The sequence below is a fragment of the Rhamphochromis longiceps genome, linkage group LG20, assembly GCF_057381845.1.
Source record: "Rhamphochromis longiceps isolate RC_006_pf linkage group LG20, R_longiceps_female_GT1.1, whole genome shotgun sequence".
NCBI lineage: Eukaryota > Metazoa > Chordata > Actinopteri > Cichliformes > Cichlidae > Rhamphochromis > Rhamphochromis longiceps.
The window spans coordinates 31,181,777-31,409,274 of record NC_140576.1 but is presented as its reverse complement, the minus strand read 5'-3'; the positions used below and the strand labels follow the sequence as shown (position 1 = coordinate 31,409,274).

The following is a 227,498-nucleotide window of genomic DNA, read 5'->3' as shown; positions in this document are numbered from 1 at the left end:
TTATGTGCAGTGTGTCTGAAGCTCTTTAGTAATAGCTCTTACCCTTATAGGAGTAAAGGAGGCACAGGACGAGAGGTAATGGGAAACCCAATCAGCTTTTGGTGCTTCTATTGATGAGGAATTCAATGAAATATTTGGTGGAGGGGATACAAACAAACCAACCCGTGCACACAAGCAAACAGAGTAGAGTAGAGTGGAAATGAAGTGTCCTCTCTAATGAAAGGATTCAGGGTTTGTAGTAATATTATGGTTCAACTGCAGGTTTTTCCTCCAGTTGAAATCTGACTCGTCGCCAAAGTTTATGTGTTATCATTTAAACATCTCCACCTGTTCTCTGAGTTTATTTCTTCAGTGATATGATAAGCCTTTAAATAAATAAGCAGGTGTTGTAAGCAGCAGATCACCGCATTGTGAGTCAATTCAAATTCAAACAATAGCACGTATCAAAGAGCAGGAAAAACCACACAGGCAGGTATTTTATTGCTGCTGCATCCCGCTCTGGTACATTTCCATGGAAAATCTTTTTTTTTTTACAAAGGCCTGCGCTTTTAAGACCATCACTGAGACTTGATACTGAATCTGCCACAGCTTGTATGATGGGTCTTTAAAGAATCCATAATTCAAACTTTTTCATTTTGCCTTTTGTTTTGCTTAGAAAATACAGGTTTATCCGTTGCATGAAGCCTGGTTCTATGTATTAGCATAATTTGTGTAAATCTTAATGATTGTTACATCCTGGCACATTTTATCAGGGAGTTTGTGTTGCATTATTAGGAGAGTGCCAGGTCGCCAGCACAGTCAAGCATTGAAGTCAAACAATTCCCAGTCTTCCTGCATTTGTCTTAAGGAATGTTGCTTGTTCGTGCCGCTAATGAATCTCCTTCACCTCAGGGGAACGGAAACTCACTTCACAGCTTACTTAACGTCACATGTTGTTTATGCAATTGTGTTGATGTCTTCATTCCTGTTACTGAATCTGAGACCGCAATGAATTCTGTCACTATAAAAGCACCCATTTTACTTTCATTTGGAATTTATGTAAAACCCTTGTTATTACATTAATTGCTTTATGGCTAAAATGCATTTTCCTGGCCACACATAACTGTGGCCTGACCAGTAATGGAATATAACGCAGCTCCGGGCTTTTAGAGAAAGACCACCTACTCTCTGCTACAGCTGTAGCTTCTGCCCTGTGGGGAAAATGACAAAACATACATTTTTAACAACAGAGCTTCAACTCTTATTTCACTTTAAATAAATTCTTTATAGTGGAACACCCAGGTAGAAAACAATTGGAAAACATTATCTTGCCATTTGCCAACCTCTCATAAAAGTTCTCATAAAACAGGAGACGGAAGGCTTGCATCAGACAGCTGAACAAACCATTTTGTTTTATTAATTTTTTAACACTTTAACGGATTTTTTTTAACACAGCAAAACTGCAAAACTTTTTTTTTCATGACATCTAACAGGGATAAGTTGTACACCTATTGATAGCTGTTAATGTTATTTTTGGAAATACTTGGACATCCTTGTTAAGGAGTATGAGCTTTAAGGTCTCCTCTAAATGAAACAAACAATGTTCTGTAAATAGTCTTTCTCTAGTTATTGTGGTTATGGGTTCTCCAACATTTTTCCAGAGAAACATGACAAACTAAGTACAGCTGTTTTTAATAGAGCCTGATTTGAAGGGTCACGCCCATTTTTGATGAGGTAACTAGAATAAAAAGCTAATGTCTAAATATCTGTCATGATGCTCATTTATGAAATAAAACAATAATGAAAACATAAGTTGAGGTTATGTCTCCTCTACAGTTTCATTTCAGTTCATATCATTGTCCAATGAAAAATTCACTGAAAGATGACTTTTCCATTTCCAGCATCCTTCAGGAAGTCACAGCATTGTTCTAAATGCTGATTCATGTTGAACAACCTGGAGACCAAATGTCTCACTCTAAGGAGAGACTGACCATTCATGGTAATATCGAACTCACGCAAATTCTACTGAGCATAAACACCAACACCTTGTGTTTGTATAAAATGCTGATTCATTCTCTGTAATGAATTCCCTTGGGAGAGACTGTGCCGTCAATGTCTTGTGACTCAAACTCTCTTCCAAGTACAATTCTAAATAAGGCAGCAGACTTCTGTGTACCATTCATCACACAGTACTAGTACTCAGTGTTTAAGCTTATGACCTGATTTGAGTACAAGCTAAACTAAAGTGGAGCCTCTGTTCTTAGTTGCCCGATGTCTCACACATGACCAGCAGAGGAGGGTAAAAAGTCTGGTGGTCTTGATAAAACTTCTGATTCACAAAACTATGATGATGAATCACCTAATCTGAGGTCTCAGTGTCCTAAATTACCCAACTATCCCACCGTTTTCCCCTCTTTTTCCATTTCAGACAAAGTGATTTAAAAAAAACAGTATTACACCATTCTTAGTTTTTAACATTTTCTCAGCACTTGCTTATCTTCTAAAATATTTCTGGCAGCGTTTCAGTAAACTGTCAGTGAGTTCAAAGTTGATGCTGGGTGGTTATCTGTGTGTGCGCGCATGTGGTTGCAGTTAGGTGCTTTATCCATTAAGCCAAATCAATAAGATGTCAAGCGGGAGATAATTTTCTCAAAAGTGCAGCTGGCTCTGTTTTAAAGAATTATCTCAGTAAAGTGTTTTGCTGACTTTCCTCTTATCAGTCAGTAGTACTCATCTTGCGAAAGAATGGAGAAATCCCAGAAACAAATAAGGATTTAATGCTTGCATAGCTCAGCCTGACTACACGGGGCGTGTAATGGTTAAAGTTTGTTATCTCTCCAGATCTTGGGAAGTTTTGCCTACATCCCACCTTCTCCTCCTTTTTCTTCGTCGCTCTTGCTGCGCTTCCCTCTGGAGTTTTGCGGTGAAAGCCTCACTCGTCATGCACCATGTGCCTGGCTTTTATTAGGGATTTGGCACAGATCACTGTGCACATTTTGCCTAGGTAAAGGAGCTGTTATGAGGACAAAAAACTCTCTTTTACAAGAAATCCCTCTGTCTGCCTCTGTCATTTTGACTGATGCAATTATAGTGTAAAGAATGTATCAAAGCACAGCTACCCCCCACTGTCCCACCCCTGTAAGAAGGAGAAGACAACCCGGAACATTTGAGTCTTGCAGCAAAGTTGTGTGTATTAACATGTTGGTTTCCATGAGTAACAAGAAGAGCTGGATTCTCTGAGGAGCTGCTGTCATGGGCGCGTCCAGCTTTTCTGGACAGATCCACCTCCGTTCATCAGGACCTGGCAGAACCACAGTCACTAAGGAGTTGGTTTACTTTTGGAAGAAATAACTTGTTGACTATGTAATACCCCATATGAATGATAATGACCTCCGGCTGGGTGGAAGGACGGAGTAACAAGAAAGAAAAGCACTGATACGATGGGAGGATCACAGGAAATGTTACATTGAGTGGTGAAAATAAATATCATCAGGATTCAGAATTAATTAGACGGATAAAGACCACTGTAAACTGCATATATTAACTATAAACTAATTACTATAAACTGCATATATTTCACACTAGTGCTGACCATTTATAAAGTATTCCAGTTAGTTTTCTTTTTGCACTATGAACAACCTTTAACCAAGGCAACACACTGTTAACCAGTCTGGTCATGCAAATATTACAATTGACTGGTTTGGAAAAATATATTTTAGTTGCATCCAAACTGCTCTGACATCCGAGAATTAACTCCTGGAACTAAATTCAAAACCCCAGAAACAAAAAGTTGTAAAATCTGTAATCTGGTGATTTCTTCCATGAAAATGTTTTCACAAAGAACCTAGGGTTTTGAATCATTACATGCAGAATGGGTCTCTCGCCCACTTTAAGACACACTTTGAAAATGAGAAAGCAATCATTTAAAAGGCTAAAAAAAAGTACAAAAACTTCATATATATACTGTTGGTATGGAGCAAATAAACAGTCCACGTTCATAATGTTAGGAGGCATCGAAGAAAACAATTTACATTCAACAGATTTTGAAATATTCTGACATTTAGTCAGCTAGTCCAAAAATGTAAAGTCCTGATTCATTTAATCTGATTGCAGCTTTCATTAAACGTCTCTTTACTACTCCGTCTTTTTCCCCAAAATCCATTCCCTGGCTCATTAATTGTTTTTTCCGTTAACAGTCTTAAACCTAACCCATAATGAGACTACTTTCTATTACTTGTGAAACTAATATGGTTCAGAGTGTTATTTAGCCAGGAATGCAGCCCAAAAGCATATTTTTGAGCCAAAATAATTCTAAGAATTAAATATGAATCAAGTCAGCTTGTCAACAAGTTTTTTTATGTCTTTTCCATGTGGGAATTTCTACTCATTTTTGGAATAAGACATCCATAAAGAGTTTCCGTTTTCCTTACACCACTCCTGACAGCAGTGATCAGTTTGCTTGCAAGCTAAAACAGAGCCAGTGCTTGTCTTAGGAAGCTCAGACTGGACTTTACCCTGCCTATACAATATGTTTCTGTGCTTGCTGCTAATTGCTTCCATGTCTCTCAGTTGTGGTGCAGGCCATGTAGATGATGTTAGTATGAGGTGCAGAGGGGAGTTTTTGGATAAAGACAACAGAGACCAGCTGGGTGGAGTCATTTACTGGCTGTGGGGAGCTCATTCTCTCAGCTGAGTTGCCTGCTCACTGATGACACAGTTACTGAGACTTCTATGTGTGCGCTGTATGAGTAAGGCTTTCCTTTGCTCGTAATGTGCTATTTCCACAGCAGTCATGTCAGGCGAACCTCCTGCAGCCAATTAAAACCACCACACGCCTAGCAAAAGAGAAATGAGATAAATTCAGAGCATGCAATCTATTGGAGCCTTTTAACTGTAAAAGATGAGATATTTTCATACAAAACACATTGGAAACTATTCATAAATCATTATGTTCTGAGTTAAAGAAATCTCTTTCATCCAAGGCGCTGATGGAAAACTACAGAAACTTCTAAAGATGTGATTTTTTTTTCACTTCTCAACACATGTCAATCTAATGAAACTTCAGACCAACAGTCAATGCCAGATATTTTCTGGCAAACACTGCAATTCTATGCCCACACTATTTCCAGGTGTTTGGAGGGTCCACAACCCTATAGCAATGGAAGAGGCTGCACTCCACAAGTACCATCTGGTTCCTCTGGTCTCAGTCTTCCAGCTGCTCGCATCCCTCTGAAGATCTCAGTGAGCAGAAAACTGAGGTGATATCAGGACAAACATCTGTATATTTATATAGCAGCAAAAATGAATATGAAATGATTCACAGGCAGCAGCCTCTTTCTCACCCCACATCACAGAGGAACTGAAGGCAAGTCTAGCTGTACTCGTGAGAACAGCAGCTGATTGTTCTCCAGCCCTGGGATCCAAATCTTTATTCATCATAGTGGAATTATCTGAGGGTGGCCCACTCTTTTTTTTTTCTTCATCTTTACCGCAAAAGTTTCACATTTACATCATCTGTTAATGAAACAATTGCATGTATTGTAAAGGGCTTTCAGGCAAAAAGAGTCCTTACAAATGAAGAAGTATTGCTGTAAAAAATGAAGAATTGAATCTGTATCTTTAGTCGGTGACTCAACCATGCAAAGATCAAGTTCGGGAGACATCTGTTCTGTGGGGAGACTGCTGAGTCGGACATCGGTGATGCAACGCAAACAAGCTGTGGTTTTACACGGAGTTACATGCTGTAACTATTTCCTGAAAAGAGATTGTAATTTTGAGGGGTTTGGTTATGACTGCTAGACTGCAGCTTTTCTTCCATTCCAGTTGTCTTTAAAACATACTTGGCAAAGTCTTTAGTCATGGAAAATGTTAGAGAAAAGATCAAGTGATCTGACAGAAAGGCATTCCCACATAAGATACACATTGGTGCCAAAAAGCATCTACAATGCCTTAGTGGGAAAACAGCGAGAACTTATCACCAGTATGTGTGCACAGGTTACTTAAAAGAATAGTCACATTTTAAGAAAAACACAGATGTTTGCTATCTAACCTTGAATTGATAAGATAGATGCACTTTAATGTTTAGATGTGCTGGTAGGCAGCCTGTGTCAACTTTATTCAGGGCCAAGCTCGAGGTTTCCAAACATTATTCTAAACTTGTTGGCTGGAGATTTCCTGCAGACATCCTACAGGCATGAAAGTCATACTGATTATTTTATTTGACTCAGTAAGAAAGGGGATTGAATATGTATTTTTGAAAGTGTTGTTGCTTTGTAGGTGGTTATAAGCACATGTAAAAACTGAAAAGCAATGTGTTGTCATTGTGGTTTATAGATAAACAACAAAACCTGTCAGTGTGTGGAACAGCTGTGGAAAATGTCAGTTTGAGGTTTTCACACATCTTGTTAAGGAAACATTTTGAAGAAGTTGTAAATATAGCAGTTTCTATTGACATGTTGTTACACTGAACAAAGGATTAAGACCTATTCGTGCCCCACAGTTCATTATTTTTGCTTAAAGCTATTTAAAACATTTCCCATTATCTGAAGACATCAAGAGAAAATGCTGCAGTAAAAAAGAGCTCTTTCTTTAGAATTACAGATACTTAAATGTAACTCACTACACTGAAATTTACATAAAGTGAGATAAAAATGCAGTGAAGCTTATCTCCTGCTGCAAAGTCACAGATTGAATGATGGGACTTTTATACAGGTTTCTTTATATACATATACAGTAGCTAAGGAAGTGAAGGATCAAGAAATACCCAAATGACATTTATTTAAAGTACAAATGCAACAATCTGGTGAAAGACTTAGCTTTCACAAAAAGAGTTAGACAATGGAAAACAGCTAGCCCAGCTTTGCCCATATAAAGAGAATAAAATCTAGGCCATTACTAGCAGCTCTAAAGCTCTACATTAGCTCAGCATGATAACTTGTGTTAATTATTTACCTTTAAGAATGCTTTCCCCCCTAATTTGTGCAAATCTGAACTAACCAATAGTCTCAGCTTCCTTAATAGCTGCAGATAAGCATTAAAAGTCTTTGACCCAACCATCCATAAGTTTGTGCATGATTTCTTTCATCAGATGTGGAACCTTTCTTCTTAGTGTGACTTTTTCCACTCATATCCAGTAGACTTTCTGACTCTGCAGCTCCATTTTCCCGCAACCTCCCCCACATGCATATGCATGCATGCTGGGATAAAGCAACAGGTACCCTTATTAGCACAGCTTGGGGCTATAACATGCCTCCTTCATTAACATGGGCACACCCTGCTCTAACAGTGAGTTAAAGCCAAGCGTTAACTCCAAGGGCTTCCACATTATCATATCACTTTTATCACACATCTCCACCCATGTCCTTCCCCCATCCGCCCCACCCTGTGCAGCCCCCACAATTCTTTTATCATTCTCTTAAATGTAGTCCTGTTCATTCAATTTATTTAGGAGCTACTTATTCTAAACCAACAATGATAATTCTCTGATCTTTTTCCCATAATCAACCACAACAGAAGAAAGAAGAAGAAGAAGAAGAACAGGCCTTCAGGTGATTTGACAAAGAGTGTGTTGATTCACCTGCCAGCTGCTGGTGAGGGGGTCTCCCTGCTCAGAAAGGGAGATAGTGATTAGTAAAAAGCTGAGAGACGACCTCCTCTCCCCGGGTGAGTGCTCACACTCTGCAGGAGCCTAATGAAGGGGCCTGAAGGCAAAGAAAGCCCCACAGGGTCAGAGGCTGATGTCAATGAGAAACTACCCTACCCTCTAATTCGGTGACACCCAACACAGAGTGTAGGAGCCCAGAGATTTGTGTGTGTATCTGTCCAGGGGGGTGTCGAGTGGGTGTGTGGGTTTGTGTGAATTTGATTTAGCTGAAGTGCCTCTTAAAAGGTTCACCGTAAATACACAATGCTGTGTTTGCTTGGAGTCAGAAATGTCAGAAATGGACTCCAGGACTGGAGTCACTTTTGGATCCTCTTCATCAGTTCATTCTTTTTACTATGCCAGTGCCAGCACGAGCAGCAGGTCACGTGAGACTTTCCCACTTTAAAAGGGTACTCTGAAGCCTTTAAAGAGGGAAGCACTTCAGTAGTGGAAAAACAAGGGGGAAATTTTGTTGGCTAGGGATATAAAATATTGGGTTTACCCATCACTCACTGGGATGGAAGCCATGGCGCCTGCTCAGAAAAGAGTCAGCATACAGTACAATGAGTGTATCCGCTCACATACAGTAGCCAAAACATCCAAGAGAAGTCGGTGCCCACAATGCACATTTCGCTTTGTTTCATTGTGCCAGGAAGACGTACATTGATTGCATCTATTTATATGTCTTTGTTCTGTCAGCAGTTACTCTCAGTGCCTTAGTTTTGACCAGAAGGAAAAGTGGTGGCCTGTGGGAAAAGGCACTAGAGAGTGAAGTGAAGCGGATCAGGACATATTCATTAACCATGTCGCTGCTCTCCAGTTCATGTTACTATGCCTAGGATTTATAGCAGCTAGAGCTCCTTGTGTCTTTCCATACATCTTGTTCTCTCCTCCCTGGAGTTTAATCTCAGGGAAAGGCGTTTTGGGTTTCTACTGAAATATTTTATCAGCTCCCAGGATGCTGTCTGACATGGGAGTGGAGTAAATCTGTACCAAGATCACAGAAGCATCCTCTGATGTTTTTTTAGGAACGCCTCATCAGTCTCTGTTAACTCTTACAAACCCAGACAGATGAAGATCCCAGTTAATCTGATTTCTTTGTGATTCCCTTCAGGGGGACTGGTGGGAAAGCCATCACATCTCATGGAAGTGCTGAACCATAACATTTTCTCCGGGAGCAGCTGGGAGTGTGTGGTCATTAAAGAGAGAAGCAGGAGATCAAATTGACATTCAGCACTATTGTGACCTTCTTAGACTACCCTCTTGATGGTGCATCATCTTCTATCTTTGCACAGCTTTGCACAGCTCAGATGACGCAGCATGCTTGCACTGAAGTCTTTTGAATCTGAATCGTAGGTTAAATGCATTTTTTCTGCCTGTCCTGCTTCTCAGTGATTTATATGGAACATGAACTTGAATGAACATGAACTAAAAATAATCCAAAAGGAAGGTAGGACAGAATAAACAAAACTCACTCCACATTCCAGAGCATTAGCCAGCTTAACCTCATGTTCATTTGGTTGAACTGATCTGTTATCTGTTACTGATTGCCAACATTTAAAATTTGACAGCAGTTCGCAGATGCAGAGCGGGTCTTTAAAGAGTCAAACTTTGAATGACCTCGCATTACTTTATTTAGCCCACAAGTCAAAGGGATGTCACTCAGTGTCCAGTGGAGCAGCTCTCTGATACTTCCATTCTTTCTAAGCAGCTCCCCTTTCCACTAAACCCCCCAAGATGGGCTATAAATAATCATCTGAAGTCACCCCTGATGTGTAATTAATTTCCAGGAGAAGGCCTGCAGTGGTGGAGCACTGCAGTGTTATGACAAGCCTTTCCATCAAGCCCATCACCTGTTGGACTCATACTACACTTGTTTTCCCAGCTGTAACTTGAGACCAAGTCTCTATTCCCAGCACACTCTGGGGCACCAGTAAGACAGGAGGTTTATTTAAAACCAAAAAAGTACATATTTTTATATTTAGGAATGTTTTTTTTCTTTGTCCCAATTTCTTTAAAGCAGTAACAATGCAACAAAAAAGCAAGTGGTGTTCACAATTAATATCATACTAACAATCTAAAAGGTCTCTCAGTCCTGTCACTGTCGTGACAAGTCTGTGCATGTGTATTGCCAAGGACCTGAATAATTTTGGATTTATACTTCTGTATTAAATCTACACCATAGGTGTGTTGTAATTCCAAACCTTTCTGTAATTCTACGCCATAACTGATGCTGTAACCTAGACCAACCTGGAAAAGTAACTCCACATTGCATCGATGTAGCCGGTAATAACTTTAATCAGCATATCTATTTCTTTTTACTCCTATGGGCAACCTCCAGAGCTTAAAAATGAGTCTACGGATCAGAAAATGATTTGATCTCCTGTGGATTGTTTCCACTGCAAACATCTTTGAGTGTGTTTTTAATAACTTATCCAACTGGATAACCAAGTTGGGGGCGTTGTCGCACTGACTGACATGAATCCTGACAGACAGCTGAAGTTACTCTGTTAGGCCTCATCCACTATTTTGAGTCATTAAACTGGACCTGTGTCTAGACTTTTGGTGCCTTTGGGAGAATTTTAATGGATTAGCTTACTAATATATGGCTTGTTGTGTGACACAGACCATCAAAAAACTTTGTGCTTCAGTTTTGGTATTTTAAAAGTCCTTTACTTATTACTTACTAGTAATGTGTGTCTGTATGATGCACTCACATAAATTGGGAATTCAGCATCCTAACAAAGCTAAAAGTGTTAGCTGGGAAATGAGTATTCCACCCTTTCATGCATAAAGGTAATTACTGGTCCCAAAAAGCAAAATGATGTCTGCAAAAATGCTAAGTTTGAAGCATTAAATGCGGAGTCCAAAACCAGTGGGCGGATTCATGGTGGTTATGTCAATCTTTTTATGCTTTCTATGTCTCCAACTCATTCTGTGTCTGGTTTTTTTTTTTGTCAGCTAGAAAGCATAAAATGCATTGCTGATTTTCAAGTTAGATGAGCAATGTTTCCCCCAGAATGACTGCTGCCCGCTCCACCCTGTATCCATCCATCCAACTATCCATCTTCTACTTATCCAGGTGTGGGTCATGGGGGCAGCAGTCTAAGTAAAGACACCCAGACCTGCCGATCCTCAGCCACTTCCTCCAGCTCTTGACCATGACAGACAATCCTGACAGAGTCCAACACCAACCAAGAACAAATCTGACTTGCTGCACTGTAGACCAAGCTCTGGCAGGATCTGTACATGGATTAGATAGTTCACAAAAATAGGCCAAAGCTCCTTTTTGTGGAATGCTGTTGAAGCTATGCTGCAAACACTGTATGTTTGAGTATGCCAGGCCTGTCCAGCACTCTCTGCCCACCACCTAATCCAACTCACCTCCAGGTGGTGATTAGTTTGCAGTTCTGCTCTTCTCATCATGTGACTGTCCAGAATGTACAACCACTGTCGCACATAGTCTGGCCCTTCACCTAGAACAAAATTGCCTTGAAAGAAGGGGTAAATTGCCCTCAGCAACATAGATCCTAGAATCACTGAGGTACAAAAATGCCTCCACTGTGATAAGGTGTTGAGTCATGGATAGGATTTTCTGTGTGATGGGGCATAAATATACACAGACATGTTTATTTGGCTGTCTTTATGAGGACAAGCTACCCAAGTCTTTAAAGCCTTTTAAGTTTAACCAACAAAACTAAGGGCCAAATCGTTATCCTAAACAATTTTAACCCGTAAAAACCAAGACTTAAAAAAACTGTTAAATACATGCATTCAGTGAGTGATTCCCTAAATCTATCCTTTTGTCATATAGGAACTTAATGAATGCCTCCAGTGATGCATTTAGGAAACACTTGTAAATTGTAGCATGTGTTGCACGTTACTCAAACAGGCACTGCATTAGTTGAATATAGCCCCTAACAGAATCCCTCCAATAAGTGTGTTGGGGGGAGAAAAAAACAAAAAACAATCATATAAAACATAATATTTCTTATCAGTTTCAAACTCAACTGCACCTGCAACCCCCTTAATGCAATATGTTTCCTGCAACCCTGCAGATTATTCCACATTGGAAATCACCCTCAGTCCTACCAACATCACTGCCCTAAACACACACACACACACACACACACACACACACACACACACACACACACACACACACACACACACTCCACACTGCACATACATAGCTCAGCACACACAGTATGGAAAGTCATCACTGCCCTAAACACACACACACACACACACACACACACACACACACACACACACACACACACACACACACACTCCACACTGCACATACATAGCTCAGCACACACAGTATGGAAAGTCTTACCCGCAGAGGCAGCAAGGCAGCGCATTGTTTTTACAGGTAGGCCAATGAACCCCTTTGTTACAGGAAATGAGGTCATTCGATTAAAGCATCAGTGTACAATACCACTACTGAAAACTGAGCTGCTATAAAAGTCAGCACAGCCTGGCCCCTGCTGAGGATGACTATCATTGCTAGGTTTTTTATGAGAATGGGAGAAACACAAAAAATATGAAGTTGGGGCATGGTTTTAATTAAGCTAAGTGACTTGGCCGCTGTAATGGGGGTTAGACATTTGCCACAAGTGGGGACTTTTACATGATTCACTTAATTGTCTATTAGGGAATAGGGCACATGGACAGGAAGTGACTCTGTATCCTTTCCCAGATTTCTGAAAGCACAGTTATCTCCTGTTCCCACCACCTCTGTGAAACTAGGACCACCCCAGCAGATTGTGTCAAGTCCAGTCAGTTTTATTTGTTACGCCAGTAGCAAATGTAAAGGTTCAAAGGGCTTCATGTGCATAAAAATAACATACTAAAAACAGGGAAAGTCGTGTATTAAAAGAGAAAAAAGGGTAAAACAACAAATATAAAATCAGACAAAACAGAGAGAAAGAGAAGAAGAAGTTATGAAGAACACTGAAATAACAGGAAGACATAAAGAAGACATGTATGTACCGAGATTACTACATGTGGCTTAATCTACCAGTTAGTACAGCTGTACAGTGCAACTAGAATCAGTTGTCATTATTAAGTAAGTACTTTAAGATTAAAGAAGTTTGGACACATATCAGCAGCAATCAACAGATGAACAGAGCCACAACAGTACTGATAGAAAATGCATGCTTAGAAAAGCGTAACTTTTTTTTTCATGCACAACACGGCATCATTTTGGGCCTCTCGTGTGTTACATTACATTTAACTCTCAGAGCGAAGCTGTAATTTTCTTTTTTTTAAAAAAAGATTTTTCCAACATGACAAACTATTTATAACAAAAAGGACGCCTGGCTTTGTGACACATTCATATTTGCGACGTTTCATGCAATCCATCAAATTAGTGCTGATATATTTCAACGTGAAACAGCGTTATGGGCCGACTGACACTCCCATCCCCAGAGCCGCGGTGTAGATGTGGCTAAAATGTGGTTTGATGGGTCAGAACCTTATTTTAACGACATATTATCACACACAAAGACGATGTCATCATTCACCAGACATTCCCTGAAACTTGCGTTTCTCTCATTACCATCAACCACTGCGACCATTCAGCTGCCTCTCGAGACTTGAAATAAATATGAAGAGAAGTCTCAGCAAGCAAAGACACTAACCACCAAAATTGAGCACCACTTTTACCGACCAATTAACAACAGGCAATTTAAAGGCCCCTTTTTTGTTTACACAAATTGAACGCATCCTGACAGCTGCAAAGGTCAAGCCAAGAGATTCCTCTTCCTCCAGATGCCTCTGATATGAAGTCACCTCTTATTCCTCATTGGGTAAAATAGAAAACATTCAAATGAGGTTATCCATACTGGCTTTTGTTAAGAGACTTTGTAAGCATATAGATATTTATTCCACCTCGAGGGAAGCTGGGCATGCCGCCAGGTGCTTAGCTAATGGGATGGTTTTTATTATAAGACTGAAAGGAAGGAAGAACATGGAACATTTAAGAAAAAACAAAGGGAAACATGCACAAGACTGAAACTACATGCTGCTATTTTTTTAACTTACTTCCACAATTTGTGGTGTTTTAGGGCTGTTGTTAGGGAAGTTGGATAGCTATGACGAACATGTCCTTGGGGACCAGCAGTCAGTGCAAGACAAACCATATTTCACACAGCTGTGTGTCCACAGCTGTTTTTCTGGTTCTGGTGAGAGTCGTTTGGCTTTCGTCGACTTGCATTGTTTTGTTTTTATCTGCTAGTTCTGTCAGTGCCATCCCATACCCAGAGCTTTGGGCTGCTGTGTTTTTTTTCCAGTACGACAAAGTCAATTACCAGAAATTATTAAAACACAATCTTTTTACAAAAAGAACAACAGAATTATAAAGTAATGTATACATTTTTATTTTTGTTATTTCTAACTGCATGTCAACTGCCTTGCTAAATTTAAAAGGTGACAATACAAATGTATCATTTATTATCTTTCATTTATTGTTGTGTTGGCATCGTATCAGAAAAACAGGATTACTCTCTGGTTCCTGCAAAAGTAACATATCAGCTATCAGTACCTTTCAGCAGTACCTTTAAGTTTAAAAAAAAATAAGGTGTTTAAAAATTGAAGTTGTTGCTATATGTCCCAGGAGTTTTCAGATTCCTTGCTTTTGGGGGGATTTTGTTACCTTTAGGCAAACTTACGTTTAATAAGAGCTTAACAAAATATATAAATATATGTATAATGGTAAGTATAGAGACTGGAGTTTCTAACACATCAGCATAAAATGCGCGACAAGTTCGGGAAGATGGGGCAGCACGGTGGAACGGTGGTTAGCACTGTTGCCACACAGGAAGAAGAAGAAGGTCCTGAGTTCAATTCCACCATCAGGCCAGGGTCTTTCTGTGTGGAGTTTGCATGTTCTCCCCGTGTTTGCGTGGGTTCTCTCCGGGCGCTCCGGCTTCCTCCCACTGTCCAAAGACATGCACTTAGTGGGGATAGGTTAATTGGTTAATCCAAATTGCCAATAGGTGTGAATGTGTGAGTGAATGTGAGTGCAAATGGTTGTCTGGCTCTGTGTGTTGGCCCTGCGACAGATTGGCGACCTGTCCAGGGTGTACCCCGCCTCTCGCCCTATGACATAAGCGGACGCGAATGGATGGAACTTCAGGAAGATATATTGTATTTTCACCAGTGGGCAAAGAGGGAAAGTTTGAGCAGCCACAGTATTGTTTTTACCTTCACTGCCCCCATTGTTTCCTTCTTCCTGCATTCAGAAGGTTATTGCGATCTTCTCTCCCGAGTGCACAGAATGAACTTTGCACAAGAGGGTCTGGATTTCCCTCTTCAGTTCAGCCAGCATGTGACGAGCGGGGCAGACTAGTGAAAATAACATGAGCCAGTTTTATGAATAGTTCCATTTAAAACGGACCGGTTTCGGTGAAGGACTAATGATGCCATAGCGCTGGCGTCACAGACGGGGGGTGGGGGGGACAGAGAGCATTCTTTCCAGGCGCTGGAGCAGCACTTTCAGACTGGGAGGCTGGAGTGAGATGGTGTGGCAATTTTCCATGTCACATACATCACTCATAACACCCAGCTGCTCTTCATGGATCTGTCCAGTCACAACAGTAAAATTAAAGCCTAGATAAAGCTGGCGATTTAGCACATATGTCAACACGCTCTGAGATGACTGTGGGAGTGATTCTCTCTGATTACAATGTTTTTTTTAACTGTTTTCTTTACGTCTTTCCACAGGTTCATGATGGACTCCATCATCATCCTGAAAGCTATCAGTTCTTCCGGCCACTGGAGAAGTTCAACAATGCAAAGCCAGAGGCCGGAAAGGCTAAACAGATGATGTATAGCTCTCAGAGCCATGGACCACTGCCACAATTGTTCCCGATGTAATATGCTTGTTGTTTTAGTCTCAATCCTGGATTCTACACATAAAAACACAAGCACACAGTGACAAGCACAAAAAGAGGGGAATTTATTTCAGATAAATTGAGCATACCACTGATTCTAGCAGACCTCAGCAAATCACTTCATATCAGTTCCAGCCCACATTAAATAAAGGCTCAGCAGGTTCTCTTTTATGCATCCAGCTATTCAAGTTGCCTGCTCACAGTTGTGGCCAAAATAATGAAAAAGAAATACAAATATTAACAGTAACTTTGTAAATCTGTCCATTTTCTGAACTGATTATTCATTCCAGGGTCACAGGGGCACCAGGCATAGGGTAAAACCGAGGTTTAACCCTGGACATGCTGCCAGTCTATTTCAGGGCCAACACACAGACAGACAAGCATTCTCGCTCACATTCACAGCAATAGCTGATTTAGAATCACGATTTAATTTAGCACTACTTATAATTACTTCATAAGTAATTATAAGTAATATCTTGCTGCAGACGTGCACATTTAATTACAGGCTATGTTTTAAAGTTTTATCACTATGGTCACATAATGTTAGTCTTGGAAGTTAGGGTTATTTTCATAGACTGGACACACCTCTTGTAGACCTGCTGTTTTCACAAGCTGAGGAGTAAACTCAACTTGAAAATGAAGTTCATGTCTAAAAATGGAGCTGTTTGATATATAATTACATTATAGCAATCTTTGAAAGACTCACACAGTCACTGTATGATTTCTGTCTGCACCAGAGTTACCAGTGACTGGCTTGCAGAGCTGTTTGCCAGATAGTGAATGTAAGTGCAGTGGCATCCTGGATCCCAGAGCAAAGACCTCAGAGCTGTACACTTGCTTACACTTGTATCCGTTAGAAGAGCTTATTATATTAGCAGCCAATGGAAAACAGAGGCGATAGCTTATCTAGCTCACATTTTCCTGCAACTAAAGGTAGGAAAGGGCAAATATTTTTTGTTCCACAATTGGCTGGAACATCCACTGAACTGTAAATGTAAGAAAACGTCAAGAGGCATAGGCAGGGCAATGCTGAAATGGTCAGTTTGAATACTTAAACCCGTATCAATGACATTTAAAATAAAAATAATGATGATTGTAAAAGAGGAAACCCGTTAACCTAGCTGGCATACTTATTATACATATTAATTTTTTAAATATCTGTTAAGTCGATTAAAACTACAATTCGGAGCCATAGTTAACATGTGGCGCCTTAGATTTCTTAACGGTAACTGCAGAGAATGGAAGCCGTATCACAGATACTGTACTGATTTTATGCCGCCATCTAGCGGTGACACATCATATTGCACCGTGGACACCCATAAGTCCTAACACTTAACTAAATGAGAAGAAAGGCTTTTCGTTTTCCACTTCTACTTCATTTTCAATAATACATATTACGACATATTACCTGCTATTTTCACGCATTCTTCAGTCAATTTTCTAAAAATATAACAATGGTAAAGGCAAAAAATTTAAAATAGGCACTAATAATGAAATCACTCAATTTTGCATTGCAAAACAATGAATGGACTGTGTTTCATTGAACTGTAGATTGTTTCAGTGCAAACTATTAAGAAAAATGTGATATACTTAGTTGTGTATTTCTGTTTTTACAGTCATGTCTGTGTTTTATGTGCATGCAACAAAAATTAAGTATTTAAAAAAATAAGTAAAAATGTATTTTTGTGAACTAAATTGATACATAATTGTGTGCTGATAATATCAAACCTTTCATTGTGTAATATTTTTATACTAATCGATTCTACATAATCTGTCTGAATTACTGCGATTACAAATACTCAGGAATGATAGGAGACTTATTATTCTTTATTAAAAAACACACAGAAACATTGATCCTTTTTGCAATGAGTAATTTATTGTTTTTACTTTTGTATAAAATCTTTTGTGTCCACTTTAGGCAACAGTTAGCATGAGAGTAGTTCTCACAGCTGTTAGATGAAGTCTAAACTTATCAGTCTTCTCAACAATCACACACCCCATTCACGCAGAGAAAACACACAATCACATAGTGTACTGGAGTTAATTCAGTGCAGTGGTCCCAAACCTAAGTTTATTAGTAGAAAGCCGAGGACAAAAGCTCAACAATAGGCAGCTTGTAATCATCATCACTTCAAAGATGGTACTATATCAAGGCAAGTCACGCAAACACAAAGAGCCACAATAAATCTGCAGCCTCACAATAACTAGAGGAGACTGCTTTGTTAGAATCTGATGGATGAAAGCATCATTTAATTAGGTTTGAAACCACTGCTTTGGTGCAACTTGTAAGCAGATTTAGATTAAGACAATTTCAAAACAAAAAAGGCAAAGAAACACATCAGACATCTGATACACGGCAGCACATCCTGTGTTTGGCGAGCAGTTACACAAAGCAACAGCTGTAATTATAGGCAACAAAACAAAGGACTGATTTTGTGTAAGAAGAGTCGGCACGCTTACGCAGATCAGTACTAATCAGACCGAGATTAGAAAAAAAGACACTGAAAGAGCAGAAATGCGGTACGATTGCATTTACATAATCATGAGACACCTCATTCCATAATCACCACATTAATGATTTTTGCAGTGCAGTAGCTATTGCGTTCCTACGAGAGGCTCTCTGGTACTTCTTACATCAATCAAGTGGAGAAACATTGTTTCTCGTGGTAATGGGGAGGAGATCCTGTAAACTGTAAATCTGTAACATCAGCACCTGTCATGAATGAAATGCGTGTCCTTGCCAGCACCTCCCAATCTCTAATACAGTACATACCCTCCTCCCTCACTCAGACGTACAAATGTAAAGTAGATGTACACACACTCGCACACATACAGACGGAACATAAAACACGCAGATTCAGGTCGATGTCAATCTGATCCATAAATTACTAGCATCACATTGTTTCATATAATAACTACTTCCAACAGCACAGGCCTCAGTTTGACTTTGACTCTTACTGCTGTTTTCTTCTTGGGAAATTTGACTTGATTCAAAATCCTCGCTTTCTTATAGAACATCAATTAAAAAAAGACTAGGAAGCGCTATTCTGGCAACTCATCATAACATGACATTATAATGTAGCAGTATGAAAAGAAATTACATTTCCTTTCATTCCCAAAGAAAACGAACTGCAACGACTTCAACTTCAAAACCAATAGTATAGTATCCACAAATGACACATTACTCGAAGAAATAATGTCATAGGCATTGCAACTACAAGTAAACTTTTTTTTTTTGTTTGACAAATCGACTGCATTTGTACGAGCAGTCCGAAGTGAGTAACAACTACAGCCAGTGCTAATTTCTGCTCTTTTTTAAAATTATTTTTCCTCCTCCTCTCAATGCGACAGAGCCACGACGTTTGCTGCCCTCATTTCGCAATGTGCATACAGATCAAAGAAACTTCATCTCTGTCCTGCACATTGCAAATGCATATACAGTACACAAAAACAAGTATTTCCAGGATTATTAGGTCTATTTTCAGGGGAAGGTTGGATCGGAGGCCTTCATTTGGCTTGATTACAGTGTGAGATTGCTGTAATGGAAAGTGAGCCGGTAAAGTATCAAAATACACCAGCTTCCTGCGCGCTGAAAAGACAATTTGTGTTTAGTGTTGACACCTTTATACATCACAAAACAAAAGGCTTATGTCAGCATTCACACACTGTATTTTCTGTTTGCTGCGCTGGAAATGAACAAAACACTACTCGCTGTACTCCTAATCGACTCCTACGCACAAGTGTTTCCGTGTTTTTTTCCATTAAGGCCGCATTCATCACCCCCAACAGAATTACCTACAATGTTGTCTTTGAACTGCATCCATATTACTTCTGGGGAGTGATCTGTATGTGCTTTCAGCATCTCTCCTCCTTTGTGTAACACTCAAGCTCATTCTTCACATATTTTATTGACACTCACTATAGGAGACCTGTAGTTATTTATGATAATAGCAGTAATACATGTAAAATGTGTAATTTACTCATCTTAGATGAAGCTATTGTGCAAATTATCTGCAGAGACGCTAGTACTAAACTTCAGGAGGCAGTGGATCTACTTCTTTCTTCATGCACGACTGCTCTTGGCACTGTTCTTCCGGGATCTTCTGCTGAGGACTCGCAGGCCTCTCCTCCACTGCTGCCACGCATTCCTCTGAGCACAGAATAACATCGGTCAAAGGCTTGTCTTCATGCTTATCTTCCTTCAGCTCCTCTCCTCCTTCTTGTTTCCTTTCCGCAAACTCATCTTCTCTTGCATCTTGTTCCCTCACCAAAGGCTCCTCCTGTTCAGCTTCCTCTGTTCTGGGCAGCGTCTCAAAGGCTCCAGGCTCTATGGGACTGAGTTGATAGTAGAGCAGGGAAGAGGAGTCTTTGAGGAGGTCAGAGGGGCTCTCCTCCTGGTTGTCAGTGATGCACAAGACCGTAGCCCCTGTAGGGAAAGGCCCCTGCAGGAGGACCTGCTCAACACCTGGAACTTCTGCCTGCTCAGGCAGCTCCCCTCCCAAGGCACTGGGTAGGAGGCAAAGAGGCTGCTCTGTGAGCCCATCAGCACTCAGCTCTGGCTGCACTGCTTCCCCTTCAGCCTCCTCCCTCTCCCTCCTCTCCTGCTCCTCTGCGCTCTGCAGGTGCAGCACGGCTGTCTCGTTCTCCCTCTCCAGTATATCCTGCTCCGCCAGAAGATCCTGAACCTCCACGACCGACTGCACTTCGCTCTCCTCCAGCTCAGAGTCCAGGCCAGCGACTGAAGAAAGGTCCGGTGAAGTGGGACACGTGGAGGAGGGGGAAGACAGCGGGTCTGATTCAGCATACTGGTCTCCCATTCCTTGTATGAGCATCCTCCTCTTCTCCACGTCCAGCTTCATGATGGTGTGCAGGTAGTGAGTTCTGACACGTAGAGGGTTGAATTCAATACGACCTGCTACGTTGCCGCAGCCATCCCTAGAGCAGCCACACGGGAAAGACATTCGATCCACCTGAAGAATAAGGCAGAGGTAGTTTACTCTCATTTCATCTTGAAAGTAAAATGCTTAAATACTGATTAAATTTACATAAGTTATGAAAGTGTTTACGGTTGTTCAGGAGATCTAGGAAAATCTAGGAAATCATGGCAATCAAGAGATAATCTGGTTACTGTGCAACAAGTCAGGCTGAGACAGAGATGTACTTCCTCCTAACAGGTAAAAATATAAGCAAATGAGACAAAAGATTCAGGTTATTATTTATACACCAGGTGTATAAATAAATGATAACACAATGTCTGATTTACTGCTTCATTCCGATGTTTTATGAATTCTGATTTCACTGCACTGATCAATAAAAGCGTGCAGCCGGTTCTGGATCAGATAACAGCATTGTAATAGTGAGGAAAGAGATAACAGAGCAAGCAGAATAAAGCATCTGCCTCTATAAAACACATCAAGTGAGTAAATTCTCAAAACTTTAACAAAGTTGCTCAACACAGCTTGCCTATGCATTCACACTGTTTAACTTGCTGCTTAAAAATGACCAAAGAATAAAGATATTCTTATTAGAATCACTGAACTGGTTTATTTAGCTGACATATATCTGCTCCCCAATTAAAGGGGACCTTCCTTTCCCCGTGTTCCATCTAACCACCAGATTTCATGAAAAGTGCTAGAAACTGGCTTTGTATTTTGTTTTTTGGTTGTTTTTTTCATGATCGTGCTAAAAAGAAGAGAAGATTTAAGAAAAAAACCCCAGCTCTGATCACATCTCTTCGCCTCAGCACTCGCCTTAGCCGAGAAAAGAGAGAGAAAAAAACCCCACATAAAATCAGATGAATAGGCTTTTTTCATAGCAGACATTTTAAGCTATCGTAGGGAGAGCACCAGTGTTATTAATAATATTAACAATGGCTCTGTTATACTCGAGAGCCCCAGAACGCCATGACAATGTGACAGCGAGCCGGCACGCAGCCTTCCACGAAACCAGCACACTTAAACAGAAGCAACAAAACAGGAGTCAGTCATCATTCGTTTCTATTATTTATTTACTAATGCGCTTCCCTCCCCCTGTGAAATGTCAAAACACCTACAAGTGAGTGAAAAACAAATTGAAAGGAAAGGAGGTTGAAGTCATCTGACGCCCTGTCTTTGGCTTTTTTGTGGGGAAGTGTGCGCTGCAGGCTAACAAGTTGTCACAATCTTCTCTTCTGCTACTGCGCTACATGTTTTTTCTCTGACAGACATAGGCTGAAGTCTGCCGGCAGAGAAACAGGATGACAGGAACTAGCGTGGCCGTAAATGAGGGGAGACACTGTTACGGAACAACCAAATATTTTGTATTTATTGTTATTTATTTTATCTTAGGGGAGAAACACTGAAAACCAGCATAAACTGTTTTAGTCAATTGTTGGGCATCTACATGCATCAGTGCTACTGAACTCTCCTGAGGGGATGAACACCATTCTTCAAAAAGATATTCCCTCATTTGGGGTCATAATGATGATGATGGTGGTGATGCTCTGCAACACATCTGACCAAAATGTCCCACAGGTCTTCAGCTGGGTTGAGATCTGTAGGCTGTAATGGCAACAGCGTGTAATTGAACTCAAAGGGGGCCATTGTAATCATGGAGGAGACCACTTCTCTCAGGATAGAAATGTTTCAGGATCACTCAGAGCAACTTTGGCTTGATTTGCAGTGAAACTTCCCTCTTAGCGTACAAGCAGCAAAATGTCACTCACAGTTTAATTCAAGAGTTCAATTCAAATAAAAGACAATTCAAATACTGCAAATGTGTTTTTGAAGTTTTTAGTCTCAGCAAACTGCAAAGAAGCTCTCCTCTTTCTGCAAATGCACCCAACTCGCTTTCAACAGCTCTTACCTGGCACTTAATACCAGCCTGGCTGCAGCCACAATGGCGAGGGTCACAGTACAAACGGCAGTCGCAGCCGCATTCCTCCCGAGAGAGGCGGATAGCTCGGAGCTCAGCTTTCTCACGCGCATCGATGCGGGTGATGCCGGAGGCTCGCAGGAGGGCTCGACGCCGTTTGGTGGGCAGCGGCTGAAGGAAGAAACAGTCGTCCACTTCCACGCCGTCCACGTCCTCATCCGACACATCGTCCAGAGTCAGCAGCTCCGCCTGAGCGCACTCCACCGTGCCGTTCCTTGTCAGCTGTGGACGACAGCGTGGAACTGTGAGCTGAGGTGAAAAAGGAACTGATTGCCTATTTTAAGCTCAAGTGGTAGATAAGTATCCTGAAGAGTGATACTTCAAAAACAATTATATTTGCAGCTGATTTAGCATTTTGAACAAAGGGTTTTCAAACGGAGAATGGTGAAGGAAGTACTGCGATCTTTATTTAAGAAAAGGCCTCAAAAAACTAAAACTCCTGCATAAATTAAAGGACACAAACCCAGATATGATTTAATGAAAATAAGCTATCATGAGAAAATTAGTAACTACTTGCTGTATTACATTGGTTAAGTGTTACATACACATTAGCTTGTATGTAAGCGTCATTTTACAGCTGGTCCAAACTGAACTCCTTTTAAATACTTTCTATTTTGGTAGTTTGGTTCACTGGTTCCCAGCCTGGAGGCCGGAGCCCTCCAATGGGTCACAAGATAAATCTGAGGGGATTATGACTTGATTTGTGGGGGAGGAAAGAAGAAAAAACTAAGTTTCACTAAATAAACACATATGCATCTTTTGTATCGCTCTTTAATCTGTGTGAATTTGTTTGAAACATCAGTGGCCTCAAACAGTTATTGAAGTAAAATTGTTTCAGGAGTTTAATGGGGGTAATTAGTCTTCAGCAGGACACCTAGCAACTCACAGGCATGGGAACTGTGGAAAGGGGCCCCAGCTCGACTGTTTTTGTACGGGGTCACAAAGCAGAAAGTTTTGTAAAGTCTTGAAGGACAGAGCGGAAGTACATGTACTGAGTCACTACTGCAAGTGGAGACATGCAAAGTGCCCACAGCTGGAAGATACTACTGTGCCTTGAATTTTGACCCTCTTGGGGCACGACTGATACATCTAATCTACCTTCATCTTGCGGGCATTCAGCTTCTCCTGGCGCAGGTGCTGTTGCAAAGTGTGCCGGTGACTGGTTTCCTGTTCGCGTGCAAACTCCCCCAGTGTGTAGTGTCTGATGGAGGAGTGGTGACGGGCCATACCCAGGGAGCTGCCCCCTTGGCTGGGCACGCTGGTGAAGCCCTGCCGCCGGGGGAAGTAATACACCGTCACCAAATCAAAACGTACACGTTTCCCCCCTGGTGACGGCTTGTGCTGCCTGAGGATAGAGGTGGCTAAAGCGGGGAAAAAGGGAGAAAGATTTTCAATACAGTCTTACACACCAAATACTAAATACTTGCGTTGATTAACTGTTCAGTTTCTTTCGACTTCCTTTAATGAGATTCTTACGGGTAAATGCAGTGCTAGAGGGAGGGTTGAGGCTGTCACAGCTGTCAGCACTGTCACTGCTGGAGATGTCATCGTCAGAGTCCTTAGGTGTAGAGAATGGAGAGCTGTTGTCCACCTCTTCATATCTTCGTTTGAGGCTGAGGGACGAACCTGCCTCCATGGAAACTTAAGTATCTGGGGGCACAGAGGAGCACAAAAAAACATACCCGGCACCAGTAAATGTGTTTCAAAAGATGTGAACACATGACACATTGTGATTTACTACCACAGAAACAAAATGCTCGTGTTGTCACTTAGAGAATGAGCTAATTTTTTTTTATCAAACTGTTCCTGTGTAAGGTCAGCCCTTGACAACACAAACAGAACAAAAAGGTGACATCTGCTCGCTCCTGCCTCCTTTCATCTGTATTCCAGCTCCATCATTTCGTCTGTGTGGCTCCCATCTCACATGAAATCCGACTTTGAAATTATCAAGTCTGAAAATGTAACCATGGCAACTAGGCAAGCACAGTTTATGCAAGCAGCCTTGAAGCAAATAATGTCTGTGGCTTCACAATCTGTTTTTACCCCTAAAGAAAATCTGCTATAAACTGAGTGTAGGGGGAGGGATGGTTATGGGTGAATTTGAAGGAGGGAGCTGATCACTTGCATCTGTAGGAGAGGTCAAACAAGGTGAATGAAAGCAGCTAAATACATGTCTGATGTTACACTGTGTTATGTCCTGTGCATTACACAGGCATCTGCATTCACACAGATACATTCCAAATAATTATACATCAATATTAACACCGATGATTATGTCCCATAGAGACACTATATCCATCTACCTTAAACCTACCATATTACTACCATACATCCTATAGTGTGAACCAGCTACTTCTCAAGGTAATTCATATTTTACTATGCAGCATGCTACTGCCTGCAACATATTGTAATGTCATACCAAATGGAGCAACTCCCATTCTGTAGTTTTTCATTCAGTTTTTTTTAAGTGCTTGCAGGAGAATGTTCAAACTGACACGTACATTTATAGCATAATTTATGTAATAACTACACAATTAAATTTGTCCTTCAGCTAAAAAGAGAAAAGGGATGTGCTGATACCAAAAAGCTGCTCAAATGCAGTCTAAGTGATCTTTCCTGGAACTACTTCTGAGGGGGGGAAAGTCCAAAATGATCTAATCTATGTCCTAATAATAATTATGACCATTAAAGACTAATACCTTGACCTAATTTCAACAAAATTACCCACCTTGACGGGCTGTAAGGGACAGGGCCTAACCTGTAAAGATGCAGCTGTGGTTATGACACCAAATGTGTGCCCTTTTTTAAAAACCAGAGTAACACATCTGACATTAAATGTTTATTTCAGTTTAGGAATTTAAGGCTTTTCTTTCAGGACTTAAGTTTGCCTTTGACATGTTACAGGATGTTTACCGACAGGTGTGACTTCACGGTATATTACCCGTCAGGGACACGCAGTTTAGAGGAGCTATTTGTTTAAATGTGGACATACAGACTGACTGTGTTGGGGGAGGTTAGATATTGCCAGTCTGACAAGGCAAGGCTCTCTATCTGTCTCTCTCTCTTTCCATTTCACACACACACAGAGAGAGAAAAAGAGCCACACAGAGACACAATGGCAAACCGCCCGGTTAATGAAACACTAAACCCACTTACCTGGGGCAGAAACAGGGACCCTTATTCCAACCAACTCGTAGGTCGTTTCTGTTTCCAATAGGAGCTGCACATCAATCTTTCAACGCCCTATGAGACGCTCTTTTATGCCAAAACCGAGATCCCTGAACGAGTATCCAGACTGCAACCGTGGAGCCGAAGTAATCTGGATGAAAGCTTGCGTGATTGTCAATTTGCAACACTTATATTTGGCTATTTCAGGCTACTTAGGCTTCATGCTCATTGTTCTGCACACTGAAAGATGACGAAGAAAACGGGAGCTGTGCAAGACCGGCGGGTTTTATTTAAATGATGCATTCCTATCTATTTAAAGGACAGACGATAGGAAGAAGGGGCGTCATAGGGTTAGCTGCGCTTTATTCTCCAACATTTTTCGGTGCAGCATGAATAATGTAAGACCCTCAGTGTCTTGTCTTCCTGATGTAAGCCTTTAAATGGGTGTAATGGAGAAATCCGCTGACATCTGTGTTCGTTTATCCTTTTCTTCTCGCCGGGGCGGGTTCAGTCGTCTGGGCTTACTTCGCCGTCTTCTCGCAATAACGGTGCGCTCTGCTCTTTATCGTTTGGTGTCAAAATCTTGCAGGTTTTCTAGCGAGAAGACGCCTTTCTCCCCGCTTCGCCCCGGCCCCGTTTGTTACAATGTAACAATGGAGGTAGAAATTCTTCCCTGTAGCTGTATATATACTTATTGTGACATCACGGGCATGTCCTGCGCCGGGGTATGCTGGGAAATGAAGTATCTATTCAGTTTTTTTCCTGTTTCTTTGTTCATATTGTGCAGAAGCAGATGTGCAAAGCACGAAACCGTAGTGCGCTAAATTAACCTGCATTTAAGCTTAATTTGGTTAACAGTATATGACATGCTAAAGTCTAGTCAAATGTAAGTGACTAGGCATCCACATCTGTACACCAAAGGGACAGATGTGGAGCCTGTGCTAGATAGTGCCAATAAAATATCATGTCTCCTTTTTTAGGAAAGCTTCAAAACATTTAGTTTAACACTATTTCATATTTTTAAAGAAAGACAGCAAATAGCAGCCAGTACATGGTTAAGTTTTAATAATGCCAATGAGATGAGGGGCAAATACGGCTATCGAGCCATCAATTCCATTTACAAAATACTCAACATAAACCATATTATTCACATTAAGCTCTGTCCTGCCGCAAAACTTATTTATTAGCATTTGTAACATCCAAAAAAAGGAAGCAGAGTAGATGTAAGTACGTAAAAAATAATTTTTTTAAATGTCAAAAAAAACATGATTCATTATTTTTAAATTATTTTAAAACAATGATCTATTTCAAAATTATGATGGAAATGACCAAAAAACAAACAATAAAACGCCGGTGTGCTAAACAAGCTCATAGATACAGGAAGCAGATGGAGACAATTTGCTGGTGTTACCACGGAGATCACTAACACAGACAGTGCTTATCATCTTTTAAGACGATTAAGTAACAATCACATGTGCCAGTAAGCATTCTAAACAAACTGTGACAATCTAACAGTGTTTAGTAGCCTTTTTTTCCACAGAAGTAACAGGCAGACATTGTTAGCTTTCAAAGGAACCTCGGATATTTGGAAGGGCAGCTGGATTCTAACGGTTTCCCTTAATTGTCCAGTTGTTAATTTTAATACCTGTTGTACTATGATTCAACTGAGTGGTTGTGTTTCTTGCAGACTGGCTTGGATTCGATAAGGCAACCGCGCATGAAGAGGAGGACTCATGCTGAATTGCAGGCTGAAAGTCAAGTACTGTCATCTTAACAGTCATCATTTCTTTTGTTTTTTTTAAAGAGAGAACAAACGGCTGAACTCGAAGCAAAGAGTCTTGGCACGCCAGATGGTCAGGTAACAAACAACAGCAGATGTAGTGCCATTAACCTCCTTCTTGAGATGTAACCAACAGAGGGAAATGCAACCATTTAAGTGAGCAAACGGCAGGGTAAGACTTCACTGTGGAATCAGAGTCACTCCCTCAAAAGTCAGACGATAAGGTAAAGTTAAAAGAGGGGCAACTGCTTCAGTCGCATCCTCCTCCTAGCTGCCTCACAAGGTTTTTGTTTTGGGGTTGTTGTTTGTTTGGTTTTTTTTTTTTTTGGGGGGGGGGGGGGGGGGTGCATCTCCATAAAGGAACAGCAAAAAGTACAAAGCTCTAGAGCTCTAGAGGGGCTGACTGAACCAGGACTAAACAAGAGAGAAGGACTCGACAACTCTCCTGCCTGGGATTCACTTTAAGATTATATGGTAGCCGTCACTTGTGTCATCTGAAAAAGAAAGGAATAGGAATCAAAATAAAAATAAAAAATATCAGGGAAACATACTAAGATAAACTTGCAGCAAGACTATAACGCTAAATACCGTTACACTACCACTACCACACTATCATTTTTTGCTGCCATAGTCATACCTTTCATTGTGTCCAAAACAAAACAAACTTCATCTTGGAAATTCTGAATCATCTGTTGAGAGGAGAGGAAATGATTATGCAGGTGGGAAAACAACAATATCGTTTGCAGGTTTATGCTTGTGTAAGCTCTTGAGACCGTAAGTTGACCATATTTCTGTCTTTCTTTGAAAATCTTTTAAGACATACAAAAAGCTACAACTGACAAGTCGTTAGCCAACTGTTTCAATTGGCTGTTTTTACATATGTACTGCCTGGCTCCCTCAACAAAAGGGGGGAAAAAGTCATAGTCTAAAAATGAATTGGGCAACTTTTAGCTTTTATAACGACACATATTTACTGTGGTATCATTTCGATCGGGTTAAGTAATGCAACATTTAGTTTTGTCCTGAGTTGGATTCATTTTTTTAACTTGTATGGATGATGAGAGAGTCGGACCGCTGTGTGAAGTCTTCCCCAGCATATCCCAAAGATTCTCACTCGGGTTAAGATGTGGATGAGTGTGAAAATGATGTGTCACGCTGCCTGAACCACTCTTTCACAATTTGAGCCTCATGAATACTGGCATTGTCATCTCAGAATATGCTGTACTATCAGAGAGATGAAAAAACAAAATCTGCTGATGAAAACAAATTTAGTCATTCAATAGATTCAGGTAGTCAGCTGACTCTGGACCTAAATCCCAAATCCACAAGCTTGTAATGTAGGCACTAGTCTTGATCGGTGCATCACTTCATCCACATGTCTTCCTACCAGGTTCATTGGCATTGAGTACTACACCATCTGAGAAACTATGACATAACAGTCTTTTCTAATTCTGTTTTACTAGTATTAAGCACAGGCGTATAGACGAGTTTGTCCTTAAAAGAGGCTCGTGCACCTCTCAAATGGCCGCATGGTATCAGCTGCAGCTGAGATCATCATCTCAAAAACAAGAGCAAGCCTCACTCCAGATCATGTCCACTGCAATCATGAATTCATGAACCGAATCATCTGTAAACTTGGGAAACTGTTTTTTTGGACTGGAAAACAAACTTTTTAATTTAATTCGAAGCTTTATTTGAACATATAGACTGAAGCCAATTTTAGTTTAGTTTAGTGGAGATAAGAGTTATAATCATTGGCTAATTGACTAATTAAAGAAATTGGCAGATTAGTCAACTACCAAAATAATCTTTAGTTGCAGCCCTACTAATTAGCATTACTACTGAGTAGTTATTTTAAGGCTACACAGCTGTTCAGTTATAACTCCTTGAGTTCTCTTTGCATTGTGGGAAAATGCTTTTACTTTCACTATTAAAACATAGCTGTCTATTCCACTGCTGTTTTTCCCCCCATTGATCTTCAAACATTCAGGATTTATTCCAACCACACTTCTTTCTCCAAGATGGTGGTTCACCACTATCCTTCCAGTTTTTAACAAAGCGTTGCACAGGTTTTAACCCACTTTTAGTAGTTTAAGCAGTATCCTTGGTTGTTTTCTTTGTTTGCCAATAACGTGATCCAACATTTCCTAACAAATTTCCATAATAACAGGATGTCTTCTAACATGGGGTAAATAACCCCATGTTGAAACTCACAAATGACTGTCGTTTGAGCCAGGCAGCATTAAAAAACAAAAAACAAAAAACTGTATAAAAGTATGAGAACAAAAACTTTAAAGAAGTTAACAAGTCGTGTTATTATCTTCTGGTTCTTTTCTACTTTTTTAAAAACATTTGCCTGTCCTGTTGATATCGATCCACTAGAGCTGGGCGATATGAGATTTTTTCATATCACGATATGTTTTTTTCATTTCAGGCGATAACGATATCTATCACGATATAAGCCAAATAACTATATTTGTAAGATTTAAATGTGCCGTTGCTCACAAGTAAAATGTGAAATAATCAGCAGCTTGTTTTTATTTAAATATTTATTTCCCATAATAAGTTCAACAGGGTAGATGTACTTAAGGAACATGAGACTTTTTCAGATAAATAAAGGCAAATATTGCAAACTACACAAAAGGCAGCCGCTAAAGCGTTTAAGTTTCAAAACAGAACAAACAAAAACAGACTAAATTGTCAATTCCACTTAGAAACAAAATATTAATTCTAAAAATAAATCTTATTTTGTTTTACAGAAGAACAGACAAAACTAACTTTTGTCAGTATCAAATAAACTGAGAACTAAAAGGAAATTCTCAATCTCTCCTTGTTGTATAGCTGAGCTTTTCAAACAGTTTTAACAGTTACTTTAGTCTGACAACAGCCGAATGACGAATTAGCGCTTCCAGTCAGAGACTGAGGCTACGTCCACACGTACACGGGTGTTTTTGAAAACTGAGATTTTCCGTTTTCGTTTTAAAAAATAATCCCGTACACACATAAAGGCAGAAATGAAGGAAAACGCTGCTATGAACATGCCAAAGCAGCAGGTGGCGCTAGATTCCTAACCGTGCAGAAATGTTGGCCAATCAGAAGTCTAGAAGCCTCGGTGGGAAAAAGTAAACAAAGCTGGGGCATAGAAGCAGACCCGAGTCGTATGTGTGGACGGACAGTAACTGTGTGTATATGTAAGCATTTAAACACTGCAGAGAGTAGAATTAACAGTAACAGTATTGTAGAAATTCATTTCACCGAAACAATAACGTGGCGCACAGTGTGACGCATGCACCAGTTTATTGTATTCCCAGACTTGCTTTCGGCACAATGTACAGTGCACGCTACTCTGTTTTTTGTCAGACTTGAAATAGCCGAAATACCTTCACACTACGGAACTTCTATGGCTCTTCCCTTCGACAATCTCTCCGGCATTGGAACCGTCATCTGTTTTCTCTTCGGTCACGCTCGGTAGATTTTTCTAGTCGGCACACTCATTTCCTCCATTACACGCTGGCTCCATCACCCAGGGCAGCTGTGGCTACAACCGTAGCTTGCCTCCACCAGTGTATGAATGTGAGAGTGAATGAATAGTGGCATTGTAAAGCGCTTTGGGTGCCTTGAAAAGCGCTATATAAATCCAATCCATTATTATTATTATTATTATTATTACCCACTGCCTGCTTCCCAAACAAACACACGTGCGGCTTGGCACTTGTGCTGTACGTAACAAGTCACGCGACGTGACGCTGCGGCTGTGATTGGTTCGGCTCTGCGCTACTTAGTTTGGATTGGCTGACCTTTTTTTTTTATTTTTATTTTATTTTAAGAGGACAAGAGCGGCGAAGTCTATCGCGATAGCTTAATTTCTCTATCGAGTAAAAGTTATATCGCGATACATATCGTTATCGTTCTATCGCCCAGCTCTACGATCCACTAATTAAGGCAGACTAAATGTGATTTGTTGCTCTCCTAATGGTGTGTGCATATATATTTTCATGCAGGAAAACTCCTGCATCCTCCTGTTCCTCTCTCCTGTGAATATAGGTACATTTACATAGCTCCACTATTCTGTCTGTGCAACTGCACTATTAGCAATTAACATCAGAGTTAGCTACATGGATCCAGCGCAACATTTAATTTTACCAAATCAATCCACCCAACCCACCCCAGGCGCAAGATCTACCAGTTTTCCTGGGGAAACCCTGTGCTTGAATTCATATATAATAACAGCAAGTCTCTACTGATTCAAAAAGTGCAAATCTTCAACTCACAGTAAGATCATAAGAGGGGGATTGCCTTACCTCATCACTAACCAGCACATGGATGCCAGTAGGGCCTTGTTTAAAGATCTGATTGATCTGCCTAGGTGAGATGCTGAACAGATGAGCAATTTTCTCTGTCAGTTCTGTAACCGTGAGTTCCTCCAGGTAAATGGCGTGATATACTGCAGAGAGAGAAACAGAAAGGTTAACACAAGCTAAACAACAAAGGACGCTCACTAGATATTAGGCATACTCAATTATAGCGAAACTAAATCATAATTGTTGCTTAGCCTTCAGAAGAATAATAGTGCGGGGCTATTTCCTGGCTGGGCACCTGTGAATGGTTTAGATCCTTAATATTAGGCTACAGTCACTACAGTAGACTAGAATAACACTGGACAGACATGACCAAAAGTTTTGTCACCACGTGCAATCAACTTGTTATCAGCCTGCTTATGGAAATGGTCATTTTGAACAGACAGACCAGGTTTGAGATCACTGTGTTAGCATTCTGTCTGCATTTAAAATTTAGACAACAATTTTTTGCACATCCTTGCCAATCTTTAGAGACTCTCCAGTTAGTATGAGTCCGACAAAGATGGTTTGGAAGAAGGCCTCCTCCCACCTGGCAACATTTCCATTTGCCTTGAATTAAAGTGGTCAACAGTTGGTTGTGACAACTACTTGCAACAGTCCCAGACATAAAAAATTTTTTTAATGCAATCACTCGCCAACCACCAGTTTTTCCTGTTTACAAGGAGGTTGCAATCCTAGCTTTACTCTAGTGTGACTGAGGCCCCTCAAAATAAAAATTAAAAAAAGAGAATAAGAAAAACTTTATTAACCCCAAAGGGAAATTCATTAGATTAAAAAAAACGTTTGGACGTCAACAAAGATAATGATTAAATTAACATAAATTAAATGAACATACACTGACCAAAGAAAGCGCTGGCAGCAGCATCTCCATTTTCATGTTTCGGATGCTGTTCCCGTGCCTGCTGAGATTCCTGGCAAACATAGATGGTGAGTCTTGGACGTACCACCCTGAATTCAAAGAGAGAAACAACTAAAATGCAGATGCCTAAAAACATTCATACTCTTTTTTTTTTATAAATTAGGTAAATTATATATCCTAAGAAGGTAGGAAAATTTAATATAACCCACCGTCCTTTAAGTGCATTGAAGAGTCTTATACCATCAGCTGGCCCACAGATCTGAATAACATCCTCCCTGGTCAGCTTCAACAGGTCTACCCCTGGTACACAAAAGCAGATCCTATTCTCAGTCTCTACAAACACACGGTTGCTTTTACATAATTCGTTTTTAAATCAACGAATTATGATTCAAATTTGTCTTGTCATCTTTTACCTGATTTTAATTCTCATGTCTCCTTCAGTAAAGCACTCTGAATAACCTCTGGATATAACAAGGTGCTACTTAAATAAATGAGTACATTTCCAGAAAATATCTTTCTAGTTTCACATTAAAGTGCAGCCTTTTATCTTATGATATGGCCAAAGAGGTAACCATATTACCTGAGAAGTTAGTGAAGAGTCGACAGAAAGGGGAGAAGCGGTTTCTATGAAGCCACTGTTGTGCATCCTGTGGTGTTGCTGTTGGTAACAAATTCTGAAAAAGAAAAAAGAATTCATCAAAATACTCTGACATAAGCAACCGTGTCAGAGACCGTGTCACCATGGTTACCCCATCAAGTCAATTTGTAAAACATAAAAAATATTAAAATTGTAAACACACATCAATGAAGATTATCAAGAGCTGCTGGATTTTACCTTAAAAGGCAGGATTTTAGAGACAGGTAAAACTCATTTCAAAAACTATTTAGATATAAGCACGATGAGCTACATCATATCTGAATCTGACATATATATGACTCAAATCAGATATATATCAAATGCTTTCTAGTTACACACTGAGTCATATTTTATACTTGCTAATGAATCTCATCCCAGGCAGAAGTTTAACACCCAGATGTCAGCTTTGCATTTGAGCTTATTAAAATGCAGTTGCTTGGTGTGGCGGGAGGTAAGCAGCCGGTAAAATAAATCCAAATAAATCCACAAACTAAAAATGAACTTACATCTGCCACCTGAACAACAGGCTCAGGCTGGTGGTTTGGTGACCCGTTTCTACAAAGGATGAAAAATTTATCAGTTAGAAAGAAGCAATAAAAACAAACTCCACATTAAGAAAAACGTAGACCTCATGTGTTGCCCTTACTAAACAAATAAGGCCACTACATGGATTTCATAGTGATTTTTAAAGTAATCCAGGCAGCATACCCTTCAGCCACTGGAAAGCTGTTGTGGGTGCTATTGAAGCCAGGAGAAGGGGAGTTGTTGACATATGTGACCTCAGGCCAGGGAGAGCACTATAAAAGACCCAACATTTGTGTTACTGTAGCGTCTACATACATCACCAGTATTTTTGCTGCCAGTAGATTTGATCTTAGGTTTCAATTAAACTGAATTTGAGCCAAACTCCTTAAGTGCTTAGGAAAATGGATTTAAAAGATGGATGATTCCACATCCTTTGTGTCTCGCTGTGTCTGCGTCTCTTCCGCAAGTGTCAAATCACCTGTTATTTCCTAGTAAATACTTTTTAAAATCTGAGGTTAAAATGACAAGCTCATTAGTCACTTCAAGAAAAAAAACAAACTAAGAGTTATTTCTTTTGATAACCGATTTATCACAAAAACATTCTCTGGTTATGCTTAGAAAAAATGTTTTGTTACTTTTTTTAAAATAAGTACATAATATAGTTTGACAGTAGGCTAACATCAGCAGTCTAGTTAATTAGATTAAGTTAAAATTCATTTTGATTTCCTTTAAACTACTTTTATCCAAGCAGTGATTACTGCTTTGAGCTCTTATATGCTTACCTCTGTCAGGATTGTGGTTTCATAGGAAGGCTGGTACTTTTCCTTTTCCTGTGGCGCCCTCTTCTCCATCTTCTCCCTGTCTGTCTTCTGCTTTCTGTCTGCACCTTTAGGCTAGAACACGTCAAGTGGAGGAAATAAAGATGGTGAATATGGACAGTACTACCACAGGGACCAAATACAACATTTGCACTGGGGTGCATTATAGATTTTATTTCAGATTTTCTCTTTTTCCATGTCATTCCTCTGACCTTGAAGACTTTGACCTGACAGGAGGCAGAGTGAAGATGTTCTGTGTACTCTCCATTCTCGTTCTCCTTAAACGTGTCAATCTGGATGCGGAAAGGCACGCCCTTTTCTCCGCCATGCTTCCGCATGGTGAATTCTGTGCTAATGCAGTGAACCTAAAAAGGAAAGGAATATGAAAACAAAATCTACACAAGACTGATGACCTAACTGTAATATCAACAAATCATGCCAAAAGTGTAACATTAGTAAGTGCAGACTGACATTCAGTTTACTTGTGCAATAAATGAGTAAACCAAATGTAAATAGGCTCATCTCCGTCACGCCAAAGCACTCTAAACTGCCTCATATCACTATTGTTCATTTTAATTTAATAATACAGAGAATAAGAATTAATGACACAATCATTACTATGTGTTGCCCATCAAGCTACCTGGATAAAAACTGAGGTTCGTTTTGATGGGTCCCAAAGGAACTCCACCGTGTTAAGCTGAGTGGGGTTAGCCCTGGGGTCAATTATCCCCACTGACATCGGGATATCTGCAATGGATCAAAGCAAAACAAGCAGTTATCAAAGATGCTTTTGATATACACCATCTTCTCGTTATTGCAACCATGAGTATGAATTTCCGGTTTTGGTTAACAGTTGGTATCCTGAATTTACTTTCTGCAAAAACTATTTCATTGTTAGCACACATACAGGGCTACACAGCAACCACCTTGCAAAGCACAAATTCAGTATAATAAATACCTGATCTTTCTGTTAGCTTTTTAAAAATATTTTTAATGCTCACCCAGGTCGAGAATGCGATCCCCTGGCCTGTTCCAGCGCCAGCCTTCCAGCTGCTGGTGCTCTGTGTATTGAAGTCGTCGGTCATGAAACACCACACGAATTATGCTCTGAAATTCAGAGAAAGTAATTTTTACTGAAGGATTAAAGAGAACATACACTATCGTTACCCTGGTACCCCAGCACAAGGGCTTAGTTCAGCCTTGCAATAAAGCGATGTGATTAGCTTGCCTAACTACTACACAATATAAGATTCTAAGCAATTTACAAAAGGCTGGTGTGAAGGAGATTCATCCAGATGTGGTCTTTGTCCCAAAACCTTTCCCTAGTGGCCATTTCATTCCCCATAAACACTTCAGCAATAAACAATAAAACAGATCTTAGCTGTTAGACTGTTTTTAATCTCTAGGTATAGTTTTAATGCTAAGAAAATGTCTTTGAGACTTTTGAGACTACAGACAACTGGCTGAGAAGTTGGCTGAGACACACACAATCTGTATTTTACACCACTGAAGAGATGCTTCTGACACACTGAAGAAACCTTCAAAGTAAAAGTTGATTAAAATTCATATTACACTGAATATAAGAAATGTAATCACACAAAAATGAATCATCCATTAATTTCATCTAACCCTGGAGTTACTTATTCCATTCTACTCGCAGCCCCCTGGGATTTTGTGAAGCATGGCTGGATGCAAGATGAGCCATTGGCTGGAGCTTTTCCAATAATATTTATACAGGTTTACACTAGCAGCTGCTGGATTATGCAAATATATTTTTAAAGATTTTCTTACCTTCACCATTTTGCCAGTGATTTCTGGAAGTTCCCCAATTTTCCGATTGTCAAGCATTCTAATTTCATAGGATTGCCCTGCAATGACAAGTCCACATAAAAAATAAATATATATGTAGGCAGCTGAATTTTCTCTCAGCAGCTTTTGACTTTGAACTCTTAGATATCATTAAATTTGCACAAAGTTGAAAAGTACACAGCAGCTGGGATCCTGATGCTGACCTTGGTTGAGGTAGGTGAGTGTTTCATCATGCAGTTTAACGGCTGGCGAGGTAGGTGCACACAGAACATACTGAAAGGGTAGGATCTTGTTGTCACTGTCCGGTGGGAGGTTGGACTCCTCCTGTTTGAAAATGGGAAGGGCAAGTACATCGCTGCAGAGACAAAAGAAAAACAAACTCGGTAAGCCGCCAAATTCTTATCACTTCATTATGCAATACAGAACATCTTTTATTCAAACAGGGCTTCTTTCAAAGATTTTACAGAAAACCAGTCTAAACACTTATACTTACTGATTCGATACGACCTTCAGCCTCATGATACAAAAGGTCTCCCTGTCATTACTAGACAACACTTAAAACTGGCTGGAGAATTATGGTGTTCTCTAGCTTCACAGCTCAGTAACTACAATGGAGGCAACACTACCAAATACCAAGGTATCCAGTCTACATGTCACTGTTCCTCTCCACACAAGAATTTCTGAAACAAGCCACCACTTTCAACAGTTTTAATGAGCCAGAAAAGCATACAAAAACAGATGGGGGTTGGTGCAAAGTACTTCAATCAGCAAAAAATATTTTCTTTAAACTTTTAGATGAGCTACAGCAAATGAAAAAGCACAGAAGTGTCTGCAGATAATTACACTAATGAATTCAGGATATGCTACAGAGTGATAAGATAGATCAAATGCCCCAGGGAACTATTTTCTTCAAAGACTATTAGACTCCAGCTAATATTCTCCAAGTAATGTTTTGGCTTTTCACTTTATCTGCACATGGCATTTAATTCGCACGTCTGCCAGCATGAAGAGATTTTGCCACTCAAACTGCCCACGTAGCAGTCAGAAAATGGGAAACACTGCACATAATGGATGCACCTAATCACTCATCTTTAAATTACGCAAAATGTCCAAATGAATTTGACATGAGCAGCTGTCTGAAGACAAACTACAAGATAGCTTACATCTTTAAAAAAATAAAGAAACCAAAACACTGTTCAACACTGTTTAATCTAATAAATTACCATATGGCCCATTATAAATGTAGCACTGGCTGCATTCAGTAAAAGGCCTTACCCGTCCAAAACTCATACTGTACCTCATACTGTACGCCCCCGCACCGAGTTCCTGGCCAATGCCGGACAGACTGGCATCAAAGTCCTGGACCAGTCCGGACTCAATCACTTCATCCGTGAGAGGCAGTTTCAGAGCCCACGCCATGGTGACGGTGTGGAGATTTTAACGGAGTGCAGTTCCGGTTGAAACTCGAGGCAAACGTTATCAGTTTCTCACAGCCTTTCAAGATTTAGAAGAGAAAGTAAAAAAAAGCGTGAGTGTGGCTCTGATGTTTAAAAAACAGTGGATATTTCTGTGTTTATTAGCAGGACATTCCCCCAAACATGTTAAAAACACGAACCAGTCAGGTGTCATTAAGGAAAGCAGCGTTCCCGTGGTTAAAGATAACGGTAGTCGTTAACACACGTTTTATGTAACTGTGTATTGCTTACACACACAAACTTGTGTCACGCTAAAATACACTTTATGTCTTTACCTTTTTTTTTATTCACATAGTAAGTAAGTCATTGGAACTGCAAAGCTTACCTTTAGGTGGGAAGTGTGACTATTTGGTAATAACTGCAAGTTTTACGCCATCATGTCACGCTCCTTCGCCCAAGCGCTAAAATAAACATGTCGAGCTAACACCTTAGCTGCGTAGCCTGCCAGTTCGTTCAGCTAGCAGGATGCTAGAAATCATTAAAACGTCCCGGGATGCTAGCCCTTCTCTAGCTTATTCTGCGGTTCGGTTAATTTGTGGTTAGCATATCTATACGTAAAAAGTGGTCAAAATCGCACGAGATGTTTAAATATATGTATTATAATGTCTTGCTTTTGTTTGTTTATCTAGCTTCCTCGGGAAAGGAGCTGCCGTAATTTCCGTTCCGTCTCCTTCTTTGTATCGTCTCAGAGTGCTAGCAAACACCGTTGTGACTCATTACCGCCACCCTCCGCTGAGGTCATGGCTGAAATAACCAATGACTGTTGCTTATAACGTGTATGTGACGACAAATAATGCTTTTCTTCTTTTACTTTTTTCGGCAGCTCCCTTTACTGGGGCATTTTCCTTAAAATAAACCATATACAACAACCAGAATAAAACATAATGTCATTTACCACACAAGACCATTCCACTCAGCTGGATTCCTAAATGACAAATATCCACAGGGCATTTCATCCATCTTTATGGTCTAAAGATTTTCCTTTCACCAAGAATCTGTTTAATTACCATAGCACTGTCATAAAAGACCTGATTTAATCCAATGGCTTGTGTAGTTTTCTTTAATTTAAAGCATACAACACACATTATCAATTGAAAAGATGCTGGCAAATTGTTATCCAACAAACCATAAATTAGAGATTTATAATTCAGGTGGAATCTTACACCAAAGTCCCACATTGTTATCCTGAACTCTGAAACAGTCCAATAAAATATGCTGTTGTGATTCCTCTTCACTGCAAATATGGCACTATAGCACGCTTTTTAGCTGTCACATAACAACTCCAAGGCAAAGTAGCTGTCACCAGAAGTTTTCTGAGAGAGATCAACCACCTCCTCCACTCATCTCTCATCTCCTTGGATATCCTTTTGTTTTTAATTTTTTTGAGCTCTGCAGGATACCCATCACAAGTTTTTGTTTCTTTTTTTTTCTCCATATTTAAAATCACTCACCAAATTAAAAATCATTTTACTTGACCAACCACACCAATAAATTCTGTCACAAAATCCCCAAGGATCCTTTTCTACTATGCGCCTCATTTCTTTTTCCATAAAGAAAGGTCTCCAACCAAGCAAGCTTTAAAACAAAAATCATTAATTAATAATTAATTAAACTAATCAACAAAATTATTTTTAAAAGCGGGAATAAAGGTGGTCACATTCAGTTTGTCAACCTGTCCAACACAGCAAGAATATGTTTATTGAGGCTGTGAACAAAACCTTCACAGAGAATTAAGCTTCTATTGTAACATGTAATCTAAACTTCCTAAATTTTGCCCTTTGTTCATAGCATCCATGTTATACCCAAAAAACTAAAATGAATACATAAACTGATAGACTGTAACATCTACTGTAACTATCCATTTTCTGTTGTTCAGTCTGTGTCACAGGGATCCAAAGAAAACCTTTTTAAAAAATTGTATATCTCTGTTGAAAAGCACATTTCATCGTTCACATTCAGCTACCTAGAAAGAATATGCACTGCTGAAAAAAATAAGGGAACGCGTCATTTTCACAGTATAACACAAATTCAGTTACATTTCAGCCATATAAGTCTGTCCAGAGAGTAAAAACCACTGTGAATCAATTTCACCAAAAGAAAGTCACAACAGGTCCTCTGGAAAAACAACAACAAACCAACTCCCCAGAAAATAAATGGTTTAACAGGTGATCTGACCAGTGTCCTCACTGATTTTGGTCTAATTTTGCTTTTTGTCAGTGTCCTGTAGGTATTGTCTTGTTTCTGCAGCCTATTCAAGTTACACAGGTAGTCCAGCTCCTTTAGGATGACACAGCCATCTGTACCACCATAGGAAAGTTTGTTGTTTCCCATCATAGTCTGAAGAGTGTGGAGGACATAGCTGGAAATGGGCCACTTCACAAGGACAGCTCAGGGCTGAATAAGCACAGCAACCCAGCAGCAGGACTGGTATCTGTTCCTTTGGGTGAGGGGGAACAGGAGGAGAACTGCCAGAGTCCTACAAAATGACCTCTAGCAGGGTACTAAGATGTATTTTTCTAAGCAAACTGTCAAAAACACACTGAGTATGGCACAGAGGCCCAATATCCTTCAGTGAGAACCTGTGCTATCAGCCTAGCACCATGCAGCTTAACTGGCATTCACTCGAGAACATCAAAACTCGCAGGTCCGCCACTGGTGCCCTGTTGTCGTTATAATTTAGAGCAAATTCACACTGACCACATGTAATACACATAATAAAGACTGGAGACACTGTACTGAATGTCATGAACTGTGGTATCAGGATGAAATCCTCAGGCCCACTGTCAGACCTTTTGCTGGTGGAGTGGGCCCCGGGCTCCTTCGGGTACAGGACAATGCTCAGCCTTCTGTGACCAGAGTGTGTGGGCAATTCTTGGAAGATGACTGGCCCACAATGTATATTAATAAAGGCACTCTTTTTCTCCTTTTTTGAGTCATGTATATCAGCAGACAACAATCAGTAAGTAATAAAGATGGGTTTATTTATTTGACAAAAAAAATTATATATATAAAAAAAAAAACACAACAGCTTCCAATTTTCTTTTTCCCTTATCCTCCAAAAACACAAAGCTTTATGTTTGTTGTTGAATCAAATTAATATAACTTTCATATTATTAATCTAATTTATCTTATTGGACAACTTATATTAATCAATATGATATATTGCCTTCCCTTTTTGATCACCAAGGAAAACAAAACCTTTGTAATATTTATTACTTTATGGTTAGGTACATGTCCACCGCAACAAAGGCCTTCATACCGTCATTCAAAAGGTAAATATTAGCTGGAACATAAAATGTATTATTCGTTTCACAAACTCATAACAGAATAATAATAGCCTTTATACTTTGCAGTATTTGACATTTTATCTGCATAAAAAGGAAGAGAATCTTAATAATAGATGTTGCTTGTCAGGTTGATGGCTGCACTGTTGCAAGTACTGCTACATTTTGCAAAGCTTCCTACTGTTCAAGCACATTAAAAAGCAAAGAGAATTCTTTCAAAATCAAAACTGAAACCTTGACGGTAGATTAACCATTCATAACCCTTCACTGTCACTAAAGTGCAAAGAATCCTTGAAACATCGGTACAGAAGGCGCCAACTGTTTTTCTTTGTTTTCTTCCAATCAGAAAGTAGCTTTATACTGCATGTGCAAAGTGTTCACAAAGCGCTTAGGCTGAATATCATAAAGCACCAAACCACAAACTGCTTTCCTTCACTGAACAGTTAATTACACACTTTTTTTTTTAAATTTACTTAATCAATTTGATTGACATTAGGCTTATTAAGAGTGCCCAAAAATGCTACTAATGTTTCAAACGGCATGACACCGCTTTAAATCGACTTCATAATAGACCAATTAAGCTCCCATTTTCCAAATATACTTAATCAAACTCAAGATGAAAAATGTAACAGTCAAAGCAATGAGCAAAGAGAAAGCAAAAGACACTCAGAGTAATATGAGCACCTAAAAGCCGAATGAAAAAAAGAGTAAAGAAAAAAAAGTTTAAAAATAGGTCAGACGATCGTGAATTCACATAGAAATGTTATGAGCATTTGCACAATCAGTTAGTCACAAACAAACAAAGCGTCACGAAAAAAAAGATGTTTACACTTGTGGCACCATAGATGACTGCTATAATACTAGTTTGATAACTTAACTTGTTACCCATGGACATGGAGCAGCGTCACACACTTCACACAGGTGCAAAAAAGAAAAAAGAAAAAAAAAACTTACATCCATTAAAGACAGGATGAGCACAGATTTTAAGCTCACCTTTATGATGAGCAACTAAATATATCAAAGTTATGATTGTCCCAAAACACAATCAGGAGTCTGTAACTTTTAGGGCTTATTGGACCTAATAAATCTGATGAAATTAATGTTAATATAGTCTGTAAAGTCTTATAGAAAAAGAAGCTACTTTCAGCCTCTCCTTTACTCACAGGAGGTCACCTAAGCAAGTAGCTCCACGTGTTTGATTTGGATTTTTCATGCTGGATGCCCTCCCGATGCAACCCCAAAGAGATCTGTGTGTCCTCCTTGTGAGGACTCCGGATCTTTCTCCTGTTAGGCAAAATGTGTAAACCACTACTCTGCAGAGTCCTATGTCAGTCAGTCAACATTGCATTTATGTTCGCAGAGCTGCTCATGCAGGACAAATACTTTCTGGATATAAATTAATGCAGCTAGAAATTTCACATTATCCATTCTGACCCAAGCATATTCGTATTCAAACATCAAGCCATTGTCGCAGCGTGACATACATGTAACTAAACTCAATGTGACTTAATACATAACCACTTAACATAAGTCAGAGGGATAGCCTATAAAACCACTTGTATAAAAGTTCATGAACTGTTTTAAATATAACATGTTAATATCACTGTATAAGGTAAGAGGACCATGCAGTTTGACTTAGTATGCACCACACAAAAGTAGTGTAAACAAGTAGAACACAATTATACTTCAGTTTTAGCACTCTTTCAAAAGATCTTTGTAATTTCTTAATTTTCTCAAAAAGTTGCTAATCTTTCAGTCATATTTACAACACAATTCACTTCTGTGCTGCTGAATTACATGTTCAAATTCCCAAAAGGATAAAAGATCGGTTAGAAAATCTCCCAGAATGAGGTCACTACTGAACCTGGAAAACGTTGATCTTGCTTGTGTTTTTCAGTGTCTGTCTCCGGTTGCAGAACCATACACGCACAACCTCTCGGTCATAGTTTAGCTCTCTTGCAATCTCTGTAATCTCCTGTCCTGTTGGCAGAGCATTCTTCTCAAAGTAGGAATTGAGTACTTCTATTGCCTGAGGTGTGAAACTAGTACGCCTCTTGCGTTTTTTGGAAGGTTCCCCACCGACAAACTCCATCAGATTTTGCTGGCCTTTCTGGTTCCAATGCTCGGCTTCAGCCAGCCACTTTTCCAACACAGGCTTTAGTTTCTGAGCGCTTTTAGGGGTGATATCCAGCTTTTCAAACCTGCAAAAGAAAAGAAAGTTCAATCTGAACTTTTTCAGAGGGATTAGGGATGCAAGAAATGGCTCAGACATTATCTGAATGTGCATGCACAAACAAACCACTAAACTGCACATGCCCAAACTAATTAGTATCTCCAAATTAGAGGCCCTAACATGCATTGCCATTATTTCTCAGTGGGATATATATGTAAGCCTGATGATATGATACAGTAACATTTCAAAGACATTTGGCTGGTTTCAAATGAAAATAAATGGAGCCATCATCATTAATTATGTATTATATCAACCCCCTGCAACCCATCTGCTGTTATTGAGAATGTTAATTTTTATCCAATACACAAATTAATTACTGTGATCATCACATCAGTAATGGGAATACGTGGTATGTTACGCAGCTCCACGGTAAACCTGGATGCATGCTTAATGAGCTGTGCATAAGTCCAATTTATGCACAAACAGACCTGTGCCGAAGCAAATGGACAGGTATAATTCAGTTACCTGTAATAATGGCTTTAAGATTTGCAGGGTGTTTGTAGGTTTGTTTTTATTCATGTCACATTGGAGCGGTTAATGTTGGTGTGTGAATGATCCCTGTCATTGATTCAGCAGTGATATAAGGTGAAATAAAGTATTTTTACAGTACTCTACAGGGGTAAAATCCAGAGGTAATATATTTGAGGACAAATTAACAAAAGACTTAAAAGCCCTGGAGACAAATTTATGTTTAGGATTATGCCGACTGCAAGCCGAAAAGCCATTACTCAAACATGGCAGAAGAAAGAGTTGTAACTGACGCTGAGAACTGAATAAATGTAATGCATAATATACTGTGTACCTCTTAGCGAAGCTGGCTATTTATTGCAGACTGCAACCAGACAAATTTACTAGGTTCTTGATAACCTTGGTTGACTATATGTACAGTAGTGTTAAATCTACCCTCATTTTTTTATATTTTGTTAGTAAAATGGAAGAGAGGTCCATAAATTAATATAAACATGTGCAAACAGACAATACGGGTGTAAAAAGAAAACCAAGAAAAATGAGTGTGAGTTGTAACGTTGTAATGTCCTGTTCTATTATATCAGAATATAATAGATATATCAGACTGCAGGACTCTCCATTAATATAATTAGTTTTCCTTATTTATATAACAATAATTATAATACCAAATTATTATTACTATTGTTTTTCTTATTTAATGACTGTTGAAAAGCGCGTTGACAGATATACTTGCAACTTTCTAAACAATAAAGTGTGAGCATATATATTAAAAGAAAACTGCTTGTATGTAGTTAGAATATCAGGACTAATTTTACTAAGCGTCTTTGCTTTTCCCTTGTAGTTACATTTTCATTTCTCTTACATAAAAGACAGATGAGTGAGCTGCATAAAATGAAGGCTGCAGATGAATTACAATCACAAGAATTACAAAAAAGTAGAAGAAAAAAAGCATCTGCGTGGAGAGCAACAAAAACAGGAGGGTAATACCTGCAAATGGCAGACTGGCTGTAAGCTGGACCTTCAGTTGCAGTGAGAGCCTGCCCTACTTGTGTCTGAGTAAGCCCCAAGGACAGCCGACGGATCTTGAAATTCTTGGCAAACTCTCGAATTTCCTCCAGATTAATGCCCTCCTCTGTGCTGACTGCCTGCTGGGGTTCTACAATTCAGAAGAATCTGGTTAAAAATATCTACTTACTTAAAACAGATCAGTGGCTGGGAAGGAGAAGCAGGTGTACATACTGCTGACAAGCTGGCCCACTTTTGCTGTGTCTCCACAGGTGATGGGAACTGAGGGGGAGAGTGTGGTGGCGGTCTTTAGTACAGTTGGCTGTGGGGCAATGACAACCGGTGACTGGGTGACAGTTGTTACTGAAGCCTGGGAGGATTTTTAATAAAAATAATTGTTAGATTCAATGTGTTATAATCCAATTTTACAAAAACAAATCCCCAATATTTAAATGTTCAACAATATTTTAATTTGTCATAACCTCAAGCAGTACTTTTTGTTATTTCCTACCTGTGTGCAAGGTTTGGTAAGTGTTGGAGGAGCTGTGGTTTTAGGCAGAACTGCTGCAGAAGTTGCGACTGCAGCAGGACCATTCCCTACAGTGGCAATGATTTGTCCCTGTGTGTTAAAAAGCAGCTGTGGGGCCACAGTCTGGACCTGGAGACCCTGGAGCGGAAGCGTGGGAGTTGCAGCTCCTCCAGCCAGAGAGGCTGGATTCACTAAAAGTGGGAGTGTCCCTATGACCTAAAAACATTGTTAAAAATGAAATCCAAACAAACATTTAAATATAAACTTCTCAGCTGATTTTCACTTAAATCCGCTTTTAGGACATTCAGTATCCTGATATGCTCGTGTTTTTGCTACTGGGGAATAAGTACATCCTATTAGAGGTTCTGTCACAGAAGCCTTGTATTTTTCAATATTAAACACTACACAAGTCCAAAAGGCTGCAATAATGGTGGGAGTGAGTAATGAAACTATTTAGAGGTCAAGCAGTTTCAGTTGAAATTGTCTGATGCTCTACTGCCTTGAAATAGCACTGTGAACTAATGTAAACTGGAGGCTGGATGCAATTTTTCCATAACAGACATGCATGAAAACAATATAATTGTCTTTGGAATGATTATAGTTCACTATGCATCATTTTAAAAGTTTTGCAAAAGTGTGAGCCACATTAAGTAAGTAAACAACACTGTCTTCCAATCCCTTATTTGTCTCATTTCTCTTTTTAATGGCGTCCAATATGTGCTCTAGTCTGCGTTTTGTCTAGCTCCTACTGCAAGGACAATGGTGTTGCTGCCAGGATTGCTTTCATTTTATTAAAGGCATTTTCCTGTTAGCTGAAACAATCAAGTAGAGAGAAGAAAGGCGGGTAACAGGATGAGAACAGGACAAGGTCATTACTCAAATCTAAGCTCACTGACATAATATTATTACAGCAGCAGTATTTTATGGCACTCACCTGGCCCTGGGCATTTGTGATGATCTGACTGGTGATTCCAGCCATGCTGGACATGGCACTGTTAATGATGGGAGTGGATGTAAGGGAACTGAGGAACTGTGGTTGCGCTCCCAAGGAAGCAGCATTGATCTAGGCACAAAGATCATAACATGTTCATTGTGTATTTGAAAGATGACAAATGAAGAATGGTATGAACAGAGGAAGAGATTTCTTACAATAGCGGGGTTAATGGAGAGTCCTGCAGTCTGAAGTGCTGCCACTGACAAGTTGGACGGAGAGATGGTGTTGGTGGCAGTGGTCGTCTGGGCTGTTCCCACCTGAGCAACAGTAATCTGTGCACCGGTTACCTGCGGTGCCTGAGGTGTCACCTGCTGCATGGCTGCTTGCACCTGCTGAATGGGTGCTGACTGAGACTGGAACACCGCCTGTGCATTGGCTTGCAGCTGAGGCTGGACTGAGTTCAGGACAGTTGCAGCTGAGAAAGATATTATGCAACATTCTAATGTTCTGCAATGAAGTTTAGATAGATAGATAGATAGATAGATAGATAGATAGATAGATAGATAGATAGATAGATAGATAGATAGATAGATAGATAGATAGATAGATAGATAGATAGATAGATAGATAGATAGATAGATAGATAGATAGATAGATAGATAGATAGATAGATAGATAGATAGATAGATAGATAGATTACCAACAGTATAACAAGTAAGTTTGTGGAATTTCTGCCCACCTATATTCCATGATTATGTGCAAGGGGTATAACTGCAAAGATTGACAACCACAGCAGCTCAGCACAAAGTTGTAGACAAGGTAAAGTTACAGTGTGCTGAAGCAAATAGTCAATAAAGGCAGCCAGCTCTTTGCTGACTCAGTAACTGAAGAACTCCAAACTTCCTCTGACATTAACATCAGCATAGAAACTGTGCACTTGGAGCATCCATGGCAGGTAGTGCAGTACTTTTTTACATATACAGTATGTTGTCAAGTCTACAGCTATACTAGCAGCTCTGTGTACTTAGTACAGTCCGATGTAGCAGCTAGTAATGGAAAGTCAAGCCAATGCAAAATTGCCTTTAAATCTGCAGTCTTTCTAGTGGTCAACAGAGGGCGACTGTGCTTGCAAAAATTAGTGTAGTTGCATAGGATTTTATGGGAAAACAGCCCTGTCATGATCTATGGCCTTGATTTAGACTTTCCTGATAAGTTTATCACCAGATACAAGTCTGTCTGAACACAGCAAGATTATCATTTTATAGATGACGTTCCAAAATAGAGTCAAAAAGGAGGATAGAGCAAAGTATGCTTAACTGTATCACTGACAAGTAGTTAACCAATGAGCATGCAGTTTCCACTGGTTTGCATCTTATCTGTATTTGTGATGACTACTTTAAAAAAAAAGCTAAGCTTGAGGAAAAGAAAACTTTCAGCTTGATACTTCACAATGACACTACTTGGGTTAATTGTTTAGTGTTTACCACACCAATTTATAATAGCTGATGGAAAATCTGACCTGAAACATCAATTACACATTTACAAGTATAATAGGAGGACATAGATGTTTATGCCGTTTAGACAGTTTACTTCATCAGATATATTAACTTAGTAATTTCGTTTTATTTCATTCAAAGAGGCTGAAATCACAGTATAGGTCATTACAGAGCATATTTCATTGAGCTGAAACTCAACAATTCCCTTTAAGCAAGCACTATTATTCTCATATCACAATCAAATGTACAAAAGGTCATAAGATTCAATAAAAAAAGCTGGTGAAGATAATGATGTCTGCATTTGTTGTTGAATTTTTTAATTGTAATCTTGTCAACACGAATGCAGACATATTGAAGATATAGGAGGTCAAATAAAAGCAGGCATTCACGTTGTTTTACCTTGAAAGCCAGCAAATGGCAGTTTGAGGAGACTTCCAGCTGGGTTAGCCGCTGTGAAACCAGGGAGAGTAGCTACATTGGTGGTAGGAAGAGTGAGAACAGCCAAACCGCCCTGGCCACCGATGGCACCTGGCATGCTGAGAGGAATGAGCAGCGGCTGACCCAGTGACCCCGTCTGTGCCATCATACCAGTCATCAGAGTGGCCAGACTTTCCTGGGTCAGCACCTAGTGAAAAAAATTCCATCAACATTTATGCCTGCGAGGTATTCAATGTGCTTTCAGTGGACTATTTTGTCTCCTTATTATTTTTAATGTTGTGTTTTTACACAGTGAAACTAAATAGTCATACTTCGGTTACTGTGTGTGGACTGAAAACTCCACTATTAAGCTTTTTTTTTTTAAAAAGCATGTTAGGGGTTTTACTTTTGACTGCTGAAATTGCTGAAAATGTTGTGCTAATAGCCTCAGGCTATGTGTTCAGCAACTTGGATTAAACTGCTCATCCTTTTTACTTTCACAGTGCACAATGGCATCGGTATACAACCTCACTAAATCACCTACAATGATTTTTTTTAATGTAATAATACTGACACTTGGCTCTCTGGTGCATTCGTTTTCTACAAGAATAATATGTAAAATGAGAAAAATCCAAATGGCTTTCCCACCCACTCTGAGCTCTTTCTACCGACCTTTAAAATCAGACAGCAAAACTACTTTGTTTCTCAGATGGTTAAATATGAATATGAGGTGCAGTGTGTGTGCATCTCAAAAAGTCAGACCTGTGGACAGCCTTGCACAGTGATGGGCATGGCGGCCTGGTGCTGGGGCAGAGACACGCTGATGGGAACAGCAGGGGTCAGAGTTTGGACCGTAGGAGCTGGAGGCTCCACAGACACCACCTGCTGCTCACCCAGCACTGCAGGAGCACAGCCAGAGTTGGTTATTAATTACATTTTAAGTTGTTGATTTTTTTTTTAAATCACACAGATGTTATTAGGAATTCACTACAAGTCTGGATATATGAGAAGTGAGTTCTCTGCTATCCAGCATTATCAAGGATGACAATGATTTACCTACACCACCCCCTGTGCTCTGGGGCACTGTGGGGCTGTCCTGGGTGCTGCTGGCATCAGGTTGCTCTCCAGCTTCAGCCACGCCCTCATCAGTTTTGCATTCGCTCTTCCCATCAGCTGCTGAAGAGGCTGAAGACGCATCGACTTCTACTTCTAGCACTCGAATGGTTTCATGGCCAGACATCACAATGACCTGCACAGCGATCAGGATTTTAATCTAAGAGGACTCAAATGCAAAGAAGGCCTCTGCTTTTCTTTGAGTTTGTATTAAAAATGTAATAAAATAGTTATGTGCAATTATTTTATGAAACAACAGGAGATAATTCTCATCTGACCTAGCACCAGAGGGGTGTAAAACAAAAATTCTGTAAATTCAGTATTTCTCCACCTTGTCAATTCCCTCTGGAAGAACTTAGCTGATGACTCATGGTATGCAATAATGACAGACCTAGTGGAGGGGCAGCAAGACAACCTGGGCTGGAGGACAAGGTGCAGAGAGACAATGCAGGAAGAGAGAGGAGGATGCATACCTGGTTGTCTTTGGCAGGGAATTTCAAAGTGCAGGATTTAAATGGCTGAAAAAAGACTTCTGCAGTCAGACAGTGAATGGCTAAGGAGAACAGAGAAGCCGAGCACATGTTAGGACAAAATGAACCAAACAAAAAAACAAAAAAAAAAGAGACATAAATGAAAAGAGCATGAGTACACATAAACAATGATAAGAGCATCAGCCAACAAGCAGTTCAAGCAATGCTTTCTTAAAGGTTGCCTTTGTGCTTCTGTGAAGAGCATTGCTTTTGTTTGCTGACTATGTCTAGACACAATGTTACTAGAGAGAGAAAAACCACAATTAATTATTAAGCATGGCAATTCAAAGACTGTTTCCAACACAAGCATAGGTATTATTAGTCTATAAAACACAAAAGTGCATCGGGATCTCAGTGGTCTGCTGTGTGACTGTTAATCATTCCATTATGAAGTGGCACGATGGCGCATGGAGGGTGACAGGAGCAAACAGCAGCAAACAAGTCGAAGGCAAAGTTATGTTTAGTTAAGCTCACTGCAAGAGTAGGTTGGGAAGGGGGGGGGGGTCCACTTCTCCCTAACAAACACATGAGTGTTACCTGCTCATTGACAGTAAGTGGGGCATCTTTGGCAGGCAGATCCTGGGAGTTCATGGCTTGCTGCACCACCACAATCACTGTCTTCCTGGCATTCTGGGTTAACAAAAAAGAAGAAAAAAAAAGTGATTTAAAAAATGTAGAACCATTTTAGAAATTAAAATATGTATCAAGTTTCCCGGATAAGCCCACAGTGTCTGCACTTTAATGACAAACCCAGCTTAAACAGAACCAAATGCAGAGGACAGGGTTTTTTCTTTCTTTTCAATTCATTGCTATTATAGTCATTGCACGAGTAGACTATTTGAAAGGGGCCTGTAAACAGGCCATACTGTTTTGCACTTAAGCAGCAGAAAACGTGATCAAACACGCTGGTCGTGGACGTTAAGTGGTTACCCGTCCACCACGGATCACAAAAAGACTCGAGACGGTGCGTTTCCTGCTGCAATGCCCCGTTAGATATGAGGATCTGTCAAAAACTTCAGCGGGTGTTGATGGGCTCCCCACCCCCATCCTGGCCAATAAAAGTCTCGCCGCGTCGGCCACTTTTGAGGACAAGCAGCAAGCACGGAGCACAGGCGACGGAAATCATCTCGATCCGTGCCAAGAGACCGAATATTATGTATTTCCCTCTCTTTATCATAAATATATAAATTATGCTAATTACGAACATTGCATATTAACCAAAACTCATTTCCTCTCGCCATTTCGCTGCTATGCGCGAAGCGCAAGCCAGAATACGGTCCGGTTATTATATTCAACTTACCGCGTATATGCAGCTTATTTTCTGTAATCCCCGGCTCTTAAAAAGGTCCTTGTCACAGTTTGTTTCAGTCACACATAATTAAAAATTCATCTCAGCTCCCAGACAGGCGCTGTGACTGCACACAAAAGAGGTATTTGCATTGATAAGGAGGCTTGCAATGTTAGGATCTCCTGTCTCTTAATATTTAATGACGATGCCCTTTCTGCAACAGTTCAGATAATCAAAAATCCTTGAGGTGTCTCACAGAATCCTATTTGAGCTGTAAAGTCGGACAAAATTGCTACAAAATTGGCCTTTTGCACTACGTCATGAACATAATTTATGCAAGAAAAAAATCTTGCATTGAAAAATGTCTGCCTCGACTTCAGAGGTGCCATGGTTCTCTTAAAGGGGAAGTAGCGCACACAAAGACGAGCAATGGAGACGCTTTCATGAAACACTGTGCCGATACGTTTCAATTTCCCAACACCGCTGTTTGTCTGTAATATCACGATATTCGCATCGTTTTTGCGTTTATGTGAACGAGAATTAAATTATTTAATATAGCAGAAATAATTATGGAGACTTGTGGGCTCTCTTCTTAAAATGACGTAGATATGTTTTTTGTGGTTGCTTTATATGTGTTTCTCACTGGATTAAAACATTTCTGACTGATGATTGTCATAGCATATTTTTTAAATTGGAAGATAATATATAACCTTTGATCATGGTGTAGACAGTCGTGCTATTTTGAATAATCCCGTGTTAATTCTGAATGTGATACATAAGGAATGAATGTGTAGTTCTGAGATCAAAGGTCATCATTTAGTTGATGAATAAATTAGTTGACTCACACAAAACTAACCATTTTAATAATGTAAATTTTTAGGTAACCCATCAGGATAAACAAATGCCGAAAATTTATATTTTTTATCGGCTTGGTTTGCCATCCCAATGATTTTCGGGAGTTTTACTGACTGAGATTAATTGTATACATACACACATACTCAGAAGGCTAATCGGGACAGAGTGGAGACACCTGGGGAAAACAAGCTAAGGGTGCAGATAATCAAGATCACTAGACAGGGGAGGAAATAAAACTTAAAATAATACCTAAAAGACAACTAAATATAAAAGTAAAACAGGATATAACTGATAAGAGTTAATTAGTAAGCAAGTTTTAGTAAACACTCTACACAAGACAGCTTGTGTAGAGTGTTTCATGTTTATGAGCTATTCATGTTCATAAACATGAACATGAATAATGTTCATGTTTATGAACATGAATAGCTGAAATGACCTTAACATAATTGATTTATTAATTTTTGTTGATTTGTTGATGTCTTTATCTGGACCAAATTGTATATGAGGATGCTGTATAGGACGTGCAAGAGTATATTAAGGACACACAAGAAAATAGCAATGATGGTGTTATAATATTGTATATTTCTGTTATATTTTACTGGCCCTAAAGTACATATGTCAAACCCAAGGTCCAGGGCCCTTTGCAAATTGTGCCCAGCAATAAATGTAGATTAACCTGCATAAATGTCTATGTCCATATATTTTCTTATTAGAAGGCAGTTTACATGTGGTACATGTGAACTTCCCAAAGATTAGATTTATTTTTATTATTGTTGTGATTGATTAAACGATATAAAAAGGAGGTAAATAGCATGAAATTCTGCTGATTTTTTTGAGGCCTTCATGCGGACCGAATTGTGTTTGATATTACTGTATGGGACATGCACCAGCATTATCCAGGATAATTTTATGGTAGGATTGATTGTATGGCAAGAGTGACTGATGGGTTCAAGGTCAGGGTAGGATTACATCAGGGATGTATCAGGAAAAATGGTTCATGTGTTTAACTACCTTGAGTCAACTATCCAAAACAATGCAGTGCAGTGCAGAGGTGAAGAAAAGAGTGCAGGTAGGGTGGAGTGGGTGGTTTGTAAGCTGCCAAGCAGGAGGAAAAGAGGAAGACCACAGCGGAGAGTCATAGATGTAGTGAAGCAGGACATTCAGAGGGTTGGTGTAACAGAGGAGGATGGCAGGGACATGGTGAGATGGGGGCAGATAAGGTGGTGTCCAGCTCGTACATCGAGTATCCCGAAGATGAAAAAGAAAAAGAAGCAACTAGGTATGCATGACCCTTGATGTGAGCCCAACTTTATCAGTGTGGGCGTTATTAAAAGTAAATTTGACGCCCTCTGCCTTAAAACCAAGACAATCATTTTTCCTTCCAGCTGGCGGCTAACCTCTGCTCCATTTTTACCAGTAGGGGGCGCGGGCGTGCACGTAAAACCGTGCGTGCAACCGCAGATAGATAGAGAACGGGTGACGTCACCACTTCCACAACAACAAGAAGCTGAAAAACAAGGAAGTGGACGATTGTGTGAAGCCGTGACCTGAACTAAGGCCGTGAGAAGATACGCAGAGCTCCGTTTAACCTGATATTCTTCAGCTTCTGAATTATAACACGACAATGAACAACAAAGGTATTTCTCCAGACCTCGTTTAGGTAATTAGTCAGCTGTTCGCTATACGACGCTGACGTGATTAACTAGAGACGAAGAGCTGCCGTTATGGCTATCCGAAGCGGACTTCACGTTTAGCCACGTACATAACAATAACCCGACGCTTCCTGGGTAACAGTGTGGCTCCTACTCTGAACCAAGGCGGCTATATTGTTAGTAGTGAAGCTGTTTACAGTGAAATCTTACATTTACTGTCTCTCTATATTCGTATACCATTAGTGGGCAGGTCACATGTTTTCTAGGTAGCTAATATCTCTGTAGACAGGCACATTTTAAAGGCACAGCTGACGTGACTCTTTCCTTCTCTTTTGTAGGACCCATCATATAAATATAATCGTGAGGCTCATTTTAGTAATATTTGTTTTCTTTTGTTGACAATTTACGTATTATATCCTCATATATTATTTGACTATTTTATTTAAACACATTTCTTTTGTCCCCAGTTTCGTTCGTATCTGTACATTTTAACTCTTTAGCTTTTTGATGGTTATGATTGTAGTTGACTAAAAAGATGTATCGGCCATCTGTATCGAGGAAATAATATGTAATTGTGTAATTTAAGAGGAGAACGATATCGACATCGGGGGATAGGAGGATTTCTTTCTTTTTTTCTTTGTCCGGAAAAGTTACAAAAATAACAACAACGATAAAAGCAAAATAAATGAATAAATTCCAGTCAGACAGGTTTTTATTTTCCGTGTCTGCGTTTGTATTGGCCTAGAGTTTCACAACAGACATACATAAAGTATTTTTAATTTGCCTATTATTGCCTTAGTTACAGTTTCGGTTTAAGAAGAGCAGTAAGTATGAAAAAAAATATCCACCAGTCACACTTGTTAAGTTAAAACTGGAGAAGTGCAGTTCTTACTTTTAAATATTATTTTGCATATCAGAATTAATTAATTCCCTATTGATTTACTAATTGATCACTTGTAGTGTCCCCCCCCCCCTTTTTTTTTAAATGGCGTTATTTTTTTTCTTTTCTTATAATAGTAATAATAAAACAAATTTTACTTAACATAACTTGTGTAGCCAAGAAACCCTGAATCTTATTTTTTTATATATTCATTTTTCTCCTGTGTACTGTGAGTTGTTATAATCTGCTCCCGAAGAAACAGTTTGTTGGGGGTTTGTTTTGTTTTTTGTGGTTTTCTGTGATTATGAATATGTAACTATTGGGGAAAAAAATATATTTGGGGAAGTTTACATCTTACTAATAGGCTCTCAGGAGCCATCTTCAAGTTCACTGGACAATGGACATTGACCCCATAAGCAAAATTGAATGTGTTGCATTCCTCTATTGTCCACATTTAAACAAAATGACATTTTTATTACAGTAGAAAATGTATTAATACCACTAGGCACGACAGAGGAATGTTTGGTCCCTAAGAGTTTTGTTCTTTCTTAATTATTTCCTTTAATGTAAAATCTTTTATTGCAGGTTCATATCCACAGCAGGCTGTGTACCCTCAGCAGAGCACTGCACCTGTATACCCTCCTGCTATGCAAATGTCTCCTCAGGCACCTCCTTACACAGACACACCACCTGCATATTCTGAGGTAACCAATCCGTATTTAAGTCAAATGATGAGCAGAGTTAAAACTCGCACTTACATTTATAAACAAAAGAAAAATCTGTTTTGTTCTCTGTGTCTCCAGATATACCAGCCCAGATATGTGCTTCCACCTCAGGTGCCTGGTCAGGTGCCTCAGATGTCCTCTCCCTATCCTGGTGCTCAGGTGTATATGCCCATGCAGCCACATATGCCAGTTGGGCCAGTGGGCCAGAATGTCCCCATGGCTTATTATCCAATGGGAGCAGTCTACCCGCATGGTTCAACTGTGATGGTGGAGAGCGGCTATGATGCTGGTGCTCGCTTCACAGCCGGCAGCAGTGTTTCCATCCCAGTGAGTGTCCATCCCAAGAAGTCATATCCACCTTAGATGAGATGCACTTTAAAATGAGGAACTCTTTAACTGTGTTTGTGCTTGTTTCTTTCCTTTTCTAGCCCCCACCTCCTGGACACCCCCCTAATGCCGCTCAGCTGGCTGCCATGCAAGGTGCCAATGTTGTAATGACACAGCGCAAGAATAACTTCTTCCTGGGTGGATCCAGTGGAGGTTATACCATCTGGTAACAGCAGCTCCTTCATGCCTAAACCATGTCCCCATCCCAGATGATGCCCCAGTTCTTCCCCATCCCATATGCCTCCCTCTTCAGGCTGCTTGGCCATGCCACAATACTGATATCACCTAACGGAATGTAATATTTTAGAGCCCTTGTGAAAGGTACAGTACTCCACTTCTGACCTAGAGATGAAATGATAAACTCCATTGCCTGAAGAGGACAAGTGAAAATTGTAATGTTACAGAATCCATTCCATAGTTCTTCATTGGGTCTAACCTTTTTGGTCATTCCAGATCTGACCTCTTTCAGGCATCTTTATTTGTCAACAAGATCTTCTCTCCTTTGATTGAATGGTCGCAAATTACACTGAGATGTTCTTGTACTCCTGTAAAAATACTTTAATGAAATATTGAAATATCAGACCCGCATAAATATAGTTTAGCTGCTTTATGGTGAAAGTGAAACGCAGTTACAAAGTTGCAGTAAAAAAGAAAAAAAAACATCCACTTGTCTTTTTTTGAAACTTTTAGTGTAGTTCAATTAATAGGTGTCTAGTAGTTCCATGTAAGTACCAGTATGATTATGAGAAATTACATCTCAACTATTTAAAAAAAAAAAAAAAAAGGAAGAAAAAAAAAGTCAGCATCCTGGATGCTTTTAGCTAGAAATGTCTTGTCTTTTGCACAGTATCCAAAATACCACGGAAAATTTGTTGCACAGTGAACTTTCTGAGAGATTGTTCTATTTAAATCACATGTAAATTAAAGAAATTAAAGCAAAAAGAATAAAAAAATCAAAAGATTTACTGCAATATGAAAGTGGTTTACTGTACCTTGTTGGGCAACTTGTAGATGAACATAGTCAAGTGCCAAAGAGCACTGGGGATAGCCCTAAATTTAAGCAAATTAACTTCAGTAAACTTAAAGGAAAGAAAAATTAAAGTAAATCCAAATAGAAAGATGGATGGGAAGGGGTGGTTGGTGTAACATTTTAGCTTTTTTGTCTCCTGTTTCTATTTCACAGTCGGATACCCAGAGTTTATACACTAAATGTTTTATTGTACAGATTTAAACTACTTTTCATTATTTCCTTTTCACGCAGTATATCTTAGATCATCAAGTATTTATTCTCCACAGAAAAATGTCACCTTTTGTGATAGCGTTCATTTCTAGGTAACATTTTCAGCAAAGTTACTGAGACTTATATTTCAGTGTTTCTTTACTTTTCCACATTTAAGTGACTTACGCAAGTAGTTAGGCTAATAAATTTGTTAGTATAACCAATGAGCTGGTTGTACCAAAGATCTGGTCTACAATGCACTTATGTTTGGTTATGACGTCATATTTGAAATGTCACAATTTAAAAGCAAACTTTTCCTTGGACAAGAATTTGTGACACTGTTGGCCATTGGAACCTTTGGTCTGATGTGACTGCAATTGTTAGTTAATGTGGGTAAACTGCATCTTTGAGTTGCTGCATACTTTTGCACCTTTGCTATGTACAAGTTAGATTAAAATACTTTTTATCTGAAATGCACTGCTAAGCAAAACGGAGGAGTTGCAGACAAGGGGCTTTTTTTTTTTTTTTTTTTAAATCAGTTTTCATGCTTTTAAGAAAGCTGTGATGTTTTGGGGATTTTTATTTTATTTTTTTTGTGTGGGTGGGTTTTTGTTTTTTAGCACTTTTCACATTTTAAAATTCATCCAGTCTAAACAATTTTGAAACTTTTGACATGTCACATTGTTCAGTTGCCTGCACGTGTATGCAAACCTTTTGCAAAGAGGCTAAATGACTGTCGGCATAATGTTTAATTTCCAGGATTTTTAAAAAGAAAAAAATTTAATGCTGTTTAAACTCGTTTCCTTAGGGTCGTTACATCTTACATAATCTGGCAAACTGAAAGAAGACTGCTAAACATAGGCAAGTTGCCTGTATGGATACCATCAGCTAATATTTGTAGACTTGTTCATTTGTGTCAAGCGTCAATGTGTCACTGGGTATCCGACATAGCATATCAAGTTTTAACAGCTGTGGCCGCCAGAAAACAAAACCTGTTTTCTTGTCAACCAACATTTAGTGTTTTCAAGTGTTATTTAAGTCAGAAGAATCATCTGTCTGGAAACCTGCATCACTCTTCTAATAAACCTCTCCTCCGCAGCTCATACATAAAGCTGCAGCACCAGATGTGACAGTCATCTCCATGTCCATTTATTTACCCGCTCATGCTGTCATTTCATACAGCTTCATTGGAAAAGGAGGCCACAGCTATCAAAACTTAGAAACTGTACAAACGTTATCTTTTTTTCCCATCTATGCTCTGATTGTTTGTAAAGCAGCATAACAGTGGCTTTGTCCCAGCAATATGAAGTACTGTAATTTACAGCTGACCAGTAGATGCTATGCCAACCACAGCCAGCAAAAGGAGCACTCTTTGTTGAAGGATTATGGACATTTATAGTTCAGGGATTCTCTTTACAATATTTTCTAAAATAGATGTATGTACTAAAGTGATGTGATGGACTTTGGTACACATTCTATCTTTTAAGATTACTAAAGGAGATGAGTGTCACTACAGTTTGCTGAGACATGTCAAAGATGGAATACTTTGAAAAAAGAACTTAGGTGCACTTAACTTTTTTATACTAAACTTAAAATTTAAAATGTAAGTTTAGAATAAAGGTTATTTTGGAAATTTGAAACATAGCGAAGTCTTCCTTTTGTGCATCAGTCACTCCATTTTCTGAATCGAAGCAGGCTAACCAGAGTATTCCAGATGTTCTTCTCCCCGCAACATTTTTCACTTCATCTTCAGAGATCCTAACACATTCCCAGATCAGGTGAGATGTATTTTCTCTCTAGTGTATTATGGGTCTCCTACCAGCTGGACGTACCAGGAAATCCTCCAAAGCAAGGTGCCCAGGAAGCATCCAATTAGGTGTTGCGATCAACTCGCTCCTCTAGTATAAGTTTGGATGTCTGAGCTTCTGATCTTATGTCCAGGACCAGGCACCCTGCATAGGATATTTGATTCAGCCATGTGTCCACAACCTCATTCCTTCTTTTGATACCCAGAGCTAATGGCCATAGGCTCAGCTGTCCTCACCATAATGGTATGGCGTACTACCTGCATTACTGCTGATGCTGCACTGATCCACCTGTCCATCTCATGCTCCATTTTACATTACACACTAACAAGATCCCAGAATACTTAAACTCCCAAACCAAAATGAAGCAAATCCACTGCTTTCAGTTCATTGTTCTTACACATTTATGATGCATTACAACATCAGGCCAATTATTTCTGTACTGTCCTATAAGAATGGAAAATATTGCGATTCTGGTTATTGTAAATTAAGAAATACGTCTGTGAAGGTTCTAAAGTCATCCAGGTCATCGTCGGCTAAGAAGCTTAGGAAGAAAAGTGTCTGGACTTCTTTAAGTTGCTTGAAAACGTTTCACCTCTCATCCAAGAAGCTTCTTCAATTCTAGGGTCAAATGGTGGCGAGTCCCAGATTTAAGCCCAATGGGAGTGTTCCCCCAACAGGGACATGGAGCCCTGTTGATCCTCTTCCTAATCAAACGATGCAAGATGTGAAAACGGGTGTAGGTCACAATCAGCCAAGGTAAGGTTTCGGGTGAACCCGCTGTGAAACCTAGCCCCACCCTATCATGTGATTTCCTGAGGTCAAAAGGCCCAGGATGTGAGTGGGCGTTAAGGCGTCTGGGAAGGGATGTTAAAACTGGATTACAGGTGGCAGACAGTGTCGTAAACCACCCTCTCTGTTCAAAGATGGTCGCTCACAGTGGACATAGATGGCTTGTAAATTAAGGAATTTCTTTCCTGACTAAACAGCATAACAACATATTGGTTTGAGCAGGTTTTACATTACATTGGATGTAGCCAAGTGTACCTATTCAGTCTAATGTGCAGTGTGCTAGTGCATTGTCTGCAATGTCAGACTGGGGGCAGCAATGCATTAAAACATTCACACACTGTCACACGGTAATAAAACTCGTCCAAAAACAAGTTTAATTGACTTCCACATTTATCATAAATAAGGAAGTAACCAGCAACCATTTCAGGTATACAAAACACAACCAAGAACAAGAAATATTGTGTAGCTGTCCTGTTCTATTGAAAGATAACCACTTTCTTTGACCAGCTTATAATAAAAGAATTGCATAAAAAAGTATTTCTTAAAAGCAAATGAATATGAAAGTAACAGCCCATAATAGCACCAGAAATCATCTTAAACATAGTTTGAGAAAAGTACGGTAACTAACTGAAATGGCAAATAAAGAGAAATTTAAATGTGGATGATAAATATTACATTCAAGGCGCTCCTTTGATTTGACTGTTTTGCATTTACTGATCATGTAACTATGTTGTGCTTAGCTCTGCTAACCTGTGCACAACTTCAGCTTTCACCTCCTTCAGCCAATCAACATTCACCCTCACAGTGGTACTCTTTTCTTTGGTTTCACTTGCATTTTTAAAGAAAAATATCTTCAACAAGGTGTTTTTTTTCTCTGCACAGTGTGCTGCCAGTAACGGGTTTCCCTCAAAACACACACGCAAGGAAATAGTTTTCCTTCTTATCACACTTCCACAGATCATTTTCTTAAGCTCAACTAACTCGCTATAAGTCTTCCACCAGGTTCATATAAAGTATTCCTTCTTTTCGGGTGCAGGCTTGTTATTGTCCTCTTCATCAGGGTCCTCTCCTGGAGCCAGCTCCCCTGTCGTCCTGTAGTCCCCTCTGTTGTGGTACAGATACCGGCAGAGCACAAAGCTCAAAGCAGCTAGTGTCAGCAGAATGAGAATAACAACAACTGTGGGGGGGAAAGGCAGGTTTAGAAGACACTTTGAACTGCAGCAAAAAAAAGAAGAAGAAGAAGAAATAAATCTCAAGATAAAGTGCAAACAGTTACCTGCAATAACTGCAGAGTCTGAACTTGTGGGAGCAACTGTTGTTAACACTGAGGGAAAGAAAATAGAACATTTAAAAAGAGTTTACCAAATACTCTGAAAATCAAATGTACAATAGTAAATACCAAAATAAATACAATTCAACAAATTAATGCTACTAAAGGAATAAAAGTACAACAGAAATACACAAAACTTGAAAAAAAGGATAAACAAATGCTTAAAGAAGTGTTATAAAAAGCTGCCACACAAAGTCTACAAAAATGTATTTTCAGAAGTGATCTAAGAAGTCAAGAGACCCCTAAAGCACCATCAAAAAATAAAAATAAAAATAAGCAAGTATGTAATAAGTTACATCTGCTTTCATTTCTAAGGTTTTACGAATCAGTACATGAAACACTATGTAGTCCTTACAAGATCTTTAAAAACAACCTGTGAAGAACAACACATGACATGTTACACCGTGTCAGCATTTAGCATAAACTGAGCCAAAATGCAGAAGCAGTATGTGGAAGAACTAATTATATGGCATGCGTGATTCATCGGTTTGTGGAACAAACTTTGGCAACAATAAGCAATTATTTTTTATTTCACTGTCATTATCTCACTTTTGGCACAGTGTTGCTTCAGTTCAGTGTTGGGGGTCTCTTAGGGTCCCACCATAGCGTTTCATTTGGGTCGAGGTCTGGACTTTGACTGGGCCACTGCAACACCTTGAATCTTTTCTCTTTCAGCTATTTCTTTTGTAGATTTGCTCCTGTGCTTAGGATTATTGTCCTGTCGCATGGCCCATTTTTGGCCAAACTTTAGCTGTCGGACAGATGGGCCCAGATCCTGTGGCTGTGTAACAAAACCAAATCATCACCCCCTCCACCACCGTGCTTTACAGCTGGTATGAGGTGTTTGTGCTGATATACTGTGTTTAGTTTTCACCAAACATGGTGCTCTGCATTATGGTCAAACATACTCAGCGTGGTCTTGTCTATCTAGAAGGACACCATTTCAAAATGATATGGGGTTTGTTGAGAACTTTGCAAACCTAAGCTTTGCTGCCATGTTTGTTTAGAGAAAAAAGGCTTTCTCCTGGCAAAACTTTCAAAGAAGTCATACTTGTTCAGTCTTTTTCTAATTGTACTTTCATTAACTTTAGGGTGCTAACTGGAGCTTGTAGAATCTGGTTTGTTTTCTGTAGGTTTTCTAATCATTGCACAGTATGACGGTGAATTTGGTGGGATGTCAACTCCTGAGAAGATTGGCAGCTCTCCCCACACACTTGCACACACACCTGAATGCTCCAGACAGCAAGCTACCAAAGCATACGTGTTTATATACGTGTCTAGACTTGCTGATGAGCAGTTCATTAAGCTGCATTGTCTTCATCAATTTTGGAACAGCCAGTAAAGCCATATTGGAGGACCTAAGGTCCAGAACTGGCTAATGCAGAGTAAAATCTTCTATGCATTTTGGGACCAATAACAGACATATGTTAAAAAGGATCAGTAAAATCCTAAAACCAATTCTAAAGTATACAGAGAGCCCAGGAGATTTTTTTTTCCCCTTCGGTTTTGAGAGAGTGGATTTTTATTTGAAAGAAGCAGAATTGGACAGCTTTTTTTATGTGTTGTTTAAAGGTTGGGAGGGATTCAAACTGCAATAATTTCACGCTGAAGGCATCAAATTAGCAGACAAGGAACCTAGGGCACTTTCAAAATGATTTGTACTACTGAACAGTTCGATTCTTGATTTTGAAGTATTTCGTTGAAGAAAAAAGTCACACAACAAGAGCTAAGTAGACGTGCATCACCAGGATATACTTCTACTTTGAGTAAATGTTGTCATTTGTAATGCTGTGGGTTCAGAAAGAGACAACCAGTAAAGGAAAACATAAAACAAAAAGCTTTCGAGCATACCCTGAATGGTAGTGGATTCTGTTTGTGTGGGAAGTGATTCAACAAGTGCCACATCTGGGGCTGAAAATAAATGGGGGAAGAAAAAAAATATAAACATTATTTATTAAAATAAGAAAAACTATAACTAAAGGTCACAATATCAGAACATTTGTTGGTTGTGTCTAAGCAAAGTAAAAACAATCGTAGTGAAAGACAAATGTACTTACACACTTTATTGCTTTTATATGTGGTGGTAAAGGCTGTTGTCAAATTCTCGCTATCTGTATCTGGAAGATAAAAAAAGCATGTTAAAAATGTCACAGCGCTCTATCTTCAGCTCCCAGGCTACTGAGAGTGGCTTGTGTAACACCACAGCTGCTGGCTGAGGAGGGAATATTCACTGTTGAGACAGTAATCTGATTATTATTAAGGGCTGGGACTGAAACAAACCTGTCCAACTCCTATTTTTCTGAATAGCTGTGATGCAATGGTATTAGTCAGAGCACGGAAAAGAGAAACACGTTACTAGTAACTGTAATATAAAAACTCAGAGCTGCAATAATCACAGATTTAACAGAAACAGCAAAAGCGCCATCGCTTTGGGCCCCTTTTTTTTTTTCTTTCCGAGCTTTGCATTGCAGCAAATTTAAATTTTGTGGTTAAAGCAAGACAAATAAAGATGTCATTTTGGGTTCTATGTTATTACAGACTTATAGGCAGCTTTAATCAATAAAAGTTTATAGTACTTGTGAGAATGGTCAGTAATAAAAACATAAAAAAGACATATATGGATTTTTATATCTTGTAAAAAAGAAAATACAAAGAAACTATTAAATGCAGCTTTACTATATAGTTATTTCAATAATATTTTCACATTTAAAGAAGACTTTTTAAATTCCCATTACACATGGTTTGTTTCATTCAACAAGTCAAAACTGAACACAAAGAATTTACAATATAGTGTAATATAAGACCAGGAAAAGGAAAGCAATCTTGTATTTACATAATAGCTGCCAACTAACTTTCACTGAAGTGATCGGTTAATCGACCAGAGTGGAAGCTCTACGATGGTTAAGTTGAAATGTTAGCCAACAAGAACTACTCGAGTAAAAGTAGATTGAAACTTTACTTCTCCAAAACGCAACAATATATCAAACTGTCAGATGACACCTGTAACAAAACAGGAAGAAAACAATAAAAGGCTATATAGTACAAAAAGAAAAGAAAAAAAAGATAGAGCTTACGATTCATGGTTGGTTATTGTTCTCACCGGTTATACCTGAAAGAAAAACACAAACTGTAAAAACAGACGAGCTCATGGTGATTTCCGCTCAGAGCTTTTCCAACATGTTGATGTGAATCTGTCACACATGTTTTCTCAAACCGGTCAACACCTCGTTCCTCGGCTTTGTTACCAACGCGTTTCGCAGCCCAGCTGTCTTTTTTTTTTTATCACAGTCAACCATCTGACTGTTTTTTAAGGAGCCCTCAACTGAAAATGTACTTGTTTGGTACAAATCCACCTAAAGCCCGGGGCAAAAACCGACGAGTGAGTAACACACACTTCCAGAAGAAGTTTTTACACTTCTCAAACTCGAGCTGATCAATCAGGCATTGTTCATCGCAGCTGTTGAGTGAGCTTACCTGTCTGGGCGCAGCGCAGCGGAGGAGCGCGTCACAAAACCGGACAAATTCACTGAGTTTCCCCCCCTCCTGGGAGAGCTTTTATGGTGGAGAAAACTAACGCCCACTGCCTTTTTTAAGTCTGGTAATCTAACCGGCGTGCGGCTCTGGTAAGGGGTCTGAATCTGCGTCTGTTGAATACAGTTAACTAGTCACAGTTTTCCTTCCAGCACTCGTGAGTCATAAAGCACACGCGCTCAGTTTCCGCCTCCCCTCCCTTTCCTCCATGTCAAAGATCGTCTCTCATCAAGCTGTATCACTTCCACCACGAACCCCTTTAATAAGGGTAAACCGATTATAATGATGACTAATTACTATGGTTTAATAATAATTACTTATGCAATGGGTTACATATGTCATTAGTTATGAATTATATACAGCATAGTTTTGTGTATGGTGTCACAGATGACAAGATATTTGGTTTAGTGTACGCGTTAACTCGTGGTATTTGAACGTAAACCACAATCCTTTGCTAACCCAACCAAAGAGTAAGTGAAAACAGAGTCAACAGTGAGTAGGAAAGGACACAAACCAGCTCTCCAGGTTTACGTGTTTGATTTGCAGCTTCAGTCGCCTCCCCACCGGCCTACTTCACACTCCTTGCAAACAAGATTTATGAGCATTACTTTCAACTTAATAGCTAGCCACGCCTGTAATGTTTATGGCTCTTTATGTTTATGGTATGTATTAATCATTTACAAAGACTTTATAAATGACACACTATGACATTATCAAGTGTTTTAACTTTGCAGACAGTGTTCTAGTACATATCCAACAATCAGAAAATAACTAATAGTTGAAATAAATTTAACTATTTCATTATTACAATGGTATTATAAACTATTACCTGTTGAAATACATTTGGGTCATTATTATTAGTAGTAGTAGTATTAGTAGTAGTATTATTTAACATTGTTTTAATTCTTAAAGAATGCCAGAACATACATCGATTAAGTGAAGTAAAAAAAAAAATTCTTATGACAACATGTACTCTAAAAATATTTTACTAATCCTGAACATAATTTTACTTGTGACAAAGATGGCCCTGGTTAGCTGGCCCTAGTGTAGAAATCTATGTAATAAAGAATCCTAGTTATGTCTGGGGTTCTTTATTACATAGGTGTAGGTGTATCTCCTTAAAGCAATTTTATTTTACATTATGCATAAATATGGGGGGCTGAGTCATGACAGATTATTTAAATATGTGACAAAGTTCACATTGTTTGCACATACAGCAGGAACAATCTTAAGCTGAAATAGCCAGATTGAAAACCTCTGTAGATGTAGTTGCGCTTGGTAAGCGTTCTTACACGTAAGCATTCATTTGTCATGTGTAACGGTCACCAGTAAAATCCAGTAAGTAAGTTAGCAGCTGTCTAACTGAAAACAAAACTGCTTGTCGTTCCACATCAAGAAGTGAGACACACATTGGGCTCAGATGACCACAAGAAATTTCAGGAAGCTGTCCCCCCGCGTATTAGCTTAAAAACGCTACAAAGAACCAAGGATAGAGGAGGATTAGATCTGCCTAATTTTCACCAATACTTCTTAGCCAACAGGCTTCAGTTCATCTCAGAATGGTTAAAACATACCTTCTTAGTTGAGCCCTGGCTAGATGTTGAACAGGCACTATGCAAGGATCTAGAGATTTCAGACCTACCATTTATTAGCTCAAACATCAAAAGACATGAATGCTTTAAAAGTATCAACATCAGCTTTTCTCTAACAGCATGGTGGGAGTTTCTAAAAATAACGGAGTCTTCATTAATCCCATGCAAACGTACACCTATCTGGAATAACCCTGACATATTACAAAACAATAATATGATTAATTTCCCAGAATGGAGTTGTAAAGGAATTAAATACTTAGAACATATATTAGAGGGAACAGAATTTATTCCATTTGACAGACTAGTTGAACAATATGGGATCAACAAGACAAGGTTTTTAGAATATCAACAAATTAAATCCATAGTAAAAAAGAAATTTAACCTCAGTCAAGTTGAATTACAAACACCACTAAATGCGGCACATTTTCTTACTCTTAAATCCCCCAAATTATTATCTAAAATATACAGAACACTTTCTAAATTAGATGAATCAATATCCCTTCCTACTGCAAAGTGGGAAGCAGATTTATCAGTCAACCTAGACCAAAACTTCTGGTCTCAGATTTGCTTAAAAACTTTTAAATTAATTAAAAATCCCAGTCTGCAATTAATACAATACAAAATACTTCATAGAGTGCACTATACAGGTCATCGGATGTTCAAGATGGGCTTTACATCTTCCAACAACTGCTCACACTGTCAAGGCAATACACCAGACAATTACATCCACGCTCTTTGGTTCTGTCCACCAGTGCAAAAGTTTTGGCGCGAGATATGTGAAGACTTATCAAAATGTCTGAAATGTAACATTCCAACTTCCCCCTTAGTGTGTTTGTTGGGCAGCTTAGATAATGTCACTTCAGAAAAGAATATAGCCCATATGATCTTCACTGCCCTATGCATAGCCAAGAAAACAGTCCTCATGAACTGGAAAAATAAAAATAATCTTAATTCTAACCAATATAGAAATTATCTATTAGATTACATTAGTCTTGACACAGCCTCTGCCACCACATCAGATCAATTGCTCTGGGCCCCTTTTATCAGCTCCATCACCTAGTGGGGGTGGGGGGGTCATAGTTTGGTCCCGCCTTCACTGTTGTGATTGGTGAGGGGGTAGGGACAGGCTTAGGGCGTCGGGGGGTTCCCCGGAGGCATCTTCCTTGGGGGGCTCAACCCGGGGTAGCGGTCACGTCCGGTTGAGGGCTCTGTTGGCTCTCAGGTGACTGTTTCCTCGCGGCTGCGTGCAGCGGGGCTAGGGGAGGGTCTGTGCTGACGGACGTGGGTTACTGACCTGGCAACCTGGCTGCCCCTGGGTGGGTCCGGGATGGGCGTGAGGTTCTGGGGGTGCTCCGTCTCTGGGCGGGGGCCCGGGCCGGGCCTCGGGGGCTCGGGTCCTGGTTGGTGTGTTGCCGGGGTTGTGGGCGGGTGGGTGCATGGGGGCCCGGCCCTGGAGCAGGGTGCCGCCGGTGCATCGAGCCGCCTGGGGGGCTCTTCAACTGGTGGGGGGGATGGTCACATCTGGCAGGAGCTTTCTTCTCTCAGGAACTCTCTGCAGGAGGGGGAGATACAGGAGAGGTGGAGGAAGATCTCAGCCTGGGCGTTTACCGTCTTATGTAGTCTGGAAGATGTGTGGTTGGTGGGGTGGGTGCAGTTTTCTCTGTGGTGGGGTTGGGTGGACTGTCCAGGGCTCTGTGGAGCCGGGGGGCGCTACTGCACTGGGCCCCGGTCTGATGGGCCTGGGCCCCCCTTCCCTGGCGGGTCGCGGAGGGTGGGAGTGCCTACTGGGGTCAGCGGGGGAGCTGGCCCCAGGGAGGGGTTACCTGCCCCTCCCTTCCTTCCCTCCCCATCTCCAGCTGCCTCCCTCTTCCCGCTCCTCCACAACCACCCACACATGCAGGGCCTTGGAGTGGGGGTATGTCACCAGGGTGCAGAGGAGGCTACCCCCCCCCCTGTCCCCTTCTGGCTGCCTCTGCCTCAATTTTATCCCACATCTTAGACATTCACATTATTCACACTCTCATTACACATACATATAGGATCTTGGGGGTGGGCACAATCACGGAGTCCAAATCACCATCAGGGTGTATACCTCACCCCTGACGTCGTTGCCCACCTCTCAATTTTAAATACACTTAGTCATTGAGGGTTAGCAGGAGGGACTATGCGCTTACCTGCTGCTCCTTGGCAGGTAGCTCCATGCCCTCCTGGGTTTTAATTGCACCTTAGAACACATATGCATCAACACTACAATGAGCGGGTGGAGGGAGGTTTGGAGTCTTCTCCCACCCCCATTCTCTGCGGCCTGCTGGAGCGGGAGGGCTAGTAGGAGGAGTTGGCCGTCCGACTGCGGTCTGGGGTGTGGGGCCTCCCTGCTGCTGCGGAGTCGGGGTGGTCTGCCTCTCCCCACCGCAGGGAAAAGGGTAACACCACCTGGGTCTGGGTGCAATTCCCCCCTCCAGGGGCAAGGGTACCTAGACCCGGATTGTAGAGTACGCTTGGGGAGTGTGATTGTGTGTACAGCGTCTCTTTATGTCTGTCTCCACGTTGGTTGAGTGTGGAGTGAGTGCATATGAGAGCATGAGGGTGGGAATGGATGTTTGTGTCTGTGTGTGCCTGTATGTCTGTGTCTATATGTCAGGTTGGGTATCAGACGCCACCTCTCTGGGGACACCTCAGGCCCTCCAAGGTTTGGAGGCCTATCTCCACCCACCACCACTTCCCCTGCCGGTGGCGGACTCCCTCAGGTGTCGGTGTGTTGGTGGTTCTTTGTGTCTGGGGGTGGGCGTCCGGGTACACACCGGCTCACTCCTTGGCGGCCGCTTGTCGGGGCCTGGGGCCTGGGGCTCGCTCGGGCCCCCTTTGGAGGTGGGGTGCCCCCGGCCTCTCGGCCTAGGGCTCGGTCACTCAGGCGCAGCTGGGGGCCGGCGGAGCTCACGGGCGCGTCACTGCAACTCCCCCTGACTTCTGCTCCGCGGCTGCTGGGCGAGCCTTCATCTGGGACTCTCCTCAGCTCTTACTGGAACAGTGGCGCGGCTGCCCCTCTGTTGGTCTTCCATGGTCTTTTGTGTTCTGGGGGCCTCTGGATGTCTGGAGTTTTGATCTCCTCCATACCCGCTTCACACCCTGGAGGACGGGGCTGAGGCCCCCCCACACTCCCTAGCAGATCATTACATGGAGAAACCTTTGGAATGCAAGCATGCTGATCCACACAGGTATGCACACATGGGTATTCACAGACGCGGACTAAAGCTTTCTTGGCTGCTGCCTCAAAGCACACTGTGCGCTGTCTATCTTGCGTGCTGCACAATATCGTTTATTACTTAGTAAATACTGATATCTATGACTAGCTAGTTTATTGTGATGGTGCTTTGTTTTCTCTATTATTATGTTGCTCTTTGTTGTTTGCTGTCTCCTCTGTTTGTTTGTTTGTTTGTTTGTTTGTTTTTCTCCATACAGGTGACCCAGGAGTTTTTTTTTTTTTTTTTTTTTTTTTTTTGTCTCTCTTCCCCCCCCTTCTCACCGTCTCTTCTCCCCTTTGGTTTTCTTTCTTTCTCTCCCCCTCTCTCTCTCATTCATTCCCCCTGTCCTATTTATTAAAAAAAAAAAAAAAAAAAAAAAAAAAAAAAAAAATGACAAAGGATGAACTGAAGCTCTGCCATCACGTAATGTCGCATACTGCTGTTTCTGATGTCATTTGGAAAAAAAAAAAAAAAAAAAAAAAAAAAAAAGGAAGCTGTCCCTTCATGTTGTTTCGTTATAATAAAAGAAACATAAGCTAAAACGTGTGTATATATAATCAAACCTTTCCAATACTGTCTAATCAATTATGTTATTTCACAGATAATTTGTCATGACAGTCAAATCATTAAGCAAGCAATGTTGTATACATCTGATGAGTACTGAAGTCCAGGCTGAGTGAGCGCTCACCATTTTCCACCCCATCATCTTAAACATCTACTAGCAGAGAGACAAAATGGTGACATTACCCAGTTTTTATTGCCGTTTACACAATGTTCTTATATCCTGTGCACATATACATCGAATAACCCAAAAATTAAAAAGTCAGAAATTCAGCTTTAGTATAAACAAAATTTGAACTATGTTTATTTTTCAGAATTACAAAGTTTGTCCTCACACTGCAGGCATAATTAATAAAATCTAATCAAAAACAAATAAAAAGAAATAATAAAACAGACTAAAAGGCTAAAATGATTAAAACGCCTCCTTGTTGGTTCCACAATAAGAGTGGAGTGGCATTCTCTTCACGTTTACACAGAGACAGAAACATATCATATCTGTGTAGATTAACCATTCTGTGGTCAGTATCTTTTTAGCAGTGTAAACCTATGTAGAGCTTCTGTCTTTGCTAGCATTAGTTGTATAAATCCCTCATTTTAAAATGTATTTGCTTTAATAATGCAGTGAGTGAGTTTATGAAAATATAGGTTTTCCCAAAGACACCAATACATATGTAAAGTTGATTTCCTTAAAAGATAAATAAGAAAACTAACAGCAACAGTTCGTCAGTTGTGAAATCACAGTTGAACTTGTCAGTTGCAACTGTCGCCCTGTCTTTTTTTCTTTCTTCTGCAGCTGTTGACTTCAGTCAGTTCGGCGCTGTTTGGTTCTGGCGTTCAAAGGTTGATGATAAAGTGAGCCAAATGAAGAAACGCAGACAAAGAAAGAAGAGAAATAATAATATGGCATCTTGTAGAACAAAATGAAACACACAAACCTTTTGTTTTATTATGAAAACTTTAAACCATTGTGTTTTTTGAGTTCGAGGATATCTCTTTCTCTGCAGGGACGTCCTACATAGCACACCCAAAAAAAAAAGAGAGTTATGGCACAATATGCATAAAAAAAGGACAGCTGCACAACATGTGTGCTACTCGAGTGACAAACCTTCTGAGGAATGCTCAGATCCTTGGCGTCAGAATTCAAGCCAGAAGCGTCACCATTCTCCAGTCTGTTCAGTTTTGGAGTTTCAAGGGTTACCGGGCTGTCGTCCGTCTCTTCAATGTGCAGTGGGCCATTGTCTGCTGCAGACAGCTGGAGCTCCAAGCTATCTGATTCATAGGAGTTATTTTGTTCAGAGCTGCTTGCACTTGGTAGATCTTTTTTTCCATCTCCTTTATTTTCCGATTCTACGGGCGGCTTGGGCTCTTCTTCTTTCACAGCCTTTTCTCCTTCAACTTGATTGTTGTTGTCTCCCGACTTCAGCTCACTTCCTGATGCACTCTCTACAGCATCTTCCTGTGCAGAAGGGCTGTGGACCTCACTTTGGTACGACCCTACATCCAGTTCCCTGGACTCGACTAAAGACCCTCTAAGCATGCTGCCTTCTCTGGACAAGGTGCTGTGTCGAGGTTTTTCCGGGGATCTGAAACTAAACCGCTGGCTCGTTCTAGGACTGAAGCTCCTGTGAACCTCAGAAAAGCTGGCCTTCCAAGCCTTTGGAGAGATCAGACTTCGTCTTTTCAGTGAGCCATACCTGGAATATATAGTGAGAGAGAGGGAGTGAGATAGAGAAAGATCAAATCATGGAGATAAGAATGCAGTTCAGTACTGTGGAGTATTGCCAGAATATGGTGGAACAAATGAATAAATGAATGAAGCTTTATAACAACAGTGCATTTAGCCATAAAGCACAATTAAATGCTTTCTGAATCTGCAAAAGTAATAATTAAAAGAAAATGCTGCTTGTATTATTACTCTAGGAGAAGATGTGACTATGGCGGGTAATTTCCACATTTTTCTGAAACTGTAATGAGAAATTAAAAATGTTTTTCATTTGGAAATTGCCTTCAAGCTTTAAAGTTAAGAATTAAAAAACTCTCACCGGGACAATCCCTTTACAGCAAATGCTTTGTCTGGATGCTGAGCCTGCAGCTCCTTTATCACATTTTGTAGATCTTGATTGAGCTAAAATAGAAGATGGATGGTTAAAACAAAAAACTCAGGACAATCAATATTGGGTCACACATAAGGGAGCAAACATACCGTACTCATTTCCTTGTGGAAGATGTCTCGTAAATTTGACACAGCTGAGAAGACAGCTACGTAGCATCCAATACGACTAAAGGAGACAAACATTGACAAGTAATGTTTAAAAAAAGATAAATTGTTGCAAATTCAGTGAATATTTGAATAATATGCAATACTGAATAATCTTCATATTCATTCTGACAGAATAAATATATACTGTCAGACCTGTCAAAGAGAACTGGGAGCTCCTCTTTCAGATCGTTATTGATCCCCTCATAGATAACTTTGGCAGTATTCATCTCTTCTTTTGCCTGCAGAATGACAAAGCAAGTCAATTTCAATGCATGTGTTATAACAAATTAGGGTTGATTACAAAGAGATATTGATGTTATTCTAATTACCTTGCTTATCTTGACATCATCCCTCTTTTTCGCAGTCTGCAGTGCCTCTAGCTGGTGAAGGGAGGAGTCGTAGTCAACCAGCTTTCTTCCCCTCTTGGCAATTTTGTCCTACAGTTTTTACAATGGAGCAAAACAGAGTCATACATATTGTCTATGTATATGTAAGTGAATTATACTACATGTTTGTCTTAACTTAGTTTTGTGCATTTGCTCTCAGGCTCTTTGTCTGTCTGCATATTGACTTATGTTTGCTTGCATACTTGTTTGCCTTACCCTAACATCAGGGAATTGGCTCACGTAGGACTCCATGGTGCGCACGGCCTGGTCTAATAGCTTCACCTCGTAGTCATTCCACAGGAGGTCCTCCCCCTGCATCACAAGTACAGCATAAATATTGCATTAATTATGCATAACAAGGGGAAAAAATGTGGGGTCTTGTTCCCCTGGTGATGCATGCATTTCGCTGTTTTTGCACTTGTGGAATTAAAATGTGCTGCAATAGGTCTTTTTTTTAGTACCACTGACCTCAACAATGGCTCCTAAATCTTCCTCTCCAGCCCAGTCAGATTCATAAACATCAAACAGAGACTGGGAAAGGCGTCTTGAAGCTTCACGCATGTCTGTATAAAGCAGAATCGACTATTTGAGACCTGCAGAGGGCACAAATCTACAGTTCTACAGCATCTTCAAACAAAGACTATTTTCACCTCTAACTGCATTAACGTAGACCCTCAAGTCCTTGTATATTCGGTTCCCATCAGTCTGCAAATAAAGCATAAGTATACACGTGATTATCTTGCTTACCTTTATTAACTTTTATGATGTTTGATTCACTGCTTTTACTCAATAACCCTGTGTTTGCATATACTGCAAAATGTGTTAAGACAGATATGAAAAACTTTCTGCTCAAAGTCTTTTTCAACTCCCATAATAAAAACAATGCTGGGGGATGATTACCTGCTGGTCACTAAAGTTTTGGAGACAATGTTCAAAAAGGTCATCTCTGGTCTCCATTGACTTTCCCAGCCTTTGCATTACCTGCAGATAAAGCACAGAAAAAAGCTAAATCTCAAAGTAACAGCAATTAAATGGCAATAAATTTGTCTTTCTTGCCATAGGGGAAACAGGAACTTGCAGACTATGTACCTTTTCTTTGCCTCTGCTCAGCTGTCTTTGGACTTTTTTAGCAAAGTCACCAGAATTGCCTCTCGGACTTGTCTTGTCTGCCATATTTTGTCTTGTCTGTGTTTATTCCTAAGAGGAAAAAGAGAAAAAATATCACAACACTTTCCTGCAACATCACAATTACTAGGTGTACTTCTGCAGAATGTCTGGTTCAAATATATTTTGCCTGAAAGCATTGTTACCTTTGTGGCTGTTATATCACAGTATTAATTTCAATTTGTTGCACCTTCCATACAAATTAAATGCAATTCAAGTGATTACAAGTGATGGAAACACACAAGATGGAAATCACAGGTTGGGAAATTAATGCACACCAATATAGTATTAATATAAGAGAATAAAATAGGTAAAATCAGGTTTAAAATGTGCATAACTACAGTTAATAGAATGATACAGGATACATTTAATTCCTAGCCGTATTTGTAGGCAACACACACTGATGACACTTGCATTAGTAACAAGAAATCAACAGACTAAATGTGGAACAAAGACACAATGTTTTATATTGTGTGGGACAATTAGTTAAACATTCATGCGTTGTCTTCTTTTTTTTTAATCACAAAACAGCTGAAGTACTGTTATTTGGCACTTGGCAGATTACTCTTTAAAATTACTGTATGTATTCTTCCTTTTTATGGCCTTATGTACAAGTCTGATGTGCCTCTGCAATTTTTTGTTTTAACAGATCATTGACCATGTGCCTAAAACTAAATTGCAGGACCCTTGCTACATTGGCAGGAGCCACATATAAATAAAGCTACTGTATATATGTGTGGCGGCAGGGTGTGGTTCTGGTTTTGGCTCAGCTGTGGGGGAGAGATGAAGCAGGAAGTTCAAGGTTCACTGCAGAGGAGAGGCTGACTGGGACAGCTGTTGCACATGGACTAATAAGTCTTTTCTACTTATGCAGCAGCACGCTGGCACCAACGCAGGATGGAAGCACAGACAATAGCTGGAAACCAACTGAGAAATCTAACCCTGCACATGGCAGTGCAGGGTTGTCACAATGTGCACGACTGGAAAAAAAACCCACAGTGCTAAAGTGCGAACAGTTTTTGCAAATAAACAATAGTGGCCAATACAAAGCTGAGTCTGTGTGTCAGCAGACAGAGCAACAAGTCATTAAAATAATCTCCAGATTAGCGGCATTTAAGTCACATACACATTAATGTATCACGGTTTCCAAGATATAATGTTTAAATTCTTTGTGACAGTAAATACCAATAACAGCTCAAGCTGATTTAATGTTGGTGAAAATTGTGTCAAGGTCACAAGCAACGTGAAAATGAGTAAAAACTTTTAAAATATCTTCAAACTTCACAACAATATACTAGGCCTTGGTGATATGAGTACCTAGGGTTAGTATTTTACCTTCACCTTCATTGTTAGCACTTAAGGTCAAAGTTGACCTTGAAAAATAATTTCAAGGAAATGTATTGAATATGAAAGGGCATGGAGAGAATAAAATGCACTTCGCATTTTTCCAGTCTGACACCCTGCGTCGTCACAAGTTGACATCATCGTATTGTAAAACTCAACATTTTAGTGTTTAGTGTTACCCTTCGGGGGAAGTTGTGCTCTCTGAGGACTCTTGACTTTTCTGGGCCTTTTGAAAAAATCCTGGAAACGCCCCTGATTCCACTGGGGGATTATAGAAGGCCTCAAGTGACAAAATGAATTAAATAAATGCATTTAATTCATACTAACTGCGTCATTATTAATTGAAATCAGAAATAAATAAATAACTTGTGAAATGATTTAAATAAATTAAATTGATATCTAGTTAACATTGTATATAACTAATTTATTATGTCAAATGTAATTAATTATTTATTAATGCATTGACTTAACTTGTTTGGCACTCGGAGTCTTCCATACAGGGCAGCAGCTTATGGAACTTGCTTACATCACCTCTTAGAACGACAATACCCAGAAATCCCTGCGGCAACCCACTTCCAGCAGTGTGATATTGGTGAACTTTCGCCTACACGGAGTGTTTTTATTACTTTTGGCGTAGGAGGAGTGGTCTTATGACAGAGTCGCGGATTCCCTTGCTACTCGCCGAGCTGCAGGACATGATCATGGGGAGCGTTCTGGCCAAATGTGCCATCACCGACCTGGGCATCCAGTGGGCTGGCTGGGCTCTGGCTGCGGCTTTCAAAACCGAGAAGTTTTATGACTTGGCAGGTAATCTGAAAACCCGTTTCCTAAACAGTAATTTACGACCCTGTACTGACTGCTTTTGCAGCTTTGCTTGTCTGTCAGTGAAGAACTGCAACTAAAAAGTGCTCGAACTCGACTGAAAGCGAAATACATCTAAAGGGGGAACAGTCGATATGTCTGATCCGTGTAGACTGATTTAATCTGTAAAAGCGTGTTTTGCACTTAAAGAAGACTGATCATTACAAAACCTGCATTATCTAAAACAGCTTTGTTGTGAAACAGCGCGGAAGGAGCTCCTCCTTCGGCTTAACAGGCGCATGTGTCAGCAGGGGCGTGCACAGCTATCCTGGGTTGAATCAAAAAGGGCGCTTTTTAAGGGCCCCCATTAAACAATTTGTAATTAGTTTTAATCATGCAGTGGTTAAAAGAGAGAGAGACAGAGAGAAAGCTTAACAGCATTTCATATGGCTGTAGGGGGATATTAGTGTCATATTTAATCATTTTTGCATTTTGTTACTGCACAGCTGACAGAATTACCCAATGAGTCAGTAAGCTAGTTTACAGAAAGAACTGAATGTTATTGGATTTTGTGCAGGTTAATACAGCATCATGTAGCCCATATTATTATCAATAACACACATTACAAACTTTCTACCTGAGAAAATAACTAAGATGTACAAATTATTAAAAAATAAATGTTAGTTGCAGCCTGGTGTGACTTTGAATCTGCCTGTGATATCTATCTATTAAAAAAAAACGTAAGCTCACAATCAATAAGGAAGTATAGAAATGAACATAGTCTGCCTAAAGTTAGTTCTCAAACATTTGTCAGATATAGACTGACGTTGCTTACCTGTTCACGCCAGTGACTGAATTAGAAAAAAAGAAATCCCAAATTAATCACCTTGACACTTCTCTTTTACTCGTCTTCTTCTGGTTTTCCAACTCCGCACTGTTCTCTTGTGTATTTGTACCCTTGAACTTTGGAACCAATTGTCTGCAGTATCCTGAGTAAAAGATTTATCGGACACACCTTAGTCTGCAACAAGTACAGCCACCAGCCGTGCCCACTTTCAAACCACCCTCACTCTACAACTCTGTCTCTCTCTACAATTTTCCAGGCTCTGGCACATTTATACTACTTGCACACCTGAGTCGTATCTGGGGAGGGGCCAGTCATACCCGGCAGAAGGTGCAGACAGGGTTGGTAACAGCATGGGGACTCAGGTAAGGCAGTCAGTATTGATGCCAAGTGCCAAACACCTCTTGACCGCTCTGCTACGCTAGAAAACTAAACAGAGATATGAGCAGGTTATATGTTTTTTTTATCAGAGTTTTGTGTAATTTTAGTCCTAGAGGGTCATTGGTGAGGTCAGAGGAACTAATGCATGTGAGACTTTAAAGCCAGGTAACTCAAGTTAATGAATAATGGCTTGGTTAATGTGAAAAGACTTTAAGTATGTTTTTTCTGCAGGCTGGGGACATTCCTCTTCATGCGAATCTTGAAGGACGGTCATGATCGCAGGTTTAACAATGTTAGAGACAGCCCTGGGACATTCTTTGTGTATTGGACTGTTCAAGGTACTTGGAAGTAATGTAAACACCTCTTTCTTGTTACCAGAGTCCTTGACCAACTGCACCCAAGTGAAGGGAGACTTTGCACAAATAAATCACTGTCTAGTTTCTGGCTCTTTATATGTATTTATTCTAGGCAAGAGCTGTTGGTTACAGTCACATTTATTTCATGGAAGTATTAAGGTTATGCTGTTTGAAAATCATACATTTTTTGCTCCATTCTTTCAGCTGTGTGGGTATTTATGACCCTCCTGCCCACCCTCATGCTGAACAGTGAGAAGCGAAATGTGCCTCTGGGAACGAGGGACTACATTGGCTGGACCATTTGGGGCCTTGGCTTTGCTACAGAAGCTATTGCTGACCAGCAGAAATGGGTTTTCAAGCGTGACCCAGATAATGCTGTAAGTGAGGATAACCCTAAACTGTATTAATGTCTCACTCACAGAGTGTTGTAACTGTACTGTCCAATTTACTTTCTCACCTCCAGGGGAAGTTCATCCAGAGTGGACTCTGGGCTTACAGTAGACATCCTAACTACTTTGGAGAAATCCTGCAGTGGTCAGGTCTCTGGCTCTCAGCCTCCTCAGCGATGCAGGGTTCCCAGTATCTCAGTGTGGTCTCCCCTCTATTCGTCTGGTTCCTGCTACGTTACGTTAGCGGTATCCCCATCTTAGAGAAGCAGGCCATGAGGAAGTGGGGATCTGACCCCGCCTTCCAGAACTATGTGAAAAATACCCCCCTTCTGTGGCCACTCCCTAAATTTTGATGTCACTTTTATAATGTTTGAACACTGAACAAGAGTTACCTCTCACAAAGAAGCTACGCACGTTCAAATCACTGAAAATGAGTGAGGTTTTTTGTAATTTACTTTTGGTGTCTGCAATTTTTAAATGTAAATTTTTCACATACACCATTTACATAAAAGTCACATTAAATATTTTGTTGGGGCTTTGATCAATATCTGAATATATACATTTTTGTTGAGTATAAAGTCACCTCTGTTTTTACATTCAATGTTTCTACTTTGAGTGCTGGTAATAATTTTGAGCTATTCAGGCGTTATTGGCATTAAGAGTGAAACATGATAATGGGCATCAAAGTGGAAATACCAGGAGGTGGTATCAGTTACAGGAGTTAGAATTTTTCTTGAGGTTTCCCGATGTTTCTCTTAAGACTTAAAATCCAAATATGGAGTCCTCACATTAGCAATATTATTGGTTGCAACAATACAAAATTCCATCCATCCATCCATTCACTTCCGCTTATCCTTTTCAGGGTCGCGGGGGGCGCTGGAGCCTATCCCAGCTGTCATAGGGCGAGAGGCAGGGTACACCCTGGACAGGTCGCCAGTCTGTCGCAGGGCTAACACATAGGGACAGACAACCATTCATACTCACATTCACACCTAGTGGCAATTTGGATTATCCAATTAACCTATCCCCACAAGCTGCATGTCTTTGGACGGTGGGAGGAAGCCGGAGTACCCGGAGAGAACCCATGCAAACACGGGGAGAACATGCAAACTCCACACAGAAAGACCCCGGCCTGACGGTGGAATTGAACTCAGGACCTTCTTGCTGTGAGGCAACAGTGCTAACCACCGTGCCACCAATACAAAATTTAAAAAAATAAATAAATTGGCTCTTAGTACACCTAATCATCCTAACGATGTGAGCACAAGCCTCTCCAGTGGCTTTCGAGAATATGGATCACATACTCAACCAGCTTTAGCCCTCCAGGATGATCCCACATAATGATATTAAAGTAGACTAAATGGGATTGCACCCTCATTTACTGATTAATTTTCAAAATGTAAAGAAGCTACACAAAACAGTCACAGGACAGGAGACATTTTTGTAAATGTATTTTATATGAAATTCAGATAGTGTATTTTTGTTCAAACTGCGTGATTATAGTTTATCAAATAATGCCCCAGTAATTCAACAGGCTAATAGCCCACTGTAATTGCCTTTTGTGCAGGACTGCTTATAAGCAACCTCCCACAGTACAAATATTACACAGATCAATAAACACCAGAGGGTCTGGTGCAGCAGAGGCTACAGCCTGCAGCACAAACCAGTGACCAAAACTCCTGGTAAAAGCTTTGTTGCCTTTCAATGACAATGAGATCATTGACATTTACTAAAACGATCCACACCTAGTGAAGCTTGTAGACGATGACCAAGTAGATCTGGTTGAAAGTTGAGTTCTTATTACTACAGTTTGTTATTAAACAAGAAGGAAAAAGGTATGCACACTTCTAAATTATATTCACTAAACAAAATACTGTGGGACAATTCAAATTAAAATAAAAACAAATGAAATACAAACATCAGCCACACAATCAACTACAACCTAGAATGAAATACCAAAAAAATAATAATAAAAAAAATAAGTTTCTCAACTTCTGAGTGACACATGAGCTGAAAAACTATTAAAGGGAAACAATTACATTTAGAAGCGGGTCACAATAAAACTGTTCATATACAGTACATATTTTCATCTATGAGCACACTTATCTAAGAGTGAATAGACAGTGCATTTTCGTGTGTTGTCATCTGAAATGAGAATGCCACACTGGACATTTATTAGGAGCAACAGTCCTAAAGACACAAGTGTGCACAGACAGAAAAAACTAGTTGTTTTAAAAAAAAAAAATCCCATTTTACAAATGTTAAAAACAAAACAAAACAAAACAAAACAATAAAAACTAACATTCAGAAACAGAATTTTTAAGAATGCAGAGGAAGACTACATTGGAGGTGTTTATAGATGCAATTAAATGTTATTCATAAAACAAACTAGTCGCTGTTATTGCAGTAAGAATAAAGGATTAAATGCAGCTGCTTTGATATTATTTGAGGAGCGGAGAAGAAAAGAACTTTCCTTGGCGAGAAAATCCCACTGCCGATTTGCTCTTTGACCCAAATCTGCAACAAACAGCATACATAAAAAAAATTTTTTTAAAAACATGATGGAATTATTAATTAGGAGCTATAGTCAATAAAACAGAGCTGATGAATGATAATGAGATATTACACAGTAGATTAAGTTATATGAAAGTCAGAAGAAGTCAGCATTTATGTAAATTAGGAGAGAAAACACTTTGTAGCTTTATCTTCTCAATTAATCATGAGATCATTGATTATAATGCCAGCAGGGCCGGGAGGACTGTGCTCATGTGATTACCTGGGTGTCAGAGAGGACTTCATGCGCTGAGACAGAGAGCTGGAGGAGGGGGTTTTATTGAGCTGGTACTCCGGAGTGGTCAGAGGTCCCAGTATGCTCACTGAAATATCACAAACAGTTAACATTTACAATCTCAGCCTCCCATGAAATGTCAGGCTGTTGAAACGACTTCGCCCACACTCATACGGCAATAACAAAAAGTTTTAACAAACCTCCAGCTCTCTCAGGGGTGGCGTAGCAGTTTGCATTTTCAATGATCAAATGCTCCAAGTTCGGCTGCTCGTGTTCTGCTGCCATCACAAACTGGGCCCAGAAATCCACCGGCAGAGCCAACAGACGCTCCACAACCTGAACAGAAAGGGATTAGTAAAAAATGGAAAAAGATCAGGGTTATTTCAGAGTATTGCCTAATCCACTTCCGCCCGTGCTACGCTAGTTAGGTTTGCCTTAAGCAAGATTGAGGGGAGTTACTAAAAAAAGAAAAAAAAGAAAAAAAAGAAAAAAAATAATGGTGTTATGCTCTTCTTCTGTGCAATATTACACTGTAAGATTTTTTGTGGCCTCCAGCTGTTGTGTGTGCTCAGTCTCCTAGATTTAGCCATTCCACATAATGTATATTAAATCTGTTGCCAGACACTGTCATCCTGATAAATAGCAAAATGCATCAGAATTAAGATTTTTTTTTAAAAACAAACAAACAAACAAACACTTTAATATGTTATAAATATTAGAAGTAAATGTTTAAGAAATGGCAGCTTTTGCTGCAAATTCTAGTGAAAGTATAATGCATTTATAATCTGTGAGATTTAAGACATCTTAAAAATTATTTATGCATTCTTTTCCAGCACTAACTATTAAACAATCTTTACATTGTGGGGGTACATCTCTATATAATAACAGCTCACAGGGATTCACAGGAAACCTGCATGTCATTTTGTGTCATTGAGATAAATTTGTGATTTCATCAACTTGGTATTTCACATTAAAGGTATTCAACCAGCAAATGTGGAAGGAGACTCTAACCACAAGTGTAATGAAGGGAACAGCTGCAAGAAGTCTGGCTACCCCTGGGCAAATTACACGTTTTGTTGATGCCTGCAGCGAACACATTAAAATGAGCCAATTGTGTTTGCCACAGACTTGGTTTATTATGGTCACTTTTGTCAGAGAATCAGTTATAAATAATCCAAGAGTAATTGAAAAAGATGAAGAGCTGTTCTCAGCATTTAAGATTGCTTCAGTTTAAGGCAAAGGAAACTGTGCAGTTGTAAAGTGTGTGCAACTACACCTTAAAGAGAGGCATCCGCTGCTCTTCTTTAGTTTATTTTTGCAGCAGGCGCTCAACAAGTGCACACTAGGACAGGTATGCAAGAGCTGCGTCTCATCTTCCAAGCTTACCTTAGGCTGTCGTTTGGTATCCTGTAGGATTGTCATAGGGTCAGGATTGGGAACTGCGTGTCCCACAATTGTTGGACCAAAAACTCGGGACAGGTTACTGATGTCCATCTTGGTGTCCAAACTGTCAGCAACTCTGAAAGAATTGATTAGATTCAGTACTGACCAGCTGATGTATAATCAACGACATATGAAATATATATATGAAAATAACTCCCGAGAGATTACACTGATATTTTAAAGAGGGCCTATAATGCCCATGTCCAGCTCCAAAATGTTAATTTGGTGCCTGCAGAAAGTTGTTTTGCATCATTCACTGCTTAAAATAATCATTTATAGTATACAGTCCTTGGAGCAGCCCCTCTCTGCCTTTAAGCCTTTTGACTTAGTTTAGAAAACTCAAACAGCGCTTTTGGCTCACAGGTACAATAGTACATGTGCTGATTTGAAACATTTTAAAAAATGAGCATCCACCGGTTTTTGAATAAATATAATAAAAAGTAAAAACAAGAGCATCCTTTAAAAAAAGTTCATTTTAAGTTTAACAGCAGAAATAAATATAAAGTAAAAAGTTCAGGTTGTTTATGCAATTCTGCACTTTTTTTCCTAGACGTAGCTCGACCGATATTAGAATTAGAGAATGCATATCGATATTCTATAAAGGTGAGGTACAAAGAGACTAGAGTTAAAATGTATCTACCAAAGCACAAATACAGTCGCTTGAAAAGGAAATTTACCACAGGACTCTGAAAGCCTGTGAAATACTAAGTATACTCCATAATTCAATATCTTGTAGAATCACTTTTAGCAGCAATAACTTAGAAGTAATAACTTTTATCAGGCTCTCACACTATTGTGGAGGAATTCTGGCCAACTTCTTACAGTGCTGCTTCAGTTCATTGAGGTTTGTGGGGCATTCATTTATCCGCAGCTCTCAACGTCATGCCACACCATTTCATTTTGGTTCAAATCTGGACTTTGACTGGCCCATTGCAACACCTTGATTCTTCTTTTTCAGCCATTCAGTTTTAGATTTTTTTTGTTGTTGTTGTATTAATCAATTTGGCCCAAGCTTTAGCTGTGGGGCAGAATGCATAACATTTGACTCTGGAATAACTTTGGTATAAAGAGGAGTTTATGCTCCACTCCATGCTGGCAAGGTGTCCAAAACGAGTCTAAATCATCAGACATCACCCACAGTGCTTCATGATGTATTTGTGCTGACATAATTTGTGCTGTTTGGGTTTCACCAAATGTGATGCCGTGCATCATGGCCAAAAACTTTGGTCTCATCTGCCATAAAGACAGATGATGTTAAGATGCAACTTCGCAAACCAAAACTGCGCTGCTATGTTCTTTTTAGAGAGAATAAACTTTCTTTCTTTTACATGATGTATATATGACTTATGCGGTGAGAGAAGAGTAGGTGCAAACCTCTGAAGGTGAAGGATTACGAAAGCCAGCGTGTCTCTGTTGGGCTGTGGCAGGTCACCAATGGTTTGGTACATCAGAGCTATGCTGTTGTCGTCATCTGAAATCTCTGTGGGAAAACAAGGAAAACACATTTTTTCAGTACAGACCAAGAAATAGGGTGTTGTGACTTCTGTGGATTTATTAGCGGCTAGAAGGAAAATGCATCTGACTACAGTAGAAAACAAACACTAAAAATGCTAACAGACTTAGAGATCGATCCTTTGTTTTTGTTCCAGGCAAATTCCCACCAGAGGTTTTCATCGCTCATCAAAACAAATCACAAATGTAAAGCAAAAGCACTTATGAAACCTGTATTTAATCATGTGTTGGATAAATTGCTTAACTTTCAACACTGCAGTTATTTCAAATAGACATTGCTTTGTGCCAAAACCCTAGACTAGTAAACACACTCTTACCAGCTGCGTCCATGAAGGAACGGTTGAGGCGGAAGGTGAGAAGAGGCTCCTTAAGGTTCCTCAAAAAGTCCTTGAGGAGGCCAGTGACGGCATGGATATCATCCACCTTACTGAGCACAGGAACAGTTTTGCTACGGAGAAACTTTTCCTTCAGCTCCTTCACAGTGCGCTCAGCACCAGAAAGACGGTACAGTCCAGCCTGAGTAAGGGGAAAAACATTTTTTTTTATCTGAATTATACTGATATTGTTTCTAGGGAAAATTACTGTAGCTGTTATCTGTAACGTACTGTTTGATATGAAGGGGCACCTCTGCAGCAAGGTACTAAAATCCAGAAACAAGAGGTCTGGAATATTAAGGCCCCATCTTATCTTAGATAAGTGCCAAGTGCTTATTTATAAGGCAATGTCCAATTGTTGGGGATTTCTCTCTATTATTGTAGGGTCTTTATCTTTCAATATAAAGTGTCTTAACTCTGTTATTGCTGTGATTTAGTACTATGCGAATAAAAAAAAATCCAATATCCAAAAGACAACATCCCCAGGACATTTGCTAGCTCTGATTCCCTTAATTTTCTGCCTTCCTCTTTCACCCTTTCATAGAAATGGTTCAACTAAATATTTACTGATAAATAGCAAAGAATAGCACATTAAATCACACAGAGTAGCTACAAGCAATAATAATAATAATAATAATAATAATAATAATAATAATAATAATAATGATAATAATAATAATGCATTTAAATGAGAACAATAACAAAACAGCTTAATCAGCTTGCATCAGCAGATCTGTCAGTCAGTCAGACTTTAGCTCCATTTCAACATTAATTTTAGCAAAATTTCTGCAAATAAGAGGGTTTGATGAGTCCACAACTCATCTTGTTAAGATAAAGGATATCTAATAAGAACAGAAAAGGCAAGAAACTCGGGTAGGAAAACTCAACAATTTTCACATGAAATTGAGTTATGCACAAAAAAGGCAAGTAAGACAAGTGCTAAATAAACAACCCAGAAAGAAGAGATGGCATCAAAGTCAAACAGCAATCAGCAGATCTGGAGCCTTTCCATAGCCCAATTACAAACTTAAGCTCCCAGTAACAGATTGTAAAATCTTAGTTACAGCTCTGTCTCAGCGTAAGGGGAAGACATTAAAAATAACTACTGGGGCTTGAGGCTTTACTGTTCTTCACATTTCTGCATAATATTAGGACAGTGAAATAGCACTCACTTCATGCAGTCCCCTTTGCTCGATCTCACTGATACAGTGGACCACAATGGGAGGGATCATGGGTGATGTGTCTGGGACGTAGTCTGCGAGAACACCCTGAAAAAACAAAACAAAAACAAAGACAGGATATGGGTTAAGCAGCCAGAACTGTGATTAAATTTCAGTGGATCCACCTGCACATGAAGAGTAAAAATTGTATTACATACCTCCCCAATTTTGACTGGTGTGCCACCCAGGTTGGGGATGCATGGTAGAGGGCAGCGCTCACGACACTCGGGGTGCGAGACCACCCTGCAGTCCCTGCACTTCAGTGAAATCTTGCCAAACTTGATCCTCTTTCCGCAGGGCACACAGGATTCAGGCTTAATGACCTATAAAGACATTCCACAGGAGACTGTGAAGTTATCTACCATATATATGCAGCTAAAGAAGCAGAGACACTTTGTTTAATAGCGATACAAATGAGCAAACAACACTGTCAATATGGATGCCAACATTTTTTTTGAAGCGCAGGGCTGGGTAATTTATTTCCCATGGGGCCGCAAGAGAAACTGGGACTATTGTTGAGGGGGGTACCAATAAGCTGAACTCAATTCTGTTCAATATTAATTTTATCTTTTCACAAGCATGTTAGTGGAGGTCACCACAATAGCCCCAGTCTCTCATGTGGCCCCTTGGGGAAATTAATTGTGCACCCTTGCTATAGCAACACTAAATTAAGCCAATAAAAAAAAAAATAATTTAACATATTCAATTCTTAAAATATATAAGTAAATATCCCTTTTACTTTTTCAGCTATTGCTGTATAATGGCAAAACATATTTAATTTGGAGATAAAGAGAACACTCCTTTGATCTGAAAGGAAAATGTGCGTTTCTAGTTACATTCAGTCAGTGCTGTTCTTTCGCATTAATGTCATTCTTACAGTTTTGGAGACAAACTCATGAAGGCGGACGCCTCCATTGCTTTGTGGAGTACTAGGCGCAGCTTTCATCTCTAGCTCAGGGTTGGCAGGCTGCTTGAAGACATCCTCAGACTTGACAGATTGAGAGTCCCATTCCATAGCAGCTGAACAGGAGAGATAGAAAATAAATACCTGCTTGTAAAATAGCACAAACCTTCATCGTGCAGTTCTGAATCACTCCTACTGCATAATGAAGTTTTTTTTCCAACACATCCAACATTGTTTTTCCATTAAATTATGTGTTATTACTTTTGCTAAAACCCAACAGAGCCCCATGTTGTTATCTTGTTAGCCGAGTAGATGATTTTACTTACTGAAGAACAAAGTTAGCTGGATGAAACTAAGAACAATCATTTGAGCAGGCTGGAATATAACTCCAGCATAGATAAGCCATATATAAAAGCAGCGTCCACAGATATTTTAGCTGTATACTACCTCATAACAGACATCTTACCAGTCTTTCTCCTGCTGCGGGTCCAGTATGGAACAGTCTCAATGGTAGAAACCGCCTCAACAGATCCTCCATTTGCAGGAACAGTCACTGTGGTCTTTGTCACAATGGCCTCATTTCCCTGTCACAACACATAAGAACAGTCAGAATATCCAAATACAGCCAAACTACATCAGGGCACAGCAATGAGCTGCAAGACTTGGCTGCAATCTGCCATCAGCATTTGGTTGCCAAAGCTAACAAAAATGATGAATGATTAAGATCATGTATGATATATGAAAGCAATACCCAGAGCTAAATAAATAACCTACCATCTCTGAAGTTTTTCCTGTTGATCGAGACCTTTTGGAGGCAACTGGAGGACCATCAACATGATTTCTCGAGGAGCGCTAAAATCAAAACAGAACTTTAACACTCTCGTTTCCATTACATATAAAACAATGTCATCACTTCTCAAATTTGAAAGAGCAGAAGTAACACACCCTTTTTTCTCGTTTCTTGAGTCGCACTGTCCTCACAGTGGAGGAATCCCAATCCTGTCAAGATCGAGCATGTCATTAACAGATTTCAATTATTTTCATTGATACCGACAGGGACAACATCCACAACAATCTGGTATCTACAATGTATTAGTGTATGCAATTTCTCAGGAAACACTTCACCTTATATTTCAAAGTTAAATGGGAGAAGGAAGCAAATATAACACCAACAAATGAGGATCGCTAAAATATATGTGAAATAAATGTCAGCACCTCCAGTCGTAGCCAGTGGAGAGAATTCTCATGGACCTGACAATGTAATTATAAATTGGCTGACCACTATCTTGGAAATGTCCAGCAGTCCAATCTTACTGCTCAGAGATAGTATCATAAATTGAAGACACTAAATTTGAGAATGTGGCTAGCCTTGTAAAAGAAATGAAAAGAGTTTGTAGAGATACATTTCAGAAGTATTGATTAAAATGGCTGTTATATATGAGATAAGGAGAAGATTGACTGATAATTATATAATAACTATATCATATTAGACAATTCTTCCTGTGGTAACCATAGTTTTGAACATTGTGCACTGATCATAATCGATTTTTTCATGCGTGAACATCTGGCTTGATCTGGGGTCTGGAAGGACTTGATGGACTAGTCTGGACTTCCATTCATTTTCTTTTGTTGATTTTCCACAGGTGCGTGGGTAGACCCCTGGGATTAATTCAAAAAACAATCACTATCGTGTACTTAACTAGCCACTGTGTGCTTCATGTATTACCCCAGGTGACCTGTTTTGATCTGCTCTGTCTTGTGAAATCTGTTTGCTTCTTTGAAACGCAATGATAAAAATAACGTTCAAAAAACAATAAAATAGCACAGTAAAGCAGTAATACAATAAAGTACACAGTAACTGTGTGCTTTATTGTATTACCTACCCCTTGTGACCTGTTTTATTTTGCTCTGTTATGTCTGCTCCTTTGAAACAAAGTGCTAAAAATAAAGTAAAAAAAAAAAGGTTTCAAAATTAAAGGGTTTTTTTCCCCATACATTCAAGTTCTAACTTGTAAAAGAGAAATACTTACAAGAGAGTCATCTGTTTTGTCATAGCTGATATCTGACAAGATGGAGCCTGATTCATCTATCGTCATCAGTCTATCAAGAGCAACAGAAAATATGCATCAGATCAGCTAATGCTGTTCTTTTACTCACATGTGTCCCACCTAACTTAATGGCTGATTCAAAACTCTAAGTAGTAATTCAGTAAAAAGGCTGAAATGTTTAGATGTACCCATGTGTAAGAGAAAGTACCTTAAAATCAAACAATCAGTAATCAGAAATAAGAGCTTTACATTAAACAGCTTGAATTTAACATAAAACATCTTGAGTTACTTACCTTCGGCTGGTATTAAGGTTGGTTGTTGCCTGACAGTTTGTGTTCAGGAAAGCCAGAGCTGAGCGCTGTTCTGCACTCAACTGGATGCTGTTACTGGATCCCTCACAGGTCAAGAGGTCCCGGATCAACTGAATTTGACGGTCCTGTATCATAGAAATCCAAGCACGACACAAAAATGAGTCAATTGAAATCACACTGTAGCCTAAATTGACACCAACAACAAAGAAGGGTTGGCAATGAGGGTCTAGTCATCCTTCCTACCAGTGTCTCACAGTCTGCCTCAGCCTTTTGTCTGCGCCGTATCTCCACGTCTACCTGGTTGCGGGCATGCTTCAGTTTGACCTCCAAGGCTCCCCTCTCAGTCTCCGTTTTTCTCAGCATCTCTTTGCATGACCCCAGTTCATGCTCAGTCTTTAGCCATTTGCGACGGCAGTCATCAAAGTTTTGTGCCATCTGAATAAAGTCTAGGGGGGAAAATGGGAGCATTAGTATAGTCTATAGGGGCCTGAAGTGCCTGTGTGAATTAACAGAAGGTAAAGACAACAGAACCTGTAGCCATGATATACTCACTGGGTTCAATGTTCTCACTGAGAAGGTCAACTTGCGTCCTCATCCTTTCATATAAGCTCTGGAGGTTCAGCACCGCAGTCTCCATGGTGTCTTACAATTTAAGGCCCTCTGAGAAGAAATACATTTTAAAGTTCAACCACACAGAATACCGTGGATTATCTAGATTTTTTGCTAGCCGCCTTTCAGTTTTGCAAGTATTTTAACCAAAACAGATAACTTGCTGTATTGGTATGCTCACGCAAATATGTGTTTGCCGTTATGTTGAACACGCTGGCTTATTTTGCTTTTCTTCTGACGCCAGGAAAGACTAAACGCTCTATTAACCGCACACTGCCTAAACAACATGGCGTTTACGATGGCTCTGAGTTTAGGTGGTGTATCTCCTCCATTTGCAAAATTCAGAAAGCAACAGTTACCTACATACCTGGAGAGGCGTTGTACAAAAAAGCCTTTCGGTGATATTTAGCCACCACACTGCTCTTTTTCCGTTTCCTTTTTTTTTTTTAGCTGTTAGTTTTTCGAACCTTTGTCCACATCCTTCGGCAGCTACTGCCACACTGAGCGGGTTGCATTTCAAATTTCACCGCTACCCAATGAGAGATGAAGACGGCTCGGGTGTGAACGCAAAAAATAGATGCAACTTCCGTGTTTGTATTTTCAAAGTAAAACCCCCGTAACGGCCAGTCGCTTCACAGGTAAGCGAGTAGATTTGCGTCAGAATGGGTAGAACTGATCCAGTGTTAACCCTAATGATAATACATTTAATATTTAGCAATCAAATAAGCGAATAAATTTATAACAAAGAAGAAATGAGAATAAAAAGTAATACTTCCGGTCATATCTTTCAAAAATAGAGACCCGTGCTTTTTCCCAAGAGCACGTAAGTGGAAAAATAACGACTTCCGAGTTTGGACTGTTAATGCCGTTATGCTGCGGCTGTCAAAACACAGACACTCTATAAAACATATACTGCTCATGCCAGCAAGTAATATGGCCAGAATCTGCAGGGCCACGGATACACCAAAAACTATAATTACCATCCTTAACCTGTTTGTGTCCAACAGAGGTCATAATTCAGTTAAAGTTTTGTTTTTAATATAGCACCAGTTCGCGACAAGAGTCGCCTCAAGGCGCTTTATACCGTAAAGCAAAGACCCTATAGCTTTCTGGAGAAAATCCCCCAAATCAGGCAGCCCAATTTGTGCAAGCACTTTAAAGAAAAAAACAACAACTCCCTTTTAACAGGACGAACCCTTCTGCACAACCAGGATCACAGCAGGGCAGCTAAGAATTTTACACTGTATATCAAACTCTTCCGTGTCAATTTTTGATTATTGCTTTGCTTGAAATTAATTATATATTTTAATGTTTTTAGAGCATAACGTCCCAAAGGGCTTTCGCTTAGACTGTGTTTATTAATTTTTATGCATAATTTATTATTGAAATTTTTTTAAATAAACCTATAAAAATAACTATCTTCACCTTATAATATGGGTATGTTTCTATTCGACAGGAGTGCAAATAGTTTCCCTTTTTCCATAATAAATGTGTTCTGTTCGACCCCCTAAAACACACATCCTTAACTTTTAACTTTTCCAATCATACTTTTAAAGCAATACTATTCTTCTCTGGCCATATTATATTCATAATTGTGTATGAGCTAATCAAGTCATGACAGATGGGCTAAATGTGTCTATAGAAAGGTCCTTGCCTATTGTGGTTCTCCTTATATTAAAATAGGCGTTCACTGCGCTTTAATTTACTTATAGAGGCAATAGTCACGCTATTAAATTATAGCACTAACCTTTACCTGTGCTTTTACGTTAATCTGGCTTATATCACCTCCAACATGTTTTATTGTTTTATAATTACGCATTTTAAAGGGGGACTGGAAAAGCTGAACAGCTGGAGTCGCCTACGGTTGTATTTACATGCCCAACAATGTTTTATCATGATTAATAGCCTAAAAACAGATGAGTGAATGAACGAAAGGCACCCAACCAGAGAGAAACTGAGGCGGAGAGAGACGTTTAGAGGGAGTGGGTTGGTTGAGTGTGGGGAGGGGGACCACCAGCCCACCGAGGACAAACTTGCAAGAAGCAGAGGATACAGAAAAGGCTCCGCAAGACAACAGTGCAGCAGCTCGGCGAGTTTTGAGGCTACAGAGGCAGAGCAGAGCTTGCAGCGGATAACAATGATTGCAACAACTCAACAAAATATGACCACGGATCTGGTATGTGTGCATTTTCTTTTGTTTTGTCCGCACTTTTTTTTCTTTCTTTTTAGATTCAGAGCACGTGTATGTGTGTGAGAGAAGGGGGTGTTTTGTGATGTGCAGTGAGGAATTGGTGTTTTTGCCTTTTCGCCCGTTCACACTTTTCTTCGTTAATATCCATCACCTGGACAGGCTTGACTCTGTGCACTGCGGTGCAGGCTGGGCTAACGTCCGGTCGTTGTCACTCCTACATTGTCTTTCTGTCCCATGCAGACTTTTTCAGCAAAATATCTGCACCAGAAACAATGCCCATTCCTCCAACAGTCAGACGTGAGAATTTGTTCTAAGAGACTGTCCCCTCCAGCGTGGACCTGCACAGTGATAAAGAGGCAGGCTGCGCTGTATGATTGATCAGCCCTCTGCTGCATAGATGTCTTGTCAATGAGCAAAGATTATGAGCCAATATCTTCTTTTTACACTTTAAACCCTTGCTAGTTATGGCACATACTCCATAATATCTGTAATTCTGATTCCATACAGATTCCCTATTCAAATGTAACATTCATGTATTTTCATGAGTAGACAGTTTTGCCTCTAAACAACTTGTGAGCTCACTGATATGCATTTACATGTAATGTTATTGCACAGGATGTGATCTGCAAGATTCATTTCTGCCTTTCATTCACCGATGGTGTGTAAGTGTGGTTGCATTATAAATGGTTTAATGTAAAATTGAAAATACACGTAAGTTAGGTGGCATCATTTGTAAACTCTGAATTTAACCCTTAAATTAAAAAATAAATCTTGAATTATTCAGGAATTTTTATTGGCTGCTCTTCAGCAGAGTCCATTTTTAAATCTTGGCAAGTCAAATAATGAACAGGTCAAACTGTCACTCTTCTTGGGAAAGGGTTTCAATCAAGTGGTCATTAGAACAGGGCTACCCTGAAGGTGAAAGTGTTCAAGAGACTAGATTGAGTAGTCTAATTATATCTAATTAGTACGTAGCCTATTTGTGATACAGATCACAGAGATGTCTGGCATTAAATGACACACTAATATTTAAGTCTTTTACTTACAAGCTGATGAGAGGAAGTATTAATGAAATCATAGTCTAAAAGAATCTTTTATTATAATCCTTCTGCACTTTTGTCTCTTTCAGAGGGCCACAAACGGCTGTGAGGCTTATAAATATTCCATTAGCTGCAAGTGACACAGCATCTCAGTGCAGTCTCCAATCAATATGCGAAGCAATTAATGAGACAATAATATTTGTTCATTTTCAATAAGAGGGTTTGTTGCTGCTTCACTGGGTTATAGACTCTCACCTGTCTCAAGTCAGCGAAGTTCAAATACTATTGACACTATATAAAGCCTAGTATTACAAGACTGCAATCTACAGCCTCACGAGGCACCACCTGTCTCTTGGCCTTTGGACCAGAAAAGAAAAAAGTGAAAATGACTTGTGTCGTGTGTTGGTGTGTCAAAATATTAGATAGAGAATGTACAAAGTGGATTGTGGATTCCACTTAATGTGACAATCATCAACAAAATAAAGCATATTTGTGTCAGAAAAACACAGCGCTTTGTTTGTGGTTCAGTAAATCCCTGCCATTAAGGAATGCAACTAGCAGTGACAGCAATATTTTTTATCCTTAACGCTGGTTAAGTGCCAGCATGACACTGGGAGCTCTTACACTGAACCTATTACGTGTATATCATTTGCTGGTATCCCTTTAGAGCTTGCTAAAAAATGGCATGTTCGTTTTTTTTATTTGTACTGTAACTCTATATCTCACCCGTAGCTCTCCCACATGTGTTTCTACTGATGCTGCTTATTTCCTAAGGCAGGAGCTTGGCCACTTTGAGTGGCTGGACACGCTGAGGAAAAGCTCCCTTGTACAGCAACCTTTTGTACAGTAATTTTCGTGCGTGTGATGGGGAGCATGAAAAGAAGACAGGGCAGCCTTGCAGCAGTAGAGGCTAAAGCAGCCTTTCATTTCACTAAGGCTTTTGCTGCATTGTCTGGTAATAGCCTCGAGGGCAAAAAGAACTGCCCTGTTCCATATGGTGTCCTACCACCTACTGTTTTTTTTGTGGGGGTTTTTTTGTGGGGGGGGATAAGAAACTAAAAATCATAATTCTGGTGCAGTGAGTTAGAGCACTGAAGTTCATGAAAGACAGCCTTAGATACGGATCAGTCTTGATGTCATTACTACAGCAGTTTGGTTACCATTTATTCAAACTATGCTAAAGTTAGCAGTCTGCTCTAATGATGACTTTCATTTTTAATGAAGGGAAGGGGAAATATTGACAAGATAATGCATATGTGGGTTATCTGCAGATGTCCCTTGCAACCTGTTATTGTGAATCCTTAAAATCAGGAAGCTTTTGTTTATATCGAGGGCTGTATGTGACTGCCAATACATCTCTCCCTTTTATATGTTGGTAGTTATTTCGTTGATGCCTTCTCCAATGTTTTGTGTGCAATAAACATTACTGGCCAGTATTAAGGGATGGGGTGGAGTAGGGTGGGTGCCCGGAGGTATGCAAATCTACAAGCAGAATCCCTGAACAGCCTGCATTGGTTTCTTCATTCCCCTGCATGTGATTTATTGTTGGATGCCGCAAAGACACAGAAGATGGAGTTAAGGAGGTCTCCTGAGCCTAATTTATGAATTCTGAGCGCCGCCTGGATTCTGCGCAACCCAGTTGTGGTGCATGGCTGTGCAGACTGAGTAATTGTGTTTGGCGTGACTTGCTTTTGTAGTGTGCAAACTCGATCAATACAGTTCAAATTGTCTGATTTTGTGTGCACTTCATTGAGGAAAGGGGGCCAGTTTGTTTGTGTGCAGGTAAATAAGCAATTGCTTCTATTTAGTGTAAATTCTAAGTCAAAATGGTAGAAGGCACAAAACAGGCTTAGTTTTTGTGAGGTTCTTCCACTAGGAGCTGTCATATATTGCAGGAAACAGTGTTTAAGGAAGAGTGTCTATCTAAAAGTTTTCTCAGTGGCTGTATTCCCACTGTTAATTGTTTCCCATTGGACCTTGTACACATTATTGATTCTATGATTTGGCTGAATGAAAAGCCTGTGGCTCTGCTGGCAAATGTAAGACCTCTCTCTCTCTTCAAATTCAGTTCTGCATGGTTCGCCAAAACTCCTCTCACGGGGATGCCTTCAGGATGAGTTATCCACAGAGGTATTGCCTTTGATTTGCAATCTTGCACCCTCTGGTGTTTGACTGACACCACATCCCGGATTCCACTCCAGCTCGTGTGGGATCACGCAGGCTGAATAAAAAGACTGTCTATGTGTGATTCAGTTGTGGTTTGGCTCAGCAGAAAACCCACATGGAGATATTTTTGCTTGTCCGTCAGGGTGCTGACTGAGATAAACCTGGTCTGTCATACAGCTTGTCATCTGTTCGACTGTGACAGCAGTTTGTGCTGCATTAGGTTCCCACATGCTTTGTGACCAGCAGCCAGTAGGCACTAGCAGCTTCGCCAATGTTCACTCTGGGGATTCTGCTCAGTCTGTCTGCTCTGTACCTCATTTACAAGCGTGACAAAACTCCTTATATACTGAAATCTGGGATTATCCCTGTCTGCCTTAACAACAGCGCGACCTTAATTGGAAGTATAGCTTAATGTCTGTGCTCAGGAGAATAATAAGAGCTGTGCATCTCATTAGGCAGATGTTCCAGGTCTCATATTGCTCATATAAAGAGAGAAAGGACGTGCAAGTGTAGTGGTATCAGTTAAGTGAAGACTTTAGTTGAAAATGCCTGTTTTGACTGAAATAACAATGCAGTTTTATTTTATGCTTAATAATGACTGCATTTTACAGCATATCCACTGTTTTGTTATAGACCTTCAATTTTTTTTATAGCAGTTTTTCAAACTTTTAGCCAAAAGTGCTAACTGTGCAATATGATTCAGTAACTGTACTCTACCAAAGTCTTCACATACTATAGGTTTTTTATCTACCAGAAGCAGACTGGGGAGCAATTGTTAACCAAGAGGGCAGGAAAATGTGATAAAACAGTGTTAGACCAGGCAGGAGATACACAGCCTTCAACATTAATCTCCTAGCTCTGGCCTGCACAGAAAGTTCAAACATCGCTTACAAGTTGTCCCTTCAGGTGTAACTGGTTTTAATTTTGAACATGTTACGATACTGCAGCCGAGCAGATCTATTAAAGATGAGACCTTGGCAGGAGTTTTGTGCTGGCAGGCCCTGAGTGTGAAAACATGTAATGTTTTAGAAAGTGGTAAAAAATGTGTCTCAGAACTAAACTTTTGATGCAGTTGGACCCATAAAGAAACACACATGGAAATGAGTTTTTCCAGACATTTTAACTCCAGCTATATAAGTACATCGTCAGTTTTCAGCACTTTAATAGACTAAGTATCGGGGGCTTTAAATCAGACAGTGAAGAGAGGTAAGGGCACATGTGTGGGGGAGAGAAAGTACTAAGATATTAAAGGCTGATGTCAAGGATAGTATGGCACAGAACTGGGGCATCTGGTGTCATGCAGGGAGCACGGAAGAGCAGCAATCTGTTGACCAGTGCACCCCATATGCCCTTCTTCCGCTGCCCTCCTCTTGACAGCCTGGTGGAAAGTGATCAGGACCAGCGAGGTTTTGAGGGCCAAGTCAAAGGGGTGAACAGAAATAATGAAGCCTGAGTTTTATGGCTGCTTTGTGACTGAACTTTCACACTCCAGCAGACGCGCGGCTCCAGCAGTGCCAGCAACTCATTATGAGGGGAGCAGGGCACAGCCTGGGAATCACACACAATTGTGTTTAATTGTGACTGATACTGATGCAGGCTCATTCTATCAGTTTCCCCTGATTGCATTCGGAGGGTACACGAGGACTAGAATCTAAAGTTTGAAATTTTTTTCTCTTGGTAATTGCTTGTTGTTTGTTGCTCATCATATTATCTTCTTCTTCCTTTTATTGCCTTTTTAACAACTTCATCCAGTGCTGTCGTTTAAATCCCGACACACAAAGCAGCTCTTTGGAGGTGAAGTATGAGATAGCTTTTTTTTTTTTTCTATAAATGCACACAAGAACAACACATTTCTCAACAACTCTTTAACTCATCCCCCTCTGTTTTAGCTGTACCACATGGCCCATCAGTCATGTAACAGGTGAAATGAAGCAGAGATAAAAAAAAAAAGAAAAAATTACGGCGTGGCTAAAATTGGTGCCGCAATTAAAGACATATCTCTCATATGCAGCAATTTTGTGCTGTTCTCATATGGAAAATTGGTGTAATTCAGTGAGAGCCCTACGATGCTGAAGGCTGGTCTTAGCCCCCTGAGCCTGTCGGGGAGAAATTTCTGTGACTGTGGAAATGAAGCAGCACTAATGTCCTCCTCCTCAGCTGTTCTCGCATTCATCACAGTGTTTGTGTGTTTGTGTACTCTTCAACATAAGGACCTGGGCAGTACAGATGGTCCTCCGAGGAACTGGAAGGGCATAGGGATCGCCATGGTGGTGATCCTGGCTGTTATGTCTCTGGTCATTCTCTCCGTCATCCTCCTCACACCTGGTAAGAATGTTGACAAAGAAAATGGTTAAAATAGTGGGAAAGATGTTGGGGAAAGTAAAAGTATCATAGCAGAGAGGAGATGTTTTAAGGAGCACTGAAGAACCTCTAATGCAGTGCTGATTGCATACACTCCTCATAAGTCTATAGTAGGGCAGGGAATATATGAGGCCAGCAGCCAGGCAGCTTAGCTTAGTTGCATAAAGACTGGAAACAGAGGGAACCAGCTGCCTTCTTTCCAGAAGTAACAGGATCCTGCTACCAGCACCTCTAAAGCTCACTAATTAACGCTGTCTCTCCTGTTTGTTTAATCCTGACAAAAAAACACAGTGTAAATACAACCGTTTATGGGCTTTTAATTTAGGTGACAATTTCTTGGCCCTGAGCAGTTGCCAGGCAACCAAGGACAAATTCAGGAAGCTATACAGCCAAACTAGAGAGAACATAAAAACCTCCAAAAGTGACTTCTTGGGTTCACATTTTAGATTCAGTAAAGATTAAACAAACAGGATATATTCTGTTAATTAGAGCTGCTGGTAGATTGTTATTGTCAGGCCAGGTTAGCGGTTCCCCCAAGGCTGCTCAGTGAATATAAATTCAGATCCAAGGAGTCCAAAAAAAGGAAAAGGGCGTTGTTGTAAATTGCATTTTAGTAGTGGTAGGTATTTAATAACGTGGAAAATGTTTAATGGGAAATCATAAAATGAGTTGACTCAAATGCCAAAATATCCCTTAAAGCACCGTGCTATGATTTAAAAGTCCGACTTTGTGATGGTTAATAATAGATTAGTTCACACACTCAGATACTGAATTCAATGACTGAGTGAGGTGGCTTCTTTGGGCTACTGACAGTTCTGCGTGGACAGCTCTGGAGTCTCATGAAACTCTTAATGTTCTTCTTCAAGAGAGGAGAATTATTATTAAATTTAAATAGCAACATGGCTCCATAACTGAGACTTATGTGGTAATGAGACATCTGCCCTGTGCTCATAATATGGTAATGACACGTACAAATATTAAATGCACCAATGCTCCTGTAGCTGTACTGTGCTTGATGCCATACTGAGTCCCTTTAAAGAACTGAGATGTCTGTTTTACTACTGATAATTTTAGGCAAGCTCGCAGTGGTACTCCCCCCCCCCCCCCCCCCCCCACACACATCTTTACATTATAGAAAAATATTCCACTGAGTGTTGCAAAGTAATAACAGTAACTTTGAGTATGCAAAATATGAATCCAAGATGAAGCAGGAATGTAGGCCAAGTTGCGAAAAGCCTCAGACTTTGCATTTCTGTAAACAAAGGAGAGTTTTTGATGTGCTAGTTATCGCTGTCTCTTTGCTTTTAAAGACGAGTCTCACTTGTTACTTCGCTCCCATCTCACGATGGAGGACCTCGAGAGTGAAGAATTTAAGATTCATAACCCCTGTGTGGCATGGCTGAATGGTAAGGATCCATATTCTCACTCACAAATCACTCTTCATTGATAAAGTCCTCATAACAGTCTGACGCCTCTTTAATGAGGTCACCTACGACTGAGCCACTGGTTTGCAGCAGCAGCCACTGGTTCTGTTCTTTCATTCTAATAGCACAAGACCTTCTTCTGTGAACTCAACCTTTTTTAGAGAACGAAGTTGCTCTTCGCACCAGAGAGGGACATGTCCTGTCGTTCAGCCTCACCAGCAACATAACCACAACTCTGCTGGACAACAGCTCCCTGGTGAGTAACAGGAACACTAAACTTTTAGAGAATAGATTTCAGTATACACAATTGATCATATCCACAGAGGCCTGGGCACACTGATGCTCAAATAGACAGATTAAGAGGAGTATGCTGTATTTCCCACTGCTCCACATCCCACACTTCAGACAAAAAAAGATTTGGAAGAGTGACAGCATCGTCTAATTTCCCCCCCAATCTGGCTGCTCTGTGAGCCCTCAATACGAGCCTTCAAAAAGAATTTCCCAAGCAGGGGCATCATTTTGAACGCCGCCTCTGCACGACACTGACAGACTTATGTGGGTCATTGCCGAGGAGCTTAAAGCAGGGCTGTGCTGTCAGGTTGAGAAGTCACTCCTCGGTTTTGGGATAGAGCGTTTTTTCATCTTTGCTGCTGTTTCCAATTCCAGAAAAAGATTTTTTTTTTGGTATGAAGAAGTATACAGGATTTCCTTAAATAAATGAATCGCTGAGACAGATCCACCTAAATATAGTGTCTATCCTTAAGATAAAAAATTCACATTAAATCAGTAAAACTTTATTTCCAAGAGTTTCGTACCTGTATAAGAGACAATGAAGAACGAGTGAATGAAGATTTTAATGAAAGCAAAAACATGGGAAGCAAAAGCTAGATCACCACAAGCCTTAAACACATGGCACATGTTCTCATGACACAAAACTGGCTTGTAAGAGGGATTTTTAATTAAGTCATGAATTATGGAGGAAGTCAGTAATCTGAAGAAGGAATTAGTGTGACATGGAGTTTTAGCTAGAAAATGTCCTCGAGAATTTTAAACTAAACTATAATCGTCCCACAGCTACTTGGTTTAAACTAGAATATAAAACATTAAAACTGTCGAAATGTGAAGGAGAACAGTAGATTAATGTTTGAAGGTATGTAGCTTTTTTATAGCACTGAAGAACAAACAGTAGTTTTGGTTATTTGTGAGTTTTCTGTGTATATCTTGTTACACACTGAATAAAAGGACTGAAGAAATCTTTGTTTTAGTGAATACCACAATAGTGAAAAGAAGACTGATATTCTGTCGGCAGTGATTTATATTTGATGGTCTTTGGCTTTGTTCTGGATACATGAAAGGCTGGAGACCCCATACACAACAGAGGAAACAAAAATTACAGGATATATGACGGTTATTAAGTTTAATGTGTGTGTGTGGCTCAGTTTATTCAATGTCACTTGGAAATACACGTTATTTCCACGTTATTTACATCATATTCTTTCCTCTGTGACTTTATGTGGCATTTGCAAGATGTGCAGAAATCACAAAATTATAAATGCATCATCGGCATCATAATAATGGGCTGCTTATGTTTCCAGTAAAGCAGCTATAGAAAGTACAAGACAGACATGATTCTTGAGGAAAAACTCGACATCAGAGAATAACAGTCACAGGCTTTATTTGAAATGATAGAAGGCAGTTAAAAGTGGAATTATCATACTAAATATTCTAAAACATTTTGGAATGAAAAAGAAGATTTTCTAATAAAGCGTTGTTGTCTTTTTTTCTGTAGGACCTGACCACTACTCAGTTCCAAGTGTCTGCAGACAAGAGGTTTGTCCTCTTGGCATATAACATTCGACCGGTAAGTTGCCTTTGAATGACAAGTGGGCTCAGACTTCCCCAGAAAGAATCATCAATCTTATCCAGAAATTATCCAGGGTCATGAATTATCCACTAGTATCAAAGACAAGCTGTTATGACTCACAGACCACCATATGTCTGACAGGCCACTAGTGACAAGCAAAACAATTGTGACATGCATCCTGATCAGAGCCTCAATGAAAAAACGAGGAGAAGAGCAAGAACAGAAGGAGTGTGAGGAGAAAAGAGCGTGTGAGTGAGCTCATTTATGCAACTGCAGCAATCTTCAGCTCCATAACACCACTTGCTCGATGACTGGGTTAACATATGAGGGGCTGAATATTTAAACTGGCTGATGGCACGACGTGCAGGGAGTTGACGAAAGCTTTGAATGTGATTGCCGTGAAGAGTTTAGCACACAAGTGCAAATGGGGGATGGGGAGATCAAGGAGATGAAGAGGTGAAGTTGGAGCTGCAGTAATGAAATCACCTCTGCCTGTTCGGGGGGGGATTTTAATGAGAATCTGACGAGAATCTCGATTGCAGGTGGTTTCAGATCAGCGCTGGGGTGGACAAAACACAGATCTTTTGCTCACTTTACTTTTAACACCGCGTAGCTCTGTGTCTCCACCCCCCACCAGCCACCTCGCTCTCTAAATGCCCTCATGGTTAATAAATAGGTGAATCTTTCTTCAAAGGGAAGGCAAGTTGTGTAATGTGCAAGTAATCGATGAGGCAAGAAAACAGAATTAGGAGGAAATGAAGGCTCTCAGCACATTTCCCTGAGTTTTTATTAACAATCTTTAAACAGATTTTTATGCTTTCTCGGTCTCTTCTTTATTCAATCTCACAGCCTTTTCCATTTCTCTGGGTTTCCTTTAGAGACCTGCTTTTGCTCTAATCACTGCGTATCATATTTTCTCTGTGTGGGGGGAACGAATGAGCCTGTTGCTGTGTTACAGCATCATCACAAACACAGTGCATCCATTCTAACTAAATTATTGAGCGGTTAGTGGGGATTCAATCAGCTTTCACACATTTCTATAGAGAAAGGGCTCAGATCCGTGCCCAGATTGTGGGTTGCTTTGGTTGATCGTACTCTATGTCATTAGCATACTTCCTTTGATATCAGCAGGAAATGTCCTGTCTAATCTGTATGCTCAGAGTGTGCGCATACTCGAAGAAATCAGAGACAATAGGCATGGCACCTGGAATCGTTTGTTTATTTAGAAATAAATTTCTGTGTTAGCATGGCTGGCATATTGTCAGTGTGCGCGGGGGCTATTCCTCCTCCATGCTCCTCTTTTCTGTGGCTGCCTCCTTCTTTCTCCTGCTTCATCTTCCTCACTCTCACTCACTTTTTTCTGTCTATCTCTGGGGGGATTTGTGCTGACTGAAGCAGTTTGCGCCAGGCAGCGGCTTTGCCGTTCAGAAGAGCAGATAGTGGTAGGGAATGAGAGGAAAAAACACAGAAAGCAGTGGGGAAAGGCAGTAACGATGGAGGAGTTTGCAAATGGGATATGCATCGCTTGACCTTAGATACAATGCCCAGTTGAAATTAGTCAGAAAGAATACCCAAAAATGTCCGAGATACTAGAAGGAGAGAGCTGTAGTAGAGAGAGAAATGTGTGTGCAGGCTATGTGTAAAGTTAAAAGGCTTCTTTGGATTTTGTACTACCTCTAGAGGCTTTAGGGGAGAGTTGTGCCCCGTGAGTGAAAATAAATGGATTTTGATAAGAGAGTATGTGCATAAGTCAGTTAGGGAATTTTTCCACACATAGGAACAAGAGAAAGCAGGTTTCCTACAGGAAAATATCTTTTCTTAAAGCTTATTTGAATTAAAGAGGTTTGCCTTAAGAGTTTCTTTTCTGTGTGTGTGAGAGCAGAAAGGCAAAAAAGAGAGGACGTACATATTTTCAAATGAGTGATGTTGAAATAGTTCAGCGGCGGTGGAGGTTACCAGGATTGATGAGCGGAGGCAAATGAACCGGTGCCTGCCAAGACAGTGTAGTTTCGGGACAAATAAAAAGCAAAGGGAGTTGGGTCTGCACTCTGCAGCAAACCCTGATGGGTGCTTGTATCAAAGGCAGCGCATTGTGGGGCTGCTAAGTAATGCATGTGAGGCAGGAACAATGTTGAGAAGGAAGGATGCTATTATCTCCGCATTGTGAGTTTTACGTTGTACAAAAGCCTCTAATAACTGTGCTCCTGCAAAGGGTGCTGTAATCTCTATACGCAGTCTTTGTCACATTATCCAGCAATATCTTCTGAGAATGTAATCATGTGTTGTGCCCATACCCCCCTATTTGGCAGCATGGAGGGGGTGGGTAGTAAAAGGGAGGCTGACAGGCAGCACGATCTGGAGGATTTATGATATGTTACTGGCAACCACATTAGAATTCACTCTGCCTCTTTATGACAGATGCTCTCACTCTCTCTTTCTATTTATCACACAAACACACAATAACACAGAATCTGCCAGTGATGTTAAATCACAAGCAGAATCTTTTGGTTTCTAAACAAATCACAAATAGCTGATTTGGTATGGTGCTGACAGCAGTGCTGCCCCCTTTGGTCTTGAAGACTGATACCCCCCTTTAACGTCCTGTCGCGGCTCCTTTCACTCTATCTTCTTCCCTCACTTTCCCTTTTGTGTCCACCACTTCATGTTATCCTCTTCCTTTTCTTGCTCCTGTTTTGTGTTGTGAACAGCTCTTTTTCTGCTCCACCTAATGCATAGCCCCTCATGCGCAGCCGTTATGCTACAATCAGATTTCGATTTCATTTAGATAGCCTTAAAATTTATTTCCACTCCTTTATCCCTGCAGCTTTAGCGCTGTGTCATTTCATTCATGCATTTTCTAACAACAGACAGCACTGAAGAAGGGGGGAAAAAAAATCCAATTTCACTACTAAATGTGTTGTATAGAGGATGTGACATTTAATTTCTTTAGGGATTGGTTTTCCAGGTGGCTGGGGCCCTTAGTGGCCAGTGGGCAAATGCTGCTTCCAACTCTTTGCTTGAAAAAAGAGGTGTGCAAATCAATATTTTGCCTTGAATTCATTAGCTATTGCTTTGATCAGTTGCAGTTAAGAGACACACTTACATGCACAAATTCGTTCACACACGTGTTAATTTAATTATTCAGAGCTTCTGATGCTTTTCTAAGGTTTGCGACACAGCTGCCAGCCACTATAGAGCTCAGTGTGAAGGATATTAACCTTAACGATGCTGTTTAATGGGAATGTCTGTCTTCATTTTTTGTGCTTTTCTTTCACATGCCATGTCTTTGGTTTTGTCTCTTTTGCTCAGTCTTGAAGGTCCAACTTTCTCTTATTCACTTGAGATCTCAGTTATGATGTAATATGGATGAAATTGCTGCCAGTAGTTTAATGACTCCTGCAAATTAAGTCCATATCACTAAGACGTAAAGATGTGATTGGCTCAATAAAAAGTAGGGGAGTGTTAAAATACCATCTACTAAAAATGATTGCATATGCAAATACTTACAGCACGAAGCAATTTTCCACTTCCATTCTAGCTTAGGTGAAAGAATAATATTAAATATAACTATTATCAGTGAAATATTTATAGGCTCACTAAACCTTTACCTTTGTAATTTTGGAATAAAATTATGCTGCTCCTTTTTGCCAGGTAATAAGCCACTCGACTCAGTCTTTGCAGTGATTTCAGAAGCACTTAGATGATGCAAACACAGCTCCTTGTTGCTTATGCTTAACTGTAAATTTTTTTGTCATAATATTTGTCTCATTTGCATTTAACCTTAATTGTACATGCTCAGGTGCATGTGTGAGCACTAAAGTATGTGTTTTCATCTATGTGCGGCACACCTTTGTGCATGATATCCTCTACCTTTTTCAGGTGTTCTCTCAGTCCTTCACTGCCTCCTATGCTATCTACAGTGTGGCTAATGGGTAGGTGGAATCATCACTGCTAATGCATGGGCTGCACTGGGCATGAGCGTTACCAATGCAAGCAGACCTGCAGATTGGAAAAAAAAAAAAAACTTTCCCCAAAGCGTGTTTCATTTGAATCAGTATTTCATGTTTCTTTCAGACGTCCATTCATTTGTCAGTGTTCTTTCCAGGCTCTATAAGGTTTGTATTGTACTTCAGATTTCACTGCCTGAGAATCATATTCAGCATTATCTCTGGGAAAAAAAAACTCTTTGGTAGCTGTGAGTGATCCCTTGAAATTCTAAGGAGTTATTCTGAAAAGGATTTCTGGAGGACCTGCAATATTGCCCGAGTATGCCTTGGAGAAAAATGTTTGCCTGTCCTAAGGAAATAAAAAAAAAATTGTGGCTAGAAATATAGAAAAAGAAATGTTGCACTCTTGCATGAATCAGCCCCGTTCTCTGTTTCATTTTCCCTCTCTGCATCTTGCCCCTTTGTTCTCACAGTGCAGTAGCTCCCTCAAGGGCAGGGCTTGGATGGACCTTGGATGGCTTCAAAGAGGAGAGTGTTCCCTAATGGAGGGCTTATGTTTGAGTTTTTGTGTGTGTTTCAGGGATCTGCTTGAACTCGGCCCTCCAGAGGGGCAGAAGGCAGCATTACAGTACGCTTCCTGGGGACCTCAGGGGAACCAGCTGGTAAGTGAGGGCCTTACTCATGTGTTGTCATCTGCATCAATTAAAACTGTCAGTATGGTGGAAGTGTTTATCACCCTTTAAAATCCATAATAATGCTGAATGCCTCCTCCATTTGACATAATTTTATTCATCATAACGTCAACGGTACAATATCTTATACAATGAACTCCACCTGAAGTGGCTGTTGCACTGTAATGGGGTTTTGTGCTCATAATACATATATAATTCATCTACCTGACCTGCAATGTAATTGGCTTTTGCTGCTATGTCAGTGCTCATCTGCAGCTTATTAACTGGCAAGTGAAGATGTATTGGCTCCCACCCGTGTGTGTGCTAGCCAATGATTCATTCATTCTTGGAGGGTGTCCGCTTCTCGAATCATGGAGCCAGCAATGAAGTCTGCAACCTTGCTGTCTTTGATAATGGATTGGCGGTGCTTTCTGTCTGTGCTGCTCATGCCAGGCCTTTGTGTTTGACGGAGATATCTACTACAAACCAAGTGTGACCAGCGAACCCCTGCGTCTTACATCCACTGACCAGGAGCAATACGTGGTGAACGGCCTCTCTGACTGGACTTATGAAGGTAAAATGTAGTTCATCTGCTGACTCTCCAGATTCATACTTTTACTTTGATATTACAATAGTTCTTTCTTCCAAAACAGAGGAGGTGCTGCTACAATATGCCGCCCACTGGTGGTCTGTGGATGGTGCCCGCCTTGCATACCTCAGCATCAACAACTCTGTTACACCTGTGATGGAAATAACTCATTTCTTAGGTGGTCTCTACCCCTCCAATGTGCTCTTCCCTTACCCTAAGGTGAAAACAGCTAAGCACTTTGCAGTCACCAAGTGTAGGCAGTTTAGAAAAATGCCACTGTTTCATCATTTGAAGTTGAGTTCGCAAAACTATAAAATAAACTATAAAGGGGAAAACAAAGGGTCTTTCTGAAGCAGCTGTGCCTCAGCCTGAACCAAAATAGCGGACTGACAAGTAGTGCAGTAGGTCTCTTGCTGTTTGCATGACTAAAAAGATTTGCTTTTATAAAGAGCATTCATTTCATATTTTTTAAGTTTATTTTATCTGGGGGGGGTTTTCTTCACAGGCTGGCTTAAGTATCCCATCAGTCAGTCTGTTTGTGGTGAATCTGTATGGTCCAGCTCACACTCTGGAAATGATGCCTCCGGACTCCCTCAGAGCCAGGTAGCACACCTTCGTAAATGCTGAAACAGAATAAGCCTTAAAGGATTCAAAGCACACCTGAAATTACTACACGTGTCCAAAGTTTTCTTGCTTGTTTTCCTTTTTCTTTCAGTTTCTTTGCACCACTTTCTAATACTTTCTTCATGTATCCTTTTTTTTTTCTTCAGAGACAACTACATATCCATGGTGACTTGGATCAGCAGCACCCGGCTCGCAGTTCGTTGGCTGAATCGTGCACAGAACCAATCTGTGCTCTGTGTTTGCGAGGCTACCACAGGGGCATGCTCAGAGGTGAGCGGTCATCACTTGTTCCACATTAGTAATCTGAGCACCTTCTGCTGCAATATACAGCTGTAATAGAATTTTTTGCTTCATTTACACAGTGTTGGGAGTTAAGATTGATTTCCTTAAGCTCCCAAATCTCCACTGACTGGATTAATATTTAAGGTCATTTGCTGCATGAGAAGAATATTCAGTGATGTACTGCAGTATTTTAGTCCTGCTGCTCTTCTATAAATCCTCACAGATCTCACTTCAATATTCCAAAATATTATATTAAAGGGGACCTATTTTAATATATCCTTCTTGTCATGTATACAGTACTGTGAAAAAAATGTTAAGCGAGGCCTCATTTTGCTTCCAAGGCGCCAGACTCGCTTGTAACTTTTTGAAGAGGTCTTGAGCAAGAGTTCTCCAGGTTTTCAAAGTAATGTCTTTTAAAGTTTTTCTTTGGACATTGGCGGCTTTTTCCCTCATTTTCCGTTCGATCCTTGTACCTGACCGTTTTCAGAAGAATCTCTGTTTGTTTGTTAAGGCAAGTAACACAGAACGATGAATCATTCGAGCATAAAAGCGGCATCTAATTCAAGGGATGAACCACTGCTGTGTCTACACATAGCATACAACTTAGCAAATAAACAAATTTACTTGTATCTCTGGGGACTTTCCTACTAGCAGCCTGTCCCGAGAAGCACAATTTGTTCTCATTTCCCATCTACAGAAGATGAACAGAAAGTCATGTACTTAGGAAATTGTGGGGAAAAATCCAGCAAACTCCTGACACAGGACTTAAGAGATCTATCTGGCCCTTCAGTTCATCCATCTACTGTTCACTGAAGCTTCATCAGAAATGGTTTCAGTGGAAGGGTGGCTGTCAAGAGTTTTTTTTTAAGGAAAGGAAACAGAAAAAGAGGAAAAAGTCTGAGGTTTGTCAAGTTACAACCAGTGGATTCGATTTTGAAAATTTTGGTTCAAATCATCATCACTACAGTCTGATAGTTATAGAAGAAATGGGACTCACTCCCAAGGTGTAATATAATGACGATTTGTCACGTCCCGTGGTGTTCCTGAGGAACGTGAAAGGTGTCCGTCCGCGTTCTCAGGCTACGCGCCGAGTTATGGATGTAATCCAGTAGAATGACACTCCGCAGTAATATACGTTCCAGCCATGTATTCCAGCCCTTACCATAACCTTATCCCTAACCTTAAACAGCACTTTAACGATGTTAGATAGTGTTTCCCAAAGCCATTTAAGTAAAACAAACGTAAATGTGTAGATTCATTCCAAGCGGTTCTCATGTTTCCTCATTTTTCCAGTCACGTAATCCAGGGACGTGTTGGGTGGCCAGAAGCGTAATATATTGACGATTTGTCACCTAGCGTAAAATGTTAAGCTTTGGGAGTGAGAACATGTTGTGGACTGATGAAGACAAATTCAAAATATTTGGTTTGTATTGTCATCAGTATGTATAGAAGGGGTCATGTGAGAGATCAAACAGTGACTGTCTGCAGCTATAAAACACAGTGAAGGCCTCGTCATGGTTTTGGGCTGCCCTTCAGCCAGGGTTGTTGGAGATCTTATCGAAAATGAATTATGAACACAGAAAAGTACAGATTTTGATCCACCATTCAATAACAGAACAAATTATGTTTTTGACATATATACTGTATTTCTATTTATGTTTGCATGTTTCAGTACATTGCTGCATCTATTTCCCATTTTCCCAGAAAAATATGAGGAATTGAGGGGTGGCTCAAGACTTTTGCATAGCCCTGGAAGCCAAATCCTGACGTACTAGAGTGCTCTAAATGCTTGGTTTCTCTAAGTTTTTTTTCTGTGTGAGCACAAAAGCCCCGCCCATACAGTTCAGACCCTGTGTTTGTGAGGGGCAAGCAATCAAAAGAAAGCTGGCTTAAAGGAAGAGGAAAGGGAGCTAGAATGACTTGTGTGTGACAGTCAGACGATGTGTTATCAGAGGTTGCGCTAAAGCACGCTGTACTGGAGCCCAATAATAAAAACACATTAACAGAATTGACTAATCCTGAAGGCTGAAGAAAAAACAGTAAACATTAGAGAAAAGTTGAAAGAATGGAATCCATATTTGTTCAGTGTTTACTGCCCTCTCCTCTACTATTATCTATCTCTACACTGAGAGCCTCGGGTAACTCTATTCAATTAAAAAGTCTAAAGAATAAAAGCTGAACCCTAACGCACAACAATTTCTATTTTTACGCTATTTTCATTTGCTTTAGTTCACTTTTATTGGTATAAAGCACTTTATAACTCATATAACTAATGTTTTTCTACCTTATCTGAAATTAAAATTCACAGAAACACAAGATGGCCATGGACATAATGCAAAACCAGCGACAGGTATGTTGTTCTTTTGTCCTATGAAATCTGTTCACTCCTCTTCTTCTGTCTCTCTTTTGACTGTGTCCTTTCCTTGGCAGGATGTGCCACTGTTTTCAGCAGACGGCTCTGTTTTCTATACCATCCTGCCAGCAAAACAAGGTGCTCGTGGAGAGTTTCGCCACATTGCTGGTCTTGCAGCCCAGGTCAGTTTTGGGAGGTTTTTAAAATAAGCTGTTGTTAACATTTTGGGGGAGGTCACATAAACGCACTGTGATTGCTAATCTCTTCAGCATAGAAGCTAAAGTGTGTTTTTCTCACCGTCTCCTCCATTTCTTTCACAGGCAAAGCTATTTGATTGCATTTATTTTCCCCCTAATTATACAAACAATTGAGTCTTTATCCCCGGAGTGATTTTGCAGATTAATATTTTCTTGGTCCTTCGCTGTTTTTATCTTTGCAGTTTATTTCCATTTTACAGCTCATTCATCTTGAGCAGGGTAATTAAACATGTTTAATGATGCTTTATAAGAAACATAAACTATGCAGGAGAAAATTATCTTTTCAAAGTTAACACCTTTGTAGTTTTTGGGCTCATATTCTGAGGTTTCTCTCCTATATCTCTTTAACTTTAGTTCCCCAAAAAAACGTAATAATTATAAGTACTCTGCCTGCACCTCCCTCTGTGTCAGTTTCTTCGATTGAACTTCATGACCCTTTCTTCGTGTTTGTTGTCGTCTTCTGGCGCATTCTTGCTGTATCCTTCTGCCTATTTTTAGTCAGCGAAGGTGTCTACTTCTTCATCTCTGTGTCTCTGTCTAACGCAGCTTGCCATCCCCTCTGTCCCTCCTCGCTTCTTGACATCAGGGAGCTGGGACGTCACCGTGCTCTGCGCCCTAGACGAGAAGGCTGGAAAAATGTATGTGTGAGCCACAGTGTGTGGTGCTGGGGCGAATACGGCTTTATCAGTGCTCTGTTTCTTACCATGAACGCACAAGTGACAGCGGGTATAGTAGAGTCGAACACTGGCCATAATTATGCTCTGTGAGCTGAGAATAAGTTCTAGATGTGTCAACCTCTGGGGAGCAGGCTCTTTTATCAGGCTAAACACACGTGATTGTAATTAAAAATAACTAAAATGCCATTTTAACATGTAGGATTGATCTCGGTTAAATACCCCAAAGGAAACAGCTTTAACTCTGACTTTGGAAGGCATTGCATCGAATCTGAAGAGCGTAAAGGTTTACTTAGACTGGACCAGAGCAGATTATGGCTTAAATCTGTCTTTATCCTGCTGGGGCCAGAAACCCCACATGAGCTGATTGACTGAGGTGTGAGCATGGCAGACAAGCAAAGAAAGGCAGTTATTTTCAGTCTCAAAGCCCCCAGGTAGCTGCTTTGTGCCTGAAGACAAGTAGTTCTGACTTACAGTGTTCTACTTACATTTGACACAAGTGTACAATCCTATGATTACATTTATACAGGAGTGGATGGTAAGCATGAGAAATACTATACTGTGAGAAAAATCATCATTTCTAATTCTGCCTTAGAAAATAAATATGGCTGATTTTTTATTACATGCTGGAGTATGTAAATAGCTGTAAATAGATTTTTGTCATGAATTATTGATATCTGGAATAATTAGGATGAAGCAGGGGCTCTCAGATGTTATCTGCAGTGCTAGGACTATACTGTGAGTAACGTGCTATAACTATGATTTGTTTTTGTCCTCCTCAGCTATTTCCTGAGCACAGAGGAATCCAGACAGAGCAGACACCTTTACAGGTAATGTTTGATCTGAAATTGTAATTATGGTTTGTAATGGATTATGATATATAATGGTTTGAATGGGGGTAAAGGCCCAGGGACCCAAAGGGTAGGCAGACCTTGATACGGAGCCTCTGTTTAAAGTGATGTTTGAAACCATTGAAAGATGAATGAAAGATTAAAAACCACTCCAAAAACACAAAGAGTAGTTCTCAGCTCAACTACTAATTAGAGATGTACTCCAAAACCAACTAAAATTTCGCAGCCTCACTTCTGGCTGTTTTGAATAACCTGCTTTTAACATTGTTTGTTGTCTCATGCCTTGTGGTGACCTTGGCTACCATTAATCCTTTGCAAAAAAAAATATTTTCATTTAATGAAAATAAACTTATCAGTTGTCAGAATCATTTTCTTAGCTTCATTTCCTTCTCTGACTTTAAGAAGGTGGTTCCCTCATTCATTTCACACTGGCTGTATAATTCTTTATGTACGTGGCAGCTAGTCTTTGCAGTCACCTAAAAAATGCATATTTAATTAAGACGTATTATCTATATTCACCTCTCTGCATTTCCTCACAGGTGATCTTAGTATTGATGTAAAGATTTTATTGCCTGTTTGTAAAATCACTGTATGAATTAGCACCTCCTAACCTCTCTGATCTTTTAACTCCCATCAGACCTTTGTTTTACTTTTTTCTTATTATTCATTACTGTTGCTCTTTCAGCTGAAGGGCATATTGGTCAACTTCTGTTGTTTTTCAAAGTGCTTAAAAATAAGTACCTGACTCTTGCCCAAAGACCTGTTTTTCTATGTCTAGGTACAGAATGTTAATTCAGGATGTCGAAAATACACCCAAAAATATAAAAGTTACTTTACAGTACTTTATATTGCTATAGCAAGTCATGTTATTGTGGAACCTTCAAGATTAAACGTTGCATTAGGAGAAATGCAGTTATTGATACATAAAATGAAACTACAAAAAGGTCACTTAAGTGTTAAAATTGCTTGTCATAGACACTGACCTGATGCAGATTTTGTGCAACATTGTGGCAGTAGTCAGGGTAATTAGATATTTAGCTTATTAACATTACTTGTTCTAACATATAATTAGACCTATAGTCTGCTGCTCTGTTAGCAGCTCTGTGAGGCTGTTCTTATTTGCTAACATTTGCTAATTAGAAGATAACACAAAGTGCAGCTGAGGCTGATGGAAATGTCATTAATGCTCTGGGAACTTGGCCATAAACCGTGACAGACTTAATTTTTTATTTTTGCCTCAGGATGTTGCTAAATGAGAAATTAGAGGATGACCAAAGTAATTTTAATTTATCTCAAATGCAACATAAATGTCTAAGCCAACTTTATCACAATCCGGGCAATAGCTGTCAAGATACTTTACTTAAAACCAAAGAAAGTGGTGTGATGTTTAGTGGGAATGTTAGCAGGATATCATGTGGGGGTCATTAATGTTTCTATAAAATTATCAAATAAAGCTAAGAAAGAGTAGCTGCACATTTTTGCATCAGCTGTATATGAGCCACACCAGCTGCTTGGGCCAGAGTCATTTAAGACAGATGATCTCACCTATGGTAAACCACTTGTCTGTTCCCTCATCAGCCTCCTAGCTTTCATATCTTTTTTATGAGCTTACATACCTTCGGGCTTGGGGAAATGCTTCACCATTATAGAGAAGGGAAGATGGCTTGCTTAAACTTTGTCTATGATTAATACTGTATGAAATTTGTAAGCACTGTGGTGGAGAGACATTTAGAGACTCAACACTGCCTAACAGAGCAATCTGTATAACGACTTTTACGTCTAACCTTATTGAACCCCATTTGTTTCTGAAAAGTCAACTCTGTGAACAGTCTGTCTCTTGACATTGACATTTTCCTTTATATTGCCCCAGTCATTTGTCCCACTCCTGGAGCAAATCAAACTGCTTTAGACTTTCCTGTTCTTTTGAAGTGTGATCAATAATCTCTTCTCTTTTTTTCAAAGCGTGGACTTAGATGGAGTGTTTCAGCGCCAGTGCATTACCTGTAACCTCATAGATGGATGCCGTTTCTATAAAGCCGTTTTCAGCCCCAATCAAACCCACTTTACACTCTACTGTTTGGGTAAATCACCCACGCACGTGCATATTTATACACATACGGGCTTGCATTGCTCAGACAGTTGGTTTTATAATGTCAATTTGAAAAATCCACAGGCCCGGGAATCCCTAAAGTGACGGTTCACAGTACAAAGGAACCCTCCAGTGAGTGTTAGATCTTCTTGTCTCAGTAATGGTAAAGTAATACACACATATACACATACACACCGGCTGTCTGCAGTTTCCCCAGACAGCCTACAGAGAGCAATACATTCAAGCAGAGCCTAAGTGTAAATCCATTACTGTCATGCTTGTGAACACTGCCCTCTGCTTGTGGCTCTCAGTTAGAGCCATTTATGTGAAGATGATATGGAACCAGGTGGCATGCTGCGGCTGTCTTGATGGGGGAAAAACATTAAGACAGTATTGGGGGGGGGGGGTTTGTTTGTCTTTTAATCTCCACAGGGTATGTCGTCTTGGAAGATAACAGCCGTCTGTCTAAAGCTCTGGAGGACAAACGACTCCCTGAGACTCTGTTCAGGACACTCTCAGCAGATAACCATGGTACCGCAAAGACACCGCTGCACTTATTTGTTAAACTCTGTTTGAAGAAGTATACTTAAGCAATCAGTTAATATCATTAGAAACAATGGAGCACTGGCAGAACAAGAATCTCAGCCTGGAAGGGACAACTGTAGTTAAGTATTGACCAAAGCAGTAATTCGTTTTAATTGTTTGTGAGTGATAGTAAAAATGTCCTTCGGTTGGGATGTAATTAGTAACTAAAAAAATAAATGCAGACAAATGTGTTTCTTCAAGCCCCGTTTCCTTTCTGTAGATCTGCACCTGAAGCTATCTCTGCCTCAGGGGTATGAGGCCAACCTGCACCCTCTCCTCATCATTGTGTAAGTATCATTAAACAAGCTTGATAAATGTCAGCTGCCATTTGTTTTGCAACCTGTGACCCCTAATCTTTTGATCGCTCGTCCGAGACTAACAGATTTCGCCACACTTGCTGATCTTATTCCTCTTGTTGTTCAGAGATGGCATTCCTGGCAGTCAGTCTGTAACGGAGGAGTTTGCCCTCGACTGGCCTCAGGTCTTCTCCAGCATGCACAATGTGGCCTTGGCCTGGGTGGATGGCAGGAGCGGGGTTGGCCGTGGACAGAAGACCACTGCTGTGGATCCGCGCAAACTTGGCTCAATGAGAGTCAAAGATTATCTGGCAGTTATAGAGTCAGTCCAGTTATGCTAAAACAGAAGCATTTATAGATTAAATATAAAAATAAATCTTGGTAATTGAAAAACTAAAGGTCTTTTACGTTGTTTCCGCAGGTTGTTAATGCAGCTGCCTTATATAGACGATCGCCGGATGGCCCTCTATGGAAAGGTTATGGCACTTTTCATTTTAGACATTTATTTCCTTTGGATGAAACTCATCGCAGATATAATTGATGTTAACACGTTTCATTTTCTCAATACAGGCATTTGGTGGTTATTTAACTCTCAAGATGTTGGCAGCAACAGATAAGCTCTTCCAGTGCTCAGCTGCTGTGGCACCAATAACTGACTTCAGGCTTTACAGTGAGCAGAGATCTTGTCATTAACTATTCATGTAACCGGGCTACGAAAATTGTGTCACAGCTCAGAGGCTGTTAATTTATCAGAGAAAAAATTTTCTACTGTTTGAAGGTGCTGCATTCTCGGAGAGGTACCTTGGACTTCCTGCAAAGGAGGAACATGCTTACTTGGTGAGACTCTAAAGTTAGTCTAGAACTGAGACATTCAGGAGTCTCAGTGTGTTTTGATGGGTTAAGAGATAACTTGAAGTTGATTGCAAGTTAATCACTAATAACTAAACCATTTTACCAAGTTGTTAATAACAATTTATGGTCATTTTTGAGACTTTAGTTTGCAGAGCTGTTGAATTGTACTGTGTTCCCTCACTGATTTATGAATGGTGCGAAATATTATAAATACATTGATGATAGAATTGTCCTGAACAAAAAACCACAGCCTCATGTAAGATTTCAAACTTGAATAACCACCCTTTAACTTTTTACCCTATTAAGACGACATTTAACGACCTCACCAGTAACCTTAATTATGAGTTTTGACATTTCAGTATATGATATGTATCAATAAATACATGATTTGATGACCATTAGATTAGTTTTTACTGTTTGTTTTTTTCAAAGATAGCCGTCAAGACCACCCTCACTTACTTCTCATATAGACACAGTAATTTTGCTATGTAAGCAACCCTGAAATATGACAGAAACCCAGAAACTGATTGTTCGGTTCAGAAAAGAGCTTGGGTCGTTTAAGGGTTACTTCTAGTCTACTTTCAAGGGGTAGAGAGTTAAACCAATACTAAACATTGAAACTTTTTTTTGTCAAGGAGGGATTTACTGCGGAGCCAGTGTGATAGACTGCTATTATTTCGCTTAGGTGTACCCAATATCTCATCCCCTTTTGCAATCTTTTCAGACTGCCTCCATGCTGGAGGAGGTTAACAAGCTGAAAGATGAGAACTTCCTCATTCTGCATGGAACTGCAGACGGTGAGATCATGTTCATTTTATGAAAAATGTGACAGCTATATTTTTGAGGGGTAAATTTTCCTTACATTATTTGTGGGTTTGTGTGTATTCATCCAAAGCAAGAGTACACTTCCAGCACAGCGCTGAGCTCCTGAGCCGTCTGGTAAAGGTGGAGGCCAACTACTCTCTGCAGCTGTACCCAGATGAAGGCCACATCCTGAGAGAGCCCCGCAGCATCAAACACTTCCAGCGGACAGTGGTGAACTACCTCCAGACCTGCTTGAAGCACAGGCCCCTCCTAGATTCCATAGAGGATGAAGAGGAGGAAGATAACTGAGCCCAGCGTTCCCCTTTCTTTCTTCTGAAGGGACACTCTAAGGATTGTATGCCATCTAATGCATTACCTTGAGTCGGATATCAGGCGCAAGAGCACAGGAGTGGGGACCAATCGCATCAGATCACCTCTTATAACTTCTGGAAACATTGATGTACTGTATAATGTGTTGCACAGTTCCTGCTGTTTTAATGTATGTTTGAGGCCCTATTTGTTTACAAAATTCACTTTAGAAGATGTGGACTACTAGACAGCTAATGATTCTGCTGAGAGTTTACAAAGATTTTAAAACATGCATGTCGTAATGGCTGCATGATGTGGATTAGTTTACATTGCATTTTGGGTGTTTTGCTGATTTTAAATCTTGCCTGCAAAGGCAAAATCTGCCAACAGCCGGGAATACACGACGCACTTTAAAGGAAACTCAGTGTAAGAGATGAATCAGCCTTGCATGTTTAGTGATTTGCATAAAATGCCGTTAAAAGGCTTAAAATCACCCCATCTGAACGAGTCGAGTCTTACAAAACCAAATATTTGGGACAGCTGTGATGCAAGATGTCTGCATCACAAAAGTTAAGTTACAACACAAGCTGTCACCACTGGTCACTGAGCTATGCATACTCTGCACAGTATTTGAGGTTTCACTGTAAAATCAGTTATTTCAAGTTCTTTTTTTATGTAGTGTGTTCCCGGCTTAAATAAACTAAGATAAGGATCATTTTTAGTGTGCCAAATACATTTTGTGGACTTTATCCACTAGTTTTGTTTGCATTTTGTGATTATGAATGACTTTGAGGCTGAGCGTATTTATACTAAATGCTCCAGTTTAAGAATGAAAACAACTGTAGGCCTGTGTACTGTATTTGGAAGTGCAGTACATTTCTGTTTTGATACATTTTAACCATTTCTTGTGTATTGCACAGTTAAACTATTCCTTGAAACAAACTGTTGAGCCATTATGTCACAGTCCACAGATGCTGGGCCTGACCATCAGTCTGTCAACCATGCATGCAGTTGGTATGAAAAGAATGCCATTGATTGTAGACAACCAGCTATTCCTTTCCCCATAAATCCTTGAAAATAAAGTTTCCCATTTTACAGTGAAAATACATTTTTCTTTCTTTGCTTGTAATGAGGAAGTAAGGGCAGCGATAAAGGGGATGAAGAGTGGAAAGCAGGTTGTTCCAGATTACACACATGTGGGGGGTATGGAAGAAGACTGGGAGAGAGGGCAGTGTGGAGTATTTCTAATGTTAGGGAGTGAGAGGATCCTGGAGGAAATGAGAATAGCTACTGGTATAAAGTTTAAAGAACATGGGTAGTGTAGTGTATTGTAAAGTAACTGCGGTGGGATAAAGCTGATGAGCTACACCATGAAGACATGAGAAGGCTAGATTTAGAAGAGAGGTGACGATTAGTGAGCAGCAGTATGGCTTCATGCAGAGAAAGAACAGTACAGATGACATGGTTGATCTCAGATTGTTGCTAGAGAAGAATAGAGGAGGTCAGAAGGAGTGCTTTTGTGAATCTGGAGTAAGTATATGACAGACAGGGACTATGGTACTGCATCTGGAAGTCAATAGTGGGAAAGAAGCATTTGAGGGTGGTGAAGAACACATGAAGACAGCGAGACAGTGGTGAGGTATGTAGCAGGAGTGATAGATAGTTTAAGGTGGGGTGGGGTGGGATTACTTCAAGGATTGGCTTTTTGTTTGCAGTGGTGTTGGATAGGTTGACAGATGAGGTCAGGAAGGATGAAGTGGGAAGGATGGAAGCAGGAAGGGTGTTTGAATTATGATGTTCAAAGACGACACTGTGATCTGTCTTGAGAGTAGTGAGCAGGTGGAAGAGAGCCTGGAGAGGTGGAGGTATGCCCTGAAGAGAAGAAGAATGAAAGCCAGTATAAACATGACAGTATAGGTGTGCATGAATGGGAGGGTAACAGATTGAAATTTAAAGATGCAAAGAGCAGGAAGTGAAGCTAGATGAGTTTAAATAACTTGGGTCAACCACCCAGAACAACAGACTGTGCATGAGATGGGTGAAGAGAAGTGCAGGCAGGATGGAGCAGTTGGAGATGAGTGTGTCGGGATGATTTGTGACAGAAGAATAGCAGCAAGAGTAAACAGGACAGCTCAGGTAAAGTAGTTCGGAGACAAATTTGAGAGGCAAGGTTGAGATTATTTTTTATACACCTGTAGTGAGGAATGCTGGGTACAGTGGATAAAGGATGTTGAAGATGGAGCTCCCAGGAAGGAGGAAATGAAGAATACCACAGAGGAGACTCATGGGTAAAAGGAGGACATAGCACAATGCTAGGGTTGGGGTAGCTATAGGTAGATGTGGGAACCTTTAAAGGAGGCAGTCAAATGAGAAAAATCACACTATGTTGCTGTTGTCCTTTTATCTGAATACCACTTATTAACATTGTGAAGACTTAAATGTTAAAGTCAAAAAGTCAAAGTCAAAGTCAACTTTATTTGTCAATTCTGCCACATGTACAGGACATACAGAGAATAGAAATTTCGTTACTCTCAAACCCTAGATGAAATAGCAATGAACATTTAAATATAAGAGAGTGATTAAAAAATGCAAATAAAATAATTAAAAAGTAAAAATTTAAATAAATACAATACAAATTAACAAGAAAGCTATACAATATACAATATACAGTATTCAGGTAAGGGTAAATGACATTGAGTGTAAACCAGGCAGAGTAGTGCAAATAGGCAAATAGTGCAAATGGAGATTTAGTAATGTACAGTAAGAGATAGTATAACAACAAAGTCTTATGAGGTGGTGGCAGTCCAATGCTCCACAAAGTGACTGGTAACTGGTGCAGGCCAGTGAGTGAGTCAGAGTGTGTGTGTGTGTGTGTGTGTGTGTGTGTGTGTGTGTGTGTGTGTGTGTGTGTGTGTGTGTGTGTGTGTGTGTGTGTGTGTGTGACAGAGTTCAGTGAGACCATGGAGGAGAAGAGGGGAGAGGGGGCAGAATCGGGAGGGAGTTAAGCTTCCTGACAGCCTGATGGATGAAGCTGTCCTTCAGTCTGCTGGTCCTGGCCTGGAGACTCCGCAGTCTCCTCCCTGACGGCAGCAGCTTGAAGAAGCTTTGCATTGGGTGTGTGGGATCAGCCGCTATGCAAAGGGCTTTTTTAGTGAGTCGGGTGCTGTAAATGTCCTGGAGGGAGGGGAGAGAGACACCAATGATCCTCTCTGCAGCTCTCACTATGCGTTGGAGGGTTCTATGACAGGACGCATTGCAGGCTCCAAACCACACAGTGATGCAGCTCGACAGGATGCTCTCGATGGTGCCTCTGTAGAAAGTGTACATGATGGGGGCTGGTGCTCCTGCTCTTCTTAGTTTGTGGAGAAAGAAGAGACGCTGCTGTGATTTCTTGGCCAGTGCTGTGGTGTTGTACGTCCAGGAGAGATCCTCTGTGATGTGCACACCCAAGAACTTGGTGCTGCTCACTCTGTCCACAGACGCTCCGTCAATGGTCAGAGGAGCATGTTGGGTGTGCATTCTCCTGAAGTCCACAACAATCTCCTTCGTCTTCTCCACATTCAGAGAGAGATTGTTGTCAACACACCACGTGGCCAGGCGTCTCACCTCACTTCTGTAGTCGGTCTCATCCCTGTTGCTAATGAGACCCACCACCGTTGTGTCGTCCGCAAACTTGATGAAGAGGTTGGAGCTATATGATGGAGTGCAGTCATGGGTCAGCAGAGTGAAGAGGAGGGGGCTCAGCACACATCCCTGCGGGGCCCCCGTGTTTAAAATGATGGTGCTGGATGTATTACTGCCGACCCGTACTGCTTGAGGTCTTCCGGTGAGGAAATCCAACAGCCAGTTGCACAGTGAGGTGTTGAGCCCCAGCTGGACCAGTTTTTGAGTGAGCTGTTGGGGGATTATAGTGTTGAATGCTGAACTGAAATCTATGAACAGCATTCGAACATATGAGTCTTTTTTGTCCAGGTGTGTGAGTGCATGGCAAACATAAGTATATGTTACTGTAGCCTCACAAAAAAGCTCTTTAACTGCATCTGAACAATAGGAAGGATAAAGATCATTTTAGAAGAAAAATCCTTCAATTTGTTCGATTTGTCAGATTAAGCTAAATAATTGCGCGGTTTTATAATGTCAGTGTTTGTGAACAGAGCCTGATATTCAGCCCTCGTCACAGGTTGAAGGAGAATCTCTATCCAATGAAAATAACCTCAACGGTATGTAAACCAATCAGATGCCTTTACGTAAGTGCGCCGATCCAGCCCATTGTCCAATCAACGCTGTTTGTAAATGCGGGCCTGAATCCCTCTTCAACCTTCTGCTTTCTGGAGGGGCACCTTCAACCAGGTCCGCGGTGCACTGGCAGCGGCTGTCTTAGTTGTAAAGAATAACTGGAAATAAGACTTTTAGACAGACACAATGTCGTTCCTCACTGTCACCAGGCTAGCGCCCAAACTACTTAATTCAAAGGTAAGAGAAACAGAATGAGCCTCGATGCCGCTTTCTTGGTTAAATCTGTGGACGTTTCCTTTAAGCTAACGTCGGGTTTGGTAGCTAACAGGCTAGCTTAGCCCTGTCAACCACATTGTGAAATGCAATTGGCCGAGTTTTTTGCAATTTGCTTAAACACTGACAAGAACTTTAATCATAGTAATGTATGGACCCTGTTTTTCGTAGATATTATTCAGAGACAGAAGCCGTGTTCTGTTTGACAGCTCGTATCTTGTTAGCTAACGGTAGCGCATGAATCATTGCACTCATGTTGGCCTTGTAGTGTCATAACTGTGGTATGTTTGTCCAACCAGCACAGAGCAGACTCTTAACTTTACGCTACGAGTTTCTACTATTTGTAGTATAGCGTAATAACATTAAATTGTACTTTCTTTTAAATTCACGTTAAACTCTGTGTTTATTCACCATCGCAGTTGATTTTCATATTAAGATTTTAACCAACCATATAATGCTTATGTTTAAAATACAGCTGAATAGCCGGTATAAATCATTTTTCATAAATCAATTTTTATGTAATCAGGTTAGGTCCACTGAAAAGACCTCTCTTAAAATAAGAGCTATGAAGAGGCAGTCAGCAGACAATTACAGCGGAAAAAAGCTGCAAAAATCATATAATAAAACTTTATGATATCTAAAGGTAGAGATCATACTACTTACAAGGTAGAAGGGTGCATACCTTTGGAACATCTGGGGTTAAGAGGTGAAGCATTTATTATGTTGTGTGGTTAATAATATAATAGTTATGGGATGGTTTGAAAGCTTTACAAATGAATACCATAAGATAGCTTTTAATTCATGACGGGAAGGAAGTTCATTCAACCTTTTCAAAAAGAGCAGTGATGAGTATAAAATGTTGTATATTAGACGTGGTTTAACTGCAGAAGTATTTATAGGTACACCCCACAATCTTGAAGATGTCCATGGTCAAGGACAGGCATGAAGGTTGACTACAGTGGAGGAAGTCAGGGTTCTTTAATTATAAACAGTTTTATTTTCCCTTAAGTGAAAGTGTTTTGTAAGGGCATATAGCCATTTTTATTTTCTGCCTTTAAAACTCAGATTTGGCTGCTTGGAAAATGTTAAAGGTAGATGAAGCATAGTCATACTCTGAGCTAGGACAATTAGGTATTCATTAAAATAATTACATTGACAACTAGAGATCCCCTGTGGTGTTCTGTTTCTAATGGTAAAATTGCATGATTGATGATATAATCCCATCAGCAGCAGTCTGGGTTTTGTCTGTGAGGTTGGATATTAACCAGTTAAATGTGGCTTTATCTTGACATGGAGACAGAAGTAAGATTTATGGTTTATGAAATGGGCAGGGCACATTTAATATCTTATGTTTTTATAAATGTCCAACATATCCAGTTGCATTTGGAAGAGCATATTGCTGTAATGTCCATTGAAAAAATGTGATTATTTGAACAGATAAATGACTTTGTTTTAATTAAATCATTTAAAATATGCTTTGGCCAGCCTGTCAATCTTAAAGTACCCTTCCAGTGACCTTAGTCTACTGCTTTACTCCAGTGACCTCTCAGTATGAACTACTTGGTTGCCATATCAAGTCAAGTCTCCTACTACTGAAATAATAGAGATAATTTTTCAGTCATGGCGACTAAGTAGTGTCTCTCTTTCTTTGAAATCTCTATCATATGTGGGGACCTCACCTATGTCACAGTTACCTTTCTCTCTTATCATTTGTAATCTTTGCTCTGGAGATTTATTAGTAAGCTGTAGTTGCATAAGAACGTATGTGTCTGAACTATGAAAGTCATGTGATTTTTAGTAACACAATGAAGTCTTATAAAGGAGAGTCTCATGATTTATTTTTTTCTTGCTTCAGATCATTTCATCTTTTGAAAAAGGGGATTGTTTTAAGTACCTCTAGATTTAAATGTCATTAAAATGTGTATTCCTTATACCAAGATGTCTGTTTTGATTTGTTTGTCCATAGAGAGGGTGGCTTTGTTGCTAATCACTCAAGTATCATGTGTTTCTTCTAAACACAGCCTCCGGAGGGGTTGCCTTTTTGTGTGGAGTACTTGCCATAGTTGCTCTTTAACCCTGGCTGATGGACAGTTGGGAGTGAGTGAGTTTAACTGGTGCTCTATATTTAAGACACTGAGCTGTTACATAATCTCCCCGATGCTCAGCTGGGTAAACTGTGTGTGTAGTGACGCACCCTACCTTTTTGTTTCGCTGAGCCTTGATGGTCCTGATTATTCAAAACGGTTGTGGTTATAAGGAGTAACTGTCTCCTGCCCATTGATAATCTACTGATATGTTTAAATGAACACACAGGAGTCGCATTTCACTAGTGAGCAAGACAGCCAGCTGAACTTCTCAATACTATCAATGAGTTTCCATTAAGAGTACTTTCATAAAAACTTTTTTTTTTAATTTATACCTTGACATGAAAGGAAGGAGGCATCTTTTCCTAGTTTGTGAGTAATTAGGTTGCTTCACTCTGGATTTGCCCCTTGGATAAATGTAATGGCTGGTTTACATTTTACCAACAGTTAGATCTGAAAGAATAAGACTAGATGTACTTTTCCTGGCTTTACAGGACCAGTCTGATTGTTTTACACCAGCATTAACATTGTGAAAAAAACAAACTAGAAATGACACACGAGCGTGAATAATTTGTTTATATTATAATGAGATTGTGGTGTGAGATTTTTAGAAAAAGTGCACACTGTGCTGTTTGAAAGAGGTGGGGTAATATTTGTGACTTGGAACATCTCCACAGTATTGGCAGATAACACAAAGCCCCAGTTTGTGATCCGATTTTTTTTTTTTTTTGGCCAGGTTGTCAGACTTTGAATGCACCTGAAACCTTCAGGTGCAGAATGCCCTGAAATGGCTGTCACTAGTGGCCTTTGTTGCAGGCCATGTACTGTGAACTACCCAGTTATAAGTGTTGTTGTTTTTTTAACTCTAAATTTTGGGCAAGTTTGAGTGGCAGTTATAAAACGATGAGGATGAAAATGGAGAAACTACTCTGAATAACTGCTTAGTTTAGTGAAAGCTATGTGTTATGCTACAAGGTACACTTTAATAGGTAAAATGCTAGAAAGAACCTGTAATTATATGTATTAGGCATGCACCAGTACAGAAAACAAACATTGTTACTGAAAATATGGTGCTCTACACTGTTATCGTCATATTAAAAAAATAAGATGGCATTTACCAACATCAGTAGCCGATATGTATTTGGTACCATGTAATGGTTAGTGTTCAGAAATTGTTTGATGAAGAGCACGAATGGAAATGGGCTTGTGCTTGTAACAATCAGTGTAATATTGGTGTAGCACCAGTCTTGCACAAGGATACATTAACATTTGGAGGAGCCTCTAACCGAACCACTGACCTTCCAATTAGTAGTGCTACCTCCTGAGTGACAGCCATGCTAGTGCTGTGGACAAAACAAGCATACGGTATTATATAAATATAATACTGTTTGCTTGTAGTGTAATGTTTTTTTCTGGACCACAATAAGAACAGTTGTTACTGTGGGAAAGAGAAAAAAATTATTATAGAAAATGTTTTTTTTTTTCCTGTGTAAAAGTTTCTGTACACTTGGTAAGAACACGGTGATTCGTTTAACATGTATATTGCTTACTACAGAGAAAGAGTTGGAGCCATTTCACTCACAGACTGATTGCAGTATTATCCTTAGAAATGTTTTGTAGCTTTTAAGGTCCTCCAAGGTTGTTTCATTTTAAATACAAGCAGTAGGTAGTCTAGAAATTCTGTTATTACTATAATGTTGTTTTGTTGTACTAACAATCCAAATTGTATTTCCTAATATGTTCTGCAGAATGCCTCTTTCCTATTTGTGGCTGCCAGAAATGCCAGCGCATCAACAACAGTAAGTGCATTTAATTTACTCCACTGTTTTCTGCTTGTTTTATATAGCTGTTCTGTAGTTTTACTGTTTGTGTTAACAACCTTTGGAAGAGACACTGGTACTTACTCTGTGGTCTCTGTGAAGATATTGACATTTGTGGAGCAATAAATCATTTTTTTTCCTGAAATGTTTGCATAAAGTTTGTTTAACCACAGGTCACAAGGGAATGTAGTCTATTTTAAGGCTGAATGTTTATTCAAGGGCATTAAAGAGTAAACATCGTCTTTTACAGAATCTGAAGGATGTCCTCTCAGACCTCATTCCTAAAGAACAGACCAGGATCAAGAACTTCAAACAACAGTATGGGAAAACCAACATAGGGCAGATTACTGTAGACATGGTAAGTGGCGGAGATTTTTGCACACGTTTAGTGAGCTGAATAAAATAAGACCCTCACACAAGCGAGTCACTGAGCTGGATTCCTCAGATCGATTATATTAATTCAGGGAGGGCTTTACCTTGATGCAGATTAGCTGTGGCATGTTAGCTGCACATAATCCATGTAGGCCTGCCTGGTCTTGTTTACTGTGCCAGGTATCACTGTTCGGTCATCTCCCTCAAAGGTCACAAATTGTGCTGCTTCCTGCCAACAGGGATATTTGAGCTGACTCACTCAAACCTCCACTGTAAACTGGCACTTGCACTTTCTCTCTCACACGCACACACACACACACACACACACACACACACACACACACCACTGCAACAAATCTATCCTCTTCCATCTATCAAACACTGCATCTAACTTGTTGCATTGTAGATTTAAGTTGAGCTTCATGTGTCACGGCAGTAATGCATTCAGTGTCTATTAACTTATTATCCTGTGTGCAGAATTACAAACCTGAATAGTATTTAGGATGTTTCTTCCTGCCTTTATAAAGACATTTGGTGGACACTGATAGCAAAAGCAAAGAGGTGAGCTTCTGAAATGGTCTACTGATAAAAATAAGCAGTAGATAAAATGTTTTAAAGTCCAGTATAGCGTAACTTTGTTACTACAAACACACACGGCTGTTTATATATATTATTGGCAAGACAATTTTCTGAATGTCATTCCATGTTTTTGTTTGTTTTCATCCATAGGTCTATGGGGGTATGAGGGGAATGAAGGGTCTGGTGTATGAAACCTCTGTGTTGGATCCTGAGGAGGTCAGTATCAGAGCTACAGAGAATACACTGATATATTATTGCAGATCTATTAGTGCCTGCGTTTGTTGGTACATTTGTATTTTAAAAAAAAAGAAGGGGGGGGGGGGTTTGCAAGACAGAGGTGCCACACTAGGTTTGAGGTTGTTTAGAAACAGAACGAGTCAGTACTGCAAAGTAGTGCAGGTCAATATGGCCAAAAATATTTAGCCCGTTATATATTTGAAAATTTGCGATAACCATACAACTGACGTTATAACTGATGCAAGACAAAATATTTTACAACTCCATACCTCAAAACCCTGCATAACTTTATTTTCACTTAAAAAAGCAGCTGTTTTTTTATGTGCATTAAAGCCATGTACAAATTTAACAGTGCAAACGCAAATTCCTTGCTGACAGTTTAACCAAAAGGCATTTCCAGTGGAAATGGGCCAACGTATCCTCAGCATAACCATGTATAATATCCACAAAAGTTAAAAGAGGTGCTTTGCAACATGAAACTGCAGTGTGCCAAATAAATAAGTCAAATGCGTACTTTTCAGACCATAAGGTGCACGGGATTGATTATAAGGCAGATTAAGCGAAACAAAACAGTCAGATAGCCTTGAGTTTAAAATCCGCTTCATACGCATAAGTGCCACACACACAATACGGTAAAATTATGTTGAAGCACTGTACGTATTACTCCACGAGGCTCCTGACTACGGTACTCTTAATGTTCCGACAATCCATCAAGCGGTGTGGCTTTTTAGTACGACTGGTAAGCTTCAACATTTTTTTTGACAGTTTTCTGAGCGCTGTGTACCGCATAAAATTGGTTTGAGGTCAGTACGCACAACCAGAATTCATACAAAAGGCACACCGGATTGTAAGGTGCATTGTCAATTTTTGAGGAAATTAAAGGCTTTTAAGAGCACCGTATAGTCTGAAAAATACAGTAATAAGGACGGCCCGCTTACATGTTCTACAAAACATTTTGCTTTGGTGGCTATCTGACGGACAAAAATCAAACCAGTTCCACATCACTGAAGTTGAACCATTTTTATAAACCAATTCTGGTTCATCTGTTTCATTCAACGATCTGCTTTCGCCCTTCTCATTCTCTGTCGCCGCCACGCTTTTTCCACCATGTGTGTATGAAAATAAAGGCACTGCGCATGCGCGTTTTACCCATATTCTGTCGCGATATTTAATTTTCTTATCATTGCCCAACATTACTGTGAACAGTATATTGTATATTATAGCTTGAAATTCAGGTTAATCTATATTAGAGATTAATGGTTGCTCTCTGCTCACGTTCAACATCGATGACAAAAGCGCAGAGTGCATAGTGTAAGTTCTCATAGCAGTGACCACTTGCTGCTCTGTGCGGCGAGTTCTTGGAAGTAATGTAGAAAAGGCAGCAGCCAGAAAGCTGCACTGGCATGACATGATATCTTAAATTTAAATCAGTTAAGGTTTTTGAACAAACATGTTATCAGTCAGACTCTAAACACAAAAAGCACAAGGTATTATTATGGTAAGCTTTTTTTCTGTTATTTTACTCTTAGCTGCATGCGCATTAGCATTCCCTGTAGGCACTTGAGTTGATTGCTTTCTGGCCAAAGCTGAGGCACTCTGAGGCATTCATTGGTAGAGATGCAGCTTATATTAGCAGCTTGCCAGCACTCAATTGATTGTGCATTTGATGATAACAGGAATATGTAGCTAATTATCACAAATAACATTTACTTCAACATCTTCTCTCCCCTCTCATCTCTACTTTGATAATCAGGGCATCCGCTTCAGGGGCTACAGTATTCCAGAGTGTCAGAAGCTGCTGCCTAAAGCTCCAGGAGGTGAGGAGCCACTGCCCGAGGGTCTTTTCTGGCTGCTGGTCACAGGACAGGTCCCAACCGAGGAGCAGGTGAGTCGATGCAAGAAGTTATTGTCGTAAAATGTTGTTGCCTACTGGAGTTTCAGTGAGCAGCTATCTGTCATGGTATGTCAGATGCTGTCAAATCTCTTCAGAATGCTTCATCAAAACTGAATATTCTTGCAGTGCAGTAAATAAGGTGACTTTGGCACCTGGATCAGTTAAGGTACCAAATACGTGAATCATGACATTTTCTTTTGCATCATGGAAAGGTGAATAACAAGATGCTTGGCGTGTGTTCAGTTCAAGTGTATTTATGTAATGACAGATACAAATGTACAAAGGCTCAAGGCACATTAAATTTTAACCTTGGTTCTTCTCAAAGTGCAAACTGCCATCCTTGTTAAAAAATAAATAAATTCCGTGGCCTTGTCAAGGAAAAAATTTATATAGTAATCTTTAACTCAGAAATGTCTTAATTTCATTCGTTTCTAGTTATCCTCTACATTTAATTTTTCTTTAAGTTCACAATAAAAGAAATGGTAGCTTAACAGTAGTTTAAAAGCTAACTCAGTGAAAAACTGACAAATACACACAAACAACCAACTGAAGTGATATATTACACTAAATGTCTTGACGTGAGCATTTCTCTTGTGCAGCCTTTAAAAATATATTTGCGCTGAGTAACCAAAATTTTGAGAATCACTTAAGGCTCAAAAAAAAAAACAACCCACCCTTGAGCAAGAACCTGTTTGCAGTGGGGAGTAAAAAAACAGGCTCTGTGTGTGTGGCAGTCTGCCTTGATTGGTTGGGTTGAGGAAAGCGAAGATGAGCATTTTACAAACCAAATGACACAACAATAATAACCTCTGGGCAGGTTGGTAGGGCCAGTCACTGTTGATGAAATGCATGCAGTTTTAAACTCAAAGATTTGCAATTTTTGCAGAAAAAGGTACAGGGACAGAGAGGACAGAACAAAATGCACAAACTACAAGAAAGAAAATAGAAGCAAATGACATACAATACTATAATAAATAAATGCCTGCAGAGTGAAATACAGAACAGCACAAGACAGGTGCTCTGTGAGTTTAGAGGTCTCAGTAACATAGGCCTATGTAGCAGCAAGAGTCAGAATCAACTAAGCCAGCTCTAATTGTATCCATCAATCCATCCATCAATTTGCTTCCACTTTTCCTTTTCAAGTTTGCGGGTGGCGCTGGAGCCTATGCCAGCTGTCATAGGGCGAGAGGTGGGGTACACCCTGGACAAGTCGCCAGTCTGTCACAGGGCTAACACACAGAGACAGACAACCATTCGTGCTCACATTCACTCCCGCATTCACACCTATAGGCAATTTGGATTAATCAATTAACCTATCCCCCTAATTGTAATCATCAGTATTTAGTTTTTTGTACAGCGTCTGCCGCTGAAATATAAAAGCTACTTATGTTAATTTAAAAGCTCTGAGAAGCACAAGTAAGGCTGAGTGAAGTTTTCTATATGGAGCTGTGAGAATTTTAGAAAGTAGATACAAGAATAAGCTTGATTTTTACAGGGAATCAATAACCAAAGTCAATATCTAAGAAAAACTGTTTCTGAAATTTGGCGTGTATAAACTAGAGGTTGTATCTTGTTTTTACAACTGAGAAACAAGACACAATCTATAGGGATTTTATTGCTGCCAACTATCTCCTTACAGAATGATATGAGGACAACCTATGCTCCTTTCAAATGCTTGCAACTTTCAAGCGCACCTCTCTATCTGTTCTTCCTGCGTCTCATATCTGCTCAAATCAGCCAAGGAGGAAATGTTTATTCTCAACACACATTTGTCTCCTTATTGATCGAAGAGTTTTCTGAGATTTCTGCCTCATCTATTTATTTTGTGTCCATCTTTCTTTCCAGGTGAACTGGGTGTCCAAAGAGTGGGCAAAGAGAGCAGCACTTCCCTCTCATGTTGTCACCATGTTGGATAATTTCCCCACAAATCTGCACCCCATGTCCCAGTTCAGCGCTGCCATTACAGCTCTGAACAGTGAGAGCAGCTTTGCACGGGCCTACTCTGAGGGAGTCCACAAGTCCAAGTACTGGGAGGTGAGTTTACACCCATACCTTTTTTTGAAAAATATGGACTAATAGAAATTTTTTTTTTTTTTTTTTTTTGCTCAAGAGACTGAATCACTTTAGACACAAGAACGCTTTCAGTTTGGTTTCATGTGGTCTTTTCTTGTTGTGTAATTTATCTTTTTTTTTTTTTTTTAAAGTTTATCTATGAAGATTCTATGGACTTGATTGCCAAGCTCCCCTGTATTGCTGCCAAGATCTACCGTAACCTGTACCGTGAAGGCAGCAGTATCGGAGCTATCGACTCCAACCTCGACTGGTCCCACAACTTCACCAACATGCTGGGCTACAGTGATCCTCAGTTCACTGAGCTTATGAGGCTCTACCTCACTATCCACAGGTGCAACTTAAGATGCCTTTTTACATAAAACAAGTTGGATTTAATCTTATTTTTTTTCTAGTAACACTTGAATCAAAGTCTTGCCTTTTTAATCTAAGAATTAGAGATGTTAAGTCAGATGTCGAAAAGATGAGAATGAAACTCGCAAACCTATCTGGAGTTAGACAGCATGACATTATGTCACTACTTGGTTTGATTGATTAATGATGAGGATGATAGGTTTGTTTTTTTTTGTTTTTTTTTCATCATCTGACCATCAAAACTAACCAAACTATTACAAACAGAAGCAGTAGTTCTCAGGTATAACACAGCCTGAGGTAACTACCTACAGGTTTCCTAAAGTGACCTTAAATTTATTTAGCATGACCTTTTTCTTTTTTTTTCTCAAGCTTAGTTGAATTAGTTGCTTAATCCAGGTGGAAGGAACTGCAAATGTAATGACTGTTTCTCCAATTTTAATATGGACAGAAGCAAAAACTCTTCCCAGACTTTTTGGTTGATGTAGGTCAGTTAAGTAAGATGGGAGCCGACTGAGAATAGTATTGTAAATAGGAATATATATATATATAGTAGTAGGGCTGCACGATTAATCGTTAGAAAATCGCGATCTCGATTCATACTTATGTGCGATCTCATTTCCAAATGACAACAATTTAAAAAAGAAAAAGAAAAAAAAAGATGACGATTGTACCACATTTTGATCCATCCGGGATGTAATCTGCATGAAAACAAGCGCTCACTCTTCCTGCTCAACAAATGACAAGGGCGGAGCCTTATACCACGTGATACAGAAGCTGTGCCGTGTGATGCTAAAATTGGCAGGGAAAAAACAACGGAGAGCACGTCAGGGATGACGAAAGTGACAGGAGAAAATCCGTCCCGATCAACCACCCAAACATCAATAACGGGAACCTTATACAGCGCTTCCCTATACCCGTCAAACTCCCGCAGGCACAAAGAACTTACAGAGGCTATCACTTATCACCTGACCAAAGATATGGCTCCCATCAACACTGTGCAAAACGAGGGATTTAGGAAAATGATCAACATCCTAGACAAATGCTACACAGTGCCGTCCCGCAACTATTTTTCTATTGTTGCACTACCTGCTCTATACACACAGTGTCGAGCAACGGTGGAGACGGAATTTCAAGCAGTACAACATTTTGCGACAACAACAAAACGTGAGACATTTGTTGTTTTTATGTTTATTTATTGTTTTTATGTTCAGTCTCAACTGTTACAAAGTTGATGTGCAGTTAATAAGTGCAATAAATATTTATATTGGAAAAGAAAATCGTGAGAGAATCGTGATCTCAATTCTAAGCAAAAAAATCGTGATTCTCATTTTATGCAAAATCGTGCAGCCCTATGTAGTAGTGTAGTCTACAACACAGTGTTGGGTGTGATGCGTTACTAAGTAACGCGTTACTGTAATTAAATTACTTTTCCACTGAAAAAGTAGAGTAACTGATTACTGTTCATTTTTAGGTATTTTAATTACAGTTACTTACAATGTACTTGCGTTACATTGTAGAATAATTAAACTCGCTGAATATCATTATTTCATTTCAATAATTTATCTTCTAAACGTAGAAGTAAACTCTGCCGCTTTAACATCGCTGTAGTGCAGGTGCACGTCATTTCGCGCCAGTTTGCTGCATAGTCGTATTCTAAAGCGGAAGATGTCGGACTCGACTGAAGCGTGTGGCTGTTTTATGAAACGGAAATATTCCCGTCTCTTAACTTTTCTGAAACAAGCAGACAAGAACATTACAGTAATATGTAAGCTATGTCCTGGGGAGAAAAAAACTCAGCCGTTGTTAATAGCATGAGTAATCTACTGACACGAGAGCATAGACGAACACTTCTGAGTGATCCTTGTTCATCATCCATGGATAACACTGCGGCAACTCCTGCTAATCAGGCAAAACTTGATTTTACTTCAGCAGCGTAGAAATTGTCTGAAGGTGAGCTTAAAAAATGATTGCAGGCTACATTGTGGAAGAGATGCTACCGCTGCGTACTGTAGAGTCTCCGTCTTTCAAAAAATGTATTTATTATTTAAAGAGTTTAATTTCTATTGTTTGTCCACTCAAGGTTTATATGGTTTTTAAAAAGTATTTAGTTAAATTACTTACTGAGTAATTAAGTTACTTTTCTGACACAGTAATTAGATAAGTATTTTAAATACAATATTGATTAAGTAATTAGTAATTAATTACTTTTTAAAGTAACTTAACACTGCTACAACATGACAAAACAGACCATCCAACCTGAGTGTGCAATGATGTGCAAAGGCTTTAAGGTTTGAGTGCTGAGGTAATGAATCTCAGTGCTCCTGAATAAACAGAATCCACTGTTGCTAAGGTGCATGTATATAAATAAAATCGCTATTATCAGACAGACAGAAGTTAGAGCAGCGAGGCTTTTTCTTGCCTCAAAAGAAATGCTGGGTTGAAAAAAAAGAAAGGAAAAAAAAAAAAAAGAAATTTAACCAAGAAAGTAGCATCTTCAGTTATTTATGTGGAGAAATTCCTGCTTTTTACTGTGACAGCAGTCCTCTTATCCTGAATTTGATGCAATATACAATAAAAATAGATATTGGTTTACACAGTCTGCAGTTTGTTTAGCAGTCAAACATGCCATGTAGGATATGTGCACTGAAAAAAAACAGACAAACTCTAGGAGCAAATTCAATTTATCTCCCACACAGATGGTTCTGCTCAGATAAAAAGGATTGACAACTCTCCAGCCTCCCCAGTGTTACTATTTGCCATTGTGATGAAGTGTAGCAGATGCCGGTGTAGACTTAAATGGCACACTCTAGAAACCTTACTGTTAGAATTATAATTTTAATGTGTTCATTACTATGTGTTTTTGTGTGTTTGTAAAATTGTAGTGATCATGAAGGAGGCAATGTCAGTGCTCACACTAGCCACCTAGTGGGGAGTGCCCTGTCTGACCCCTACCTGTCCTTCAGCGCTGCCATGAATGGTTTGGCCGGTCCTCTCCATGGCCTGGCCAATCAGGTTAGTAATGCACAGATCATCATTTTCATTCTGTTTTCACACTGAGAGATTTGATAGAAACAACTTGGCGATCCCAAGTTAATCCCCCATTCATCTTTTTATAAAGAAAGCATTTTCATTAGGAAGACTGCAGTGGATATTATGTGATAATGATTTTTATTTCAGTCAGTTTATTACAATTGTTCCAAAAACACTACATACAACACTTTAATTATTTGATTTTTACCAAAAAACTAAGAAATCTGATGAGGGAAAAAAACTGAAAACAAGTTTAATGTGTAGTTTAATGGTTGGTTCATAATTATTTAATGCCTTTATAATCTCATAGATCTCTTCTGTAGCATATAGATGGGTTAGAGTTTATTTCGCCATACCTTCTTACTAATATTAAAGATGACCGAGTTCTGCTAATCAGCTTTACTGTCACAGGCCTGGTATTCTGAATACTAGCTTACTGTCACATTGTCACAACACTTGATTAAAACGGATCATTAAATTATTAGACACTTCTGTGTTTTTAATCACACATCAAAATATCCACTGTGGTAGAAGCCTTTTTTGAAACAACCTTGTCACCTTTGTGCCAACATGGCAACATAATCATTGAGGACTTGGCTGTTTTTTGGTCAGTGCAGTAGACAAACACTAAAGGTGAAAATGACAAAGAACCAAGAGTTCAGAGTCAAACTGCTGTGGTGCTCAATTATAAATATTATTTTAGAGTTCAATAACGTTCACAAAGCACTGCTTGATTACCAGCACCCGAGGGAAGGTCTACCCTCCTTTTATTAGCTAGCAATTTGTCAAAGCTGCTTCTACCTCCTCCAATAAATTTTGGCATCTGTTTAATTACTATCCATCCATTTTCTTAAGTGCTTATCCAATTATAGTGTCAGGGGGGCTGGAGCCTATCCCTGCTTCATTTATTTATTAGCTACTTAACTAGTTAAATACAGTCATATGATATGACCAACTATTATGAGCAGTTGTACAGTAACCTATGATTTTTGGATTAAAATGTTCATAATGATTTTTTTTCTTTCAATTTGCGCTTTGCTCACATATTTGACATATTGACACTTAAAATGAGTTTTGGTTTGATTTCAAACACAGTGCCAACAAAAATACAGCAGAAAATTCACTTAGCTTATGAATGTGTGTTTTGTTTTGTCTTGTTTTGTGGGTTTTTGCTGCACCTACAGGAGGTACTGGTGTGGCTGACTGCTCTGCAGAAGGAGTTGGGAGGAGAGGTGTCTGATGAGAGGATGAGGGATTATATCTGGAACACACTCAAGTCTGGAAGGGTAAATAAGCACCACATCCGCAAACAAACAACTCTAGTTATTATTATGACTTCATTTTCCACTCTCACTCATTTTCAGAATAACACTTCTGGTGATGTCAGGGGTCCAGTTGTTTCTACCAGAAGTTACAGCTAGATTTAGGAACCTTTGGAGGAGCTCAAACCAGATTCTTTATTAAAAGAAAAAATTAACACTTTAAAAAGTCCCTAGTGGGCTTTTGTTGTTTTCTAAAAGAGTAGAAACTTTGGGCATGAGGCTTTCTGCATTGAACATTTCTAATTGGTTCTAATCTCCCTAAAAGTGTGTGAAATCTGTTAGGACCCCATTGTCAAAGCAGTAACTCGAAAGCAACATCAACACAACAAGTTGCTTATTGTTGTTGCAGTGTTGTCACTTTATATGGCATCATTGTTTTTTATAGTCTTCCTTCACCTACAGGACTAAGAGGAGTAGTTGATTTAATGTTGGCACAAAGAAAGTTGTGTAATTACAACAGTTTTTTTGTTTTGTTTTGTTTTGTTTCCAAAACCAAGAAATTGCTATTATTACAATTTTTATAATTTACTATATTTTACACCTGATTTACTATGACCTTCATCTAAACCTTCATATTCTAGTTTGATTTACCGATTAACTAAATTCTGTTTTTGTCTTTCATAATAGGTTAAAATTGTTAATGTATACCATAAAGAATTTGTAAAATAATAGTATTTTAGCACAGATAGAACGGTGTTGATGTCACCTAACAGCAAGTGGTTTTACATGTAAGTTCTGCACCTGGTTGGTTTCTTCTGGTTTTGTTCCCCAAAACATGCATGCTAGGGTAATTAGTGATTGTAAATTGACCTTATGGGTGTGTTTAAGTTCTTAATGCGTTTCTGAAGGTCTCGTGAGTACTTAGTTGTCAGAGAGACTAGAAGAGTGCACTGTCAGGTTAAAAATGTTGGTTTCTTGGCTGTAGGTGGTTCCAGGTTATGGCCATGCTGTCCTAAGGAAGACTGATCCACGTTATACCTGCCAGCGTGAGTTTGCCCTGAAGCATCTGCCCAGTGACCCCATGTTCAAGATGGTTGCCCAGCTTTACAAGATTGTACCCAATGTGCTCCTGGAGCAGGGTAAGGCCAAGAACCCCTGGCCCAATGTAGATGCTCACAGTGGAGTGCTGCTGCAGGTAAGACCTGGGATTATAATCATGCATTTGTTATCTAACTGAAATAATCACAGATGCTGAAGTAACTGACTGCTTTCCTGTTTGTGTGTATGTTCAGTACTATCAAATGACTGAAATGAACTACTACACTGTGCTCTTCGGTGTGTCCCGTGCTCTCGGCGTGCTGGCCCAGCTGGTGTGGAGTAGAGCCCTGGGCTTCCCCCTGGAGCGCCCGAAGTCCATGAGCACAGATGGACTGATGTCTCTGGTTGGAGCAAAGTCAGGCTGAAGCACCAACCTGGAAGTAGCTGTGGGTTAGTGTTAAGGGTGGGAGGAGGTGGAAACATCAAAAAGCAGACATAAGTTGACCCCTTGTCATTTCCAACCCCAGGGATTTAGAGGATTCAAAGAGACAGTATGTGTTTAATGCCATTTCACAAAAAAAGGGCCTTTTTAAATTGTCATAGCATTAGTCTTCAAGTGTGTTTAGTTAATCACTGACAGGCTTTCCAATCATGTCTCTCTATCTAAAACATGAGCAGAACAAACTTTATATATGGCCACGGTAGGCTCAAACTACCTACCACTTTTAGGTCTGCTAGCATTGCTAAGATTTCCCCTGAGCAGTGCTTCTCATTGGACACTGGGTCTAAACTAAGAATAGGTAGTGGCATTCAAAGGGAATTGTGCACTTCCTTTGTATTTAAGCTTCTACGTTTAAAAATCTGACTAAATCTTTTTGGCCACTACAGTGATGTGTTGTAGAGGATACTTCCAAGCAAAATACAGTTTTGTCACACAGCTCTAATTTTATTTTTTCGTCTATGCAAAGTTGTCATCCCACCCAGTTGATCGATGCGTTTCACTCCCACTTATGAACACTCCAGTGTAACGGGAAAAAAAGGTCCTCACTAGTAAAAATCCTAGAAAGCCGTTTAAGAAAAAATATTTGTTTAAAGACACTGCCCCTTTAAATCTCTGGTCTCCCCTTTTTTTCTCTCTCTCTAACTTGTAGTTTTTTCTTTTTTCTAGATGACCTGTAATACCTCTATGATCAAAATAACAGTCTTTATTAAAATTTGTTTCCTTGGTCTTATTTTCCTCAAAATAATTTCCTATTTTTTTAATGGGTTTCTTATATTACGAATCGCTGAGAATCAGGACTAATGAAGGTAACTGATACAGATTTGAGCAAAGGGTGTTGTAACTGGCAACCTGTAGGAAATCCTTAAGAGCAAGCTTGAATAAAAACAGGATGGGAGGGGGGGCTTTGTAGAGTTTTGTTTTGTTTTTAAGTCTTCTTTTATTTGACTGTATGTTCATGTCTTTATCCCAGCAGCAGAGCACTTCAAATGACAATTGTAAAGTTATGATGTATTTGATTGGATTTCCTAAATTGTAACAGTAGAAAATCTCCCCCCTTTTTTTTTCTTTTGGTGTTAAATGATGTATAAAAATATATTTGGGTTTGAATTTTGTTGTGGTTTTATTTATACTCTGTGTACATAGGTATATATATGTATAGCATTAATGTATGAGCTGTAAGCATTCACTTGCTGCTTATAACCACAATGAGCACCACAGTTTACCAGCAGTGTAGTCGTGCCCACTATATGTCCAGTTTCGCTGGTCACTGTGAATTTCTGACAATGAACAAAAAAAAACAACTGCAGCTATCTTCTGTATATAGAGTTTATTCCCAAGCTCTGTTTCCTCAGCTGGTGCTGTATTTCAGGTATTTCACTTGAATGTGTCAAGCTTGCTCTTAAGTTCTGGGTTTCTCAACACTCCATTTTTGTCTAGTTAGAGTTCTTGCGTATTTCCTCCTAAGAATACTCTTTAACGTGTTCGCTCCGATACTTGATTCTCTCTGCTCTGCTCTTCTGGCTTTTTCGGGCACGTGTTTTGTGTTTTATTGTAGCGTTCTTCCATTTGGCAGGTTGTTCAACAGATGTGGTTATTTTGATCGTAGAGGAGCTTAAGGGTTGTAACTGGGGGGAATCATTAGAGAAACACTTGGGGGCGGGGGGACAGGGCTGGATGGGTCAAATGGGCAAGAAAAGCTTGAAACAACTATTGGAAAACCTTAGAAATAAATGAAAAATAAAGGTTTTTATTAACACTTGTTTGGTCTCATTTTCTTCATAAGTGCTTGAAAAAGAAATTGTGATGTAATTCCAGGTCCAGTTGCATGTAACCTTTGAAATTACCAGGATTTCTGAAGTGATTACCCAAATGCTCTATACCCTCCTTGTAATACACAAATACAGTCTCACAAAACGCTGTCTTTTAGCCATTGCTAACAGTTGTTAAGCTTTCACGATTTAAAAAGGACTGAAATAATAGTTAACAATCATTATTAATGGCTGTGGAAAAAATTTTTTTTAACAATTAAATTTGCACTTGTTAGATACCGTATTATACACTTACTGGACACTGTTAGTTACACCCTGCTAGTACCAGGTTAGACTCTTGTTTTCATTACTGCCTTATTTCATCATGGCATTTAGCAAGATAGTGGAAATTTCTTTTGTCCATATTTACATGATAGCATTACACAGTTGCTTCTGATCTGTTGGCTGTACATCTATAATGTGAATGTCTTTGACGTTTAAACGATACTCAGTTGGTACAGTTGGAATCTAAACTGGGCTGAGGAAAATATCACTCATAAGGTTCCAGCAACAGCCTGAACGGTTGATACAAGCCAGTGTGGAAGCATGCTTTCAGGCTGTTTATACCAACAGCAATGGAAATTCATCAACCCAACATTCAGTCTACTGTTTTCCAGTTATGGTGAGCCTCAGTTTTCTATTATCTGACCGGAGTGGCACCCAGTGTGCTCTTCTGCTGCTGGATTCTATCGGATCCAAGATTTGTCAAGTGTCTGTGAAGGTTCTCAGTCATCCAGGTCATCGTAGTCTAAGGAGCTTGCAAAGACAAAACTCCTAAACACTAACTTAACAAGGTAGTGTATGCTCTACAGTGCAGCGAGGAATGCTCAGACCTCTACATCGGAGAGACCAAACAGACACTTCATAAAAGCATGGCACAACATAGAAGAGCCACCTCCACAGGACATCTGCATCTAAAGGAGGATGCCAGTGTTCCCATTTTGGACAGAGCAGAAGGATGGTGTGAAAGAACCCATCTATGTCAACTGTGAACAGAGGCGGTGGTTCACCACACCAACTGTCTGCCATCTATATTTTTATATTGACATCCTTTGTTGTGTTCCTACCTTTTAAGTTTCTTGGTTAGGTTAAACTACCGTAAGGTGTTAACTGATGCCTTAATGCCCACTCACATCCTGGGCAATTTGACCTCAATAAATCACATGATAGGGTGGGGATGGGTTTCACAATGGATTCACCTGAAACCTTGGCTGACTGTGAGACACACCCGTTTTCAGACCTTGGACCTTGTGATTAGGTAGAGGATCAATAGAGGGTCCATGACCCTCTTGCGGACACTCCCATAGGGCTTAAAATCTGGGACTCTCCACCAATTGCGCTTAGAACTGAAGAAGCTTCTCGGATGAAAGGTGAAACATCTTCAAGACAAAACTTAAAGAAAAGAAGTCCAGACGCTTTTGTTTCCAAGCTCCTTAGACATTTCATTTTGTTCCCCATTCAGATGCTTGACTGGAGCATCACAAGTTCATCTTGACCATGCCATGCATGCCTAAATGAATTGAGTTGTTGCCATGCGATCGGCTGATTAGATATTTGGGTTAAAGAGCAGTTGAACAAGTGTACCTAAAATTCAGGAGCAAATGTAATAAACAGTGAATATAACAGGACCAAAACTGCATTCTCCAGCTTCAGTCTGGTGATTTACACCCTTACCTACCTACTTATTATCTATTTAAACAAGTATTAGACTTTACACTTGCATCCAAATAATTTTTGAAAATGCTTTACACAGTAAATATTAGCAGTTTACTAAGATGTATAAACATAATTTGCATTTTTATAATAACCAGATAATGATCTTCAAACCAATGAATTCATTAGTAAACCTTATGTCCATTTGTTAACAGCAGTTAATTTCCCTTATTGTGGACTTTGTGTGTCGCTGTAATGCTCCTGATTCAAAGACCATTCACACTGAGCAATCTTTACTGAGAACATCACTTCTTGTCAGTTCACACACTTTGAATGCCTTTATTTATAGGAAGGGCACCTCTTCAACTCACACTTCCAAAATGAGATCCTTAGCTGGAACACTTGACCTCAAAACTCACTTCTCCTTTTGGAGAAGCTGTTCCACAGAGGTTTACCTTTTTCCATCTCACACTGTGTGGTTATTCAGTGTGGACCATAAAATATGAAAAGCATAAATGTTTAAAGATGTTGAACTTGTCAGCTGTTGTGACTTTAGACAAAAAAAAAAATATTTTATGAGTGATTAGTGCTACTTGATAACTTCAAAGGGATTACAGACTTTTTTTTTCTTGCAATGGTGTGTGGCATTTCAAAATGATTTATGACAGTGACAGGTGAGGTCAGTTAGGTAAATTCTCGTCATGTTTGTAACATGAGGATGATGGCACAATGTAAAAAAAAAAATGTATTTACACTGTAAACTTTGAGTAATTTTCTCTTTCCGATGAGACATACAGCTCTAGGCAAGTGTTTGAATTCAAAAACCAGATACAAAACCTGCTCATTTAAGAATATCATGATCATCAATGATTCCTGTTGTAATGCTCCAATTTCAATTAGTCTTTATCCCATACTGTGATCATGAGAAGAAGATGGCCCAAATGCCCACCTCTCCTATGTGCTGTTATTAATAACTGGCCCAAATACCATCACCCCACTCTGGTTTCTTGCTGGTCAGCTGAGCTGTGCCACTCTTTCCACTCCACTTGTGCAACAAAGGCAACCAGTGCTAAGGGACATCAACTCAATGCCATCCTCTGGAACACAAGCTCAGTCTAAAAACGGTACCTGGTGTCATCTAAATGCATTACAACGCAGCTGCTGCAAGTGAAGGACACAATGCTCAAGCACTAATGCAGGTATACCTTCAGGAGTCGGTTTTGTTTTTGTTTTATCAATCACCTTTAAAAAAAAGCACATACGCAAAATGTGACAGCTCCTTTTTATTTAAATACAAATTTAAAATACACCGATATTTACATAGATACATTTTCTGCTTGCAAAAAAAAGCAACTGAAATCCAAAACAGTGAAAATAATTTTGATTGAAGCAACAAGTGACTGATATTTATTTATATCTCCTTTTATACATACAAGGCTGCCTGTATTAAGACCAGTGGTCATTAATACGCCTGCAGCATGAATATTGATGTGGAAATGTACAGAGGGGTCGAAGGGTTACAATAATTTCAAGTGAACCCTTTATGCTCATCTGGACTGTACTAGAGTAGCTTTTGCATGAGTCACAGTTCATTTATCAGTTCATCTTATACTACAGCTTGGTGCAGCCCCTCAGTTCATCCACTGTCTGAAATAACCTGTTTTAGTTCCTCCACCTTTCTGATTGGGCAGCCTTTACAAACAGGAGGTTAGAACAGCAGGTGGGCGGGGCTTCTGAGCTCATAACCCAAGCAGTGTGCCTGAGATAACCACTGTCACTGACATCATATAGTGCAGACAGTAGAAAAACCTGCCTGGAACCTGAGCGTTTGGCTCACAGGCATTACTTGTGCATACGCTGACCTCATTATGTTCAATTTTTGGCATATTTAATACGAGCATTCACTATTATAAGAATCTATATGTATATGTCAGAAAATCAGGAAAAGCATAATAGGCTAATTCGGAAAATATTTCTGTTTACACTGCCCCTTTTTTTCCAATAAGGATTGGCACTTACAATGAAAAACAAACTCTCTGTAATACACTTAAAGACAAAAAAAAAACTTGAGTAAAGATGAATTCTAATGTGATGCAACGTTAAAAACACGACACAAAATTTTCATTAACATTATTTATAATTATGTTAGTCCACTTTGAGTCTGGCAATGGTAGGACCATCTTAAATAAAACTACAGTTAATGCAATACTTTTGTTAAACTAAGAAAAAAAAAAAAGACGCTGGAACTACACTTCAATCATATCTTGATTGTGTACTATCAAAATTTGAAAAGAAGCAAAGGCCAAATTGCAACATAATACACAAAAGTGGTATTCAATGATTTTACCTCAAACCATTTTTAAATGTATTTATTTATTTTTTTAAATAGTAACAGTGATTCTCAGACTGAATACGCCTGTATTGGGTTTTGATGACTCATTTTTCCTCAATTCCCAAATCACTTTACTAACCAAAAATAAAACAACATACTTCAGTTTCACAAAAATACGAAAAAACCTTTTAGGTTTACTGGACCATTTGGACAAAATGAAACATTTTTCACAGAGAAGGTCACACTAAATTACTTCTTTAGCAACTTACGAGTCACCTTTAAAATGTAGCAAAATACAATCAGTTACCTTTAAAAGCCCTTTATCACAGAATACTGTGAAGGGGCTGCTTGATTTTAAATTTAAGTCAAGTCCTGACAATGCAACACATAAATGCTACAAATATATTTGCCTTTGTTACTTATATCCATGCATCAAAATGTGTGTAAAGATAAGCCGAAATGTCAACAAATAAGCATGAAACTCATTGATAAATAAGTAATGTTTTATTCTACAGCCCACCGCTACAATTTATAGATAGATGACTCGAGTGTTTCATCCTCCGGATCACCTTCAAACAATCTAAACACAAAACAGCCCACTAAGCAAGGACACACCTACATTTTTTAAACTATAACCTAAACTGACTCCTAACAGTTAGAATCCACATAACATGGCAATGTTTATTTTTGATCCAATTACAATATAAGCCACATTCAAATCACAAGAAGCCATCTTTAATTTCCAATTCTTCTTTTGTTTTTAATCGATCATAAAGATAATTTGAGTGTAACATTGTACTCTTCTTACATTCTTTGTGATACCTTTTACAGTACTGCAGATTTTTCAGTTTCAACAGGGGTTCTTGGTTGTGCTAATTCTTATTTCCCCACCTTTACTGACTGATACTAGTGCTGGGCTGTAAAACAAGGCAGTATTAAAACTACTATGCTAATTTTTCTTTTTTAACGTTCTAAAGCCCAATCCTCACAGCATCCAAGTTAAAGTGACATTTCTCAAATCCTAGCATACTGAGGCCACAGCTAATTTTCCTCCTTTGCACTTCATACTAACCTACAATAATGCTCTTATAGCATGGCACTGTCAATATGAACCCCTATAAAACTGGTTGAAAAGTGCTGCTGAATAAATTAAAGAACTAAAAGCAATATTATTTTGCAGCAATACCAGTACTTTATTTCAAACTATATATTACTATTTCCATTTGAAATGAAGTCAATGCTAAGTGTAAAAGCAAAGAATGTGCTTTCCCAATATATTAGAGCTGAAGTTCACTTGATAGTAGTAACCTCAAGTTACAGTGAGACAACTGCTTCGGCAAAAGGGACTGTGTCTTATAGAAAAACCGAAGTTTAAGTTTAAAGTAATAACTGAGTGTCCAGCACAATGTAACAATGCTGCGATGACTTACTGTTCTTTCTGCTAAACAAGGATCTGGAGGTAGACAGAAAATGGACAAACGTAACACAATGAGAAGGGATGTGAGCAAAAATTTACTAAGGCAGGAATTACAACATTATGTTTGCAAGCGTTAGATGCGCTACACCTTTGGTAGCCGCTATAACATCTATGAAGCAGTGGAGATTTGATGTAGTGGCCTGCTAAGCCACATCATGCAAGTTTATTGAGGGAATAAAGAGGGTACGGTTTAAGGCCAGATGAAGACGTACAGTTGCTGAGATCACGTCTGATGCACCTCATGAAACATCAGCTCTCGTGGGATGCGAGTCTCTGGGCCGTAAAGCTTGCCGGCTCGCCGCTCGAATGCAGCAACATTCTGCTTTACCACTTCATCGAAGAACATGGTGGCTAACTGTGAGTGCAGCAAAGAGCGGAACTCGAAGGATATCTGTTAAACACACAGAAACATAATAATTTAGTTTAAAGAAATACGGCAAATATATATAGTGGGCATGATAGGTTAAAGCTAAGCTCATTTGTGTTCTTGCAAAGATATCAGATGAGATTGGAACACAGTTAGCTTAGCATAAAGAGTGAAAAAAGTGGAACGAAGCCAGTCTGATGGTTTAAAACAAAAAACAAAAACACAACAAAAAACAAACAAACAAACACCTGACTGAAAGGTTTCCTGCAGAAATAGATCTTGTTCTGGTGGCATTTCCTTTAACTTGCAGTTAAAGAGGGTGGAGCTGGAGTCTGACCACAGGACAACAAACCCTTTAGAGAGAGTGAAACGATAGTGGCCACTGCTAGTCTTCAGCCAAAATGAACAAATTAGACAGGAAGGGGGCAGGAGCTGCTGATAAGAAGCAACTGACCTTTTAAAATAAGAAGTTGGAGACTGCCAACCAAACAGTAAATCATCTCTTGAATAGATATAAAGAAAAAGTGCGATATAATTGGGTAGCTGCTGTTAAACCTAGGAGGCTGACACAAGTAAATCAAATGTTTGGGAAACACTTCCACGGGTGGTCTCTCTTCCTTCATCTTGTTCACTGTAGATGAAGGAAAAACCACACGTAACCACTCATAAAACCACAAAGTGTAATTTTTACATTTGTGCTTTTTCACAGCATAAAAAAAACCCATTAACTAATGAGCATGAATACAGACTTTAATGATATCAGTCTTCTGATGTATCATCTATCCCATGTGGTGTTTAGTACACACAAGCAGTTAAAGTGAGCTACAGGCTAAAGTGAGGCACAGGCTACTTACAGAAAAGTCTACGGTGCAGGTACGAGGGTAACCGGGAATGCCAGGACTAAAGCGCCATATCGTCTCCAGGTGATTGAAGAGCTTTCCATCTGTACACACTGCCTACAAATAACAAAAACAAAGACAATAATTAAAAGTTGTAAAACACAGAAATTGTGTTTCAGTCATATTGTTTCTATATAAACAAATTCTAGCAACAGATGGAGCATTAAAAATCACATATCACAATTCAAAAAGACTGGGATAATATTTCTCTACCATTACTTACTTTGACTAGATGAGGTCTAACATTAGTGATCATAGATGTGTATCTTTCCACTACTGGAGGAAATCCCACTTCAAGCTGGGCTTTGGAGTGACCTGCTCTTTTCATGATGGTCTGGGACTTCTTACACCAAGGCACAAAGTGCTTGTACTCGTCAACGTTGGCCACAACATCATACATTTCCTGCATAGAATACCTGTAACAGGAATATCCTTTTAATTAATTTTTTGTATTAATGATCAAATTTATGATTATAAAAAGGCTCATCAATACTTACCCAAGTATTCTACGTTCAGAGTACTCCTTCCTTTTGTTGGTGAGGCTGATGAAGCTTCTGCTTTGGGAAACCGCTGTCATTGTGTCACAATCTTGAAGGCAAAACACCCTGGGACTTCTTGTCATCAAAATGCCACATGACGACAAGTGTCTGGAAAGGTAATTAGAATCTGTGTTGAAGTGATGTGCCATAAGCCCCTATCTAGAAAGAGTGCAGTCTGCAACAAAATAGGTCCACTGCTTTCCAGTTTCAACAGTCAGTGAGTGCATGGATGGACCAGAGAGTTATGAAAGGTCAGTGTTGAGAGCATGCTGGTATTTTCCACGTCTGGTCTTTTTTTGTGAATAGCAAAAAGCTGTAAGGTGACACCTACCTGCTCTGGTTGAACAAATTAGCTTTGTGCTTTCTGGAAGGTAGCCTGTAGGATAGGGGTGAGCAACATTTTTTCCTCATACTGAGAGTCAAGGATCAAACTAAATAAGCAAATTAAAATATTGCTGTATCAAATTATGACACAAAACATTAGATCCTTGTGAATAAAATATTCCACTTAAATGAAGCACCAGTTTTCAAGTTTTTATATAACTTTACCATAAGACATCATAGGTTATGAGAGAATTTGTTTGCCATTTGTTGGAATCAAGTTAAACAGCAGTGAAGCAGTGATTTCTTTTATTCTTTCATCTAAAGACCCATTAACACAACGTTTACCTCGATCAAGGTCAACCTGATCAAATGGGTTGTGATCAGGGTGATCAGACTATTTATTTATGAGTGACTTATGTATGTGTATATATATATATATGTATATATTATACTATTCTTAGTTAGTGTATTGTCTGTCTTGTCTTAATGTTGGTTTAAAATGGAGCACTGTAACAAAAAATAATTTCCCCCAGGGATCAATAAAGTATTCTGATTCTGATCACTAGTTAATGCAAGTGATTATGTGTGTGTGTGCTTCCCAAAACATGAAAACATTCATTCATTAAGTCAATGCATCATACTATTCACTGCTACCACAAACAGGCTGTTTTGGAAACTGTTCTCCACATTTTGGAAACATGTTATCCATTATGGATAAGCCCCCCCAATTTTTTACACCATTCTTCAGCTCTTACTTTCAGCAGTTTACTTATGGAATAAAATAACTGTGGGTATTCTGTAATGTTTATATTTCATGCATGAAAGAACAAAGTTGAGTGGTTTATAGTTGTGATTTTACAGTTATGTGAAGTCAATACAACAGTGCAAACGTAGTTAATATCCTTCTTTATCAAGTTAGCTTCTTGTAATTTGTTTTCACCAGCAACATGGCACAATTATAACGATTAACTTGCTTGTTTTCATTTATGTTTATGTATGTATTCTACAAAAACATTAAAGAAGACTGGACTGCAGAACCCATGTCGAAGGCAGTTGTTAACAGCTGCCTTTACCTGGTGAGACAGTTCTAGTTATTGGTAGTTCTGTTACACTAATCAGCAGTTGCTTCTCAAATGGAGGCTGGTCACACTTTAAAGATAAGAAACCAGAATTATGGAGCTTGATAACATTATCTAGTGACCTTCTCGTTATATATCGTCCGCCCTCAGTGGCGGCAGAGCGTCAGTTCCTCTGTACTGAATGACCAGCTCGGTGCTGTTAACCATAATAATAACAGCCTCCAGTAACTCCCCGACGGGCTCACCTGATGTTTTGTCGCAGGCATCCTCTTTGCACCGCCGTGCGACACGAGCGAGGGGATCCCACAGTGGCGATCTGGAGAAAGTCACTGAACGTCCGAACACCCATGGGTAATCTCCGGGCACCGGTCGAGGCTGCCATCAAGTCAGCCTCTCCGCTTCAAGAGAGGGAGATCCTGGGTCTGTCGAGCTAGCCCGGGGTCTGCTTTAAGACCGAGGGCACAGAGATTCAAGGGTCCAGTCCAACCTGCACGCTGCTTCGGTGCGGGTATATTAATGAACAAGTAGCGTTAGCACAGCCGCTTTCCGAACTGCGAGCGTAACTATCGTTAGTTACGGCAGTCAGCTGCTAACGTTAGCTAGCAAGATTTCCAACAGCCCAACCAATCACGACGTATGGTTACGTTCCGCTGTTTTTTTTTTTTACGTAATACTCACATTACTCCACGCGTCGAGTTCCAAACTTCAAACAAAGTTAAATTATTTACGTCACTTTCTGGCTATAAATATTGCCAAACTGCTGCCAGCTGCGAACGACCTTCTGCTGCTAAATAAAACGCCGGTGGGACAAATTGTTCCTTTCTTCTGTCATCGATTCTGCCCAACAGCTCTGAGAAGAAATGCCGCCCCCTACTCTACAGGAGGTTAACGGCGGGGAAAAAATATTTTTATTTTGTTTTATTTTATTTAACTTACGAAAGCACTTTTATATTAGTATAACTATATATGTGTATATATATATATATATATATATATATATATATATATATATATATATATATATATATATATATATATATATATCCTGAACAAAATGCCGTGAGACTGTATAAACAGGGTTCAAGTGTTTGTTTGTTGTGTGTGGTAGGAGTGGCAGATAGGATGAAAGTGGGGGTGGGGTTCTGAGATCTTTCTTTTTTGCATTGGTGATGGACAGGTTGACAGATGAGGTCAGGGAGGAATCTCCAGTCTTCCGTGGAATATGTTGTTTGTGGAAGACATCTGTAGTGTGAGTAGGAAGCGGATGGAGAGTAGCACTGGAGAGAATGAAAGTCAGTAGAAGACAGAACACAGTGTGTGAATGCGATAGAGACAGTAACAGTGAAGCTGCAAGGAACAGAGGCAGTGAAGGCGAGAACGATAACAGAGGGGAGATAGATCACGTTTAAAAACAAAGGTCCTCAAGCTAAATAAAAAATAACAGTCAATAATTTCTAGGCTTATTTTACTGTTTACCATTGTAGCCTGGACGAATATCCAGCAAATCTGGATATTTAACTTGATCTTAATTATTACACCCAAGGCCTACATTACTTTTTTTCATCTGTGATTTTTCACTTCAGTTTCACTCTCACACATGGAAATGGAGATGTCGTACTTTTTATTGGCTCTTGTTTTACAAAAAGTAGAACTCCCTTTAACTGAAATGGAGATTTGCATGGATATGGCTCTGCAGTGACAGCCAAAAGCCAGTTAGCGGGCAGAACAATATGATGGAATTAATGTTTTAAGTTATAGTGATAGAAAAGGGAATACATGACTAATCAATGCGATAAAGTGTTATTGTATTTAAACTGTAACCACCACAGATGGTGTTTTGGGGGGTTTTCTTCAACCGTTGAATAAAAAATCCCCCAAACCCCCCAAAATAGAACACTTTTACCATCCATAATTCAAAATTTTGGGATAATATCTCAAAATGTCAGGTTATTTATTTATCATAAAGAGTTGGCTACTATTTCAAAATAACTCACAATTGAGAAATTTACTTTAAATTTTGAGTTCTTAAGTCAAAAGTTTGAAATAACCTGAAATTAGTGGAACTTTTTTGTTTTTCAGTGGTTGGATTTTTTTTTCTTTTGTCATGCAGAGCTAAGTCGAAATTTCGACTTACTGAGTAAGTTAACCGAAATTTTAACTTGTAGGTTCCAAGTTTAAAAACATTTTTTTTCGGTGGCAGAATCAAGTTTCCATGCCACAGACGTCACACCGCCGGGCTGTTTTACCGTTCTTTTGCCGCACGGTGTCGCCATTTTATCCGAGGAGACGAAAACAGACCGCCACGCCTGTAGGCGGACCCGCACAGTCGTAGCCAGTATCAGCAGACCAGACACTGGATACAGACAACAACAGTGACAGACCGAGACCGTATTTCTGTTTGCAATCAGCTATGGGTGTAGTCTAAGAAGAGGACACAGTAGCGCACCACAATATACCTCGAAGTTTTATCCTCATGAAGGAGCTCCGTCCTGGCTGAGTTTGGGAGATGGGAGTACTCAATATTGCAGACCAGGTACGCTGGAAGAAAGCGCTCCGAATTTGTGCTGTGGCGCAGTCTATTTGCTGGGAGAGACTCTGCTCTTGTGCGCAACATACTACGTCTTCTCCGCCGAACGGCTTGCTTTCATTATTAGCTCGCGGCGGGTGCATGCATATTTAGCCGGATATTCGCATGGTAATGGTATTATTTGAAAAGATTAGCAATCTTCGTCTTTTAAATGTTAATCTGTGAGGGTTTTTTTGTTTTACTTTTTAATTTTTTTGATGGTGTAGTTTAGGCCCTGGTCTGGGTCAGGGCCAGCTCTGTTGCAGAATTAGCTAACAGAAGCCATTTGGCTAGCTGACGTAAGTAAAAATGGCCTATAGGCCTCAGCCAAAGGCTTGGTGTATCTGCTGGAAGCAAACAAGAAACCCATTCAGTTACACACAGTAAAAATATTCAGTGAAACATTTAATGTCACGGGAGTACATTTAACCTCTCCACTGCGCAGTTGACGGCTTTAACGATGGTTTAACCTCCTCAGATGAGACGTAGATGATGTGTGATGGTCGTATAAGAGTCAGCGCTCCGGCTGCACGTAATTTTTTTGCAACGTTATTTTTTGCGGTAATTTGACTGATGTTCCTGTATTGCAGCCTCCTCTGGTCCAGGCCATCTTCAGTCGCAATGCTGAAGAAGTTCAACTATTATTGCACAAAAAGGAGGATGTCAATGCACTGGTATGAAGCAGATTCAGTTACCATGATCATGATTTTGAAGGACGTTACCCCCAAAAAAATACCTTTTAATTTTTTCCCCCCGCATATCAGGACCAAGAGCGTCGTACGCCACTTCATGCTGCTGCCTGTGTGGGAGACGTCCATATAATGGACCTCCTCATTGAATCAGGTGACTGAATTGCGTCCATCTATCTGTGCATTAAGTATTGGTCACCTCTGTTAGCAAGTAATCCTAACACCTGATCATTGTTCCACAAAAATAAGCTTGCTCATTCTTGGTTCACTCGACCTCTGTATCACCTGAAATATAATTAAAATCTACTATGTAATATAGTATGTAATAGTGTTTCTGTTTCTGTATCACAGGTGCCAGTGTAAATGCTAAAGACCATATATGGTTGACCCCCTTGCACAGGGCAGCTGCTTCCAGGAATGACGTAAGCAATGTATTTCCTTTTTTTCGTTTAAGACTGATGATTTCCCAGTCAGATGACCTCATCATCTAAGTCTTTTATGTATTAATTTACAGAGATTATAATTCTTATTTAGACTTACACACTCATGAACTGCACTAAATTAAATGTGGGAAGCTGCAGATGTGATATGCACCTTAAGCTGTGGTGATTGCTTCCCTCTTCCCAGAGGGCAGTGGGTCTGCTGCTGAGGCGCGGAGCTGACGCAAATGCACGTGACAAGTTCTGGCAGACGCCTCTGCATGTGGCTGCTGCCAACCGTGCCTCGCGCTGCGCAGAGGCCCTGCTGACCCAGCTGAGCAACGTGAACATGGCAGATCGCAGTGGCAGGACTGCCCTGCACCATGCGGCGCAGAGTGGTTTCCAGGAGGTGAGGCTTAAGTGATTTGCTTTGTTTTTGAAGGACATAGTGTTTTCTTTGCAATAAAGTTCCTTCAATTTGTCTTGCAGATGGTTAAGCTGCTGCTGAACAAAGGGTCCAACCTGAGTGCCATCGATAAGAAGGAGAGACAGCCTATCCACTGTGCTGCTTACCTGGGTAAGCAAGTTTTACTTTTCTTGCCAAATAGCACTTACAGGAATGATGACAAGTGCCGGCCTGGGCTTTTAATCTGTTGAAATAAGTAGAACTTGTAATGAATTGTGTCTTTCTTGTATTATCCACAGGGCATCTAGAGGTTGTGAAGTTACTGGTGTCGCGCAGTGCTGACAAGAGCTGCAAGGACAAACAGGGCTACACACCTCTCCATGCTGCTGCTGCAAGTGGTCACATTGAAATTGTAAAGTACCTGCTTAGGATGGGGGCAGATGTGAGTAACTATGCAAGAAATATTTACCTTTAGAAAAGCCAAAGTAGTCTTCCCTCATGTCTGGTTTATAAATTGTGAGCGTCTGAGAGCAGCTCAGGGTGCACTTTATTTATTTTTCAGGCTTTTGGCACATTCTGATGTCGTTTTGTTCTGTTTTATTGTCAGATTGATGAGCCCAATGGCTTTGGAAACACTGCGCTTCATGTGGCTTGCTACATGGGGCAAGAAGCTGTGGCTACAGAGCTGGTGAACCATGGAGCTAATGTTAACCAACCCAACAAGTGTGGCTACACCCCTCTGCACCTGGCTGCCGTCTCCACCAACGGTGCCCTCTGTCTGGAGTTGCTGGTCAACAATGGGGCAGATGTCAACCAGCAGGTAGCTGTTTTGGTTCTTCTTCTTGTTTACTTTATTTCACTGCTTCTGAAAGTAGTGAAACTCCACATTTTTATTTAGGGCAGCTTTTCAAGAGTCAGAGTTGGAATAGTTGTAGATGGGTTGATCAGATTATTCGATCCTTTGGCCATTCTGACAACATATACAAATATTAAGAAAAAAAAGAACCAAACGAAATCCAGGTCCCAAGGTTTCATTTACCATTTATGATTTCTCAGTTTCTAGTTTACAGTGCCTTAATAAGAATATTACTGCACATTTTTGTTGAAGAAAATTATCAAACGAAAATCTATAGGTGCCTTTATCCTAGTGCCAGAGTGCACCGGCCCAGGTTTAAGTCTGGGCTGTCTTCCCTCTTTCTCTCTTGCTCTCTACTTTTCTGTCTATCTTCACTGCTCCACTATCTAAAAAGGCAAAAATGCCCCCCATGCATAAGATCTACCCTGAAATGTGATTGTTACCCCCTGCAGAGCAAAGAAGGGAAGAGCCCCCTGCACATGGCAGCCATTCACGGACGCTTTACACGCTCTCAGATCCTCATCCAAAATGGTAACACAGAGTGTCCGGTCTCATATTTATTTTTATTTTATTATAAGATCATGTCACTGTCTCTTTCTCTTCTGTTAATGGGTCTTTGATTTACTCCCTGTACTCTGATTTCCGTCAGGTGGGGAAATTGATTGTGTGGATAAGTATGGCAATACCCCTCTCCACGTTGCTGCTAAGTACGGCCATGAACTGCTGATCAGCACTCTGATGACCAACGGAGCAGACACGGCCAGGTATCAGACAACTTTAAGTGGTGTTGCTGATGTAGTAATGTTACTGTGAGGTTATAGAAATGGTTTAAAGCATAGCCCAACATGAGGGTGCATTAAAGTTTATGTTTCACGATGTAAGACGCTTGGTTGTAAGTAGATGCATTTGTACCATCGACTGTTTTGTTTCTTCTTTGCAGACGTGGGATCCATGGAATGTTCCCCTTGCACTTAGCTGTGCTGTACGGGTTTTCAGACTGTTGTCGCAAGTTACTCTCCTCAGGTTTGTTTAATAAATGTGTGCACTCTTCTTTACACTAATCCCTTACCATCTGTGTCTGTGTATTACTTTGAGATAGTTGTTACCTCCAGCTGTTTGCTCATTGCCCCACAGGTCAGCTGTATAGTATAGTTTCATCTATGAGTAAAGAGCATGTACTATCAGCTGGGTTTGACATAAACACCCCTGACAACTTTGGGAGGACCTGTCTACACGCTGCTGCCTCTGGAGGGTGAGATGCAGAATCTGGTTTAACACTAAAATATTAAAATGAGCAGAAATGTTGCACATGCATTACATTAAATTGTTTACTTCCATTTCATTTATTCTCATGATCTTTTTTTTTTGTTTGTTTGTTTTTTTTCCAGAAATGTTGAATGTCTGAACTTGCTTTTAAGTAGCGGTACCGACTTGAATAAGAGGGACATAATGGGAAGGTGAGTCCTGCTCATCTTGTTCAGGTGTCATCTGGTTTTAAACAGCATCTGAGTATCATGTCCTGCATACTCAACACAGGTTAGAATTCAAAGTGAGGACTTTTTTCTGTCTGCAGGACACCGTTGCACTATGCGGCTGCTAATGGGAGGTACCAGTGCACTGTGACCCTGGTGAGCGCTGGCGCTGAGGTCAACGAGCCTGACCAGACAGGCTGTACTCCCCTGCACTATTCTGCTGCCTCTCAAGCCTTCAGCAGGTTAGACACTTGTTAATCTCCTTCTCTCTGTTTTCTGTTTGAAAAGACCGAGTCAATACAAGCTACCAAATTCAGCCCAAGTCAAAAAGTCAACTGTTATTTTAGAAAAATGGCTGGCTGATTTTAAAAACTTGTAATATAGATACGTTATTTTGCCTCTCATCCAAAAGCAGGGGTCTCAAACTTAAATGAGCTGTAGGCTACTGCTGGCACTGTCATCTCATGTGAGGGCCACTTTACTAACTACCAAATAAACAAATTGGTACTCTCTTTCTGGCCTTACACATGGCAGCACTTCTGCTATAATTTTGTTCGTATTTAACAAAATAAAAGCACAGGCCGAAGTGTACACGTTAGTTTTTGACTGCTAGTGAAAATTTTTTCTTTACAAATAACTTTTTCACTGGACTAAACACAGCCAATCCCTCAACATGTTTGTACATTCTGCTCATATTACCTTCATATTAAATATTTTTTTTTGCTTTTTAAAGAACTTATTTTAACATTGCACTTAACAACAAACAAATCCTCCCTAACAAAAAAAAGTAACTTCAAGGGCCAAACTGCATTATGTTTTTTCACGTGGGCCACAAGTTTGAGACCCCAGTCCAAGAAGCTTCTTCAGTTCTCAAACATGTGATGGTTGTTTTAGGTATTTGGGTGTTCTAAAACAGCAGCTCACACTTTGATGCAAGGTGTGAGATGGGGTTGAAATGCCTGGGAAGGCATCTCAAAACTGAATCATCAGTGGCTGATAAGTGGTGTCATAATCCACCACCTCTAAACGATGGTTGTTCACAGTGGATGTGGTCCCTCGTTTACTCCTCTTTCAAACCGGCTGTCTTCACGGTCCTGCACCCTTTAAATGCAGGTGTACACTTGTTGAGGTGGATCTGGTATTTTGTGCCATGTGTTTGTGGAAGAATTATTTTGTTTCTCCATGTTAAGGTCTGAGCACTACTCACAGCAGACACTACGTTTTCCTCTGTATCGGATAAACTGTTCTCGCCAGCCTATACAGACAAATATGACTCTATATATGACCCATATGAACCATCAAGTTTGAGAAGTTAAGTTTTAACCACGTCACAGCATAATTTAGGAAAGTTTGACTAAATGGAAGCATTTCTCGTTTGTTTCAGAGTTGATCGTCATTTTTCTGGGAGCCATCAGAATGATGAGGATGAGGCAAAGGAGTCATACTTGTAAGTTCTGGTTTTGTTTTTTTGGGGTTTTTGTTTTTTTTGTCTTTTCATCACCTGACCATAACCGGTTAATTGTAGGCAAATTACATGTCTTCTTTATGTCTTTTTTTTTCTTCTTCTAATAACAGCTGCTTGGAGCATCTTTTGGACAATGGTGCTGATCCATCAATGGTGAATTCAAAGGGTTACAGTGCTGTTCACTATGCAGCTTACCATGGCAACAAACAGAATCTGGAGCTGGTGAGTTTCCTGTTTTGAACTCACCAAATAACTTGGCCCATAGATTAATCAGTCATCTCACACGTTTTGCATCAGGTTGGGGATTAGTTCATGAGGCTAATGACAATTTATGTAACATTTTCTTTTACTAGTTTCTTTCCTAAATTACACAACATCAATTCTTCTGCCTTGCTTTCAGCTCTTGGAGATGTCCTTTAATGCACTAGGAGACATAGAGAGCAGCATTCCAGTCAGTCCACTGCATCTTGCTGTAAGTGTTGCACTCACTTGCAGTCACTTCTGCTCGTCTTCAGCTTCATAATCTTAACTAAATGCAAAATTGTGACTACCTTCCTCCGCTCGTTCAGGCTGATAAGGGCCACTGGCAGGCTTTGCGTGTGCTCACGGAGACAGCAGCATATGTGGACATGCAGGACGCTGCAGGCCGTTCTGTACTCTACTTGGCTGCACAGAAAGGCTACGCACGCTGTGTGGAGGTGCTATTGGCCCAGGGGGCTTCCTGTCTCCTCAATGACAACCGCCTCATGTGGACTCCAATTCATGTTTCAGGTATCTGAGCTGGAAGATTTCTTGATACAGCAATGTTTGTGATTCTTTCCCACAAGTCGATTTTGTGTTTCGTTTTTGTTTTTACCTTGTAATTGTTCTTTTGTATCTTATTACATTCCAGCTGTGAATGGACACTCTGACTGCCTGCGCATGATGATTGATTATGGGGAGGAGGGAGATCTCACTAACATGGCAGACAAATTTGGCCAGTGAGTTGTTTTATATTTTTATTTTTATTTTATTTTTATTTATTTTTTCATTCAGCTTCAAAAAACTTTTAATGCTTAAAGCTAACTTGACGAGTGAACATCCAGTGCTAAAGTGTATTTTTTGTTGCTTTTGTCCCCATCCAGGACCCCTCTGATGCTGGCTGTTCTCGGAGGACACACTGACTGTGTCCACTTCCTGCTAGAGAAGGGTGCCCTGCCAGATGCCAAGGACAAGAGAGGCAGCACAGCTTTGCACAGAGGGGTAGGTCAAAGAAACAACAGTTAACCTAGCATGCATGTCTTTGGACTGTGACAGAAAGCTGGAATACTCCTAAATGCCATCTCTGTTTGAAATATAGTAATTTAAATGTTGCCATTAAACTTGGAAGTTGTTATTAACAAACAAAAACAACATTGTAACTATAAAGCTGGTTTTTAACATGTGCCCCTGTTTGAAAATTCTAATGACAATGACAATGCCAGGTGCATCTTTCTGGTCCTGTTTCAGCTCTTTGATGGATTTTCTCCCTATTTTTTTTTTTTTCTTTTTTCCAGTTGTAAAATTGTCATCAAATGTTTTATAAACTGGACACTACTCAGATGCACAAAGTTTTCACCTGTTAGTCCTATGCAAATGCATGTTGCTGCAAAAATACCCAAATGCATGTTAGATTGTGTTGTCTTTGGCATTTTTTTTTTATTATTTTTTTTAAAGAAAAAACAAAAAACAAAACTTGGTCACGTACAAGCACTGAACTAAAAATGAATGGAAAAAGCAGCCAGTATCCAAACAAAACTTTGAAAGACCTTTGGAAAGCCTGGAGAACTATACTATCGTTCAAGACCACTTTAGAAAAAGTCTGGCTCCTTGGAAGTAAAATGTAAAGGGAAAAAAAAAAAAGTAATATTCTGAATTCAGTTTTTGACATTGAAGTTTAGCTCATTCCCCATTGTTTTTCGTTGCACAGGCTGTGTTGGGTCATGATGAGTGTGTGACAGCCCTGCTGGAGCACAAAGCTTCTGCTTTATGTCGGGACACCAAGGGTAGGACACCGCTGCACTATGCTGCATCCAGAGGCCACACAAAGATCCTGGCCAGTCTGGTGCAGGCCGCCATGGAAACAGACCCACAAGATAAATTGCTGGACAACAAACAATACACCCCATTACACTGGGCTGCTTACAAAGGTTTGCTCAGTTTAATGCCTAATCCCCAAACATTAATGTTACACATAATCACTGTCACATCTGTTGTCTCTAATGTTAAATGTGTGTTTGTGTGTTTGTTCTCAGGGCATGAAGACTGTTTGGAGGTTTTACTTGAATATAAAACATTTATCCATGAAGAGGGAAACCCTTTCACCCCCCTGCACTGTGCTCTGTGAGTATCTTGGTCTGGAAAAACGAATTACCTTTAGATAACATTAACTTTTCATTAACATGGTTTTCTTGCTGATAGGATGAATGGTCACTGCGGTGCTGCAGAAAGACTGCTGGAAACCTCTGGGGTCCACATGATTAACACCAGAGATGCCAAAGGAAGGTGAGGCTGCAGAATGAAAAGTACCTTATCAGGTTTTTAGGAATAAATTTGTTCAATTTAGAAAAAAAAACCAAAAACCTGGGACTTTTAGACTGTGCAAAAGATGACCAATGTGGAGCAATTGTGGTTACCAAATTGTGGTTATTGTTGGGGTTTCCTGCTTGTAGGGGTACCTTACAGTACAAAGCACCTTGAGGCAACTGTTGTTGTGATTTAGTGTGATTTTGGCTATAAACAAAAATATAGGGATAGGATGTGGAGTTAAATGTTACATAGTTTATAAATGGGCAAACATTTTCCCACATTCTCGACTGGGAGATCTTGGTGGAATATCCGAAACAGATCTTTAATAAAGGGGGCATAAAAGACAATTTAAAAAGACGTACAGCAGCCTGGTCCTGTTTGACCGCAAAGAGCTTGACAGGAAAGTTGGCTCGTAAGCACAGACATTTAACAGGGTTTTGTTTGTTTTGGGTTTTTTTTTGTTTCCTGTCTCTATAGGACCCCACTGCATGCTGCTGCATTTGCTGAGGATGTCGCAGGACTTCAGCTTGTGCTTCGTCATGGAGCAGACATCAATGCAGTGGACAAAAGTGGACGCTCTGCTCTGATGGTAGCAGCTGACAAGGGACACAGCGGCACCGTGGGTAAGTACTACAACTGTTACTTATGTGGGATTTAGTTTTTGTTGCAGAATGTGAAACATTTCTATAACAATAAGAAAAAGGCAAATTAGTGCAACAAAAAAAAATAAACAAATTTTGTGTCTTGGTGTTGTCCAGCCATCCTCCTTCACCGGGCCAAGGCTGACCTGACACTGCTGGACGAGAATAGGAACACTGCCCTGCACTTGGCCTGCAGCAAGGTACACGTTAGTTTTTCACAAGATCCTCAGATCACAGGATTCTCTAAGGAATATCTTTCTGTTGACATTTTATTATTATTATTATTATTATTGTTTTTTTTTATTTATTTATTTATTTATTTATTTATTTATTTATTTATTTATTTATTTATTGGTCATTTGTTTTATTCCTCAGGCTCATGAGATGTGCGCCCTGCTGATTTTGGGCGAGATCCACAGTCCCACTCTGATAAATGCCACCAACAGTGCTCTGCAAATGTGAGAACTTGGCAACATTTTAAACCAACAATAGATTTTTTTGTATATGTGGAATTAGACTGACACCCACAACATGCTGCATAGTCCATGTTTTTTCAAACGTGATTTTTTTTTTTCTCCCTTTCAACTGTAAAGTGTTAATATATTACATTTTTCATGCAGGAATCTACTTAATTTAGATTAATTAATTTGTAGAATTTATCCCCTGTATTGTTAAGAAGATATTTTGCCATGTTGCAGTAACAGATGTACAGGAATTTAATTACTATCACTAGGATCTACATCTGAGCATTGGATTTAGGATGGATCTTTTATTGAATATCATGACTTGCATTTATTTATTTATTTATTTTCCCACACACTACCTTGTTTGTCCACAGGCCCCTCCATCTTGCAGCACGCAATGGCCTGGCTACGGTGGTGCAGGCACTGCTGAGTAGAGGAGCCACGGTGCTGGCTGTGGATGAGGAAGGTGAGCAACACCGAAATTGAGATTTTTCAGTTTGTTTCGTTTTTCTATAGATAAGAACACAAAAGGCAGTCCATTTTTAATCAGTTCATTTATTTTGTTAATCTTGTTACTGTTTGAGGGAAGTCATGTTGAAAGCAGATTTTAATAGGTCTGGTAAACAAACATGCATTGGCCACCAAACACTGCTACCATTATATCCAAGTGTTCTTTTTGTTTTTAGCTCTATATTATTACTGAAACTTGTGATCTTTATTAATGGCACATGGGTTAAATATGCAGGCAGTGGAATGATATTAAAGCCATTACTTATTGGATTTTGGCCCTTTATGTGCAGGTAGCCAGCGGTGAAAGAAAAAGATCTATTACCTTAATAACCTAATGTGCAAAATGTCTCTTTCTTCAGATGTAAAACATTTCATTGTGTTCACTAACTAACACAGACTTTGCATACATGTGGCTGTGCAGGTAGTGAGCAGTGGCCTTTCAGTGCTCTGAGGGTCATTGTCCAAAGGCAGCTGCTTTTGCACTGGGTGTGCCTGTGATCTAATTTGTAGAGGGTTTTTTCTGAAGTGCTTATTATTGCTTAGTTACAAAAGCTTCCTTCTTCAGTGCTGGATGACAGTGACAGACAGGATCATTGTAGACGATGTTGATGCAAGTCTCACCCCTTGATTTTGATTGGCCACTGAGATGGAAGCAACAATGTATGAGGCGAGTGTTCAGAAGTTGAGCTATACTGAATATTAAAGTGGTTTACCGATGCCTGTGGACAACAAACCATATACTGGAAGTGAGTCAGTAATAAGAGCTTTAAGAGGGGGAGCTGAGGCAAACTAAGCAATTAGAATTAAGAAAATGTAGTATTTCTCTGAAATTGTACCACTGAGTTACTTTTTAATTGTTTAAATGTTTCATTAGTTAATTATCGGTAGTTCCAATATTGATTAGAAAATCTCTGACACATGATGCTCTAATGTGCATTTTGATGTGGAACAGGACACACCCCAGCTCTGGCCTGTGCTCCCAACAAGGACGTGGCTGACTGCCTGGCTCTGATCCTCTCTACCATGAAGCCTTTCCCCCAGCGGGACCCTTCCTCCTGCTCCTGCTCCTCTCCTACAGTCTCCCCCTCCCCGGGTCTCAACTTGTTGAAGCACTGCGGCATCACTGCCGCCTGCGCCCCGCTGCCCAGCAACGGCCTCCACAACGGCTACGTCAAAGACCGTCACGGTGCACCAGTTGGCCTCGACGGGTGTCTGTCTGAGTGAGGCCACACGGCCCTCTCAGTCAGCTGCTATCACCATCATCACCACCAGGGGGCGACTCCCTTTAAAATGGCCCAGAGGACCAGGAGAGCACCCACCCACATGTCTGTTTTCTGTGTATGTATGTGTTTGTGTGTCTGTGTGTGCGTGAGTGTTTGGTCTTCTCTTGAGGTGCAGTCAAACCTAATATGCAATTAGATCCCATTCCTCCATCTCCTAATAGTGCTTAATATGTAGAGGCACATTGCTCTACAAGGTCACTCAGATAAAGTGTGGCATTCAAAATAAACACTAGCAATCTGGCCATCTCTAAATCATTTAACCCTTTAAAATCATGTTGACATAGTTATATAACCAACATTTAAGAGCATGTCTTTATCCTCGACTGTATTTCGCTTCATATCACTCACTATAAAGAAAGTCATATCATGTTAAATCAGTTGCAGTGACCTTGTAGAGGAACATACAGCCTTCCCAAATTAATGATCAAAGAGTTTCTTTGTTTTTTATGGTAATTACTTTCTTTTTTTTCTTTTTAATTTTGTTTTTAAATTGTCCGTTAGCCTAGATTTTTATGAAGGAACCACACAAGGGAAAAATCTAAATTTAGCTTCAGAGTGCAATGCTTGTGTACTACAGTACAATCTGCAAATTTGGAAAAGGGTCACAAAGATGTTAATTCCATAGTGTACTTTAAATGTACGGCCTAGAATTGTTTGGCATTTTAAGATAATTTGGTAATGCTGCTGAATACATTGGCATGCTCTCCTTCCAAAGGAGAGCCATGCTCGGGTCAGCATCGTAACATCGATCTGTTCTTAATGCTGACTTCCTTTTTTTTTTAAAGATGCTAAATAAGTGTTTGTTAAGCTAGAATGTTTCTAAGCATATAAGTTATGACCAAAGTTGATCAACACTACTATGGCTATAAATTATTTATTTGAGATGAACTGTACTGTATAGAGAAAGACAATAGATCTCGATATACCTCGTCAACTCGTTTAGCAGCTGCTTCATCTTCACCCAGGGTCCGTAGGCCTAATGTTCTCTTTTTGTAGGACTAGAGAACTACTGTAGGATAGTGACTGACTGAGGCCTTGTTTATTCTAGATGAAGGCTTTACTAGTAATATCTGCCAACAACACCTCATCAAAGCATCATATATCTGAGCACATAAGTGAACAAGCCATTTCAATTTATTTCCCATCTCTTTAACAGTGTTTTTAAGGAAAAGATTTTAGAATCTGAATGACCTGATTGTTGAAAAGAGTGATCAATTTTGGGTTTTGGCGCTAATGATGTTTTTGCTCTTTGTGTTTCTGAAGTTGAACCGGCCATCAGCATTGCGGTTTTAACAAGCTCTCTCTAAAGGAGTATTTCTCGGAGCTGATGAACTAGTCTTAAGCATCTAATAGCTTATATGTCAACCGGTAAACGCTGATCAATTAGAACAGATTAAGGAGTATTGTCTGCTATTTTTATTGGGCAGTTTTCAAGCAATATTTTCTTTTGGCCTTCTTTTGTTTGGCGTTATTGAATAGACAATCACTGTCACAAGGGCTTTTGTTTCCCTGGAATGTGTTTTGATTTTTCTTTTTTTCTCGGGGGTTAGTTTTTTGGGTTTTTTTTAATATTTCATGGAAAAATAACCTAAAGACTAAACGAATGGCTCTGTGTGCCGGGCATTTTACTGTCAGTGTCAACACAAATGCACTGGATTGCCTTTATGGCATCTCATGAAATGCCTTTTTGACCCATGCCTTCCGTACGTAACACATCATTTCAGTTGGATTGCTTAATGGCAGAGAATGACGAGCCCTGAGACCAATCATGTCTCCACCAATTTGATTGGAACAGCATTAAACCACAGTATCTAGTGGGAATAAAACTGCCCGGCTTATCTTTGTGTCCCGGCATTATCAAAGACCAGGGAGTTTGAAATCCCTAATAGAATCAAATAGGGCTAAGAGGAAAAAGAGGGATCTTTGCTTAGGCCAATACCTGTTATTTAGATTTCAGGAATAGCAGAAATCCAAATATGTGCTTTTTTTTGTGTTCATTTTTTTTGTCTCTTCACCCCATTTTCTGGTACTAAGCATACTAAAGATGATTGTATCGGACCACTAGAGCTGTTTGTGACTTTTAGATGTTGTACCTATGCTATTTTGTTGTTGTTTTTATTTTTAAAAACCATCGGCTGGTGGTTAAATTACACTGAGTCAGATTGTTTTCATTGGCGCGATAACTTCATATCCACAGGTAATGAAGTGGCACAATTGCACACGTTAGTTGACTGGATGAGAGATGAGGACCTAGGCTAGGCTATGTTGTTAAATACATCTTACAAAAACACTTTCGCATAATTGTATTTAACTTGGTTTTCTAAAACTGACAATAGTACACGTTAGGGCAGTGATTTCTGAGTTCATGATTCATAGTTTGCATTTAATACAACCTCTATAACTGACTGAAATGACGCGAAACTAATTGGTGAACCCCGGCCTTCGTTCTCTTGATTAGTTTATAGTTTTCTCGAGAACCAATATAATATTACTGGGGATAGGTACATACTTTGTTGTAATCTCAGGATCTGTGCTGAAACAACAGGCAGAATTTATTAATCCAATCAGATCTCTGCAGGATTATTATGTCTACACTTTTCTTCTTGATGGGATGTTCCATAATTTAATTCCTTTTTAACCCCAATCCCACAGCACTTAATTAGATAGTCAAGCACGCACTTTAGTACATTCAGGTTCTAAGTGTGCAAAATAGAGCAGATGTAATGTATGTACTTATGTTTACATGCATGTGTAATGCTGCTGAAAACAGGAAAGAAGGGTTGTAAAAAGACAAGCAAAGGCTGCAATGAAATTGTACTCCAACAATGCATTATTTAAAATAGGGAAAAAAAGAAAGAAAAAAAAAAAAAGGTGTATTTTTGGGGACAGTGTCCACTGCCCGCTCACTTGAGTTATCGGTTTCTGGGTGCATGGCCCAGCAGCGTGATATGGTTACATTACCCAGCCTACTGCTGACGATAGACTCTGGTCTAAGTCACTTAAAGTCAGTCCAATGATTTTTAAACACCTCAGGCAGGCTCCTCAAAAACTGCATACTCTTTCTGCCATCAGTAGGTGCTGTCAGGCCAGCCTGTCCAGGCAGGGGTGTCCTTTTTTAAATTTTTTTTTGCTTGCCTCTTGTGATGTCCATATCTGACTAGTAAATGGAGCCATTGCCCCTTGCAACTATACAAGTCGTAACTGAATCCTTTTGTTTTATTACAGTGTTCTTATACATGCTTTTTTTTTTTCCATTATTATTATAATTATTATTTGTGTGTACCAGTAATAACTGAATGATTGTGCACGGAGCTAGATCACGATTTTGATATAGCAACGATTAAACAAATGGAGCATATACAATATATCTGGAGTCAGAAACGGAAAGCAATGAAAGGTCCACTTGTAGCAATAGCGCACGTGCGTGTGTAATAGTGTGCAGCACAAATATTGCACTGCCATCCATTTAGGCCAGTTTAGTAAATCAAAGCATAAATGCCAATGGAAGATTTAAATGCGGGTTAGATGTCATAATCTTTGGTCACAAAAAAAAAGGCCTGATTGCCAAAATGTGTTAAGGGGGGAAACCCCTCTTAGTAAAGCAGCAATGGATTTATGCATTCAAGCAGTTTACAGTCTGACCATCAAATCTGAGCCATGAATTTTCTGACTGAAATGAATGTAGGGTCAGTTTAGAGCAGGACAAATTGCTTTCTCCCGACTTTAAACTGTTGCTCTTCATTTGTCTTGCATAGATATGATTATACAGGTAGCATGTAGTAAAATGATTCTCTGCATATTATACTGTGTGTGTAGTAGTCTTCCTGCATCGAAAGTCTGGATATTTCTTTTGGCATCATCATTGGTGTATAGGCTTACTGTTGTGAAATATCACTTTTCTTTATCTATACATATTGTGTGGAGTGTAGCCTACAAGGTAAACGGAGGACAGGAGTTCAGATGAATTCAACATTCATATTCATCCATTCCATTGAGATTGCCTTACAGTACAGTAAAACAAGAGGGACAAGGTGGTCTTCAGTAGATACGATCACACGTTAAATAGCCTATATTTGACAAAAAAAATGCACCTAAGCTACACCCATTTAGTGCCATAGAAACCTTGATTTGCCTTTAGACATTAATCACATTTACTCAGTCCGTAACATATTCAGACATAGGCAGGAGTATTATAAATTTTGTGTTTGGAGCTGCATGCTTTTCACCAGTTATATTAGTCAAAAGAAAAGCTATAAATATTTGCATGGGATATTCATACTTGAAACCAAGTATTCTGTTTGGAAAAAAAAAAAAAATTGGTGTTGCTAGAAGTCTATTTTATAATTGGACATTTTTTGAAGAATATACTTAGTCCCTTTGGTATTGGCAAAGCAGTCCCTAGGTTTTGTGGTAAATAAGGTGGTTTGTAAAGTGTGTTACAAGGAGAAAAAAACAATTTTTGATGTCCAAAACTGCATGGTATAAATACAGAATAGAATTGATTTGCCTCAATGGATGTCTTGGTTCTTACTTGAAGTAAATTGCAAATTTCAATTCAACCCTCTGATCCACTGTTGAGCCTTTTGCCTTAAAAGCTATAAAAGAAAATGATACCTGGCAGTACCTGTTTAGTTGTCACCTTCAGAGTTATGCTGCTAGGTTGGATTGCTGAAAAAGAAAATTGGCTTCTTTTTTTTTTCTTCCTTCTTTTGTTTGGTCTTACAAAAATCTCTGGGTGTCAAGAAGCACACAAATAAATTGAGGTAGCACATAGCTCAAGGTTTCCATGGTGCAGAGATTGCTCGGAGTGGTTGGGATCTCGCCATATTTTCCACTGTGAATGAATTCAGAGTTCACTCGTAAACAATCAACTTTGGCTTATGTAATATCTAGAGCCAAACGACCGGGGTGGGGGGTGGGGGGAGAGCAGTGGTGTACCTCAGAAATATTCAGACAGAAAAGAAATTCTTGCTTGTACAGCTATGCTAACAAAGAGTTCAGATCTTTCGATCCATTTCGTTGTGAGTTGTGTAATTCTGCTTAAACCAGCCTAAATCAGATGTATCTACGCGGAAGTGTTTGATTAGTGTCAGTAGATGTCTCATGTTTCCTACCTTGTGAAGGGGCAGCCAACTGCACTTTGTACTTTTTATTGGACCTGCAGTTTTACCTCATCAGTGATCTTTTGTGTGACAATGCTGACATTTATCCTCTGTGATTTTGGGGGGGCGGGGCGTTCTTTTTTTTTTTCTTTCTTTCTTTCTTTTTTTTCCTTCCTGATGCCAGTTGTGAAGATTTCTCTTGTAGTGTGAGTGACTTTTCAACATATGCATGTCGAACCTAAACATGCACAAGCCCTTTTATTCTTCTTTTTTTCCTTTTTGAATTGAAAACTGAACTGAAAAGCTTAGTTAACCCTGTTGCGACATGTTTCTCTTCATTACGATCAACCAATGACTCTGTTATCTGACGCAAGTCATGTGGAGCGAAGGGTAGAGTCTAAGTTAAGGTGGGAAATGAAGGTGGCTATAAAACTTTACCTCTGTAAGTCAGAACAATACAAGTTTTACATTATGACTAATGCTCGTTTGACCGCCTTCCCTGCCTGAACACTTGGTCATTAATTTCCCCCACCAATAAGACCTGTGTAATATCGAACACAGTGTTGGCATGGTGCCTTTTATTTGTTACTACCGAAAGGTACGGTCTTCCATTTGTATTTCCCAGAAGCCTTATATTGGGAAAGAGAAATTACACTGAACATACATGACTACAGTAGATGGGCTCATACTCCCACTGAGCATTATTACTTCAATCTAGTGTGATCCAAGTTAAAACAACGAAAACAAACAAAACACTCTAAAGAACTCCTACAGTTTTAGTCTGGATTTCACTATTTGCTCCCTTCGGGAGGCTGAATAACTTGCACAGTACTGATGCGATTTAGGGCACATCAAACATCAGATGGATGAGGATCAATAGTACGAAAGCACAAATCCAAAGAAGGCACCTCGGGGCTCAGCTGGCTCTCTCAACAATAAGAAGCGAAGGAGCCTATAGACCAAATTGAGGCAAAGAAGTGAGGAAAAACATCTAACTCTAGTGCAGGAAACATGAGGTTTGATTGTCAGTAACACATTAACTGTAGAAAGACCATTGCCTGGAATTTCAGAGCTTTCTTCTGATTGTTCTTCTCAACTCTTGGGTATTCGTTGACGGTTAGTAACTTCACAGTGCAGATTGTGAAACGATGCGGTACCTGAATTCAACATCAGACATAGGTAAACTGTTTGTTGTGACTGTGTTGCGATTTGATTGTGGAGATTGTTTTTTTGTCTTTTATTTTTAGGCTAGACTGACTACAAGTAGGGTTGCAGTAGTAGCTGTGTGCAGTGTTAATAACAGTGTGATCATATTATAGGAGTGACGTAACATTTGTTGTCTTACTTCGACATTAAGGCATGGATCATCTTCTCTCAAGCTGACCTCGTTTGAAATGGAAGATAAAAGTGCAATAACCTTTTGTTTATCATTGCTTCCTCAGTTGGGAAAAATATTTAATATGCCCTTTTTTTTGTTAACACCAAAAGTCACTCATCTGTAGCAAATGAAGGATTTCAAGTGGTCCTCTTGTTTGTGATCAGAGAGGTGGCATTTGATTGTGGAGTGTGTGATATTCCATTCTTAAAACTGTGATCGACATACATCTTTAACAGCTGCCTGCTCAGACAAAGGACCCTGCACAAGTTGATAAATTTGAGTAGGAGCATTTTTTCTTCTTCTTTCTTATGGATGGACTTTGATGGTATTGTAGTTTGGACTTCTGGTTTAATAGCCGGTGTAGACATGTTCATTTGCATGTGTAGATGTGTATATGCATCCTTTCTTCCTCCTTGAATGAAATGTTTTCTCAAAAAAAACACAAAAAATATATTTAGACCTGCTGTCGGCGATGTATGCGGATAAATGGAAATATGAAATGCCTTATATTTGTTTTCAATGTTAAGCATTAAGGGTTCTTACGTGTCCCTCCCTTTTCAGTGTGTAGCCTAAAGCTTGTACAGTTAAGAAACTCATGAGATTTATATCTACTGTATAGCCTGTGTGTTTTCAGAATTTGTTACTTGGAGGTCCTGTGATTGTGGTTTTAGAGAAACATTCCCCTTGAAAGTGCCGTTTGTTTTCACCAGCAAAAGATGTGTCTTTGGGGGGAAACATTTATTTACACGAAGGAAAACAAATGTTCGAAACACTTTCCAGTGTTTACCGTCGAACTGAATGACACAACGCATTCGTGCAGTTGAACCAAGGCAGCAATCTTCTGACGGAGCACCTTATCGACATGCTCCTTCTGTGAGCCCATAATAGAAGTAGTCTCTCACCAAGCTTGATTACTCTAAAGCAGAGCCATATCAAAGAATTTGCCCATTAGGAGCCCCCTTGAATGTGCTATTAGGAATAGCTTACTGTAGGAAAGGATGTATACTGCATGTTCTGTGACATTTTAGTAGTGGTTGTCCCTCTTTCTTTTTTGTTTCTCCGTGTTTTTATGTTTAGTCTGCTTCACTGTAGATGTTGCCACCTCATTGCAACTCACGAGCTATTAACAATCCTCTCACAACTGGACTTAAAGCAGGCGTTGATCTGCTGCTGATGCAGCCTTAAGTCATTGCGAGTTTTAAAAAGGAAACGCTAGATTAATGGGTTGCCTGTTTTGTGTTTTTTTTTTTTTTTGTTTTTTTGTTTTTTTTTTTGAGTGGCTTATTATGGGGTAATGACAAAGGAGCTCTTATCGTGAGTGGAAGGACTTTGAATCAGGTCATGTGATGAATTACAATCAAAGAGTTTCACAGTGCACCTTCATAGAAAGTTAAACAAAAAAAAAAAGTTGGCTTGTCCACCCAACATTCCAAAGTTGATTTAATTTTCCACAGTCCTGTCCCTCTGATTGAGAATTTTTATTTTTTTTCTCTTTGCTGGTGAATGAAGTGGGCGTGTGTGTCAACGACAGGGTTCCCTATTTAGCCTAACGCTGATTACCTCATTTACAAATCTGCAAATACACTATTCTACTGTGTGTAAAGGAGTCAATGCCATCACCAGCAGCGCGGTCTCGAGACCTGTGATGACAACAGGACCAATGAAGTTGAAATTAGTCAATTTTGAAATATGACCAGTCTGGGAATATAGGGTTAAGACACGATTCAGACATTTTTTTTTTTCTTCTTCTTTTTTTGTGTAAAGATGAATGAGCCTCTTAAGATTTCTTTAACTAGTACATCACCACAGCTGCTACCCCAGTCAATGCAGGAGCTGTCAGAAAGCTGCAGATACACTTTTGTTTTTTTTAAATAGCCAAGTCAATATTCAAAGTTAAAATCAAACACTTGTTAAAACACAGCTCATCAAACTCCAACTGGACTAGCAGCTGTTGGCACTAGCATGGTTCAGGAAGCCTGGTGTGTCACAATTGTTTAAGTGAACGATTGCGTTAGCGTCACTTGCTGTTTTTTCAGTAGCATTTCTCCTACCTCCTTGTTTTGCAGCCTTGAGTATTGTTCGTCTCTCCACCTGTTCTGACTTACAAAAAAAAAAAAAGTTTATTCACAGTGCGGGAATACAGATTTATCATAAGCAATGGTAGTTATACATAAAGTGTGCTTGGTTGTGCTGTATGTGTACTTGTCTATTTGACGTTTGGAAAAAAAAATATTTATGAGAAGCATTTATACGACAAAATACCACTGGAATGTGAAGCCAGACAACGTTATGATGCAGATTATGATGATAGTCTATCCCCTTTAACATTCAGTGGCGAATGGTCAGAGGAATCATCTTTTTAAGAAAATGAATAACCATTGGCTTTATATTTTAACAGCATTTATTTCTTTGGTTTCCTCTTATACATATACTTTCCCTATCTAGCCCTATGCTATACAATATTTCAACGTTTACAGCTTCCTTTTGGGTCAGCCATTTATTTATTTATTTTCATTATTTTTATTTTTTCTCCCCCCTACAGTTGTAATGATATCACAGGTTGTCACAGGGATGATAGTAAGGTGTATTTGTAAATGTGGATGAGTTTGAGCCCCTCGAGCCGTATGCCTTTGAATCCATCTGTCCACTCTGTACCAAATTCTGCTACACAGGCGTCTTGTTTCCGCACTGCCCCAACATTTTACATCCAGTTTTGACTACAAAGGGGTACGGGACAAAGGTGAAAGGTTTGAGGTTTTTCAGACCAGGCCCCACCATCCCACCACCCTCACACCCACCCAACAGCTCACCCATGCCTACTCTAAAACAGGACCAGCCCAACTCCCCCACCCTTCCCCTCTCACCCACCGTCTCACCTTTAACCTCAAGCCATTCATTTTTCTGTTTTTGTTTTATTTTAATTTTTTTCGACAATGCAATCCTGAAAGCACTTTGCCTTGTTATTCCTTTGTGTGAACATGTGAATGATAATTTGTTACAGAAATGTTAAATATGTAAAAGATCATTCACTGTTTTGGAAAAACCTGCATCTGTCTTTCTGACGTTAAAAGGAAAAAAAAAAAAAAACAATTTAGTGACATTAAACCTGAATCTATTTTATAAAATGTTTGCTGCAGCCAATTGGTCTCGTCATTCAGTATTGTGGCTTAGGGTTGTTTGTGTTCAATAAAGTGCTATTGCTAAATATTTCTTGAGTCTGGAGTTATTTATGTTTTTCGTGTGTTGTGTTTTCTGCAGTGTCTTTCAAACTAGGAACCCAAGAAAAAAAACATATAGCTGAGTAGACAATTTAAACCTTTTAATGTGTGTGTATGTGAGAATCTACTTGAGGCTTGAGGTTTCTCAACTCAAATGAGGAACTGACAAAGCAAAGAACTTGACTGTTTTTACCACCACTGTTAGCTCGCATTTTATAGTAGTATGATGGGAGTGTATTGGACTTTGACCTTTGTGTGTTACTCATAAGGAATTTATATACTTCTTAAAGTGTTTGTTTTTGTGCAAAATACAGTAACAAGCGACATTAAAATATTGATCTGCTGGAGTTTATACGAGATTGAACCACTAGTTTCATAAGAAACTAATGTAATAAAATGACTGACTTGCATGCAAAAGTAATGTGAATATTGCTGTAACTAGCTCTAAGTTTCCTCACATATTTATAAGAGTACCAGTGCAGTTCAATGACACAGTGTCAGTGTTGGAGGAGCATGCACTCACACTGTTATAGACTGAGTCATTCATTTCAGTGTGCGCCCTGTTCTGCTAAACCAGATCCACCCACTCTGCATAAAGTGCATTTTCTGTCTGGATATTTCTACCTATTTTTTTCCCCCTTCCTGTTTACCTTCTGTCCTAAATATAACATCATGTTCTTTCACGGCTGAGAAAGAATCGTGTCATATTTGTGTGGCTGTGCTGTGGAAAAGTAATGAGCAACCCTCCGTTTCTTTATGCTTTGCTAGGAAAATGGCAAATGGTTTCAGCAATTCAGTTACATGCACAGACATATCTTGAAATTTGGTATATTAGGCAGTTTGCACAACTCCAACAAGATTGAAAATCAATATTTGGTATTCCTAAAGGACGCCTGAACTCTCTTAGACACATTTTAGTCTTTAAGTAGTCTTCAGGAATAGTTCTATAAGCATCTTGAAAGAGATTCAAAGTTCTTCTTTGGATGTTGGCTAATTTGTGTTCTGTTCCCTGTCAAAGTCACCCCCACACTGTTGACGTCTAGGCTCTGGGAAGGTGAGTCCATGACGGATCGTGATCCATTGTGTGTGTATGTTTTTTTTGTTTGTTAGTCCGGGTATTCTTTAACTTAGTATGCTTTTTGTGGTCATTTTGATGGTTATAAATTAAGCCATTCATTGTTTAATTCTCTCCTGACCACCTCCAAACATTGAGACAAAAACGTAAAATCTGGATTCATCATCCTCACACTAAACAGGTCATCACAGATGGATCCCCCTCACTGGGACTGGTCCTGCAAGAGGTTTTTTTTCCTGGTAAAGGGAGTTTTTCCTTCCTGCTATCACCAGCTGCTTGGTCACAGGGAGTTGGGGTGACTGTTGGGGTTTTCTCTTTATTATTGCCAAGTGTATACCTTACAATATAAAACACCTTAAGGCGACTGTTAATGAACTGTAAATACAATTTAATTTAACTAAACTGAATCACACGTTGCAACTCATTGTCAGTCATTTGGCATACCTCGGCATTTTCTGTTTTCATATTTTAAGAATGTCTTCTTGACTGCCACTCTTCCACTGAGACCATTTCTAATGATGCATTACTCAGGTCCTGTGTCAAGTCTTTGCTGGCTGTTTTCCTGTTTGTTACAGACATAACATTCAGACACAGTTTTTTGTAGGCCTTCCACTTCTTTTGTCTTCCAACAGGCTGCTAATAACAAAGTACCTAAAGATGCAATTTAAAATCAGACAAATTTAATTTAATTTAATGCTTGAATGATTCAAGTACCAAAAAGCTTGTCTAATAGAGTTCAGGCAATGCTGTAAGTAGTTTCAGAGACAAAAATGTTTTTATCTGAATATGGTGGGTAATAGGGATAGACTGAAAATGAATGAAAAAAGCAACCAATGTCCCAAGAAAATCTTTGAAAAATCATCCAGGAAACCTAAAGACGTATTGTTGAAGAGAACTTTAAAAATACAAGAAGATCAAAATACAAGATTTTGCTTCCTGGAAGCAAATTATAAAGACATGAGAGGTGGCTCAAGTCTGTTTCAGATTACTGTATGTATTTGTGCCATATTTGTCTTTACAAATGAAACCATCACGGAAAAAATTAACTGGTAGTTCTAGTCAGATTTGAGTAAACGTGTATTATAATGTGGTCTGTAGATGAATGAAGATAGAAAGATGGATAGAGAGAAAAAAAAGTTAAAGGACCAATCAAACGAACGTTGTAGCGGTACGTCATGACGTCGCCGCTCGCTTGTGTCTCAACGACGCTGAAGTGTAGGATGTAGCACAGGACGTGGCTATCAAGCTTCTAGCTACACTGGGACGTCTGAAAACCCCCCCCACAGAATTCGTCATAAAGAACTGGTTTAATACACGCGTAGGTAAGTATATCTGTTAGTTATGGTATTTTCTTCTAGCGTGTGCAATTGTAAGCGGACATTTCTCTGTGTAATACGCCTAGACTGAGCTCTGTCTGGTTAGCTTGATGCTAATATCCAGGGAAAACCAACGGTACCGTATTTGCTAAAAGGGATGGTTAGTGGAATAGCGATAGCTACATGTAATTCGTGACTAGAGAGGGGTTCTTATATCCAAGCATTGAGGTGCTTTTTGTGTGCTGACCCCAGCTGCTTTAATTATAAACCCCAAATAACTGGAGCAAAGTACAGCGTTGTCAACGAAATATCTTCCATATAGCTAACGTTAGCGATGCTAATGTTTGCAGGGCATGTTGAGAGCAACTGGAGAAATGGGGGGTCTGTAAATCGCCTACATGTGCCGCTTTCAGTCAAATTGGGTCATCAGCCAGTCAGCTGGAATGACAGGATGTTCTCATTAGGTGCCATAGGTGATAGTAGGGTTTAATTTACACAACGTTAGGTCAAGGGCATCGATACAGGGCTGTGTGCTCAATGTCTTGAGTCATTGTTCCTTTAAAACATTTTTTTGGTTAAAGCAGAAAACGATGTTCATAAGGATAAAACAGGTGTGAGATGCTGTTAGGTAAAGAATATAGATTATTGCAAGAAAATTTGAAAACGACTGAGCTCACGTCTTTTTTAATATATCTCCAGATAAATTGCGTCGATCTTGGATTTTGTCCCATGCAAGAACTGTAATGAATCTAACAATCACTGTGAATATTATAATTTTTCTTTTTCTTTTTTTTTAAACTCTTTTAGCAAGGAGGCCATTTTACCAGATGTGATGTATCAGCAAAACATCAGGACCTGAATGGAAACATTTGAGGCCTTTTGTGCGTGAGGTAGGCTTAAAATATTTGAACGTGTGAAGGATTTAGGCAGATTATTTGGCTTTGCTTGGCAAGTAATTTGTCAACATGTCTTGGTAAACTTGCCCTTGTTCTTTGAATCTGAACTGCTTTTGATTCTTTATGTAAACTCAGACTGAGCTGATGGTGTTGAGCACAGTTGTATTATGAAGCAGGTTCAACATATCCAGGGGTTTTGTTTTTTTTGTTTGTTTGTTTGTTTTTTTGCATTAGCTGGCTTTACCAAACCTAAAACTTTATTTTAAAAAAACGAAGATTTTTATTCATTCTCACACTTGCATAAAAAAAGGGAATTTGATGCACATGACTGCTTCTCAGCATGAAATTGCCAGATTGTGTGATAGAGATCTATGAAGAACATACATACCTCAAATGGCAATTGTTGCTGCTAGACATTGTCAATAGATCAAAGCTAAATTGATTTTATTGGTTAAATATACTCTGTGACTGATATACAGCAAATTGACTGATTAATTTCTAATCTGCTGTATTTTCAGCAGTCTACTACGAATTATGACAACTGAATACATGTACATTTATATGACATGTGGTCCACAGTATGCACTGTAATGGCTTCATTTATTTTTATTAGTGTTGTTCAGCTGGTGCTATATATAAAATGGTTTCCTTCAGCAGAGAATCTGTAGCACACTTGGATCATGCTGTCTTTAAGAGTACCAATTAAATTGTGGCAGTTGCTCACAATTGTAAACCAGAACTCTGAACACACCTGCTCTGGACCAGGTTAAGAGTTTAACATGAGTTACCATGGTGACCACTTTTGTGACACTGAAAACTCTTGAGTTTTAAGCTTGACATACGCTGCTGACCTATTAGTCTCGCTTTGTGGTACACCCCTCAAGGCTAGTTGAGTACCATCTGGTGTTTTTCTTGTCACTAAAAGTGTTTTTTTTAAATCACTTTGGGGTCATTATCATGCACCCAAATAAATTTAGGATTAGTCAGTGCCTCTCTGTTGCATAAGAATTAAAAATACTTAGTCTTTGTACAGATTAGTATCATCTGTCTACAGTTGTCTCTAAGAAGTTAATATGGCTAAAAACCTTTTTGTGTGTTGTTCAGGAGGTGTGGGTAATGTACCATGGGGTACGACGTTACGAGGTTTCAAGGGGAGGTGGATGAAGACCTGTTGTGTCCAATATGTAGTGGAGTGTTAGAAGAACCAGTGCAGGCAAGTCTTTGATCAAAATACCCCCCACCTTTTAATTCTATCTGTATTTCTGACATTACATTTGTTTTATATGCATATGCATTTTTCCACCTCAGGCTCCACACTGTGAGCATGCTTTCTGCAATGCCTGTATAACGCAGTGGTTTGCCCAGCAGCAGATTTGTCCTGTTGACCGCACAGTAGTGACGCTGGCTCACCTCCGTCCTGTGCCCCGCATTATGCGCAACATGTTGTCCAAACTTCAGATCAGCTGTGATAATGCGAGCTTTGGCTGCACAGCCACACTGCGGTTGGACCAGCTGCAGTCACATCTCAAGGACTGTGAGCACAACCCCAAAAGGCCTGTCAACTGTGAGGAGGGATGTGGGTAAGTGGATTCCATAGAATAAATCCTTACAAGCCTCCTTTGTATTTTATAGTATTAAATTTTCTTTTCTTTCTTAATATTCTGTTTTTCTCACTCTTGCAGGCTTGAAATGCCCAAAGATGAGCTGCCCAATCATAACTGTATTAAACACTTGCGGAGCGTTGTCCAGCAGCAGCAAACTAAAATTTCAGAGCTGGAAAAAACTGTAGCCGAACATAAACACCAGCTGGGGGAACAAGTAAGAGTATTTTGCCTACACAATAGTATATTTTTGACAAAATATTCAGTCTAGTCTTGATAAAATATTAACAGTTGTCTGTCTGTATGATATTTGGCAGAAATAATTCGAGTGCCATGTCTTTGTGGTATAAGACACAGATGCATGCCTATTATATGTGTTTGATGGACGTGCAATAACAATGGTCTCCTCATTCTTATTGCACTTTTTTTTTTTTTTTTTTTTTTTTTGGTGTGGATGTGAATCTATTTGGGTTTTTTAAATGGACAGTTACAGATTTTGTACTTGAGGCAGTTTTGAGAGGTTTTTCATTCACTGTATTGCTTTTCATTTCCAGAAACGAGACATTCAGCTGCTAAAAGCCTACATGAGAGCAATTCGCAGTGCAAACCCAAACTTGCAAAACCTTGAGGAGAGCATCGAGTACAATGAGATACTTGAGTAAGTGAAGCTTTCCTTTCCTCTCCCAATATTTGATCTGAAATAAATTCAGTTCCTAATTTTTTTTTTTTTTTTTTTTTTTTTTTTTAAATCTTCAGGTGGGTAAACTCCATGCAGCCTGCTAGAGTGACACGCTGGGGTGGCATGATCTCCACTCCTGATGCTGTCCTCCAAGCAGTCATCAAGCGATCCCTCATAGACAGCGGCTGTCCTCTCTCGATTGTAAACGACCTGATCGAAAACGCCCACGAGCGTAATTGGCCGCAGGGACTGGCCACTCTCGAGACGCGGCAGATGAACAGGCGCTACTATGAGAACTACGTTGCCAAGCGTATCCCTGGCAAGCAGGCAGTGGTGGTGATGGCCTGTGAGAATCAGCATATGGGGGAGGATATGATCCTGGAACCCGGCCTGGTTATGATCTTTGCGCACGGAGTCGAGGAGATCTTATAACTGTGCAGCTAGCTGAACTGATCCAGCGACGAATAGGGACGTTTTGCTTTGGGGGTTTGCTGTGATGAGTATGATTTCTCTCTTTGGAGTGAAACCTTTTGAATAAATCTGGCTTATTTAAAGTAAACTCTTAGGCTTACTCCTAAGCTTGATACCTATGCCTTAAAGTAAGGACAAATGCTTATTGAACCTGGCAAATATAAACTTAAACTGACTGATATCTAAGATAAAAGGTGAGATGTGATGTTTACAAGGTTTATATTTAGTGCATTATATGATCTGATTGTTCTGCTACATGTCCTGATAGAGTAATAAGCCCAAACCCCAGTTTAATGTGCTCTGTTGTATAAATGCTTGTAAATAGAAATACTATATTGAATTATAAATGTTATACTCCTCACTGTAATTAGATTTTTCTGTTTTTGTTAATCTCAGTTCTCTTTAGTCAGCTTCTCTTACTGTCTACAGGGACGTGCTTGCTTTAGTATTTAGTTTCCTGTGAATATTCCCAGAGACATTGTGCTTCTCAGTTTAGATTGTTCAGACCTTCTGTGCCATTTGTTTTATTTATTGTGTTGCCTTTCACACAATTATGCTTGAAGATGTTATCATGTGACATTTGGAGCTCTGCCTTTATCGGTGCATTTGAAGTTCACTGCAGAAAGAAATTGATTTTGTGTTCTATCTGTTTGTTGCCTCAGTTGTACATATAGTCTGTATGTTGGGTCTAGTGAAAGTTTTAAAGTTTGGGATATGACTATGTATAATGAGCTTTGAAAAAGTGTTGTGGCTCATTTCTGATTTAAATATAGACATTTACATCATGGACATCTTTTTCATTATTCACAGTTGGCTAACATTGTTGCTGAAATGCCACTAAAACCAGACACAGCTTGGAGATTGTACCAGTATTTGTAAAGTCACTTTTAAGGCTTTCAAGAGGAGAAATGCTTCGCCATTAGTCACTCATTGCTGTAGTAAGACGAGCAAAAAAAGCTGTTGTTATAGAAACCCACACAAGTGGATAATTCCCTTTACTATTTTCCTTGTTATTGTTTTTGTTATGTGTCTGTTATGTACCATGTTGTACAGACAAGGTAATAAAATGTAAAATCTGGGTGGATTTTTGTCATTGGAAAAGCCTGAGTTTTTATTTGGCTTCCTAATTAGGAAAAAATGCAGTTCCTTATTTTACCACAACATGTCATCAGAGAACTGCTGGGAAGTACACTTCATAATTCACTTCAGCTGACTGCTTTATATAAAGATTTAAGTCCAGAGAAAACTGCTGCAGCCTGTAAGAAGTCACGATATGGAGTGTGAGGTGGTGCTGTCCCAGTTTACGAAAAAAGAGGAAAGTTTAACCACAAAACTAAAGACGGGGGGAAAAGTCTGACTACTCTGACCTGACTCACTCTCCTTTTCTAACCCAGACACCCACATGTTTTCCATGTCTGTTATCCTCTCCTGCCAGCCTCGTCCTCATTGTGCAGCTTAATCCCTCACCATTGTGCTCAGTGGAATGTGAAATCATGTGCTTTACCAAATATTGTGGTTCTTGTTAAAGTCCACACATATAATTATGTCATGTGGTTGGTTGAGGACTGGTATGCTGCAGTACCGCACTGGCCAGAATATTACAATACACCTCAGAATATGTGTAAATGTATAATAAAGTACTTAAGCCTTTCCACAAGAAGCATAATTTAAATAAACAGAACTTGGTTTAATGGAGACGCAGAGGAAGCATTCACCTCATTTAAGAAAATTTAAAGTGTGGTTGCATTATACTGCAGCTATATATGTGTTTGTTAGGAAATAAACAGGCAGTGCAACTGTTTGAATTTCTCTGTTATATTAATGGGCTACTGCGTGAGCAACTCATTCACATACTGTGCGATAACACCAGAAGCTGTACGGCGTTCACCCATAACAGACATCTTGCATGGTAAGTTCAATTTTTCATTTTATCTGTAACGTATCCGTCGTTAGTGGTGTACAAATGTAATGAAGTAAAAAGGAACAAAAAACAAAACTTTTATTATTTTGTTAACCATTCCTCGCCGTCAGTCCCCTGACCGTGGTCGGGAGACACGAGGGGAGATGCTTCCTCCAGGGCCGAAGTTTGTCCTCCTTCGGGGTTAACTCCCTTCACTTTTGTGGAGTAGTGAGGCAGACAGAAATCAGCCGAGGCACCGGAGAGTACTGAAGAGATGAGGCTTTAATAACAGTACTGCACACTTTGGAAACACACTGCATAGCCTGTAGCCCGTTAGAACGCTGCTCCCGGTCGCCCTCTACCCATGACACACTCTCTCACTCTCTTTTTCCTCTTTCGCTCCCCGCGTTTCCTTCACGCGCATGCTCACACACACATTACATACACTCCTTACTGCACCCAGTCACACACAAGACAGCAATTCCTGCAACAATTTAATAACAAAAAAACCTCGTTTCTAATTGGATGAAGTTAACGTAAAACTCGCCAGCAATAGTATAGTCCCGGATTTTGTTCACGTTCGATATCAATACGCACTGTTTGTTAAAGATATGAGTTCATAGCCGCAGTATTTACAGTATTTCACTGTTTACTCACTATTTGATTAAAAGCATACATCGGATAGCAGCGTAGCCTCTATAAGGCTTATAACCACGCAAATACAATTAATATTTATCGTTATTGGTCACTATCTATAAACAAATTCTATCAACACCAAGGTGGCTCGAGGTCTGTAGTCTAAGTAGCCATAAGTTTAGTATTTATTTATCTATTTTTTGTTAATGTTGTTACAAGCAATTTGAAGGGGTTAGATGGTGATATTGTTTTATTGTAACCACGGTGGCTTTTTTTGTTCTGCGCCTTAACATGTGACGTCAGCTTCATCACTTTAAAAAGGCTCACGATGGACAGCAACACCAAAAACAACAACAGCGCTGCAAATGATAAAACTGTTGAAAGCATTACGGTGCAGCTTTTAGCGTATACTTCCTGAAAGATGCAGAGTGATAACTGCGCTTTTACAGCTGCATAATTTAAACGAAGCATTACTTTCTAACTTTGCAGATGGACGCACGGGACCGGAATAACGGGTGTGTATTGGCTAGCAAAGGAGGGCGCAGATCAGCTGAGGCGGTGCTTCGCCGGAGGGATCCTCAGTCGCTGCTCTGCGCAGTAGTTCACCGCTTCCACTCGGCAGACCTCGCCGCCTCCGTTTAAAGTTAACGACCACTTTGCTTCGCGTCTGAGAGCAGGATTTTTGTTTTGATTTTTTCTTCTGCACAGCGTCGAGACGGACTGTGTAAAGGCAACCAACACAGTGGCGGCGGAAAGGTAAATGACAAAAAAACAAAACCTTGCACCGTTCGCATTGATCGAAGTTTTAGCAAACCTCTATACGTCTTTCGGCTGCAGATGAGCCCCAGTCAAATAAGAGAGAGTAAAATTTCGTCTTGGTTTTGCGCTGCTATTAAGAATTGAATGAAAAGATCCGAGCAGATTCATGAGGATATCGATGAATTTCAGCTTGGTGCTTTTTTGCTGCTAATAACAGAGTAATTCACTCAGCAGATCAGCCTTTTAAAAATCCCCACAAACATGCAAAATTTCAGTTCCCTTTGCCAATAAGTTTGGTACCTTTGTCAGCCTATTTCATGTGTCAGAGTAGGAAATGGTAAGCATGTAGGCTGCTAAACACCTGAAGATACTTCATGTAAAACACTTACTGTTTTCTGTTTGTCCAAGCATGTCAGCAGCATACTCGACAAACAGGTTATTGGGTGATTACACTGCCTGATAGGACTTTATCTGAGTAACCCCCATCTGAGATTACAGGTGTTGCAGGGTATGGTGCTACACCAGTGGGAAAAAACAATAAGTACACCCCATAAGGGCTTTTGTATGAGTTTTCGTCACTACTGGGAAGGCAAAATCCTTCCTGGTGTGAAGTAGGTGATGGGGCACGTTGGTGAATAGCACTATTGCATTGTTTACTCAAACCTCTCCTTTCACTGGCATATGTCTGCAAAACACAAGTCCCCATGTTAAGTGGAAAAAGAAAGCATACAGGACAGTCTAGATATCAGGTTTGTGCCCCCCATCACCACTCTTTTTGTCCCAAACTCTCCAGTTTTGCAAGCGCTTTACATCCAAGTGATTTAATTTACAGAGCAGTTTTTCCTTTGTCATCTTGTGAGCAGGTTATTTTTAACGCTGAATAGGCTCCGAGGTGCTCATTTGTTTGCGGCTGCAAGAGGGTTTTTAGGAACAGACAATCAATAGTGTAGTCAGGTCAATTGTGCCATTGTTCACGTTTGCATCACAGGCTAGAGGATGTAAATTAAGTAGAATTCAGCCCATTCTGTGACTTTCGGTTTAACTTGCACATTTTTAATGTTCCAGCTATAGTTTTGCAGGATATGAGAAAGGATGAGCTTCCCTTCCTTTATTATATTAGCAAACCAGCCTAAAATGAATGAGCTACTACCTGTGAATATGGCATGAAGTGTCCTACATCAGTAATTTTCAGTAACACACTATGGTAGCATGCTGCGACTTGTAACGCTGATCCTTTCCAGTGAAGAAAATTCCTCAAAGTACAGGTTTTTTCCCAGTTCATAATTGGTCTTTAGTTGGCGGTAACTACACAAGTAAGCATGATCAGATCACATAAGTTAAAAGCAAAGATTAGGTATCTTATTTGACAGAAGTCCAGTTATTTCCACATTAGTGCTGACCATTTTGAAATAAAAATATGTATTATGCAAGAATTAATAAAGCCTCAATCAACAAAACTGGTTTTTCTGGCTCTGACTGAACCATTTAAAAATGTTCAATGCAGGAAATCCCGAATCTGTATATTATAGCTCTTTCGGATGGAAAAGACTAAATTACTGGTATGATAGTGGAAAATACCGCTGAACAGCACTTGAGATCATTTTAAAAGAAATGTAACATTTGTTTCATTTTTAGTTGTGGAGAGATCTGTGGGTGAACCAGACGAGACTCCCTGATAAGTGCAAACAGTCACACCATAAAAGCAATGTGGCCCTTATATGACAGCATGCACTCTCACTAGTCTGGGCAGGTTTGAGGGTTTTTTTTCTGAAGGCAGTATGGTGTTCTACGGGGCTGTCTCCACACACACAAACACGCACACACAGCTATTATATAAGTCACATTCAAGTCTGAACTCAGAGTGATGGGCTGCTTTCACTTTGAAGCTTGTGAGCATGTAAAGCCCTGCCTACATTTCCAAGAAATGTGTGATTCATGCTGTAGTGAATAGCTTTTGTTGTTTTTTTGTTCAGTCTTTTTTTGTCTTGATTTACAAGCCATGTTTATTATGTTCACATTATCCAGTATTCCTCCTAACTGGAGCCTGCAGTTTGCATTCTTCAAATATCACCAAACAGTGGTAGACAAGGGAAAGCCCTGTTTAACAGAGCATGCTCAATTCTGACTGTGGAATTGTTTTGGCCCAGCTTTGTGCGCTCTATCTATCTATCTATCTATCTATCTATCTATCTATCTATCTATCTATCTATCTATCTATCTATCTATCTATCTATCTATCTATCTATCTATCCTGATCGATGAAAGTTATAATGAAGTTTTACTGAAGATGACCCCCCCCCCCCAAAAAAAACAAAAAAAAAACAACAACCCAAAAAACAAAACAAAACAGAAGTAGAAGCACTACATAAATGTGCAGAAGTACCATTTTTCCACCACCACCAGTTAGTGGTTTGTAACTTCAGGCTTAACCTGCAAACTGACCCCTTAAGCAAACAGTCCATTTATAGTTGGGGAGTGTTTCCCTCTTCATGCAATGAGTCACAGTAGCATCTGCATGTAGAACACAATTTGGAGCGTGTCCTCTAGTTTTGAAGGCCAACCAAGACCTGTGGTGTGGGAGGAGGCACCGATGAAGGGGGAAGACTCACAGTTATGACTGGGCTCCCCTTCCCTCTAATGGATACACCCCCTCCCCCCCCCCCCCCCCCCCCTTTCTGCCTCTGGATCCTCCTACCTGTTAGTCACCCATGGCAGCACTTTGACAGAGAGCAGCTGATGTAGGGAAACACTTTCCATAGCAACCAAACATGTCTGTCCTTCCACTTGTGTTAACCCGATGCATTCGGCACACGGTTCAATGAGCAGACTCGTTGTAGATTCGAGAGAAAAACAAATGGCCAACATTGTATGTTGACTTCTCTTTCTTCAAAGAACCTACGCAGTGTTTTCCAACCGCAGAATGACGGAGTCAGTGACTTACACCCTGCAAGTGTTGCAAAACAGCAGATTTCCTTGACACAAGGCGTAGGCGTTATGACAGCTTGCACAAACATTAGCCTGCGTGGAAAAAGGTCATCCCCAAGTATACCTTCAAGTGCCTGTTGTAAACATGGTGGTTTTAGGGTCGTTGACAGTTTTAAATGAAGACTTTAAGAGCTCATAATTAAACCCTTGCCATATGTTAAGGAAAATGTAAATGGAACTGTCGCTTTAATCCTCCAGTTTTATTTTTGTAGTTTTTTTTGTTGTTGTTGGGGGTTTTTTTTGTCCGTGTGGTGAAAGGAGTTGCTTTGGTGTTTTTTCTTTTGGGCAAGTGGTCAGAAGTTAAAGCCGCTGTCAGGCCTGAGACAGGTGGTTTTTTTCAGAAGTTTATTTGGGAAGTCGATGTTTCTGTCACGAGTCGTTGCTAACCACTTTAACGTTTAAATTGTTCTTCAGTGCTATTTGAAGAACCACTACTGCGCCAGTAGCTTCTGTGCACGGCTGCTCAGAATAGGTTGCATCATTTATTCTGTACTGATTATATGGAGCAACATTTTGTTTAAACAGTTATACCTCAAACTGTCTGTCTGTCGAGCAAATCAAAGTAAATCACGTAGAAGAACTGTACTCTTTTTAGGCCAAATATGAATTTACATAGCCAAGACTCTACCACATAAACTTTATATAAAGGAACACAAACAGTTCCTTCATAAGGTATCTGCCATTTAATGTTATCAGTGGGACCTTATTGACCTGACTTAGTCACATGGTCTGTATTCGGTCTTACCGAGCTTCAGGCATTTGTGAAACCTCCTGAAATATGTATGCCCACTTTAGTAAGCTCATTTAGTCAAGGCCATAATTTTTCAAAGAAATCCATCCCATGCTTTTGAGTGTAAACAACTGGCTCGTGTGCATTACACTCTTCATCCGTCCTCTGAGAACATAGAATGCTTCTTCCTGTCCTGACTGGTCCCGATTTCCCACTCTGCATCGTGCATGCAAATCATTATCTAATCAGGAAGTGTGGAATCAGATTACTCAGATAGGCTCAAGATCTAGTGGAACCAGACAATAATGATGATGATGGTGATGATGATGACCATGATGCTCTGGGAAGGAGAGAAAATAGGCACGACGCTGTTCATGACATCATGAACAAAAAACACCTAAAACGTATCGAAAATGAGGTGTCTTTTTATCTGCAAATAAAAACTCACTCGTAAGCTTGTTTTTAGTTTATTTCTGGGGCAGTTTTTAAAGAGATGGAGACAGGAGAACATTTATAGAATAAAGAGGTTCAGGCTGTAATCTGGTGATCAGTAGCAGATGGCTTCTCATGATTCCTCCATGTGTCACTTTGCTGTCGATAAAAACCTGGCCCACCTGATCGGCTGCATAAACAAAGTGCTAGGCAACGGCTCTGACCTTTTGAGGGAATTAAGTGAGGACAGCCTGAACCTTTCGGAGCCCAAAGAGAGAGCAAATGGATTCAAAGGGAGTGGGTGTTATTTCAGATTATTTCATTTCATTTTCTCAGGACGTTCTTTAAGTACTCTGATTTTCCTGTTTGGTGCAGGCAGCCTTCACTAATGCCTAAACAGACTGCACATAGATGTGTGAAAACACCTGTAGACAGCTGTGTGAACGGCACATTTACAGTTCGTCAGCCCGGACGGAACACCACCATGAATTTTTTTTATTCTGTTATTCATAAGACTGGATTTGCAGCGTGTGCATGAAACTCGTCTTTAATAAGAAACAAACAAAAATGATTTTTCTTGTAATAATTTTATTAATGAACACATTTTTAAGCATGAAATCACCATCATTTCTAGTGGGTGCTTTAAAGTTTGTTCATAATCAGATTAGTGTTCTCAGTTTTTCAAACCTGAATCTATTTTGTTGTTGTTTGCCTTCGAAGTCTTATTTTGCATTCCAGTTTCCATTTCTAAACAGTAATAAAATCAATTAGGAGACGATTCAAACTTTCACATAGTGTACTTGTACTCTTAGAGAGTGTTATATAAACGGTATTTAATGGTTTTAAGTACCCATTACCGCTGCACAAGAATGCGGAAGAAGAACGGATCGATTTATAAAAAGTCTTCCCTGCATTGCCTCATCATGGTAATATAATTCAGACAAAACCTAATGTAGCTCGCTGTGATTTATAGCACAGAATGACAAATACAAAATATTCTGTCATGTGGAGTATTCACGGGTTAAACCAGTGCTGGTGTAATCCTTTTGAGAAAAGCCAAGTAAATTTAGCAAAAGGATGACAGGATAATAATAGATGAGAAAATGTGTAAAAGAAAGAATTCGTGACAAGTTCAGAGGAGCCATAAAATCTTTGAACAGCCTGAGTCTTGTCAGTTTTACAGCAATATTTAACACTGTACCTACGTATCCTCTCCTTTATTTAATACAGCAAGGGTTCTGTTTGATTATTAATTCAATATTTCATTTCTAGATGGGAGAAAAATGGCACGTTTTTTGCCTTAACATTAAAGAAATGGATACTAAATCAGAAAAGCACGTGTGCTATTTCTTGGTGCCAGACGTGATGGAGAGATTTCCTGGCTCACCTAATTGTAGAACATTGATCACGAGTATGTTAGGTATACTAGAAATTTGCTATTGATTTTATCCGTGCATTTCCTTAGGAACCATTTTTATCCACACACATCTAAAACAACATTAAACAGGATGTCAGGATGCCACTTTGCTCCCTTCCATTAACCAGTTTCTCCTCTTTCTTTAATTAGTTATGAGCTGTATGCTTTCCTGTCATTATAGAATTCATCCCCCATCATGTGGAGTCGTTAAAAGTAACATACAAATCTTCATCCGCACTTCACGCTTCCTTGCTTCTGAACGACTTGCCGGGCCAGTTTTTATTGAACTTACAAGCTCTTTTTCTGTGTCAGATTCAAATTCACGCTGTCTTTCAGCCTTCTGTGACATTTAAGTCTCTTCCTTTTGTTTAACGGGGAGGCCCCTTGACGAGCCAGTTTGGTTTTTGCAACCTCTCCACAAGGTTTTATTGTTTATCTGTGCATTTTAACACACCAGTGCATCTTCTTGTCCTAAATGAAACCAAAATACTCCCTGTAGCTGGTACTTTGCAAAACTAATGTGGGCCAGTGAGTACATGGAAAAAGACTTTGGGTGCAAAAAATCCCTAGACACAAGGCATCATGGGAAAATTTAGCCTCAAATTATTTTTGAAAGCCTTTCGGCCCAGTTTCCATTGGCTAGTCGCATACTCTGATGGTGTGAGATCTAAAACAAACAGTGTAAAAGCACAAGTGCTTAAAGTTTGCTGTGTTTGGCAGTGAAGTTGCATTTTAGTGCATCATACGAGGAAAAATGTTATCATGTTGAGGAAAAACTGTGGGCGTATGCACCTGGACCACAGTGACAATATTGCGTTCTGATTTAAAAACGCCCTGTTGTGGTTGTTTTCTGATTAAAGACATTTTAATGTGTGCACAGTTCTGTGTACTCTTGCTTCTGCTTCAAAGAAAGTTTGGATGTTAAGAGCGATTCTCCCTGTCTATAATCATGGATTTTTACAGAGCGAGATGAGAGATGCTATCTTTTGCTTGCAGCCACGCTTTTATGTTTTACAAAGAGGCAGGCTAGCGTGCACCCACCTTCTCTTTTCTCTCCGTCTACATCTCACTGTTTCTCTCGCTGCCTGCTTGTTCACAGGCAGGCAGTTTGTGCAGAAGCAGGCACCATGTCCTCCCCCACAAACCCAGAGGTGAAGGAACTGAACCCTGTCGACTTTATCCAGCTACAACAGTACATTGAATGTGAGTACAGACAGGCGGGCAGGCAGGCAGCTTTCTCAGCGCTTAACACCCCCCCCTCCACTTCCACTTCCACCCACACACACTCATTTACACTCGCTCATGGTTTCTCATATCTAGAGGAGGTAGCAGTCTACCACATTCTCTTTTTCTGCAAATTGAGCATGCATATATATATATATATATATATTGTTGTACTCCAGATAAATCTATATTTATGGTGTAATCATATACACAGATGACATTTAGAAGTGTGGATTAAAAACGTTTGCACACAAAGTCGAATGGACGAAGTATGCGTGCGTATCCCTGTGTGACCTGCGTGTCTTTGCTTCCAGACAACAACTTGAAGGTGAAAGATGTGCTGAGGGAATTCTATGCAGATGGCAGTCTGGCCCGGCACAGGCATGGAGAGGTGAGGGGACAGAGTGTCCTGCTGTTCACAGTCAAATCCATCCCTCCAAAACTAATTCACAGAGATGCCATCTAAAAGCTTCATAGCTCAACAGAATAATAGGTCTGAGAGTAGCTGTTCGCTGTAAAATGAGAATAAGATTTACGTGTATTGGGCAGTTATTAATTATCCTTCGCTGATGAATTAGATTTCAACCTGCAGTATCGATCAGGCTGACTAAGCTGTCCATGAGAAATATCGTCAGCGTATTCAAGCGAGACTGCAAATGTAAATTACCTCCTTAGATTTGCCCACGCAGCAAGGCCTTGTTTAACAGTGTGCTGGCTTTCCTCATGCAGTGTAAGCTCAGATGTGATTGAACAGCAAAAAAAAGACTGCTCAAATCAATGGCTGATGCTGACTAGTAATTTGTGAAGACAGCAAATACAATAATTTCTTAAGTATTTATTACAGCAGTGAAAGTTTATTTGCCACTTTGAGTTTAATTAGAAGAATGAAATGTTGTTTTTCATAATGGGAGAGAACACAGTTGCGTCCATAAAGTTACAAGTTAATTGCTGTCAAAATACAAATACGGCTACAAGACTACATTTAAATGATTTGTTGGAAATGTTGTTGTGTTTTGGTGCTGCAGCTCCGTTAGTCTCTCTCCCTTGTTTTTTTTTTCTTTGTGTGATCCGGCTGCCTTGCATTTATGTTATTTATTACTCGGGCAGCTCTGCAGGGTAAAAAGTATGGAAATGCATAAGCAACAAGAAATGGGTTTGTAGTTCACCATTATCAGGGGACTACAGCTTGTTAGCCCTGCAGCATAATATCATGTGAGAAACACAGATGCCATGCCAGACAGATGGACTGAAATCTTCAAGCAGGAGCTTATTTTTTTGTTTTATGTCATTGTCACATGACACCCTGTAGACACTTTGTTTTGGTACATTTTTCAATTATTGATTAAATCTATTTGAGAAGCTTTTGAGGCTTCTGAGATCTTGCCAATCCCTATTTGAGCTTAGAACAGCTGATAAAGTGACGCTTGTAAAATATACGTTTTTCACACAGTTGTTCATAGTATTATATTTTTTTATTTTCAGAAGTAACAAGCATATTATATACAAATAAGCTTCAACCCATTCATTTCGCGCTTCACTAGACCGCTGTAAACAGAACATGCTTCTCCCATTCATGTTTTTTTCCCAGTGCATCAATGAAGAAGGCTTTCGTCTGTTTCTCAAGACATATTTAGAAGTGGAGGACTTCCCTGTGGATCTCTGCCAGAGACTCTTCCGCTCCTTTCAAAACTCTGAACCCGGCCAAGAAGACAGTACCAGTGAGATTATACATACGCACCGTGCATACAAACAGCTTACCGCCTTTTCAGCCGACCCTTTTTGCCTCATGGCCGATTTGGCATGCGTGCAGTTATCACCACATCCCTGCATCGTACTGTTTGTATACATATGTTAACTAGAGAATTCACAGCCTCCTCTCTCTCCTCAATCTCTCCTGTAGAGGAAGTCTTCCTTAAAGATGTCTCATGTTACTTCTCTCTACTTGAAGATGGCCAGCCCAGGGACAAACTGGAGTGTGAGTTTTTGTGTCCAAAATAGTAATGACTCATCTAGCAGCTCCACTTTCATTTCCATTCTTTCTTCAGTTGCTTTCAGGCTTTATGACAGAGATGGGAATGGAGTTTTGGACAGCTCTGTAAGTTGTTGAGAAAATCTTTTAAAGTATATTTAAAACATCTTCAAAACAGCCGCAACACTAAAACAAGCCTGCTACATTTTGAACAGGAAGTGGATCGGATTATTGCACAGATGATGCACGCTGCAGAATATCTCGACTGGGATGTGTCAGAGCTCAAGCCGGTAAGTCCCAGAATATAAATGTAATGCAAATGTTCTGCATGCACTGCACTTAGGTAACGTATAGTAAATGTATGTGAAGACAGATTTATTTGCACAAGACATCCATAACAGTGTCGGGTACACACTATATGGCACTTCTTGTTACTCATTTGCCAGAGGTTCATAAAGTGATAAGCTTCTCTGCATATACAATTTACAGATTCCAGCTCGACTAGTTTCAGAAACCACATGGCCCTTTAAGTAATAGAAACGTGTGTGCTGATTGGATAATAACAACTGAATGTGATTTCATCAGGTTCTGAAGGACATGATGACAGCAATTGATGCTGACAGCAGCGGCACAGTTTCTCTGGATGAGTGGGTACAAGGAGGCATGAACAACGTTCCCTTGCTGGTCTTGCTGGGTCTAAAGGTGCTTTTAAAAGGAGCGTGTGTTGGCTCCAAAGTCCAAGCTCAAATATATTTCTTTTTTATAGCAGATATCTCACAAAGTGGTAACTACTCTTGTAAATTCCTGGCCTCGCATGCCTCGCCTCTGTCCTTCGCCTCCTCCTCCTTTTCCCTAAAGCCCTTTTTGCCAACTCACTGTTACAGGGTGTGGTAATCTCATTCCTTCCATGCTCTGCACCATCAGAATGCCTTTGTGTTTTCCGTTTATTCTGCACAATATGAATGCTGGAATGATATAGCAGTGCTTAGCGCTAAGGCCGTGTATATACAACTAAGGAAATAATTAAAGGAAAGCACCCTAAGATTAAAAGAAAACAAATGACAAAAAGGGTTTCCCTTTGTTGGTATGTGCCAATCCATGTAATTAAAGAAACATTTTCATATGCTTGCACCTCCCCTTCCACTCAGAGCTAGACTCTCAGCTTTTCAGCACTTAAAAACTTAAACCCAAAGAGCTCAAGCATATTTGTTTGTTATTTTTGTAATTTTATTTTTGGGACTACAAACCAAGCAGAAACATCTTTGGGTCTAATGGAATTTCTCTTGCGAGACTTTTCTCACGTGTCACTCTGACCTTTTCCTAAAATGTTTTAATCCCAAACAGAGTAACAGTTTCCCACCACCATCTGTACAATTTGTATACAAGTCTGGTATATTTAATTTTATTATAAATACTTAAGGAGTTACACATGCTTGCATTGACCGGTTGTGTTAATCTGAGGCTAGTATTCACAAGAGTTAAACAGAACTCTCCATTGACAATTCAGTTTTTCATTTCATCCCTTTAAAATGAATCCATTTATTATTGGCCCTATACTTTAAAGGGGTTTGATGAGATCCGCTTTGTGTTATCGATGTTTAATGTGTTGCCAACAATATAGAGCTACGCACAGTCTGTTTGACAGTTAGCTGCAGCGACCTAAACCCACAAACTAGATTGTGTGTTTGGCCTCTGCAACAATGCCAGGGACTTCCCCTCCAGCTATTTCTAGCCACCAGTGGACATTTGAAGCCTAGGGTGCATGAATTCAGCCCCCTCACAGTTCCTGTATGCTGATTCGCAATTCTGTCTACTGATCCTCTTGCAGCAAGTGAAAGGGTGATACATCCTGTCATTTAAAAAAAAAAGTTTCAGTATCTAATCTGGATAAGAACGCTGACCACTCAGTAAACAGATTGAAACAATTTTATAATCTTCTGTTAAGCGAGATTATAGATAGTTTTGATTTGAATGTCCATGAAGTTGTGCGTTGTGTGATGATACGTAGAGTCACCGCCATACTACATAATGAGCCATCTCATTAAGTTTAATAATGAATGGGTGCAAAAGATGAAAATCATGCCTTGTTGTGGAACTAATATCTAAGAATTGGAAGAGAGAACAGCTTCTGTTCTTGCAAACATATATTTTTCTGTTCAAAAATCATATTCACAAAATAAAAGATCATAAACTGTTTTATTCTTCCCTTTCTTGCACTGACTTCTTCATTGACTGTTGTTTCAACAAATAGATGACCCAGAAAGACGGCCAACACCTGTGGAGGATGAAAAATTTTAACAAGCCTGTTTACTGCAACGTGTGTCACAGCATGCTGCTGGGTTTGAGGAAGCAGGGACTGTGTTGCACCTGTGAGTACAAGAACTAACCAGAAGAGGGCGCAAGGAAGTGTCTAATTTGAAAATTGCATAATTTTTTTTTTGGGATTAATCAATGCTCATCTGCCTCCTTGACATTTACCACAGTAATTTATATGTATTTACAAATTATGTGACAGCTGGTTTGTGTGTCGTTTTGTGCAGCCTGCAAATACACAGTCCACGGTCGCTGTGCAAACAAGAACCCGGCCCCTTGCGCCAGGACATACGTGAAGTCAAAGAAAGAAATAGGGGTATGCTGATGTCTCCATGACAACCTTTACAGTCACATGCACGGTCTAAATTTGATTTCATGCTATGTCTGAGTGCTCTTACATGGACAATTTAAAATCCATCTCACTTTTCAGGTTTCAACACACGACTGGGTGAGTGGGAACTGTGACTCTAGGAAGTGTGACAAATGCCAGAAGAAGATCAAGAGCTTACAAGGCCTAACAGGCAAACACTGTGTGTGGTGCCACACGATGGTGAGCAAACATATCAGTGCATGACTCACTGAGGAATAAATTTGAGTAAATTATTTTCTAATCAAGGAGGAGATTTGATTTAGTTGCATTCTGGAATTGTTGTGCGCATTTGTATCTATTGAATCCAGGAAGCCTCCTTTCTATACAGTTTTTTTTATTGTATGCTCTAAATCTGCACTGTATTTCTGAGTAATTTTATTTGTATTCTACAGCGTCATGATCAATGTGTGGACCAAGAGTCAACACCGTGTACGTGTGGGCTGCTCAGAGACCATATTCTTCCTCCATGGGCCATATATCCTGTTATAAAGGTACACAACTATCCTCAGGCACATCTCAAGCAAATGCACAGCTCAGAGAGTACGCAAACAGTGCCTCTCTCACACCAACGCAAAGCATAACATCGGCCAGAGGCTGTTTTTTTCATTGGTAAATCATTCTCACCTGTGTGGCATTTTGTTAGGTACACAGTGTAGATATTTTTTATCCAAGGAACGCTATGATATTTTTAATGATTTATTTACTCTCTGTCTTTATTGTTCTCCCTAAAGGAGAGACCAAATAATGTAAAAAATGGCTGCTCTGGGTCAGGAGATGACAGCGAGCTCAATACCACTCCTGACGGACAAGTGCTTCAGGTATTATTCATGCAAGCAAAAGCTTTTCATTAAAGCTGAATAACAAGAGCTCAAAAATGTACACCATGCTATTAGTGTGGGGTTTGCTTTTTATATTCCTTTAGTATAATACCTGTAACATTTGTTTATTAATCATCAGATCTGCCCTGTGCTGAACGCCCATCCTCTTCTAGTGTTCGTCAACCCTAAAAGTGGTGGTAAGCAGGGAGAAAGGTGAGCTCGGAAAATAATATTTTACTGGAAAAAGAGATTTCAAATCCATGAACATTGTGCAACTTGGTTTTCTTTATGTTTTCTTTATTTCAGAGTGCTGCGCAAATTTCAGTTTTTACTGAATCCACGACAAGTATACAACCTTTCAAATGGTGGCCCTGGACCAGGGTAAGTAAAGTGATACAAGAGTTTTTGTTCAAATTGATTTTAATATTAGATTATTTCTTACCACATTATCCTGAGTACTTACTTAAACCTCCATAACTTCCCCCCAAAATATCTTTCACATTTCTTTCAGTTTGAGTTTCTTCAGAAATCTTAAGGAGTACAGGATCTTGGTGTGCGGTGGAGACGGCACAGTTGGGTGGATTCTCGATGCAATAGGTGAGATTGTTGGCATAAACTTCACAACATCACATGTGAAATTGATTGTTACACGCTTTGTATTTCCTTCCCTTTTTTTTGTATTCAGACAAAGGCAATCTGCTGGTGCGGCCACCTGTTGCTGTACTTCCTCTTGGCACAGGAAATGACCTTGCTCGATGCCTTCGCTGGGGAGGAGGTGAGAAACGAAGAGATGAAGTGTTCCCTTATGTAAATAAGATAATACTTGCACGTCACTATTTTCACGTTATGGCGCCACTGTCTATGTGTGCTTTCAGACAGTGGTTGCACTAATTAAATGGGCTTCAGCAAGTTCTCAAAATTACAGTTCTCTTGTCTTCATCTTTAAGGGTATGATGGTGAAGATCTGAACCGTATTCTTAAAGACATTGAGGGGAGCTCCCAGGTGCTGATGGATCGCTGGAGCGTGCAGGTTATCACTGATGAGAATCAAGAGGAGGGTGACCCAGTGCCATATGAAATAATCAACAACTACTTCTCTATTGGAGTTGTGAGTTTCTCATAAATGTGTAATACAAGAGGAAGTGTTTTATTTTCGGTTTAGTAGGTCGTATAATTGCTATATTGTTTTGTGTTTGCAGGATGCCTCCATTGCCCACCGGTTTCACACAATGAGGGAAAAACATCCTCAGAAATTCAACAGCAGGTTTGCATATTTGTTTGAATATTATGTGTCTCTAGGGCACATTGTCAGGAACAGTAAACAAAGTGAATGCATTCCTGCTTATAGCAATACAACAGTGTTTCATAGCTTAACAGATGCACAGTTTAAAAACACAACAGAGCTAAAAGACAGCAAATTTTCTCTTCGCAACATGACTTCTATATTTCCTGTTTGCCTTTGCAATTACTGATTTTTTTAAAGCAGTAAAAGGCACGAATGCTCGAGGTGACAGCAGATGTCTGTGGCACCAAGTGTTGCTGCTTGACTCCTACTCTTTCTAAAGCGCTGCGTGCACTAAAAGGAGAAAATGTTCTGTGAAAGTGAAGTATCACATAAACCTAAAGGAGATGCTTTTTCTAACGGCAGAATGAAGAACAAGCTGTGGTATTTTGAATTTGCCACTTCAGAAACCATCTCTGCTTCCTGCAAAAAACTGAGCGAAAACTTAACAATCGAGGTGAGAGCGCAGCACACAAGTTTGCAGTTTGCTACTTTGAAATAAGTAGCCTCGATACAAAACAGCAATCAGAGACAGCGCACTGATATTTCACTCTAACGCTGCGGTGCGCTGTACTGTCTCCAGTGTTGCGGTACTCCCCTGGATCTCAGTGCTGTGTCTCTTGAGGGTGTTGCTATCCTGAACATTCCTAGCATGCATGGTGGGTCCAACCTGTGGGGTGAGACCAAAAAAGTGGACACTAAGGGACTGACGGCGCAGGAAGAGCCGGAGGTGATCGTCAATCCAGAAATCCTGAAAGTGACTTCCCAAGGTATTTTGCAGTTGACCTGTATTATTCAGATGTCTGATCTAACAGCAGTGGTCCTGAGAGAACACAATGAAATTAATGAAATTATAATTAGCAGCAAGTATAAAGTTTACCTAAATTCATCCTCACCACAAGCCTCATCTCCTGACCTGAAGTCACGGCTCTAATACACAGAAACGTGCAATAATATGTTTATTTCTTTCTGATATTGTAACGATTTCTTGTCAGCAAATTAGACATGCAACAACTGACAACCAGCAACATCGAAAACTAAACAACGTCAGACGGATATAAGCTAACATTATGTTTGCTTTAGTGTCCTAAAGATTACATTTTCCCTTTGTTAAATTCCTTCCTTCAACATATGGAAGTTTATTCACTATGTGAATGTTATCAGCAGCATTTACTGATAGAAAAGTTCAGCTTATCCTCAAACTCACATCAGCATCAGCGTCATTGGACAGAAGTAAGGTTCACTGACTCATCGACTCACCATAGACACATTAGACTTTTCACAAAGTTTAACCTGTCACCAACTCCTTTATGAGTCTTTTTACGAGCCACCAGCAGTGTGTTCATTAAGTACTTATCTCTCTTCATCCATTCTGTTGGTATATATCCAGAGTATATAAACTTACTTCCTAGAGGAATTTCACCATTAAGAATGTGTTGCGGGCACCATATCTCTCTCTTTGATAGTTTTAAATAACCAGACAATCCCAAAATACACGGTAGTCATTTGCATTTTAATTTCCAAATTTTCTCCAAAAGACAGGGGGTTAGTGCTCTAGTCTAGTTAGTGCTCTAGCAACAGTACTAGAGGGTGTAATAAAAAATAAAAATCGATTTATTCCAACCAAACTTCCTCTGTTTCTAAATTACACAAATTATAATAACAGTCCAATGAAACTGGAACCCATATGATGATGTTTGCTCTAACTTTGAATGTGGAGTTACTGATTTTTCCGGCCACTTGAGGGCAGCATAACCCTGTGTACGTGAATTTGACCCCTTTAAGGTCATCTATGCTGTACTATACTGTACTTCTGTCCATCTCCATATATTTATTCTTGGATTCTACTACAAACATATTTACTACATAATTCACAGTTAAAGATAATCCCTATTTATCCTATTTATTTGTAGCAGCCCCTCTTCTCTCTTTGAAAGCGATAGTCCATTTTATGTTCAATATAGGTATTTGTTGTGCCTGAAAATGAACAAATAAATGAAATGAAATGAATGAAGTGTTTAACTTTTTTTTGACTTGCCAAAATATTAACACTTAAATGCATGGTTTTAGTGCATACATACAAATAAGTACCTGGTGCTATTTGTGTAATCTGGTTATTGAACTTTATGATACCGAGCCACCAGAATAGCAAGCCAAAATTTCAATGCATCTGTATTCTTATCTGCAAAAAAAAATGTTTATGTGTTATCTTCTTTTGATTGTACTGTAATGTCCCTCCATCATCTTATCAGAAGATTTCAGCATTCATTTGAAGTAGGCCCAATTTCTCACAGAAGGGATGCTAAGTTTCCACGTGCTTCTTCAGTGCTTGAATGACACCATGCTAGCATTAGCCAACTTCCCAGAAACGATGACGCATACAGGCTGAAAGCTGTTGACATCTCAGCTGAAATCTTAAGAAGCAGAAACCAGCTTCTGCAAAAATGTTGGGTTTTTTTTCTTTTTCTTGAGGTTCTCTGCACTGGTGGTTAGTTATGGTTTGCTTCTCAAACCCGTTTCCTCCTAACTATTCATCTCTATGCTGTCAGCCAAGACCTGAGTCCAACCATCCTGCCACTGTATGCACAGAGAAACTTGTGCACGTAAACTGCAGTTGTTTGCAGGTGCATGATGATTATACATTATGTATGATTATTGATATACATTGGTGTGCTTCAAACCGCTGTTGTTATCGATCTCCACTCTGATGCACATTAAATATGAGAAGTGGCATCTGCCTCAGGCCCAATCTTGTCTTCCTTCTCTGGACTGATTAGCCTCTGCTTTCTTGTCAGACCTCAGTGATCGGCGATTAGAGGTGGTCGGCCTTGAAGGAGCGATGGAGATGGGCCAGATTTACACTGGACTCAAGAGCGCGGTGCGGCTCGCGAAAACGTCTCAGATCACCATCAGGTGAGGGGGGAAAAAAGGCACATGGACATGTTCAGACATGACAAGGCTGGGCTCTCAGCTTCAACAGTGGGTCATAGTTAGGGATCATCATTAGTTAATTTACATAAGAAGATACATTTACATTTTAATGACACATGACCATCCTGATGCATTCTGTTTATCCCTCTCTACACGTAGGACAAAGAAAGCATTACCAATGCAGATAGATGGAGAACCGTGGATGCAACCTCCCTGCACGGTAAACACTGCACAGGCACAGAAACACAGTGGCTGCTTAATGTAATGAAGTCACATGCCTGAAATGCCTGATTTTATATATATATTTTTTAATTTACAGATTCAAATCACACACAAGAATCAAGCCTGTATGTTGATGGGTCCTCCAGCCAAACCATCTGGCTTTTTCAAATGAAACAGACTGACGACATGCAAGTGTTTGCTGTAAATAGACAACTGACTCTTTTTCTTTGTAACATAAAATCAGTTTGGATGTGTATGCTGTAGAAAAACTGCATTGTGACAGTCAAAGTTAGGATAACTATTTCAAAAGTTCTGCATTACTGTAACACATAAACTAAGCATGGCATGATACAAATACAAATGTTATGGTACGCATTGTGGCAAAAATGACTCTGACCAAATTTTCTCAGTGTTTTCTATCAATACTCAACACTTGCTGTGTGAGTGCTAAGTGGAAGTGCTGCTCTGTAGAAACTTAAAGCAAGCTGAATATCATGCGAAGAGTAGAGTATTCAGCTCCATGTGCCTTTATTAGCTGTTCTCTTCATTATGGCTTAGGTAGACGAACATACAGGCATGCACTTTGAGCATAGACCATGTAGTATTGCTGTTTCGTTGTTGTTTTAAAGAAAGTCAGAAATATGTTTGTGTGAATTTGGAACCAAGACAGAAGAAAAGACAAAGCTATATTTCAGTGATGTTGAAGATACTTGAAAGTGTTTTTGGGAATAGCAAAGAGGCTGCATGTTGATTCACTGCCTGCTGTTCCCGTGTGTGTGTTTGTGTGCATCAGTATGAGTGTGAGGGCATAAAGCTGAGATATGTTGATTTTAATTTGTAATTTGTGATGAGTTCAATTCGAACTTATTGGTTAAGATATGTTTAAACATGTTTATTTTTATTTAAATGCTTTATAAATCATATCATTCCAGTATATCAGAAGGATGTTGATGTAATAAGTGACTGTGTAAAGATTTTAATAAATCACCTGGACTTCAGTTTTTGTTTTGTACTTCTTACAATTCGATAATTTTTACATACCACAAGGGGGCATTGCTAACTTTTTTAGTCCTGGGTCATCCTCTCATCAAAGTCTCTCTCTGGGAAAGACTTTTGACTTTTTTTTTTTATCTTAGAGATTAATCTGTTTAGTGTCACGGATCAATAATCTGTTCAGATTTCCCCCTGCTGAATTTTAACAAGTAATAAAAACACTAAATTTGCAACTAAAGGTTGGTTTGAAAGCAACAAATGTTGCTGTCACAGCAGTGTGAGCACTAACAACACAATGACACACTTGTGGAAACTCTGTCAATGGCGGGTGGTCACAAAGGTTTACACAACTGTAATGCAAACAGTCGGCCACACAGAACATTATGTAAGACCCCAGGTTTCTAATGAAATTTACACACGATTATTTCTGCAAGGCACATTTGCTTTTTTGCAGCTTCTCCCTCATTTGAAATAACCCAAATTGATGAATGAGCAAATAATCAAAGCAGTTTTTCAATGTTATTAAAGAAAAATAAGCAGAATCGTTTTTTTAACTTTTAACAAAAGGATAGAAAATCATCAGTCAACTTATTATATTGGACTGATTCATAATGCATGGGCTGGTAATAAACATAAATGAAAACCTTCCTGCGTCACCTTATCAGAGGATTTAAATCTATCCAAATGGTCCTGCTGCCTGGGTTCAGATCCAGCACTCATTTGCAGCAGGCTTAATCTCTTTTGGCAAAGACTCATTAAGATTTCTAAAGACAGAAGGAAGCTGAAGTGGGTGATCCAACATTCAAACTGCTACCAATTAGTATGAGAAGCTGAGGTATTTCAGCTGATAATTTTGTCTGATACTTCTAAAAATCAGAAGTATCGTTTTGTCCTATCAGTTGTCCCTATAGTGAAAATATTTAGAAAATATTAGCAAATAAGCGGAAACTCCGTCTTCTTTTCTGGAATTTTTGGATTACATTTTTACCTACTGGTTGATTTTCTTTCGACTTTCTTTCTTTCAGCTAAGAAACTAACGGCATTTATTTATTTTGTCTTGATAAACACTGTTTGCTGTTGTTTCAATACGAATCAGAAAAGATCCGAGGTGCACATGAAGGCACCGCGGAGGAGGCAAGTCTCTGTTGCTATTGGCACTCATTTGTGTTCCTCAAAACAGTCCCCGCCTCCAAACTATTCAAAGGAAACAAGAGAAATTGTAGTTGGCTCCACGCTGAAGCTCCAAATTCGATCAGCATCTCCCTCGGCAGGTTTCAGACTCTGTGGGAGGACACCAAGAAAGTTATTTTTACTTTTTTCAGTTTTCATTTTCAACAACAATGACGTTCAGGAGGCTGAAGAAGGTGAACTCCAATGGACCGGACAGCGGTCCCGCATCTCAAGACGACATTTATTTCCCTTCGTCAAAGTCGGACAGCTGCAGGACTATGGACACACCGAGCAACTCCTCGGAGGTTTACAACTACAAGACCCTGGCTTACTCGGGGGGGACGCTGCCCAGAAACTACAAAAAGGTATTGCTACTGTTCCTTTTAAAAGTTTATTAGCTGAATGTACCTGCAAAAGTTTATTTTTTTGGCAGGTAAACTAATAAATTAAAGTTTTATTAAATTTATTTAGTGCTTTTTTTAACTTACAAGGCAAAAACCATTTACACAGTAATTTCTGTATGTTTCCTATTAGTCCTTTTATTATTTAAGCAGAGACTGTAAGCTTATTAAAAGGGTTATCAAGTTATTGTATCCAGTGAGTGGCTGGTCGGCGCCACACAGGACATCTTATAGCAGCCCATCTAGGGGCAAGGGTGCCCACCCAGACTCTGAATCTTATGTTGCATGAAACAGACTTCGCCCATGTTCTTTATGCCTTAACATCTTTATTTAGATGAAAGTGATCTCTAAGATTAAACACATGACTCATGACTGATAAGAGTTTTAGTTGAGAACAGGTAGATTGTTACAAAAGCAAATTTGCATTTGATGATTCATAGAAAGTTTGTCACTGTTGTCATTTTAACAGTAAGTTGCATCAGAGCTACAGGATGCGCTACAGAGTCCGGAGGGACGTGCTTATTTGTTTAAAACTTACAGTAGTTAGTCACAGCATGCAGATCACCTGCCCGGATCTTTCGCTTCGGGCTGTTTGTCTTCTTCCTTCCCTGAGCTGTTTTGCAGTTAGGGACAGCCGTTGACTTTGGGGCAGGTAGGTGGGGGTGGGTCAGCATGAGGATCAGTGTGATCATTGTTATTCACATCACCTGCCGTGGTTTGAATGTTGTGGCTGATTGTGATCTGATTGGTTATAAATTGGCCCTGAGTCTTCTTATTTCAGGGGAAATGATTTTAACCCGTGGCCTACATATTAGTCTGGATTTTAGGAACGGTTTCTGACAGCCCTCATCCTTTAGTCCATGTTGCGTAATGCTTAATGTTTATACTGTAAATTTGTTTGGCTACTGCATCAGTCGCTTTTATTTTCCTCTCATGAAGCTGATTTCAGTGAATTCTGTTGCTCAACTTGCTTTGGAGTTTCTGCCCAAAGAGCACATCAGAGTTGGAAAAACTCCTTTCACAGTGCCCTGTTGTGACTGAGGCATAGTTAAACCCACACACATACGCTAGTGCGCCGGGTTACAACACAGCATTGTGTACACTCGGGGATGGAGATCCTGCTTGAGCCACCCCTGTTGGTCTCTCTGGGTATTTGGGAATAAATGCACTCATTGAGACTCCTCTGGGTCAATTCTGTAAGTGTTGGGACATAAAGAAAGCAACATTTTACTACCCAGAGAGACTGTAGCACAAAGCAGCCTTTCATTGGAGCAGGATTTGAAAATGATTGAGCTGGAACAGAGGTGGATTGATTCAAGTGATTTTAGTGGAGCCTTCTGGACAGATACCTGCCTTATTTACACAGTTAGGTGGGGCGGGGACCTGAACTGCTCCTGCTGGTGAGTTGGCTTTTCTCTCAATGCTGTTATTGTGCTCACCTCTGTGTCTTATTTGCTTCTTTTAATAGACTGAACTTGGTGTAAACAGCGCTGCAGTTTTTAGATTGGTTGACAGTTTGTGCCTGAAGGCAGCCAATTTGCTGTTATGCTTGTAGGTATGCGTGCAACTTGTTTTGATGTAATGAGTAAACAGAGCAGCAGTCACGCATTTCTGGTTTTGTCAACAATATCTCCATGCTGGTATGCAGGTTAAGTAGCTTAACAATACCAAAACACTCTTGGCTCATTATTCGAGACGACTGGATGGACTGGCCACTGATCGCTGAAGTGCTCAGTAGGTGTGCCTAGGAAATGCCCGGAGGGGGAGGGGGGGAAATCCTCATGAGTAAACTTGAAGCTACGCAGGTGTGTGACATGCTTCACATCTTGTTTCGTTTTCTCCTTGCAGGGTGGCGGCTTACAGAAGTGGAAACCCCTTACGCAGACGCCAGAACCACAAAGGTACAACATCCCTCATCTTTCTCTGATATTTTTTTTTTGGACTTTTTAAATTTTTCCCTCTCACTGTGCCTTCACATGAATTTTTTCACGATGGCATCTTCCTCAGAAAAATGATTCAGGGCGAGCAGCCTCATATCGGAGTGACTGGCAGTTGTTCAAACAGGGGGAACACTGATTAAAGCCATTGTTAAGGGAGGTTATAAATATTCATTGAGCCTCACTCCAACAGACCGCTGTACTGTTACTGTACGTCTGCATGTGACGTCCACATGCTCCTGCATACAGAGGAAGTCCTGTGCAGCCAGTGGAGGAGTTTTGTTATGCAGTTTAGTTAAGGATGCAGAGAAACACAGACATTAACCTCTCACTGACTTTCACTCATCCTTCCTCTTGAATTTTGTGTTTGACGTACATAAAAGGCTGTTTTATGGATGCGTCAGAATAAACATCATTAAGCTATGTTCGAACGAGCTCTAAAACCATAAGCCATACTTTTATTATTGGACTGTGCTAGAATAGATTTGCACCATCGTTTATCTCATTCTGGGCAGCCTACTCCATGGTCCCTGTGACAGAAAGGTGATATAAGCCTCTAAAGGATATCCCCGCTCTTTAACATCCTACAGTGTCACACCCTGACCTTATCATTTCAAACTGACCATGTCTAATATAAGCACACACCATTGCATAAATTACAGAAACTAAAGCAACTACACAGACTCTGCTGGCTTTGAAGACTACGAGTTTAGAGATAAAACTAAAAAGCCGTGATTGTGGTTCATGTAACCCCCATCAAATTTAAAAAAGGAAAGGACATTTATGCCTCTGCTGTGTTGGAAACAGTGAAAACTTCTCCTTAACTATATCCTAGTGTTCAAGGCGACATCTATAAATGTCCTATTTTGTCCAAATCGTAGTATAAAACCCATTCATCCGCCCATTGTCGTAACTAAATGTCCCATTCAGGGTCGTGGAGTTGCTGGAGTTGATTCCAGCTATAATTGGGTACACCCTTGACAAACCCCCCCTTGTTTACCCATCGTTTATTGAGATTGTTTGTACCGGTTAACCTTCTTATTTTTCTTGATTCTACAACTGAATCAGAAGGTGAATACCTCCTTTAAGACTAAAAAGAATTAGGCATCAACTGTTAGACCGACATGACTCTTACACGATCACTTGGTCTTTGCACTGCTACCTTTAAAAACGTAAAAGAAGCAGCGTTGGCTGCAGCAAACCCAGAGGAGAGTTTGTCCAGTTAACAGTGACAAAATGTTCCTTTTATCATTTTATTTTAGGAAGGTGGTGGTCCTGGAGAAAAAAGAAGAGGAGGCATTTGGTTTTGAGATTCAGGTAAGTTTGGGAGTGATATTTGGGGGGTTGGAGTGGATTTCTGAACTTCTCGAGTGCCACTTTCACGATCCGCCACTATCTCTGTCCACACATGATAAAACCTAAGTGACAGAAGCTTGTACATCCTGTTCTGTGTAGGAAAGGTCACACATCAGTCAATACATCAATAAACCCGTTGATGTTAATCCCATGACTGTGGAGATGCTTTTATTTGTACTTTTTCTCCCAGCATCTGTATTTTGAGCAGTGTGGTTTATTCACATGCCTTCCATGTAATACCTGCCCCGCTCTGCCCTGCTCAGCAGACAGAAACTTTTCACTTCTGACCTCAGTTTGTCTCTGATCTCACTCGTGTGCCCTGAAGCTCCCTACCTCACAATATCGGCTCTGTTGCTCAGACCTCATTCTTTAAATAGTTTGCTAAATGATTAAAGCGTGCGAGTACATCTTCACATTATCGTGCTTTGGCGGTCTTTTTAGACTTCTTGGACTGAAGTACTTCTTTGAGGAAGTGATATAACTATATTGTTCTATTTCTGGATTTTTGCTGCACGTTCCCACCCTTCCTGACCAGAAGGAAGTGAGATCATGAGGACAAGTTTGATGCTACACAGAGAAAGAGACAGAGAAAGACAAATTTTTGTTTTTTTGTTTTTTTTTTTTTTCTCTCGCCGTCTGCTCTGTTAATACTGGGAGTCGAGGATCGAGCACATCAATGTGATATTTGCATTTGAAACAATATTTGCATGGTTGCGTGAGAAGGAAACGAGCAGCAGGATCAGGCTGATTTGAATAGGATACAATCTGTCAGGCTGAATTCGGGAGCAGATAGCCTTTTATAACTTGAATTTTATTTTATGGGATACTTCGTTTTCTTTTTTTCTCTCAGCTGGAAGTTGGTTCTCTTTGTAAGGTAGAAGCTCCTTCAGCAGCAGCATGCTGACTAACAGTTTTGCTGCTAGGGGAAGTCTATGTTCTGCAGTGGTCTGACCTTCTGTAGAGGAGCTGTGGTGACAGAAACTAGGAAGAGCATGCAAATATGTATGGAAGTTACAAAAACGGTTGCCAGAACAACAAAATATTTGGCCTTTGAGTTTAAGTAATGCTCACGTCATGTGGTTAGGTTAAAGTAGCAAATACAACCCAATATCCTGGAGTCAGATTGAAGTTTTCAAAAGTAAATACTACTTGTTATAGGGGACATTTATTACCCCTGAGTAAATGGTAAATGGCCTGCATTTGTATAGCGCTTTTCTAGTCCCTAAGGACCCCAAAGCGCTTCACACTACATTCAGTCATTCACCCATTAGTTTACAGCAATTTCTTGTTGATTTTCCTTTTTTTTTCCCCCCCCCACCAATCTTGTCACTTTTCTCTTGCAGCAGTTAATAAAACCCAACAACTGGTAATGAAATTGGTCATGTGATGATAGAACAGTAAGAGTAATTACAACTGTAATTTGTCTTTTTGTGTTTTATTATCTTTATAGCTGTAGCTTTCCAAATTATTGTTACAGTACTTCCTTTTGACATTTAGTGGTGTATAGTAGTTGATTTGTGAACTGTGATGAGCGGGGCATTAAAATAACTTCAGTGTGGCGCATCAACCGGGCATGTTTCATCAGACGAGGGGAAGAAAACCTCATTTGCTTCTTTGCGTCACATCTCTGCGTGTTCAGTGATATCTTCTTTCCTGCATTGTCTGTCATGACTTCCTCTGCCGGTTATTCAGTGGCTTTTCAGCGTTGCCACATTCATTTACAACACGTATAAGACGGCACCTAGGCTGGGAAAGTTTTTTGTGTGTGTGTGAGTTCCTTTTATTCAGTGTGATTTTTCTGTCTCCTTCAGACTTACGGTCTTCACCATCAGGACCAAAACTCTGTAGAGATGTGTACGTTTGTGTGTAAGGTCCACAATGACAGCCCGGCTCAGCAAGCAGGACTTAAAGTTGGTAAGCAAACTTCCTCCTTCTGTATGTTTTCCTCTTTTTATCTGAGCTGTATTTAAGCCTAAAATAACCTGGAGAAAAACTTGAAATAGACTCGAGGGGAAGCGAGCGTGACACGAGGCTTCGGTTCAGGTCGTTGTTTGCCAGCTGACGCTTGTGTAACGTGCGTCAACATAAGCACTCGTGAGTTTCTGTTGGTTGTTTAGGGAAGCACAAAGAAGACTGTATCCCTACTCATTTTTCCCAGTCAACAAACAAGCTGGTGATCGACTACTCACCAATGTGGCAAATGACACAAAAGCAAATTAACTTTGAAGGAAGTGATATTTTTTTTAATGTCTGGCTTCCTTCTTAAAAAAACAAAATAAAATGAATTTTAAAAAATGAGAAAAGTCAAAATTACAAACAGCTGATGTGTTATAACTAATTAATTAAACCAGGAAGTGCATTCATATTTTGTGTTTTTGAGAGACTGGGGAAAGACAAGAAAATATTTTATCAAGTGAATTGTGATTGGTCAGTCACAAGCTGTCCACACCCAGTGTTATGTTTCCATTATGTCAAAAAAAGAGGGAAGGAGATTATGTGCTGCTGCTCTTACCGCCCATTTTCTTCAACCTGCGTCTGTCACTTTAGTTTCACTTCCTAAATTCCTTGCATACTCGCTCCATTGTCCCCCCCACTCTCAGTCTTGCTGTGAACACAATGACTTCATCGCAGTGGGGATTTTTTTTTTTTTTTTTTTTTTTTTTTTTTTTTTTTGAAAGGTCAAAGTAGGCTAAAATCTCACAAAAGATGCTGTCACACGAGTATCCACGCCGCATCTTTTCCTGCTTTGATGAAACTGAAGTAGAACTTTGTGACATACGCGACTTTACAGCTACCCAGATGTAAACGGTTTAATGGCAAATAAACGCTTTTCTGCGGTCCTGTGACGAGCCATATGCCACGAAGACGCGAACTAGTCTTCCCACATTTGTCTCGCACATGTGTTGAGGTTTCCTTCAGAAGTGTGCCTCATCTGGCTGCTTCGTGAGGCGCGGCTGGCTAACATACACGTTTGTATATTTGTGTTTGTGCAGGGGATACCATCGCAAGTGTGAACGAAGCCACCGTGGAGGGGTTTCGACACAAGGAAATCGTTCAGCTCATCAGAGCCAGTGGGAACTCGCTCAGGTACACAGACTCACAAAACCCAACAACAGTGGCTTCAAAACACTTTCCTCAGAATTTGTTAATAAGTATGCTCAGTTCATCGCGGTGGCTAAACTGTTGATAGAGCTGACAGGATGCTCACTTCATGGTTCACCTCTCTAACTCTAACAAAAGTGAATGTGTTTCACATGGGAACAGAAACCAAATAAGTTTGAAAGGTAACAGAGGGCCAAATCAGGAAAGATGAGAATAATTTCTCACAAAAGTGCCGTTTTGGTTTTGAGATTAACGTCAGAGAGGCGGTACATCCTGAATTCTGTTAAGGTAACATGAAAGATGTTAGTTACAGTTTTTCATTAACAATGCAGATGGTAAACATTTGCACTGGCATGAAACGTGGCAGTTTGCTTTTATTGTCACTTGCATATAGGAAAACAATCAGAAGGTGCTATTTCTGTTTTTGGAGTCCAGGAAAAACGTGAAAAATAATTGAGGTTAACTTTAAAAATCCTTCCGTATTGTACTCGTTTAACTCTCTTAGAATAATTTGTGTGCCTCAGCTTTATTATCTGGCACATCGCCGTTTAGAGTCCTTATCTGTCGGTGTGCTGAGTGGGTGTTTTTAATTTGAACCACACAGTCTTCTTCAACCCCCTTCTCTGCTTGTAAAAGATTAAAAGAAAGTTAGCATGGTGTAAGATTCTCTGAGCTGATGCAGAAGAAGTGAGGCGAACCGCATCAGAGCGCCAGTGTAGACACACTTTACAGACTGACATCATCTAATTATACTTACAGTTCAAGTCAGTAAAAGCTGTTAGAGTGAAAACGAGCTCTGTATGTTCTCTCGCTCATGTTATTTGAACAGATTTGCGGCACTTAAGTGGAAACTGTGTTTCTTGTTCTCCCCCCTTGCTTGTAAACCAAACCCGTTCCTGTTACTAACTTTATGAAAAGAGCCTTTCATATGGTCAAGTTTTATTTATTTATTTTTTAAATCGCTGTTTTCTGCCCTTGTAGTTTTTATGCGCTTCCTGCTACGCCTGTTAACTCTACTGCCTTCTGGTTTTTTGTTTAAAGGCTGGAGACGGTTTACAGTGACTCAATTCGAAAAGCTGAACTAGAGGCCCGGCTGCAGTATCTAAAGGTGAGTTGTTCACTGTTTGTCAGTGGTGAGTCAGAACGGATGAGCGTCCAGCAGCCTCTCACACATGCGCACCCGCTTAAACATTAAGTTACACGCTGGATATAGACACCACACCTCCCTCCCTCCACACCTGTCCCTCCAGCAGCACCGCCACCTGTTACATTAGCAGTTTGTGCAGCAGGCCCACTGATGGCTGCACACATTCTTGACTCGAGCTGCCTGTGAAGTGGCCTTAAGTGAGCGAGCTTTCCCCCAAGATTACAGCAGCTGTCCTTTTTCTAATCCTCAGCGACACAGCTGCCTGAGAGAATAAACCAACATTTTAAAACCTGCTGCTGAACACGGCACGTTTGACGCACAAGATGAAGTAAATGTTAATGTGTAAATAAATGTGACGTGGTTGTTGACTCATTTATGAAAAGATAAAAAAAAAAAAAGTGAAATGAGTGAAGGCCGCTTATGCAACGATGACAAGTCTAAACTTCAGTTAACAGTCTATGACATGTAGATTTACCATCTTCAACTCCGTTTTAGTCTGTAGCTTCTAATTCTAGCCACGTGGCATGTTGGTTACCTGCTCAAGCACTGATCTAAACTGGCACCGTATTTTTAATATTATTATTATTTTATTTTTTTGTTTAGTACACCTGTGGTGTGGGCTCAGATGATTTAGCTTTATTGCTTTTAAAGGTTGCACATGAGGGTGGTGGATTTCCTGTCTGTATGTTGTTGTTTTGTTTTCCTCTTGTAATCAATTCCAATATCTTGTGTTGTCTTTTAGCAAACGCTTCATGAGAAATGGGATGAATATCGCTCACTGATGGTGCAGGAGCAGCGCCTTGTTCATGGTAGGTGATTTTTTTTTTTTGGCCTTGTGCAGCTCAACTTGTACATGCATACAGAGTCTGCATTCTTCTGTTCTACTTTATTAGTACTTTTTCCACATCCAGACAAGATTCCAAAATGTAGTCAAATTCCAGGTCACACTAAATCCCAAATGTAAAAAAACAAACCATAAATTAATTAAAAACAAGTTCATGTATATGTATCCAGAACATTTTATGTCATCCTGATAACAAACTGTACCAATCACATTACCTCCTTCTTGAGGGGGAGAGAATCAGGATGTGTATGACTGCTGCTTTGCAGGAAGTCCTGATTACATAGTAGAAAACAAACAGCTCGTTGCTATAGTCGGGTGGTCGCTTGTGCAAAATGAGGCAAACAAGACTCACAGAAAATTAAAGCAGTGTTTTTTCATTTATTATTCATGTTTTCTTTACAATTGGTCAGTTTCCCATGTCCTCACGCTGCCCTTCTTCACCGCAGGTATAGTAATGAGTGACGCCGCCTTGTATGAGTCCCTGGAGTCAGCCGGTGTGTACGGCAGCCTCGGCGCTCCTAGCCCTGCGCTTCAGAGAGCCCTGCACTGCACAGGCAGCACCAGCAGCAGCGCCAGCTTTCTCAGCACGGCCACCGAGGATGACCCTCTCTACCAAACCTGCATATATCAGGCGGATGGCAGCGTGGACTCTGACAGTGCAGAAAAAAAGAAAGAACAGTTACCGAAGCTGCAGCGCCTCCGGCCGACCAGCGAGTTCTTTTCAACGCCCAAGACGCAGCTGACCCGCAGCGCCAGCACTCGCAGCTACGTCAAAGGATCTTCGTCGTCGTCGTCCGTTCCGGGGGAGAAGCCGGGAGCCACGCTGCAGAGGAAGCCCAAACAGAAAAGCTTCCGCAGACGCCTCCTCAAATTCATCCCCGGCTTAAACCGACCACTGGAGGAGGAGGAGAGCAAACTGTGAGCGGCAAACTGTTCACAGACAGCAGAACTAAAGACTTAAAGTAATAATTACTGCCAAACTAAAGTGCCAAAGAAAACAGCAAGCAGCCCCAAAGAGTGAAGAATTTAAGACCAAAGTGTATTGGTTCTGTAGTTGCACCTCTTCCTGTTTAAATGGGTAGACCAATGGACATTTAGCTACATTCGGTAGCATTCAGTGTTTTATGGCTGTACATAAGTTGTTGTTTTTTTTGTTTTTTTTGTTTGTTCTAAGTTATTTATTTATTTTTGCATGTTCAGAATGAAGGATGTCCCAGTTTGTACTGCATGCACAAGTTTAATTTTGACAGCTGAATAAAACACCGATGATCATTGTGACTGCGTTGCAGAACATTTTGTAAGAAAAAACTTTGATAATGACTTCAGATGACTCAGGCTGATCATATTTTGTCTTCTCTACTCGAGGTCACGGTTCCCAAAAATAAAACTTGTGGCTGATGATTATATGCGTATTATTTTGTGCAGAACTTGCTTGAAAAGCTATTTTCCTCCCCAAGCCACAACTGTTTGTGGGAATTGTAGCTGCCAAGCTTAAATTAGTGCCAAGACCCCGAGTGTACACACAATCTGTAATTTCCCCTGGTGGAGATGTGCTCTGCTCCATGTGATGCTTTTAAATATAGTAAGCTTTTATAATTTCACAACTCTTCCACCGTTTAAGAATCTTATCAGCCGAGTTCTGGAGGTTAGCGTGCGGCTTGGGATGCTTTAGGCTTTTTTGTGGTGTGAGATATCCAGAATGGAAGCTGTTGTATCTGCTCTGACACAGTTTATTGTTGTGAGAATAGTGAGGAATGTGCAGAGAAAGGCATGACCCAGAATTCCAAACACAACCGCTTTCTTTCAGCTCCTGCAGGCGAATGCTGATTCCTACTCTTCCACACTACCATATTCCCATGGCGGCTTCAGTTGTCCAAAGGCTCGCTGGGTGTTGGGGTGTGTGAGCGTTTGTTGGGCGGGGGTCGCTTGGAGTCTTTTCATTCCTGGCTCCCAGCTGACCCATGAGGTCATGGTGGTCACTCTCTCATTGGCTCTGTTGGGTTGATCCCTTTTGTCCTCTGCTGCTCGTTCACAGATGCATTAGGAGTGACGATGCTGGTGAGCGATGGTATGTGGACATGTGTCAAAGCCAGGCCCTCTCATCCTCGTTTTTCTAGTGAGAAGCAGAGGAAAGGACGTCGTTATAAAGGATTGTTATGCGTGTGTATTGGTGCTTAAAATATGGGGTTGGAGTGAATGGGCCAAATGTGTAACGAGGGTTTAATTAGTCAAGATAATTGTCATTAGTGCACAATGTGTGGAAGAGCTATATAACGGAGATGTGGGGCCCAAACAAGCAGGGTGCAGTTGATGCTCAGCAATTAACACCACAGGAGATTAGGCTAGGCGTGTGGTTGCTGTTGCAAATATTTGCATGACACCCACAAGCTTAAAGACTGCTGTTGACATAAAGACTAAGTGGAGAATTTGTTTTAGTCTTTGCACAAGTGGGTTTGACAGGTTTGCTTCAGTTTCTGCTTCTTGTGCTTCGTGAACTAATTACTAATAAACTTAACTGCCATCTCTACTGTCACAATAGTTTATGACAATTCTTGGTAAGCTGGATTATAAACTTTCTTCTCTCACAATGTTTAAGTGGAAAAGCAGCTTCAGAATTGGAAGTAGGTGATGCAGGTACATGAATAAAGGGAAATTAACAGAATATTTTCCAGGTTTTTTTGTTTTGTTTTGTTTTTATATATATATCACGCCTCGTCTCAAGATGTTTCTACTCAATTTAAAATAAAAAATCCAACGCGGAACATGAGACTTTTCTAGCTTAAATTTCCACTTCACTGCATCTGACGTGTGAGATGATGGGCCCCTGGGAGCAGTCTACCCGCTAATGTATGTAGCACGATGTCACCTGAGGTGAAGTCCGGTGATTCTATAGACTGCAAGATTTGGAAATGACCTCTGGGGCCAGCTCTTGTGAGATGCCTTTAAAAGCATTATTGAGAACTTTCAGTTGTGTGTGTATGTGTGAGCTGTTTGTCCTATTCATGTCATACTTAGTGTGAGTTCCCTCCAGACCAGGAATGTCAGACATGTGGCCTGAAGGTGAGAACCGACCCCGAATCTAGATTACTAAATACTAATTGCTTAATAACCTCAGAAAGCATGATAATTATGCTAAGTCAATAATAGCTTCAGTTTTATAGCTCTTGGCCTGCAATGTATTTCTAGGTCTTGAGAATGTCTTTGACTGAAAGGGTAAAATACTGCGCTTGTTTAGATTCACTTATTGTCAATGTGTAAAAAATGCACAAAGAAATCCTGCACACTACCTGGGTGGCTGTGGCTCAGGTCGTAGAGCAGATCCGCTACTGATCGGAAGGTTGGTGGTTTGATTCCTGGCTCCCCCAGTTTGCATGCCAAATATCCTTGGGCAAGATACTAACCCCAAATTGCGTTCATCGGAGTGTGAATGTTTATTAGTTGCACTTGAGTGCTTGTATGAGTGGGTGTGAATGGGTGAATGAGGCATGTTGTGTAGAGCACTTTGAGTACTCCGGGAGAGTAGAAAAGCGCTATATAAGAATCAGTCCATTTAGCTCAGGTGTGCGCACACACACACACACACACACACAGTTCCATATATTCTTGTATGCTTAAGATAGTAAAAATGCCCATAGCAGTTTTATTGCACTTGTGTAAGAAAACTGTGTATATATAGTAAACAAGAAATAATAAATAGTGTGGCCCTGGGTGCTTGTAGATTTGATGTGTTATTGATTTTAGTGTGGGTGATTTCAGAGCAGAGCTCACTGTGATGGATCTGAGATTAATCGTGCAGTCCATCATGCTTTGATGGACCTGAAATGTTTGCCTGAGGGCTGACATTCAAACAGCAGATAGGCAGGGGAGATGAGTCCTTTAGGATGCAGTGTACTTTCAGCAGGCAGCGTGATCTGTTGTTGAGAGCAGAGACTCCCTTCTTATCTGCTGCAGAGTTCCAAAAACTTCTACCTGAGAAGATTTTGTGGCTTTGTAGATGGAAGTTAAACTGTAATGGATGTGCATTAGGAAATACTGTTAAAATGACAGTTATATATTTTTCATGTCAGGCGTTTTTTTTTAATCATTACTGTAAATGGATGCACTTCTTCACACTGAAAGAAAGGTAGGCTGCCACGCAATAGGTTTAATGGTCTGGCCCACTTGAAATCAAATTGGGCTGTAAGTGGTCCATTAACTAAAGTGGGTCTGACACCCTTGCCCTTGAGAGACTTTCTGCCTACACCACTTTGTGTGTGGAGGGATGTGCATGCATACACAGACACAGACATGGCTGCTTGGCTATCTTTGCGTGGACATTCAAAAACTCTCATCTAAATGCAATTCTGACTTTTACCCTAAAGCCAAGTCTTAAATTTCAAACAGGCTCTTTAAGGGGTGTGAAAAAAAAGATAACGTTTTATGCACTCTTACAGTTTCAAACTGAAACTGGTTCTGACAAAGATAGCATAAAATGTTTTTATTCTGGTTTATTTATGTCTTGTATTTGGTTTCCTGTGAGTTCAGTCACTTGTTGAAAGCCACAATATGCTTCTTCTGCACAGCCACATGTAACTTTTGTTACTTATTGCGTGCATGCGGGAGTTTTAATGGACATCTGCAACCGCTGCTACAAAAACAAACCAGCACTACACTCTCCCCAGTCGAGCACTGAACTAGCTCTGAATAATGCCTCTAATAGTTCCTCATACACTGCTCATTACTCCAGCAATAACAAACAGCCATCACAACACACGCGAAACAAAAATGCCTAAATAAAAAAAGTATGCTGTCTCTGGCCTTGCTGTACTTATTTATCTACTTAATTTTAGTTTTGAGCTTTTCATCCAAAGTCCCAGAGCCTTGTTTCGACAGGGTTTAATCAATTGGCGAATCTTAATTTTAAGACTGGAGATCAGAGGGGAAAAAGTTCCACTGACCCCTCATGCATATGCACGTTCCTTTTGTGTCCCTTTACATGCAAATTCAGCTGTAGAGTTGGACTTTTTAAACCAGCTGAAAGTAGCTCAAGACACAGTAGAACAAAATGTGCCTGGGGGACGAGTCCTCTTCCCGTCTGTCAGTTGTGAAAATGAACATTTGAGAAAGGGAAGCGGGAGGGCCTGTAGGACAGTACTGAGCCTCTGTGGTGAAACAGTTCAGACCAGAGTGCTATTTCTCAATCCTGCTACATGCTGTGGCATCTGATTGGCCGTTAGTCCCCTCAGGTTCAAATGCTGGATCAGTGTGCTGATGGTTAATAATGAGGAAGCAGTTTAGCTTAGCACTTACACAGCTACTTATTTGCAGAGACGAGACGCCAGACAAAACCACTAATATTGTTCTCACGCAAGATACCAGCCTCTCTGAAGCACAAATATCATCAAAAAAAGGAGGAAGTTTTTAATCTCAGAAACTGGGGGTGGTAAGTTGTGTGTGTTACGAGGGCAGGAGCTTGTGTGGGCCGTCACGGCAAAGGATGTGGGTAACAAATGTGCCGGAAATCCACCCTAAAGATAAGAGAATAAAACTCAAGGCAGGGTTTGAAAAAAACAAAACAAAAAAACCAACCCCCAGCTTTATAGGTATGCATGCATCTACATATCCATCTGTCTGGCAGTCTGCGTGTGTGTTTAATGGGGAGAGCGAGAGTAGATAACGTGCAATATTGAGAAATGATGTCTGAAATAAAGACAGAAATTGTCCTTTACATAGAAAATATAAAAAAAGGAGTAACACTGAGGACCAAAGGGCGAAACATGCCCAGCGTGACTAAGATGACTCGGCTTTATTGCAAACCTGAGTGGCCGTCAGCTTCAACAACGGAACAGCTAAATAAATGCAAAGAGCTGTAATCGCATCATAATCTGCATATCAGATAAAACTCCTGCATTTGGTTTCCCAGCAGCGGGGTACTGATACCTTCAGTCGTCTCTTCTATCATCACTTTGTGGATTTATCTGCCCCTTTCCTGTACGGTTCACAATTTTAACCCAACAGCTTGTTAAAGAACAGCCCAGAAACTCTATTAAGGAAGTGTGCAGATGTTTAATTTGTAAAACTTGGTCTGTAGCTGCATCGGTTTGAAAGATTTAAAAATAATAAACATTTCATCCCAAAGCGTTCCCTTAGAATAAAAGATTAATGAAAATATGCAAACAGCAACTTGAAGTACATATTAAAGCCTCTTTTTGTTTGATAGACTGATGGGAGTGTTCAAAAGTGGGGAATTTGCAGCTACTGAGATTTTCATATTTTTATGTTTTTATATCTTGTCTGTGGTTCTCTCACTGGTTTGCAGTAGGCGAACCACGGCTGGGGAAAAAAACAAGAAATGTAATATCATGTGTTTTCATACGACAGTCAATCAAGACATCTGATGAAAGTGGTGTGTTTGTTTGCATTTGTTGCAGCAGCTGGTGAAAAATCTGATCAAACACACACCTACGCAGGCCAGAGGAAGCAGATGAGATAAGTATTCAAGAAGAAATTCACAAAATCTTTTTTATCCCACTCTGGAAACGTTCTAGACTTTATCATCTACCTGTATGCGAAAAACAAAAAGAATGTCATGTGAGCTGCGTGTTATACTGTTGATTTTTCAGGGCTGTAACACAGAACAGTTGAAAGATTTAAAGGCTTCATGCAACTCTGACAATACAAATCAAAGTACAGACGTTTCTGGCAGAAAATTAATTCTGTTTTCTGCATGCATGGTGTATTGGAAACACGTGGTTATATCATGTAATGTAAGCCTTGCAATTGTATCGTATTTGCATTAAATTTATGGGGAAAGAAGCTGCCCTTTAGTGCACAAAAGAAACCTGCGCCACACAAAACACTTGTCTCACAACAAAGTTCATCTTTACACTACTGACCCTGGAGTTTTGACCTACTCAGACATCTTCTTCTTAGAAACAGGTGAACTTGTGCCAGAAACCTTTAGTCTGCTTCCCATTTAGAAAACAAATTACAAACTTTGAGAGACGTTTGAAGGACCGGGCAGAGAAGGCGTGATGAAAGATACTGCATAATGGATCCAGTGTTTTTAAAGATCAACAAGCGATATTGTATCTGTGGCTCTCCTGCATAAAATCGGGCAGTTCTTTTATCTAACTTAGTGGCAATGCCAAATGAGGTGATAAACTGCCCTATTATAGGGTAATGTTTTTGTTTATGTGCTTTTGGGTGGAAGAAAGGGACTTTGTGATCTGTTAAAATCCAGTTCCATGTTATGTGGTTGACACACAGATACATTTTAGGTAGAGGATGGATATCAAAGCTCTGGAAGTGACAATATTTGTTTTATTGCAGGGAAGCAGGTAACTGAGGTTGAAACTGTTTGCATACGTGCCAGACTGTCTACACAGACGGTTACTACAGCAACACTTCCTTTTCATCATCACTTCATATCGCAGCGTTAAATAAATTCAGCTTTAACTCACCATCCCACACTCTAAGCTATATTTTTATTTCCTGTTAAAAGAGTAGCAGGCGTTAAGCCTGCGTCATTGAACATGCTTTTGTTTCCCTCTGCCGCTCATGTATCAGACACTCGTGACCGTTTAGCTTCACTGCCCACTCTGGGGAACAACAGCTGCATGCAGCTTATCTCAGTACATAATGTGTATATAAAAACATCCTGATGTGATGAATCATAGGCTGTCTTTTAATGCAATACACATGTGACTGTGTTTGGGTTAAACTCTGAATCTCTGTTTTTTTTTGTCCTGCTTTCAAAGCATCATTACTGCAGCAGATCTGGAATAAATCTTTACATCTGGAAGGCTAAATCGTCTGGATTAGATCTAATAATATGCAGGTTATTTTCTTGATTCTGTATCTTTGGAATGGTGAAGCATAGTGTGTGTCCAGATGGTGTAGGATGGGCCTCAGGCTGAACGTTCAGTTTTAAAGTGGTTCCTCTTTTTTTAATATAATGGTTTTATTGTGTTTGAGAACAAAAGTCAGATAAGGAAACACCTGTTAATCCTCTGCCACTTCCACTGTAACCGACGAACATGGAGGTTTACCGAAAATGACTGAACGTATCTTTGCTCAGTGGTCAGATTTCCAATCAGGTTCTGTTTAAGTGAAGTTTTCAAATGCTCAGATCAAAATAAACCTCCATATGTAACTTTTTTCACGTGTTTCTTTCTGTACTTTACTCTACTATTGACCATTCAGCCTGAAAAATGTTTTACTTTAGTTTAAGGCATCTCAAATTATAGTGAAATAAAATTATATCAAATCCTATGCAGCAAAAATACAAAGAAAGTTAAAATCTAGTAAAATCTAGACTAAGTAATCACTGTGTACTGTGATGTCACCCCAGTGGCACTAAAGTATTGCTGTCGTCAAACAGGATAGTAAGCTTTGTTAGCAAACTGCGTCCATACAGTGCAGCAAATATAATACCAGTCTTCCATTAATACAATCAGATACTCAGGAAGCCATTTTATTATATAGGCATATTTGTCATATATCTTCAAAGCACCAACACCACAATCACATTTAACAGGTACAGTTAACCGGCTTGAGTTACTGCAGGCAAGGCCTTGCAGACAGCTAGTAGTTTAGTTTAGTTGACAGTATAAAACATGCAGTCAATACACAAGTGCTTTAAAGCTTCATTGTTTCTGAAGACTACCAGACGGTGATACCCGTGGCTGCAAAAATACCTGCGATCCTATAGAAATCTGTGCAAAAATAGCTTTTACTTTGGACCCCTGTAAGCACTTTCCTGCTGAGTTTATGGCCTCAGCAACTCATTTTGGGTCACACAGACTAAATAATCAAGTCTATTTTGTAAATCTTGGTCATATTATTTTTCTGCATGCTCATTGGCTAAAGACATAAAACCCAAACGACTTAATTCTTGCATTTTTATTTTTATTCTAAGCTTTATTATTATTTCATTTGAAAGAAGACGTCAATGGCATGTTGCATGTGATGCTAATTGATGACAACAGATTAAGTGCTCCAAAATACACCAGAGAGGAGACAATGATGAAATTTAAAAAATGAACAACATTTTAAAAACCACACATAAAATAGTGTTTTTAAGCATGAGAGGAACATGATAAACCTGACTGACAAAGTCATTTTTGACCCATACTGTATGTTTAAGGGTTAAAAACTCAGTCTCTGTTATATAAAACCCCTGACAGCTGTGAGTGTGCACACAAAGACAGAGAAAGTCCTCAAACACAATAGCAGGAAGTGTCATGAGGTTATATCTTTAAACACACAGTGGCCTCAGTTTCAAACTTTTCCCCACAAATTGTAACAACAAAAACATTTCAGCTAAATTATTTACCCAAACCATCACATTTTTTTGCCGTTTTACCCCCAACTGATTCTCATAACTGTAGTTTCCACATCAAGACTCCCTCCACATATCTACACTCGAATCCAAAGACGCAGAATAGTGACTGTAACTTCTTCCTGCCTCCAAAGACAGGAAGTGTTGGGGATCAACTTGTTCTGGACGACATTTTTTCCCCAGGAGATGCTGAACAAACATAACCTCCACGTCCACACTGATGGAACAGCACAGCAGCATATTGTACAGCATATTGTCTTCATCTCCCATCATTCCAGAGCAAATGAAACCAGCATGGCCGCCTGAAAGCTGCAGAGCAGAAGTGTCTGGCCTTCAGGAATGCTGGAAGCTGAAGCGTTTGGGAGAGAGGATGTTGACTCACCATTTTTTTAAGAGCCAGCTTCAGGAAAACAGAGGGGATGACGTTCAGAGATACTGTAGTGTGTTCCTTGAGCGTAGTTAGCTGGAATTTACAGGAAGAAAACCTTGTGCTTTGTATGATAACAAAAGGAAATTACACAAACAACCCCAAATTTTGTTTCTGTACTTTACTGGAGTACCTGCATGATTCACAGTTCATAATGATCCCTTTCTACCTGATAGAGGACCCAGTGTTTGAAACACTTGCCTTCTGTTTTAGCCAGCCTTCTTCTGATTGGTTGTCCCTCACAAACATAAGGTTTAAACAGCAGTGAAGTATACCATATTAAGATATCCCCTCTTACTGAGCAGAAAAAACTGTCTGAACCTGGGTGTTTAGAAAAGTCAAGAGTTACTTCTACATAAATGGATGCATACTGTACATAATGTGGGTCTGCCTCAGTACACCACCTCAGTGGATTCTAAACAAAACAATAAACATATGATTGAAGTGTGGGGCATCTTATTCTTCATTATCGGACTTAAAATACTTGGTACACCATTACTTGGGTATTTTTAAAGCTCAGCAAGGTCGTATTTATAAAACGTGTGGGTCCGGATTTTACACAGACTCGCTTTCATCTGGTGGTGTTTAGATCATTCTCACTTTTGCCCACACACTCTCCACCTCAAAGTCCTTCACTCTCAATCCAAGAAGGTAGAACTGACTCATCTGTGGTAATGACACATGCACAAACACTTCTTTGCGAATAAAGTGACGACTGTGAAAGCAGACACTACAGCGGCTGTGATATCATATTCCTAAAACAACTGAATTATCTTTGTTGGAAAAAGAAGAAGTTTGCGTGTCTGTCTTTTGACTTTGTGGCTGCTTCGTCTGCTGCCACTTCTTCCTTTTGTTTTTCATTTTGGTTCATATCCCATGATTAAAATCTATTTCTAAGAGCCAGAAGATTCCCCTTGGTTAATCATATCTATAATTTTCATATCCTTTATGCTCTTCAGTTTGGTACCACAGTAGTTTGTTGGGCTCGATTTAGCACCAGACAAATAATGACTGTATACGCCGTGTGCTGATGAGATCGGGGAATTCACTGTGATTTGAAAAGAGACCAAACAAAAGCACACTGGGGCACAGCTATTATCCATTTCGGTGAATGGCAGCAGTGGTTCTTGCGGCTGACGTCTCTTTTCCGCCTTCTACGAGTTTCTTCAATCTCTGTTTAATGCTGAGAAGCAAGCCTTTGTATTGTTGGGGGATTTCACCTGCATCAGTGCAATCAACCCTGTGATACAAGCGCTTTATAAAGTCCCCTGCTTACGCTTAAACAACTAGATCCTGACCTTGAGCAGGTCCAGGAAACTTTGAGACAATAACACCACTATTTCATCCACGGACTGTATCTGGAAAAACAAGAGGAAATTCGCAGGGAAAAAAAGGGAAAAGTTTAAGATGAAAAGCGGCCAAAGTCAGCCAACAGCCAATAGAGTGAGTCACTTATGGCGACTGTCCCAGACCTGGAGAGGAATCAAAACAAAAAGCACCAACAGCTCACCACAGCAGCTCATGAGGAGATGCTAGTTAAGGGGAGTTCCTGGAAGACCTTTATGCTGCCCCCCACCACCCTGTTTGGGGCCTCGTGTAATACTTCCTGACTGTTTTCCTGTGGGACCTGTGAAAACAGTCCCCACCCTCGTCCACGCCTCTGCGGAGATACAGCGAGAATGAAGGCAACCACGACGACCCAGAAATCCAGAATAAAGGAGACAGCTAACCAAGGTGTGACTTTATGAAGAGGTGCTTCCCCCTCTGAGCTCATGACCTCGTATTATTTTCCTACAGAGGCGCTAAGTCTTTACTCAAGTAGCACTGATGCTACTTAAGAATTGCTTTACAGATGAACACTTCAAAGTCTGTTGTGTTCCTTTGATTTGTTACTCATAAATACAGATCAGTAACAAATTAAAGACGCAGTCGTGTCTATATTGAGGGCTATGTTGTGGAATGGCCTTACTGGCTGGTTTGTCTTCTTAAATTAACTCACAGTTCCTCTAAGTCCACCTTTTATCCCTGGATAAAACATTTTTATCCTGATAACAGTGGTTTCTGTAAGGATGACAATATCCTCATGCCCTCATGGGCAGTGAAAGTTTTGATGTTTCTTAACGAGATACAAGCCATATATAACTGCTTTCTTCCAGTCCCTTAAACCTGTTTCATTCTAAGGTCCAGCAGGGGGAAACCACTCCAGCGGTAATCTCTGTTCCCTCAATAAACATTTTCCTGGTTTTAGTCAGTAGTTTCCCATCACGTTGAAAACATGGACGGACGGACAGACGGATGGATGGATCCTATCGCAGGGCTGAGACAGAGAGACACACACAATCCTTTGGACTCACATTCACACCTTTGGGCAAATTTAGAATGACCAGTAAACCTAACAGTTAATCTCACCTTCTGCATCTCTTTGGACTATGGGAGGAAACAGGAGAGAACCCGTGCAGACATGGGGAGAACATGCATACTCCAAGCAAAATACGGTGGACTTGAACCCATAACCTTCTTGCTTTGAGGGAAAAGTGCAAACAGCTACACCACTGTGATGCAACCATCATACTTAGCTAAAATCCTGCAGCATTTCCATAAAGTTTTTTATTCATCGCCATTTTTCTTGGTTTTGATGGCCTTGGTTGTGCCCCAGTGACAGCCACACATGTATCCCTGAGAGTCAACCACACACAGTGGACGAGGCCCAGCGTGTGTGGCTAAGTGAATGTGGGCAGTTGGAGGAATGTGAGAGTGGGAAGGTGGGGGGCATTCTTGTGACCTACAAATGGACGACAGAAAAGATTTTGTCCTCTCCGGGTGACAGAGACAAGCTTGAAGACAGAGCTCGTTATTCAAACTATGCCGTGATGAAATGTCTCTGATGGCAGCACAGCCGGGTCTTACATCACTTTCGCTTAATGTAATCTGGACCCAAAGTCATTGTGCAACACTGGCAGCCACATGGCTTTGGAGACAGATTTAGAAATCCACAACTTTAGCATTACATCTGCAAATCATCTTCATTTACTAAGATCTCTCTTTTGATTCTCAGCTGTGGAAAAAGTACCATCATGCCGAAACATAATCCTATTTAATCAACTTGAATCTTGTACAATGTGGTCTCCATCCTCACATCTTTTTCCATTGAAATATTTATTGGATCAAGCCAGCAGCTGACTTAAGCTTTATTTGATCTATTGTTGGCAAATAATACATTGGTTGCTGTTTATTTATAGTGTGTTGTAAATTTCTTCCTCTCTTATTGACAAACTCTAATTTCACTTGTTATTATTGTGTTGTTTTTAGAAATAAGATCTCACTGGCACAATCTTTGTGTTTTTGTGTCTCATTACCTTTCAAATGTCAGAAAATAGTAAACAAAAATGTTCTTGCTAGATTCTAAGCATGCATATTGAAGTCTTTAAGTGTCTTGTTTTGAGTTCAAAACCCCAAATAGAGCGGAAATAGCTGCATTTAACACAGCAAATTACTTTTATGTAAGCTTTTCCTTGTGTTTCCTCGTGTTTACTGATGACAAGAAGATAAATTACAACCAAATATGCCGAATACATCATTTTAAACAGCTTAAGCCTTCTCGAGTAGAAATAAATGACTTTATTTCAATGAATAAAGTGAACGTATTCATTTGTTTCCTCCCTCTCTGCTTCAGATTGCGTCATGTAGAAGATGGACCCTCAGTGTGCAATACACAAATAAACTAACTAACTTAATTTTGCTTAAATCCGCCTCCCGTTATTCAGCCAAAGGCAAGAGGACAGTAAGCTGCTGACATGCTGTAAAGGTCCTGCTCTGCAGTGAAGACACGAGTGTTTGCTCACTTGTGTCAGGATGCTGCCCTCCAGTGGTTAAGTTCAAAGATGACAGTTTTTTTAAAAAAAAAACAATTTTTTTGTTGTTTCTTTGTGGATCACAAGCTAGTGTAAGTTGTGTCCCACAGCACTGGGACACAACTTACATGAATATAAGCAGCTGGAAATGATATTGTTTCATTATAACCTCAAAGACTAAAGTGTTACTAATTTCAACAATTAAAAAACAATCTGTCCCTTTATGTGAACGGAGATTATTCATAAATACTTCCACAAAGTATTAAGTTAAGGCTTTGGCTGTTTACTGACTGACAGATATGATATGTAATCAGGTTGAGCTTTTCGACTTAAATAAATACACTCACCAAACACTGTATTTATTTCATATCTCTCCTGACACTAGTCTCATTCTCAAGAGAGATGATTTGAGGTTTTTGACGTGGCCAATTATCCTCCCTGAAGCAGCATGGGTACACTGTGGTCACAAGGAGATGGCCTTGGTGAGTAACAGTCTGCACGCTCTATGTTTAAATGACCCTCAGTTAGTACTAAGGGGCCCAAAGTGTGACAAGAAAAATCCCCCACAACATTACAATAACAGCAGCAGCCTGAACAAGGATAAAAGGCAGGATGGATGGCTTTTATGTTGTTACTGCAAAATCCTGAGTCAAACATTCAAATGTCACTGCAGAAATGAAGGCAAGGAGACTATTTTCTTCTTTCCAGTTTTGGTGACTCTGTGCAATTTATAGTCTTAGGTTTCCTGTTCTTAGCTGACTCAACGCAGTCTTTTGCTTCTGTAACCCATCTGCTAATGTGTATTCAGACATGCTTTTGTGTATAACTTGGTTGTAATGAGTGATTATCTGAGTTACTATTTCCTTCCTATCAACTCAAAAAAGTCAGGCAATTCTCCTCTGACCTCCTCAGACATCAACAAAGCATTTTTGCCCCGACATCTTTTCGTCTCTATACGTCTCTGTAAATTGCGGAGAGTTTTGCGTGGGGAAAATACCAGTAGATCAGCAGTTTCTGAAATTACTCAGACTGGCACGCCTGGGACCAACAACTGTACCACATCAAAGTCAATTAAATCACATTTCTTCCACATTCTGAACTTCAGCAGCTCGCCTCGATCGTATCTATATGTGTAAATGGACTGAATGGCTCCCACGTGATTTGCTGATTAGAGATTTACATAACAAGCAGCTGAACATTTGTACCTAATGAAGTGGCCAGTGAGTGTGAGGGAAGCAGCCGCAGGAGGCCAGCAACATCCATACCACTCACTTTGTAACATTTAAGTGAGGGTCAGCAGAATCTTATGGCCCTCCATCTGAATGACCTGAAAACCAACACAAACTATGTCAGGTAGTAACTTCCTGGTAAAATGCACAGAAAACTGTTCGCTTTATGTGTGACTAATAACTCACAGCTGATCTGATTGCTGTGGCGAGTTATGTTAGTTTGTATGTTGGAAAGCTGGAGTGAGAATCTGCAAAGGGGCATTTCATTTACTTCTTTTAAAAGTTGAAAGATGAGGAAAAATATTTTGTTGAACACTGAGAAAAGAGGCACTCTCGGACCTATCAGGGTCCCGCTGAGTCACTCAGGCCGGAAAATTGATAAGAATCAAAGACTTTCACCCACACAGATTAAGATCAGAACAGGGAGAACTCCAACATGACAAGAAAAACACGAACAGCACTTAACTTGTCTGCTGTAGTAATAGAGCCTGCAACTGTCAGTACTCACAGTATTTGACTTATTTCACATAAGATATTCTTATGTACTTTGAGTCTTTATCTTTACACTTTTGACAGCTACAGTCAATATTATAGTCACATTTATCCTCTCAGATTAAGATTTTGTTGTGGTCGTTGTTGAAAGCAGATCAAAAATCAGTTAAATGTTGTTTTTATTAAATTATTTATTTGCCTTTTTTAATCCAAATGGATGTATACTAAAAGCTTTAGCGTACATCCAAATAGCCTTGCTTTGCCTTGGTTTGACACGACATTTCAGTTGTTTCTGAGCTGATAACAGCGCTACCAAAGTGACATTTTCACTCTGACCTTCTCACAAGGTTTCATTTATGCAGGGCTGTCACATCCACTGACTGTTTGACTTCTTGCCTCTGAGAGTGTGTGTGTGTGCCACACCTGAATGCCACTGACAGCATCTGCTTGTTAGTGAAGCTGCGTATTGAGGCCCAGCTGTTTGCCATTTGGGCACTGAGCTTGTCTTGGATGGATGTTAAGTTCAGCCTTTGATGTACCTTGAAATGTGTTTCTTGAGAGTTACTTGTGGCAAACCTATACATTCTCAGTTCCTGTTCTTTTTTGTTGAAATTTGCCTGTAAGGCGATGAAGCTTGGTAAAAGGTTTTCTGACGCTTTATTTTTAGTATGTTTTTCCTGTTTTGTGGCCTGTCAGGGAACCTGTGTTGTCTAGTTTTTGTTTGAACCTGTAGCTTAGTGTTTCCCTTTTTTTTAGTTGGGGTTTTGCTCGTCGTTTTGGTCTGTGACCTTGGCCCTTCTCAGGATGTTCAGTACTTTTGATGTGAATTACCAAGTTTACTGAGAAAAATCTTTGATGTCACTTCTTGTGCCACCCTGGATTCCAGGTAAGGGTTCTCTTATGTGCCTAATTTGCTTTTCCTTTCTGTCATCTCTGGTCATTTTATTAGGTACACTTAGGTACACGCTCAACAACATAACTCTCTAATCAGCCAATTGCATGCCAGCTACTTAACGCATTTACATGGCATTTGAATTGAGTAAGCCCCTCTAAATGGAGTGAAAACTGCAAACATTACAGAAAAGTTACAAAACTAGACTTATAAGATACTGCTCTCTGATTGACAATACAGAATTAAAGGGACATAAAGACATTGTACACGTGCAGCTGCTATGATCAGCCTTTTTTTTAACTTTCCCCGTAAGTTATTTAAGTCGTTCTTATTTCTCACTAAAAACAGTGAATGCATTTTCTTTTAAATTTATTACACAGAAGGAAAGTTTTGGCTGCACTATTTTATAATGATAATATACAAATAAACTAATTTTATATTTAAAAAAATGTCAGAAAATGTTTGAAGTATGTTTAAAATCTTATTACATGTATCTGTATCATATGTATTTTTTATACCATTTTTTATTTTATTTATTCATTTTTAGAAATGTATACTTTCACTGTTGATACTCTAAGTACATTTTTTGCTTTGCATTTTGAATGTGAGGTTTTCTCTGTGATGGAGTACTGTTTTATTTTTTTTTACACTGTAGGGGAGACCGGGGATAGTTGTAACATTTTTGACATTTCTGTCTGTAAATTGGAGCTCGTTTAAGGTAGTGGATTCAAAATGTAATGCAAAGTATTTACATGTCTCTGCTATTAAATAGTGCAGCTATTTTCTCTGCAGCACAATTACCCATTGCATGGTATGGTCTCAAACACAAAGAGTGAAATGTTACAATTAACCCCATAGTCTGGGTTAGTTGTAACATATCCTGGGGTGAAATGTAACACAATGAAATAAGGGTACTAACAAAACATTAACATGTAATCTTTGTTTATTCAACACATGAATGCACTTAGAGCCATTTATGTAGCTGTGTGTGTGTGTGACAGAATGCAGAAATCTAGCTTTTGAACATATTCCAACCCCCCAAAAAAGACAAATTATGGAATTTTCTGCAACTGAATATTTCATTAATTTTGGTTGGTCTTCCTTGAGTTTGGCCTCATTGGCTCAGTGGGCATTATAACTTACAACTCTTGCACCAATTTTGAACATAACAATGAAGCTGAAAAAATGTAGTTGTTCACCAGCATCGCAATTCCATTACTTTTTATCATGGCTTACCTTGGTGTGGTTTGCAAAGTGCTTCAGAAAGATGAGGAAATCTGTTTCTTGCACCCATCCTGATTTATTTCCACTACCAGTACTTCCTACTGGTCCATCTCTGACACAGTGGTCTGCATAATGTATGTGTGGGGAACACAAACAGTGGAGGAATTGTGTTGCCAATGGCATTAACCGCATATACAAATGTGACCAGTGAACCTCTCTCTGCTGATGTCATTGCCCCAACTTGTTTAATATAAGTTAAAGTAATAGTGTGGTAAGTTGTAACATCTGCATTATTGTTACAACTAACCCAGACTGTTGCTGTTACAACTGACCCAGACTCCTATAGCCATGAACTAGCTAACATTACAGCCAACGGCTAAAACATTAGCACTAAAGACCTACACAGAATATATCCCCATAGACATACAAATAACATAATTTAAATTTGATGAGTTTAACTGCAAAGCAGATAATGCTATTAAACATAAGAAAAACTTACTTTTTGGCATACAAATTACTTTTTTTCATGTTAAATTGTCTGTGTTTGACAAAATGTGCTGATTTTTCACATGTGATAGCAGAACTGAATTGGGCATGCACAGGATGAGTCACATCATTTGAAACTTAGCCCTGATTGGAGAAATTGGAAGTGTTACAACTGACCCACGTTACAACTATCCCCGGTCTCCCCTACTTATACAAATATTTCAATATTTTAAGAACTTTCTCATACATGTTGGTTTGACTATTCAGAGGGAAAGTTCATTTTTTTGAAATGGCAACAATAAAACCGTAACTAGTCTGGTATTTTTCCCTTCTTCCACCAGAGGGAGCATGAACAGTATGTGCTGCATCCTCTCCTTTCTGCAAACATAAGCAAAAATTGAGAACTCTGTAGTCACCACAGTCATAACAGATTCGATGTCACTTGTTCCTAGACTGACCTGTAGCTCTGTGCACACCAATGTGGCTGTTCACACCCATTAAAAACAAAGTCAATGTGTTATTTTACGCAGCAAGAAGAAAAAAAAGTTTAAAACCCCCCAGAAATGACCGTTTTTGGAGATGTGAAAATGAAGGGAAGGAAGTGCTCATTTATGTGATCTGAATTTAAAACATGAGCTGTACTTTATGTGTGGTGCCTGATCCTCTTTTCATTTGAGACTGGAAAGTGGAACCTGATAAGGACAGTGGCGATTTAAGCCTCATGGAGGAATGTGGGGGTGATAAAAAGTGTCTCACGTGTTCGGTATAAAAAAGAAAGGGGAAGAGTGGCAACCAAGCCTATCATGTTTTCGTCATGGGTGCGACCAACAGCTTCTGCAAATACGTCTACTCCAGAGTCTGACTTGTGTTTCTTGCAAGTTATTCAGCATTGTGGCATTAAATGTGGCACGAAGGATTTCCCACATATCTCAAAATTCTTTTCACAGAACAGTTAACAAAAATGAAAACGTAAATAAAATAATAATTTGTTTTTATTTATACAAAATGTGATTGGAAATGTCAAATATCAAATAAGTGGATTGTTTTATACCTTTGAATGCACATTTAATAAAAACAAACAAACAAAGGCATCACAGAGCACACTAGCTTTGTAGTTCACAAAACAGCAAAAAACACCAACAGTAACACAGCTTATTGTGAGCACCTTAGTGTATAATTTACCAGATGCTTTAGTTTATGATAGTTTAATCCTCTGTAGCTATGAAATTCCCTGACAGTTGACTGCTTTGTGTCAAAAGCTTTGAAATCAATCTCTCTTTTAAAAATATTAAAATATATTTTGATGTTAGATTATAAACTATCTATCTATCTATCTATCTATCTATCTATCTATCTATCTATCTATCTATCTATCTATCTATCTATCTATCTATCTATCTATCTATCTATCTATCTATCTATCTATCTATCTATCTATCTATCTATCTATCTATCTATCTATCTATCTATCTATCTATCTATCTATCTGCCTGCCTGCCTGCCTGCCTGCCTGCCTGCCTGCCTGCCTGCCTGCCTGCCTGCCTGCCTGCTTCCCTGCCTGCCTCCCTGCCTAAGATGTGGAGGATGAAGGTAACAGTGTCCCAGTGGTAATCTGAGTACTAGGTGCGGTGACTCCCAAGCTAGGCAACTGGCTCCAGCAGCAACATCTGAGATCTCTGTCCAGACAGAGCTCAGTCCTGGGAACAGCTAAGATACTGCGCAGGGCCCTCAAGCTCCCAGGCCTCTAGTAGAGGACCTGAGCTTGGACAGAGACTGCGCACATGAAGTAAAGAGTCCCCAATGTATTATCAGAGGCACATTTTGAAAGAGAAAGTAAAGTTAACTAGCTGATATTTTATTTCATTATGTTCAAGGTTAAATGATTTTCATTGCACTGTTAAAAAAAGAAATCTCTGGTGCACCGACTGATATTCAAGCAACAGATAGCATTTGACAATACTATACTATACTATTAGATATGATAACTTTCTTTTTTAGTTTATATGGGTGTTTTAGTTTATATGGGTGTGGTTAAATTTTCATATCGGGGGGAGGGGGCGGTCAGAGGGTGTAGTGTATTAAATGTTGAAATCAACAATTTGTAATTGTACCAAGGAAGTGGAATTCCCTAAGGTTTGGAAAAAGATGTGATATGGATATCATATCTGCCTCATTTACATCTGTATGCAAACTACCTGGGATCTGGCTTCAACAGCTTTAGCACTTTTTTCCATCTCTAACGAACAGATGCAGCTTTAGTCCAGCTCCCTGATGGGAGTAATTTGCGTACAGAGCTCTCTGTTATCTATTATCAGTTTCATTACAATGCTGAAGTCCCTCAAGGATTCCCTGCAGCTCTTCGTGAAGCTTTGATATTTTTTATCAGATGGTAAATGGTAAAGGTGCACAAACGTGTCTTCAGTTTGCAACAAGTTTGTCTAGAAGAACTGGAGGATTTTCTCCACAATCCCAAACATCTTCTCAACACTTAAAATAGCCTCTGGAGGAGCAACAGGTGGTTGGTGTATGTGTGAGTGAGAACAGTTGCACATTATAAGGTCTAAGATCTTGCATCAGCTTTAGCCTAATGGAAACAGAATAAAGTGCAACCTCCTAGCAGCTATGATTTAGTGACGACTTCCTCCACGTTTTGTGAGTAAGCGCCCAAAATTAGATACAAAGAGCGGATGTCACAAAGCAATGACGTTGTGTCTGATAAGACAGATATGATAACAAGCGAAATTTGTTTCTGTGCAGCAGGGAGGACCCAGACAGTGCTCACATGACATCACAGATTAACAGGAAAACAAACGCGCAACACCAGGGTGATTAGTTTCCACCACCCGAGGCTGCCATCAGTAGCTCAGAAGCCAAAAATGTGTATCGAGAATTTTGTCTCGAAGCCAGTAGCAACTATGTAACCATGTTGCCTTTGGTGCACGCAGCTCAATCATTCACCATCACCCGTACTCACAATTTCTGCTTGACGTGTGAATGTGTGCGCGGCCTGCTTCCTCTGCTGTCAGCTTGTGAAAAGCTCTTCCTCCCATGTGGCAACAGCGCTATGACTGACATTCGGGGGCAGTGAGCACATCATTAATGAGAGTCTGGAGGTTGACAAACGCTTTGAGAAAACACGAGTCGAGGTGGGAAGAGATGTGACGCAGTGGGGTCTCACGTAAAGCCTCGCAAGACAGTACTGGTTTCTGAGTGGTAATAGTAGAGGTTTCTGAGTGGAGGAGTGAGAAAAAGAGAAACGCAAGTGCACTACACACTACTGCACGACAGCAACACCTCGTAGGGGTGCCCTCTAACGAACTTGTGTAGGTGGACAGGAGAGCCTCATATGAGTAAAGGCTATACGCTAGCAATTATCACGTACAAATGTCCAACCCAGAGTCTCTCTTGATCTCATTGTGTACAGTTTTTCTCTACTTTATACTGATTAATATCTTTGCAACAAAACACAAAAGAATTTGCCAATATGCGAAACAGAAACAATGATCTCAAACTAGGCTCTGAGACTGTGATCCTCTTTACAGTTAGGTCTCAAAAAGGCACACACACATAAAGGCCTTTGTGTCACAGTCAAGGGCTCTCATTTAAATCAGTAAAAACCAGTTCACACATAGCAAAGATCAGGACCTCAGCTCTAAGGACTGAGTTTTCACTTTAACTCAAGTTTTAATTTCTGTTTTACTCGATTACTACTCTGTGAATCACACTTAAGGCGATCAGATGCTAGCAAGTAAATGTAGGGCAAATGTGGGAAGCATTACTAATATTGAGAGGTAGTCTGCAAAGCTGATACATATAACTCGTTGAATAAACATAAGCTATACGGGTTAAAAGTTTGGTATTAAGAATATGAACAAAATGTGTGCTGTTTTAAAAATAACATTACTGCCCAGTTTTTTGAGGCATAAATGGAAGGCTTTGTCTTTGTATGCTCTTTTATTCACCTTTTCCTGTTGCAGTAACTGTTATTTCAGCTGCTGTTCTGTCTGTTAGTCATCTCTGGCTGGGAATGCAGATTTCTGCACAAACACGTGGCTGAAGAAGAGGCAACTAAAAAATGTGGGGAAGTGTCTCGTGAGACAGGAGCATGAATGGATTACGATGGCTCTCCCTCCTGCTCATGCAAAGAGTGCTCGCTATGTGTGCCTTTCCTAAGCACTCAGTGTTTAGTCTAACAATTATGCAAGGCGGCTTTCTTTTTTATATGTTAGGTGCAGGACAATATATTCGCGTTAAGGATGC

General features: G+C 39.8%; 15 protein-coding genes across 23 annotated transcripts; 8 read left to right on the top strand and 7 right to left on the bottom strand.

Annotated features, from left to right (window-relative positions):
- Positions 1-17,376: 17,376 nt before the first annotated feature.
- csrnp2 (cysteine-serine-rich nuclear protein 2) lies at positions 17,377-26,300 on the bottom strand. The gene is made up of 5 exons (XM_085392935.1): positions 25,591-26,300; positions 23,911-24,084; positions 23,533-23,795; positions 22,366-22,656; positions 17,377-20,492 (listed from the first exon to the last, which is right to left on the bottom strand). The coding sequence occupies exons 2-5, from the start codon at positions 24,068-24,070 to the stop codon at positions 19,551-19,553; spliced, it is 1,656 nt and encodes a 551-aa protein (XP_085249061.1). The 5' UTR covers positions 24,071-24,084; positions 25,591-26,300; the 3' UTR covers positions 17,377-19,550.
- Positions 26,301-27,716: 1,416 nt separating this feature from the next.
- On the bottom strand, positions 27,717-38,542 carry tfcp2 (transcription factor CP2). 2 transcript variants are annotated; one of them, XM_085392936.1, is made up of 16 exons: positions 38,189-38,542; positions 37,686-37,882; positions 36,592-36,743; positions 36,371-36,447; positions 35,581-35,686; positions 35,220-35,326; positions 34,792-34,944; positions 34,544-34,654; positions 33,945-34,033; positions 33,743-33,791; positions 33,180-33,273; positions 32,809-32,899; positions 32,576-32,688; positions 31,684-31,826; positions 28,020-28,071; positions 27,717-27,876 (listed from the first exon to the last, which is right to left on the bottom strand). In XM_085392936.1, the coding sequence occupies exons 2-16, from the start codon at positions 37,805-37,807 to the stop codon at positions 27,839-27,841; spliced, it is 1,497 nt and encodes a 498-aa protein (XP_085249062.1). In that variant the 5' UTR covers positions 37,808-37,882; positions 38,189-38,542; the 3' UTR covers positions 27,717-27,838. The 2 variants fall into 2 exon arrangements, with proteins under 2 accessions (XP_085249062.1, XP_085249063.1); XM_085392937.1 differs by having other exon boundaries at positions 32,582-32,688.
- A 2,299-nt stretch (positions 38,543-40,841) lies between these two features.
- On the bottom strand, positions 40,842-51,710 carry pou6f1 (POU class 6 homeobox 1). 3 transcript variants are annotated; one of them, XM_085394441.1, is made up of 12 exons: positions 50,803-51,129; positions 50,410-50,502; positions 49,816-49,860; positions 49,286-49,478; positions 48,992-49,128; positions 48,212-48,437; positions 46,532-46,791; positions 46,317-46,445; positions 45,365-45,598; positions 45,088-45,223; positions 44,836-45,004; positions 40,842-43,348 (listed from the first exon to the last, which is right to left on the bottom strand). In XM_085394441.1, exons 1-12 carry the CDS (start codon positions 50,917-50,919, stop codon positions 43,003-43,005), a joined length of 2,085 nt encoding a protein of 694 aa, XP_085250567.1. In that variant the 5' UTR covers positions 50,920-51,129; the 3' UTR covers positions 40,842-43,002. The 3 variants fall into 3 exon arrangements, with proteins under 3 accessions (XP_085250567.1, XP_085250565.1, XP_085250566.1); XM_085394439.1 differs by lacking the exons at positions 49,816-49,860; positions 50,803-51,129 and adding an exon at positions 51,173-51,710; XM_085394440.1 differs by lacking the exon at positions 50,803-51,129 and having other exon boundaries at positions 49,816-49,895; positions 50,410-50,464.
- Positions 51,711-53,501: 1,791 nt separating this feature from the next.
- Positions 53,502-58,477, top strand: dazap2 (DAZ associated protein 2). The gene is made up of 4 exons (XM_085394496.1): positions 53,502-53,652; positions 55,133-55,251; positions 55,351-55,599; positions 55,701-58,477. Exons 1-4 carry the CDS (start codon positions 53,640-53,642, stop codon positions 55,827-55,829), a joined length of 510 nt encoding a protein of 169 aa, XP_085250622.1. The 5' UTR covers positions 53,502-53,639; the 3' UTR covers positions 55,830-58,477.
- A 1,358-nt stretch (positions 58,478-59,835) lies between these two features.
- Positions 59,836-64,517, bottom strand: LOC146645657 (uncharacterized). Its single transcript, XM_085394787.1, has 6 exons — positions 64,280-64,517; positions 63,880-63,914; positions 62,863-62,922; positions 62,657-62,716; positions 60,752-60,799; positions 59,836-60,652 (listed from the first exon to the last, which is right to left on the bottom strand). Exons 2-6 carry the CDS (start codon positions 63,884-63,886, stop codon positions 60,480-60,482), a joined length of 348 nt encoding a protein of 115 aa, XP_085250913.1. The 5' UTR covers positions 63,887-63,914; positions 64,280-64,517; the 3' UTR covers positions 59,836-60,479.
- Positions 64,518-69,773: 5,256 nt separating this feature from the next.
- bin2a (bridging integrator 2a) lies at positions 69,774-76,781 on the bottom strand. 4 transcript variants are annotated; one of them, XM_085392771.1, is made up of 13 exons: positions 76,522-76,781; positions 73,467-73,574; positions 73,278-73,358; positions 73,028-73,082; positions 72,846-72,940; positions 72,594-72,689; positions 72,321-72,428; positions 72,145-72,230; positions 71,935-72,010; positions 71,774-71,856; positions 70,837-71,425; positions 70,667-70,742; positions 69,778-70,558 (listed from the first exon to the last, which is right to left on the bottom strand). In XM_085392771.1, exons 2-12 carry the CDS (start codon positions 73,548-73,550, stop codon positions 70,689-70,691), a joined length of 1,407 nt encoding a protein of 468 aa, XP_085248897.1. In that variant the 5' UTR covers positions 73,551-73,574; positions 76,522-76,781; the 3' UTR covers positions 69,778-70,558; positions 70,667-70,688. The 4 variants fall into 4 exon arrangements, with proteins under 4 accessions (XP_085248898.1, XP_085248895.1, XP_085248896.1 ...); XM_085392772.1 differs by lacking the exon at positions 76,522-76,781 and adding an exon at positions 75,065-75,299 and having other exon boundaries at positions 69,774-70,742; XM_085392769.1 differs by having other exon boundaries at positions 69,776-70,742.
- Positions 75,423-79,944, top strand: LOC146645655 (uncharacterized). The gene is made up of 5 exons (XM_085392773.1): positions 75,423-75,692; positions 76,790-76,895; positions 77,143-77,249; positions 77,472-77,644; positions 77,731-79,944. Exons 1-5 carry the CDS (start codon positions 75,536-75,538, stop codon positions 78,007-78,009), a joined length of 822 nt encoding a protein of 273 aa, XP_085248899.1. The 5' UTR covers positions 75,423-75,535; the 3' UTR covers positions 78,010-79,944.
- Positions 79,772-89,404, bottom strand: racgap1 (Rac GTPase activating protein 1). 2 transcript variants are annotated; one of them, XM_085392768.1, is made up of 17 exons: positions 89,225-89,404; positions 88,809-88,916; positions 88,500-88,702; positions 88,239-88,381; positions 87,928-87,997; positions 86,843-86,896; positions 86,672-86,749; positions 86,364-86,481; positions 85,871-86,013; positions 85,152-85,316; positions 84,946-85,041; positions 83,717-83,915; positions 83,262-83,367; positions 81,831-81,963; positions 80,645-80,780; positions 80,433-80,532; positions 79,772-80,173 (listed from the first exon to the last, which is right to left on the bottom strand). In XM_085392768.1, the coding sequence occupies exons 2-17, from the start codon at positions 88,891-88,893 to the stop codon at positions 80,098-80,100; spliced, it is 1,905 nt and encodes a 634-aa protein (XP_085248894.1). In that variant the 5' UTR covers positions 88,894-88,916; positions 89,225-89,404; the 3' UTR covers positions 79,772-80,097. The 2 variants fall into 2 exon arrangements, with proteins under 2 accessions (XP_085248894.1, XP_085248893.1); XM_085392767.1 differs by having other exon boundaries at positions 89,233-89,403.
- Positions 89,405-90,592: 1,188 nt separating this feature from the next.
- On the top strand, positions 90,593-116,190 carry LOC146645653 (inactive dipeptidyl peptidase 10). The gene is made up of 25 exons (XM_085392775.1): positions 90,593-91,041; positions 96,473-96,587; positions 97,934-98,029; positions 98,209-98,303; positions 99,837-99,908; positions 103,791-103,843; positions 104,439-104,520; positions 104,983-105,103; positions 105,183-105,337; positions 105,624-105,721; positions 105,889-106,012; positions 108,333-108,374; positions 108,455-108,559; positions 109,181-109,272; positions 110,091-110,138; positions 112,122-112,240; positions 112,333-112,380; positions 112,681-112,779; positions 113,054-113,120; positions 113,257-113,451; positions 113,551-113,605; positions 113,700-113,799; positions 113,908-113,966; positions 114,706-114,778; positions 114,877-116,190. Exons 1-25 carry the CDS (start codon positions 90,790-90,792, stop codon positions 115,092-115,094), a joined length of 2,583 nt encoding a protein of 860 aa, XP_085248901.1. The 5' UTR covers positions 90,593-90,789; the 3' UTR covers positions 115,095-116,190.
- Positions 116,191-119,407: 3,217 nt separating this feature from the next.
- Positions 119,408-136,229, top strand: cs (citrate synthase). Its single transcript, XM_085393504.1, has 11 exons — positions 119,408-119,567; positions 123,436-123,486; positions 123,758-123,865; positions 124,609-124,674; positions 126,449-126,580; positions 128,435-128,623; positions 128,794-128,993; positions 131,896-132,025; positions 133,228-133,329; positions 134,291-134,500; positions 134,598-136,229. The coding sequence occupies exons 1-11, from the start codon at positions 119,517-119,519 to the stop codon at positions 134,766-134,768; spliced, it is 1,410 nt and encodes a 469-aa protein (XP_085249630.1). The 5' UTR covers positions 119,408-119,516; the 3' UTR covers positions 134,769-136,229.
- Positions 136,230-140,515: 4,286 nt separating this feature from the next.
- Positions 140,516-146,152, bottom strand: coq10a (coenzyme Q10A). 2 transcript variants are annotated; one of them, XM_085394950.1, is made up of 6 exons: positions 145,569-146,152; positions 143,879-144,028; positions 143,605-143,797; positions 143,337-143,438; positions 142,328-142,506; positions 140,516-142,091 (listed from the first exon to the last, which is right to left on the bottom strand). In XM_085394950.1, the coding sequence occupies exons 1-5, from the start codon at positions 145,703-145,705 to the stop codon at positions 142,339-142,341; spliced, it is 750 nt and encodes a 249-aa protein (XP_085251076.1). In that variant the 5' UTR covers positions 145,706-146,152; the 3' UTR covers positions 140,516-142,091; positions 142,328-142,338. The 2 variants fall into 2 exon arrangements, with proteins under 2 accessions (XP_085251076.1, XP_085251075.1); XM_085394949.1 differs by having other exon boundaries at positions 140,516-142,506; positions 145,569-146,151.
- Positions 146,153-147,660: 1,508 nt separating this feature from the next.
- Positions 147,661-168,328, top strand: ankrd52a (ankyrin repeat domain 52a). Its single transcript, XM_085394948.1, has 28 exons — positions 147,661-147,856; positions 148,480-148,563; positions 148,654-148,732; positions 148,930-149,000; positions 149,206-149,406; positions 149,487-149,574; positions 149,703-149,845; positions 150,011-150,223; positions 150,712-150,790; positions 150,909-151,023; positions 151,200-151,282; positions 151,394-151,511; positions 151,648-151,716; positions 151,833-151,973; positions 153,116-153,178; positions 153,307-153,418; positions 153,597-153,668; positions 153,766-153,967; positions 154,089-154,176; positions 154,321-154,438; positions 155,145-155,364; positions 155,470-155,557; positions 155,636-155,719; positions 156,221-156,366; positions 156,502-156,584; positions 156,760-156,842; positions 157,223-157,314; positions 158,311-168,328. Exons 1-28 carry the CDS (start codon positions 147,830-147,832, stop codon positions 158,580-158,582), a joined length of 3,234 nt encoding a protein of 1,077 aa, XP_085251074.1. The 5' UTR covers positions 147,661-147,829; the 3' UTR covers positions 158,583-168,328.
- Positions 168,329-170,601: 2,273 nt separating this feature from the next.
- Positions 170,602-175,474, top strand: rnf41 (ring finger protein 41). Its single transcript, XM_085394566.1, has 7 exons — positions 170,602-170,736; positions 171,538-171,620; positions 172,731-172,839; positions 172,935-173,206; positions 173,309-173,444; positions 173,782-173,885; positions 173,984-175,474. Exons 3-7 carry the CDS (start codon positions 172,750-172,752, stop codon positions 174,336-174,338), a joined length of 957 nt encoding a protein of 318 aa, XP_085250692.1. The 5' UTR covers positions 170,602-170,736; positions 171,538-171,620; positions 172,731-172,749; the 3' UTR covers positions 174,339-175,474.
- Positions 175,475-177,259: 1,785 nt separating this feature from the next.
- dgkaa (diacylglycerol kinase, alpha a) lies at positions 177,260-195,357 on the top strand. The gene is made up of 24 exons (XM_085393396.1): positions 177,260-177,669; positions 184,336-184,439; positions 184,775-184,851; positions 186,049-186,178; positions 186,361-186,435; positions 186,506-186,555; positions 186,645-186,719; positions 187,015-187,131; positions 188,681-188,798; positions 188,970-189,058; positions 189,173-189,292; positions 189,505-189,603; positions 189,844-189,930; positions 190,070-190,143; positions 190,237-190,311; positions 190,442-190,527; positions 190,616-190,705; positions 190,878-191,038; positions 191,130-191,194; positions 191,579-191,669; positions 191,796-191,982; positions 194,008-194,125; positions 194,303-194,363; positions 194,463-195,357. The coding sequence occupies exons 2-24, from the start codon at positions 184,364-184,366 to the stop codon at positions 194,535-194,537; spliced, it is 2,196 nt and encodes a 731-aa protein (XP_085249522.1). The 5' UTR covers positions 177,260-177,669; positions 184,336-184,363; the 3' UTR covers positions 194,538-195,357.
- Positions 195,358-196,547: 1,190 nt separating this feature from the next.
- Positions 196,548-206,590, top strand: tamalin (trafficking regulator and scaffold protein tamalin). The gene is made up of 8 exons (XM_085394056.1): positions 196,548-196,893; positions 198,778-198,830; positions 200,129-200,183; positions 202,034-202,136; positions 203,216-203,309; positions 204,366-204,432; positions 205,214-205,280; positions 205,762-206,590. The coding sequence occupies exons 1-8, from the start codon at positions 196,699-196,701 to the stop codon at positions 206,235-206,237; spliced, it is 1,110 nt and encodes a 369-aa protein (XP_085250182.1). The 5' UTR covers positions 196,548-196,698; the 3' UTR covers positions 206,238-206,590.
- Positions 206,591-227,498: the final 20,908 nt, after the last annotated feature.

Bases quoted from the DNA above. Each gene is read 5' to 3' on its own strand.
- coq10a (XM_085394950.1), bottom strand. From the start codon at position 145,705: ATGGCAGCCTCGACCGGTGCCCGGAGATTACCCATGGGTGTTCGGACG. The intron at 144,029-145,568 runs GTGAGCCCGTCG...TTACCTTTCCAG, and splicing joins TGCCTGCGACAAAACATCAG to ACACTTGTCGTCATGTGGCA. The intron at 143,439-143,604 runs GTAAGTAATGGT...TGTTATTTGTAG, and splicing joins TTAGACCTCATCTAGTCAAA to GCAGTGTGTACAGATGGAAA.
- tamalin (XM_085394056.1), top strand. From the start codon at position 196,699: ATGACGTTCAGGAGGCTGAAGAAGGTGAACTCCAATGGACCGGACAGC. The intron at 198,831-200,128 runs GTACAACATCCC...ATTTTATTTTAG, and splicing joins CAGACGCCAGAACCACAAAG to GAAGGTGGTGGTCCTGGAGA. The intron at 204,433-205,213 runs GTGAGTTGTTCA...GTTGTCTTTTAG, and splicing joins CCCGGCTGCAGTATCTAAAG to CAAACGCTTCATGAGAAATG.
- tfcp2 (XM_085392936.1), bottom strand. From the start codon at position 37,807: ATGGCGTGGGCTCTGAAACTGCCTCTCACGGATGAAGTGATTGAGTCC. The intron at 34,034-34,543 runs GTAAGCATATAA...GGTCTTTTATAG, and splicing joins AAACCACAATCCTGACAGAG to TGCTCTCCCTGGCCTGAGGT. The intron at 32,689-32,808 runs GTGGGTTATATT...CTTTGAATTCAG, and splicing joins TTCAATGCACTTAAAGGACG to GGTGGTACGTCCAAGACTCA.
- racgap1 (XM_085392768.1), bottom strand. From the start codon at position 88,893: ATGGAGACTGCGGTGCTGAACCTCCAGAGCTTATATGAAAGGATGAGG. The intron at 86,750-86,842 runs GTGTGTTACTTC...TTTTGATTTTAG, and splicing joins TCAAGAAACGAGAAAAAAGG to CGCTCCTCGAGAAATCATGT. The intron at 83,368-83,716 runs GTAAGAGTGTGT...GTTTTCCCACAG, and splicing joins TTCCTTCATGGACGCAGCTG to AGATTTCAGATGACGACAAC.
- rnf41 (XM_085394566.1), top strand. From the start codon at position 172,750: ATGGGGTACGACGTTACGAGGTTTCAAGGGGAGGTGGATGAAGACCTG. The intron at 172,840-172,934 runs GCAAGTCTTTGA...TTTCCACCTCAG, and splicing joins TGTTAGAAGAACCAGTGCAG to GCTCCACACTGTGAGCATGC. The intron at 173,207-173,308 runs GTAAGTGGATTC...TCACTCTTGCAG, and splicing joins AACTGTGAGGAGGGATGTGG to GCTTGAAATGCCCAAAGATG.
- dgkaa (XM_085393396.1), top strand. From the start codon at position 184,364: ATGTCCTCCCCCACAAACCCAGAGGTGAAGGAACTGAACCCTGTCGAC. The intron at 186,556-186,644 runs GTAAGTTGTTGA...CATTTTGAACAG, and splicing joins ATGGAGTTTTGGACAGCTCT to GAAGTGGATCGGATTATTGC. The intron at 190,144-190,236 runs GTGAGCTCGGAA...TCTTTATTTCAG, and splicing joins GGTGGTAAGCAGGGAGAAAG to AGTGCTGCGCAAATTTCAGT.
- LOC146645657 (XM_085394787.1), bottom strand. The intron at 62,717-62,862 runs GTAAGTACATTT...ATTTATTTTCAG, and splicing joins ATATAAAAGCAATAAAGTGT to CCCCAGATGTGGCACTTGTT. The intron at 60,653-60,751 runs GTAACTGTTTGC...TCCCCCCCACAG, and splicing joins AGACTCTGCAGTTATTGCAG to TTGTTGTTATTCTCATTCTG.
- bin2a (XM_085392769.1), bottom strand. From the start codon at position 73,550: ATGGCAGACAAGACAAGTCCGAGAGGCAATTCTGGTGACTTTGCTAAA. The intron at 72,231-72,320 runs GTAATTAGAATA...GTCATTCTGCAG, and splicing joins ATGATGTCAAGATAAGCAAG to GCAAAAGAAGAGATGAATAC. The intron at 71,426-71,773 runs GTGAGAGTTTTT...TATATATTCCAG, and splicing joins GCTGTAAAGGGATTGTCCCG to GTATGGCTCACTGAAAAGAC.
- dazap2 (XM_085394496.1), top strand. The intron at 55,252-55,350 runs GTAACCAATCCG...CTGTGTCTCCAG, and splicing joins CACCACCTGCATATTCTGAG to ATATACCAGCCCAGATATGT. The intron at 55,600-55,700 runs GTGAGTGTCCAT...TTCCTTTTCTAG, and splicing joins GCAGCAGTGTTTCCATCCCA to CCCCCACCTCCTGGACACCC.
- csrnp2 (XM_085392935.1), bottom strand. From the start codon at position 24,070: ATGGAGGCAGGTTCGTCCCTCAGCCTCAAACGAAGATATGAAGAGGTG. The intron at 22,657-23,532 runs GTAGATTAGATG...TGTCGTCCACAG, and splicing joins TGAATGCCCGCAAGATGAAG to CTGACAAGGAACGGCACGGT. The intron at 20,493-22,365 runs GTAAGAGCTGTT...CTTATTCTTCAG, and splicing joins AGGCTGGTATTAAGTGCCAG to GTGGATCGAATGTCTTTCCC.
- LOC146645653 (XM_085392775.1), top strand. From the start codon at position 90,790: ATGAACGAAAGGCACCCAACCAGAGAGAAACTGAGGCGGAGAGAGACG. The intron at 99,909-103,790 runs GTAAGTTGCCTT...TACCTTTTTCAG, and splicing joins TGGCATATAACATTCGACCG to GTGTTCTCTCAGTCCTTCAC. The intron at 108,375-108,454 runs GTATGTTGTTCT...TTTCCTTGGCAG, and splicing joins TAATGCAAAACCAGCGACAG to GATGTGCCACTGTTTTCAGC.
- LOC146645655 (XM_085392773.1), top strand. From the start codon at position 75,536: ATGACAGAGTCGCGGATTCCCTTGCTACTCGCCGAGCTGCAGGACATG. The intron at 76,896-77,142 runs GTAAGGCAGTCA...TTTTTTCTGCAG, and splicing joins GTAACAGCATGGGGACTCAG to GCTGGGGACATTCCTCTTCA. The intron at 77,250-77,471 runs GTACTTGGAAGT...CCATTCTTTCAG, and splicing joins TGTGTATTGGACTGTTCAAG to CTGTGTGGGTATTTATGACC.
- cs (XM_085393504.1), top strand. From the start codon at position 119,517: ATGTCGTTCCTCACTGTCACCAGGCTAGCGCCCAAACTACTTAATTCA. The intron at 119,568-123,435 runs GTAAGAGAAACA...TATGTTCTGCAG, and splicing joins CCAAACTACTTAATTCAAAG to AATGCCTCTTTCCTATTTGT. The intron at 132,026-133,227 runs GTTAGTAATGCA...CTGCACCTACAG, and splicing joins TCCATGGCCTGGCCAATCAG to GAGGTACTGGTGTGGCTGAC.
- ankrd52a (XM_085394948.1), top strand. From the start codon at position 147,830: ATGGGAGTACTCAATATTGCAGACCAG. The intron at 151,974-153,115 runs GTTAGACACTTG...CGTTTGTTTCAG, and splicing joins GCCTCTCAAGCCTTCAGCAG to AGTTGATCGTCATTTTTCTG. The intron at 155,558-155,635 runs GTGAGTATCTTG...TCTTGCTGATAG, and splicing joins ACCCCCCTGCACTGTGCTCT to GATGAATGGTCACTGCGGTG.
- pou6f1 (XM_085394441.1), bottom strand. From the start codon at position 50,919: ATGGGGGTGGGGAGCCCATCAACACCCGCTGAAGTTTTTGACAGATCC. The intron at 49,861-50,409 runs GTAACACTCATG...GTCTTTTTTCAG, and splicing joins CACTTACTGTCAATGAGCAG to CCATTTAAATCCTGCACTTT. The intron at 43,349-44,835 runs GTATTACCCTCC...TTTCTTTTGCAG, and splicing joins AGCCAGTCTGCCATTTGCAG to GTTTGAAAAGCTGGATATCA.